At 44.9% G+C, this 284,102-nt stretch overlaps 11 protein-coding genes across 14 annotated transcripts; 4 read left to right on the top strand and 7 right to left on the bottom strand.

Annotated features, from left to right (window-relative positions):
• Positions 1 to 12,003: 12,003 nt before the first annotated feature.
• Positions 12,004 to 18,899, bottom strand: RGS13 (regulator of G protein signaling 13). Its single transcript, XM_074151777.1, has 5 exons — positions 18,859 to 18,899; positions 18,431 to 18,499; positions 15,762 to 15,823; positions 14,540 to 14,706; positions 12,004 to 12,240 (listed from the first exon to the last, which is right to left on the bottom strand). Exons 2-5 carry the CDS (start codon positions 18,493 to 18,495, stop codon positions 12,004 to 12,006), a joined length of 531 nt encoding a protein of 176 aa, XP_074007878.1. The 5' UTR covers positions 18,496 to 18,499; positions 18,859 to 18,899.
• Positions 18,900 to 32,238: 13,339 nt separating this feature from the next.
• On the bottom strand, positions 32,239 to 35,676 carry RGS1 (regulator of G protein signaling 1). Its single transcript, XM_074151409.1, has 5 exons — positions 35,521 to 35,676; positions 35,055 to 35,138; positions 34,338 to 34,399; positions 33,600 to 33,763; positions 32,239 to 33,067 (listed from the first exon to the last, which is right to left on the bottom strand). The coding sequence occupies exons 1-5, from the start codon at positions 35,622 to 35,624 to the stop codon at positions 32,882 to 32,884; spliced, it is 600 nt and encodes a 199-aa protein (XP_074007510.1). The 5' UTR covers positions 35,625 to 35,676; the 3' UTR covers positions 32,239 to 32,881.
• Positions 35,677 to 71,758: 36,082 nt separating this feature from the next.
• On the bottom strand, positions 71,759 to 77,138 carry RGS21 (regulator of G protein signaling 21). Its single transcript, XM_074152254.1, has 4 exons — positions 77,128 to 77,138; positions 74,309 to 74,385; positions 72,936 to 73,102; positions 71,759 to 71,962 (listed from the first exon to the last, which is right to left on the bottom strand). The coding sequence occupies exons 1-4, from the start codon at positions 77,136 to 77,138 to the stop codon at positions 71,759 to 71,761; spliced, it is 459 nt and encodes a 152-aa protein (XP_074008355.1).
• Positions 77,139 to 85,159: 8,021 nt separating this feature from the next.
• RGS18 (regulator of G protein signaling 18) lies at positions 85,160 to 95,257 on the bottom strand. Of its 2 annotated transcripts, none has more exons than XM_074152252.1 (5): positions 94,947 to 95,257; positions 94,184 to 94,285; positions 90,491 to 90,555; positions 89,259 to 89,425; positions 85,160 to 86,775 (listed from the first exon to the last, which is right to left on the bottom strand). In XM_074152252.1, the coding sequence occupies exons 1-5, from the start codon at positions 95,063 to 95,065 to the stop codon at positions 86,521 to 86,523; spliced, it is 708 nt and encodes a 235-aa protein (XP_074008353.1). In that variant the 5' UTR covers positions 95,066 to 95,257; the 3' UTR covers positions 85,160 to 86,520. The 2 variants fall into 2 exon arrangements, with proteins under 2 accessions (XP_074008353.1, XP_074008354.1); XM_074152253.1 differs by having other exon boundaries at positions 90,491 to 90,552.
• Positions 95,258 to 126,157: 30,900 nt separating this feature from the next.
• RGS4 (regulator of G protein signaling 4) lies at positions 126,158 to 133,817 on the top strand. 2 transcript variants are annotated; one of them, XM_074152460.1, is made up of 5 exons: positions 126,158 to 126,358; positions 129,368 to 129,472; positions 130,397 to 130,458; positions 131,223 to 131,389; positions 131,925 to 133,817. In XM_074152460.1, the coding sequence occupies exons 1-5, from the start codon at positions 126,315 to 126,317 to the stop codon at positions 132,174 to 132,176; spliced, it is 630 nt and encodes a 209-aa protein (XP_074008561.1). In that variant the 5' UTR covers positions 126,158 to 126,314; the 3' UTR covers positions 132,177 to 133,817. The 2 variants fall into 2 exon arrangements, with proteins under 2 accessions (XP_074008561.1, XP_074008562.1); XM_074152461.1 differs by lacking the exon at positions 131,223 to 131,389 and having other exon boundaries at positions 126,315 to 126,358; positions 131,925 to 131,995.
• Positions 133,818 to 137,231: 3,414 nt separating this feature from the next.
• Positions 137,232 to 148,692, bottom strand: RGS5 (regulator of G protein signaling 5). 2 transcript variants are annotated; one of them, XM_074152463.1, is made up of 5 exons: positions 148,586 to 148,692; positions 142,784 to 142,894; positions 139,363 to 139,424; positions 139,087 to 139,253; positions 137,232 to 138,588 (listed from the first exon to the last, which is right to left on the bottom strand). In XM_074152463.1, exons 1-5 carry the CDS (start codon positions 148,627 to 148,629, stop codon positions 138,427 to 138,429), a joined length of 546 nt encoding a protein of 181 aa, XP_074008564.1. In that variant the 5' UTR covers positions 148,630 to 148,692; the 3' UTR covers positions 137,232 to 138,426. The 2 variants fall into 2 exon arrangements, with proteins under 2 accessions (XP_074008564.1, XP_074008563.1); XM_074152462.1 differs by having other exon boundaries at positions 137,238 to 138,588; positions 139,063 to 139,253; positions 148,586 to 148,629.
• A 5,152-nt stretch (positions 148,693 to 153,844) lies between these two features.
• HTATIP2 (HIV-1 Tat interactive protein 2) lies at positions 153,845 to 156,338 on the bottom strand. Its single transcript, XM_074152323.1, has 5 exons — positions 156,152 to 156,338; positions 155,958 to 156,065; positions 155,734 to 155,871; positions 154,942 to 155,003; positions 153,845 to 154,364 (listed from the first exon to the last, which is right to left on the bottom strand). The coding sequence occupies exons 1-5, from the start codon at positions 156,323 to 156,325 to the stop codon at positions 154,139 to 154,141; spliced, it is 708 nt and encodes a 235-aa protein (XP_074008424.1). The 5' UTR covers positions 156,326 to 156,338; the 3' UTR covers positions 153,845 to 154,138.
• Positions 156,339 to 158,941: 2,603 nt separating this feature from the next.
• On the top strand, positions 158,942 to 159,966 carry LOC141467923 (1-phosphatidylinositol phosphodiesterase-like). Its single transcript, XM_074152646.1, is given in 2 exon segments — positions 158,942 to 159,830; positions 159,833 to 159,966. Coding segments are annotated over 2 exon segments (1,023 nt in total).
• A 5,365-nt stretch (positions 159,967 to 165,331) lies between these two features.
• Positions 165,332 to 176,519, top strand: LOC141467689 (P-selectin-like). Its single transcript, XM_074152330.1, has 18 exons — positions 165,332 to 165,415; positions 165,975 to 166,065; positions 168,342 to 168,731; positions 168,829 to 168,936; positions 169,048 to 169,230; positions 171,576 to 171,761; positions 171,897 to 172,082; positions 172,218 to 172,403; positions 172,539 to 172,724; positions 172,855 to 173,040; positions 173,177 to 173,362; positions 173,498 to 173,683; positions 173,812 to 173,997; positions 174,169 to 174,354; positions 174,509 to 174,631; positions 175,047 to 175,077; positions 175,278 to 175,333; positions 176,067 to 176,519. Exons 1-17 carry the CDS (start codon positions 165,413 to 165,415, stop codon positions 175,330 to 175,332), a joined length of 2,658 nt encoding a protein of 885 aa, XP_074008431.1. The 5' UTR covers positions 165,332 to 165,412; the 3' UTR covers position 175,333; positions 176,067 to 176,519.
• A 117-nt stretch (positions 176,520 to 176,636) lies between these two features.
• Positions 176,637 to 257,910, top strand: ATF6 (activating transcription factor 6). Its single transcript, XM_074152001.1, has 16 exons — positions 176,637 to 176,732; positions 176,850 to 176,926; positions 178,639 to 178,726; positions 179,063 to 179,157; positions 179,653 to 179,782; positions 180,033 to 180,239; positions 182,787 to 183,007; positions 188,885 to 189,070; positions 189,492 to 189,583; positions 201,432 to 201,569; positions 203,424 to 203,543; positions 203,859 to 203,961; positions 205,136 to 205,200; positions 209,254 to 209,368; positions 237,954 to 238,038; positions 255,515 to 257,910. The coding sequence occupies exons 1-16, from the start codon at positions 176,663 to 176,665 to the stop codon at positions 255,721 to 255,723; spliced, it is 2,001 nt and encodes a 666-aa protein (XP_074008102.1). The 5' UTR covers positions 176,637 to 176,662; the 3' UTR covers positions 255,724 to 257,910.
• Positions 257,911 to 258,411: 501 nt separating this feature from the next.
• Positions 258,412 to 273,361, bottom strand: OLFML2B (olfactomedin like 2B). The gene is made up of 8 exons (XM_074152208.1): positions 273,218 to 273,361; positions 271,853 to 272,116; positions 268,348 to 268,455; positions 264,501 to 264,677; positions 262,396 to 262,624; positions 261,004 to 261,549; positions 260,360 to 260,536; positions 258,412 to 260,028 (listed from the first exon to the last, which is right to left on the bottom strand). The coding sequence occupies exons 1-8, from the start codon at positions 273,359 to 273,361 to the stop codon at positions 259,427 to 259,429; spliced, it is 2,247 nt and encodes a 748-aa protein (XP_074008309.1). The 3' UTR covers positions 258,412 to 259,426.
• Positions 273,362 to 284,102: the final 10,741 nt, after the last annotated feature.

Genomic DNA, 284,102 nt, shown 5'->3' with positions numbered 1-284,102 from the left:
CTTTTTCTCTGTGCAGTTTTGGCTGAACAACTGGAAGTGGTGTTTCCAACTGAACTTCAATATTAAAGTGACTGGGTGATGTAACTGATGGGTTTGTGTGTAGGAATCAAGGTGGCTTTTGGAGAGGCTGAAAAGATGTGTAAAAGGCTATAACTTGTATGTTTCCTGATCTGTTCGCTAAATACTGTTCTATTTGTGAAGCTACCTTTGAAATCTCACTTCTGTACCACAGAAATTCTTCTTTTGTTATCCCCATGCATGTGCAGGTGGAACTTGTTCATCCTCTTTACTGGTCAGTATGGGTCAGGACCAGTGCAGGACTGACACAGGAATAAAATACAATGTACTTTAAGTTACTCTGTATCAAAGTTGTTCACCTTGTGCCTTTCTTTTCAAAGCACTGCTTTGTGTTTGTTTCTCTTCGTGTTTTTTGGTTGGTTTTTTTTTTTTTTTCTGTTATAGGCACATCCCCTCTTGTGACACTGTACTTCTTGTTTCTTCACATATCTGAGAATCTGGTCTGGGATTAATTCTGATTGGATAGTGTGGTCTCATCTGCCATTTCATTTGTCATGCTGCAGTAAAGCAGAGTAGAGTACGCTTTGTGCTTTTAGCTTCAGTGAGCTTTATCACTCATTGTCACAGACTTTAGTCATTTGTTGATGTAAATTCTTTTCAAGTCTTTCACTTCACTTAAAAAGAAGGTTAATGGTAAGCAGCTGAATTTAAATGATGAATCAAATGATGCAATTGTTTCCTGATCGAGCTCTTTGGACAAGAAGCAGTAACAATTTTATTTTCCTGAATGTGCTTGAGGACCATATTTTTCCTTGTCGCATAAGACAAGACTCTGCTATGCCTCTCCAGGCAGGTCTACTTTGTACATCTATCAACAGAGCAGTTTGGTCAAGGAAAAAGTGGAGCTCCAAACAAAAGAAAAATAGCAACAGTGGAAAACTGACCCAAAAGCCATTTTAATTCATTGAGAACCAAAGGAATGTGAAGTTTCTATACTGGTATTTCCCATGGGATCCACATTGCCTCCTTTACAACATGGTCATAAATACTTTTTTCATTGCTTCAGTAGTATTACACATCTGGGCTAAATATGATCATTCTTAGATCTTGCTGTTCCAATATTTGCTGGTGTATTTGCATGAATGGACTTTGCGCGAGCTGGGAGGGAGAAGAAAGCTTCCCATTTCCTCCACATATGGTAGACTTTAAACTGTTTGTGAAGGTTTTAGAAAGTTTTGTATTAGACTAAATGGGAAGCCAGAGTCTTTTTATAGTTTTGTTTCTCTTCTTTCTTAGCTTTTGTTATTTCTGGTCTTGCAGGCGGGGTTTCCTAATTAAAACATTCTGCCTTCTGAGGCCTGTTGGTCACATGTTAATTGTGTTTTTAAATAAAGAAAAATCAAATAAAATGGAATGAGAAAAGTCTGTTGGAAATGTTAATTTTCTGATGTATGTTTAGATGTTTGACTGGTGCAGTTTGTTTCTCTAAATGCATCTGTATACCTAAATGATTTAGACTGACTGCTTTGTGGGTTTTTTAAGCTGTACATATTGAAAATACTTTTCTAATATAAAAATACAGAATTATGCACCCTTACTGAAATAGGAGATGTAATTTAAGATCGCTTGATGTGGTAATGTGGATATTCTGGGTTTAGTTTGAAATTTTAGAAGAATTTATCTTAAATAGCTGAGTTCTAGTCATATTGTCCCTTAATTTTTAACCCTATCCCTTTGAACACTCAATTACCATTAACAGCATGGTAATAGCACCTAAAGCAGTCCTGTAACTGATAGATTACATGAAGCACAACAGTGTGGTTAGGTTGCCTTTTTTGCAGGGGCAACACTTACCTGATCGTTGTAGTGGGTAAAGAAGGTGCCTGATCTGTTGTGGTTTTCTATTCCCAGTCAGCTGCCTTGTGAGGCAAGGCCTGTGTCAATGAAGATGGACCAAGCTGTCCTGTAGCCTATTCCTGGGATATCACAGAATCGTTTAAGTTGGAAAAGACCTTTAAGATCATCAAGTCCAACCACTAACCTAGCACTGCCAAGTCTACCACTAAACCATGTCCCTCAGCACCACATCTACATGTCTTTTAAATACCTCCAGGGGTGGTGACTCAACCACTTCCCCGGGCAGCCTGTTCCGATGCTTGATAACCTTTTCAGTCAAGCATGCACAAATGCCCTGGGGCTTTCCATGAGGACTACCAGCATTAACATCATGTTAATATGACAGTCTAATTCTCTCTGTGCAGAAATCCTTCCAAATAACATCATTGCTAAAGCCTAACTGCCTCAGAGTCATGAGATGTGCTTGTATCAAACCAGTTTCTCAGATATGGTTATAGACTTTTGCTAGTGGGGTCGGATCGTCCTTGGCACTGGAACTGATCTTTCTTCTGCTGATGTGAGGTGCAGGCAGACTAGATTAACACCTTTCTGTAAATGCTGTAGTTGTATTCCAGTTAGCTGACTTCACCTGTAAACTGTTAGATGCTGGGTAGAAAAGCTACTTTTATACCCAAAATGGCTGGCAGGCCCAGTGCAGATACAGAAATTAGAAGAATTATTTCAAAAGCTGTGGAAAAATATTTCTGGATTATTTAGACCATTTTCATGGACCACTGCACAACAATTGATAAATCCAAACTAAGTTGCTAGAGGCAAAAAGATTAGCATGTTCTACTAAGCTTTCATCTGTTGGAACAGGTAATTAATTTGCTACATTTCATCCTTACTGTTTGATCTTATTTCTGATCATGCTGAAAAAAGCTTCAGTTCAAGCTGAAGTTTTGTAATACTATACCTTAACAAATTTATTACAGAAGCAGAGCTGGACAGAACATAATTATCTCGGCAACTGTTCTGATTTTTACAGCAACTTGTATTACTTTTATAACTGATACTAGAGGTGGATTTCGCCTACTCGTCAATACTTAGCAATGCAAAACTATCTGGTTTTAAATGTCAGTGAACTGTTCATCCAGCATACGATTGCAAAGATAATACAGGCTTATCATCCTCTGAGCAATTTTATCCTATTTTAGCACTAATCAAGTTGCTAGGAAGTAATTGCCATGCTGATGTAGCAGCAATAAAAGTTTAACTAGAGTTGCCCCACTGTAATTTGTTTTGTGGAACAGTTGCTGTGTTTGTATTCTGGAATTGCATTTGATAACGTGGTATTCATCATCTCAGTCTTTTAATTAATACCAGTGAGTAGACCTCTGAGTCAATCAACATGCCCACTCAACTTGTGGGCTAGATGGGTGGCGCTCTTTCAGAGCAGGGGAGAGCTGCCATAAGAAAATGATGTTTCACCTTTCCGTGGTTTGAGTGGGACTGTAGGAAATCTGTCTGTGAACAACATTTCTGGGAAGGCTTTGTCGTGTGCTGCCTTGTTAGTGGTGCTTTGGGGCATGTTCTTTGGCCTGATTAGGGAGACAGACTGTGGTGGTGCTGCAGACCATGCTGGAAGGCTCAACGTGTATGGATTGGAGAGACGTCTTTAAAATAGCATCAAGGTTATTCTGAGACAGTATGAACTTGTCCAAAAAGGGCTGTAAGATGTTAATCTAGAACCAATAGAATTTACAGGCTGTAAGTCTTGAGTTAATTAAAAAAATGAAACCCTTTAAAACATCCTAAAATATGAGAGTATTAAATATGCTTTTTAAAAAAATAAATCAGTAATGAATGTAAAAAGAAATTGGAGGCAGATAGAATGGGAAGGAATTTGGAGAGCTACTGAGATAAATATATGAAGAAAAATGTGTTCTAGAAAACAAGAGCAGGGTGGCCACCAACAGAAACTCTTGCAAACATACAGCTAAAATGAAAAGTAGTGAGAGAGTGAGGAGATAATGAGGAATATCCAAGTAATTCTGTATGGGTGTCTGAACTGAAATGAGATTACAAATATTAGATATAAAGTCCTCTTACATTATTATATGGTTATTTCAACAGCAAATGAAATTAAGTGAGGGAACAACAAGGGGCAATGATTCACAGGCTATAAATTTCTAAATATTCCTTTCAATTTTTTTAATTAATTGTGTACTTCTGGAATTATGAGACTAAAAAATAAGTATGTCTTCATTGGTAGGGAGTAGTTAATAGAAAATATTGATGGTTTCCACTGCTGAGAAGTGATGTTATCTGCCATGGTAACAAATGACTTTATTAATAACTGACCAGATCATGTGTTGTGAATGGTAAACCTTTATAACTGCAAATGTCTGAAACTGCTTGTAGAACTTTGACTGGTAAGTGCATTTATGTGTATTTATGCAAGTAAAGTTACAGTCCTGTACTGTTTTTCTCTAAGCAGAGGCAAAGTGGATCATGGCATGGTAGAAAGGAAATAACTCCATGAAATAATTGAGTATGTAACCATTTCTTTGGGGGGGGGTGGTGGGAGGAATTATCTTACTCTTATTTACTCACCTGTTGTTACTGAGGTGATTACTGGAGTCACTGTTTGCAGACAAGGAGTGTGGGAGAAAAAACTGTTTGCCTTGGCTGGTGCTGTAGGTAGTAACAGCTCTAGTGATGGATATTCTGAGAAACTTTTGACTTCTCAATCTGAGACAGCCAAGCCAGGATACAAAGCAGAGGTAACAATTTAAATCTGTCATTAGATGAATGCCATGTTCCTTTGGGACTTGGGAAATACAGTGACAGTTTGTCATCTCTGATTATTGGCACTTCTGATGTTTACAAAATGTGGTCTTCCAGCTGTGGTTTCACATTATACCTTAGGTCTCGTTACCAGCCTCGCGGAGCGCATTCTTACTACTGTTACGAAGCTGCTGTTCTTTGCAGCTGGACAGGAAGGCAATGCTCATATAAAGTCTCTGGTGTTATTTTTTTATTTTTTTTTTTAGGTTTTGGCTCACTGACTTGTTTCCCACTGAGAACTACGGGCAATGGATCTATGGGGCCCTCTAAAGATGATTTACAGGGGGATGGGGCTGTTGAAGAGGAACTGCAGCCCTGTCTCCTGCCCTCATGCTGTAAAGCTTCAGGTTTTCCCCCTCATATCTGTGCACCTGATGTAGAAATCCAGAGAGAGGACATGGCATTGAAGAGCTAGGGTTGTGAAAGGAGGTCTGTAGCCCATCAGTGGGGTCTGCCATGGTTAAAACCCCAAATTCACATAAACTTCTCAAGGTGAACCTACTCTGTTTCCCATTTTGTGAGGTACATACCCTCGCAGTAACCCTTGCAGTAAGGAGCTGCTCTTAGTCCCTGGATAGTTGTATTGTGCTTTGAGTAGAGGAAAATCTGATGTACAGGACACAAAGATTTCTGTATAAGCATGGTCATCTTGAGATAATTGACAGCAGTTTTGGAGGGAAAATAAAGTTATAGATAAAACAGCTTTTCAGTAAGCTTTTAAGATGCCAGTGGTGGGTAAAAAAAAAAAAAAAACTAGAAAATGTGGAACCTTTAGCTAATATAGTTAAGAAAGCAGGCTTGGTTCAGTTGTGTAAACTCAGTCCTACTGAGATGCTCTAGAGTACTTGTGGCCTCCATTGGCCTACCTGTGCCAGATCTACCAACCCCAGGGGAAGTCTTAGCCCAAGGGCACTACATACTATAAAGTGTTTATGCAACTGAGTAAGGACAAAATGTGCATGTACTTAATGCTGACCGCTTGCAGTATACTTCAAGATGTCTCATGCCATGTTTGTGTTTCTATAAGGATATGCAGACTCATTAAAATCAATGCAAAGACACTGCCACATATTCATTAAGATGATGCTATTATACTCTTATTAACTTGCATTCGTGTCTAAAGAACCAGTTGCACAATTCAGCTGCAGTGGCTGAGATCTTGTTGCTGGTGTGATGAGAATTCATAGTTTTAGAATCTGCAGACCTAAGATGTATAATATCTAAAAGAGTACTTGGCTACAGGATTTGCTTCCCCAATATGTAATTTGCTCCTCTTCTGTTTTTATCTTTCTACATTGTTGCATGTTTCTTTTTTCTTTTTCATATAATGAAAAAAATGTTAGACTCCTTTGTGTATTCCAATCAGATCATTAAATGGGGCTGCTATTTTAAATTTGAATTTTAATTTTTTTAATATTTTTTTAATATTTTTTAGATTTTGAAGTCAAAGCATCTCAAAGCTGTACAGTTCCTTTGTGTTACTGACAACTTATTAAATGTGTAATTAAACCGAGAAAGATTATCGCCACTGTGAGACTTCGCTGTAGCAGACTGTAGGCAAGCCTGTGTTAAGATGCAGTTTTTTGCCCTGAAAAGGTTATGGTCTGTAGCCATGTAATCCAGCTAATTGTCATGTGCAGTAAAATGTTCCTTTTGGAAAACTTCTCCCATTGTGCTCCTTCCCCTGTGTTTAGTGAACATCAGACCAAACATTGGTTTCTGAAGGGTCCTGTGATTGCAACAGTACTGTATATTTACCAATACTTGCAAATGCTACAGTCATTTCCCTTTCCTCTGAGGTTGAAGGTTCCTAAACATCCTCATCTGCCCTGTATTTGGTGATAAACATCTCTGCTCATATTTGTTTAAATCGGTTGTCTACAGTACCAAGTTCTGGATATTACTTCCATACTCTGCTTAGAGGGAGACTGCCTATAGTTTATTTCTTGGGACTTAAAAGCAGAAATATCTAGAGTGAATACGGAAGTATGAAATAATTGAAAAAACTTGAGAGAAAAGCCTCCTAGACTTATTCTCTGAAGGCTTTTGATCATACAATGGAGAGACATTATATATTCTCATTTACCACCCATTTGCACAGAAAAGCTTGGGCTAGGTTATTCTTACAGTTTTCTTCTGACTAACTCTACTTATAACCCAATTTTTACTTTGTTTTTTAGACCTGATATGCAATCTGCATTTGTTATTCTACATTTAGGGAGTTCTATTCTACATTCCAGGGAGTTCAGCTTCTTGGGCTGGAAGATAAGAATGGAGAACAGAACAACTCCCCTGTAATCCAAGAGGAAGTAGTTAATGATTTGCTTATGCACCTGGACACGCATAAGTCTATGGGGCCGGATGGCATTCACCCAAAGGTTCTCAGGGAGCTGGCAAGAGAGCTTACCAAGCCTCTCTCCATTATTTATCAACAATCCTGGTCAACAGGAGAGGTGCCAGATGACTGGAGGGTGGCCAATGTGACGCCCATCTACAAGAAGGGCCGGAAGGAGGATCCTGGAAACTACAGGCCTGTCAGCCTGACCTCGGTACCGGGAAAGATCATGGAGAGGATCATCCTGAGTGAGCTCTCAAGGCATGTGCAGGGCAGCCAAGGGATCAGGGCCAGCCAGCATGGGTTTATGAGAGGGAGGTCCTGCCTGACCAACTTGATCTCTTTCTATGACCATGTGACCCGCTTTCTCGATGAGGGGAAGGCTGTGGACGTTGTCTACCTGGACTTTGGTAAGGCCTTTGACACCGTCCCTCACGGCATTCTCCTGGAGAAACTGGAGAATCATGGCATAGACAAGTGTACCCTCCGCTGGATAAAAAACTGGCTGGATGGCCGTGCTCAGCGAGTTGTGATTAATGGAGCAAAATCTGGTTGGCGGCCGGTCACCAGTGGTGTCCCTCAGGGCTCAGTTTTGGGGCCAGTCTTGTTCAATATCTTCATTGATGATCTAGATAAGGGGATTGAGTGCACCCTCAGTAAGTTTGCGGATGACACCAAACTAGGTGGGAGTGTTGATCTGCTTGAGGGTCGGCAGGCTCTACAGAGGGACCTGGACAGGTTGGACCAATGGGCCAAGGCCAATGGGATGAGGTTTAATAAGGCCAAGTGCCGGGTTCTGCATTTCGGCCACAACAACCCCAGGCAATGCTACAGGCTTGGGGAAGAGTGGCTGGAAAGCTGCCTGGCAGAAAAGGACCTGGAAGTGTTAGTGGACAGCCGGCTTAACATGAGCCAGCAGTGTGCCCAGGCAGCCAAGAAGGCCAACGGCATCCTGGCCTGTATCAGGAATAGCGTGGCCAGCAGGAGCAGGGAAGTCATCGTGCCTCTGTACTCGGCACTGGTGAGGCCTCATCTCGAGTACTGTGTTCAGTTTTGGGCCCCTCACTACAGGAAAGACATTGAAGTGCTGGAGCGTGTCCAGAGGAGAGCCACCAAGCTGGTGAGGGGTCTGGAGAACAAGTCCTATGAGGAGAGGCTGAGGGAACTGGGCATGTTTAGTTTGGAGAAGAGGAGGCTGAGGGGAGACTTCATTGCCCTCTACAACTACCTGAAAGGAAACTGTAGAGAGGCGGGGGTTGGCCTCTTCTCCCAAGGGAATAACGACAGGACCAGAGGAAATGGTCTGAAGTTGCGGCAGGGGAGGTTTAGATTAGATATTAGGAAGAATTACTTTACTGAGAGAGTGGTCAAGCACTGGAACAGCCTGCCCAGGGAGGTGGTGGAGTCACCATCCCTGGAGGTATTTAAGAAACGTGTAGACGTGGCTCTTCAGGGCATGCTCTAGTGCCCGGGATTGTTGGTTTGTGGTGGGGTGTTGTGTGTGGGGTTTAGTTGATGGATGCTGCTTGCTTTTTTTTTTTTTTTTTTTTTTTTGGGGGGGGTGTTGTTGTTTGTTTGGTTTTGTGTTGTGTTTTTTTGTTTGTTTGTGTGTTTTTGTGTTTTGTTTTTTTTTTTTGTTTTTTTTTTTTTAATGTGGTTGGACTCGATGATCTCAAAGGTCCCTTCCAACCACTAAGATTCTGTGATTCTGTGATTTATCACCTAGACACCAAGAGTTGGATGTAAAACTTATGAAAACGAAAGTATAACAATAGAGTATGAATTTCATCACTTTTATCAAGAAAGTAGGCCAACACAGCTCATACGTACAAAGGGAAAATGATCTAATTGTGAGCTCTTTTTAAAACAAACAAACAACAAGCCAAAAAACCCCCAGACCATCTGTCTAGTATGTTTTGTTGTTTTTTAAGGCCTCAATAGGTCAACAGTTTCCAAAGTTGGATACAGTTAATTGCTATAGTGTTTTTATTAATCTACATTTTTATCTTGCCAGCTTTAATGTGTTTGAAGAATTGCTATTGTTTTGATTTTTTTTTCTTAATAAGTAAATGAGGGAAGAATTAGAGAGAATTCTGCTAATTTAGCTATTTTAAAGGGTTTTTTTATCTTTCGTAATAGTATCTTTGAATGATTAATGTGAGCAAATGCCTTTTAGTGTTGTCTGCCAGTGGAAAGTATAACTGAGCTCATTCAAGTGCTGTTAATGAAAATGTTAAAAGCAGTGATTTGTTATTGCTGCTGCCATTAGTTACCGTTTTATGAATCGTGTGACCTGATGAAATACACTGTTGTTGTCATGCATCTGGTAACACAAGAAAAATCAAGTAAGAGGAAGATCTCCAGCAGTTACTGATAAATCTATTTTGGGAAAAGGACCCTCTATTCTTTCAATGTAAAAAAAAAAATAAAAAACTAGCTATTTCTAGAAGGAAATATAAAGTTAAGTCCTCCAGCAACAAGTGTTGCTAGACTTGTGCCCTGTTAGTAAAATAAATGCTAAATTTCATGCTATAAAAATAAGTGAATCCCCCTGATTTTTCTGAGCATTCTCTGGGGTGATTTTTTGTCCTTCCTGATAATCCCCTTTCTGCAGGGATAAAGGATCATCACACTACCTGACCAGCCTCTTTGTGTAACCCCTTCAGAACACTGCATGCTAAGCCTGTTTGGATATGGAAAGGTATTATCCTTGGTCATTACAAGCCTCTTCCACTCGGAGACCAATATCTAGCTCTTGTGAATTTCTAATCCTAACACAAATGGAAAGGCTTTTCACGGTCTAGTCCCTTGTTTATTAGTTTTTTCCTCTGCTCAGGCTGGCTTTTGTCACAGATCTTCCCTGCAGGAATTGCTTTTTAATAGTTCCTACAGTTTTTCTTTGCTGTGAGGCTGTGACATCTGCAGAACCAATGGAGCCACAGTCCGATGTACTGTATACACATCAGAAGTTAACAGCAGCAAAAGCTATACTATTCCCAGCTGGATTTCTCATGGAGCCCTTGCTGTGGGTGGCTTTATGAGCTGAATATTCACACATCTGTATGATAATCCTTTTATATTGAGTCAGTGCAAAAGGAAAGGATTAACTCCTATACTAACAATCTCTTTTCTTACAATGCTGAAGTTACCTTAAAACTTTCTGTACTAATATAGATTATGCTTAGACTTGCTTTGTATTTTGCTCTAGGCATGTACATAAATTCTACCTGGAGAATTTCATAAAAATCTGGAAAAAAAAAAAGAACTTGTGGAGTCTTATATAATTGATAAGTTACAACATGATCACCTATACTGTAGTTCACATGTTGGCATTAGAGCACGCACACACACACAGAGTTACAATTTACCAATATAACTTCATATAAAGCCTGACATCATATTATGCATTTGGTAGCTGTTGATAAACATATTGCCATCAATAAATCAATGTCCATCTTGCAAATGTAACCTATATTGTGCACCACAATAATATCACTGCTCAGAGGCCCTAAGCAACGATTATTTTTTTTTTTTAGGAGGGATTGAAACTCTACCTTAAAGTATCTTCACATATAATATTATTACAGTGGAAAGAGGAACATCTTAAAAGAAAAACTATAGTTTCTCCTCACTACAAGATAGATACCACAAAAGTGTAACTCAGTTGTTTGTTCACTGTCTGCACTGGTCTGTGTTTTCATGCTTGCCTTGTAAGGAAAAGGCTTAGACATTCACATTGAAAAAATAAGGGATGTTCTCAGTGAAAACAAAAACTTACTGTGGTTTCAGTAAGTGGCACAATGAACTGCTGTGAGCCTCCTATAGAAAGACTAGGCTTTCCCAACAGAGGTGAGACAATGATTTATTACATTCTCACAAAAACTGCCTTTTTAAACTAGACAGGCCAAGTGAAAGCTTGAAGCTGTTAAAAAGCATGAACTGGCTACATGATTGAAGTAACCTCAGTCAAATAAATGTATCCAAGTGAATAAATACTTCATTTCTCCTGTGAAATCATCCCAGAGGATCAGTGTGAGGCTATTTGGGTTTACGGGGCTGCTGTCAGAATTAGTTGTTCTTTGTATTCCTTGGAACAATACAGCTTGAGAGGATGCTAGAAGGATCCCTGATTTCCTATGGCTTTTAGTGTCTCTGCTGAAGTCTGCTAAAAGAATTGATATTCCAGTTTTAAAGAGGTTTGAGAAGTCTGATTGGTTTTTGCATGTAAACCAGAGTGCTTCAATAATTCAATGAATCAGCAATTGTCTTTTACAGTTTATGAACGAGAGAAAGAGACCTATTTGTATTACAGTATGATGTTCAAATGTCAGGTCTGCTTGTATTTAATTATTGGGGTGTCTGCAGAGAAAGCAAAGTATTTGTGTGCCCATACCCAGGAAAAAAAGTTTTATCAGTGGAGATAAATTCAGGAAACACTGGTAGTATTATAGCTTACTGTAGACCAAGTACCTTTATAGCATATGTTGTACATCGTAATTCAGCATAAAATCAACTCTACACCATATGAATACTGCACTTCATAGCTTAAGATTAAGCAAGCAGCTGTACGTCACAAGAATAAAACAACAGCAAAAAAAGTAAATGCAGCAATGCAGATAATTTTTTCTTGTTATGTATAGCCAAATAAACATTTATTTCCTAGCAGCAAAACTATCTTATTTCAGATCTCTTAAAACAAGAATACTGAAAATATGTTCTTAGAGTTGTCAAATATCAATAAAAGAGTAGAACCTTAGGCTATCACTTTTGGCTGAAACTCTTTTATGCCTAGTTTTCACTAGTTTTTTGGCTTTTATTGAGGGGACAGGAAAACAAAATCAGAAGTCTTCCATGGGAAAAGAAAGGGAAGGGGGAAGATAGTAACTCATTAATTCTAATATCAACAGCACAGTTTAGCAGATTAGTAATAATATTTGTTTACTGCCTGATTTCTCCGGTCTACTTTAAATCTTAAACACTTCCATGCCAGAAGAATTCTCTAAATTTTCAGCCTTTGAGTTATTGCTGCTAGTTTGAAGGCTGTGTTTGAGCTTTTGATAGAACTTTGATTCAAGAAATCGTGGATAAGAATCCCTTTCCATGTGCATGTAAATTATTTTCTGTGCTTCATCAAAACAAGACTCTGTTGGCTCCTGCATATTCCTTATAATTGCTTTCCTTGCAGGACTGTCAATGTTAATCTGGAACAGAAAACAACATTATTGAAGTACTATTGCAAAGAAGGGGTGAGGAAGACTGAATTTGGGGGACCTGTGCTGAATGCCTTTTTATTTATATAATTTTATATACCATCTAATCTAAAATCAGCACCTAAGCAAAAACATTTATTCTAGCAGAGTGGATTTCTCTTTATAATACCAGAAAACCCCATCTTATTAGTTGACCAATTTGCTCTTCTTTTGGTGTTTGATTTGGTAAGATGTGTTAGTGGCTGAATGGGAGCTTGGTCCTTTGGGGACAAGAAGCCTGGGAGATGTCTGAATTACCCAGTCTGTAGCACATCCTTAATGGAAAAGCCAGTTTAATCCTAACTATTGTCATCAGTAGAGGTCAAGAGCAGTGGTAAAGTCACTACTGCTGGGCCATACGTCAAGTATGGGCCCAAGACTTCAAATCTTAGGGAGGTTAAGCGATATATGTTTGATTTACTCTTTACTTCTAGAAAGATTAAGAACATGCGTACAATTTAAGCAGAGAAAGAAGTCCTGCGGATGTGGTTTGCATGGAGCAGCTGCAGTGAAAGGCGTAGCTGAAAGGTGCTGACATCCAACTCCCTGTTTCTTTTGCTAAGAAATGTTCCTAGAGCTACGATTAGATCCCTGAAGAGGAAGCCTGACTTTTGATTTCTAATGAGTCCGGGTGCCTGAAGGTGGACCATAAAGGTGAAAACCAATTGCTAAAATTATTATGATCTCTGAGATGAGATAAAACTGAGCCCATATATCAGCCTTGTTTAGGAAAAAATTTTGATTCCTAGAGCTCTTCTGCTGCAATCCAGGGTTTGTAGTATATAAATTGAAGCTCTGTGGGTGTAGTAGAAAGGCTTAGTGATGGGAAAATATACCAGCTAAAATGGGAACTTTTGATAATGCATTAGCTCATGAATAATTACACTGCTTTTTATCAGCTTGACTTTGATTGTTAGTGTTGAGAAGAGAGGTCTAAAGATGTGAAGTTAGTGCTCATATCTTTCACGTGTAGGGATCTTGCTCTTCCAGAGGAGTCATTTGAGTTGCACCTTTTTAAATGGTGCTGAAATTTGAATATAAACTGTGTTTAAAATCCTCATGAGCATCTGCCTTTTAAGAGTGGTACCTAGTTCTTGTGTTAATAGTGAGTATCAAGAAAATGTGAAATCAATGTGTCCTGAAGACCTTGAAACCAATAGCAAGATTCAAATACATAATATTTTAGAAAAAGATTAGACTGCCTATTTTTAACTGTCCTGATTTAAGCTCTTACTTTGATTAATGAATTTGTGGTTGGCAATACTGACGTTTCTCTTCTGGAAATGCAAGTGTCTTGCTGAGTTTCCTATAGCTGCACATGCTAAAAATAAAATAAATCAGAAAAAGACTGAAAAATGCATTGTCTTTCCAATTGGCATTTAAAACCAACAGAGGGAACTTTCAAATTTCCTCAAGTTTTGGATTAGTGGGAGTGGTTTCGTCATTTAAAGCAACAACTGCTCTCTGCCAACATTTGGGAATCCAGCTGAGTTGGTTTTGGCTTGCCTGTCGGTGTCTACAGGGAGGCTGCGTTTTGAGATTCTGTGATAGTTTTATTGTTATGCATAAATCGGAAAATAATCTAGCCTGATTTTTCAGTTATGTCAGTCTGCCAGAGGCAGCAGCAGTAAAAGCCAGTATTAGCTTATTTTTGCAAGGAGAGTAATAAGCAGGGATAGTTAAAGGTCATAGAGCATGACTGGCTAAGCAGGAGTGACTCATTTTTTGTATAGCCACTTATCAGGGGGAAAAAAAAAATCACACTCAAATATTTTACATACAAATCTCCTTTGTTTTCCCTAAATCTTGTGCTGCTGGAAGAAGAAAAGAATTAATCTATCTTGGAACCTTTCTTTTAGCACATTTTACAAAGTGGACAGGACTGCGTAGAGGGGTTTTTTTTGTTTATATTCACACTTGCAAAGACTAGAGTAATGCATGTAGCAATTCTCAATGACTTCTGATTCAGATCCTAAAATGAATAGAACAGACCCAAGAACTTGGTTCTTAATATAGTTGTGCCTTTTGCTTGTATCCTTGGCAGATAGAGTTGAAAGATTTGCCAATAGACAAGATGTGAGGGCAGATATTAAAGTTCTGGGTGCAAAAGAGTTTGGGGAGGATAAGTAGCAACAGTTTTCACTCCCTTTAATAGAAGAGCTGCTAGACATTTGTTGCTTTTTGTTAGCTACCATTACACATCAGGCATTTCTATTAGAGGAAATAAAGAGCTCATGTTATTGTATGTCACCTCATTGGGAGCATCGGGTTGAATGTAACTTGTAAAAAGCTTCCTGGCCACAGAAATCCTTTTCCTCTGTGATGTGATCTTCTTATAAGCTTCACAAGCAAGCCAGAATTCTATGTTTTCATCACTGTGCTCTGTCTTCAAGTAGATCTTGTAGATCATAGGCCCATCTGTAAATATTTCAGAAGCCAATTTTATATATACCATGTATATATGCATTACCTTTAGAGTACTTTGAAGACAATAGGGACACTTACAAGGCAGTATAATTCTTGATTGTAGACCTGTAAATATTCTTATTAGATTATGTCAAAGTGGGGAATTAAACACACTGACTCACCCTGGAGCCCTGCACTTCAACACTGTATTTTCCTGCAGGTGCAGAGCTCTCTTTACCTCAGTGGCATTTCACTGTGCAGGGACAAAGCACTGAAAACTTTGTTCTTCCTGGTCTCTGAGAACACTATCAAACATATCCAAAGACTGACAAGTATTTTTTTTAATTCCAGTTCTAGTTTTGTACACAAGATATCTAAGTATTATCAAATAATCATGATCTGAGTAAAAAAATAAGACCACCTTGGTGTAAAAATTTTGGGGAAAAATTGCTGTAATTGAGTGAAGTAAAGCCGTTAAAAGAATACTCCGTTCAGCAAATAAGTAGTTCTATGCCTGAGGACATCTTTGAAGCACCTGGCAATGGAGTTTGACAGCAGCTATCAGTGGGATCTTGGTAAAGACTAAATTCCTGAGGCTGCCTTTTGTTATGCCATTAGACTTGTTTTGTACAGGATTAGGTGGTAGAGTAGCTAAAATGCCTCTAGCCACAAGAACAATTATGAGGCTATAGTCGTGCTAGCACTTGAGCAGGAATGGTGTTTGCAGTTGTAAAATGTACTTTCAGAGTAAAACTGAAGACGGGCAAATACTTTGCCTACCTTTTATACAGAGCTAGAAACCCATTGGCTTTAGAGTTTCTGGCTTTTCATGTGGGTACATCTTTGCACTTTCCAATGTCATTAAGGATTTAAATGAATTCAAAATTAATGAATAGTGCCATCTAAGTGCTAAATTTATTTTTGCTGTGATGCATGGTAAGCATGTCACAAAGTTGCTTTTCATTAGTTGCATATAAGACAGCATATGTTATACTTCATGACTGTATTGATTTTTCTTCATGGGAACTTTTTTCAGTAATCTGGGATGCAAACATACAATTACTTACATTTACTTGTTATCAGGTTTTCAAAAGACTGGGACCATTGTAGCACTTCCTCCAAAGAAACTCTTTGGAAAAAAAAAAAAAAAAAAAAAAAACCAGGAGGAGATTATTGTAAGATTAGCTGTGGTTCAAAGTAGAAAAAATTAAATGAAATTTACATTATTGAAAATCTGTCCCCTAACTTAAATAAGATCTATATGAAACTTGCATTTAAAAAGGTTTTACTGTGTGTGCTACATCTTCTGCTTACTATGCTGAAGTAAATATTCTTCTTGCTGTAATAAACATGGTAGTGTCTTAAGAGGGAAGTGTATAATTCCTTTGGAAATGGCATTAATTTATTTAAATTGTGCTTAGGAGAAGCACAAGGAAAGTAATAGCTTTCTAGATAGCAACTTCTTTGGGACGGGATGTTTATATTTTGTAGCAAAGTCTTTAAGGGCTCAAGATCTTATTGTAATATTTAAAGGCTTTTAACATCTAAGTTGACTTATCAGCAGAGAGCTGAATATAAGCTCTGAACATGAGGTAAATACTAAAAGGTTAATACAGTTGTAGCTGTAAGGGACTTCCATCTCTCTCCAGTGTTTACAATGCAGAATGACACATTAGTAATAATCTAGACAATTCTTGTAGGTGACTAAAGTCAGATTTTTCTTTGATGCATGCTATTCGTAAGCAATAATGTCATAAGTTCGTAAGAGTCTCTTGTCTAATTCTGGGAAAGACTATGGAAGTAGTGAGCTGAGAGACTAAACAATTTAAGAAAAAACAAATGTTTGAGGGCCAATAGCTCCATTTAAGTGGATGTAGCTCCATTTATACCAACTGATTGTTAAGCTTTGCAGTTACAGGACATCAATGCTGGTAACTTGGAATAAGTGCTTATGCTTATATTAGTGGAAGAAAACATAAGGGATATATTCCAGTGGGTGCTTTCCATTATGTGTCAGCCAAACTTGGGAGGAGATCCCTTCTCATTGAGTGTTTTGTTTTCATAGGAGCTACAGTGTTGACATCAGCTACTTAGTATAATTTTTTTTAAAAAAAAATTTAAATTAAAAGCAAAATTGGCTTTGGTATGGGTGCTGCATGATGCCTCATAGGTTTCTGTTGTACAACAGCCGTTAGTAACCTTGTAGCTTTTTAATTAGTGATCACCCCTATATTTTTTAACTTGATATAATTCTCTCTTTCTCTGAAAGAGTACGTGCTGTGACAGTGATTATTTTGTCAGGCTTTCCTGATCAGTCTGACATGATCAGAGAAATATATAGTAATGGAAATTTTACCACTATCAAATTGTGGTGTCAGTAACCCTCTAGTAACTCTTGCCAGTAAAAGATACATTCCCCCCCCCCCCCCCTTTCCCCTGCCCCTCCTTTTCATGAGCTACTGGCCTCCTCTCTGTATGAAATCATGAAGCATGTGGTTCCAGGAAGGAGAATTTCTAGTCCTTTGAATTCCTTTTTTCTTTAAGAGCTGCTTGAGTCATATTCACTGTTACTGACGCAGTTAATTTTTCACCTCTGTCAGCAACAGCACTTGTATATAGAACGAGTGACAATCTTGTCTGTGTCACTGAGCACCATCAGTAGGGCCATTTCTGATTATTTATCTTTAGGATTAATATGTGAAGCAGAATGAATGGTGCCTGATGGGGCAGCTGACACAGAGTAAAACCTTTTTGCCTTCTTTCTTTCCTTTTAAAATCAGGAAAATATGAAACGCAGTAAGGGAAATGTGAAGATGAGTTATTAAGATCTGTATTAATGCTACTTTCATAGCTGTTGTGCTGACAGAAAACTTCTTGCTTCAGTAATATACAATGTGATTGAATTTGCTGAAGAACATATATTACACTGAAAAAAACCTGAATATTCTCCAAAAATAACTAAGGCTTTATAGGTGGGACTCCAAAGTTTAAATTGGAAAACGCTGTTGTAGTGTCTTGTGGGAGGGGCTTCCCCGGCCACTGCTGTGTGGGAGAGAAGTCCTTGTCCAGGATGCACTTTTGGAAATGCTCTCTGGATTTCTGACACTTCACCTCACCCAAATGGCAGTTTCAGGTGTCATCAGACACACCTCAGTATTACTATGAAGGACACATTTTTCTCTAATCAATAAATCAATACCATGTATGATCTGATACCAGTTGGCAGGAATGATGGAGGGAAGCATTTCATGTTCCTGATGCAACATGCTGACCAAAGTTTTGGCTATGGTTGGCCTCCACTGAGGTTGGTGGCAGCTGAGGACTTGCAGGAGGCACTTGGCCATGTCCCCTGTCCACCACATGTGTATGCAACCTTCGCCAACAGTCTGAATTCTTTTAAAGGATTGACCCAAAACATTGGGTTTACAAACTCTTCACAGGCCCAAATCAGGATTTAATCCAGGGATTAGTTTAGGCCTATGCCTAGGTAATATAAAAGAAGTTCCTGCTGGGAGATACCCTCCTTCCGCTAGAGAAATGACAGCTTATGCTTCATGTACTGTAAAGGAATTGGCTATGTGAAGGTGGTCAGCTGGGACAGTTGTGAAGATGTTGCACGCTTTTGCGTGATTTTAAGCTTGCAATGAAAACTTCCACTCTGAATTTTGGTATTTTTGTGTCTCATACTCAGACAGTTGCATGTACTGCAGAACATAAGAATCTTATTTTTACTTACTTAGAACTGATCCCATTTTCTTCTGGTCTGCATATTCTGCAAAGCCAGCAAGTATTTGGACTCATTCTCCTAAACATGGAAAATACGTGAGTTTTGAACCTGTTGTGCTCAGTCCTGACTATCTTAATTTTCACTTATAATTCAGTCTCCATATAACAGTGCTACTAGTTCTATCAGGATTCTTATTTTATGCATCTAATCTTTATCTATGAGTCATGGCTGAAGCACTAGACCAAAATATATTTTTGTAACATGCAAGAACTTAAAAATAAAAATCAAGCAACCCAATGGATACATCTTAGGGAAAAATAGAAGTGTTAATAATTCTCCCTCTTTGCTGCTTCAATTGTGAAAAGAGATTACAAGTTTGAGCCTGACCCGAAGCAGAAGGAAACTGTGAATCTTTTTCCCTGGAAGTTCAGTGTGACCTGGATCAGGGATGAGAGCTCAGTGTAAACTCAACAATGCTGAGTAACTTAAATGTCTGAGATTAGCATTGATATTTGTCCAGCAAATACCTCAAAGTCAATAAAAATTAGTATTGAACTTGCTTTTGTGTAGAGATGATATCCATAAGAAAGGGCATAATTTTTTATTAGGAATGAGGAGGTCAAGAATGTTTGTCTAAAACCCAAAATTTTTTAAAAATAAACCTGGGGACCTGAAGTATGTTTATTTCTTCTCCTTTGGGTTTCAAGAGATGCCAAATTGTTTGCAAATTTTACATGGGACAGTGGATAAGTTTGTCTAGATCTGTCTGAAATCAAAACAATAGTCTTATATGTTATTTATTAAAACTCACTTTTTTTTTTCAGGTTTGGGTTTGACTGGCACATACTATTCCTACAACCAACTATTCTTTCAAACTGAAACACACAATAAAACACAAAACAAGGCTGTATCTCCCAGCATTCTGAACCTGTGAAATTAATCCATTTACCCTTAGTCTTATTTTCCTTGTTTCCCTGACTTCTATATCCAATTCTACATTATACAAGAGTCTTAGTAGATTTCCTACAGGATATAGAAACTTCATAACTCTGACTGCTATTCTGCAACTTTTGCCACTCATGCTCCCTGCAGCCCTGTAGGATTGCCGGTGGCCATCATCCATTTCCTACTTTTGTGGAATTCTCTGAACTGCACTTTGGTTTCTTTATGATTTCCTCTGCGCTTGCCTCTTCATTTCACTAGTATTTACTCGTCTCGCCCTCTGTCTAAAAGCAATCTCTAAAAACTACAAAATATTCCATATTTAAGATAAAGTTTTATGTTTAAATTTGGCATATGGTTATCGCTTATCACCTTATTTTGGACTATTTTACCCAATACCCTCTCTTTTGGATGTTTTTGTGTTGTGATCGTTAGTCTTCTACTCATTGAAATATAAAAATAATACAGCCTTTGTGGCTTTTTTGAAACCTGAACAGGCTAATAGGGGTTGCCTACTATACAGAAACACTCAAGAAACATTAGGTAAAGCAATATTCAGTAATCTAGTTTGGCTACTTCCGTCTAAATTCAGTGTCAATCAGTAATTTTTTTTCTTCAGGTGATTGCTGCGTGAAGTCACATTTGTATAAGGAAGTGTTATTGTTCTGAGGAACCATTTTAATTTGAGTTAGAGACTTTAAGCAAATATTGTTCCCCGGGGCTCACTGAGTACACACATTTGCCAAGCATACATCCAGGGCTTCATGGTTCTCTCTTCTTTTTATATTAGAAACATTTCCTAATAGACCGAGGAACAGAGCATACTGATCTTATCTTTTTTCAGTGCTTCTTTGGAATGTCTTCTTTCCACTGAAGCATAGTCTATGCTTCATTAGTCTAATGTTGCTTGTTTCTGCTGGCAACAGTCTTAGTCCTAAAATAAGATGGGAATAGTACACAAAGCTACAACATGCCCTTGAGAAAATCGTGTCAGTTTTGAACTGACTAATCTTCGTTAGTGCAGCCTGTCACCTACATTAGTGCCCTATCTTATGTTGTTAATTCTAGCCCATCTACATCTTAACTACTTTATACAGCTTTGCAGTGTTCAGCTAATTAGATTTGGATCATGGGAGCTGTTTTCACCTGATACAAATAAATAAGATGTAGTATCCTTTTTGTTTGTTCATTATGAGGTTTTATTGCAATAAGGCCACAAGTTCTTTAATGTGTGTAGGATCTGCACTTTCTGCAGGTCTTGTAGTCAAAAAGAAAGTCACATGGTTGCAACACTTTCGAGAAGGAATTGCCTGTCTGATGATGAGTGAATCTAAGTCCAGAAGTTATGCACATCTGTAAAAGAAATAGGCAGTACGGATCTGGAAATGACTGTGTAACTGGTATTATATTTTATATTGGAAAAATATTAGGAAAAATGCTTTGGTAGATCAAAGAACAAGATCTTTGTTTTCAAACTACAACATATATTTTGATTTTTCAGCACCCCTATGCTGTGCCTGTGAATCTGTACCTAACGTCACCGTATTTAGGACACAACATAGGTTTCAGCAGAGCCTTCAGAGAGAAATCACTATATAAAAGCTCTAATTAATTGCCTTCTGTAATATCAATCAGCTTAGTTTGTACTAAGAGTATTACACAAAATATTCATATATAAATAAGGATAAAGTTGTTCATACATCAGAAACATTTCTAAAATGAATCTTTGCTGTTCTGAGAACTTTTACATGCCAAGAGGAACAGAGGTGTTTCCCTGCCTATGCTATACTTTTCTGTTAATATTTTGAAATATAAAACCTCATACTTACAGAAACTCTTCTTGAATCGTTTCCCTTGGTTAAAAGATTTCATTTAGTAGTTGCATTTGTAGGGATAATTTTCCAAATTCCTTGACCTGTTTTTTTGCTTCATTTTCTTTTCAGTGTAGATCTTACTACCCTTTGGTTGTGTCTATGCTGCTGATGTTAGTGCCTGACTCCTTTCTTATACTTACCATAGACAAACAGTGGCTGTGGTTTCTACCAGGAAAAGCTCAGTTGGACTCTGATGCACCACTGATAGCTCTGAAATTATCTTGACATCTCTACTGATCAGCTGAAATGAAACGAAATGAAGCTCTGTTTTACTCCATTGAAGTCTTGCATGTATTGTCCAAGTTTTGTGACTAATATTTTCCATCCCTTTATCAAAGTTCTTTATATGAAACTTAAAGTCCATGTTGAAATGATATGAAAGGCAAAAGTACCCTTGTGCTAAAACCAAATTTCATCCTCTTACAGGCAGCATTATAAAGCAAGTACTTTGGATTGCTGTGGGAAAGCTTATATTTTCTGCTCTGACCCATTAGTGTGAGGCTCCTCTGTGCTTCTAACTGGTCAACTTGGTATTGCACGCTACCTGAGTGATGTTAGAGCAGAACTTTCTTTTATCAGGTCCTCTGTCATTTTTCTCATAGCCATTGCCTGGGTTATGGACTAATTTTAAATTGAGACTCAAGTTACCTACATTTCACTTATTCTTCTCTAGCTAAGTGTTTCAAAGCAGCTGTGCAGTGCAATAGCACTGAATTTGCTCTGTTCGTGCTGGCGGTAGGCTTGTTTGTAGTGATGCTGGGGCTCTGGGAGGAAGCAGTAGCTCAACTAGTTGTTGTAAGTCACAGGGAGGTTGTGTGTGTGTGTAATCTTTCTAGAGGGCTTTCTGTCCTTTCTGGGGGTAGTTGTGAGTCGTGATCTCTGGGGATTTGCCAGTGTCTACAAGGCACAGACTGACTGTGTCAGGAGGGAAAGGCTGTTCCTCTCCCTGCTCCATCTGACAGCCCAGCTGTGTGCAGTATCTCTTTCAATCTTATCTGTTTTGACTCATCTTTCTTTTTCCCTTACAAAGCCTCCTTGGCAAAGCATGAACTGTGTAGTATTTGAACTGAAATTGAAGTTTGAGCCTACAGTAATATAGTACACTCATTTATGTTATTGCAGCTCACCCTACTGGTACACAGGCCTAATGTAGAAGGATGTGCATCCATTTTCCAACATGTGTGATTCTCCTAGGGAGAAAATGTGTATGGTGTGCACACCTACAGCAGAATCTGGTGTCTGAGCAGGGCAGCATAAGAGCCTGCCTGTAAAGAGCTCACCATGGGACCTGGCCTGTGCTTATGGAAAGGGAGGGACAAATATCACAATGTCACCTGTTTTCTTTAATCTTTTTTTTTTTTTGTATTCTTCATACCTTCACACAAAGTTTTGGAGTATTTTCTTCCATTTCTTTACTAGGAATGGGCTGGGGCAAATATATATGTAATGTAACTTGAGTTGATTATTCAAATAATCACAACACTGAGATGATCCAACTTTCTTACAAGCCTCCTCAAAAATAATACTTCTAATGCCTGCACATACAGGCAGTTATATACTAAAAGAATCTGAAGGAGGTAACTTTGGGCCTGAACTTTACAAGCTAAAAGTGGCTATGAAGAATCTTACTTGTAGAACCACTTAAATTTAAAAAATAAAAGCACTATATGAATAAATGTGACTCTAAAGAAGTTACATAATGAAAATAGCAATTAGGTTCATAGTCTCCATTAGTGATGTGAACCAATATGTAACAATTTAATTTACATATATTTTGTAAAAACCTTGTGTGTATACCTATTGTACAAATGCAAGTTCTTTTGCAAAAGCTTAAGTATATCTTCTTTCTGCATTAAATTTTATTGCCATTAAAGGACAGTTCATTGAAAATTTTCGTATTAAAATGAATGATAATGAACTATTTAGGGCTTTTGTTTTCTCATCAACCGATGTGCACTATTGGGACACTGTATATGAGATCATCTCTTTGTCAATTTAAATTGTGCAGTAATTATCAGTAACCTGTGACTTTGTGCTAAAATATTTTCACTTACATATTACAGATATTAAAAAATACTGTAATATTGCTTAAAATTGAAATAAACTTATTTTGAGTTTTTTTCATAAGTTTTTTTTATTAAGCTGAAAAAAATACTTCTCCAGATATCCTCTTGACTTGTACAGTGGGAGGACATTTAGGTGCAGGATTTGTTGTTTATTTCATGTCTGCAGTTCTCTTATATCATTGACTATGCTCTAAAGCACTATTTGAAATTTAATGGGTATCTGCAGGCACTTAGGAATACCTGAGTGCCTTAGCATTGGGTGGTTGATTTGCTGGCGTATCTGTTCTTGAATCAGTGCAGAGGAACGGTAAAACCAGAAAATCTGGCTGTCTGGGAAGCCCTCAAAGACTGAGGGACCCTGAAAGGCTGTGGATAGGTTCCTGCCTGCCATCACTATGCCTCCCAGCCACTGAGGACTCTTCTTCCTCACAACAAGGACTGCTATCGTTCAAGCTTGTTGCTAGTTCATTAAACTTGTTGCAAATACCATTTTACAACTTGTTTCTCTGAGTCGGCTGCTTTTCACTACCATTCTTTCATAGCTTGATACCCAGAACATTACCTTTCTACTTCCCTTTCCAGAATATTTAAAGCATATAGGAGTGGAAGGTTTAGTCATTAACCAAGTATGCTGCTTCATTGAGAAATTATGGGATCGAACCTAAATCATACCCTTATTACATAGATATTCCACTAGATGTCATCTGGTATCACCCTGAAGAAGGTAGTATAACTTCTATGTATGTCGGTTCAAACTGTGGTCTCCTGAGGGTGGATGTGGGTGCAGGCTCTGGGGAAACTCTCTGAAGTTGTACTGTAATGAGTGGTCTCTTCCAGCCTGAAAGAGTTCCCTTGCCCAAGTGAGACACTGAGATTGAACAGATAAGAGGCATATGTTGAACAAGTTTGTTAACGTGGCCACTGATATGGCCTTGTTCCTTTGAATTCCTTATCTTGTTTCATGTACGGGTGCAGAATAACTTTAGTGTCGTGATGGCATGTGCTAGTAGGAATCAGTTATTGCTTGGTTCATTCAGCAGTTGAGCTGGACATGCTTTTCTGAAAGAAGATGATAAGGAAAGTTGAAAAGCTGAAGTATCAAAGTGGAGGAAATGGCTATATCATAACAGAGCTGCTGAATTTGACAGTTTTTCTGGCCTGTTCTGTCTAAGGATTAACTATCAATTGCAAACTAGTTTAGACAATATATGTTGATCATCTTGATTGCACAATTTTTTCTTATCAGCGAGGTTAATGCTCCCAGATGAGTCCTTGCTCGTGTTTCCTTTTCTGCTTGCCTGTGTTCACTTACCTAGTAGCATCTTTGTTAATTCTCAGGCCTTCTCTTTTTCTCTTGCCTTTATATTCATTCTTTCCTATTTGTGTTTCTATTTTAATGCTCTTCTGCTCAATAAACATCTCACCCACCTACATCTGTTTCACACTAATGAACATGGAAGTACTATCTGTCTCATTCTCTGTGTTATACCCATTTTTTCCATCTACCCACATACTCCTTTGCTTTCATACAGCTACCCTTTCTCCCATAGTACACCCACACACTGGCATTCATGAATGTAAGAACACCGCTTGCTGTGGCTTGCCTGGTACTCGCATTCCTGATGCCATGTCTTACAAGAGCATGTAAATAGGAGCACTGAGAATATGCCTAAAGATCTAGGGCCACTCACAGGAAATGCAGTAAAATATTAAAAGGCCTTTGTTAACCCTAAGGAGAACACAAAGTATATATTCTGATCTAGGTGCTTCTCATCTGCATTGCTGTCTGAGTGGGCGTAGTAGAGAAATAACGGATCAACATTCTTGCTTTTCACTTAGGACAGCCATTGAGGTTTCCAGAAGACAGTCCTGTTTCTCTGGTTGCATCTTAGTTGGAGGCACTGATAAGGTTCTGTTTGGGAGCTTGCTTGCTATATAATTGAAAATACCCTCAAGAAATTTTAGGTTCAGTGTGCAGCAAAGATCTGATCACAGGGCAACAGGGAACAGTATTCACAGGTTCAGCTCCTTATTGTAGGCCACAACAACCAAAAAACTGCAGCTATACAGATGATGAAGTGGTTTCTGTTTCTGGTAGAAGCAGGCACGAAATCAGTAGTCGCTGATTTCAAGACTTTGAATAGTTTCTATATTCAGGGCTTCAGGTTTTATTGATAAGGTTGGACAAATACTATGTTGCAACTTGTTTCTGCAAACCCTATCATTAATCATCTGCTGAGGGAAAAGAGACTGAAGTCTAGATAGCACTTCTGAAAACCTTAACCTCAGTCGTACACTATGACCTTTCTCTTCCCTTTTTCTTCCTAAAAGCCGTGATGTCATTGGGTGAACCTGATATTCTGCAGCCATCAAAACAGAAAAGGAAATCATGTGACTGGAAGCTTGGACTAGTTTTTACATGAACTTTCAACCCTCCCATTCAAACAGGCTTCAGAGAGGTGGGTACTGTGGTTTGGGTACAAAGCATTGTGTGTCCTTAGCTTTCTGTCAGACTCTGCATATGTGCTTGTACCAAAGTGCAGCAGTAAACAAGGCTACTTACTTACACTTCCTGTCAGTGTACTCATTTTGAGGATGCCAGTTTGTTTAGTGTGAAGTTATTGATTACAGTTTAGTCCAAGCTGGTCAGAATATTTGATTGTGTTAGTCCAGGGCCCCTTATCCTCCAGATGTTTGTTCCAGCGCATGAACAGTTCCTGGCTGGACTTTGGGCTTTGTTTGAACATCCTGAACGCTTTCAGTTTCCTCAAACTGGCATGAACAAGTATGTTGTCTTGCTCAAATTCTATAGCAAATTCTATTCAATAGCAAGCTTCTTCTCTGTCTCTAAAGCTGGATTCTTGACCTTCATGGTTGACAAACCATTTGCTACAGTAAATATAGTACAGACTTTTTCCATAAGTGGTGTGAAATTCATGGGTTACTAAGTTATTACTGTTACGCAAAGAGCATTTCTTTTGTTTTATTTTTAAAGGCTATCCTGTAATAGCAGAAGCTCTCTGACTACAGTAACTTGAAAAAAAAACTCAACAAAACTCCTTGTGACTCAAGTGATGTCATTTGTAGTCAGTTGTGCTGTCACTTTAGTACTTTGGCTGTATAATAAACTTTGAAGAGAAGCATTGCTAATCTGCTCTGTTTCTCCCTGCACACAAGTCAAGAGTGATCCTGAAAGGTTTACATTTCTGCATTTCATTTTTTACTCAAGCTATTTTTAATTTTATGAAGTGAAAGGGATCACGTGAAACCTGGTCACCAAACTAGTTTAGATCAGTGTTTTAAGGTTGTGTGGTGCCTAGGCTGTTTGAAGAAACTGAGGTGCTCAGTAGAATTTAAATGTTGATGGTCTTTGGGGTCTTTCAAGAGAGTACTTTCTGGAACTGTTTTGAGAAATGAGGGGGAATGAGTTTATTTCCAAAATAAGCACATCAGTTCTTGCTTGATATAAAACTCCTTTTTGTCACTAAAACCTTTGAGGCTGTGTATATCCAAACAAAGCCAGGGGATAACTTTGACTCCTCTCTGACTTTGTTTCTGAGGATCCAATGAATGTTAAGCAAGAACTTGTTTTACAATTTCTGCCTGTACTTAATGACTAAAGACTTAATTTCAAAAGCTTCATTTATAGATATTACATTCTCTGATACAGTCAACCCATGTCTGTGAATGGAAGATGATAACATCTAATTTTTCCATCTATTGTCATCTATTTTTGCTGTTCAAGCTCATTTCACAACCCTAAAGGAGATGACATCTGGAAAGCCTGTTCCTTCAGAGTGTGGGCAGGGATGGGTGACACTTAAGGCTCTAAGGTGATGAATTTGTACTACTCATCAACATTTCAGCTTTAATTTCCTTCCTGCTTCACTGTGCATAATGATAGAATGTTTCTACTAACAGACTTTTGCAGATGTTTTTTTCAGTATATGGGAGAGAATGGTACTATGTTACACCATATTTTTAGTTCTATTTCAGATAATATTAGAAATATCTATTTCATGGAATACATTTAGAGAAGGTGTTTCAAATTTTGGAGGTTAAAATTAGTCATCTAAATTCACATTCAAGGTCTGCTGGACTCTTGAGTCCTCCTATAAAGAAAACTTCTCTCTGCCACAGGGAGAATTTAATTAATTCCAAAAAGTATACCTGAAGATGGTACAATGATTTTTATGCTGAAACTCTGACAAACAATGAAAATGTTTCCTTCGGAGTAGGGTAGAAAACTTAAAGAAAAGTCTGTGTTACCAATGTCAAGTTGTAAAGCTGCTTCATGTACTGCATTCTGTTTTCCTATACTGATCTGTAGCTGATGACCAATCTTACTCAACCAATTTTCTTAGAGACCGTGAATGGAACAGCAAATTTCCATTCTCTTAGGGTGTATTTTCACCCAGGGCAAGTCCTGCCTGACCAGCTTAGTGGTCTTCTATGATCTATGACTATATCAGTGGACAAAGGAGAGCTACGGATGTCGTCTATCTGGACTTCTGTAAGGCCTTTGACACAGTCCACCACAAGATCCTTCTCTCTAAATTGGAGAGATATGGATTTGATGGGTAGACTTTTTGGTGGATGAGGAATTGGTTGCTGGATGGTCACATCCAGAGTAGTGGTCAATGGCTCAATGTCCAGATAGAAAACAGTGAGGAGCAGTGTCCCTCAGGGATCCGTGTTGGAACAAGTACTATTCAATATATTCATCAACAACACAGACAGTGGCATCGAGTGCACCCTCAGCAGGTTTGCAGACAACATCAAGCTGAGTGGTGCAGTTGACTCAGCTGAGGGACTGGAAGCCATCCAGAGGGACCTGGACAAGCTCGAGAAGTGGGCCTGGGTGAACCTCTTGAGGTTCAACAGGGCCAAGTGCAGGGTCCTGGGGGATGAAGGCAGCCCTGAGGAGAAGGACTTTGGGATATTGGTGGATGAAAAGCTGGACATGAGCTGGCAATGTATGTTTGCAGCCCAGAAGGCCAACCGTATGCTGGGCTGCATCAAAAGAAGTGTGGCTATCAGATCAAGGGAGGTGATTCTGCTCCTCTACTCCACTCTGGTGAGACCTCACCTGGAGTACTGCATCCAGCTTTCCCCAGTAGAGGAAAGACATGGACCTGCTGGAGCAAGTTCAGGGGAAAGCCACAAAAATTATGAGAGGGCTGAAGCACCTCTCCTGTGAAGGCAAGCTCAGAGGGTTGGGGTGGTTCAGCCTCGAGAAGAGGCGGCTCTGGACAGACCTTATTGCAGCCTTCCAGTACATAAAGGGGATTTATAAGTAGTGGGGAAACTAAGAAACATGAGGACAGACTTTTTAGTAGGGCCTGTAGTGATAGGACAATGGGAACTGGTTTTAAACTAAAAGAGAGTAGATTTCGACTAGATCTAAGGAGGAAATTTTCTACAATGAGGGTGGTGAAACACTGGAACAGGTTGCCCAGAGAGGTGGTAGGTGCCCCATCCCTGGAAACATTCATGTTGGACAGGACTCTGAGCAACCTGGACTAGTTGAAGACTAGATGACCTGTAAAAGTCCCTTCCAGCCCAAGCTATTCCATGATTTTATGTGTTGGTTTTTTTTTTCCAAAAAAGGTAAAGCTAAATCTACTTAAAAAAAAAATAGAATAAACTGTTTGACATACATATTAAGTATTTTAATGTGTTGGATCATAGTCAGAGCCTGATTGTTCTGGAAAGTTTTAGCAGTTAACTGATAATTAGCTCAGTCCAGCATATGTTGAAAAAGGACAAATGCCCCCAATTGCCCATTAATTTATTTACAATATAGTAAATAGCCTGTGTTCACAAGTTTCTCTTTTGAGTATAGGAAGTTTCCAAAGAGGCACGCTTTCCGTACTGATGTGTAACATGTCCTATTTCGGAAGAGTCTGGCATGCTGGGCAGGGCACAACCCACAGCTGTGAAACCAGTCTGCAGTACTGAGGCTATTTGTGTGCATGGGTTGTGGGGAGGAGGAGGTGAGTGGGAAATCACAAATGAACTTGATATGGTGCCTGCACCTTGTAAATGAACCGAGGGTCACAGAAAATACCGCGTCTTTAATCCCTTTGATCTGGATGTTCTCCTGTTTTTCTGGGTCCAAAGAACCTCCATTTTGGCAATATTTCAAAAAAATTCACTGTGAAATAAATGTTATATGCTGCATTTTGAAAAATAGATTTTGAAGAAATAATAAAAATACCTATCTCTGGACTCTTTTAAAGCATGTAAATATTAAGTGTCTTAAAATACTGTAAAAATTGTTTCAGTTGTACCATTGAACTATTACTCATAGCTTTTTCCTTTTATGAAGTAGATTAATATGGATGGCACTATAAATTGCAATAAAATGCTTCCAGATCACTTGGATCTTGTTTAAACCACCAGCTTTGTATAGCCCTGCTACAGCAACAGATGTATAATACTAGGCTTACAACAGCACCTCAGAGGCAGCTCTGAATTTCTCTACGCTGTTTATTGCTTGGTGAAACATGATCATGTTACCAGGGATGCTGGAGTGGGCTGGAATATCTCTGGAGTTAACAACCTGGGTGATTGACCTTTCAGACTCCTACTGCAAATGAGGTGAAAGACAGAAATATACCAAAGCTGGGTTGTAAGGAGCAGAATAGTTTCTTTTGGAAAAAAAACTTTCTGTTCTCACAATGTACCAAATCATGAACCAGGGAAAGATCCTTTGGAGAAGAGTGAAAAGTCTCTTCATCTTCCTGGCTCAAATATTCTGGTCAATACTAATTCTGCGTACTACAAGTGGTTGGTGTGCTCCCTGAGAGCTGTGTTAGTCTCTTCTATGGATGGGTTTAGCTTATTTTTAGAGGGCTCTAACCAGCATGTTATAGTGTCACGCTTTCCCGTTAGGGCAGACCCAGCGACTCTTTGGAGGATGCCAGGGTGCAGGGTGCCAGGCAGTGTGTGAATACAGCTGTGGTGGTTGCACTCAGCCTGTAGTGAAATGATTTTCTCTACCTGATGCAAAGTCACGGGGCAGTGGGCACAGGCGGCAATGTTGGCTATACCTTTTGAAGTGAGCAGTGACTGCTGCAGCACCCAAACCCATGGCACAACTCCAGAGTCTGCCTTCTTTCCATTATATCCACCTCTGAGACCTATATTGAGTTGGAAACACTTATCTACCTCTTACACCACGCAGCAGTCTCCCCAACAGCAGATGAAATGGCTTCTGATGAAGTCTTCTCTGGCACCAATAAACCATTAAAAAAACCGCTAAACCTTAACTAGCCATATTATGAAATACGATTTGAGTCAGAAATTTCATACAGGTGTTTGGTTAAATCATGGCAAAATTGTGAAACTGCAGGGGAGTAAATGAAGACTGAGCCCACGCTAATTTAAGGAATTTACAGTCAAAAGAATAATGCTACTTGAAGGCAGTGTCTGTTTAGAGGGTAGCTGATATTTCATAATTCTCTTTTGTCTTCTATGAAGTCGAAGCTGTGGAAATGATGATGTTTGGTCCATGTTAACTGTGTCAGAACAAACATGAGAATGCCTCTTGTGTGGCAGGCATAGGTGTTATTCCTACTTCACAGGAATTAGATTTATTCGTACCGATCCTGGAAAATTAATTCATGTAAGAGAGCCAACTGGAGACTGGTATACTTTGTTTCAGGAGCATTAAGGCTCCTGAAAATCAGAGGCTCCACCAGGTATACATATTTAACAAAAGGAAAGTAATACTGTAAGACCAGATTCTTTTGTTTTGCATTTGGCATTGAAAGTAGGAAGATGTGTTTGCAGTGGCTTCCAGCTACAACAGTATGTGATGGTGAAAGTTGGCAGCAGTTGCTACTTAGCTATCTATGTTCCTTCCAGCAGAGTTTTGCTTCTAATGCTGAAGATTGGGACCTCCAAGGGAGGACAAAATGTCCCCAAAGGGTGGCAGTATGAACACGTTCTGCTCTCCCAATGAGATGACGTCTGTGGGTTTACAGCTTCTCCATTTGGTACGGAATAATGGAGTGTGCCTGACTAAGATCCTGTTGTTTTGGAAAATGGAAAATCTGCAAGGGTGAGATAAAATCTTGTATTGCCACCCATGTGATAACCGTGTCTCATGATGGTAACTCACCAAGACCAAGGCACACTTTGATTTATCTTCATTTTGAAATCTAGTGTTAATGTCTTAAATACTTCAGATTTGGTCATGCTCGTGTTCGTAGTTACATAGTTCAAGCATAATTGCAACTTTTCTTATTTAATTTCCTTCTCGTCATTACCCACTCTGCTATAGGCTACTCATAACATAGCAAATTTTAGAGTAATTTAATACAACACTTGCAGTGGAATTAAATGACCTATGATGCTAGTATTGGTATTGTAAATTAGAGTCTGGATCTCATTGAGATTTGGTTGAGTAGTACCAGTATCACAAGGAATGTGACTGCTTAGTGAGTCTCTCCAGTTTCTGCCTCCTGACGTAAGTAAGTGTGGCTGATCTGCTGTGCTCAACAGATCCTCAGTATCAAAGTGGATTGAACTGTGGGATCAGTGATTAAAAATGTTTCCGATATTTCAGATTTGACTCCAGTGCTGGTAGCTGGGGTAGTGTCAAAAATAGGAAGAAAATTTAGACCTGCTTCTCTTTTTCATTCATGGTTGTGTGTTGTTTGTTTGTGTTTGTTTTTTTCCTTCTTGGGGGCCGTGAGGATGGGCCTATGTAGGTCAGGATCACCTACTCCAGATAACTAAGATTATGGTTGTGTAAAATGAGTAAGAAAAGAGAAAAGGTGGTGTGGGGAAAATTAATATCTGGATAAGGAGATGGGAAGTAGTGGCAAAGTGAGACAGGAGAGAACCATATGTTTCAGTACTTCAGTAATCATGGTGGGAAGATCACTTAAGATGTAAAATGACCATAAAACTTCATTTTTAAGTAGATTTGATTGAAGAGTTGCTTTTTATTTTGCAATAAATTAAACAGAAAAGATGCTACATACCTGACTGTTGAATACAAACTTAGTAAAAATACAGCTTATACAATTCTTATATAATTTAAAATATATCAATTTAAAGACATGTCAATTTATAATATATTTACATAGCATAATAGCATCATGGAGCTGCACTCACACTTATTAACACTTCACAGATTAAAAAAGGCATTAATCAGTCTTTTCTGGGCATTTTCTTGTTATGCAAAAAAAGTCAGTCATCCTTATTTTTCTTCTGAACTTGATAATCTTTTCCCAGCATTCAGCTTGCCAGTCTTGCACTTCCTAATAATCAGCAGTTCTTTGGGATTTAAGACTTGGTTCAATGTTCACAGTGTAGTTCAAACAATAAATAGTATCCATACCCTGTCTTTACTCCATGGCGTATGGGAGGAGAAGATTTTCTCCCTCTTCTGCTCTCACCCTTGTAACAGTCTTGCCAGACTTTATCCTGTGTTCTCTTGGCTGTGGAGCTGTTTGCATCTCCGTCATAGCCCTCCTCCCAAAGCAGGGGTTCTCCTTGCTGAGGTCCAACCACCCTGAAGGATCTCTCCACAGGATATTTGGCTCTTCACTGCCTCAAACATTTCATTTTGAATTGTTGTTTTGCAGCTGGTTCAAAAGGTTCAGGTAGGCTTTGGATTTCAAAAATCTGGGATATGAATCCCTTTCCATGAGGATGTACACAGTTCTCTGGGCTTCATCAAAACTTGTGTGAGTTGGGTCTTGCGCCTTTTTGGCTGTTGCTTCCCTCATCTGATAGTCAATATTGATCTGGAAAGTGAAAAACAAATGCCATCAGCATCTTAAAAATGTACTCTTTCTATATCTACTACTTTGTTTTGTCAATAAGCAAATTTGCAGCCTTAGAACTCAGTGTGATAGTTCAACATCAGAACTGCAAAATGAGGGAATTTTAAAGCTTATATTCCAGTTATGCACAAAAATTGCTGCTCACTATAGAAATGCAGTTTCTTATGGAGTCAGAAGTAACACAACTGATCAATGGAGTAAGCAGAGGAACAACCTCCAATTAAACCTCCAGTTTAATAGCAGAAAACTTGTGTATAATGCAAGTCTCCAGTTTGAAATATGACCAACACACACATTGTGTGACTCTGCTTGTGAGATCTGATAATCTCACAGCCAAAGACAGTAATGATGCAAGTACACCATAAAAACATGCATCTGTCTCTATCCTATGTAACTGAATGGATGTGTGAGCATCTCAGTGAAGCTACACTTCTATCTTCTGATTTCTAGAATCCTTGTACTGTAACACTACACAGATTAACTTTGTACATACCTGTTTAATAGCATCTGACTGAACAAACTCCTCATAAATCCTTTCTGCTTTGCCATGTAAGTGATCAGACTTGGTTTTCTTGTAATCCTCACAAGCCAACCAGAACTCGATATTTTCCTCGCTGAACTCTGACTTCAGGAACTCCCGAAAGACACCTTGACCACCTAAAGCCAACACAAATACATCATCATTTATAACATGATATTTGTGACCAGGGAGGATAAAATAAACAGTGGGAGTTGTATTGAAACCTGTTATAAAATTTTGCCAAATACACTGTTCTTCTATTCTTCAATATACTACAGATACTCTAATGTTAGGTGATGGGAGTCTTCCTAATTACATTCAGTGTTTTTTAGATCTAGAACCCAGGTACCAAAATACATCAATGGATTCTAGTCCTCCCTAAATGGATTGTCTTAGGGTACAAGTGGAGAGAAAATTCCAAATTAAACTGATGTGTTATGCAAGGACAGAAGACTAGTCAAAAAGCACTTAATTGAGCCATTTGAAGTTTATTTGCTGTAGTGGGAGTAGGAAATAGAAGGAAAAAAAACCCAAACTTGGAAGCAAAGCTGTAACAGTAACTATGTTACACTCAAGCTGTAAATAACTGAAATGCAACTGTCCATTCCCTGAGAGCATTTGCAGAATGCTTCAGCTTTGCCTATTTGGTGAGATTAGATAAAATTTTGTCTTCAGAATAAGAACGAGGTCATACTGAAGTAGTAAACTTACTTTGGCTGGCCAAGAGCTTTTCCAAAGACTGGGACCACTGTATTACTTCCTCTGCAGAAAGCCTAAGATGACAAGAAAAAGAAAAGACTTTAGGCAAGAAACCTTGTGGGTTTATTTACATGTTTAAGAAAGACAAATTTTATAATTTTATAATTTATTATTCTATTCTAGGAGTATGTACCAGGTATTTATTAAACTTATGGCTTTCTCATAATCTGAGATCCTGGAGGCAAGCCCACATTGAAAAAAATAATCAGAGATGGAAAACCAAAAACTATGATGTTATCCTGAATTCTGTTCCCAGAAAGACGAGATTTTACTGTGACTATGACCAAATAATTTTGTATCTGTACTTTTGTTTCCATATTCCTGAAATAAGAATGGTAATATCCCTGCTCTTCGCTTAAATGTGAAGCTTCGTTTCTTGTAAGTCTTTACAGAATGGATACAATGTTCCTCTGAAGAAAACAGATCTAACTGACATGTCTTCTCCCTCATTGTTTGATGCAAATACGTCACATCACTAAGAAAAAAATCCTTAACTCCATCAATAGTTTCTCCTTCCTAATGTTCACTTCTTTTGTATTTTGGAAATTCTAGGCATTAGTAGAATGTTTGTTGTTCTAGAAGTAGTTTAGAAATTAATAAAATAGTTTACTATATAGTAATCTAGCTATAGTTATATTTTGTTATATCTTAGTGTATCTCAGTACTTACATGACATTTCTGGAATTAGAAGTCTTGATCCCAGATTCGATATGTGGTACCATGCACTTCAAATAATTTTTGAGATCTGCACCACTGAAACCAATGAACAGACATTTTTGTAATCCATTAAAATTGCAGTTGCATTTCAATTCTACTTAAATTTCTTAAAACTTTTAAACAGAGACAGACAGCTCCATCCTATGACTGAAGCCTGGGAAGTTACATATCCAGGTAATTTTTTCAAAAAGACTAAGAGGCTCCCTGTGTGTCCAAAATCTACTCCTGAATACTGAAGGGAATCAATTCATTTGTATGCATCAGCTCAAGCCACTTTAAATAATGCTATAATCCTGGGCTTCGAGCAGGCTTTGCAGTCATTTAGCCTGAAACATGGTGCTAATTCATAATCTCCAAGATTCTAGTGTTATTTGCATTTCTAATAAATTAGAGTTTATACTAAGATGTATATACTTACAAAGCCTTTTGCTTCTTCTTATGGATTTTTCCTTCTGTAAGCTTGCAGTCTTCTTTTCCATTTAATTCAGTCATGTTGTTGTGGGGAAAAAAGAATCCTGGCATTTTACTTGACTTTAATGTGAAGCGACTTGCAACGATAATCCTCCAAGCACCAAATGTCAGTTCACTGACTCTGCTACTGCCTTTTATTGATGCAGGCAGCCCTGCTAGTTGGTGTGAACAGATCTGTTTATCATGTATCCTCACCACAAACTGTGGAAGTTCCTTTTTTTCAGTGCACAGTGACGTGAGTCTTTTGAGAAAGAAAACAGACAGCGGTGTCTCGTGGTTGAGGTTAAACCGGATGAGACTGAATTACTTTGGGTTTGTTTTGTGTGTCTGTGTATGTCTGTGTTACCAAAAAAAAAAAATCCCCTCTAGAACTTTGAATTCTTGTCCCTTTCTGATTGGTGCTTTCAAATCAGAAGTACTTCTTGGTTTTGTCATATGAGCTGCAAATACTGTAGTTTTATCTTGAAAAAATTCACCTGCTAACATGCCTCTATTCTGAAATTTCATACTTCACAATTGATTTGATGGGCTCAGTGGAATATTAGAAAAAGTACTTTGAGATATGCCAGTATTAAAGTTCCATATGCAACAAGCTATTTGCAAGCCACCAGTTGTTCTTCAAACTAGAATACTATGTTAGATAGAGAAATCTGATTTTTTTTTTTTTTAGACACGTGCTGTGAAAACGTTTAAAAGTGTTTTTCATGGGAAAGGGTTTTGAAACAGCAAAAACTTATTTAATTTGGTTCAATTTTTCCAAGTCAGATTATTTGAAAGCACACTGACATATTTCAGGAATGCATCTATAATTTTAAGTGATTTGGCATGTAAAGATTGATTTAATTTCAAGAGCTGTTGTTTGTAAAGACAATGTGAACACTACAATGTGTTTGAGGGAGGTTTGCATTCTTTGTGTACTCTTGGGTTTCACTGCAAGAACAAACCATAGATACAAAGCAAGATGAAGAATAATTGTTACCCTCTATTTATCTGTCTGGGTTGATGATTTAGAGGTGTAAGAACTTTAATCTGGTTCCTAAGCATGCCAATTTTTGCTGTTTGTTGTTTGTTTTTTTTGCTGGGAAGTTTAAAAGATTTTGTTTTGTTGAATAATGCATACAACTGATTACTTATAAATAGCTCATGAATGATTTGTATAGGGCTGCATGTGATTATGCTAACTGCGAACTTGCTCACATATCTACAGTTTCATAGTGGACTGTGATACAAAGGGCTCAGGGAGACTGAAAGCTGCCTGCAGACAGATGTGCATGCAAGGACAGACAGTTTGCATCACGGTGGTTTCAACCACAGGAGGCTACTGATCCCCTGAATATTAGCAGTGACATAAATGTGTCTGCATAGGCTGTACTGCAGGAAACATTTATCTTCATGCTATCAGGTAAACACTGACCTTTGTAAGGCAGAGGTATTTATTAACTGCTCATAACCCCCTGAACGCGGCCAGACAGGAAGAGATGTTATCAGTACTGTATTTGTTTTCATACCTGGCATGCTGTTTTTTGACATTCTGCCCCATCAGTGTCTCATTGTATTTCTTCGGTTGGTAGCTGTCCTCAGTGAATTACTGGGAGGATTATAGAGATACTACATTCAAACTCTTCTGAGAAGGGTGCAATAAAAGGGTAAAAGGTAATAGATGCAAGTTACATCAAGGGAAAATTCCTATTTTTTACTACATCTCTCTGTACCACTTTGGAGCCTCAGACTAAAAGGGGGCAAAGTCTTGAACTTATAGTAAATTCATTATTAGTATTATAAGCAGGTATAAGTTAGCCATCATTTAAGTTCTGTGAGTCTAAGAGGGACTAGATAGAGTTTCTCCCCTGAAGAACAATGGCTTGTTTGTGCCCGTTATCAACGCAGGACTGTTGACAGTTGTTTACCAGACAAGGACTGTTCTCCATTTAGAATGAAGTTACTATCTTTACCTTTCACGTTTGTTAAACATATCGATGCACATTACAGGTGTTGCTTCAGACCTACCCCAAGAAAGGGATTATCATGTGCTGCTGCATTGCCTTTGTATTTCACCTTCTTGCAATAAATATTCTCCTGAGTAAATAAACGACAGTATTCTTGTCACTTACATCCAGGTAATGCTGCTGTCACACAATATTTGAATTGTTTTCCAGGTACTTTATTTGGAAGAAGAGATCAGTTACGTTAGTATTAGACAATAGTGTAGGGTGAAATAGATTCATTTCAATGTGGGCTTTGGCCTTGCTATCCTAAAGGATTCTGAAATGAGGCCTCTGCAGAGGCCACAAGCTTGTTTCTGTCACGGTGCATGAATTGCCTTGGCTTACATCTGACAAACTTCTGTGAGTCTGAAGTCTTTTCCAACTTCATCTCTGTACAGCCTATTCTACTTTTGATGTTCTTGTTGGGAGATCAATAGATGGTGATGATACTTTTCTTGATAATGTTGCACTGAATGCACTCAAGAGTATTTTGATGGTAACAGACACCAACAGAAATAAAAGCAAGAGATTTTTTTTTTTGGCTACACTTGCTACAGGCTGGAGGAATTTTGGAATAGGTGGGAGGTAAAGTACATTCAAGGAAAATGCTTGTTTGTGGAAAGTTTGTATGTAGCCCCTTGGGAGATATTGCACTGCTGAGCTCTGGGGTAGGTATTAGCCTTTGCTTTTAGGATCCTGGTGCTACTGGACTTGAAGGCAGCCCAAAGAGAAGGAGGAACAGGTGGAGTGCTGTACTGTAAAGGAGAAAAAAGTTGCAGTTACCAAGCAGACCACCTGGCATTAGCTGACGTTCTTATGTTCTGCTGTTCTCATATTCCGAATTTATAATGCTCTTAATATAATAATGTTATGTCCTGACCCTCTAAGCTGTCATCTGAGAGTCCTCTCAAGTCTTCCAAATCAGTAAGCCCCAGTTTCTGGAGTACTCCTGCTGCTCTTTATCCCTCTGCAAAGAAAATCAATGCTGCCTCTCTGGTTCACTCTAAGCCAGGTCTATTTGTCAACTGGTGTAAAGATTCAGGTAAGTTTGGCAAAAGTAGAAAGAAGACTGGGAGTTACGAGTATCTGATTTGGAGAAGGGATGAACAATGTGTATCTACGAAGAAGTATGGCACCTTAACTTCTAGATTAGGGTCATGCAATGTGTAAAGACAATGTAAAGCAACAATATCCTCATATTCTGCAGTAAGCCTTGCTCAAACTCTGCAAAACCAAGGCCTACTGCATCCAGTAGCAGGTATCTTAACATAGGAGCTTGATTATTATTCACCTTTCATTGTTTTCCCACTGTGGACAACTGCTTTCTTCCTCTGAGTAACTGATCTTTGAGGCATCCTTTTTTTCTCTTGATGGAATATTTCACTGACTCTGATTCACTCTTTCTATGCAAGCCTATTCATCTTTAAGATTTTGTTGAGTCCAATGTGAGTTTACCAGATTTCAAGAATCGGAAAAGTGTCTATAAGACTTAAGTATATGTATGGTTAAAACGAGAGGAAAAAGAGAAACTATAAGATTAGTAAGGCTGACAAGAATTTTTTTGTTACTTGAGTTACGTTCTGCTTCTGTAGACCACAGGAAACCAGGAAAACACCTGCACTGAATTTCCTGAATTAAAAATATTTCCTAACTATGAACATGGTTATTGTAGAGGATCTTGCTTTGAGCAGGAATTGGACTAGATCCCACAGATGGACTAGATGTTGATCCCCTCCAGCCTGCATGATGCTATAGTTCTGAATACCCTGACTTGACATTTGTAGAGTCAAAAGTGCTACTTATTCTTAACATAGCTTTAAAAATGTAATACTTCAAAATCTTATGCGTTCAGTCATATTCAGGTTCACTATCCTTGTCTCCTGTAGACTGAAGTGTAGTCCAGGCTCTGGTAGAATTTAACATAATACCATGAGGAATAGTTATGTCCTGACCCAGTGGAAAGCTTTCCGCATAACTTCTGTCCTCCTAATTTGCTGGGTGTTTTTCAGTCTCATGAGATGGCTGGTAACAGACCCGTCTCTCTCATCTCCCACCACCTTGATCTACATATATAATACTTTGCTCTATTTCATGCAGAGCATGATGACTACTTGCTGATTGAAATACTTTCTTTTTTAATAATTAGTCTCTTCTTCTTCTATTATTATCATTACAAGAAATTGCAAAAAGTATTTTTTGAATCTTACATTTTTAGAGCTTATTAGAATAACTTGATACAGAACCTGCTTTGTCCTGAGGTTGGCATTGCCTCATTTGACTCTGTCCAATAAAAGGACACAGGATCATTTTTTGCAGCAACAGTAGCCCAGCTGACTATCACCAGCTGGTTTTTTTCACTCTTTTCTAGATCTCTTGTAGGTTTGTGATGAGTAATTCGTCTAGCTTCTCAATGTGCACAGAAGACTTGGAAATATTTGCTAATACTCAACCTGTTTCCATGCATTATCTCCCATTCTTTCCAGCCATCACTTGGTAGAGTGTAAGAGAGAAAACTTGAGAGTATTTCCAAGATTACAACACTTGACAAGTTCAGTTAAAGCAAAGAGGATAGAAAGTCCCATGAACTCTCCAAGTCCCACATGCTGGTGTAAACGAGTTCAAGGTTCTCCTTCTGACTTCTGCTTTTATGTTTCTTTCTGGTTGCCCTTGACTGGCTTTACCCTCATTCATTCTCCATTTCAGCCCAGTTTTGTTTCTGAGGCATTTCAGCTTAGGCAAGCTATTAGCTTTCATCTGTGGCCAATTTATAGCTTTACTGTACTCTTGCTGTTCATCATACGCTTCTCTGGAGTTAGCTGGCCAAATGTGTGCTGGGCTGGAGGGCTGAGCTCAAATGCCTAGTCAAGCAATGCTGCCCCATTGCAGAATATCCATTTGCTGGTCATGTAGCTGAGCTTTAACTTAACTATGAAAACAAGTGATTTCTTTGAAATGCTCTTTTACATGAGCTAAAGATGTAAACTACTGATCATCTGTCCCTTAAGCAAAAGAGGCGCTTAAAGGAAATAGAAACTAATTTCTATGTGAGAGGAAACCGCTCATTTTACAAAAAAAAGGGAGGGTGCTTTTGAGTGGCAGGGATAATAATTTTTAACCTTAAAATTTTTCTCTAATATCGCTAAGTCAATCTGTAACGTATTGATGGTATCTGTTAAGAATTTTCTTTTAGATCTAATTTCTGCTACAAGCAAATGCTTTCTGGAATGAAATCCTAAAGCCACTGAGATAAAAATCTTGCTACTGTTTTTAGTGGTCTCATTTTTGGTGTTGGACCGATTTGATTGAGAATTGGGTTTTTTTAAGAGATTTTTGTTTGAACTTTCAGGTGTTCCTAATGTTAGCTTTTATTCGTAATTAATGCAATGGTAGTTTTATTTTTGCAGCCAGTGAGGCAAAGCCAGGGCTAAATGGCATCAGACTTCTCCAAAATACAAGAGGACTTTTACACTTGAAAAATATCTGAAGTCTAGTGCCAACCTTTGAGCAAGGAATGTCACAAGTTAAACTTTGAGTAATGATCTTTCACTTGAAAAAATCTTGTTGCATTTGTTGTGTGGGCAGCATAAAATGAGTAAAGGACATACTTAGCTCAATGTTTCAGCTCATGCATGGACAGAGCCAGAGACTTGACTCTGGAGGACAAGTGACCAGAGATTTCCTGAATTCGGTTTTAGCTCTTTCACTTCCTCAGTATAAAATGGCTTCACAGAAACACTCCTGCAAACTGCCAGTTGTGTCCAAAATTGCCCTGTCTACTTCTGAAGTATCTGCAGAATACTTTTAGGGGAATTTTTTTAGGGGCTTCCCTCACTTATGTAGAGGACCTTAAGGAGTTTTTTTAAATGGTGACAGTGAAGGGGAGACCAAGTAGGAGCTCTAAATCACTGTGGAGAGCCTACCAGTGAAGTGTTCCCTGTTTGATGGATCGTATGGAGAGTAAAATATAGTCCATTCCCTGCAGCCATTCTGGTATGCCTACTAGCTCTGTACAGATTACAACAGGTTTTTCCTTTGTCTGTTTCAACTTAAAAATATTTCCATGGGCACCGAGCTTCCAGTTTGTGTGACTTTAGTCATGTTACTAATTTCTCTGGCTACTTCATGTGGCTGTTGAGTCACCATTAGCTATTGGAAGCCTCCAATAAGAAACATTGCTGAATATGAGTTTTTCTTACAGTTACTGTTTTCTGTATGGCATCTTTTCAAACTTTTATGATTTATCTTTACAGAAAAATATTAACAAAATTTTATAAGAAACGTTGTTAACATTAACAATCGTGTTTATACTATAGAGTCACTGCAAGGAATTATATATGTATATTTCCTTGTCATACTGAAGCACATTTCACTGAGACACACATACCCAGTAAGTCTCCTTTTTCTTATAACCATTTCTTAATTAGAGTGTAATAAGCTTATACAGTTTATCAGAAATCAGATCCTTTTCATTCTGGGGGTTTCCATCTGAAAGAAATTAACTGTTGAATTTCTGTGAAATCAGGGGAGTTTTGGTTCTCAGCCATACTGACTGACTGACACCTGGATTCAAAAAAAAAAATGCAGTACAGTGACTTCTGGGTGCTGATGGTGATGCTTCCTGTGTCTGATGTTCAGTAGCGCAGGAAATGTGTTCATCACGCACCATCTGGGAAACGCACACATTTCTGATTACCTACACACATTTTTATGCAGTCGCACACTGATGCACTGAACCAGTGCGTTGTTTCTTGTGTGTTATTAAGCAAAAAAAATGTGAGAACAGAGCCTGAGGTAGAGGTGTGTTAAGCAGAGTTTGCTGAGTGTTTTCACTGTGAACATGGAAATGTGATATGTGAAAACAATACAAGTTTAGCTTTTAAAATTTGTAGACTTCAGTTCCATCTGAATCTTAATGGAGGAAAAAAAAGACGCTTTTTCTCTCTTACTATTCTAATAGATGGTAAAATTATGTATCCTTCACTTTTAAAATAACAAACGGTTTGATTGAATACAGATAGCAAGCTAAAACTCTTGGTTTCCATTTTGAAAATGTTTTTAGGCACTTCTAAACAGGAAAAATATTACTGAAGCATTAAGTGGAGTTATGCTGATAAGGACTTTTCTGTAGAATTACAAACAGTTTTAAGTGTCTATTTTATACTTAGCATTATAAATTTCCTAGCTGAATTATTGCATCACTACAGGCTCAGATAAACTTTCACCTTGACCAAAAAAATCCTCACAGGGATGGGTTCATCCAAAGATTGCCTTGTTGCTGGAAGCCACCCCAGACACAAGAAGGGTGTCTGGAGAAGAGTGTCAGTCCTGACGCTCAGGAAAACAGGCAGATATATCAGGAGACTATCTTGGCTAAGTAGGAAACTCGCAACAGAGCTCAGATTCAAAAAAGCAGCATACAGGATGTCGAAGAACAGACAGGCTACAAAGGAGGAATTTAGGAATATTGTCCAGGTGTGTAGGGATGCTGTTGGAAAGCATCTTTATAGGGGGATTATGAAGAAAATAAAACCAGGCTCTCACAATGGTGTGTGGTAGGAGGATGAGAGACAATGGGTGCAAGTTGGCATAAGAGCAGTTTGTGGATATACAGAAAACCTTTTTCCCCCTTAAGGGCAGTAGAGTGGGCTGCTCAAAGGGATGGACCATCTCCTGATGGGTGGACTAGAAACCTCCCAAGTTCCTTTCCAACCTGATTTATCCTGAGATCTTATCTACAACTAACGAGTTAAAGCCACACTACAGAAGTTTAATTATTTAGAAGAGTCCTGCTTAGGAAAGAACAGTAACTGTAGAAATTAATACAGGTTTCCAACTTGACTTTTTTGAATGATAACACATACTGAAAGTGCATCATGCAAATTACCATTTCCTCTATCTCCCTCTGAAAATATTTGCCGAGTATATAGGTGAAGTAGCAGAAAGTTACTTCCACAAATGGGAAAATGGAAGATATCTACATAGTCTCAATTAAAATATATAAAGATTTAAAAGCTATATGTTTTCTGTGATGTCCTCTTAGAACCAGCTCTGCTTTTGATGAAGCAGGGAAGGAAGAGTTTAGTTCAAATTCCTGTAATTTACTTTGAATCTCAACTGCTGTCTGCTTTGAATTAACAGGTATTAGAATGTGTGCAACAGAAACACTTGAATTTCCTCATACGTGTCATATTTGCTGTTTTATGTGGGAACTTGGTACTTTACAAGCTGTACCACAGAGACAGACCCTATCCATCCTATTAGTCTACCTCCCTGCCCTTCCATATGCCTTGCACCTGACATACTGTGATAGTACAGCTGAATCTTTGGTTTCCCTGATGCTAAAGAAGGTTGTTTCCTGCCAACTATGCTGCCTCCCTCAATCCATTTGACCTCTAAGGCAAAGCCAGTCCTGCTGCTGACTGCACAGTGAAACAAAAGCTGCTGCAGTGCCTTATGAGTTTGCACACTCATCCCTGAAGAGCTTGGGCTGGCTGGGAAAGAGTTGATAACACTACTGCTATTTTAACAGTTGCTGCTGCATGCATAAGAGCTGCAGGGGAAGAACTGAAAGGGAGGAGGAGGAAACAAGGAGAATAAGAGGGACCCAAGAATTTGGAGAGTCTCCAGATGCTTGAGGAAGATGAAGCTAACACTAGACAATGTAAATACCAAGAAGTTCTAATTTAGTCTGGGGAAAGGTTTTGACTTGCTAGCAGGGTGATTAGTGTCAGTTTAGTTTAATGAGGACAGAAACCTGTAATAAATCATATCCAGAGAAAAGTGGTCAATGGCTCAATGTCCAGATAGAAATCAGTGAGGAGCGGTGTCCCTCAGGGATCCATGTTGGCACCATTACTATTTAATATATTCATCAGCAACACAGGCAGTGGCATCAAGTGCACCCTCAGCAAGTTTGCAGACATCAAGCTGAGTGGTGCAGTTGACTCAGCTGAGGGACTGGAAGCCATGCTCGAGAAGTGGGCCTGTGTGAACCTCTTGAGGTTCAACAGGGCCAAGTGCAGGGTCCTGCACCTGGGTTGGGACAAACCCTGGTATCAATACAGGCTTGGGGATGAAGGGATTGAGAGCAGCCCTGAGGAGAAGGACTTTGGGATATTGGTGGATGAAAAGCTGGACATGAGCTGGCAATGTATGTTTGCAGCCCAGAAGGCCAACCGTATGCTGGGCTGCATCAACAGAAGTGTGGCTATCAGATCAAGGGAGGTGATTCTGCTCCTCTACTCCACTCTGGTGAGACCTCACCTGGAGTACTGCATCCAGCTTTCCCCAGTAGAGGAAAGACATGGACCTGCTGGAGCAAGTTCAGGGGAAAGCCACAAAAATTATGAGAGGGCTGAAGCACCTCTCCTGTGAAGGCAAGCTCAGAGGGTTGGGGTGGTTCAGCCTCGAGAAGAGGCGGCTCTGGACAGACCTTATTGCAGCCTTCCAGTACATAAAGGAGATTTATAAGTAGTGGGGAAACTAAGAAACATGAGGACAGACTTTTTAGTAGGGCCTGTAGTGATAGGACAATGGGAACTGGTTTTAAACTAAAAGAGAGTAGATTTCGACTAGATCTAAGGAGGAAATTTTCTACAATGAGGGTGGTGAAACACTGGAACAGGTTGCCCAGAGAGGTGGTAGGTGCCCCATCCCTGGAAACATTCAAGGTCAGGTTGGACAGGGCTCTGAGCAAAGTGATTTAGTTGAAGATATCCTTGCTTATTGCAAGAGGGTTGGACTAGATCATAGAATCATAGAATATTTGGGTTGGAAAGGACCTTAACAGCTCATCTGTTCCAATCCCCCTGCATCTAGCCATGTAGTCCTTCAAATGTCCCTTCCAACCCAAACCATTCTATGATTCTATGAAATGTCTTTACTAGAGTGGTTGCTACTTGTGAACTGGCGGCACCTCTGTGAATTTGGTGAAATCAGCTAGCAGTGGTTAGGATATAATTCCTGGGAAAATTGTGGGGAAAGGTGTTATTATAATGCAAGTCCACTATGTTTCTTCGAAAACTGAACTTCTCTTTGGTTATATACTTTCTAGCTAAAACAAGTTATTTCTCATGAACAATTGTTTTTATGTTTGAGAAGACAAATATTCCTGAATATACTCTTCCACATTTCCAGTGCCTGTGTTTGGCACCTATTTTCAGGCATCATTCAGGATGCCAGTCTGAATGCTTAGCAAAACCTTTTGTGTGTGAGTTTGATTAAGCACAGCCTAATCCTTCACAGACCTTTTCCTGGCAGAGTTAGGAACAGAGCCTAAGTAGGTGCCCGTGGTTTTACTAAAATGTGTGTCTGCCACTTTGGGTCCCTAGGTATCTATCTTCTCTCTAAAGTGTCTGGAAAATGACTACTTTAATTCATATCTAAATTACAGGACATAGAAAGATGGGCCCTTGTCATTCAATACCACTAAACAGTTCCTTACTAATTATCCATCTGGAAGTCTGCAGAACTTGGCTGATGTACGAGTACTGAATAACCTTTGTTCAAAAGAGGGGTTGTCACACCCTCAGAATGGGTTTTCCTAATACACGAAGTAACTACCCTGCCCCACCAGTGGTGAAAACTAACTATTTCAGCCTTGTTTCTGTGCCTTCCTTTCTGCAATGTGGGCTGTATGCTGGCAGGTCTGGAATTCCCCATTGACTGAGTGCTGTACATGTCAGTACTGCAGTACTGTAAACCAGGTGAGTTTTAATAACTGTGATCATTTCCTCTTAATTTTGAAATGAATTTGAAGATGAACAGAAGAAAATTCAGTGCACAAACCAAGATAACCAAATCTGGAGGGAAGGTTTCATATGAGCGGCAGGAAACGGAACCCACTGAGTTTCATGACAATAATAGTTTTGCTGTTAACTGCTGAGCTTTTTTGTGCTGTTCTGAGTTACTCTGAAAGCAGTCATCAAAGCTTGATATACATTCTTCTAACCTCGGCCTCAAAAATGGGGTCTGGAAACCACAGGATAACAACTCCCTTAGATAGCTTTTCTATAGGTTGGCACTGCCTAGGAGTATAAAGGAAGCAAAAAAGACTTTTTTTAAAAATCTTTTATCTCTTAAGAGTGCAAGATATTTGTAAAAACGTGTGGATATGTGTGTGTATATATACCTTTACATTATCTCTAATATCCCTTTAAATGTAATATAATGGCTCTTTTCTTTCTATACATGATATGTTTGCAGCAGGTCTGATGAAAACATAGCTGTTAGGAAATATTTATAGGTCTTTACATGTGTTTTGTTATTAGTGTTAAAAGCAGCTTTGCAACTTCCAAGTCTGCTTAAACACAGTTTATTCTTGGTTTTTGCTTAAACCTTGGTTGTCATCTTTAACACTTAAGCAATGTATTGGAACATGCTGTATTCAGTGACACAGAAGCACTGGAGCGATGTTGGTGTTACACCTAGAAAATGAGAGTGATGTAATAGATTGCTATTGTGTATAGAAGCACAGGTCTGATTTTTGGAATTATCTAGGATCTGATTACGACCTTCAGTTTTACCATAAGCTCAGTTAATATAGGAATATCCACAGCAAGTACAGGAAATGGAAGATGACTTAAATTTTTAATGTATGACTTTCTAATTTTTTCATGTTTGTTAATGTCCTTGAAATCCTAACACTTGCTGTATTTGTTTTTCTGAAAATTGCAGAATAGCCCTCCCACCTATTTACTTTTAATGAAAAAATCAAGCCAGGTAATAATACAGTTTGAATTAAAGTCAGTGGAACTAGACTGATCAATGCCAAAAATCTCCCCTTTAATTGTAATGGTAAGAGACACTTCCCTCCACCTGGAAGCTTTTTCTTTCTTTTTGTCACTTCCTTCCTCTCATTACTGTTATTGAGAAGGAGGAAATTCAATAACAAATTTACAGGGGCTTTTTTTGCTCTGTTAAAAGGCAAAAAAGTGTGGAGCAAAGGCATCCTGGACTTTTTAATATAAAGGTTTGGACCAAGGGACCAAAATAAGTAAAGACAACAAGTCAGCAAATAAGAAAGCTCACTGCTGAGCTGAATAATAAAATGGTCTTCACCTGCATCAGAAGGACACAGATAAATAGTAGAAGATTATTCATAAAATTTCTCCTACCACTGGAAAATAGCAGTATTTTTTCTATTTTATGGTTGTCTTCCTCTAGTGAATTGCCATGTCATGCCACTTAGTTTTCAGATGATTATTGGTTATGAAGAAGTTTTTTCAAGGATTCCTTCCCATGGGAAAATTTTTTCTGGTGTAATGATTTTGTTTGATTACATTTTGCTTAGGATCTTGAATGTGGCAGGTTCTCCCTCACATAAACAAATATTGCTGCTTTGAAAATGACAAAATAAGGATATCTTATTACTGCTGGGAAAAAAAAAAGTGTAATCTGACATTCTGCTTGACATCGCCACTCTCACTTTGGCCATCAAGTATGATATAAGCAGAATATACTAAACAGGAAGCTGCAATGAACCTTGATGAATATTTAATACATGCTTACCGTATTCTCTTGTTTCATGCAAATCAACCTCTACAGCAGTGAGGTCATAATAAAAGAGAGACCTAACAAAGTTTACTTGCATCATTTGATGTTCAGAATACTGTTTGCATATTGTGGGTCTTTTTACTTGCTTTTGTCTCCTGTTGTAGCAAGATTTGTTTTTTACAAGCCAACCCCTTTATTTTTGATTCCTCTTACGTTCATTGAATAACCAGCACCACTTTCACTTGTCATCTGGTTTAGTCTCACTGTGTGTTGCTATGGCACATTCCAAATATTAGGGACCTGCGTTATAACAGAGTCCAAGGCTCTATGTGGTTTCCAGTCACAGAGCACAACAATTGGAAAAATAAGATCCCAGAACCCAAGAGACTATCACAGAGCTCAAAACATTACAATACACGGAATATATAGTTTACAACGGCTATGGTTGTATTAGTGAATGAGGATGCTGTTTACCTGATCTATCAGTTGACAGGCTCAGTTCGAGACCAGACATGTTTTCAGACTGTTCTGCTATTTCTTCAAATGTTATTTCTGTGAACTGTACTTTTTTGCTTTCACTGGCTCATACTCACACCTGTTTCCTTTTTGCCTAACTTTTGTTATACCTTGTATTCATAAAGAAGTAAGAGCACATGTAATCTAAAAAAAAAATCTCTTTAGGGATTTCTTCTCCGAAGACAGACAACCACAAGACTTAACTCAGTACTGTATATGCTGCTTGTATTTTTAAGAAATGAAGTAAGGGCTAATGCTAAGATGAAGAAGCAAATAACATAATTGCCTAAAACCCCCTGATTTTATATATGTATCACCCTGAACCTGTGGTTTATCTGGATTTTTTTCCCTTACAACTATCAAATCTTGTTTTTGCTCCTCTTCTTTCTATGAAGCATCTCTGTCAGTGCTAAAGAGATCATTTAGCTCAGCCTTTCTATCATGTTATCACTGCATGTGAACTTCAAGAAGATGGCAGTGTGCAGAAGGACTGTGGGTGAGGGTAATGGTAACGAGTGAAACAAAGGAGCTGGTAAGAAAGGAAAAAGAGCAAGAGGGCACTTTTCATACAACCTGTAGCTGTGCTGTAGAATGAGAGTCCAAATTCTGTACTTCCTCAGGTCAACAGACTTTAGTGAGATGAAGAAGAAGCTGTTACATTCTTTTTCTCCCTATCTTCATAGCAGAGTTTGGCTTGAAATTTCCTCATGTTCACAGAAGCTTTCCATGAAAATAACAAAGAAAGCCCAGTACTGTCCTAAATGCAAAACTTGCCAAGGATATGTAAAATGAGTTTTTAGAAAAAATGACTCATAGTTTTAAACTTCTCAGTCTTTTGAGAGCGATAGTAAGATCTACTTGTTACTATACATCAGCTCCAGGAGTGACACAGCCCAGCCTGAACAAACCTATTTGTCCTGGAGTTAATACCAAAGCTGTAAGGCATTCCTCTCTCCTTTTTCATGTGATTTGAGGCATCCTGCTTGAGTCTCAAAAACACCCGAAGCAGTTGTGGCCACCAATGCATACGCAGCTGCTATCCCTAGGGGCTGGCAAAAGGAAACCACTTCAGAATGAGTGGTTTTCCTCTGTCTATGCAATATTTATCAGCCTTTTTCAAAAGGTAACTGGTTCCTTTTGACTGTTGCAATAGCCAACAAGATGTGGTAGGGAGGGCGTACCTGAGATGTAGGATAAACCTAAAGCCATGATTCTTTGGAATAAACTTGGAAATCTGTCACTTATACAGAGCATCCGCAGAGCGGTATCTTGCTGATTCACATTCCCCTTCTCTACCTCCCTCCACGTAAGTGAGCCCACCTGCCTTCGTTGGGAGATCTCTGCTGAGTATCCAGCCTATTGCAGAATATGTTTTGGCAGGGGACAGGTGAGGAAGTTTTATGCAGCATTCACAGAACTGTAGAATGCTCTATAAATGCAAATTAGTGACTGTTAAGACCTCACCCCAACAGTAAGAAGCATTGATCTTATTTCAAAAGGAGGTAAAAGGAAGTCACTTAACCATGGACTCTGAGAAATCTGTGGTGCTGCTAGAGTAGCATTAGGAAGGTTATTCATCATTCTTAGTAGACGGACTCGGAATTTTTCAGTGTATATTTTCATTAGAAAATGCTAATTAAAAATCAGTACTTCACAGAATTGCACCTAAATTAATGAGAAAACTCTCTTAACATCATTTTTAAGTTGAGACAAATTTTCTGGTTCATTCTCAAAGATCCAGTGCAGTCAATGGCCTCTCACTTCAGGCTCACCACAGGTTTCTGCAAGGTTCATCCTCATGCCCCTGCTCTGCTTGTTGCTTTCAATTTTCTAGCTGTGTTTCCTATCAGTTGTTCTGGGAAAATTCTCTCATTTCCTTTTTTTTTTTTTTTAAATTCCCTTAACAATACAGACATGTGGATTACAAGCACACATCTCCCTTCTCAGGTGTGGGTTTCCCTATTTGCTGTGGGTGCCCCAACTTTACATATAGTCTTACTCCTCCCTACACCTCCACGTCCTGGTGAGAAAACCACCAAGGTCCCATACAGACACCCAGGTGTGGGTCCCTGCTGCTGCACCCTGCGCTGTCACTGCCATAGCTGGGTGCAGGCTGCTGGTGACACCAACAGGAGGGTACTCTGCCTGGCCTAAGCAGAGATCATGGTGTCGGTAGAGCGATGTCAGTATTAACCAGGTTTTGACGGCTGCTGTTTATGCTCAAAGGTTTCTTTTCTCACAGTGACAAATTTTCATGCCTTTTTTTTGGGATGACCGCTCCTTTGTTTCAAAAGTCTCTTTGTAATTCCCTAGTCACTGTTGAACCTGGCTGATGGTGCAGACATTCTTATTTTATCGTGGTATCCAGACCATTTGCTAAGGGTGGGCCATGCAGACTACCCCCACGAGGAACACCAAATAGTATTACTTTTGTCCTTGAGTAGAATGGGGAAGTGTTTGGAAGCAATTTTGCAGAGAAAAGGTAAAATGGCACCCTCTGAGACCCACTACATGAATAAGCTTTCCTGATTACAGAGGTTAAGTTCACTAAGTACTTGTAGACAGTAAAGGATTTCAGAAGCCAATGTCAGGGGAGAGACGACATGGTTTTTTTGTTAAGCTCCTTACTACACTGATATGGTTGTGTTGTTTTAGGTCAAAGCGTGAGCATGAGGAAATTGCAAACATCTGTGAGAGAAGAGGTAAATTTGCTCAGTTTGGCTGCCTCTATTGTCATAAGATCTGGGACACAGGCTTTGATCCAGTACTGTCAGGCATAGTGGTAGCTACTGCTGTTAGCACACCTACATAAGTAAAGAGGGATGTACAAACCTATTGTGATCTCTTTCTCCATTCCAAGATGCTGGTCAGGGGTAGTCCTGGGTCCTCAAGGCCTGGGAATAACAGGAGTTAGTTTTCAGCACAATAGAGCTGGAGGAGGAGCAGTGAGTGCTGGATAGCCATAAACAATTCATGTAATTTATTTAACATAGAGTTCTGGTTAGGTGTTGACAATTATTTATATAGATGTATATTTTACATAATGGAAAGAGAGGAAAAACATTTTTTTTATTTATTTTTTTTTTTATTCTTGACTAGAACTTAAGTGAAATATTAAAGTAGTCATAGCAAAGAGGTTTGGGGTTTGGTCATTATGTTCTTGGACATATTGATCTTAAATCCCAACATATGCCCATCTACATTTGTAACGCAAAGAGATAGTTTGTGAATTCCAGGAACATCTGTTGATGTGATAGCATGGGACACTTCTAGTGTGACTGCTACAGGTTTAAGAAAAAACGAAAAAAGCCCCAAAACCCAAAACGCTGGATGATGCTGTATTCTTTGGACCTTGGAGCTGCAAAAGTTGAATTCAGTTGCTTTTTGATTGAGTTTCTCTCTAAATCGTAGTATCTTTGGAGTTTTGTGTAGAAATAAGCATCCAAAAGTGGAGATTCTTGCACAAACAGGGTCATAGATTGTACATAGAGTAGTAGTCTCAAATGGCTGGGCTTTGGGGGTCCCGTTGTCACACGTGAGGCTGCAGTATCATCTCAGATCCCATCCTGTTTTCAAAGAGATTTTGTCAAATGCTTTGCATAGCCCTTAACTTTAGTGACTCTTTAGAAGTTACTTTAACATTAAACATTAACACAATTAAAAGAAAATGACATGGGCCTACTTATAGAAACCTACAGATATGCGTTTGCCAGTCTGTGCCAAACATCATTATATGATATTTGACTTTGACTAGTTCCAGTTTTGAGCAGAAGAGCTGAAGGATATTACTTGCCCGTAAGATGAGATTTTGATCCTAACTGGCACTTTTTAGCATGGAATAGCCTCCAAAATCTGGTAATGTGCTCTCTAACATGAATTTTATTCTTCCTTTATACTGCTGCTTTTTTTTTGCTTTGCCACAAAGAGTTGCCTGCTGTTCCTGTTGCTTCTCTTTTGACTTATAGAAAACACCAACTAGTAGTATTCTACAACCCTCTGAGTTCAGTCTCCTATTAGTTCATTAAATGCAGCTGTGCACCTGACTAAATATCAAAGCAGACTAAAAACATTTGGAATTGGTGAAAATATGGCCTTGTGCAGACAAGAAAGAGGAAAGCACATCAGCTTGCCATCTCAAAACAATTAGAGGAGTTCAAACTTGTATATTTTACATTCAAATACATTTTCTCTCTTTTTATTTGTTTTATAACTATTGTGCTATAGATAAAGTTTCATGGTATCAGCTAGACACCACTTCTGAAGAGCACGCTGCGTGTATGATACTAGAATATTAGATTGGCAGATATGCAGCTTAGTGCTTCAATGGATCTTAATCTGTATGTTGGTCACATATCAGCAGTATTTGCTGCTACAGCAGTGAGAACAGTACACGGCAGAGAACAGGAGAAGGAAATAGATCAAATGTTAGGGACAAAAATAGCTGAGAAGTCATGTCAGAGTGATTGGAAGATAGAGCATGGGTTTTTTTGGTGTCGAAGGGTGTATAAAATGAAGGCGGTTTCCCACCACCAAAAAGTGGTGATCTGTCTAAATAAGTTTCATTGCCAGCAATATCAAGGGTCTTGTGGTTATTGCATGACACTTAAGCAAACTCAGTCTAATTTCTGGGTCTGCCATGGATTTCCTGTGTGAGTTAGAGCAAAACTTAGTCTTTCTGGGTTCATATCAGTCACCAGGGCATGGGTGTCTACTTCTATACGAGACATAGTAGGGTATCTGGAAAGTCTAGGAAGCACTGGCAAGTATGACAGAGGACCTGTGGCAGCCCTGTGGTCTTCTGAGGTGATGAATGAAGATCAGGTGATACAAGAGAGGATGTCAAACGGCATTATATCACTGTGTGGGCAACTGAATTGAATTGTCTATCTTTTTTGGCACCTGTAAAATGAGGGAAGGAACAGTTGCTTCTTACTTTGTTTCATTTCTGTCCTCCCTACTGAGGCTGTAAAATAAGCTTTTCAGAACCTATACCTGATATAAAGAGGCTGTGTGACCTTAACATTTCAGCAGTCTTTTCCTGAGCATTCACAAAAATAATTCAGTCTCTAAAGTAACAGCAGAGAGAAAAAACAAACCTGCCAACCTTGTTATCGTTAACAGAGGTTTGAAAGGCAGAATAGTAATGTTATATTCAAGAGAAATTAAATTTAGGGTAGCAGGATGTGAACATGGGCTGTCACTTTATTCACTTAAAGGAGAGATAATTATTTTAAGTTCTTTAATAATTATCAAATTAAGCTTTATTAGTGGCAAAAGAAGAAATCCTTTTCTTCTAACTTATGAGAGTCATGATTTGCCAGTCTTGGTGAGTACGGTGAGAGGTTTTGTCCTGTTTCCATCTGCTTTAGACACTGGAAGGCTCCAGTGCTGTGCTCTGCCTTTTATGAGCATTGAATGCCTCTTCTGGAAACCACAGAGGAACCTTTCTTCCCACCTTTAGTCTGGGGCATAGGGAAGGAATGGAGTCACAGCCCTCGATCTTGTAAATCATTGCAAGGAAGGCAGAATCTATAATCATTCATATACATGAATGAAAAAGTAGAAAGTACTTACACCTGTTTTGGTCACTAATAAGCTAAGTGACAAGAACAGAAGTTAGAAGAAGGGATTTGTATGGGATTTAGCAAAGGTGCTGTAGGTAGTAGAACAACCTAGATCCAAAAATAAAGTTGTTAAGGAGAAAATGTAAAATGAACCTTGGCACAGTTTCATGTAAGCAAAGACTAATTTTGAGTTTTATTATCATAATGTTAGGATTTCTGCATTTCACATCATTAAAATAGAATATCAGAGAGGTCCTGGCTGTCTTCTGCCTACACAGCTTTTTTTTAATCTCACCATGAGATTACAAACATGAAGTGCAATGAGTAACATGAGTCCTGACTGATTAGTCAATCTTTTAAAACGGAAGCAGAAGACTTCCACCCAGAAACACGCTACAGAGGAGACCAAACATAAAAAAGGAAACTGGGGACAAGTAGTCTGAAAAACTGCGTTCGAGACATACGTCCCACATAACCACACGCTCTTGCCAGACAGACCCAAATCTGGTTTTACGCACTGTCCCCTCATATGAAGAAATCAACATGTTTAATAGAGCGTTACTGCATCTTTTGGTACTACTTTTTTCAATTATGCTATACGTCATTTAAAAAAAAAAAAAAAGAAAAGGGTATTCTTCTGTTTTCTTATAGTGTGACGGGTTGTAGTTCATGCTAGATATTAAAGCAATTAAAGTGTGTATTTTCAGAATATTCAATTCAATGAAAATACCATTCCCTGATTAACTTTAGCAAACATTACAACAGTTAATACTGAGGAAAACATGCTCTAACATATGTCAAAGACCTGGTCAAATGAACTTTTAACTTGGTTATTCTAGCATTTAGATAAAAATCAATAATTTCCAGAAAAAGATAAATAAGAGACAACAAATATACTGCAGTATCAGTTCTTGGACTTCAATATTAATGCCTCCCTCCTAAGTTTCTCCAGTCTCTCTCCCCACAGAATTGCTGAAAGGTTAAAAATAGATTTTCACCAAGTCAAAAAGGCCCTAGTTTTTCTCTCCTGTCTCTCTCAATATGATATTTGCCATGTACCAAACCTCTTTGCTACCTAGGGAAGGGTATAAAGCATTTCCTACATACACAGTTGCACAGGCAGACTTGTGGAAGTACCTGTGAGCACTTACCTCTGATAACACAAACGGCTAAGAAAAGAGAAAAGATGGTCAGTATACTGATATGGATTTTAATCTTAGTAATCACACATCTTACAATCACTTACTAATATATCTATAGACACTATTAACTTTACTAACTTTTGCCTTGTACCAAGACTACATAAAGGCTTAAAGAGAGTGTCAAACAGACATTATTGGTGGGTTTTTTTAAATTAGACACAATGGGGACAAGAGTGTTCTGGCTAATAGAACTATGACTCCATTTGTATGTGAACTTAAAATTATGTGTATGCATTCATATGCATTCCCTTCCATATTCAATACACCATAATCTGGTCTTCTTTACATAGTTTTATATTAAATCCATAGTTCAATTTCTCACCTCAGTTAATAAGGGAAAGATAAAGTCTCTAACAAATAAAATATCTTGGTAATATGACTTCGTTATGTTCCTGTTAGTTGTTCAGCCCTCTGACCTTCAACTGACTTCACTGGGATCTGCAAAAATGTAACTCTAGGAATGGTCCTTAATCAAGTTCATTAATCTTTGGTATGATTTTCAAGTTCTTGCAAATCCTGTTGACAATGAAACAATGCAACTGCCAGAAGCTTAAGACTGTTTTTAGCTGTTAATAGCAACCAGTGTATATCATAGAATAAATGTCCAGCAGCCAGGCTGTTCTGCGTTTTCTCTTTTTGAGTATTATTTGATTAATGTTAGTATACTCAGCTTGTACTAAAAAAGATTTATTGATGGAAAAACAGGTAACAGGCACAATCCTACAATTTCATGTACCTCATGAATAGCAATAAAACAACTGATTCTGCTGATTCTGAAGTCCATGTGAGTAGTTATGAGGTTCATGATGTTTATAATAGGCCCTACAGTAATTCCAGCTGTCAGATCACAGAGGTAACAAGATTATAAAGGGCTTAAAAAAATAACTTGCAAAAGAAATTCATACAATAGATTCAGAGAATTTAAACCCCCAAATGTTGTGGAATATGAAATCATGTAAGGACAGCTATAAACAGAAATGATTAAATGCATTTCAAAACACCTTCCACATCCAAAGAACAAGACAGTGTGAGCCAGCGGACTAAATATAGGTGTATACTGTCACTGTAGATACCCTAAAATATTGGAGGTATAGGGCTGTCAGCTATGACATTGAACCTGAAGGTCTCTGCCTTTCTGAAATAGCAACTAAGGGGAAGTAGGATCCCCTTCAGCATGTAAAATAGAACTAAATATCTTTTTATAAGATTTAAATGTCTCCGTGAATATTTTGGTAAGTAAAATAGGGTGATGGTCGTCGTCTTTTTAATCTAAGACTGAGTCTTGAGATCGGTACTCCACATCTTTACTGTTATTATCCTACAATTCTGGCTAAATTTGAGCACTCTTGACTCTTCCTTTTTGGAAGCCTTTGCCCAATGGTATCTAAAGACTGAACAGTCTCTTTTATCAGAGCAGAACAGCAGATTAATCTCTGTGTATGTATAAAGCCTTGCTGTCCCCTGCTGGTAACTGAAGTAAACTTTAATTTTTTCAAACACCTTTTACAGAGTCTTGGCTGAACCCACTTTCCTGAAAACTATGGTTCTTTTAATCTCTTTAAAAGTTTGTAAAGTTTTTGTTTGTTTGTTTTATTTTTGTGCCTGTACTTGAGTGATTTGGGTCCTTGAGGCAGAGTCCTCAAAGCTAGTGATTCTGCCAGTGCCTGCTGCTGTATGTAACTGGGTAAACAGGATTGAAAACAGGTTTCTACTCCTGGATGGATCTATTCGTCATAAAGAGTGAGATTAATGAATTATCAAACGCGTTTCCTAAAGAAACGAAGCCTAGTTATCATGTTGTCTTCCATCTGCCTGGCCGCCTTGCCCAGTAACTCTAAGCTTTGAGCTGATTGTAACCGAACTTGACGGAGGGGTGCAGGTACAGTCCTTCTGGCTTTGTGAACCTGGTGTCTGGGTAGAGGAGGCTGGGCTTGATACAGTGCTGACAAACAGCACATGGTGTCTCTGAACCATGTGCTGTTTCTGCCGTTCCTTGCCTTTCCAGAGGTCTACAGGCAGTGGGAGGGAGAAGGCATAAAAAGTAAGGGTTATGGTTGTAAGAAATAGAGTCTTACGTAAGAGTGACGTGGTAGGTGACAGCAGGGCAAGACTTTGTGACATTGAGAGTAGAAGACACAAGTTTCCATAGGGAAAACAGGCTTCACTGATTCCAGTGTTCTCACCACAACTTGTTAAAAAGATGTAGTCTCAAATGCCATAGCTAGATTTTTACTTCTCAGTCTAAGAAGGAGATGATTTTGAGCAGAAAAGGGGTTTGTGTACCAGACTTGGTCCGGATGGGCAGTTCAGGAGGGGCAAGGAGGAGAACACAGCAGGCTGAGTCAGGCATTCATTAATAGGTGGACATGTTGGCAGAAACTTTCCGTGCAAGTCACCACCTTCTTTCTGGTTTTCATTTTTTTGAGACGGCCCTTAAAACCAGCCGTTGTGGAAATATCACATCTATACATCTATATATAGATGAAGAGGCTGAAATGTGGGCCAGAGTGCTATCTCCATCCTCCTCCCACAAGTCAGACAAACTAAAAAAAGCATGCAAGGCCATAAAGTCCATCCCCACACTGAGTAGCATTTAGTCTTCTGTGGGTAGAGAGACAGGCAGGGCATCACATCATCAGGACCTCAAAAACCAAAATACCCCAAATTAAGAAAAAAGGCAAGAGGGGGGAATGGGAAGTGGGGACAAATGGTCTGGTTAAAAAAAAAAAAAAAGAAACCATGTCAGTAACAACTTCACTACGGAAGAACTGAAACTACTGCTTTTACAGAACTTATACTAGCCAGACAGACACCCCTTAGTCACAAGATAGCCAGCATCTGAAGTGAGGGAGACTTGAGATATGTTTCCTGTGCTCTGCATGTGCCTCCATACGTCCCAACTCAGCTTGTTAATCACTGGTTATTTTCAAGAGACAGAGGAAATGTTGCAGTGATGAAAAAAATAGATTATTTTTTCTTCTTCTTCTTTCCTTTCTAACCTTGTCCTGAGAAAATTTCCTGACAACCGTTTTGAAACATATATTTTTCTTTAGAAAATCTGGGGGTTCACTCAGGATTTTCCCATCAGAAAGCTTTCGTTGAAAAATCTTGGCCAGATTTAATCACCTGATATATAGAAACAAAGATTTGCAGGCTATTCGTTTTTATGTTGATTGCAAGATCTGAACTTGAAAGGATCTTGCATACAAAGCTGAGGAAGGAGGTACAAATAAGTTGAGAGCAAAAATGTTCACTGTTGTAGGTGCATCTGATGAAAGCCTCCTCCAACTGTGTGTCTCTGCCACCTTTCTGTGCTCCATTTTGCAGATGGTTTGTGTATGGCAGTTTACAGCTTCCTTATCCAGTCCACTGAGGCATTAGTCTGCCTGTATTGTAGCAAAAAAAGGCACAACAAAAGGATCAACTTTGTGATCATACCCTTACCACTAATCCTATAACTGCCAGAACACAAATGAAGGAAATGGAGTTTTCACGTTCATCTTCTTGCATAGATCTAAACTGATTTCTAAGATATTTTCAGAAGAAATCTGTACTTCTATTGTGCTTCCATTATGTTCTCCTTAGGCAGTCATGCTCATGTTTTCTCAAAATGTTCCTTCTCTTCCTCAGTCTTTGTCACAGTGGGGCACTTGACTTTCTGCTTACTATCTGTGAGGTGAGCACATGTTTAAATACTTTCTGAATTGGTCTCCTTTCTTGGGGAGATGACATGTAACATGGTCTATTACAAGTATACAGCATAAAATGATATATAGGAGCTTAACATGTTAAGGTTAAAGAAATTGTTTAAGAAACTTTCCTTTAATTAGTTCTATGTATCTTTCCTTTCTGCTGCTTCTCTTGTCATGAGTTATCACTTATTTAATATAACATCAAGGCATGGGCTACAGCTACTATAAATGATGAATATTTGCAAAGATTATTTGACAGGTTATAATCAACATTGCCTTATAGAGTATGCATGCAAAAGTTTGGAAAACAAATGTCCCAGGTACGTAAGTGCCTACTTAGTGCAAAAATGTTTTACTACATTATCAGGCTGTGACACTCGCTGGTAACACAGTAGTGTGCGCTCTTAAAGGGTCGTTTTTAAAAATGAAGAAAATAGTAAAAAGTACGTATCTGATTATTCTGTTAGAAACTAGTATCCATGAGACTGCTTTAGGAGAAAGTATTTTTATTCCTCTAATCACCAGGCAGGCACTCTTTTGTGGTTTTTTTCAATCCAAGTCCGAGGTAGAGAGCTAACAGACGTTTGGGTGGAGAGATGAGAAAGTGTGACAGGAAGATATCTAAACATAGTGTCCTCGAGAGGGTGTTAGAGCCTTTGCTTACATTTCTAATGCTTTATATTCTGGCCTTGTGCTTTCTCTTTGATCAGACCCAAACATCTGATCTTTTTGTATTTCCATATTTCATTGCCAACCTTAATCAGTAGGTGTAAAACATAATCCCAGTACTATTCCCTTTGGGATTCAGCTGGAAACTAGAAAGCAGGATGCTGAGGGAGAACTAGATCTTGCAGAGCCAAAAGCCCTTGTTTCAAATTGGCTCATTCATGCCTAATTTCTGTGCCAGTTTTTAATCTTTTTTACACTAAACTGATGCTTGTAGTTGGTGAACAAAACAGGAGCACATATGAGCTCGAGCTGGAATGTGGCAAGCTGCTTCAAGTTTGCAGCATTAGTTTGAAGAAACCCAGAGCTTCCTTGTACACACAATAAGCAACCTGTTAACTACCATTTTCAAACAAGAGAAGTTCTCCTTCCTGCTCTGTGTTTTCAAATCAGTCAAAGCTGTAAGAGACAAATTTGTACCTAAACTTCAATACCCTGAGATGCACCTAAACCAAAGCACAAAGTCTAAACAGATGGTACGTCTTGTTTAAGAGCAGAAACCTCATTTCCTGCAGTGATGTGGAAACGAGGATGAAGATGGCCATGGGAGAAGCAGACCAAAAGGTCCTTGAAACAGTACTGTTTGTTATACTTTGGTGTCTCTAAAAAGATTCAAAATCAGAGGAGTACAGAGGGACTAATTAGCTACTGGCCCAGCCAAGTCATCTAAACCAAATGCTTTTTCAGTCTTATGTCTCCAATCCACTTAGCAGTATCCGGATTTCTGTGTTTTTCTTTCCGAAAGCTCATCTTTACCATGGCAGCTCAGTTACATACCTATTTGCCTTCCAGAGTTTTCCCTGTCTTTCTCTAATCTTAACGTCATGAGAGTAGAAGCTGCTGTCTTCCCTGCGTCACCTATCCTAACCTCTTAGTGGCTTCCTTCTCTTTGCAGATGTGTGAGACAAGAGGGACAACCTGGGCTCCCCCATGTCTGTTAGTTCTCTTAGTATTGCTGATGGTGTCCTCCTCTCAGCAGCCTCTTGAGCTTGCACAGACAGGGATGCTGTTACAGGAGCTGTGAATCAGTCCTACCTAACAGATCTGCCTGGTGGCTTCTCCTATGGCTATGCTTTAAAAGAGGTTTGGTTTTGTTTGTGGAGCCCAGAGTTGGAAACACTGTCACTGATCTGTCAACCTCAATGGAGGCAGGAAATTTCCTTCTTTGTGTCTTTTTGCTTCCCAAGTTTGACAGTATTTGAGTACATGCATAACTCCAGACTGAGAAGATTCAATAGGTGAGTTCTTATATTTGAAGTGATTTTCTAATAGTGTTGGAACACTGATACCTAGCTTCCACTGAAATACATTTGAAATTTACTTCAAGTATTCTATAACGCAGAGACCCACAAATCCATAAAGTATTATAATTGCTAGAAGAACGAAGATGGTTCTGAACATAGCTCAAAACTTGAATCAGAGCAAATGATAGTTATTCTAACTTCTTTTTTAAAATAGTCATTCACAATCTTAATTGCAACAGCGCTATCTAAAAATCTACCACAAGGTGGTACCACAGTATTTTGTTAGATGTTGAAATTACAGCATCAAAACAACTATTTTCTGAATATAGGTATGATGTAAAATTTTTATTTTAATATAATGCCCCTGCCCCTTAGTGCTGCAGAAGTACTGCTGACATAACTTTGAATTGCTCCTATAAATGGACTAGCAGTTGGGTCTGTCTGCCAACCCTGATTCAATGGGACACTGACGTTTGTGATGTGCTTTCCTGCCATAATTACTCAAGATAGATTGCATAGGTGCTGAAAGTTAAGCAGATTAAATATTTTCCTAAATTACTGCCTAAATAAGCAAATTAATCTTGATGTCTGTCTTGATTTGTCGCCTTCCTTCTCACATATGTTAGCCTTTGTAACAATTTCTATTTCTTTGGATAGTTGTACCTGAATTATATACAGACATTTCCCTGAAAATGCCAGGATACTTAGGAGCCAAGGGAAAAAGAAACCTGAGCAGTTTTGCTGTATGGGAATTGAGCACCAATTTTGTGTTCAGTGTCTGCTGTAGTGGTAGGATCAGTGTCGGGCTGAAGTGAATTACGGGCAGAAAATAATTATTTAGTGGTAAAGCTTATCTGCTGTGCCAGTGAGGATTTCTTCTCTTGTCCATCATATATTTATTATTCTAGTGAGTATCCCATCTCATGGGAATTGTGTCTTTTCCCTCAGTATAAACAAAGAAAAATTCCTAATAAAGCCTCAACCTGAATTGTGTAGCTGTATTCTCCTCACTCTGTTTCCTTGAATCACACTCCATGTCTTCTGTTTTTATGCTGCTTTAACACACATGGTTCACATCTCCTTGACTGAGACACTGTATTTATGCTCATCTCTTTAATATTTCTTCATAAATCAAACATCTGTTGCCCTAATTTCCTAGTCACTGAGCTCCTGCCAATTCACTCGTATCTTTCAGCTAAATGAGGTGCCTCCAAAGTCAGAATGCCAACGTATGAAAATTTTGGAGAGGAACAGTTCTCTGCCCTGTGAATATTAACAGTGTTTTGAAAAAGAAGTGAGCCCTAAATAGTTCCAGCTGTAACTTTCAAGACGTGTATTGAATTCCAGGACTGCATTTGCACCTGTACATTCAGATCCATGTGTACTGCATTCAATCCTTGAATCAAAACTCAGTGGAGCAGGTTATCCTTAATGCAAGGCCATGCCCCCAGAATTCAATTTCTATACTCCCCATTGTAGCCAAAGCCTAAAGGGGCATTGTACAAATATTATCTATTGGTTCAGATCTTTGAAAGGTGATTTTGATATGAGATAATACATACATCTAAATAAAAAACCTCTTATACCAAGGTGCACAGTGTCCTTCAACAATATTGCTAGATATTACCTGCCCAACAGGCTGCATTTCAAGCTGTCTTCCCTTAAATATATTAGTGAATATATTAAGAAGCTGAATCTCATTAATTTTTTTCTATCATTATTCTGCTGCCTCTGTACAGTTTCTCTGCAATTACGTTGTGCTACCTCCCTTTTTAATGCCTGCAGATTTCATTTGCATATGAATTTCTCCTGCTTTTATACAATTTAAGAACTTAAAGGGGATCTCTAATGGGCTGTAATTCCTTTCATTGTTTCTCTCTTTTCATATGAACTGTCAACAAAAGATCAGTTCCTGGGATCATTTTAAATACATCTTTAACATGAAAAAGAATAATAACACCAAAATAATATTGAAATTTGTCACAAAAGTAAGACATGAGATATAATTTTCTTAAAAAATGAAAACAGATAATTTCATAGCATAGACTGCAATGCTACTGTAAGCACTTTGGTAAGCAACAACTCATGGGAATTGTCTGATGGACTTCAGTTACCAATGCATAAAAAACTAATTTCACACCGGACAGTAAAGTATGATTTAATTCATATTTCTGTCTATTCTAAAAGGAAACAAACCAAACAAAACATTTGTTTAAGAAATAAACAGATTTTTTTTTTTTATTTTCGTAATTATTAAATCCATAAAGAGAGTTGATCTGAAACTGTATTTTAAGGGTATAAAGTACTTAATGGTGGTAGGCTTTCTTTTTTATTAATTCACTTCACAGAAACCTGTAGAGGTTTTTAGGGGACCAGAGGAACATTTTTTAAAACTGGAATCCTCTGTCTCCCTTTACCATTCTTCTAATTCAAATTTAAATTCAGAATACAGACATTACCTAGTCATGTGTGGCAAAAAAAAAAATATGTTAGTCCTAATAAAAATGTTAGAAAAAGATTGGAGAGCTACCATTAAGAAATGACTGCAAGCAGCAAGCATATTTTTAAAATAGCCAATTCTCCTGTTTTAAAATTTATGCAAAAATGTAATTTTGCTAAGAAAACGAATGTATTCCTGGCAACAGAATTCAGCTCCAATGTGGTATGTCATTGTCACTGCAGAGAGATCTACATAAAGTGTGAGAATAACTGAAAAATGGCATAAATATCAGCAAGTATGAAGTGTGATCCAAGTACGGTTTATTCTAATAATTCCTGACTCAATATAGAATTTCCAATACTGACTCACTATCAACAGTGAAAAACATTTGAGACTGTAAAAGGTGTCAGTATTAATGAGTCTGTCTAGTCTGGAATATGTTACACTTACCGTTCGACATGAAAAGATATGTCACAACCCTCCCCCCCCCGCCCTTTATGCCATTTAACAAGCCACATTTTTCATTTTATTTCCCTAAAAGGCTCAGCTCTGGTAAGAAACTCAATAAATAAAAAAGCTTTCCACTACCACCATTTTATCTCATTACAACAGGCAAAATTATTGCATTTAGACCAAAATCCAGTCTATTTGTTCTGGAAATTAAATTAAAATCAATTTGAAACTATTCATATTGAATAGTTGCTGATGGTGCTTCAAGACAAGTGATAGCACTGTACAAATTTAGAATGGACTTGAAGAAAGACGAGTTCCTTCATGGTGAGGAGCTTGCTAAAAGACCAGGTAGACAGTGCAGAACTCAGAAAAATCTTAGCAATACAAGCAGTAGTGCCATAGTGTCAGTCCATGGCATTTTATCTGCTATCTCCTAGCTTATGTAATGTCATTTTACAGTGTCAAGAGCCTTTCAGAGGTTTTCTGTTGTCAGCCCATTCAGCCTCAATTTGCCTATGCTTCTTCTCGATTGAATATAATGTTTTAAATAACAAACTAGTTCGGCCTTTCAAAGGAGCATCCCCTGTTGTATTATGTCAACTTTATCAAGTTTGCAATGTTCATACTTCTTTACATTGTTTCTCTTACCTCTTTAGAAGCAAATGCCCCTTGAGGTCTGGATATTGGATATTAGTTTAGGTTAGTGGCAGAAATATCTATAACTAGATCAGAAATATTAATAACATTATTTAGGTGTAGCGGTAGTGTAAAGATTACAGACTCTGTAGCCTGTGGTTAATGTAGTACAATTATTCTATATTTCAGAGGGAGAAAAATATACTACATTTTTAATGAGAGTTTTTTTGTCACTGGAATTTGGTGAAGAATTGAAAGGTGAACACAGTGCAGCTCACTGAAGAAGCTTCAACCTAGGGATGATTGACCAGTGTGGGAGACTGAGCTGGTAATTTCTCTATATCCTGCCTTGCTGTATTCCCCGTGCTGTGCAGGCATGGAGATGTTGCTGCCAACACAGAAAAGAAGGTTTCTATCCAAAATACTAAATCATACATCTTCATGATTTCTTCTCTTCCTGCCCTTTTCTCTCTTCTAAAATATGGTATTTAGAAGACAGCATAGTGTATTTGAAATTATTCAAGAAACATAACTTATTTAAGGATTTTTTTTTTCCTTTCTTTTCTGGTTTATAAGCCTTGAAGTTATAACCACTGTACTAGAAAAAAAATAGTTTCCCTAAAGTTTTTACTGGGTACATGCTGTTGTTTGCCTTTCCAGGACTGTTATGCATAGTAGGGAAACTATTCCTAGAACTAAAAATAACCTACACGCAAACCTAAATGGAAACAGATATGGATTGAGAGACAAATCTAGTTCTACTCATTTTATATGCAAATAACTAAACCCATGTTATATAGAAAAAAAAAAAATAACACACTGTCTCATTTAAGACAGAAATGATAACATGGCAGCCAGAAACCATAGCAACAATATAAGAAAATAAGGCAGGGGAACATTTGCTCTACTATCATCTCATTTTTCTTGCCAAAGATCAAAGCATCCAGGGCCTCCTCTGAAATGTGTAATACATTGAGTCTAATTTCCAAGGCCTAGTATTATAGCAGTTGAAAAGCTGGGAAAAAATGGAAAATAAACTTTTCTGGGATGTATTTTCTCTCAAAATGAACAGCTTAAGAATACTTAAAGTAGAGCTTTTAGCAATAATTATAGCGTCAGTTGTCAGTTCTTCAAAATACTTTCCGCTACTAAATGACTATTTCAAATTAAGTTATTTCAAAATTACAATATCAAATGATTACAGTTCCTAGTCAGTGAAGAGACAGCATATCATGCTGTATTTACTGAATGAAGGTGAATATGCATGGGAATCTCATTGTCATTACTCAATTTCATTTTTCCTTAACAAACATGGACTGCTTCTTGAGCTACATGAGACCTTTAACCAGAGTCAACAAATATGGCAATGCCTCTTTCCATGGGCTTTTTCCCCTTGTTTTTCAGTATATTGGAAGGCAGAAAGTATGCTTAGTTTTTCAGATCCATAATGTGCTTTAAAGTTCCACCAGCAATACAAAGTGTAATTGTCATTCAGAAATACAGATGTTATACTGATTTCATTTATTTAATCTACCTGCCCATTCTTTGCAGGAGCCAAATTATATATGGTAGGTTTCCCTTTCTTAAACATAGCAGTAAAGTCCAGATGTAGCAGGAAGTCCTTCCCAAAATTCAGGGAGTCTTTCTGGTAAAAAAAAAGCTATTTTTGGCCTCTAGTCTTCAGAACTTCTGGGTATTTCATTTTGTAGTTCAGATAGTGGATAGTAGTATCTTGCTCACAGAGGTGAGCAGGGGCCCTTCCATTGGCTTATGTGCCTTCATTCACATGATCTCACACAGGCTGGAGCATTACTAAAGATGCGTGGTATAGAAAAAAGATAAAAATCTAAAACGTAATGAGCCAGCTCTGATGTGCATATGTGGGGAAGTTGTCAAATTGAATGTTTTCTGGCTGCTGCTTGCTGGAATTCTTTGTCCACAATGGTATCATTCATGTTTGGATAAATTGCAGCAATTGTTAAAGCTGTTAACTGCCTCTTTCTATGGTTGAATTTCATTTCAAAAGCTGTATCCTCTAAAACAGCTTAACTGGATCAATGTTGTGGTTTAATCCTAGCCAGCAACGAGGACCACACAGCCATTTGCTCACTCCTCCCCTCCCCCCCTGTGGTGGGATAAAGAGAAGAGGGAGAAAAATTTTAAAAACCTTATGGGATGAGACAATTTAATAGAACAGTAACGGAAGAAAAAAAAAAAAAAAGGTACAAGAGTATACAAAATGAGTGATGTGATGCAATTGCTCCCCACCCAGCGATTGATTGCCCAGCCCATCCCAAACAGCAATCGTGGGTTTCTGTCCCCTCAACCAATCCCCATTTATATACAGAGCATGGCATCTACGGTATGGAATATTCCTTCGGCCAGCTTGTCCTGTCTGTGCTCCCTCTCAGCTTCTGTGGGAAGTTGAAAATGTCCTTGAGTTAATATATGCATTATTTAGCAACAACTAAAACATCATATGTTATCAACATTATTCTCATACTAAATCCAAACCAGCAGGTACTAGAAAGAAAATCAACTCTATTCCAGCTGAAACCAGGACAGTCAGGAAGGGAATCTCCCGTAGACATCTCATCAAGAGGGTGATCTTATATAGAGAAAATAAGGCTAGTTTAAGAAGAGCACTCTTGCCCCAGTGGCTGGAGAGAGCTCAGGGAGGAGAGGACAAACAGGGTGTCAGTGTGGAATGGGGACAGGTCTCTCAGGTCTGATGTCAATCACTGAAAACTGCTAATTGAAAATCCATTTTGACAACTCTCTAACAACAGATGAATATTAGACTTGCATAATTGGGTACACAAGCAAAGCTGTTATTCCATATGGGTTAATGGGTGCAAAGCGCTTCTTAAATTGTGCGGGTTCTTAGTGTAATGGTTGTCTTATTTAGCAGCAGATGTTGCTTTAGAGATTCTGCATTCAGAACTTTTTTGTTTGGATCAAGATCAAAACAAAAGTCCAGGAGATTCTTGTGCAAAGCCTGTGATTATATGTGTCTGCTCAAGTACATTTTTGCATGACAGTGTTAGCAGAGAATTTTTGGATGAAACAGAAAATATGGAGCCTTCATTGCCAACATTTATAGAAGTGCGCTGAATTTAACCAACCTTTGACAAGGCATAGGTAGGAGTCTCAAAGTCCTTTTTGCCACTGGAAATATACCTGGCTGCCTATAATTTGGGATCCTGTACTTCAGAACAATCCTGATCTCAGTTCTGTGCTGAGGACTAATTATGCATTTATTATATTTATGTCTATGCTTATTATTTATATATTATATAACTATATATAAAATATATAAACATAATATCTCATATAGTATTTCATTTATTATTATGCCTTTGATTTTAATTCTGGGACAGTCCTGTCATAATGTGAGATTGATGGGTATGAAGTGGTCTGTGAGTTTAGATGCTGCTAGAGCTTTAGAATTGGCACCGTGTGCAGGAATTCAGATTTTAATATTTTTTTTTAAGAAATGTGGTGTCCACTTTGCATTTATTTCTACTGTTTCTATTTGGTAGGATTTTTTTGTAAATCTACATTTTTGTGCTGAAAGAAGTTGAGTCCTTTAAAAAAAAATTCTTCTCAGAATTGACATTTTTGCCTGGCTTAGACTTGTAAACAGATGGGAAAAAAACCCTAAGTAGCCACTTTTTATTTTTCAGTAATAGCAAGTGAGAAGCTTGGAGTGCCAACATGGTTTCTAATGCAACTTTTTACAAGTGCTTTCTACTTAGCTATAACAGTATTTTCTTCCTCTTTTTATCATGGGCTAGTAAAAAAACCCACAACAAAACCTCCCTCAAAATTCCACCATAACTTCCATAAGATAAATATTGAATGTGTAATATTCAGTATTAAGGACACTGTAGTCTTCTCTTCTTTTCCCATTGGAATCCAGAGCTGTTATTAGGATAGATAATTCTGGTAATGTATTAGTGCTTGAGGTTCCACAGGAATGGGTGATGTCCAAACTTGTAAGAATAGTTGTGACTCCTCTCCACAAAATTTATATCCAGGTTTTTCAACTTCAGTAGCTTTAACAATGAAGATATTAGTCTGATATTAAGTGGTTTTACCCTGAAGGATTGCTCAGAAGCCTGAACATAGATCCTGCCTTCCCGGAGTGTCTGCAAGCACTCCAAATATTAAAGGGCATAAATATATTACATTTTGATGGAAGATGGAGGTAAATTCTCAATTTCATAACTGCTGCAAAACAGGTTATATGATTGGGCCAAGCTCATGCTGGAAGCCCTTGGTAAACCTCTGGGATTTTGGCAAAGTTCAGTTTAAATCTTCTAAATCACACTTCAGTGTCTGGCCTTTTCCTATGTCAAATTTTCATAGCTCAAATGCTAGGCTGTGACCTTTTTTGGTGCTGTAGAAGTATGAAACATCAGGTTTAGACCTAGAAAATAAAGAGAAATAAAGACTACTGGCTTCCATCTTTCACATCTGGGCATTTTCAGATAGTTTCTGAAGTGGATCTTTAATAATGCTTTAAAAATAAATTATATTATAGAAGTTTTCAGAAAATTAATTGTTAAACTTCAAAACACTTCAATATGCTGTAGATACTTTTGTTTCATTGCATATGATACAGCCAGCTAGTGCTCTGACGGTTTTAAAAAATAATTGTGAATGTGCATCCAATTATCGTTAGATAGTTATGATAGATATTATAGTGATAATTTATTTAAACTGCAAAGTTTCATCTCATATTTATGCATCTGAAGCGGATTAATTAACAAAAATGTTGAAAGGCTTGATCAACAATAAAAGTTTGAGTTAACTTTAGTTAATTAAAACTAGCATATTTTTAATTAGGGGGTTATGGAAGCATTAGAACTGTTACTTTTCACTCGAGTCTGTGATAACTCCTAAAAGCGCAATTATTGTACATTTCTCTTAAGACATTCTAAATTAATTGAAAGTGTGTTAAAGCTATTCATGACACTTTATTATGTATTTATTAAAACAAATATCAAATGCTAAAATGTTAAGAATGATCTACTCTTTTGACAATAATTATGCTGTTGATCATAGAGAATCAGCCAGACATGTGGACATGATGCTTCCTACTATTGTTTCTATAAAGTTATCAGAATAATAACATGCATTATTTTTATCATGTTTGACTATTTTTTATAGATTTTTAACTTCTCCTTATGCTCTGTTTTCAAATGGTCAGGAACCAGAGATCCCTGGCAGCCATCTTTCTAGCACTTTCTAGCTCTGTTGATGGGGTAAAGTAAGAAGTGTGCAAGTTTTAAAGGAGCACAGAGTGAGTTGTGAGATTTCATGATCACACATCTATTTTCAAGGTACTTTTTCATCTTTAGGTCCCAAAAGATTGGTTGAGCAGAATTTTTTGGCTTTCTGCTTGCCCTACTAAGATAGGTGACGTGATCCCACTTCTTCCTACATGTGGGAATTTTCTCTTCTGAAAATGAGAATTGGATTTGCAAGAAGAGAGAATGACTTGCTACATTTTTGAGTAAATGAGGTAATTTCAGCAATCGTGACTGCTGTCTTTACTGTGACTTTAACCAGCAGAAATCCCCTGGTGCAGAAAGGATACCAGGGCTGGGCCTGCAGGCGGAAGTTGCAATTTTCCCCTGAAGTATCATTGCAAAATGAATGGTAGCTGTGGGACTGCAAAACAAACCCACATCCTCCTTATAGCTCAACCTCAGTGATCGTGTGCATTTCTCTGTTAACCACTAGTACTGGAGAAGAAATGCAGACGGCAAGAAAAAAACTAGGTGATAGAATAGATGCTGGGTATCAAAAATAGATATTTTACGCCCTATCTACCTACCTGAGCTGTAGCAGGCCACAACTAAAGGCAGCGTACTGGGGCTTTCAGACTACTTGATATCCTTTATTGTCTAAATGAATTTGTTCCTTAATGGAGTTTGATAAAATAAAGAAGATCTTTTGCATAGAGGATGGGACAATGTGTAGAAGGCGTGAACAGAGTTCCAAACAGGGAGAGATTCCTGGAGGCTTAGAGCAGCTCAAAAGCAAAAGAATCAAAAGGATCAAATTCATATCAAATGAAAGATTCTTCCTTGTTTAGAAAAATCTTACTGCTGTATCTTGTATTTAGAATTATTTTCTATAGTGAAGTTTCTTCCTGCCCTGTATGGTTTAAAATATTTTTTTCTTCAATACTATGCCACAGCTCCTTCCTTCACCTAAATATATGCAATAAATTCTCTAATAGCAATGAACAAGATCAGTGTGTGCATTTGGAGACACCTGAAGACTGCACTAGAATTCTATCATATTTTTGTTTGAAAAATCATATTGTTTGAAAAATAATGCCATGACTAAATTCTGATTCACATGCTTACTTGCCTAAAACTGTTTCTCTGATGCCTACTTTTCTGTTTACCTGTGTTTCATTGAAAAATGGTAATGATTATTGCCATTACTTCTTCATGAGTGCACAGGGACAGTACCATTGATACATTCAGAAAAGCAAAGAAAATGAATTATTAATTGAAAATGTACAGAGGAAGATTTACTCAGTTTTTTTTTCCAAAATGCCTACACAACTAATAAACGAGACTTTTCAATAAAAATTTAAATTAAATAAATGCAAAGAAAATTGAAGAGAGTCATATTGAAGACAGCTGTGTTATGAAACATTAATTTGCTCTGAATGCCAGGAACATTTGTTATAAAGCAGCTGCCTATTTATTAAATATTATCATAATATGTTATCTACTATATTTTTACTTCTCCTGTTTTGAATTGGTATAAAACATATTTAAAAGAGTATTTTAATGTTTTTTTGCAGATTACAAATAAGATGATGAATGCATGAGTAAATATATTCAAGTCCACTGAAAGGATTTTATTTTTGAGGCCTTACTTCTAAAGAAAAATCAATGGCAAACCAGAATACCAAAACATTCTGCTTAAAAATGTGAAAACACTTTGACAAATAAAGCAAGCACTGGAAAAATTATCAATGGCAAACTTCTTTAATGAGAAGGTAGCTCAAATGCCTTAGTATATTCCATCCTGTTTCTTGAATATTTTTCCACCGTTCTTAGAAAGTGCCATGTACATATTGTACTTAAAAACAAGCTGGCAAAGGCAATTCTTAGATCGGGTTTGTACAGTCACTTTAATAAAATATTATCTGTACTGAGTTGCAATGGCAGACATTTACAAATTCATAATCCCTCAAGTCTCTCACAAAAATGGGAGCCATCTCTTCTGATTTCCATTCTGTTGCTTCTTTACTAGTTCCTTGTACGCTTCTGACCTTAGAAACCTGGGGAAAGAGTCCTTTGCCATGAGGCTATAGATTAACCTCTGAGCATCATCAAAGCAGCTGAGGGTGGGCTCAGAGATGTTCTGAGAGATGTGGGTTTTGGTATGGAAGTCAATGTTAATCTGAAGGAAGAAAGGAGGCATAAAACCAATGTCAGTTTGATTGGAAAGCTGAGGTCTGTTCATGTACAGGACACAGTCTGCATTTGAATTTCCTCCCAAATACCCTGGCTGATGCAAATAAGCAGGAAGGTCATCCCTTCATTTTCTAGCATACTGAATTCTTCATTTTGTTTGGCTTTTAAAAGACGGCATGACTGAAAATAGAAGGGAAAAACTTGCTTCTGATTGTTTCATCTTTTTGCCAAACCAAATCCTATGAAGTACTGATTACCAAAGAGCAAATTAGAGATGAAGGTACTCGGCATAGTTTTATGTTTTGCCCCTATGTATCTTGTAAGGATTTTTTTGTTTTTAATAATAATAAAATGGATTTCAGTCATATGTAAGACATATGGGGACACTCAAAGCATGCTCACTATCAAAGGCAAAAACATCAGTGTAAAAGCTTGTTAGGGAGTAGAATGTGAACAATAATTAATTAGCAATTTTTTCCTTCACAGTAAGCATTTTTTAAATAATGATAAAATGGAATGCTGTGATGGAAATTTTTGCAAGTTTGCATTTTAATTTTCATCACACCAAAAATACCTCTACAAAAGAACAAATACAATCGTTAACGTTCCAATATACTGGTACCTAAAATACAGAGGAAATGGTGCTCCTTGCCTTATTAAAATGGTTAGAGAAAACAAATGATACTGTCTATGTATTTCCCAAAATCTTAAGGTAGATATTTCAGGTGAGATAAACCAATGCCCTGTGTGAAGAATGTATTTGAAGTATAAACCATAAGAGATCTTTCTTTGCTTTCACTCAGTTCCACAGAGTGTTTTCTACCTGGTAAATAATTGACATGAAAATGGAAGTACAGCCATGTTGAATTTTATTTTCTGTCATTCCTGGAAGTTTGGATCCAAACTTTCCACTTGATTCCCATCCTCAGTACCCAAAGTACACAAAAAACCCTATTTACCTCCTTGGGAGCATCAGCTTGTATAAAGTCAGAATAAATCTTTTGGGCTTTTGAGGCCATCTTACTGGAGGACTTGGTTTTCTTGAAGTCCTCACAGGCCAGCCAGAACTCCACGTTCTCCTCACTGAACTCTGACTTCAAAAATGTCCTAAAAGCTGCCAAGCCATCTGGGGAAAAAGGCAGGAGATGATAGGTAGAGGAAAACTGAAATACCAATGTAGATTATATGTATGTATATACATACATGTGTATGTATATATATATGCAGTATATATAGCGTAACTTATATGCCTGATAATGTTTTCCTGTCAGCCAGCAGTTAGTCTTAAGAGGCTGTCATGAGAGAAATAAACAGGAGATGAAATTACAGCCATGATAAGGTAACAAAAGGAATTCTTTCAGAGAGTTACTAATAGAGGAACGCTTCCAATACCTGCCTGCCGTGGTTTGGTCTCTCTAGCACTGACACACTAGTCAAAAGTGGATGCTGGAGATTTTGCTCTTCAAGACCATTTGTAGTGACTAGGAAATTAGGGATTTGAGGTTGACCCCTGGTCTAAGAAGAAGGCAGAAAATTAAATCATATCGTGGTAGTGTGCTCCTCTCAGAACTGAGGTTAGCCAGCCTAATTAGCGCTTCCACCTCCTTTCAAGTAATGTTTAAGACTTGGATGAAGAGATGGACTCTTCGTTACCCCATTGTTCAGCATTTTTTTTAACTTTTAAGAGAAAAAATGAAACAAAGAAAGGTTTGTTTGGAATAAATTGTTTTAAAATTAATCCAAATCACAAGCTCTTAGAAAAGAAAGCTGACAGCACCCAAATTTAGTTGTGTTAGTCAAGTTAATGATATTCAGAATCAGGGAGGCACACCAAGAACCAGTCCACAAAGTTACTGCAGGAAAATGGGGCTGGGGCAAGGAAGTTTTTAAGCTGCATGTGGTTTGGGGTTTCAGGTCAGTAGGCATGGGATCTCTTGGAGAAGTGACTTTAGATATATTAGAAATAATCATTTTTTGTTTGACTGAAAGTCAATGTACAACACACATATTTCTTTGTAACAGGAATACCTAAGAACAGTTTGTGGTTTTTTTTTTTATTTAAAAAAATAAGAAAAATAGAACCAGTGTGCAGAGACTTTAATAATGATTATCTTCATAAAACAAAACACTTTCAGAGCACTTTTGCTTTCTTAAATGCCCATTAAGCACTGGCCAGAAGGTATATGGTGTTTGCAGCTTGGAGAAACGGTAGCGCTGCTGTGGTTCAAAGCATGAGGAGAGTCCAACTGGAGAGCAGTGTGAAAACCTGACAGCAACATTTGTGAACTGGGTTGGCACACATTTTTTCAAAAAAATAATTTTCACTTCTTACCTTTATTGGCCAATAGTGTGTCCACAGACTCAGACCAGGCCATTGTTTCCCCAGTGTTTGACCTGTGGAAACAACATCTACCTTGAAAATAGCATTGTGATCTTTTGCCTATGGTGCAGTCTATGGTAGCTAGTCTATCAATTTGCCATCTCCTTGAGGGAGCAGGGTGAGTAATTCTTATTACCCTATGCGCTGGAAGAATATGATTTCTTGAAAATGAAACATTTTGTGGGAATGTTAGTAGCACCTGTGGGAGATATCAGCATGTGCCTACCTGCTTTCCTGCATGCCAGATTTTCTATTTGATTTTTCTCAGGATTTTGCCAGTCAGTCAGTTTGCAGCCTTAGGCATCTCCAAATGAACATTAGTCTCATATCTAGCACTTAGTGATAAGCAGGAATAAATCTGTTTGGTCATCTAGCTCATATTTTGTTTTAGAATAAGGAGCACACTTCTTCAGTAAACCTCGGTTTAGTGGTTTGTAACTAAAATTTGAAAATTGAAAATTTGAAATAGTTTTTTTAAAGTAAAATTTTGAAAAAAAAATCAAATCTTATAAATGTCCTCGGCAAAAAGTTTTGAGGTAGAAATTTCAAGTGTTAACCGGTCTTTCATGTAACCTCTAAAGACAGGTAGTAAAAGATGAAGAATTTTGTTAAGCTGATACCCTATTGTCTACTCAGGAGGTTTTATCTCAACTTATTTTAAATTTTAGTAAAATTAATGCATATTAATTTTTTTAAACATAAAAGTTGAAAGGGAATGAAGAATGTTTAACTACAATTTTGCACTTGTGAAATATCTTAAGATAAAACAAGTAGTTCAAAGTGCAAGGCCAGAGCAGAGTAAGCAGTTGGTTTTCATTTTTTTTCCCCATTTTCAGTACAGATTTTTTTATGAGGAGACAAGGAGACACCTCAACTCTAGAAAACCTGCAAGAATACCTCGAGAGGTAGGTAACAATTAAGTAGATCGGTATCTCACATTGCTTTTGTTGAAACTGTTACATTTTATACAAATAGTAAAGATGTATTAGCCAGACAAAGGAAACCAACTTTCTAATCCTCCAGCTGCATATCTTGTCTAGGTTACGGTAGGCAGGGGGATTTGAAACTGAATTTACATTCTACATGAATATAGTAGTCACAACATCTTGGCAGTTCTGGAATGGTTTGTGTGCATCTTCTCTCTCCTTTGGTGGTAAGAAAGGGGAAACTGGAAAATTTGGAAATGTTTTGTTTCAGTGCAAAATCAAAACGAATTCCAGGATTTTTGACAGAAACAGAAATTTTATTTTCTGACTAGACCCTGTTTCCATTCGAAAAACTTCACAATTTAATTTTCATGGAGGTTAGTCATTCTGTACTGAAAGATTTTTATCAATTGGTCTTTGTGGTTTCAGACATGCAAACTCACGGGGGGTAATTCTTTTCTACCTCACGTTTAGGTCTTATATTCACATCCCTTAGGGAAGGCAGGAGTTCATACAAACTAAAAGTAGCGCAGGCCATCCTTGGCTCAGCAAAGTATCACAAGGTACAAACAGTGTCCACAATACTGAGGGGTGGGAAATTTGGGTGAGTGGAAGCAGGGCAGAAAAGTTTCTGCTAAAACACAGCACCTGCCTGCACATGCTCTGCTGCTCTTTCCTCTAGGCTACCATTATAAGAGCATGTATTCTCAAGGCTGATAAGGTGCCCAAGGAGAACATTTTAAAGTAACTTTTGAAGTGAAGTTCACTACGCTTTTGTCTGTTTGACCAAGTGGTGTCTGAAATCACCTGTGGAAAGACCTTTATGCTGACTATTGGCTTTCTGCCTCTGTATATACTGACTTAAAAAACAGGTATTTTAGGAGATAAAAGGCTCTGGAGTCTGATAAATGGACCAAGCACTTTTTTTTTTCTGTATAAAATATAACACGTTTTCTTAGTTTACAAAAAAAACCCCATCCTAGAATTCTGTAAAAAGTATTTGATATTCCTGCGGGGATTCTGAGAGCTAGACTGTTGAAACCTTTCTCTGTAGCATACAGGTTAATTTGAGACCTGTATTCCAGAGCCATTTCTCAGCATCACCAGTAATGGTATTTTCTAATTGTCAATTTATAAAGAGATTATATGATAGTGTCACCATATTATGTAGCTGTGGTTATAATTATTACAATAGATTGTGGCATTGACACCTTTAATAAGCAAGCTTTTTTTGTAGCGGTCAGTTTACTTGTATACAGGCTGCACAAAATTATATTTAAACAAAATGAATAAAAATGTGCATATATACATTTATATGCACACATTCATGAGGGAAACTGGAGTGCAAATATAGTCAGTCTATACTGAAAACACAAATGAAAACTACATGTTTTGTACATAAACATTATGTAGAACTTCGTGAGACATCATGTGCTGATGAAATTAATCAACAGAGAATTTTTTTAGTAATTGTAATAAACTTATCAAATATATAACAAATTTTCAGGTTGTTTAGTAAATATTTACTACCTTTCTTGTCAATCAAAAAAGCAAAATGAAAGACCAGGTTAAAACAGACAGCATGAATCTAATTCTGCTTCTCTTCCTTATGGTTAATATTATTTGGTGTTATATTTACTTATCACTCAGAGAATTATCTCAGTGACTTCATGGGATTTACTTGAATGGGAATCGCAAACAGAATTGACACTAAGGAATTAAAATAATCATATTCACTTGAAAGAGGAAAGAAAAAGAAAAGCTGTCCAGATTATTCAAAAGTTGATCATCCCATCCCATCCCATAAATGTCCTACAATTAAAATAGCCATAAACAACAACTCACTTCACTGGCATTTTTTGTTCCACTGTCTGACTGTCACAGGTAGGGCAGAATTTCTTTTTCTGACTGATCTTCAAGCTGAAGGTAATGTGACAACAGGAACAATACAATTAGTATGTGAATAACCAAACAGTACAATGCAAATTGACAAACTGTTTTAACGTTTCCTTTACAATTATTTCTTTCAGAAACGTGGCTTATTTTTTAACAGTGGTCATTCTAGTTTAATCTACCAAAAGTAATTTTAATTAAAAACAGTTTATATGCAAATATCTCTGAAAACATATTTATGTTCTGAAACTACATCTTCACAGAGAAATCATCTCATGGTTTTTCTCATTGACCATTGGCTTACTGACTGTGGAAAGGAAAAAAGGAAAATGGGTTCAGTGCACATAACTAGAAAATTCTTCACTGTAATTATTTACTCTCATATTGTATCTGCAAAGTTTATCCATCACCTTATACATCTTGAAGGTCTAAGGCCCTTGAGCCATTGTCTGTTTTGTTTACTCACACAAGACTTATCACAATGGGACCAAGTTGGGATGGCCATTTGCATATTGATGGTGTTACAAATAACGGGATCATGCAGCATTAGATACTTCCAGTGGACTGATTTTTTTCTACTCTTATTGATACTTCATTCTATATACTATCTTCTAGGAGCATCACTTCACCCCAAAAACATTTTCATATAATTTTGTCTTTTGCTTTTGATAATTATTCTTTCCTCCTCTTTTCTATGTTCCTTGCTGTCCTTCGCTCTCCTGAACAAACAGGCTTATTGATTGGCTTCTTCCCTCCTTCCAAATCTTGTCCTGCTGCGTAATCCTTTGCTCACCCTACCCGCCCCTACCCAGCTTCCTGGTTCTCAGTGTTCTCTCCTGGTTCCACTTGACACAAACAAACTTCCAGTGGTTCAGGAACTGGGATCCAGCTGTCCCAACCTGCAGAGTAAGGGATTATTGTCTTCTCAGCTGAAATATTTTACACCAAGTAGAGCAGCCTCAAGAGTTTAGGTCCCATTTGATTTTCCTATATAGTATAGTTACACACAAAGCTGCTTTCTGCCTGACTGAGGACACGGTCTTGCTTCTTTTAGCTACATCTGTCTTCTAAGAAAAGAAAGCAAAACCCAAGCACCACACGCCACATTTTGACCATAGCAATGTTAGGGGGTTATTCCTCATCCTCACCTTTTGTGGATCTGTAAAAGAAGTTTCAGGCCAAACTATTTGATGAACTTCACATGCGACAAAAAATAGTGAATCTGGTCAACAACGCTTGAGAAAGTTGAAATCAGATGGGAACCGATATAGAGGTGGATTACTGGGATGATCAGGAGAATGAAACTGTCTTGCAGGAGAAAAATAAAAAACTTCAGTTTGTCTGTAAAATGAAAGCAGAGAGGAGCTATGATTGCTCTCTGAATATGGAGGAGTAACCCAGAGAGAAAAATGAATTATTTTAGTTTAAGGATCATATTGGCAAAAGAGCAAACATAAACAGCCAGTGAATAAACTTATTCTGGAAATCAAAGAGGCTTTGGAAAAAATGTTGGTTTTAACAGTCTCCCAGTAGAATTTTTCTCCTCTCTACTCTGTACTTCAAAGATAGAGCTTCATATATTTATGAAAGAGATTATTTAAAATTGTTGCCTTTGATAATAGGAAACTGGAAATGATGACCCAGGACACCCCTTTAAGTCCTACATAATACTAAAAAAGATTCCTGGCAGCAAAATACAAATCCTTTCTGCAATTTCTTACCTTTGCACCACTCGCTTCTGAAAGTCATAATAGAAGGAGAGAAACGTGAATTATAATCCTGATTCTCTACAGTGCTTTGTGATTCTGTGATTCTGTAACATTGTGCCAGACAGGACCTGAACCCTCCATGCATTGTGCTAGTAAGACTAACTTCAGCATCTCACAGGTGGAGAAAAAACCTGCAGCACCTGAATTTACATTAAATCCTTTGTGACTGATTCAGTCCACGGTTTGAGCTCTGGTAAAAGAGGATAAACATAATACAAAATCCAAACATTATTTATTTGTAGAGTTTCTGGCCTGGCAGACTGTAAATAGCTACAACTTGGATTTTCTACCAGTGAGACTGTCTCTTTCAGTTTGTCAATTACTGTTGAAATAGCACACCCCCCCCCCCCCCCTTTTTTTTTTTTCTAGTGGTTTGTGATTGCTGGTCTACCTTTCTCAGGTAGCAAACAGGAAGTTCTGCAAAGCTCTTCAGGCCTTGCCATGCATTACTATCTCTTGGTATTTTTAGGAAGGGACTTAACTTTTGTGTACCTTAGGGTCTCACTGAGAAGTAGCCAGGATTTAGGAGCAGTTCAAAATAGGTGCTGAATTTTCAGCCAAGCTGAAAAAAAATTCTAGATAAAGGCCTCCAGGTTTCTTTGAGGACAGAGATGACACCAAAATAAGCAACACATCATTCTTGGATTACTCCATTCATTTCTCATTGTTCACCCCATGTCTAATCCCAATGATTTTACTATTCACACACCTTAGAACTGTGTTTATAAATTGACTAGTTTTATGTTTTTGAAGAGGTAATACAATTCTTGTTATATAATAGTCCCATTAACTCCTGTGAGACTATTTATGAGAGGAAGGGTTGCAGTATCTGTGCTTATTTTTTTTTAATAATCATCTGATGATACACATTTTTAATTAAAAAAAAAAGTTCCAAACTGTGCAACAGATGCATATTTTAAAATTTCTATCTAATTGCCTGATATCTTAATTATACAGATGGACATGACTATTTCTTTAAGATTTTAAGTGCTGATAGATATTTTTAAGTCAGTCTTAGCAGACACCTAAAAGCCATGGGTATTCTTGTCCAGCACACAGAGTAACAGATGGATGCAATCCAGTTGCTGCTTGAGTTTTATGGGGTACTGATCACAATTCACAAAAACACAAAGAAGCTAAGTGGGATTTTCACTATTGTGTAACTGCTGTTCAGTGACTGCTTAGCTACATAAGCTGATATTATTTCAGGTACACAGCAGGTAATAATGTGGTGGTTGTTATCACTGTCCCAGCACAAAAATCACACATATGTTAACCAAGCTTAAGCACAGTCACCTCTTCCCAAAAAAGGTAGCTGGTAGTATTTTCATATACTTGCTCTGCTTGGAACTTAATTTCTGAAAAGAAACTCTAATGTTTTACTGAAATTTCATAAAGAGAAAAAGTGATCTTATTAAAATAAATGCATCTGCTGCTTGTGCAAATGTATTAGCTATTCATAATAAAGAGTATCAAGCAAACAAAAAGAAATACAAATATGTACTAGAGATGAGCTGAAAATTGCACATGGAATTACTTCTAAACTTTTTGGAAACCTGGATCCAGCTGACACTGCTGATGTCTGCAGCTTCAGTTCACGAATAACCCAGACCGGACTTGCAGAGTAGCTCAGGCTCTTATCTGCTCAGCTAATTTCAGTGTATTTTAAAAACTTCATTGGTGAGGTTGCTGGCTTAACATTTCCATAACTCTGCTGACTGTGCTCTGGATTTTTGTTCTGAGTCCTCTGACTTTGACAGGCCATAGGAGAGCTAGAACTGTAGGAAACAGACTATGGACCTATTGATTGAACGTTTCCTCCTTTGCCAATATTGCTTGCTAAGGACCACTGATTTCTTAAATATTTAAATCTCCTGAACTTTTAGGCTTACTGCTTTCCTTTTAACTGATACTCTTCTTTAGCTCTCTTTAGGCGTTAGTTTGAGTTATCTGCCTTTATGAAAAGCCATTGCCTGTTTAGGGAAATAGGGCATGTAATTTTTTGTCCCACTGACCCACACCTCAGCTAGGTACTAATCTCAATAGACAGTATAAAATGACTCTTCATGTTCAAACTATTGGTGTATTAACATAAGAAATCATTTTCACTTATATATGTCCCTAAAGGGGTTTCCTTGTACTCACCTGAGTGCAATGTGAGAAAAGGTCAAACTCTCCAACAGCTGTTTTGGTGTGCTGCTGTTTCCCGTGGATCACGTTCAATATATTATTGCCATTCAGCGTTTGGCCTCTGTTAAGTCCATCTCATACCTGCGTTTGCTTGGATGGTGTTGTTTTGTATAGTGTAATCTCAGCAGAAAAACGTTAGTGTTCTGCTGGTCCAAGCAATTCAAGCAAACGGAGGCTTGACTGCATTTCTTATGTTGGGAGAAGCCAAGATGATCTGAGCACTGCCGGCATCCCAGTAACATGGAAACGCCTGTCGTACAGCATGCAAATACATTTTAATCACAGCACTATGTAAATGCCTACCTTCCAATAGCACTGCACAGCATGGGCAACTCACAAAAATATTTTTTCCATATAAATAACTCTGTGTGTCTTCAGTATGCCACAGAGTTGTTTTGCATAAGAAAATGAGCTGCTATTTTCCACCCAAGCAAAGTATGCCCTTCAGGTAAAATGTTTTGATTTCAAGAACAATTTGTCAAAATGTTTTACAGCATTCTGGGCTCCTCATATACAGGATTTCCAAGTACTATACAAGCACAAACCTACATTAGAAGAGAATTGGAAACAATTCTCAAGGAAATGTGCAACCTTGAAGAGTCTCATTTAGTGCTAACCAGCAGAGTGTTTGGCACAGCTTGTGTCCCGGATGAATACGTTGTTATTTACATAGCATCACAAGAACTTCCTATTTGCACAAGAAGCTTATATAGGACCATATTGTGATCTTGTCCTTGGAGACAGGTATAAATTGCACCAGCATAAGAATATACAAAAGGTAGGCATTATGCCTCGGAAAGCTCTTGAACTGTAATTCCCCATGTCAGTTGTCTCTTGAGTAGTGCCTTGCGGGTGGTCCATCCCAAGCCAAGCACTGCTAGGTACTGAATCAAAGGGAAAACCAATGTACCCATGTTCTTGGTTGTCTCTTTGTAAAAGGAAGCATACGTCTGACTTCTCCTGTGTGCCAACAGGCCAGTAACGCGGGCATAGTATGTGTATGACGTAGGAGAGCTCCTACTGAGTCCCCCACAGGGGGACAGTCCACATGAGGATTTAATCCTTAGGAGCCTTCTCTTCCTTAAGGGAAAACTGAAGCGGTGTTAAATGCAGAAATTTAAAACAAATGTGGAAAGTTATGAAGAAATGAGAGTTTCTAAAGTACAAGCAAATTGCATGGTGAAGAAACATTTCAGGGTTGTCCTTATGTTAGGCTCCAGCTTAATCTTCTGTCCTGTTTGAAAACTCTAAATTGACTTCTATAGGATTATATTTCATGCTAGTTAATTTTAGTTGTTTCACAGAGAGGGCAAAGATAGAGGCTAGACTGTAAATCTTGGTGTCTAGATAAACTCTTGCAAGGAGACTTATGAGGAGGTTACACAAACAGATGCCATTTAGGAATGGAGAGAGAAAAGCTTGGTATAAAAACAGAGGGAGCTTTTATGAGGCCAGCCCTAAATGATCAGAGTACAAAAAAAAGGAAGATGATAACAAGACATTAGCAAGAAAAAAGCAGGAATGGAGGCAAGCTGGGTGGTGATTAGAGGAAATATATTTTTATCTTTGGCACAGAGCAACGCAGGAGCTGGAAGGGCATTTGACTGAGGCATTTGACTAAAATGCAAAAAACAGAGCGGGATGTGGGACAGGCATCTGAGCGAGGCATAAGTTTATGAGCATATGAATCACTGAAGAGAGTAAGATGATTTTATGCAATTTTTTTTTTCAGTTGAGGCCTTTTGACAGTATGCGTGGAAAGGAGAGGGAACTGCATTCAAAGCAGTAGTTAATTAAGGCAGGCAGAGTAGCTGGGGACAAAAAGGAGAGAAAAATGATCTGCCTTTTGTGAGTCGCTTACAAGCTGTAGCATGGAAAAGCATGTAAGTGCCATTTTACCCATTGTCTGCTTTATTAGAAGATGGAAATCTATTTTTTTCTTTGAGATTCTTTATCTTACACTTCATTCCTGTTGTTTCTTGTCAGTTCAAAAATTAATCAAGTTGTCTTTTGCACAGTAACAAATCCCCAAAGCCGAAGAAGATATATGTCTATTTGTATTTCCATCTCCCTCAAGTTAAACAAGAACAGCAGATAATAATTCAGCGTATTTAAAGCCTCCACTTAGACCTAAGTATTGAAACAAGAGACAAACCTTTGTGCTATACAAGTCAGCAGATTATTTCCCTTGTACTTTGGGTCTGGAGACTTCACGTATATAAGGAGTAAAGTGAAGTGTTTATGTAGGGTAAATTATTGTGTTGGTAAGAGGAATATTTTGAGAGCTCTTACTGAATGCTGAATGGCACATAAAAATCTAAAATGCTACTACATAAAATAAATCCTCAATAAAAATACTTGCCTGATAGGTGCTGTATATGTATTATTTGCAGTAGGTCAGGTAAACAAGAGGATTGACATAACTACGGCATTGAGTCTGCCAAAACTAGAGAAGCCCGACTACATTCTCTGGCACTACTCTAAGGTTGATGCTATAAATACATCTGTGCAGGGCTAGCCCTTAGTCTGATCAGTCCTGGAACAGCATCACAGACTTGTTCTAAATCTATGCTTAGTTCACCTCCCAGAATTACAGTATAGCACTAAATAGTAGAGCACTTAGTTTCTCTCACTGAAAGGAGCCTTTTTAGAAAAAAACCTTCGCCAGATAATTATGTCATTTTAGTTTATCTTTGTGCCCTGTGCCTTCCTTTCTCTGAATTTGTCTTGTCTTTCTTCTTACAGTAGTTCCCATGGCATTAGTCTGCTGTAAATTCAGCTACGGTTTATAATTATCTTTGAAAAACATACATGCATAAATAGCAACCAGGAATATCATATTTGTTTGTTTTCATTATAAAACTCATAAGAGGGACTAGCACTGTCAGTACTACAGCCTGATGGTTTTGAGGAAGGCCTCCCTGGAGATAAGCAAAATTTTCCACGTGTCTGTGAAATGAAACAAAGGGCGCCTGCTGACTTACATTTATCATTACAGACAGTTTTGACTAACAACTTCTTATTTTTTTCTGTTAAGAAGAAAAAGTCTTACTCAAGGTGCTATATTTGTCATTTGTTTGGATTTTGCAACAGTATTAAATATACACTTTTTTTTTTTTTTTCATTTATTTCATCTGTGGCAAGAGTAAAGGTGTGGATTCTCAGTTGGTCTGAAGGACAATAATCACACCAGGGGAGAATCTAGCTGCAAATGTATGGATCTTATGCCTGTGTTGCAACAGACCCACTGTTAATGTTCACGAAGGTCTGTTCTCAAATCTGTTCTCTTTCCCTAACAAAGTTAGTCATACAAAGCATAGGAACATACATATGTTAAATATGAGAACTCTGGCATCCAGACATTGTTGGTGACATTAGAGATTCCCTAATCAGAGACGGGATTGTTTCTGGCAGAAATGATTTGTGTTTAAGGGAGAGACAGTCAAAGAGCAAGAGTAAGTGATCTATCTGGAAAAATGTACCAACTTCAGCGATGAAATTGGGTTAGAATGTTGCCTTTCACTGCATTCACTCATTCATGTGACACCTCTGACAAATGATAACAGAAGTGTAAACAGTTCTTAAAAAAAGGAGGCTGACAAGCTCCAAAGCTGCATTTTATATGGATAAAGGTGACTGAAATGCAATATCAACCCTACTAAAAACATTCAATTTATTCCTGAATCACTGCACCCAGGTTCTGACCACTTCTACATCTAGAAATAGAACAGTCCTAGAGTTTTTGGATTCGGGAAAGGTAATGAGGATCATAACCGCCTTACAGTTACAAATGTGTTTCCTGTCTATTCCCCAGGTAAAGCTAAGAGCTTGGAGATGGTTCCCAGGTCATTGCAGTTCAGCAGCGTTCCCCGGTGAGTTCTGGTCTCTGCTTCCTTACAGTAAGACTTCTGATTGAAATGGCAATGATTGCAGCAACGATTACAGTATTAAATTTTAAGTGAAGTGAAGCCTTCATGTTTTACTCATCGATGTACTAGTGATAAAGTGAATCCTGACAACTTTTTAAGTAGATCACTTCAGATTTATTGAAAGTTAGTAAAGCAGACAAGGAAACTCCCTGATCAAGCAGTTCATATGCAGTTCATATATACCCTGAATTAGTAATGAGCATGAAGTCCTACCCTCAAGAACTGTACCTCTTCATTTTGACCACTTACGGAAAGGGGAAGAAAAGGGAGAAAGCTTAAATTCCATGCAAAGCAACTGAATATACAAGTCATAGTTACAACTAAATCCTGCAGTCACGTGCTAAACTGAACCAATGTTTAAGATTTTAAGAATTGCCCTACGCTTCAAGATATGTGTAACCTCAATTCTGAAAGAAAAGGACAGGATAACTGCATATACTGACTATGGAAAGGATATGCCTGACTTTACTATTAAAGAAATTAAAGGGGAGATTTCTCATTCCTCCTCTATAACCATAGAGAGTATATTAATGATCGGTAGAACTGAAGGTTCTGAGTCTTGGACACTACCTGAGTCCAAGAGCTGTTAATTTTCAGATTCTTTTTCAAAATAAAAGGCAGGAAAAAAATCTAGAACAAAGTTTAGTAACAAGTGGCTATACCAAGAATATTTACAAATAAAAGTGAAAACATTATATATATATATATATACATACACATGACCTGATATTTAAGGACACAGATTGTGTTAAAATAGCATTCTTGGCTCTTTGTTGCTGCTCATTTGGTTGCAAAAAATTAGTATTTGATGGCAAAGCTAATCTATACAGTATAACTTAAATACAAAGAACAGACATATGAAATAAGAAAGCAGTACAAAATGTACCCCCCAAAATTAAATAGGTATTCTTATATTCCTCTTAAAATATGCATTAGCTAAATTTTAATTATGCAGTGGCTGTAGTTAAAATCTGTGCAACTTTACATTATACCTAATAATGTTCCCATGTGTTTTGCAGTATGAGAAAATACTAAAAGTACTCTGTGCTTAGTGTAGAAAATATTGCAGAAACATAAATATGTGCAAAGGCCAGGTATATAGATTCTAACTGTGATGAAACTTTGTACTGAGTAATACAGGCCCGGGATACACGGTGGATATTATCAAATGGCATTTTATACAACATTTTTATGCAGGAAACTCAGTTTTTTCCTCCAAATATGGATACAGCTCTTGCTTGAGTTTAAAAAAAATACTGTATGAAAACTTTACATGCTATGTCTTGCCAATAAGTTGCCTACTTCTCTGTAATAAATGAGATTAATTAGCGGCTACAGAACTCTGCTATAAGCGCATGTCACTTTGCTTTCCATTCATTTACACCTGCTAAGGATTTGGATTTTAAGACATGTATGAGTTGCTGCAGTAGCTAGAATTTATGAAGGTTGAGTTTCCGTTACCAAATGGTAAAGTCTGGTCGTACACCCTGGAAATCATTGACAGTAAAAGACCTTGATCGTCTCCTAAGGGTAGGACGACTGGGATTTCTCCCCTTAACCAAATTTAAGTAAGGATCAGATCGTAGGAAGCGCGGGTAGCTGTCTTGCTCCATCAGCCTGTAGACTGTGTTTTGTGCAGCGTCAAAGGTGGTGAGGATGGGCTGCTGAACATTCTGACTTGTGACTTCTTTGGTTTGAAAGTCCAAATTCACCTGGAGAATGAGGAAAATTGTATTTCTTTAATGAACATTCAACCATATCCTGTGTTATTATCCATAGCAATGATACTATACTTTGGTGAAAGTCTTTTCTGATAAGAGGACCTTGAATCCCTGATACAACAGGCTATTAATACCACAGAATTAGTTAGTATGTTCATGTTCAGTAGTGGCTGTCAGAAAGTCTGCACAGATATGTCATTGGTACAATGGAAAACTGGTAAAATAGAAGATAAAGATTGACATTTGACTAAAAGTAACTTTCTCATAGTGATCTTGGCATAGTTGCAGCTGTCAGGCTTTGCAACACCAGGCTAATACAGAACTCCCTCCATTCCCATTTTGGATTCACATAGAACTTTGTGTCATTAGAATATGTTAGTGAATATTCAAAATTTCTGGTTTCTGTGTATAGTTTTGGTAGTAGGAAGGTGAGAAAACTCTAATAATTAAAATATAAACATTATTTTAGTGGGTTTCTGGAGGCTTTAGATGGGAAAAGCATATCAAAACGATCATTTATTCCATGTACCATGGCATTCACCCTGGGAAGATTTCATTAGTATGATAATTTTATTAAAGTGTCAGGGACCGATTTAAGCATGCTATTTTGAAAAATAAGATAGAATGTATGTAAAAAAAAAAAAATTGTTGATCCAGCCAAAAAGTGACTTCTATAATATGTTTTTTTTTTTCCCGCACTGAGATACATCTGTCATTTCCATAAAGCTAGGCAGAATAAATAGTGTAGAACTAAGAACTGTAGAGCAATTAGTGATGATAAAATGGTCCATTCATCAAACCTAACATTTTATGATCCTATTGAACTGTATGCTCAGAAAGTTGTGTGTAAAAGAGCTCTGCTGGACAGGAAGTTAGCCAGAGAGAAGATGCAAGTTCCGGAGCTGCATGGTCTGAAATGAGATGCTGTTGGCTGGTCTCAGCTGCTCCGTTGAACCCAAGGAAGGAAGTTTCACCAAAGCCAACTGGTTAAGGTGAACAGCAGCACCCACACTACGTTCACCAAATCAAAAGTATGACAGATAAAGAAATCGCTGTGTTAGTCAAAGTATGACTTCCACACCCTGTCCCCTGCCCAGCTTTCCTCCTGCTCATCTTGTCGCTTACGTCAATCTCACAAGCGTTGACAGTATCAACACTTGGTGCCCTACCATAACTGCTTATAGATCGATCAATTGGCAATGACAAGTTCTACCTCAAACAACTCAAAGAATTTCTTTTTAAGTAAGGTCCACCCCAAAGACATGCAGCAGGGAAAGAAATAAAAAGGGACATAAGTCTTTCAAAGTGGACATTTCGCAGGAAAAAAGCAAAACTGAATCTTAAATAGAATCTCTGGGAATTACAGGTGGAAATTGTACCATTTTGCAATCCTTCTCTTAAAATGAGAATTACAGCTTTTTCATCCTTGTTGCAGGGAAGTAGCAGTTAGTGTTTAACTTTTGCTATTCTGACAAGGAAAAAAATAAAAAGAGTACAGGGGAAAAGGAGCATTGATAAGTGACATATTTGATCTGCTCAAGCCTGGTAGAATTACAGGAAATTGTAAGTCCAAAAGACCTATTGAAGAGGCTGATTGTGATTTCAGCGAGAGTTCATCTCCCAACCTGTTCATCTCCTTCCTAGACCAGGCAAAAAATATTCCTTTTGCTCATTTATGAATCTTTTATAACACACTTCAGTAACACAAAGAAATTGTAAATATGAAAAATTTTTGCACTATTACAGTAATATAAAAAGGCCTTAGTGTTGGGGAGGATTGATATATCAACGTATTTTTGTGTATGTGCTGACAGTGACATACCAAGCATATGCAATTAGAGCTGGGGGGTGGAAGTAGGGGGAATCAATCAAGAAAAGTCCGTGCTTAAAACATAATTATTATTTTTAAGGATATGTTTAATTTAACAGTTTCTTTTAGTCTCTTTTAGTCTTTTGGCTTATTTAAAATAAAAGCTTCTCAATCTCAGTTATGTAATCATTTAATAGATAATTACTGGCTTAAGAGAAAGGGAGAATAAATCTACTGTTCTGGAAGTAGCTTTAAATAAAGGCAGATAATGCTAGCTGATATGTCTCACTGCAGCTTTAACATTTAACATCACTATTTTTTCTTAAATATACCCTGTGTATGTGTGTGTGTGTATATATCTCCTGGCTTTACAGACCACTAGGAATCTCTCATTCCTATGATATAATATTTAAACTCATTCTCTACACTAAGAAGCTAACACGGAGGGCTGATTGAAAGGAGTATGAAGGACAGGGAGAATAATCTATGCAGTTGCTTCCAGATTTCCTTCCAGAGCTTTGACATTTAAGATACAGCCTTCTTACGTCAGTGACTACATGATTAACTGTTGCTCCTGCTCCTGGGCACGCACTTCTTAAAAGCAGATTTCATCAGATGCAACTGTGTCAAGTACTGTGTACAATGAATAACTTTTTTACTGTACCTCTTTTGGAGCGTCTTTCTGTATGAATGTTTCATAAATGGTCTTAGCTTTTGGCAAAAGTTCATGTGCAGTTTTGCTTTTCTTGTAATCCTCACAAGCTATCCAGAACTCGATGTTCTCCTCACTGAACTCAGTCTTCAGAAATTTTGTAAAGGCATCCAATCCAGCTACAGAAGGGAATGTTGAATTTCATTAAAAAAACACATCTTTATCAGAGAGCTACACTCTCACAGAGTCTGTGCAAGGTAACAAAATAGGTTGTTTTCCTTTTGTATTACAGCACATTATAAATAATTATTTAAAATACATAAAGGTTTTTGAAGAAATGTAGTTCATTATGATCCTGAGTGCTGTAACTCCCATTAGAGAATTCTCAGCATCTGTAGAAGTCCACTACCAAGATCTCGTGAATTTAGAAATAGAAGCAATCAAAACATGTGGATGTATGTAGAAGTGAGACTTTATTCCAGCTGAGTATCAGTTTAGGTTGACTGAAACACTATTTTAAACTTTGCTCATAAGCAGATTGTTCTCCAGTAACAACTTAAAATTAATGGCTTTTAGCCATTAGCTTTACAATCTGCTTTACCTATTGTTATTACGCTGAAGATACTCTCTTTCCCAAGTATGCTTAATCTGTGGAAGTAATGCAATCATATTGAGGTCAGCTGTTCAAGGAACGGATTTGAAAAGCACACGGTGTCCAGCACTGTGGCTGGATGCTGGATCACACGTGTGTTCCTCCAAAATGGAAGGAGGGACATCTGTGCATTTGATACTTAGGTAAGCAACAGGCCCTCTCAAATGATGGCCAGCTTTGATCCTATCACTGGTTTAGAAACCAGCTCTATCAGAAGTGACAAAGTCTTTTCTTAGGTACATAAAACATGTTTTCGTTTTTAAGGTTTAGTCTTGCAGTCAGGAATATTTGAGCAATATTCAAATGAAATTCTACTGTTTTTTGAAGGAACTCTTTCCTGTCTGTTATATTACTTTGTTTAATAAAATATGGAACTTAAAAGTTATTTTGAACTAGTTTCAGTAGCTGACAGTATGCTATAGCCTAAGCATGTGAGGAGAGCAGAAACACATGCTGCTATGAATGACCCATCATACCTAGTTTAGGTAACTGCCAGGTCTGTTCAAGTGCACAACTGGATTTTTAAATTTTCCATCATTTTTCGTCAATTTTCCATCCCAACAGTCTGCACAGAGAGGAAAAAAATACTAACCTTTCTCAGAAAGCAGTTTGTCAAAAGATTCTCCCCATTTCACTGCTTCTTCAGGAGACACGCTGCTTAAGAAACAGAAAGTGGTTTTGAAGAATTGTGCATATTGTGTAGTTATGAAGTTGTTGTAACATATGTTGTTGTAAGATATACAACATATACAACATTACATGTTGTAGCAGCTGTTGTAACATAATGTTACCGTTATTGCTGTTACTGCTCAGGACTGTTTCACAAAGACTTTGATTAAATCACATTACTAAAGGAGCTCGTTCTCTTAGGCACTCCAGAAACATTTGATTCAATTTTTTTCTGACATTTTTCCTGCAGAGCTGTAGTTTTTTCCCCTGTTTTAAAAAACCATCAGATCACAGATTTTTCTCTTCAGTGTTCGTGTTGCTCTACTAATCTTTAAGGGAACTGAGATCATGCAGTATGGTAAAACTCATAAGGGAACCAGGTCAGTCACCTATTTAAACTTTAAAAATACTCTTGCAGAGATGTGGTTTTGAATGCACTCAGTTTGAAGCTGTGTTACCACAGTCTGTTTTTAATGAAATACAGGAAATTCTATAGCCTGAAGACAAAGTTGTAGCAATATGGTTTAGGTGATAGTCTTATAGGGTGATAGCACACGTAGACCGGTTTGTTTACCACAAACATATTTCAAATGTCATGTTCTTCTGAAACACACTGCTCCATTTATAAAATTCCACGTATTCTTCATCATATATGTCAAGTTGCACGTATTCTACTTTGATTTCAAATATTCTGTCCTAGAGAATAACGCGGAAAGGAAGAAAGAACACCCTACTTCAGTTACGCAAATAGAATTTTGAAGAAACTCTTTTTTGGTTTTGTATAGATAACCCTGAACACACACCTGAGCAGTACTTTAATTTTTAGTAGACCAGAACTGGGGTAGGCCCAGAGATGAACTGTATCATGCTACGACTAGGACTTAAGTTCCAAGCCTGAAGGTGAAGTCAATTTTTATCAGCTGCTTTATCAATATTAACGTTTAGAAACATTTTCATTCGAGGGCAAAGCCCAGTATATGGAAAGTATCAATAAGCAACCTGTCCAGGGTTAGTTGGTTAGAACAACTTCTTATGGTCTGAACACTTCTTGAATATGATTCCCCTTTCCTCACGGGGGCTTGCTGTTCTGTTGCCTGATTCACACAGTTTGAGTTCCCTTGGTAAAATCTGTACGCACATGTTTAGGTGAAAGGAAATTCCAATCACTTTGGGAAGGAACTTAAGCCAGTAATGATCTTGGGTTTGCACAAAACTAAAAGGAGGATTTTAATTTTTTTTTTTATAGGTGTCATATTTCTCCTAGCTGAAGTCGTTGCTTATAAGAATGAAATTTTTCACTAGGGAGAGACAAACAGCTCTTGCAAGGGAAAAATGTTGGAGAACTGAAATTCAAGAAATGAACGTAGGCAGTAAAGTAGGTGAGTCCTGGAGTCAGGGAAAATGAGACCTCAATCCTATACAGAGTTTTTTAGTTATGAGAAGTACAAAAAGTGCAGTTCTCTGAACTGTGTGGACTTGTAAGTCTGGGAACAGTGGGTTCCCATAGCTAGAGAAATTAATTTGCTCATAGTGAAAGATAAACCCTGATGGCTTCAGGCAACATACGCAGACCACAACTGCACAGAACGCTGCACAGGCTCTCTGCTGGGTTTGGAAACTCCTAGTGTGAATTTCTAATTTTCCTTCAGAAACTGCATCAACCCGGTAGCCTCATAGATCCCCAAGACCTGGCTGCAGCAATGAGTAGCTGCAATAATAGACAGAAACCAAGATTTGTTCAGCTTTGCCACTTTCTAAAGGTGAGAAGAAACTAGTTAACAGGTGATAGGCATTTTCACTAGCACCACACTGTCCATCTGCATTACTTGATTAAATTCTGTTTCTACTTACGTTAGTTAATAGCCCTGTGAAGACTGGAAACCATAAAAACTAAGTAAATCACTTAAATAATAAACCCCAAACTATTACCTCACTTTATTATTTGAAAAAGTATATTTGCTTTTTTCTTTTATTTCCCCATTTTCTACATATAATAATAATCTACATATCTCTCTATATAATCTATATATAGGGAAAGATCATCAATAATCTACCAGTTTCTCTTTATACAATAAGAACAGCAGAATCCCCATTAGTCAAGCACCTGGCTGAGAGTAACGTGGTAAAAGGCAGTTGGCTGAGCAAGGAAGTGATGGTCTGGTGGAAGAGGGAAATTCTTCAGAGAATTATTTATTACTATTGTATCTTCCTCTGAAAGTGCCTTTTCACAGATGATAAGAATGCATTGATGGCTGTGTACTTTGTATGACATACCCAGGGCTAACCAGCCACCCAATACTGTCTGCATTCAGGTGGCAGGGAGGCTGAGCTTTCTTTTTTTAGATGCAATCTCAGCATACTTTTACATGGCTGGAACCGAGACACAGAAAAGGGGTTTCTCAGCACTGTTTTACCTTTTTTCAATCATTGCAAGGTCTTGCATTTCTGAGAGAACTCTAAAACCATTGAATTAAGACTACAGCCAGCAGGAGAACAAGAAAGAAAGAGAAAAAGTAATGAAACCACCTGTGATTGTGGAGTGGAAAATCTTCCAGATCATAAGTACATCATCCTGTCATTTGGATGGGCATGATATTTGGACGTGTGAGCAACAAATATTGCCTAATTATCCAGATGCATAGCTGCAAATGTTTAGATATCCATTTCCTGGCCACTTTTTCATGGGTTCTAGAAACAGAGTTAGGGCCTTTATGCGATTTTTACCGTGTGTTCACAATTAGTAAGGGCGTGTAGAAGCAGTTCTGGTCAAAGCAGGCATGTTGGTCCCAAAGACAGTAGCTGCTTAAACAAGGTTCATCAAGCTTAACAAGACAAAAGAGCACGGGAAGCACTAAAGTGTTCTGAAGTGATCTGTGATGGAAAGAAAGGGGAAGCAAATTTCCTGGGCTGTGGAGTTGCAGTACTTAACACATTCCTTCTCTTCAGTCAAGACCTACAAATGCTGTTCCTAATATATATCAGTGAGATTTTGGTACCCCACTGAAGTCAGCAACTAAGCTCTTATTGAAAACAACAAAACCAAGATTTCACCCTGCATCTTTATGAGAAAAAGACTAACAGGGACAATATTACAACAGTGTTTAAACATAAGTATCTGAATTCTGGAGATAAGACTGTTCAAGCAATTTCTGCAATTATTGAGGAACTGTGCATTCAGTATTGACATGTATCTGCCATTTGTACATCGCAGAACTCTTTGGAAAATCTGTAAGGCTTTCCAAGGACCTGTATGATTTCCCTGTAAGCAGTAGTTTGTCAGCTACATTTCTGAGTTGATGCTTGCTCAATATAGTCAGTGAACTAATAAAAATGCCATTGGCATGGGTAAAGGTTTAAACGTACCTGTAAGCGTATGGGGACCGGTCTACACTTAGTGGTGTGAAAACACTAGTGGTGAGTTACCATGATGCATACCAGGTAATTCTATAGTGTTTGTACACTTGGGTTAGATTATTAACTTTTAAATTAAATAGATATTGAAAGCATTATTCTCTGCCGAGTCTGAATGCACACACACAAACGCAGGAAACGTTCTGAGTCACACAGGCACTTCCTGAAAGGAATCCCCACCGACTCAGTCTTCTATAATGCTTACCTTGCTGCTTTTGTCAAGTTTCCAGGTTTACCAGGATGATCACCTTCATGGAATTCAGATTTCTGCAGTAGAAGGCTGAGCCTATTTCTCTTCTGCTTAGCTCTACAACAGAATTAGGGTAGCTTTTCAAGGCACCTTGTTGAAAGCGGGTTGGTTTTTTTCTCAAACATTTCCTTTAACTAATATCTCTGCTTTGGTATCATAGATCCCCCTGTGTTCAATTATAGTAATATTGATGTTACTTCTACATATATTTTTCCCATCAATGATTTTTTTCCTTTACACCTTAGCACAAATTTACATATGAAGAACTGGCAAAGAGAAATAGAAATCTTTAGATTTAGATTTAGAAGATTAGGGGTGAAATTTCACATTAGAGAACACAAACAGTTGGCTCAGCATTCTCTACTTTTAATATTTCGCAAAGAAAAAGGAAGTATTGCTTCCTGTCATTTGAAATTTTTAAAAAGAAACTTTCCCGGAACATATTCAGACTTTAAAGAAGCATTTCTCAGAACTTCTTGAAACCTTCCTTTTCTATTTTCTTAGTTTATGATTTGTTTTGGTTTCTGTTCTTAAAAAATAATTCCATGATAATTAATATTTTATGTATACAATTCCTAGACTTGCAGTTCATGAGTTTTCATATATATAAGTCAAAAATGAAACGATCTGTGCCCTAAATTCGTACCCACAAGCTATGTTAGAAGATTCCTCTATGTAAACAGAACACTCAGAATGTCACCGTGACCTTAAAACTTACCCAGGCTTGCTTGCTTTATGTGGCTCTTCTTTAATTGTTGATTTCATGACTTTGTAATAGGATTTATCCTTTGAAGCAGAAATGTTTAGTTGGGGGAATAAAAGAAGTGGGTTCTCCATCTTCCTCTAAAAAAGCTTCCTAGTTTCAGAAAATGTTTCTTTTACTTCCTTACAGCAGCTGCATCTGGCGTAACTGATGTGCTCAGGAGGGCTCTCACATGCTGTATCGGGCTGGGTTGCCCCCAATGGGCTGTTGAGCAGTTTCCAGAGCAGGTAGTGGGAAGAAGGAGGTTCTCCACCTTCACTGCCACTGCAGCTGCACGTACTTGGCGCTTTAAGTAGAGTTCTGGTTTTACAGTCGTCATTTAGGGAAGTGAGATTGCAACTTTGCAAAATGGCTGTTGATCATCCAGACAAACACAGCTCTCAGCAGAGAGCAACTCCTGAGCTTCTGCTTGTGGAACTTGGCATTTTACTAGACTTAGGATGATGCCATTTTTTTCCCCAAAACACCTGGGAGAAGTGTATATAGTTTCCCTAGAATGAATTCTAATGAGAATAATTTTGCATAAAATAACATGCAACATTGTCTTAGGCTCTTAAAAGAACTTTTAACTGACCTTAAACTGCCTTCTACAGCCCCAGGTGCCATATGTTGGACACAACATCAGTTCTATCTACAGTATGCTAACTTGAAACTCAGGGTTTCTCAGAGTCTCCTGCCAGAGCCAGATGAAACTGTGGTTGATCAGATATTTTTTAAATGGAGATTTTAATTTTTGCACCGTATTTCAGAAATAATGACCACCTATTTCTTATTTCAAGTTTGTCCACCTAAAGCTCCTCCTTTATCTTTTATATCTGTGGCTTTATTTTCACTTACCATCTCCCAGGATAGCAAGTCTTTAGTTCAGCATAAAAATTTGTGGGGTTTTTTTTAATTTATTTTGACAGTAAATAACCCAAAATTTCTCATTTCAGTTTGCATAATGTAAAAATGTATTCATATTTTAAGCTGATCAGCACAAATTACCTCTTCACATACAAGCTTGATGTCAAGTAAGACATCAGCAAGAAACAAGTTTCTTGTTCTTAAGCAGAATTTGTGTTGGAGATATTATAGGAACAATACATCTACCAAAGAAACGTCTTTAGTGTTAGCTGAATGAGGGGCTGGAAAAGATTAAAATTATGCAGTGATTAATTGATTAAGAATTAAATAGTCTTCCCTTTTTTAATGCCAATGCCTCATTTTAATTATTCAGGTAAGACACCAAGCCTTGGGTGGAAGACATGGCTCCATCACCTGTCCATAATTTTCTGCGCAGTAAGTTCTGCACAATTACTGCAAGACGGGTAAGTTCTGGTGAGAGTCCCACCACGGCCTTTTCCCTGTGGCTTGCAGAGCTGAGGAGGACAGGACGTACTAATATTCAAAAGAACTAAAAATAACCCACTGTGCTGGGACTCCAAATTCCTGAAACATAACAAAAACCATGTTATCTATTGTGATTTTTTTAAGAGAGGAAAAGATGGAAGAAAACTCATGTGTATTACATGTGTCACACATGTGACGCAAATTTTAAAATCAAACTGAATGGGAAAAATTCAGTGCAAAAATGCCTTTTATGACCCAAGGACCTTTAAGAAGCAGGGTTATGGTTTTAAATTGCATTTTCAGTTTCAGAGTAGGCTTCTATATTACATCCTGCTTATTTTAAACTGGCTTTAACCCCAGCTGTCTTTAATAACATATTCCACCTTTTACCAATAAGTAAATAAATATAAAATGCATAATCTTATTTCCTTTTTCTGCAACAGTGGTAGTCAGGTGAGCATTTTTTTCACCTGTTATGTGTATACAATACTGTTTGTGTTCATCTGCCATATTTTTATTACCTGGTGATTTCAGTTCCTGAAAAATGTTGTTAATTGTAGCCTCAATGGTTCGTATAAGCTGAAGAAAGATCTGTAGCATGAAACATCTCTCAGAAGTGAATTATGGTAGCCTTGCTGCTATACCATATAACTTACAGATGGAAATAGCCAGTTAGTTTCACCTCTGTGCCCAGCAAGATCATGGAGCAGATCCTCCTGGAAACTGTTCTAAGGCATATGAAAAACAAGGAGGTGACTGGTGACAGCCAACATGGCTTCACTAAAGGCAAATCATGCCTGACAAACTTGGTGGCCTTCTACAACAGCGTCACAGCGCTCGTGGATAAGGGAAGAGCAACTGAAATCATCTACCTGGATTTGTGCAAAGCATTTGACACTGTCACACAAAACATCCTTGTTCCTAAATTGGAGAGATGTGGATTTGACAGACGGACCACTTCGTGGATAGGGAGTTGGCTGGATGGTCGCACTCAAAGAGTTGCCATCAATGGCTCCATGTCGAAGTGAAAGCCAGTGATGAGCGGTGTTCCTCAGGGGTCAGCACTGTGACCAGTACTGTTCAACATCTTTGTAGCGACATGGACAGTGGGATTGAGTGCACCTTCAGCAAGTTTGCTGTCAGCCCCAAGCTGTGTGGTGCGATTGACTTACTGGAGGGAAGGGATGCCATCCACAGGGACCTGGACAGGCTTGAGAGGTAGCCCCGTGCAAACCTTATGAAGTTCAACAAGGCCAAGTGCAAGGTCCTTCATGTGGGCTGGGGCAATCCCAAGAATGAACACAGGCTGAGTGGAGAATGGATTGAGAGCAGCAATGGATTGAAATTGGGGGTGTTGGTGGATGAGACGCTCAACATGAGCTGACAATGTGCATTTGCAGCCCAGAAAGCCAACTGCATCCTGGGCTGCATCAAAAGAAGTGTGGCCAGCAGGTCAAGGGAGTTGATTCTGCCCCTCTACCCCACTTGGGTGAGACCCCACCAGGAGTACTGTGTCCAGCTTTAGGGTCCTCAGCACAGGAAGGACATGGACTGGTTGGAGCGAGTCCAGAGGAGGGCCACAAAGATGATCAGACGGTTGGAGCACCTGTGCTATGAAGACAGGCTGAGAGAGCTGGGGTTGTTCAGCCTGAAGAGAAGGGTCTGAGGAGACCTTATAGCAGCCTTCCAGTACCTAAAGGGGGCCTACAGGAGAGATGGGGAGGGACTCTTTTGAGGCAGTGTAGTGATAGGAGGATGGGTAATGGTTTTAAACTGAAAGAGGGGAGATTTAGGTTAGATATTAGGAAAAAATTCTTTACTTGTGAGGGTGGTGAGGCACTGGAACAGGTTGCCCAGAGAAGCTGTGGATGCCCCTTCTCTGGAAGTGTTTGAGACCCAGCTGGATGGGGCTTTGAGTAACCTGGTGTAGTGGAAGGTGTCCCTGCCCATGGCAGGGGGGTAGGAACTAGATGATCTTCAAGGTCCCTTCCAACTCTAACCAGTCTATGATTCTATGAAATGACCCATTACTTCATCTCTTTCAGCACCCACTAGCAATGGGCTCTCCCCAGCGTACATCTGAATGGCTTGTCCAATCCACTCTTAAATGACTCTAAAGCAACAGGTGTTATGTCTTAGATACTTGAAATATTAGTGTACTACACTGTGACAATAGTATCAGTCCCAAATGCAGCAGTGTGCTGTGCATCTCCTGAGAATTCATTTGGAAATATTTGGGAGGGGGGGTGGGGGAAGGAGGAGAGGGGAAGGAAGGGAATAATTACAAACAACCTTTCCCCCCCCTTCTTTTTTTTTTTTTCCATTAATAGAAAGCTAATAATAAATCCAGGCCCTGAAGTAGCCAAATTGCATCAAAATCAGTCTGTGTTTTGTCAATGATGGCACTGGTGCTAATAAGTATTTCTGTTTTGCACTGCAGGCTACAGTAGTTATAGCAACAGTATTAATGAACCTATAAATGCTTCTGGGCCATTTTGTATACTGCAAGATGACGATATAGAAAAATGAATAAGTTATTTTAAGCCAGAAAAAGCAGACCCAGAATATCATATTGAAGACATGACTAGAGACCTGGAAAGCTCTAAAGAAATTTGGGATGAGAACCAAATGTCCTGATTTCCAGTCATTTCTTTAATCACTAAAACATATCACAAATCCTTTGGGAAGGAGACTAGTGATTTTTAAGCCTTCAAAACAAGATCATCTCTGCAAAGTGAGAGCAGTATTACTTGTAGAAAAGAATAAATTTATTACTTGTACAAAAGAATAAATACATTTTTCAGGAGCCTTCATAGTTAGATGAATAGAATATGTATCTCCAAAACAATCTTTATGTGACAAAAAAGCAAAATTGAATAGATCATAAAGCGAAGACAGTTCCTTGAAATGATATTCTGATCTCTTTGGGCCTGTTCTTCAGTTGAAAAGTGTCTATACTGGCTTCTGCTAGTGTTTGATAAGGTCCTATCGCAGCTGATGATCAAGTCATGCTTGACTTATGTAGAACCAACAGCTGCCCTCTGTGAAAAAAATATTGACTGATATAATTAGCAATAAGGACATATACTGAATATGTCATATTTCATTTTTTAAGGTAAGCACTGAAAGATTCAGACTTTCCATTCAGCTGAACAGAAGCGACTGAGCGGTTCAGCTCAGTATAAAGAACTAGCGCACAATGTGAATGTCTCCTTTGTTAGTAATCCCACCGCATCTCTCTTCTTGTTACTTCCCAGGTAAGTGTAAACTTTGCCGCCTCCATGTCTGTGCTCATGTTCTAGCACTGCCCAGGCTCCTCCACAACCGAGCTCCCCCATTGTTCTTATTCAAATCCACTTTTACCAGTACGGCTTTTGTGGGGTTATGTTTGTTTTAGTTTCTGCTGAAGGGAAGTGATAGTCATCTTTGTGGGAAGAAGAGAAAAAGTAACACAGTCTCTTTACTGTTCTGTGAAAAATAAGCATGGAAATAAACTTCACCAAAGAACATGGGCTGAAAAGATGTATTTCCATACTTCTCTTTCCTGTAAAGGGATGTGCAGAGTTGAAAATTAAAATTACATGTTTTGAATTAATTTGGCTTTAGTAAATAATTCTGCTGCTTTTCAGTAACTTCTTACCAGTTTATCACCTCTCAATATTTATGTTGTTTATTCCCTACTGGAAACCATAATTAGACCTACAGTTTAATAATCATATGATCCAATATATGATTTTTTTGTTTATCGTCAGATAAAAAACGGTATTTGCTCCATGAAGCAATACCAAAAGGAAAATAGTTTTATTGTAAATCTCAAGCAGAGGAGCTTTCAGTCTGCTAATTCAGTGCATTTCTTTAGTGGTGCACTTAAAAGATTTATCCTAGTGGAGGATCTTGACACATGGGATACTTCAGAGTTAGTGGAAGAGAAGCATTATAATGTCTACACATACTTCACATAAACCCCCTTTTGTTGCTGCTGTTTAAAAGGAAGGAGAAAAAAAAATTGCATTGCTTCAGATATGGATCACTGACAACAGGAACATAGCGCTTTGTATTCGGGGTCTGTAGGTCCTGTCAGTCAAGGATCTCACAAGAATTTCGTAAGGCATCCATGATGAAAACGCAAGCTTGTGGCTGGCTTGGGAATCTTTGCAGTTTCTGCAGAACTTCTGATGCGGAAAATGTTTACATCTGTGCTAAACTAAATTCATTTATTTAGTCTTTTGAAAGGTCAAAATAAGAAAGTGAGTCTGCAAAGTTCTCAGCTGTATTCATTTCCTGCCTGCCCCATGCTTATTTGGCCGGCATCTCTGATTAGTTCTATTTACATATTACATACATCACTGTCACAATTAATCTACAGGAAGCTCGTTTCTCAGTTGAACCACCCAGTGTTTACAGCTAGCTCTCCACAAGCATGTAGCAATGACATCAGTGCTCATCAGACAACTGCGTTTTAATGACCAGCTTCCGGAAGTGCTCACCTAGGACACTCACATGCCTCTTAAAATATGCTTTTTAGTGTGATATTCACAGGAAATGTTGAAGGCAGGAATGTACTCTAAATCCTGCCCAAAATATCCTACTGGAGTTACGTGCTACTGTATTTATTTCCGTCTTATAGAAAGCCAGAGGGATTTCCCACATGACAGCCTGCTTTTTTCCCAAGAGAAAGACGTTATCAATCCATGCTTCCACTGAAGCAATAGCAAGTACTGAGCTAAGCGTTTTCTATGAAAGGTGTGGGAGAACAAAATGGAGAGACTGTCACTTTGTCATGCAAGAGGACTGTGACTCCAGGTCCACTAATATTAGCCATAAGATCAAATTCCCAGCAGCAGACAAGGGAATAAAATGTGTTTCACATCAGAACTGGGTCTGCTATCCCTGAACTACCAGGTGGTTTAAGCACAGCTCCTGTGTTGGGTATCAGGCATGTCCTCACTCTGCTCTTCCGGTCAGATGATTTGGGAATATCTCGGGGATGCTGCAACACAGGTTGAACTACTAGGGCAGGTATTGTCAAACCTCCATAATGCAGAACTACGGAAGCCGTAAGGAGCATTTAGTATTAAAAAGGCAGCTCTGCAGGGAAGAGGACTACCCCAGGGCTGGGAGAACAGGTTTTGAAGGTCACACCTAGGTAATCGGAATGAAATCAGAACAGCCCTGAGGAGAAGGACTTGGGGGTGTTGGTGGATGAGAAGCTCAACATGAGCTGGCAATGTGCACTGGCAGCCCAGAAAGCCAACCACATCCTGGGCTGCATCAAGAGAAGTGGGGCCAGCAGGTCACGGGAAGTGATTCTACCCCTCTACTTTGTGCTCGTGAGACCCCACCTGGAATACTGTGTCCAGCTTTGGAGTCCTCAACACAGGAAGGACATGGACCTGTTGGAACAGATCTAGCAGAGGGCCACGAAAATGATGAGAGGGCTGGAGCACCTCCCCTATGAAGACAGGCTGAGAGAGCTGGGGTTGTTCAGCCTGGAGAAGGGAAGGCTCCGGGGAGACCTCATAGCAGCCTTCCAATATCTAAAGGGAGCCTACAGGAGAGCCAGAGAGGGACTCTTTGTCAGGAGATGTAGTGACAGGACAAGGGGTAATGGTTTTAAATTGGAAGAGGGAAGATTTAGATTAGATATTAGGAGGAAATTCTTTACTGTGAGGGTAGTGAAGCACTGGAACAGGTTGCCCAGGGAAGTTGTGGATGCCCCATCCCTGGAAGTGTTTAAGGCCAGGCTGGATGGGGCTTTGAGCAACCTGGTCTAGTGGGAGGTGTCCCTGCCCATAGCAGGGGGGTTGGAACTTGATGATCTTTAAGGTCCCTTCCAACTCTAACCAATCTATGATTCTATGAAATTAGGGAGGACCTAAGCACTTAGATTCCACCGTAAAGCCGCCCTTGATGGCTGCAGTGTTGCATAATGTACTCCCTCAGTATGATATGGCACTGATACAGATATACCTAATTCTGCCTATTTAAAGCACAGCTAAGATTTCTTCAGCTTATACATTATTACGTTTTATTCATTGTTACTTCTTCCTGATAGTGCATTGTTCTGATGTCCTGATATAGCTGATGTAAATAGTCCTAGGGTTTACAGTAGTATGGTGGATTGCTCATCAGAACAGTAAAAAAATTGGTACCAAAAATATTGAAAAATTAGTCTCTCAGTCCTCACTAAATATATAAACACATATGAATATATAAATATATTAAATTATCTTCAAAGTCTGTAAAAAGAAGACAGTGTCTGAAGATTTTAAAGCTACCAGTTACTTTGATTTTTCTCTTCAGAAATTACCCAAAGAAGTTCCACGCTAAAATTAGATATAACTTAATAATAATGCCAGGTCAAATTTGAATGAGTATGAAATCTTCAGAATGACTGAAAAGTTCTCCAGGAAGGTTCAACTCTTTTTCTGAGGATTGAGAAAAGTTGTATTCTAAAATATGTTGGGGCAGTTTTATTTCCTAGATGAAAATTTTGCGGTAGTAGTTTTCTTTTTGTCCTTCCAGTCTGTTCTAACTCTTCTCTTATGCAGAGGCTGGCTTCAAGGCAGAGACACTCATTGTCAGTGTTCACCAGCCACTCATAGCCTCTCTCCTTCTTAGCTAATACCAGAATTTCCAACAAAAGTCTTCAGTTACCAAGCATAAGGGTAACACCTGCTTTCCCAAAACTGTCATCCAATTTCTTCTTCAGATTTGCAAAGTCCCTCAAGAAAAGCTTGCTGGTTAACTAACACAGTAATATGCAGAGGGCGGTGAATCTTATTAAGCCTTCAGAAAAGCTTCAGGCACAGCAGAGACAAAGGTCCACTCTAGTAAAGTACTTATGCATATGTTTAATTTCAGCCATGCAAGAAATCTTTTCTGATGAATTTGCTGTGTTGGATCTGGCTAAGATCTGAGACATTTTGGGGAACAGCAGATGTGAGCAGCACCATAAAAAAGAATTGAACCCACTCTTCATTCTGGAGTCTAGGCAGCAGATGGATTTTATAGATTCCTCACTGTCACCCTTGCTGTCATGTTTGTGACAAAAGACCTTGCCATTTGGGCACTATCCATTTCTCGAACGTTTCTGTGTCATGACGTGCTTCGTTATTACGGTTTTGATTTGACGCATTCCTTAACTTTTGCAGATGTTGACCTTGGCAACCTTTGATTTTCACACCAGTATCTAAACCTGATTCTCATCAGGTCCAGTCTGCTGCTCCTCTCTTTCTCATCTGACTTTCTCTGTCACAGCTAGAATAACTGGAATAAAAAAAAAAAAAAAGAAAAGAAAAGTTTTGCAAGGGTAGCCAAAAATACTTCCTCAAAACAGAGGAAATGTGATATTTGCACTTTTGGTATGTACGCCAGGAAGCAAGCTATTCCAGTCTCTCTGTTGAGTAAAAACAGGTGATCATTTATCAGGTTGCACTGCCAATAAGATAAACATAAAAATTGTAATAATTCTGATATTGCTATGGTCACCAAATCTAATACAAATGTTGCATTTCATCTGTTGCCAATCAGCCTAGATTGCCGGAGGATAGAAACTGTTAGTCTGAACCGTATATGAAATAATTTCCATTCCAATTTGCAATGACCACAAGTCATTTTTTCTAATTCCTAGGGAAGGTCTGCAGACTGCTTTGCTCAATCTACAAGCGCCTTTCAAATCCTAACTTTAGAGATTGTCACTGACGCTAAGTAAGCCTTTTTTCTTTTTTTCTCTTTTTTTTTTTTTTTTCACCTGAAATGGTCTCCAAGTGTAAAATCTGTGCTTTCTGATGACCAAATTACACCCCAATTCTGACAATGTTTACCTATCTTCCCCAGAAGATGGAAGGTGAGAACAGCCATTCGGGTATCCAGGTCTTCCAGGGCCAAGACAAGGCACCCCAAACGATGGGTTGACAGTGCAACAGCCACGGCTGTCCCAGTGCTCCCTCTGTTGGAAAAATTCTGGCATGTCCTTTCTCCTTTCCTTGAAAAAAGGGAGACATGAACAGCCCTGCTTGCAAATCAACGTCCCAGGTGTTTTCCGGTCAAATCCCACAGGGCTGTGTACGAGAGCAGCACACGTCCCTCTGTGCTGGCACCGTCCTTCCGTCCGTCCCACCTAACGCCTGGTTTTGTCCAGCTGAGGGGGCGGCTTGCCTTGGTTTCATTCCCTTTGGAGCAGCAATATACAGAGCAGTATGTTTTTAAAGAACCTGTAAATTAGTGTGATCTTTTGCAAGTATTTTGCCTAAGAGGTTCTCCGGTGAAAGGAGTTAGTAGCTTTAGCCTCCGCCACCCCAGTGGGACACCGGGTGTCATTTAGCAGCAGGGCACACGGAGTGGCTTGTGCCACAGGGTTGCACTTGCTGACGGGAATGGTGGTGAAAGCCTTGTCCCCAAAATAAGGGGTTTTCACCCAGTGTGTGAGAGCAGGTCAATATACAGAGTCAAGATATTTGTCTTTATTTCAGCGCTGCAGAAATAGGGTGCCAGGCATCTAGCACAGCCAGCACTCCTGTCAGGAAACGGGTATAAAAGATACAAGGTCTTTTATTAAAAAAAAAAAAAAAAGAAGGAAAATCACATCAAAACAGCTGATTGGTCACATGTAATTATATAACAAAAACCCATTTGCACATGTCCCAGTTTCTGTCTGGCTTGTTATACTAAGGTGGTCTTATGTTTATATATAAAATTTCCTCCTAGAGGTGTGATTTTTAGTACTAAAATTATGTAAGGTAACTGGAGGTTACACCTTCATCCTGTCAGCTGCCGCTAGGTCACTGCTCAGCTTTCTCTTCTGTTGGGGCCCCGCCTGGGGGGCTAGCTTCAAGATAGGATTAGTTACGGTTATGGGCTTTTTGTTTGAAGGACTTTCTATTCCCGTTGCTATGGTTTCAGAGCAGGCCATCCCGGTCGCCCCGTTTTGTGGATTTTTAACTCTTTTCCACATCAAATGCTCTGCCGGACGGGAGCCAGCCAGATCCCACTTCCCGCCGCCCTGCGGTCGCGACATGGCGGCCGGCGCGGCCCTGCCCCTCCTGAGGGCTCCGGGAACTACATCTCCCGGCACCGCTCGGGGCGGGGCCCGACGCCGGGGCTGCCGGGCCCGCCCCGGGCGTGCGGAAGGGCCCAGAGAGGCCGCGTGCGGCGGTGGTTAGGTGCTGGTGCGGTCCTTGCTGCGGACGGTGAAGCTGTCACCCTCTGCTCTCGTCATCCTTGCGTGGGCAACGAGGGCAGCAGCGGGGCACGGGCTGAGGAGACGGGGGTGACGAGGCCACGGATCACATTAGGGTTATAAAAATAATCCGGCCGCAGGGCTTCCTGCAGCAAGCGGGTGACGGGGAGCCCTGCTCCATCAGTTGTTGATGGTTGTAAACAGAGTTACCCCGCCCTGGGTTAGCTGTGGCCACGGGCAGGCTAACTTGGCTACCTGGCCTGGCTTATCCTACTCATTTTACTTTGCTTCCTTTTTCTTACCACGCTGTATTTCTTTTCAGGAGGTAGTTTAGTCACAATCTGTTCTGTTGGGAGTTTCCCACAAGGTTTAGAGCTCTCATGAGCAGGACCAGACCTGCAGCCAGCAAAAGGCTAGTTAGTGAGAGTGGACTAGAGCCAGGCCGACGTGGGAGCTGAGCAGGAGAACCTGTGTCCATGCAGGTCTATGCTGTCTCTCCTGGTGGGGCAGCCGAGTGGCCTAGGTGGGTGCACTGGCCCTGTGTTGACTGGTGCCCTGGGTTCAGGTTGGAGCTTGCAGCCCGTGTTCCCTGATGATCTACCTTGTGAGCCACGGGAGAGCTCACGTGGGAGCCAGGCCTCTCAGGCACCCTCTGTGTCACCATCTGGTTCACGCTAACTCACCCCAGATAACGTGCTACCACGTGAACTTCCTTGTCAGCCAGGCTGGGGGCAAGAGAGATAGGTTCCCTTGGCTCTACAGACTCAGACCATCAACCCTCAGTTTAAAGACCATCTGTATCAGAGAACTCTTCTGCCCTACTGAGAATGACTGGGATGCTCTTATCTAACAGCTGCTTAACCTGTACGTTGTGGGTTCTGATGAATCTCTGGTATCTAGAGCCAGGAGATTATGCACTGGTTTCCTGGTCACCCTCTTCCAATGATAGCCCCATCGATAAGAACTCCCTGTTTTTGTTGAGGGCACACTCCCCAGGTTTTTTTTTTTTTTTTTTATTTCTGCTGCTTTGGTGGCAGGGCTGTGCAGACGTGGCAAAAGACAACTGCTATCTTGATGTTTGCACCTGGGGTCATTATCTAGTAACTGAGTGCGTGCAGGAACCTGCATCATCTCAGTTGCAAAAAAAACCAGATGGACTGTGAGCTGGGGTCCGTTTCTGGCTGCTGAGGAATCATTTGTCACTGCTTTGCCTCTGTGCTTGCCGTGCTGTATTCATTTAGTCCCAGTGACTGTGATGGTTATCTGAGCAGAGCTGAAAACAGGGAACCCCAGCAAGCCCTTAGGGCAGAACCAGAGCAGATACTTCCAAGTAAAACCCCAGGCTTGAGCCTACAACAGGTGAGGGAAAGCCTCTTGTGCAAGGTGAGCCTCTCTGAAGTCTCACTTCAGCTCCTGCAAAACGTGCTTCTCTTCAGGTGACTTCTTTATCTGCACTTTCTGCTTGTCATCACTTGAGGGCAGTTAAGCTCGTGTCAGGGCTTGCTCTAGCTAAGCGTGATTTGATCAAATTTTAGCATTTTAGCTGTAAAATGATACAAAACTCAGTGCAAGCAATGAAAAACTCAAGGCTTTGGGGCTGTCTGAGCCTAGACTGTGCCAGGGAAGCTGTAGTTTGTTAATCACCATCTTCCTAGGTGGAATAGGATGCTCCGGCTTTGCTTGAATACCGCCTACTTCAGCAGACCAGCTGGTACATCCTAAGATCACAAGTGCTAATGTGAGAATGTCCTATGGTATTTCTTGACGTAGTCTGGCCTATGCAGGACTCAAACTCTTGGACAGAAGTTGATGTCACACAATGTTAGTCACATGAAAAAAATGATTGTTCAGTGACCAATGCTCAGCCCTCAGTATTTAATTGCAGCTGAATGCCACAGTGATAACAGGAGGCTGAGTAAATCCAGACAAATTTAGTTTCTTGAGGAGGACAGAAATTTCTTATCCCTCGTCCGTACCAGGAGTGACTCAGTGGCTTTGTACGGACACCTTGTTGGGTGTATATGGACAGATGAGAAATGATCATCAGAGCTCCCTGGGTGGAGGGATGCAAGGTCAAAGAGAGACAAAAGACGTGTAGAGCATTGAGCCTTCAAATCACAAGTGTGTGGTGAGAAACAACCTGAACAAAAGTGATGCTCAGTAATGTCTATATACCCCATGACAGGCACCCAGCTGCCTCCCTGCTATCCTTCTGCAGGGGTGGTAGTCCCCGTGCCGTATCTTCTCCTCCTTAGAAGAGACTGGAATTTTTCTTCTGAAATTTTTCTCTCCCTGCATTAGCAGCAGTGAGCTGTGGGAGTAGAGGTGTGGGTGATGGGTGCACACAGCTCCTGCCCCTGGCCTTAGTGATCAACACTGTGAAAAAGTGTAAGGTGAAGTGGTGCAGTGTCATCTCAACTGACACTGAAAGAAAGAGCAGTATTGCTGTGGCCTTGCAAAGCTCTGAGTAGGCTCATTAGCCAGGGTAATGGCATCACTAATTGGACAAGGCTGGGTGTGGTGCTGGCACAGCTATTTTGCTGGTATGTGCAAGGAGGAAACCTTCTTGCTTGAAGTTAAAATACTTATGGGTCCCCCCTATCATCCCTGGCTGAAGTTTCCTTTTGGTGGGACCCAATGCCACCTGATCCATAGAAAGGATACAAGACGCCCAAGCTATCCTTGCTTTGGTCCTCATGGGTCCTGGCTCCCTTACAGCCTCAGTTACTCTGTGATTCTGAACTCACCAAAGGACTCAAGCAAATTGTGGTGAACCAGGAAGAGCAACGAACAGCACAAACCCCATTGATCTTTGGCTTGATCCATCATAGCAACTGAGGGAGTTGGACTCCCCACCAGTTTGCTCTAGGAGACACTTTCCAGGGGCTGTGGATCACTGGTATGAGGGGGGATATATGCACCTCTGCCTGGGCCAGGTGCTACAGCTCCTGCTACTGTGTGATTAATTGGCAGAGATGTGAGTGTCAGGGAGCAGCTGTTGAATAGAAATCATGGAGGGTAATGTAGCTAAAGTTAAAGCAGAATCAAAATATAAAGCGTTCGCCAAAGCAGATGTTTTGCTGCTGGCAGGGCTGTGCTGTGCACACCAGCAGTGGGCAGTCAAAGTTCATTCTAGTGTCCACCCAGTGTCCAACCTGCACTGAAGGTGGGAGGCTGGAGACATGTTCCCAGCAGCCAGGAGAAAGCGTAAGTTTTGCCTTATGTTAGAGACTAGATTTTCCCTTGGTCTTAGCACTGCCCTGGAAACTAGCACCTGAGTCTGCAGGCCAGAGAGGAGCTGGGAAGAAGGTTCAATGCAAGGAAGAAGGTAAAGGACCTTTAATTTATTTTCTGAGACAGATGAGATCATTTCTTCCCTCCATGTCACAGTCTTGGGCTCTTGTATTTTTCATGCTTCATTACAAGTGTTTGTAATTATATGAGTGGCTTCAGAGCCAATTAAGCCTTCATTTGGAGGCTGCTCTGGATGCTGGAAGCCCTCCATTAGCCTGGGCTTCTGCCAGGGAAAAACACTACATTGTTTTTTAACAACTGCACCAGCTCCTATCTGCTTAATGTTGATTTTCCTATTAAGTTCTGCTAATACTTTTCTAATTATGTGAGCTGGGCCTGAAGCCAGGCTGGGTGATTTTTGCCAGCTGCTTCCTAGGCTGAATCAGAGATGAGTGAAACCCTCACAAACACTTCACTGTGCACGTGTTCAGTCACATCTAAACAGCGGCCATTCTCCCCAGAACTGACTCAGGTTCTTATTTGTGCCTCCTGTGTTGTTTCCCAAGGCAAGCCCTGCACAGTCAGAAGATGTGGAGGAGAGAGAGTGTACTCACCAGAGCAGTAGGGGCCTGGCATTGCATGCAGCTTACCCTGTGAGGTACCAGAAAGGATGCCATGGAAATCAGAGGCCAGCCCGCCTCTCTGCTTGTGGATGAGCCATGGACCGTGGGTCCTTTGAAGCAGGTAATACAGTACCAAGTGCCCAGGAGGGAATATTTACAAGTGGAAGGACTTATATCCACAGGTCTGGGCGTTCACAGGGCGTGGAAGGGAAGACACTGACACCATGGCAGGGTAGGAGATCTCAGCCACCGTATTCAGGCAGAGTGCTCAGGGATGCCATTTGTCTGCTGTGGATGTGTTACTTATGAGAGGGTGGTATGACAAACCTACTGTATCAGTCACTTCTCACTGTGTTCAAGGCAGGGGTGTGATGTGGACCACCTCTTCTCCCACTGTCTAGCTGGAGAGATACCACCTGGCTGCAGGCCAGCCATCTCTGTCCAGGAGCTGGTTCTGGAAGCCTTAAGGAAAGACAGGTTTCTTTTTCTTTTGGGAGAAAGTGTAGAGGCAACGTCTAAACAAAATGTGTGTCCTGTCATACTGGCAGAGGAAAGGTTGCCCGTTCTCTGTGAGTCTTGCTGAGAAATAGAAGCCATTAATAGCAGATGACTGACAGCCATCAGTGGAGGAGACCCACAGTCCACACGTTAGAAATGTGTCCATCTCAAGCCTTTTCTCTCATCCTCTAGTTCAAGAATATATACATACATATCTTAAATGAAATTTAAGCAAATATGTAGATTTATTGCTAAGTAGGGATGAAACTAAGCACATATGGTTTTATTTCTAATTGAATTGCATAGTCTTTAATTAAAAATGGTCAGACAAATAACTTAATAGAAAAGCTTGTTTCATTTGAATTTGCTCCGAGTAATGGCTATACCTTTAAATTAAAACATCGATTGGATGGAAATCACTAGTTTTGAATTTTTCATTTTAGAAACATTGCTATATTTTAATTTTAAAACTCTTGCAGCTCTAATATAAATATTACACGCTGGTCAAGTTTTAATGCCTTATTACACCCTAACACTGACAAATGCAAAGGAAATTTACTGTGTCTCTCAGCAGCTTGTGTTTGGAGCTGATTTGCTTGTGAGACCAACAGCCCCTTGTTTCAAGCCCCTCACAAACCTGGCTCTGGACATGGTTGCTGCCATTCACTTCACAGTGAGCCTGGGCCAGCGTTGCGTGACAGCCCTCGCTGCTGGCCAGAGCCCCCAGGAGACAGAGGCCACCAGAACTCACTGATGGCCACAGGACCACCTGTGGTCATCACACACATTTGGATTGTGTAGATGACCAGGTCTCATCCCACAGACCTTTTGGAGAATTTGTTTTTCAAGGGTTTATTCCTCTACTAAGACGGGATTAAGCAAATGAGAAAGAGTGCCGAAAACGTGGGTGTTTGAGATACAAAATAAGTTCTGATAGCAAAAATCATCATAAAAAAAAATTAGCATGAAAAATAAAATATAAAAAATAGCCATGTGACAGGTTCAATACCTAATTCATCTTGAAATTTCTGGCAGCAAAATGTGCCTCCTGCTTAAGGTGTTTGGTCCGCAGAGAGGAAAGTTTAGAGAGCTTGAAATTCATTGCGACAGAACACTACTAAACAGCCAAACAAGTCATTATTGTAGATGGTTTCCTGGTAGTGTAAAAAAGCAAGACGGAGCCAGGGCTATTTCAGAGCAAAGTTGAAAACACTAATTGACTTTTACTCACTGGGAAAGAAGATGTAGCATGACAAATGGCTTTGTGGTTTGAATCATTAAAGAACGGGGAGAGAGTTGCTGGGTAATGGGACTCTACTGGGCAGAAATGGCTGTGTTAGGACTGCTGTGAGCAATTTGCGAGATGTGCTCCTAAAGCACAGGAGGAGTCAGCAGGACCCCAGCTGATACCGTGTGGCCAGGCAGAAAGCAAGGCCGTAGAGTGGTGAGGCTGGAGAGGAGCAGAGAGAAACTGGGCAGCACCCAATGGTTGCCTTCCTCTCTGGGATGAGCAGCGCTGTGCAGCTGTTCCTGGGGAGGTCAAAGATGGCTCTGCCCTTCTGAGGAGCAGGCTCTGAGGACGGATGTGGTGTCAGAGCCCTGAGGACGCTAACAGGACTTAGTTGCCCTGACCAGCCTCACCTGGGTCCCCACCCACACCCTCTGCTCATGGACCAGGAGCTCTATTTAAATTCAGGCCTTGGGCCCTAGTTCTCTCCTGAGCTGTGTTGTAGGTAGGTCTATCTCCAACCCCATCTCCTGCTGCTCCTGATAGGGCTCCCTAAAATGTCCCCTGCCCTGATCCATCTTAGGGCTGCAGACAGACCATTAGCTGCTCCCTGTGCAGCCTGCCCTGCTCAGGTGCTGTGGGACAGTGCCCCTCAGTGAGGGCACAGCTTATACTGGGATCATCCTCAGCTCCTGGCTTGTTCCCCATGATGGAACATCTCCAATTCTGCTGCTTTCTAACACACGTGTTTTGCAGTGGGCCCTCCTGAGAAGGTGACTGGAAGTCTGATGAGCTGCAGAGGGGTCACCAGACAAGTCCTAGGAGGGAGTGGCTCTTCTGTTTTGTCACCTGTCTTCTGGACGAGAGATGCCTTCTAGCTACAGCAGTTGAAGACATTGATTTGTTGAAAGGATGAGTCCAGTGGTCCTTATTTCGCATCATACGCATCAGGGCTTGTTCTAGTCGCTGGAAGAAGTGAGTTCAGAAATAATCCAAGGGTCAGTTTTCTAACATTAGACTGGAATTGTCTTTATTTACTTTTACAAAGTTGGCCAAGGCTCAAGGCTGTCTAATGTTATGTATCCTTCAGTAAACACAATTAACTGAGAACTCGGAAACATTGATATCATCTTTTCCCTTGGGACTGGTCACTGTGAGCTGCTTTCTCCAGCCAGAAAATCAACTTCCTTTTCCCCAGGGTTGCAGAGTCAGTGGAAATCTATTTGGCTCAAAAAAAAAAAAAAAAAAAAAAAAGGAGGGGAAAAAACAGGAATAGGTTTGATGATGCAGCCTAGCTTGGCTTATTGCGGTGGTCAAAGGGTAGCAGAGCTTGGTAAGAGTGGGAAGGTCTGGATTGTGAAGGGCAGCTGCACTTCCCATGTTGAAGACAGGCTGTAGAGAAGCAATGGGTCCCTGCTATTCAACAGCAGTCCTGTGTTTGTCTCTGAGGCAGCCAGGTGGGATCATTATGAGAAGGATACGCTGTGCACCCAGCATTTAACCAAAAAACATATGTGGGTATCAAAGCTGAATTTTAGACTCCTGTTTTATCACCTACTCAATAAGCCCTTGCCAAGGGAATGCAGAAAGGCCATCTAGAGCCTCGCCAAGGTCCAAAGCAGAGGCAAATAAACTACTTTTGTAGTAGGAGCTTTTCTAAGTGGTGTTATAAGCCCTTCCCCAGGTGGTCCAGCCTAGTACTTCATGATCTTACAGCTGGAAAAATCTTGTCTGCTGTCTAATCTAATCCTTACTCGCTGTAATTCAGGACAAACATTTCTTGTCCTTAACAAGCATGTCTTAACAAGCATGGACACACTGAACAGTTTATCATCTTCCTCTCTGTAACTGCAGCCTTTTATGGACATGACATTTAGGTACTTCATATATCATTATCCTGTGTCCCTTTGGTCAGCTCACTTCTAGATTGAACAAACTCTTATTCTTCCATCTTTCCTTATAGGTCTGTGATCTGGACTTTCTCCAGTTGGTCTACAGCCTTCTTGAAGAGCAATACCCATCTTCCAACCTCTTACTGAAGGTCTGAATAAGGCAGAGCATATTGATTATCCCACATATACATGTATAAGAGATTTGTAACAGAAACATTAAGGTTGAAGTGAAGTCTGAATTGAAATGTGTGTGTAAACAATGGGGGGAAAACAACAGAATGAGGATTAAAAGAATAACCTGTGTTGGTAATGTAGAGTGCTGCTCCCAGAACCGGGTTCCTGGGATGCCATTCTTGGTTGTAAAACTGAAGAATGTGTTTATAGCATGATTAAAAGGCCTGCGCTGCAGCAAGGTCACAGCACTGACAAGTTATCAGCAGAAGACCCCCACATCCTGCCCAGAAAATGGCATTGAGGTTGCAGCAGTTCACATGCCATTGCTTTTCCTGAAAGGCCACCAGGAAAACAAACATGTCCAGGCTAGGAGAAGCACATAATTCTCAAATCTGAAAAGTTTAGCCCATGCTGTTGGTAGCAAGAAGAGCACTGTGTACAGCTACAAGCTGGCATACCTGGCTTTCTGCACCTCCTACATCTTGCCCTGCCCTCAGAAACCTTTCTCTTCCATTCCTCCAGTGACACCAGGCTGCCCCAGCCTTTGCTGTTCTGCTGTCTGTGCTTCCAGCTCTTTTGTTCTTTGGTCTCTGTTGCTCCTCACCTGCAGTCTGTCATCTTTCTTGTTGGTCTTGCAAACCTTTCATTCTGCTGCTGCATCTCAGCTGCCTCCATCTTTCTCCCTGGCTGTCACAAACTCACAGCTACCTGCTGTCCTGTGCTTTTTGGCTGCATAGTCCTAGTCCTGCTTTTCATTGCGTAGTGGTCCCAGGCTGGGGGTCTTTACCTCCTGGAAAAAACTTTATCTGCTTAGCCATGTAGTTGATTGAAAGCTTCTGTGTCTCATCCATTCATCCTGCGCTGACCTTCAGCAGACTGTGTGGATTGCACACTCTGCTCTCCTTCCCCTCATTCTCTGTGCAGGATTGCTCACGTTGTTGCTCAGGATTGCTCAGGATTGCCCCATGCTGTTCCTTCTTACCAGCTCTGTACTTGCACTGCTTCTGAGCGCTGTACATGCTAGATTCAGCAGTGCTCTTCCATAGCTGAGTATTTGGAGATTCTGGACTGATTAGGAAGGGGGAGGGTGTCTCCACCCAAGCCCCTTGGAGGTGTGATCTGATGTACTTGCAGCTAAACAAAGTATTTGCTTTACTGAATTGTAAACTCTGGGTAACTGGGCCAGTTAGTTCATGAGTGGAGGTTGGTTGAGGTAGTCCTGTTTCTGCACCAGTAATGAAACAGGTTTCCTGAAAATACATTAGCAGCTGCAGAACACAGCATAGGGCTGGATAGAAATTGGATGGAGTCTTGACTGGGAATAACTTCCATGTCCCTACATAATAACACCTGAGTGTGTACTGCAGGCCAATCTGGGGTTCAGGGTCTGTTACTGTTTTGTTGTGATATCAAGGAGATACTGTTAGACTGAAGGATTTGCTGTAAGGCTCTGTTCATCTCAGGCTGGGGGAAAGACATTTTCCCCTCACTTTTTCACGAACAACTGCAGACAAATAAATGAAAGGGAAATTGAAGAAGGAAAAAAAAAAAATAGTCCTTCTGCTCTTACAGCTGTTCCCATTCCCCTTCCAGCCTCTGCTGCATATTACCTTGTGTGATTCATACAGACAAGCAGGATTTTAGAGCTAATTTCTTTAAAATTTGAGCCCACTTTGGTCTCTGCTGCTAACAGAGTACAACTTGTCTCCCCTACTGGACTGATGGGTTTTGGACCAAGTGCGTATGTATTAGAGAATTTTAAAAGCAGTAAAACAGCACAGCGGGATTCAACCTTTATTATCCAGGAGCCATAAGTAAAGGCAATCCATGGCTGGCAGCAGGAATAGGGAGAAAAACAAAAGCAAAAAACCTCTTCTGTCAACACCAGATTTCATGCAGTAGCTCTGTTAAGCTCGGCACTATCCCATTGATGTACCTTGGCTGTGAAAGTACATGATGCGAGTCTCATCTGTCAACAGTGCCTGTCCCTCCTAGTATGAGCATCATGATGTGAAGTCCTTTTGACAGACCAGCCCTGGGGATGTGGCACCAGGCTGAAGATGCTAGACTGGAATATGCTGGCCTTAGGGCAGTGATTTCTCGAGCAGGAGCAGTCTGAGCTTTCATGAGAAATACCTTGAGCCTTGCTTTCAGGGGTTATGGCACTGCTTGAGCAGGTGATGCTTAGTCCCACTCCTTTCTCCATGACTTTTTTTTACTTTTTGTGATTGGGACGCAGCTGGCAAGACAGCTGGCCTCTGTGTCTCCTGGCTTACTTCCTTCACATCTCATTGATCAGAAGCTGCTTCAAGAGTTGTTTATTAACCCTCAAAGAGAAAAATCCTTTGCAACACAATTTTTCCTTGATACGGAAAGCGTCACAGTCCTCACTAGGAAGCTGCAACAGAACAACTCTGCAGACCAATGGAAGCATGCCCAGGATGGTGCCTTTAGATTACTGTAGCACAGAGTCCCCCAGCGTAACAAGGATATGAGCACCAGTGATTAGCAGAGAAACCAGGCTTCAGGGCTTGTTTTGATTCCTGCTTCAGCCTTCCAATCTAACACACTTAATGCGCATCAGGGAGCAGAGCAAGGAGACACTTTGTTCTCATATCTTGCAAAGTCAATCAGTTGCATAATATGAATCAGAGAGGCAGCAGGAACGTGATCGAGTGCAGAGAAGGGACACATCAAACGCTTTATTGTGGCTATGGGGAGAAGTGAGCCAGGCCTCTCTCTACCCAACTTATCTTTCCCTAACTGCCTTTGAGCCTGTTTTGCATCAGCTGCCTGTCACTCTAAATACAGCTCAGACTGCAAGGTAGCTTCCCTGGAGCCCTTGTCTATTAGAAAAGGAGAGGTAAGCATCCCCAAAAGCCTCCAGAACAATTCAGAGAGTTTGAATTAGCCACTTCCTCTGCATTAGCCTCACAGCGGGGCAGGGATTGCTGAGGGACTGTGCAGCTGCGTGCCGAGCCCAGCATGGTTCAAGCCAGCATGTGTGCGAGACAGGTGAGAGACAGCACCCGGGCAGGGTGTCACCCTGGCTCTTTGATTCAAATGGGCAGAACTTTAAGGGGGAAATGGCCTTTTTTCTTAAGATAAGGCTTAAACTTGGAGTTCCTGTAGCTTGTGAGAGCTGTCTAGGCAGCCAGTCTGGTGTGGTGCAAGTTTCTTTCTCTGCCCCCTCCTACTCCACCATCCTTCTGAAGCTGGGCCACTGTGCAACCAGGAGTACCTGTTGCACTGTCCGAAGGAGTGTGAGCACCAGGTATCATGGTAGCCTGAGACTGTGGCTGTTTCCCCTCCTGAGATTTCTGCTTTTCTTTCACCAACAGGTGCTTGGAATTTTACAAATCCATAGTGCTTATTCAAAGGTTGAGCTGCAGATGTACTAGCCCATGTCAGAAGGGACAGACCCTCCACTCAGGGAGAAATTACAACACCCTAACTGAGAGTGAGCCTGAAAAAAGCCATATGTATTTTTGGCAGTCTCTGGCAAGGAAGAAATGCCTCATGGAAGTTTGATGCTGACTTAGAAAATGACAGATGACCAGTCTGTTCTCTCTCAGTGCAAGGTTTGATGTGATGCCCTACCAGATGCTCTGCGCACCTGCTGGAAGCTAAGCCCCACATGTTTTGGTTGAAGGAAGCAGGGTTACAAGGTGGGTAGCAGTGAGGTATGTTGAAGGGAGAGGGGGTAAAAAGAAATCACTCCAACACGAAGCCTTCCAGGCATCTGCCACTGTCTTAGGCAATTTCCTTCTTTGCCTAACAAACAGCAAGAGCATTTGCTGTTGAAAGCACGTCTGAAAGCTGTGGGAGCCTATAATGACTGTGAGGGGTTTCTGGGCCTTCTTACTCCACTTCGTAAATTCATCTCTCATCCTTATTATATTAGCACTATTTTTAGCTGCTCTTACTCAGAGAGAATATAAGTGATTCTCCATTATGAATCTCAAGCACGAGATAACAATAAAGACAGTTAGAGATGTTGCCGAGCAGAAGGGTCATGCTGCAGACCTGTGCCTGGCACAGCTCCCCTGGAGATCCTACCATGCTGTCCCAAAGCATTGGGGCACTGGTTTCAGATCTCAGTGACCTCCCTCACAGGGCCACTTAGTGCATGCACGTGCTCCCTCCAGAGACAGCCAAGTCTCCCTGGAGACCCTTGGCTGCTGGACAGTGTTCCCAAGGATTGTCTTGTCCAGATGCCATGGGACGTGTCCTCCTCCTTCCCACAGCTAATCTCTGGGGCCTCTCCTCACATAGCTTCCTGCCCTCTCTGTTCATCACTGACCACTTTTTGCGCTCCTGCTCTCCTCCTTTCCAGCTCTCATGACCCCAGCCTTTCCCATTTCTTGCCAGTGTGGCTCCATCCTATTCCTCATCCTGGCTTTTCCTCCGCAGGCACCCCAAGATGCTGGTGCTCATGGGCCAAGGGAGGAATACAGCTGGGGTCTGCTGCAGAAAAGAGGTAGGACACGTTTCACAGAGCAGAGGTGAATACAGAATGCAGTATGGTTGTGGCATGAAGCTACCTCAGTGACAGAAGGAGAGGACAAACAATGCCCAGGGAGGATTTGCTGGCTGACAGCATGTTGGGCATGTTTTTATGGGCATCTAGCATGCTCTGTAACAAACCAGGGTCTGTGCCTGGCAATCCTTTGCAGGTGGGACAAGTCCCTGAAATTAGGCTGAGTGGCAATCTCATGTGAGGGTTTTGTGGGGGAGGTTTGGCTAGACTGGCTAGGACCGCAGTATTTTACAAAATCGGGAAACACAATTTGCCAGTACTACCCTCACCAGAGGCTTGCAATTTCCTACAATGCACAAATAAGATAAACACTCTGTATTTATGGAATATTAAGCACTTTGTACATGATGGCAGTCAATTTATACTGTGATAATGCTGAACAGTACAACATCTTTCAGAGCCATGCTTGCCTTTAGAGCTAACTTGTGTCTCCAGTGATCAGAAACAGCGCCTTGGATCTAAACATACTTGATCTGAGAAAGTCTAGGTCCATAATGTACCTTTATGGCTCCTGCTCTGAGATTATCCAAGGCAGCATGTCCTTTGATTCTTACATTATAGAATCATAGAATCATCTAGGTTGGAAGGGACCTTCAAGATCATCTAGTCCAACCATTAACCTAACTCTGACAAAAAAACCATCACTAAACCATGTCCCCCAGCACCATGTCAATCCGTCTTTTGAACACCTCCAGGGATGGTGCCACAACCACTTCCCTGGGCAGCTCATTCCAATGCTTGATAACCCTTTCAGTGTAAAAATTCTTCCTAATATCCAACCTGAACCTCCCCTGGCGCAACTTGAGGCCATTTCCTCTAGTCCTATCACCTGTGACTTGGGAGAAGAGACCGACCCCCGCCTCTCTACAACCTCCTTTCAGGTAGTTGTAGAGAGCAATAAGGTCCCCCACGAGTCCTCTGTGAATGGCAGCTTAAGGATTGCCACAATAGGTCCTGGTCAGATTCCTGTGTGATCCTGTATTAGATAAGCCAGTTATGGATACTGGAGGCTTGATTCAAAACAGGTGTAGAAGTCCGTATTTTTTTCCTTCTGTCTTTAAACTTATTTCTAGCTGAATCACCAAGCACAAATAGGCCTTGGGAGAGCAGCTTGCAGGAGTCTCGCCTGCTGAGCCAGTAATTGCAATCTTTAGCATCCAGCCTGCATCCGGAGTATGAGAAGGACAGGCAAACATGGTTTCAGAAGAGACAGTAAGATCTCTGCCACGTGCATCCTGCTGAGAAGTTCAGATGATGAAATGTAACAACATGGAGCATTTATTTCTTTTTTGGAAAAAGCAGAAATTTCTAAATGATGAAGCATTAAATGTTGTCACTCTCAGCATGATACAGGGAGCATCAGCTGCAGAGCGCAGCCATGTACCATGTGCCATAGATTTTGCTTCTAACTCTTCCTCAGCTTTTTTTTTCCCCCTCTGTGGCACAGTGAAGCTCAAATCTGCTTGGATTTTCAGCACTGCTGCAAAATAAATTTTAAATAGCAAGAGGTCTTGGCAAATCAGAGCTTACCAAACGACCAACAGTTGTTTTCCAATGGTAGTAGTTTTGCATGTCTATATATACTGTATGCATTCCTATGCAATCAGCCTCTGCAGCAAGTGCCTTTTTCCCAGTGTAGCAATTCCACATTTATACTACACTGGATATTTGCCTCTTGCAGTTTCATTCTGTCTCGTTCACCTCCAAAACACAGAACAAGGAACTTGATCAGGATAGGATCAGCTGTTTTCAGTGCGGTTTCATTTTGCTGCTTCCTTTTTATGATTTCTAAAGGAGCTGCACATCAGGGCTGACTGATCCGTTGAATACCTGGCACCTTTTAGAATTGCCCTTCATGCTGAGGCCACATCCAGAGCATTTACTTCTACCCCAGGTCAACTCAGCCATTGTATGCAGCAGGCTGGCATCACGCAGTGCTTTTGAATGGATGCTGTTTCTCTGCTGCAGGTGCTTGTCCTTGCTTTTGTGTTTCTTTAGCCTGCAATCATGATGCTCTGCAGCCCCATCTGCAGACTTGTCAGGCATCATCTTTTAAATAACTGGCATACCCTTGAGACAGGCATTGACAGATGCTTGCTGCTTCCAAGCTGCCTTTTGTAAGCGGGCTTAGAGAATTAAACAACTAAACTGTGGCCAGAGCAGCAAGCAATGTGCTTTGGATGCTGAGCCATGACCCCACTGACAAAATGTCCCCTGGGCTTTGCACTTCTGAATAAAGCTGTAGCCTTTGTTCCCTGACATGGGCCCTTGTGGTGTGGCAGCTCTAATCCTGCTCAGCTGCCGCTGGAAAGATAAGAGGGAAGGAAGGAAAAAAGGTCCATCTAAGGTTAAGACACTAGATCTCACTAGATTTGCGGCGATGAAAGATTTAGCCTTGCAGCCTGTAACTTCACATCCTCTAGTAATTGTCTAGGCAGAAGATAGCTCAATCACATTAAAAAGTTGGGCTTTGTAAAGCTGTAGAAAAGAAGCCACTGCACAGCTGGGTTGCTAAGGTGCAGAAGGCATGAGAAGTGGTTTTGCTGTACACTGTACATAAAGGCGTCTTAATTTCTGACGCATCAACCCTCTTCCTGCCTCCTTGTGTACCTCCTCCTCCTCTGTACCTTAGGGCACATTCGGGTGAAGCAACAGCCCACGAGTGAGAGGTCTTCAGGTGAGGTGGGCACAAACTGCTGACTGTAAACTAACACGGTGATGGGCCCACAGGGGTCAAGGTGAGCTGTCCCACCATCGCCCACGACAGCTCCCGTCTCAATAGGGGATTCCCAAGTAAGCTCCAAATAGTAAGTGCAGACAGCTTGTGAAGAAGAACATGCTGGAACAGAGAATTGTGTGCTTAAATCAGCAACAGCTAAATTCCTGTTACACTATATATCAGGTCAAAATATGGAGTGAAAATACTTAGACCTGGTTGCTGTCAAAGGTGAGATTTTTCGCTGTGAGCATTCCGTGGTGCATATCTCACTGGAGCTGCCTTTGCTCAGTGGGAGCAGCACCCAGCTCTCGGGTGCTGGGCTTCAGCCAGGGTGTGTGGGCTGAGGAGGGGGTGGCAGCACACAGACAGAACAAAATCAGCTGCTTCACACCCCCAGGTGCATTTCAGGGACAAGAGAAGTAATGGCAGCGTTGGGGTCTGGCACTGGGAGACTTCTAGAGGAGCTGCAGGCAGAGCTGGGACACTCTGCAAGCTCAGTGTTCCTTGCAAAAGACCAGTGAGTGTGTCCCTGCCTGGGGCTACACAGCCCTGGGGGTGATCTACACAGTTTTACATCAACCAAGTGCAACAGGCTTGCGCTAAGATTCTTGGACGAATAGACTAAAGGGCTCTCAGGACAAAGAGCGGTCCTTTTTCATACATTTTATAATAAAAGGAGACTGGAAGAAAGCCATGATCTAAGAGGGAGTGAGCTGTGTAGTCACAGAGCTATTAACCTTTTGATCAGTGCAGGAGCACTATTAGTATGGATGATAGCAGGCTCGTTTGAAAAGGTGGTCATATAATTGATACCAGCTGATGCGATTTAATGGAAAAATAGACCTTTTCTAATGGGCTTAATAGTGCTTTTATGAGGGAGTTGTGCTGGTGAAATAGATTTATAAATTAATACGACTTGCTATCAATATTTGGCTTAAAATGTCATAAAATCCATATCAAATGGACTAAAAGTGGCTAAATGAGACATTTTGAAGTGTTTTTAGTGTTGAGAAAGCATCAATGAGCAGACATATGTTGGCTTGGTTTGTGGTCAGTGTTATTCAAAACTTTCTTAGCTATTAAGAGGAAATGTTTAAGTGGCTGTTAATCAAGATGGATGATGAGACAGATTTGGGAAACTGGAAGGCAAATTACTCAAATTATAGCTTTTTCTGTTGTCTGATGCCCACAAACAAGAAAAATAGCCAGCAAAAAAAAAAAAAAACACCACTTATTTCATTAGCAAACCCAAACCTGGAGAAAAAGAAAATCCATTCGGGCTGAACAAAATTCTTCCTTTGATACAAGATGAAATATTTTCTTCTGGGTAGTAGGCAGGAGAAACAGGCAGCCCAAAAACTGAGGGTTGAAGCAAAATAAAAAACAACCAAAACCCCCCAAATTATTTGGAACTTCCAAGTACTTATAAATGACAAAAATTCACTGATGTTGTAGGTGTGTGTATAAGTAGAAAACACCTGAGAGCATGGGAAAATTGTATGAGTTGTACTTTTCATTGTATGAATTGCGTGAAGTTGGGGTTGGGGAACATGCTGAATGAATGTGCTAACGTTTACAGAGAACCACTCCAGAGAGGAGCAGGCTCAACAAGAAACTATGGCAAGAAACCAAAGCTGCTTTGCCTTTAAAAGTTCATCTTTGCCTCACCCAAGAGAAGCAGAAAGGTGACTGGATCAGCCTGGAGGTACATTCACTTGAGAAGGTTTCCATGTGAGCAGCGAATTAACTGTGTGGCAGAATGGTGATTTGGGAAGAGATGGTCTCTTCTCAAAGACTGCCTCTGGGGGCTGGTTGTGAAGACCATGGCTGTGGTCACGCATGAAGTCAGGCGGTGCATTGCAGAGACATGGGAAAGAACGATTTCCTCAGACTATGCCGTGGGACAGCATTTCTGGGAATCCCAGCACTGGTTGGGGGACCCTATGGGGCCAAGTTTGGCCTCTCAAAGTGTCTTTTAGAGAGGTCAGGCCATAGTCAGTGCCCTGAGACAGGAAACATGGCTGCATGCAAGTGGCAGGCACAGGCACGTGCTGAGCTGATTCATCCAAACTCAGACCCAAATGGTCCTTCCAGGGCTCTCTGCTCCCAGCTCATTAGCCATAATTCAATCAAAGTACACATGTATGTGGAAAAGATGCAGCCCTTGTTACTGGAAGGAAATCTTAGCCACTAACGGGTGTACTGGAGAAGAAATCAATGGTGGGGGGTTGCACTGGAAGGGATTTTGTGCAAGGAGTGCTTGGGGCTGAGGTAAGGGAGAGGCAAATCAGGGAGTTCAGCACAGCTCCAGGCCCCCTCTCTGCAGCAGGGCTTGGCGCCAGGGCTGCTTGTGTGGGCAGAAGAGGAAGAGTGGGCCGCTGTTAGCCTCTGCAAGGTGGACCAGGGAGGGCAGCAGCCACACAGCCTCATCGCTCCCATATCATGCCCTTCTACATCTCCAGTGACACAAAGCAGCAGTCTTCCTTGCGTGCTCATGCATCCCACAGCCGGCTGCTCTGAGATGGGAAGGGACTGAGGCGGGAGAACCCTGCGCTGTCAGGAGGGCAACAGCCTGTAGTAGCTTGGCTCTGGGCAATGACCACCAAAGCAGCATTCCCTTTGCTCCCTGCCTCCTCCCACGGCCTGCCGCTTGGCTGTGGCTGAGCCGAGGGATACATCCCACACACACTGGTGTACAGGGGTGAGCACGCCTGTGTGACGTTTTTCCCTAGCAGTGATGGTGGGAGGGAAAGCTCCGTTTCACAGCCTTCTCTCTAGCTGCTTGTGAAGGCAGGGCGGGAGGTGCAGCAGGGATGAGTGGGTGGGGGACAAGGGATGCCACAGTGGGAACTGCAGACGTTTACTATCATGCTGTCTCTTGTGAGGCCCTGGGTGCCTTCAAAGCACCGCCTGGCCAAGAGATGTATTGGCCAGGGAGTCCCCACCCCCAGCCTTGCACCCCCAACCCATCCTCACTGCTGATTTCTCCATGCTGCAGGTGAAGCAAGACAGAGGTGACGCAACAGGCATCAAAAGTGGTGTGAGCCGCCGCTTCCCAGTCTGGCAGAGAGGAGGAGATTTTGGTGTTGAGCAGAGCGCAGTCTGTGCCCTGGGAGAAGAGCCCTGACTATGAATGGTAAGAGATGGAAGGGAGTGCTTTTAATTGGAGAGCAGCTGGAGCATCTAAGAGGATATTAAACTACAACAGCTGGGAAACACAGCTTAGAGGAGAAACAGTACGTTAACCCAAACTCCTCGTGTGGGGCCAGACTGAACCAGACTGTGTTAATGAACTGGAAAAATGGAAATTTCAACAGTTCTAGGAGTCTGCATATCCAATCCAGGCACTATGGTCTGAATTGCAAAGGCCTTTTGTCTGGCTGTTTAGTGGCAGTGTTAGAAATTTCTTATTACAGCCTGCTCACACAGAAGTTGGGAAATGCAGAACGTGACTTGATGTTGACACCAGCATTCAAGTGTCATTAGAGCCATGCAGTGGACGTGCTTACAATCCACAGAGAAGTGTGACATTCCTAAATCTGGTTACACGCCAATTTGCAGAGAAATTGTAGAATTCCTGTGTTCTGTGCAGAGGTTCCCTGCCCCAGCAAGCAGCCTTTGGGACCTTCCTGAGCCGGGAGGTCAGATTCTGGCTGCCAGGGTTAGGGCCAGGGTTAGAGCTTGCAGACACCTTGACCGTGTCGGCCAGCTGAGCTCTTGAATTGCTTGAAAGAACATGCTGCAGTTGCACATGAACAGCAGTAACATTGCACAAGTTTAAGATTTAAATTAAATTAATTAAATTAAATATTCAACAATTAATTAGTTGTTTTTTCCCCTTGGCCATATTCTGCCCTTTGGCTTCTCTCCTCCCCTCCCCAAACAGAGGATATCAGAGAGCTTTGGCACTAACCCTGCCAGTGCTCATTCACTTCCTACAGATCCACCCAAGTGCTGTCTGCTCACCAATACTAAAAACACAAGGGGATTCACTCAGTTAAAGTTTTATGCTGCCCTGCACTGGACCTGATTTTTATTCCAAACAGCACAGGACTTGCAATCATGTTACCTTGGGTTTGACAACAGATTAGTCACATTCATACAAAAGCATTTTAAAGTTCATTAGAGCATTGCCTTTCAGCACAGTTAATGATCTGAGAGGATGCAGCATGCCAAGGCAGGTAAGCTAGTCTGGTATTTGGGTTGTCTGTGCTGCTGGCTGTAGGCTCTAGAGACACAGGAGGGAAAAGCTCACTCTGCAAGTTCTGCAAGTCGTCGGCAAAGTAAATGTTTCTGGGGAGAGGGAGTGCAGCAGTGGGTAGCGTGGGCAGACAGCCTGCTGCTGAACTGAAGCTTCTTTATTTCACAGCGGGAGCAAGACTGAAGTGCAGCAGACCATATGCATGTCCGTCTGCCCAAAGCTTTCCCCTCTTTTATAATGATGGTACAGGTTGTGCAGAGCTGCAACTCAATAGATAATAGCCAATTCTCCCTCTCCAGAGGGGCGACTGCTTTCTGCACCCTCCAGGGTCTGAGGACAAGTGGTGTAGCTGGAGTCATTCTGCTCTATTATGGGACTACAGCAGAACCAGGCAGTACAGTCACCACCAAAGATCTCTGCAGCAAGGTGTTTATGGCTTCATCCTTTAGCACAGAGTATCCTCAATGTTGCCACAAAGTCCTCTCTGGTCAGGCACACTTCTGCCTATTGTTTTAACTAACCATCTTCCCTTAGGGACTCAGGGACAAGGACTGGCTATTGATTAGGAGCAAATCCAAATCTGAAGACTGACAGTGGACACAATAGGGAAATAAGCATCTGCTTTGGGTTTTTTCTTTCTTTTTTTTTTGGGGGGGTGGGGGAAGATTAAGAATCACTGAAATGAAAGGAAGCAAAAATGGCTTCCCTTATAATATTGTGATTTTTTTTTTGTGCTATTTCTGTGACCGCGGAGATCACAGTAGTCAGGGGTACAAAGGTGCAGAAAATGAAAAGATGCTACTCGCTGGTGAGTAAGACCGTTACAGCCGTGTGTCTGTAAACATTGGTGAAGTAAGGTATTGGAGGAGTGATACCTATGTATCTAAGGCAGCTGTGTGGTCAACCTCCTGTGTTTCTTTTTTCTGCACGTGTACATAAGCTGTCCATGAATACGTGTGTGCCAGGACACCCACATTTTATATTCCAATTAGTGATATGCCCCTCAGAGCTTTTTTTTTCAGCCTCACCAAAGGCATATATCCACATGCCTCTAGAATAAAACAGGACAGTCTCATCTGCCTGCATAGTTCCCTGGTGAATTTACATTCTTCTTTCCTTAGAGCTCTGGTTTCTGCATTTGTTGGGATTATGGGAACCTTTTGTGTTTAAAATTCTCATCCCTTGTTTTCCCCAGGTTGCTTTAAATAGAACAGGAAAATGAACAGAGGAACCAGTAAAGCTCATCTCACTTCTCAGAATTGATTCTCTGACCCTTTTTACTGTCTGTGCCCCTCTGAAAATCTCCTCCAGCTTTTATCTGCACTGTTCCACCTTTTGAAATAGAGGAAAGCCCCTGAAGCTTTTTCCACCCTTTTAAAAGAATCAGCGTCTGCAGCCAGACACCGAGCTTCATTTCTGGTAAGGTTTCCAATCCCACTCAGTCCTTTGTCTTGGCTTATACGTCACCCTCTTCCTCTTGGGTGGGCAAAAAGGGGATGGGTGCTGCCGCTGTGCTGACTCCTGACTGGGTCACCCAGTGCTGCTGGGCTGTCTGGGCTAGGCTATAAAACAGAGCCAAGGCAGCGCAGCTGGCTCAGAGACGAGACTGAATTCTGCAGACAGCCAAGGACCCGCACGCAGCTTCTGCCGCCTCCTGTGTTGTTGTTTTTCCTGGAATACAGAACCGACCTCGGAAGCAAGATGTGCAAGGGACTCGCTGCACTGCCAGCCACTTGCTTAAAAAGGTACTGTTTATTTCTGAGCATCTGTTAATGGTCTTGTTAGTCTGGAGATACACTGATGTATTGGCCTTTGTGTCTGACGCAGAAGTGGCAGATTTGGCTCTGATGCTTTTGTAAGATTAGATACAAATGATTCTTTACAAGCTTCTTTTTTTTCTGTTAATCAGAAGCAGAATTGCATAAAGGTTTTGTATTGAGCTGTGGGAACTCTAAACTCATCCTTCCCATCAGCAAAACAAGCAGCTCTTAATATTTTGATATTTCTCTCATCTGCTTCTGCCACAAGCTTTGCACCTCTTTTCTCCTTTGAGTCCTTTCTCTGCTGAATTTTCTCTTCTTGATTTTTTGAGGGGGAGCAAGGCAGACAGAATATCACAAAAATCCACAAAACGCATCCCAAATGCAGAAGCCCAGCCTGGCAGGACCAGAGCCCTGGCCACCAGCAGGCAGGGCAGGGATGTGGGCCAGCCCAGGGCACGGCGGATCTGGATGCAGCACCAGGCGGTGTGGGGTCAGCCTGTGTCCCCGGGGTGTGTACTGGTGGTGAGGGACCAGGTCAGGCTGTAGCCCCAGGGCACAGCACTACAGGGCCGGTGTGGGGCTGGCCGTACCCGCATTGTGCAGTGCCGATTAGGATGGGCTGAGCTGTTCCCCTGCCACGGGTGCAGGATCTGTCTGCACCCCAGTGTGTGGTACTGGCCAGGCATCCCAGAGAAGGCAGAGTGGAGCCTGTGCCTGCCCCAGGCACGTACAGCATGGGGCAGTCTGGCCTGCCCCACAACCCAGCATGAGGGGGTCTCTATGCCTGCGAGGGGGTCATGAGCCCACCTGGAGGGGTGTTACTCCTTTTCAGGTGCTATGGGGCCTAGACACCCCCAGCAGGGTGGCCCAGGTCCCCAGAACGGCACCAGCCCCACAAAACTCCCTGCTCATCCAGCCCATGCAAATTGCACGGGTCTCTGATGGCACAGTGCTGCCTTTCTGGCCGCTCGTGCCCTGAGGAGCGCTCCTGAGGCTGCTTCCCAGTGGCTGTGCAATGGGGAGGGTTGCGAAAGTGCAAACTAAGACTCAGCCTGCTCCCATCTGGGAGAAGAAGCTCCCCACTCATGGTGGATTTGAAAACAAGTGCTGAAAATGTAAGGAAAAAATATTGACACCTTCCCCCCCCCATTTGCAGCAACATTTGACAGGGGAAAAAAAAAAATACATTTGAAAGGGCAATGAGGATGATTCAAGGATTGGAGCATCTCCCTTATGAAGAAAGGCTGAGAGAGCTGGGACTCTTTAGCCTGGAGAAGAGAAGGTTGAGGGGAGACCTTATCAATGCTTATAAGTATCTAAAGGGTGGGTTGAAGGAGGAGGGAGCCAGACTCTTTTCAGTGGTTGCCAGTGAGAGGACGAGGGGCAACGGGCACAAGCTGGAACATAGGAGGTTCCACTCAAATATGAGAAGAAACTTCTTTACAGTGAGGGTGACAGAGCCCTGGAACAGGCTGCCCAGGGAGATCATGGAGTCCCCTTCTTTGGAGATTTTCAAGACCCGCCTGGATGCAGTCCTGAGTAACATGCTCTGACATGCTCTGGGCAATCCTGCTTCAGCAGGGGAGTTGGACTAGATGATCTTTATGGTCCCTTCCAACTCTAAAAATTCAGTGAAATTCAGTGAAAATTCAGTGAAAAAATGCAAAGGAAAAAAAAGTTGACATATTTTAACCATCTCTGTCCAGGATTCCCAAGAAAATCCCTCTCTCATGGAAAGCTGCAGGACTCGCTGCAAGCAGCAGTGTCTTGTTTCCTCCTGCTGCCGCCTTCCTGCAGACCTGAGCGGTCTCCTTCTTTTGGGGACAGGTAGGATGGCAGTGCCAGGCAGCCCCAGTCTGGCAGCGCAGAGCAGCCGGTGTCTGCCTGGGCAGGGCCTGAACAATGGCCCTGGTCACACACACCCCGCTCTAATGAAGCCATGAGTTTACTTCGCTCTCACCCCAGCGCTGGTGTTGTTCAGGAAACATTTATGAGCACAAGCAAGCAGTGAGACAAGATATGGCTGGGACTGCTGACAGGATGCTATGGCTGGAGCAAAGAGCAGTGCTGGGAGGCTGAGCAGCTACTGGAGCTCAGCCCTGCGGCACAACCTCTTGCTGTTTTCCAAGCTCTAATCTGAGGAGCAGGAGAAGAATTTCCTGCTTACGCTATTGCTGCACCCTGCAGCATGCGCCCCTGAGCAAGCAAGACTGATTTACCTGCCCCCTCATTCTTAAACTGGAAGGAAACCCAGAGAGATGCTGAGGTCAATACCAGCTGCCTGTCTAGGTGCTGCCATCAGGCAATGATTGTCCTGATCATGCTGGAAAGCAGAACAAATTTAAGCACATATCCTCGTAGGAGCTTGCCGTGGAGCAAGGGAGTAGCTTGCAGTCAGCGTGGACTGGTTGTGATAAAACTCCTGGGTCATCCCCTGATCTCACCCCATGATCCTGCTCCTACCCTTTAACTTCCTCCCTTCCCTCTGTGTCACGGGCAGCTGCTTGGTAAGGTGGCCTGGCATGGCCCCACTGTTCCTGAAGCTGGATGATGAAGAGGGGAGATGGCAAGAGCTGCAGGAAAGGATTAGTAAATGTGTAAGAACTGGACAGTGGTAGCTGGGCAAGTCAGCTCAGGGAGAAGTGACACATTAACAGCATGGTGATGCCTTTCTGTCACAATATTTTAACTGTAAACAATCAGTAGGAAAACAGCAGCCCTTTGCCAGCCTTCCCTGTGGGGTGGTGACCTTCTCAGCAAGAAAATGGTGCTGTTGAATGTGAAAAATTACTTCTTTGACTTTGTTGTACTTGTCTATCTAGCCACAGAAATGTACATTATATGAGGAGTGGAAAGTCAGCACTGGAGTCGCTAGCTGTGACCTGCACTTATGTCACCGAGTAATGCTGAATGAGCTTATTGCGGGTGAGGAAGCTGCAGAGGGAGTTGTAACGCATTATCTTCATCTTGTTCTTGAATTGTTTCTTTCAGTGCCAAAGACATGAAGCATCGTCTGGGCTTCTTGCTGCAGAAGTCAGACTCCTGTGACTACAGCTCTTCCCAGAGCAAGAAGGAGAAAATATCTTCAAGCCAGAGGTAAGAGCAGATGCTGCCGTGTAGTTAAGCCCCGACTGCCTGCAACATCCCGTTTACTCCTTCACTGAGCTGAACTTCATTAGCGTTTCTGCTGCTGCCGCTTCCCAGTACCTCCTGAACAGCTGCGTGTTTGAATCTAGTGTAGCGATAGTCCTCAGGTATGGATAGTACCTTTCCAGGAGGAAGGTTGTACTAGAGGTCCCTTTCTGCCAACGTTTCTGGGATTCAGTATGTGTGTGCAAATGGAAAGACTTGTACAGTCCCCTGCACAGGGCAACAACGCCATCACAAGGCTCAGTGTGACTTGACACGTTGCAGTATCAGCAGCACTGGCTCTTTGAGTTGGGTTTGTGCAGGGGTCCGCACAGTTGCGCAGACGTATTGGCAAAGAAAACAGAGAAGGACCAGCCTGTCAAGGTATCACTGCTTTCGCTGAGGTACAAGTGGATTATATCCTTTCTAAAAAGGACTCCAAAGGCCAAGATATGCTCCTGGAATAGACGACCCCTAGGATGTTCTGTTATAGTAGAGGGAATGAACACAGGATGTACAAACATGGTTTCTAGTTCCCATGTTCCTCTCTTTTCCATATATTACTGATATGACCTGTAAGAGTGATCCCAGGTCCATCTCTCCCCCTGCGAGAGATGCATCCAGTCAGAAAATAAGCACAAAGTTCCCAACAATTTTTCCAGGACAATTCCTATCCAGTCCATGGCTGGTGACGAGGATTGCAAACTGGAACTACTGTATGTTAGATCTGAGATCCCCAGGGGTCTCTCTAAACCAGGCAGACATTTCCTTCTTGGTCTCGTGTGTGTGCTTTTACAACAATGAGGGAAAGAGATTTTCTAGTGATGCTGAGCAAAACTTTCTGTACTCCCCTTAAATCTCCCTTATGTTTCTCCCTTTGTCTCCTTTTAGGGTTAGCCAAGAGGAAGTCAGAAAGTGGGCAGACTCTTTGGAAAACCTGATCCATCATGATAGTAAGTAAAGAGATCCCTTCTGCTGGAGATAGTGAGGGTGCTGCCTGCAGAGTGTGTGTGCTGAGCAGCCCCTGAAGGGGACTGGGGACATTTTCTTTTGTCTCTTAGCAGCACACAGCAGCTCCTTTGGCCGCAAAGGCCACTGGGAGGGGAGGGGTGGTGAAGGGTGCTCTTGGTCACATCCGAGGGAAAATAGCAAGATATTGTGAGTGGGGCTTTGGCCTACGGCTGAGCTGTCCCTTTGTGAGAGCAACTGGTTTAGCCGCTGTACAAGGAGGGGACAATGCTGCAGCACACAGTTAACGGCGGGTTAAACAAGAGCCAAAAACTGGGGAAACTGCTTGCAGCTGAGCCCATGGGAGTCTTTGTCTTCCCGTCGGTTCCAGGCTACACTGATGTCCTTGAGGTTTCCTTTGCGCTGTTCCCATGGCTTGAGACTCTGCAGCGTGTGTTGGCTGTCTCCTCAGGGCCTCCTGGGAACACGCGAGTTGCTTGTGTTCTCCTGGCTGAGCCACTGAAGGTCGCAGTGGGGGAGCAGGCAGCTGAGGACCCACGCGTGACATTCCCATGGGGCCTGTCTGAATTCCAGCCTCCCTCAGCATGCATGAGCAACTACTGTGGAGGCGGGCAGCTGTCCCCAGGGGAGATGCTCATTCAGCTCTGGGAAAGAGATGGCAGAATTGTTGTTTGCTGCAGTTCATGGGTATGACTATCCGGGACCCAAAATTCTTACCTGATCTGCTTTTCTTCTAAAAAATCTGTAGGAGGTCTGGCTGCTTTCCGTGCTTTTCTCAAATCTGAGTACAGTGAGGAAAACATCGAATTCTGGGTCAGTTGTGAGGACTACAAGAAAACCAAGTCACCAGCCAAGCTCAGCCCTAAGGCCAGAAAGATCTATGATGAGTTCATCTCCGTGCAGGCAACAAAAGAGGTATGTGCACAGAACAGTTCTTGAGCAAAGGTATCGCCCTAAATCCTGAACCAGGCCGGCAGCACAGGGAAGTAGGGATCTGGTAGTTTCACAAGAGTTAAAAGATGCCACTTCACTGTTAGTTAGCAAGCAAATGGTGTCACTTTTATTGCTTTCATATTAAACTTGGATAGAGAGAAAGTGGGTTGAGTTACAGCCACGTGCCATCCCGTGTGCACACTCAATGGGAGAAGCCCAAGAGGACTATGATTCTCAGTGTTCCAGCTGCTCCCCTGCAGTTGTTTGAGTTTCCTGGCTGGCTGCATCCCAGAGGGATATGTGTCAGTCTCCCCTGACAGTTTGTCTGGCAGCAGAGATCCATTGGTATCCAGCTGCCAGATTCTGCCAAGGCTACAGGGTGTCCAGCAGTGATTTCAGACCACTGCCCATCAAGGACAGCTTAAACATGCCTGGTGAAGAGAAGCTTGGATTTTCCTGTACCTATGCTAGGCACTTCTGGGACAGACTCTACTTATGCTGTCCCTTTGGCCCACAGGTGAACCTGGATTCATGCACACGGGAGAAGACGAGCCACAATATTCTGGAGCCTACACTGTCCTGCTTTGATGAGGCTCAGAGAAAAATATTCACGCTCATGGAAAAGGATTCTTACCGCCGTTTCCTCAAGTCCCCCTACTACCTGGACTTGGTCAGCCCACCCGGTGCCGGCTGCGGACCCGAAAACTGCAAAAGAAGCCACACTCACACCTTAGACTGCAACTCTAACATCATCTCTCAGTGCGCCTGAACCTGCAGCAAGGCAGGAGCGGGCTGGGCTCTTGCAAGAGTATATGGCAGCAAAAGCATTCATTGGCATGAAGCAACAGAGCTGTCTCAAATAGCTGTCTAATGTCCCAGTTGTATCCCATGTCATGCAACAGCCAGCATTTGTAACCCAAGCCAGGCTCAGTTTGTGTAGCAAACCCTCCTCTGATTCCATCAGTGTAGGAGCCCTGGGGTCTTTGTCTGACATGAAAGCTGGGGGCAACCATTGCGTGCCCGCTGTGTTTCTGGTGAGCCCCGCAAGCCCAGGAGAGCGGTGGGGGAGCACGTGCTCAGACACAGCACTACCCACCAAGGGACCAGACCTGCAACGTTGCAGTGTGACACCTTGCAAGGAGCAGGGAAAAGAGGAGCCAAGGGAAGCGTCAGGGACTGTGAGCTCCCCTTTCTAATCGGCAAAAGCTTTGATGAAAAGGACTTGTGCTGGTCCTTAGCTGTTCACATAGCTCCCAAATACCTAGGCTTTCAGTAGTATCTGCTCAGAACTCGGGCTATGCTGCATTATAGTAATCAGACATAGGAAGAGCTCCTACTCTTTCTTGAAGGGAGACCAAAACTTTTCAGATAAACAGCCTCCCTCAATCACCACAGCCACAGGGAAGCTCTCCCCTCTGGCTGCTTCTCCCTCTGCAGCATCTAGTTTATTCCAGTCAAGGATTTTTCCTGGGGCTGTACAGAGCTATTATTTTGGGGGAGGTTCATTATTTCATATATTATTAATGCTCCCAGGTTTAATACTGTAGCTGAGTAGAACAGAAACGTGTTCCTTCTCTCCCAGACTGGCAGGTGTGTATTACTAACTCTGGGAGTGCCATCTGAATGCAGGTTTGCCTGCCCTGGCTTGTTTGGAGCAGTTTGTGATGCTCCCCAACCGCTGGGGAGCAAAGACCCTGCCTGGGAGTACTTGAAAACGTATTTTTATTTTTAATGTTATTTATGTGGGTTTCTAATTCAGTAGTAGCTTGACTCAGTTTTTCCTGGAGACGGTAGGAGGAATGTGTGGGTCTCATTACTGCTCCTGGGCTTTGCCAGAAGGCAGCTTACTTTTTAATCACTGGGGGCTTTGGGACGGACGCTGACCTGCAGTTGGAGGCACAAGGAATAGATGCAGGACTTGCTATCTTGGGCTGCGGTACTGGTTATCACCGGGCAGCAGCTGGGACCACCTGCTCTGAGCAGTCCAGTGGCTGTCGGTGACACTCTCCCCTGCCCCTTGGTCTCTCCTTAGTTGGATATTGCTGCTCTGACAACTGTGTATTCCTCGCTCTGCATCCCAGCCCAGACAACAGTTCTCACACCAGGGTTTTGGCATGGCAGGAGGAGGCCATGGTTCTCTCGTAGGCGCGTCCAGGCCCACAGAGGCCTTTGTCATCTGTTTTGACATTTGCTTTATTTTGTATTTATTAGATTGTACTGACACATCCCACCCCTGCATGTTCAGCTAAGAGATGGAGAGGCTTGCTAAAGCTCTGAACATAGCCAAGCATGTGGCTATCTTTTATTTTCCCCTGGTACTGGGAACTCTTGATAACTATTGCAAAAACTGTATTGATATTTAAATAATGATGAATACATTCTAAATAAAAATGTTTGCATTAGTCCCTTCTAAAATGCCATTGTGTGAGCCAGAGAAAATGCATGGAGATGCAATTCATTGGCCAAGGTTACTCTAAAATGTCATTTCACACATGGCTTCACTTAGAGGTTGTTTTAAATTACGGAAAGATGAAACAGCCATTATATCCTTCAGGTACCCTTGGCACCATGAGCCTGGGGGATGCTGGGCTTTTTGGGGTCCATGCTGTGCCCAACAGTGAGCTCAGCACAGGGACCACCCGTCCTTGCCGAGGGGCTGGGGTGAGCATGAGGCCCTTGTGAGAGCCTCAGAGAGGCGAACCTAGAGCAGCACCTCCTCACTGCAAACGTTATTCCCACCCAGAGCTCCAGAGGGGAACACGTTTTAGCTCAGGGATCAACCTGTCCTTGGGCCCAAACCCTGCGAGTGCAGAGCTGCCGCCCGAAGGTGGGGTGGCTGGGGGTGACCAGGGCTGGCTCTTGCTCAGCCCCTGCCCCTGCAGCCACCGCGGCTGCTGCTGGCGTGAGAGCCGACTCTGCCAGCAAAGCCCGAGGCAGCACCCGAGCAGCGGGGCTGGGGGTGCCCGTGCCGTGCCGGTGCTGGGGAGCTTCCTCTGGACCAGCCTCCTGGGGTCATAGTTTTATTCCCTTTTCGGTTTCCTGAGAAACCACCACATCTGTTGCAGCAGAAAGAAGCTCTCAGAGCCCTTTGGTCTTGTCAGGGCTTTCGGGCACAAGTTTTGGGAGCGCCCTAGTAGAGGGTAAGGAAACGCTGTACCTTCAGTGCAAAGAGACAAAATCAATAGTCCATCGAGATAGTAGCAGAAATACATGTTTATGTGTGGATTACTGAGTGGTACAAGAATATGGGTTAACACAACCAGTTCCTCAGTGCACACCAGCACCCCACGTCTTCCTCATGTGAAGATCTCTAGTGGAAATCACATGGAGAACATCAGACTGAAAACCTGCTGCTCACGGGTGTGAGGAGCCGATCCCCCCTCCTGACCTTGCTCCGACCCTTGGCCACAGCACTCGGCACCCTCCAGGGAGTGACAAAGGACCGAGGGGAGCCTGGTTGAGCCCTGGACACCCTCAGCCCCACTGTGGGCAGCAGGCATCTCCTGCCACTGCCTCGCAGGCTTTGGCAGTCCCCAAGGCTGGGATGGGCAGCACCAGCAGAGCCCTTCCTCAGCATGCTGGGGAGATCTGGGTGATCCACACCACGGCTGGAGAGGTGCGAGGGTCCAGGTCACTGAAATAACCAGAAAACACACCACAAACCATCCCTAGTGTTAATCCGAGGGGAGCCCTTCTCTGCATGTCCCCATGGTGGCGAGCAGGCACCGAGGAGGTGTGGAGGCAGCGCCTGGTGCCTGGGACCCCGGCTGCAGCATGGGGTTGCCTTGCCCCATGGCAGGGGTTGGGGTCCCTTGGAGAGCACAAGACCTGCCTCCTGCGCTGGCTCGGGTGCCAGGACACGCCAGAGCTGCGGGCACCCAGGGGCCACAGTCACAGGGTGATTTCAGAGGATGTTTTGCAGGATGCACCTTCACGTTCACCTGGGTGGATGGCAAGGTTTCCCTCAATGGGGTCAGGGACCGCACTAAGCCCACGCACGCTCATCTCTGTGACGGACCCCAAGCACGATATCCAGAAACTCTGCTTTTGGACTCGGACTCACTGAGGATCCAGATGCCCACATTAGGAGTATGTATATATGTATATGTGTATACTCATATATATGACTATAGGGATACAGATGTACGATGTTGTGTGTATAGTGCTCATACGTATGGCAAATTTCATGAGAGCAAGAGTGATAAAATACATGAAGTATTTCCTACCAGAAATATGACGGTTGGTGTGAGCCCGACAGTAAATACCTCTGGGCCTGTGGAAAGCTCGGCTGTGGGGTGGGTACAGGCATTGCCGCATTTCTGGGGTGAGCCTGCCTGAGTAATTAGCCAAACGATCCTTCTACACAAACACAACTTCCCGAGAGCTCCAAAACGCTTCAGGGGCCACATTTTATGGCCACCCGGTAGCTCACTGGCACCTGTTCAATCACCCCCTAAAGCAGGCTTCCAGCGTTTTAGCAGAAACCGAGCTGAGGAGGGATTTCCAATGGAGCCCTTTCACCTCTCCTGAATCCAGCCTCCACCTTTCTTTTCGGCACGTACATACCCAGACACCTTCTCCCTGCCCCACACGTCGCTGTTGCAGCCAGTGACATCTCTGGTTTTGATGGCGCGTCGCAAGCCAGCCTCCAGCAGCATCCCGACGTTGGCATTTAACTGTGAATCATGTGAGAGTATCTGGAAATAGCTGCCAAAGGATTAAGTGAAAATGAAAGATCTGGGTCTTTCTGCAGGGAAGCCTGTTTCTATGAGTCACGCCATGAACAGGGAGCTTGAACATGCTGAACCCCAGTTATCTTGACACCCGTTCGTGGAGATGTCAGGAGGGTGTGGGGAGCGCGGGTGGGCAGAGGCGGTGGGAGCAGCCTGTGGCAGAAGGGTTGGCCAAGCCCCCGCTCCCATTCCCAGCCCCGCTTCTGCCTCCCCCTCATCACCCACCAGCTTTGGGCCAGTTGGTGCTGCTGGAGGGATCCTGTGCCCTTTCGATGGGACCACTCGTGGGCTCCTTTGTGGCTCTTTGGGGCCGCCCAAGCCACCCCCCGCACTCACCCTGGGGGAATGCCGTGCGAGCATCACCCCCTGCCGCTCCAGCACCGAATTTCCCAGGCCATTGGCTCCAGAGGAAAGAAAAAAGTCACGTTTGCAGTGGCCTCCGTCCTTCCCCTGCCTCCTCATCCCTGCCTGGAAAATGCAGCCCACTTCCTGCAGCTCGGGATGTACTTTTCTTCATCACCACAGTGACGATGTGTAAATATTTGGGGCTGGTGGGGTTTTGATCAGATTTTGAGTCTTGCAGAGGCTGGCAAACCCGTTGGTTACGTGATTGCATCTTGCATGGAGGCTGGTGACTTGCAGTCGAGGTGGAGCAGCCTGCAGGGGGGAGGCGGGGGGTGGCTGGTCCCAGCTGCCTGCTGGGAGCGCGCTCGCTTGGAATTCTGCTGGCATCTGTCGGGTTGCCGGTGGGGCAGGTCGATCCCGGCAGCGTGCTCATTGCGAGCCACAGCCCTGCGGATGCTGCACCAGGAAACCATCGCAGGGGTGAAACATCCAGGCCCCGCGGAGCAGGGGTTCCTCACATTCGCCGCGAGGCTGAAACGAGACCCCAGCCGCCTTTCACGTACGCACTTGCCCCATCCTCAGATGTGATTTCTTCTGGTAGCGAACAGTAGGCTGGCTTTGGATCATTTGAGAAGAGCTGGGCTTTTTAGGAGACAGCCTTGTGGAAACACATGTCCTGGGCAGATAGGAGGAGACAGGAGAGAGAGATGCAGGCTACACAAACTCAGCAGAGTTTGCCGTCTGTTCAAGAAGACAGGGGTTTATTTTTCATATTTCCAACGATGGTTTTGCGTTTGGGTTTTGAGTTGCTTGGGTTTCTTTTAATTGGATCTGAACAGTTGCAATTAGCAGCGGTTATTTTTCCCCCCAGCATGATTTTCCTCCCTTCTCTAATCGATGCCCCTCGATTGGGTTTGTGCAGAAGTGTCGCTTTGGCGTGCCTACTGCAGAGAGAAGCAACTGGAGCGTGAAACCACGGCAGCAACACCCCCGAAGCTGCAATCCAAGCACACCACCAGCCACCAGCATCGCTCAGGGCTGCGCGTAGGCTCTGGGGACACGGGCAGAGGCTGCAGGCTGTGAGCTCAGGACGTCATGCAAGGGGTTGGAGCGAGCGAGAGGTCTGGGTTGCTAAACAGTCCCGGCGTTTTGAACAAACAGATCTTGTTTTATCCTCTTTACTGTCTTTAGTCTGAAGCAAACAGGCTGTCTCATGGGTCGCTCCAAGTGGAGTCACTTGGGAAGCGGAGCTGCCCGCCCCTCGTGCCAGCCAGCTGCACCCTGGGGCACACAGCCACACAGCTCCCGGCTCTGCCCTACAGCCCTCACCACCGTCCCTGCCCTGCCACCGTCCCCGCCGTACAGCCGTGTCCCTGTGTCTGCTGATGGGCTGCTTTCTGAAGACAAGGTGATGCCAATCGCACGGTGGACATGACCCACCCTCCACCCTGGGGCTGCAGGTGCACTGGACTTGGCCGGGAGGACCCGGTGGGTACCCTGTGCAGCCTCCTCAACACCCCGGGAAGCTGGGAGGAGGGAGCGAGCCTGGTCCAAACCAGCGATATGGGCAAAACTGGGAGAAAAATGGTCATGTCCTAAGAAGTCCTAAGAACCTCTGAGCCCCACAGTGCCAGGGATGCACCAGCTGCCTGAGTGCCTCCCAGTCACTGCAGGGGTGGGACTGCTCCACCACCCTTGTGGGTCCCAAACCCAGGGAGGATCACTGGGGGTTTCTGCTAATTGGTCTTTTGTGGGAGAGGAAAGAGACTACAAGAAAGGAAACACTGGGCCATCTGACAGTCCAAAGCACGGGGGGAGATGTTTAGCAACACCCCTGGGTGGTATCAAGAAAGCAAAGCAGCTGCAGGAGAAGGGGCAGGTGTTAAGACAGAAGCAGTGGGACCGCCCGCGGGGAACGCCTCGCACAGCCCTGCCACATTGCTACTTGATTAACTCCTGATAAAACTCCGACCGCACAAATCTGGGCAGGGAGTCTTTCTCCATCAGGGCAAAGATCCTCTTCTGGGCCATGTCAAAGCTGGTTGGTGATGGCTCCACCAGGTTCTTCATGGTCACAGCCTTGGTGAAGTGGTCGATGTTCACCTGTGATGGGAGCGTAAGAGGGATGGGGACCCTGCCTTTGCGAGGGGTGGGTGATGGCATTTCCCCTTACTTGCTCTGTGCCACCAACCATGAAGAGGTTATGGGGAGGGACTGGAGCAGGTTTGCTTCTCTGGGGGAATTATTGGTGGCAAATCTGTAATCCTGCAGCAAGGGTAACTCTGGGGAAAGGGCTACCACAGATTGTCATCCCTTACGATTAACGTAAGCCCTCTGTGGGGAGAAGGGGGTGGGCATGTGCTGGTGGTGCCTGTGGTATGAGGCAGCCCAGCAGAGGCTGAGCATGTGAAGAGTGGCTGCGAAGGGTGGGAGTGCAGCCTGTGGGGATGGGGCTGCCCCTCACTGAGGGTACAGCTCTCTGAGCTGCTGGTACCCCCATGGTACAGGGGGCCCTGCAGCCATCACTCTCCTTTGGGATGGAGGCCACCTGGGCAGTAGCCTCATCCCTCCTGCTACCATCTCTTGCCCGCGGCCACTGACCTCTTTGGGTGCCTCAGTCTGGATGAACTCCTCATAGATCTTCTTGGCCTTCTCTGCCATCTTCACAGGGGACTTGGTTTTTTTGTAGTCCTCACAGGCCACCCAAAACTCGGCGTTCTCCTCACTGAACTCAGAGCGCAGGAAACTGCGGAAGCTGGCGAGCCCATCTGCAGGGGAATTGGCCCTTGCTCAGCACTGGGTGTCCCAGCGAGGGCCGAGCTCTTGCTGAGCACCAGTGGGGCGGGGGGGACATGGGACTGAGGGATGTGAACTTACAGGGGTTTTGCAGGAGCTTCTCCAGGGAATCGCGCCACTGCAAAGCCTCCTCCAGTGATGGCCTGAAGGGAGTAAAGAAAGCCCAGGTAGTCCATGCTCACCCCACAGCCCTGGTCTGGGCTCCAGGTTTTTGAATAATTTCTTTAAAAATGGAGGGGGGAAATGGAGTAATGACCTGTGGAGGCTGTTGCAGAGCAGAATGATGGTAGAGCTGCATGGCAGCATGAGTAACCCCCTCGCGAGGAGAGCTGAGTGCCAGGAGAGGTGAGGGCCGGGTATTTCCCCCGTGTTTTGAGCAGAGATGTGGCTGAACCGCAAAGCGAGTCCTCTCTGCAGCTGCGGGTCCCCTCCTTGCCCCAGCTCCCATGTACAGGAGGGCAGAGCCGGGGCTCCGCAGGCAGCTGGGAAGCATCCCTATTTTTTTCTGCTGGGATGGGGCAGGATGCCCCCTGCCTGGGAGAGGTGGCGGGGGATGGATCCTGCCAGCCCTGCGCTGCCGGGGCTGGGGTCAGCGCCCTATGACTTCCACAGCCCGCCTGCCCCATTCCCACGCTCCGCGGTGGACTCCAGCCCTGGCTCCCTCCCTCCCCGGTGAAAACCTTCCGTGTTTTCCATGTGCGTGGCTTGTCCTCTTTGGTTTTTTTCTTTCCCTCTTTGAATGCAGCTTTTGTAATGAGACTAATGAGGGTTGTGGGGTTCTTGTGTGTGGTTTTGGGATTTTTAAGCCCCGAAGCGTTTGACTGAGCTGCCCTGGGGCACAGGGCTCCTGCCCACCCTGCTGCCCACCACAGCTGATGCCTGGTGCTGGGGGGGAAAGGAAGCCCCTAAAACACCACCACAGACAGCCCTGCAGGTCAGGCTGGTTTTCATAGAATCATAGAACGGTTAGAGTTGGAAGGGACCTTAAAGATCATCGAGTTCCAACCCCCCTGCCATGGGCAGGGACACCTTCCACTAGACCAGGTCACTCAAAGCCCCATCCAGTCTGGTCTTGAACATTTCCAGGGATGGGGCATCCACAGCTTCTCTGGGCAACCTGTTCCGGTGTCTCACCACCCCCACACTAAAGAATTTCTTCCTAATATCTAATCTAAATCTACCCTCTTTCAGTTTAAAACTGTTACCCCTCATCCTATCACTACACCCCCTCATAAATAGTCCCTGTCCATCTCTCCTGTAGGTCATGGAAGGCTGTTACAAGGTCTCCCCGGAGCCTCCTCTTTTCCAGGCTGAACAACCCCAACTATCTCAGCCTGTCCTCATAGGAGAGGTGTTCCAGCCCTCTGATCATCTTCGTGGCCCTCCACTGGACCCATTCCAACAGGTCCACGTCCTTCCTGTGTTGAGGACTCCAGAGCTGGATGCAGTACTCCAGGTGGGGTCTCACCAGAGCTGAATAGAGGGGCAGAATCACCTCCCTCAACCTGCTGTCCATGCTTGGTCCTGCTGCTGCACCCTCTGAGTGAGCAGAGCATCCCTGGGTATGGGGAGCGAGCAGTGGGCAGGGCAACCTTCTGGTCCTGGGGGCTTTGGTGCTTCAGTGGTGAGGCTGGGGTAAGTGCAGGTGATCCTACCCAGACACCCACCCCCTTGGGTGGCTCCAAGGGGGAGAGGAGAATGGCAGAAACGCAAGGCTTGCTCAGGTTGTATCCAGCCCTCACTTGTCATCAAACTGCCAGCACCCAGCAGTAAAGACCATGATGGGGGCTCTGAGCATTTGCTTTCTGGACCTCAAATTGCATTTGCACTTGCTATCAAGGATCAAAAGCTCTCCCTGCACACATGTTCCTCCCAGGTGCCTCCCCACCCCCGGTGAGGAGGAGCATCACTGCAGCGACCCAACACAATCCAGATTTCCTGGAAACTATCAAATTCACTTTTCCATTAGCTGAATGTCCCAGGGATGATATTAACTGCCAGTGAGATGCTGACGGGTGAGCGATACTGAGGCTGCGCAACGGTGCAGCGCAGGAGAAAACAGCTCTTCCAGTCAGTGGGGAGTGAAGATGTTCTCTGGCTTTTGGCGGGGATGGCTAATGGGGACAAATGTCTCCTTCGCAGAGGCACCCGGGGCACGGCAGCGACTGCGTGCAAAATACGCCATCCATCGGGGCTCTGCCTGGCCTGGGCAGCTCTCTTGGAGCAGTGCTGCGGTGGGCAGGCACCACGCTGGCAAGTGTCCCCCCCCGCTGCAGCCAGCAAAGTGACTGCAGGTCTCTGCAGGCTTACGTCAGGGTGAGCTGGGCATTCGACTGCCCATTGGGATTGGGTTTGGGTTTTGGTTTCTAGCAGTCCCATGGTGGAGGGTTGCTGGTTGAGAGTAACACTGCCTTGGGCTGAAGGGGAACGTGGGGAGAGGAACTGGTGTAAAACAAAACGTTGTGATTTTTGAAATGGAAATAGAAGCCTGGCATTGTGAAGAGTGTGCATGCACCTCTCCTGGTTTTAGTTGTGACATGGCCATTCAAGCCATTCGAGATGAGCCCTGTTTGTGGTGCCATGAGCAAGGCTGGCTGGGCCAGTCAGGTTAGATATCCCAGGTGCTGTCAGACCTGGATCCTCCAGCACTGTCTGTGTCTGGGTGCAGCTCAAGGACAGGGAGCAAATCCTTGGGGCAGGGGCAGGTGTCCCCAGGAGAATCAACCACATCTGATAGCAGCAGGGCTGAGGGGTGGCAGAAGAGTGGCTGGGCAGGGGCTCGGGTACTTGGCTCAGCTGCCTGCGGTTGGGCTGGAGATGCCCTGGGTGAGGCCATCACCCTATGTCCAGGAAGCCATCCTGCTTTTAGATTTGAGCTAACATTTCTTTTAAAGGTGTATTTTGTCTCTTTTGAGCTGTGACTCCTGCAGCACAGCCCATCAGCCTCTTTAACTTCTCCTCTGCTTTGCTTTGCCATTAGCCCAGCTCAGTGCTGGAGAGCAGAGGTTCAGGACAAAGGCAGTAAGGGGAGATGGTGCCATCGTTGCGGAGCTGCCCAGAGGCAGACATCGCACCGTAGGGCCATGCACCCAGCTCAGGGACACTCTGCTGCCCCGGAGCCACCAGGCTGTGTGAGGCTGTCACCTCTGGGCTGAGGCAAGTGACTCAGAGAAGTCCAAGTGCCGTATGCCTCTGGCAAAACCTTTATCGAATGAATGTGAAATCTCATCAAAAGTAAATTGAGTTTCCATGAGAAATCTGGTTTCCATAAAGCTGTATTGCCTGACACGTCTTATGCTGCCTTGACGTAACTCTCAGAGCCTGCGCCTAGCAGGTGGGTCATGACGAGTGTGCCACGAGCTGCCTGCCACATAAAGCCCTGTGTGCCCACACTGGATCCCACAGCAGAAACTTCAGCTCCTCTGCATCCCAAAAGGGCCCCATGTCCACCTGTCCAGCCGGGCACAAGCGCCAGCACTGCCTGCCCTGACACAGTACTCACTTCTGGGCCTTGGGTGGCTTCTCTGGCTTCTCCGGGTAGGGGATGATGAAGTCGATGGCTGAGTCGGGCTTCTGGAGCAGTGTGCCCAACTTGGTCTTGATCTCCTTGGCCCTGTGGGAGGGAAGGAGCAGTGGCAGGTCAGGCAGAGGGATGGGGCAGCGGGGATGTTCCCTGCCCTGCACCCACATGGACCCCAGCAGGGACCCTAGCATGGCTGCTGGGGAGGTACAAAGCTGTGTAATTAATTACACACAGACAAATGGACCCTAATTCTGTAAAGATGCCTGGTTGAGGTATTTCAAGCTGGGCACTCGGAATTAGCGGCAGCTCTTGATCTCGATCTCTTTGCTTTGTCCCCATCTGTGGCTGGGATAATTGTATCAGTGGAGCTGGCAAGCTGCTCTGAGGATGAATTAGGGGATGTGTGTGCAGCACTCGGTTTCTATAGTGATGTGCCCTGAGGAAACGCTGGCCAGGAGATGAAGGAGCTCCCTTGGAGAGAAAGCTGTGCAGGGTGCTGTGCTGGGCTGCACGGCGGTGCCTGCCCCACACCAAGCCCCATCCTGCATTGCACCCACCAGCCCCAAAACACCGGTGGCCTCCAGAGCAGGGTGCCCTCCCCAGATCCTCATCCGCAGCCAGAGGGAGCAGGAAACTGTCCTCATCCTGTGCCCTGAGCTTTTTGACGTTACTGCTCTGCCTCCAGCGATGCACGGTGCAGCCCCTGAGCCCAGGGCTCTGCTGCCAAGCACCCTCACACCACGCACCCAAAATCCTCCCTGTCCCGGGGGATGCTGTTGCTAACACACAGGTCAGCACACACCTCTATACTTGCCAAAATCAGGCTGAAACACTCCTTGGTGTGCTCTGTGCCCACCACTGACCCTCCCAAGCACTCATGGTTGGGGGCTTCCTCCTTTCTAGGGACTTTTACTGGGATTATATTATTTTTCTATTGCTCTCTTGGGGAGCACCAGCCATGTGTGCTGCCAGCAACCCATCACACCTTCTGCTAGCGCTCGCTGTTTCTCCGAGCACTCCTGAGTAATATATAGTAATACATATGCCTTATGTCTGCAATGGGAAGGGTCTGCAAACAGGTAACTCCTAGGTGCTGCTTTCCCTGGGCAGAGGCAGAAGAAGAGTCTCAGGAAATGAAGTGGTCAGACTAGCAAAGAAGTTTAATCCTCTGTCTTTCATCCTTTTGGAGGGTACATAGACAAGAGGGGTCCTGGGGCTTGACAACAGGTCCAGCTGTCTACAATTATGTGCCCATTTGTGCAATATGACTTGAAATGTGGCCCTGAGTATCCAAAGCCACTGAGGAGGTTCCCCTCTGCTGCAGCTCAGTGTTGGTAGCGAGAGCAAGCCGAGCTTTGGCAGAGAAAACGCAGGTGTGCTGGGTAAGGCTGAACAAATAAAGGGGGGGAAAAAGGACACACACACCGCCCCCAACCCCATCTTTGCAGGGCAGGACTCTTCCCTGGCACAGCAACATTCGGTGACGTCCAGGCTCACTGGCACAGGGGGTGGATGAGAACAAGGGGACACGCTGCTGCCCCACGGGTGGGCTGGGCTCGGTGCCTTCACCACAGTGTGGATGTTGAAGCTGGGCTGCAGCTCCCCAGCCTCAGTGCTCACTGTGCTTCTCGCCACTGTTTATTTTCACAAGCCCTCCGTGGACCATTGCTCCCTTGCTATGTCTGCTATTTAATTTCCATTCCTTCAATTTTTTCCCCTCCTTATAAAACTGCCTCTGTGTTTCGTTTTTCCACCCCATGGGTGACTTTTTGCGACCTGGCGTGGGCTCTGCTCTCCTGCCAGCTGACCCTCACTTCTGCTGCAGAAACCTGCCCCCAACAGCCACCCTTGGACGGGAGTAGGCAGGGGATGGCAAGGCCACCACTGGTCAGCACAGGAGTGGGCAGCAGAGCCAGCCGGAGTGATCAGCCCAGCCTGGATCTGCATGGACCGCCCGCAGCGGGTGTCCAGAGCAGACCCAGAAATCCAACTGTTTTCATGGAAAATGTCAGCAGTTACAGGGACAGCTTCCGTTGCTCGTGCTTCCGAGAAAAGTTGAATCTTGCCTGGAAAGACCAGGACCTTAGGTGAAGGGTGATGAAGTCCCCACGCTCTCTGCACTGAGGTGTCTCCAGGCCAGGGATGCTGCCATGCGCAGTTCATTCTACTCCCTCTAACAAATAAACAAAATGTGGATAAGTGCCCCAAGATGGAGCTGGCTGCTGATGCCAGAGCCTGGGGCTGGCTCTCCTGCAAGCCTCAGGTGCCCCTTGGCACCCCAGGCTGGCACTGCCATGCTGGGACCCCAGGAGTGGGCAAAAGCAGCAGGAGCTACAGCCCCATTTAGCACTGAAGCAACAGGTAGGTGCAGAGGGTGCCCCGGGAAAGCTGATGAGCTTCCCCCTGGTTCTGGTTTTCCTGACATCTGTACTTGTGGCCACTACTCCTGGCAGAGAAGGGGATACATGGGCTCAGGGAGCATCTCTCAAAGAGGGGCTGAGCAGAAATGCCAGCTGCCACCTGGTCCCTCTCCCTGCTACCACCCCACGCTCAGGAGGGCAAAACTGGTGATGCCGCTGTGGCCGACCCACTGCCAGTGCTTGATGCTGTGCACCAGGGAGGGTCCCCTCCAGGTGATCAGACCAAGTGCCCAATCCTGGGAGTTGCATCTGGCAGTAGCAGGGGTGAAGAGCAAGGGGAAAGGGGCTCGCCCACCTCTGAAGTGAGGATGGTGAATCGCAGGGTGTCCCCAAACAGGCAGGGGGAATACACAGGCTGTGCTGGGAGCAGAGGCACCGAGAGCCAAATCTAACACACAACGGCTAAAGGAGGTGGGAAGATAGGACCACAACTCTGTCATTGTCTGAGCAGGACCTGAGGAACGTCACTACCCTCGTACAAGCGGGGTGAACACATGTGCAAGATTTGGATGCAATTGATGGCAGCTTCACGCAGCAGCAAGCAGAGTCCTGGGTAATGCTCAGACCTGACTGAAAACCTTGCTCTGCAATTCCCACCCTCTGACAGTGACTTAAGTCCAACATCTCTTGGGCTCAAAGGGCACTAATGGGCCTTAATGGCCCTGAGCAGCCCCAGCTGAGCCCCACACCCTGCCCACAGCTGGGGGCTCCATTTCAGCTCAGCCCTGGGGCTACCTTCCTGTTTGCTGTGCTGTAGGTGGGCTTCTCCCCAGCCTAGTCTCCTGGCTCAATGTCAGACCTATATTGTAGCCCCACTGCCTGCTGCTTCCAGTGGGGCTCCCTGGAAGGCTCCATCCCTGCTCCATCCCACAGGGCTGTTGATGGACCATCAGCGGCTGCCCACCCTGCTGAAGCCCCACAGGTCCCAGTGTGGGGGACAGCAGCAAGAATCTCCCCACCCCAAGCAAGTCCTCAGCTGTGGGGCCTTTATGAAATATGGGGAGACGGCAGAGATGAGGAGGGTTGTTGAAAGGAAGCGAGCAAGGACAGCCAGAGGGCTGAGCACTTGCAGGCTGGTGGGAGGGAAGGACTATTTAAAGACATTATCCTGGCATCCTTTAGCAGATGTATGACAAGCTTTCAAGCAAGACTTCAGCAAAGGCTAAACAGCAGGGTAAAAAAGGCAGTTATAAAAAAAAGGCACCCTTCGAAACCCCCCTCTGCCATGTCCAAGTGAGAAAAAGCAAGAGGACCATAAACTGTGGAAGGTTAAGTGTGAGAACATGTGGGAGCAAGCCAAGAAAAAGTCTGAGAAACAGCTTCCAAAAAGCATTAAAAGAAAATATGGGCTCTGTCAAACACATCAAGAGCAAGAAGGCAGCCGGGGAGGGCCAGGAGAGACTCCAGCCTTAAAAACAAAACAAAACAAAACAAAAAAAGAAGCTTGAAGAAATTAAAGCTATAGCTGAAAGCTAAAGCTGCCGCTGTGCCTGAGGGCAGAGAGGAGCCAGAGGGAATGCTCCTTGTGGGGAAAAAGGCTCCAGGAGGGATTCGAGGAGCCATAAAGCTGCAAGTGTGGTACTGTATGGACATGTCAGCAGCAGCTGTATCAGACAGCCGTGGTGGACACATGGACAAATATGGTCTATTGGAGAGCAGTCAAAGCAGCTCTGGCAGTAGGAAGAGATTCCTTCAAACCTATTGGCCCTTTCTGAAGAGGCCAGCGAGCATGTTCCTGGGGAAGAGTCGGGGGGTACCAGCCCTTTGGGTCTGCAGGAGACCTTGGATGGGCTCTCCAGACCCCAGGCAGCTGCAGAGGGGAAGGTCGTCTCATGGATGACAGCGTGGGGAACAGCATGGGAAAGGTAGCACACAACACGTAGGGGACATGGTGTGTTTTCCTCGGTGAGGATGGTCCTGGGGGAACGCAGGCTGGGACCATGCTGTTAAACATGTCACACGCATGGGGAGAAGGGCCAAGCAGCAGATACTGCATTACCCGTGTACAGCACTTGGGACCAGTTCTGAGGAACTGCAGGAGGGTCTCGTGAAACTGGCAATGAAGCGGCTGTCGAGATTCCTCATAGAGCAATACAAAATGATGCACACGGGACAAACCCAGCCCTAACTCCATGTATAAAATAAGCTAAATGGCCTTCCAAGAGTGGGGCTTTGAAGATGTAACAGAGGTCAGTGAAAGCATCAGCACAGCAGCAGTGAAAAAAACAAATGTAGTATTAGAAAGTAGCATAAGAGTGACAACAAAGGTAACAGCAGACCAGAAAGATGTGGTTCACCCACATCTGGAAGAGTGCTGCCCGCAGCGCAGGAGGCTGCAGGAGACCAGGCAAGGTGAGCACGGGGCCACAAGGATGGCCGAAGGGCACAGTTCAAGCAAAGAAATTATCACAGGCCCATGCTCCTGTTCACGCCTGTGGTGGGAATTTGCCTTGCTTTCAGGCAAGCAACATCAGCTTTACCTGATGAAGGGAGACTTTGCCCGAGATCCCCCCAGCACAGTGAACGCCAACCTCGCTCTCATCTGAAAAGCAGTACTAGGGCTCACAGCTGCGAGGAAATCCTCAATGGGTGATTCACCTGTAAAGTCTTTTACCAAGTTTCCTCCTTAGGTGAAGGATCAAGCACCCTGCTGCTGCAGGGAGACCTCAGCCTCATGACATGGCCCCCCTTTGCATCTCTGCTTCTCACAGGTCCCCCTCCAAAGCCCCTCCAGTTCTGCAGGAGGGGAGCAGGGGGCAGGTTTTGATCAGCATGGAAAGGGCTAGAGCTTGCCTGGGTTCCCAAGGGGTGAGAGCAGCCTGGAAAGCACCACCACCACCTTGGGCAGGTTTTGAGATGAGTTCCAGGGTGGAGGGGGATGAAGATGAGGATGTGTGCCATGAGTTGGGTAGAGCAGATATTCTGCACAGAGCTGAGCCTCGTGAAAGGGGCCAGGGCTGACTAATCTGCATGTGAGGGAGATGCAGGCAGTTAAAGAGGATTTTGAGGCACTTTGGAGCCAGGGATGGCTTCATCTCAGAAAGGCAACCTGTTTTCCTGCTTTTTTTCTCCCTCCCATGCTTTGTAAACATTAAAGTCTGAGGACAACGCACTCCTACGCATTGAGGTTGAGGGGTGGGTTTCCAGAGGGTCCCAGCCACTCACGGCATCCCACTGAGCTCCCCCCTGCCAGCAAGCCTCCCTTCCCTCCCAGTTCAGAGCTGGGTGATCCCAGACTCCATAAGAGATGTCCATCATGGGGATGTGCTGGAGAAGAGCCTCTCTGCCCTCAGCCGCCCCTGGCAGAGCCCTGCAGGGAGGCAGGCGCCCCAGCATCCCCGCGCGAGCTGGCCGCTCTCACCTCTCCAGGCACGTGTGGGGCAGCGCTGCTAATCCTTTGCACATCTTGGCAGGCTGTAGTTTTCCTCGGCCACGAGAAGAGTGTGAGCGATGGCTGAAGCAGGCAGCAGTGGCTCTGTCTGCAGCCCAGCTCCCTCCTATATAGCGCCGGGAGCTGGACCCCCGCCAGCCCCGTAACCAATGCCGTCTGTCCCGCCGCAGCTGGCCCCAGCCCCAGCGGCTTCTGGATTTTGTTTTCTCCTCTCTAAGCTCACACGGGGGGGGAAATGTGGTTTTGCTGGGGTGAGCTCAGGTAATCAGATTGGAAGGGCCAACCTGCTGTTGGGGGGGCTTCAGGAAGCCCACAGGGTTTCCTTTTAATGATATATCAGGCCCTGGGTCAGTATTTAGAAGAGCCAGGTAGAAATGCTTCCTTCAAGTGAGGTTATTTTCAACGAAAAATGTCACTTTCATAAAAATAAAAGTGCATAGGAGAAGTCTTGCTGTTGATTTAAAGGCTGTGGCTAACGTCAAAATTTCCACAGCTTCAACAGTGGTTATCGGCTGGTGGGTAACAGTGACTTTTGTTCCAGAACAAATTCATTTTAGTGTAAGTTTAAAAAAAAGAAATCTTTTAATCATAGCAAATGTTCTGTTTTTATCTGACAGTGACACTTTGATGAGGCCAAAAAGGATTCCCACCCAGAATTTTGCTAAGTGAAAAATTTGGACCCTTTTTCCATTCCCTTTCAGAGCAGCAAAACATACGCCGCAGCCTGGAGCTTGCTGCGATGTGGGACCTGAGCAGGGCCTGCTCTCTGCCTCCCCCTGTGTGGCTCTGCCCCATCACTGCCCCACTGGGATGCAGCCCCTCGCTCACCTAAAGCTTGGGTGCTGCACAGCACCACAGTGTTTCAGGTTTGCTCGGGTAAGATCTCTTTGATTGGTCCACTAAAACTCAATCAAGGAGCCAGTGCCTGCCTATGGTCATGACATTTGTGGCATGAGTTCCTCCTGGCCTCAGCCAGGCACCCAGGCACAGTGTCAGTGCAACCCCAGAGCGATGCTGCCTGCTCAGAGGCAAATCATGGCAAAGATGGGGACCAGCCTGGCTCTGAGGGGCCCTGTAGCCAAAGTCCTGACTCCCCACAGCCCCTCAGGAGTCGTCACCCCTAACGCTCCTTAGCAGTGCTTGGAGTGGAGAGGGTAACTGCAGCCATCCCAGATGTTTCCCTCTTGGCTTCCAGCTGGGATGTGCCAGCCCATCCTTGGCAGCGTCACCTTGCGGCACAGCTCATCACCTGGGTCTGTACGGCCAGACTAGAGCCAGTGCAAGGGGAAAGCCCTCAAACACACACAGGATAGCTATCGGGGCATCAGCACCAACATTTTTTCAATTTGCATAGTAGGACTTACAGCAACACAGGTCTTTTCCACCCCACAGTGGTGTCTGTGCAATAACACCCGCTCTGGCACAGGCGCACAGAGGGTGTGAGGATCTGTTCTGCCTTCACGTCCCGCTCCACCCCAGCCAGGGCACCCCCTGGGCATCCTGCGCAGCGTGTGGGCTCAGGGTTCACCCTTAAAATCTGCCACATGCTTGTCCCTGACCTGAGCTGCTTGGGTGACTGAGTATGTGCATCCAAGTGCTTTGCTTAACACCCACAGCTTGGAGCTGGGAGCAGGAGACCTTGCTCACAACCTGGCTGTCCAGACTGCAAGGGCACTAATGGCCTTAATTGCCCTGACCAGCCCCACCTGCCCCCTCAGACTGGGGCTACATTTAAGCTCAGCACTGGGCTCCCTTCCCCTCTCTGAGTGGTGTCAGAAGTGTGCCTGTCTCTGGCTCCTGGATGGACTTTGGACCTGCATTGCAATCCTGTCTCCTGCTCTTCTAGGATTATGCTGCAAACGTCTGCATTTCAGCCCGTGAGTGCAGTAAGTGAAAGCTAAAAGGCTGCTAGAAACCATTTCTCCCTGGAGAGCTTGGGTTAGCTTTTTTGGGGGTTGTAATGGAAATTGAATGTAAAAAGTACATCCTAAAATTTCCCTAGGTTTGTGCTGATCAGAGACCCTCAGATGCACCCAAGCAGGGGTACCAGACCTGCCGGATGGGGGACTGCCCCTTCCTGCTGCCCGGCATTGACGTGCCCACCCTTGTGCCTTGCACAGCGGGGGAAGGAAACAACAGCAGACACAGAGGATGGAGGTACTTTACTCCCTTGCAAGCTGCTATTGCTTTGCCCTTTTCACAGAGGAGTTGGGAGGGGGTTCTGTTATTATCGTGGAGGTGCCTCACATCAATTTGGGGGTAGCCCAATTGCCCCATCTCCCTGGAGCTGGGATGCTCAGAGAGACTGCAGCCTTGCAAGCTTGGCTGGGCTGTTGGGCTATGCCGGCTGCCCTCGGGGCTAGTGAGTGTGTCAGGGCCATTCCTTTGCTAGCCGGGATGTCACCAAGGTATCCCGAGTGCCAGGTCAGTGTCTGCCAGCTGGGTGGCTGCTTTGAAAGGCCCCTTTGAAGTTGAGGTGCTGTTTGCAGGGTGCTTTGCCAGCCAGCTGGGCACCCCCCAGCACGGAGAGGAGCAGATGGCAGCAAGGGGTGGGTGAGAGGTGCCAGTGGTTCTCACAGCTGCCAGGCTGGGAAGAGCAGCGGGGCCATGGGACCACATGGGGAAACCCCCACAGCCTCCGGCTCGGCTGCCGAGCCATTGGGAACACAGTTATTCTTTTCTCATTAATCTTCAGTAATAAAGTCAGTGTTGGAAATCCCAGGGGAGTTGGATCTGTGGGATCAGGCGGTTTGTGTGAATGCTGTCCAGCAGCCACCAAGCACCCCTTACGTGCTCTCCTTCCAGGCTGGTGCCCCTGGAAAGCAGCCAGCCTCTCCAGGCACCCAGCTCTGCACAGCTCCTGCTGCCTGGAGCCTTGCCCTCTGAGACCCCATGGAGGGACTGGTTCTGTCCCCTAAAGACTTTTACTTACTTTACCTCTATCAGTCCTGGGAGGGTAAATCCCTTGGTCCTGTGGCTCTGACGTAGTTCAGTGACCGATGCTCTACAATCTCTTCCACAGTCCCAGGGGTGGGGGTTTAATGAAGGCACAGAGCAAGTTGAGGAAATTGAGGTCCAAAATGAGCGATGAAGCTTCACCTGAGAGAGTCATAAGGAAGCCAGTCCAGGCACTGGGATTGCAGTTGTGCATTTTAGCAGAGACTTGTGTGAAACACCAGAAAAGAAACCGTATACCATTGAGAAGAAACAAGGGTTACACAGAAATAGCTTGTATTTTCCGCAGACCTTTTTCCAGTAAGAAATGTTTGGCTTGAGCGTTTCAAGGCTTTAGAGTGCAAAGAAAATATTTCCAATAAGAAACTACCCAGACCTTCCTTTTCTTCCCACGACAGCTTAATTTCTTTAAGGGCCCTTCTGGGAGAGCTTTTTGGAGATCCAAGTACACTCGAAGGGCCAGATTGTCTTGTGTACACAATGGCTGGTTTCTTCCAAGAGCACTCTAGGTTTGTGCCTTGCAACTGCCCCCTCAAAAGCCATGTGGAATCTCCCATTACACCAGATTTATCCTGGGCTCTGTTATTTCAAGACTTTATTATCCTTTCTAACAACTTGCCTTTTATAGAAGGCAGCCCCGCTGCTTTGCAGTTTCCTGGTTCCCACCAGAACGTTTTAAAAATTAGCATCATATTTAACAACATTGGCTTTTTGGTAGAGGAATCACTGTAATTCTAACCCAGGTGAGTATTTGGCAGTTCATCTGAGCGTTCCTTCTGGCGGATTTTTTAACCATGTATTCTAAAAATAGGCTTAAAAAAAAAATTATTTTTTTTTTCCCCCCAGTGCCTTGGGACAGTCATGCAAATGCATGTCCCCTAAGGAATGAACCTAGTGTGAGCTCCTTCACAGCAAAGGCCAACACAAGTAACTCACCAAGCTTTTCCATGACGGCTCTTTCCTTCTCATAGAGCCTGATCATGTCCCGTCCCCAAGGCTCTCTGGAGAGCTTTCTGCTTCTCACATTGTCATGATTAATTTTTATGCCTTTAAGATGTTTTCCTCAAATCTTCTGTGGTCTGCCTTTCACCTGTAACTTTCCAGAGCTTGTATTCTTTTTCCCCCTCTCATCTGTATGCAATTTCCACTTCTTTTAAGGTCATGCCACTTCAGGTGTTCATTTGCACTCCCTCATATAAGCATATCACCTTTTTTAAGGCCAGCCTACCTCTCGTTTCCCTTTTCACATTAAATATTACTTTAAAGTTACCGCTTTTGCTCTCACCAGAGCAGTCTGATCAGTAATTACGGCTCTGTGGCTCCTCATTTGTTCCCTTTGAACTAAGCTCTCTGTGCATGGTTCAGGAACCACTCGGGTAACACAGTGTGGGGTTACACCATCCCACTGCCTCCGCCAAGCTTCTGAGGTCCAGCCCAATTATTAAAAGACTCGTGTAGGAGGAAGGAGATAGGGGATCCCAGCCCCCCCCCACTTGCTGCATCCAAGTCACTGACACAGGAGCCATGGGTGAGGTCGAAGAGGAGAAAACCCTGGAAAGCAGCGTTACCCAGAGCACTGGGACTCTGGCCAGCTGGGAATTCGGAAGTCACGTAAGTCCTGCATCCCAGCTGCTGAGCCGCCAAGTTCCTCGACCCCAAGCACAAGGCCTGAGAACGGCCAGGGCCACAGCTGGGACACGGCGCTGCTCCTCGAGCCTGCTCTGTGCCCACAGCAGGGATCTGCTCCCCTTCCAGCACTTGAGTAGGGGCAACCCCACCCCGAGACATGCACGGGGCTGGCCTCACCTCCTGCACATGCAGAGCACCCTTGAAACAGGGCTGAGCCCCTGTTCATTTGCGTCTGGAAGGAAAGCCCAGAGGAGCCAGTGGTGACAGGAGTTTTCAAGTCAATGCACGTATTTGCATGGTGTTTATGCTGCTATAGGTACTAAAGTTACTGTCTGTGAACCGTAGCAGCCCCTCTGCTCCCAGAGCAGATCAGCGAGGACAAGGCACAGGCAGAGACCTACTGCAGGCAGAGACAGTGCCCCAGGAACATCAGTAACTGCTGCTGAGCTTCCAGGAACTCTGATATCCAAGTGGCACTGGTGTCACCATGTGCTCTGTGGCGTGCTGCTGCAGCACTGGCAGCTGGGTGCTGCCTCTGCCCTCTGCATTCCTGCAAGTGTCACCAAAAGTCACAATCTGTGAACAGATGCGGTTGGGTTGGCAATGGGCAGGAGGCAAACACAATTTCAACACGTAGCACAAACAGACCAGTCATAGGATTTTATTTAAGGCATGAATTCAAGAAATTGCCTGGATTACACCACTTTTACCTGGATTTGTGTGCCGGATTCCGGCAGCACAGCACATTGTTTCTCCTCACCCACCAGCCAGCACCTGCATTTTTGATCACTTGCCAGAAGCAGCTGCAATGCAAGCTGCACCTCTACCTCCACATTAGCCATGCAAACAGCCGACTCCTCTCCCACACGTGTGTTCATCCTCCGCCCAGAAGAGCATCTGCATGGTGAATCAAGGTCTTTCCTGCCCTTCCCTTTTTCTCTACGTGCCCTGCAGTGGCACTGCCTTTCCCAGCTCATGGATGGCCACGTTCTCCAGCACTTCCACCTTCCCCTTGCCTGGCTGTAGCACACTGGCCACCATAGCCCTGGCCACCGTTCCCACAGGCACCGAGTAAGCGGTGGGGAAGAACCAAGCCACAACACCCAGAAACTGCTGAGCTATCCACTCCATGGGGCGGGACTCCTGGCGCTTGCAGAGCAGCACACTGCAGAGGGAGGAGGTAAGCTGTGTCAGGTTGAAACCACCCTCGGGGAAAAGCTAGAGAATGGGTTCTCCAACTGGGCCGGGGACCCAGCCCAGCTTGCTAAACCTACATGGGGGCCGTGGGGCTTTGGCAGGGTCCAGGAAATGTGACTGAGCTGAGCCCTGGGATGCTAATCTACTTTCCCAGCAGTGCTGCCAAACCCAGGACGCCAGTTCTCCTGGGCAGCAAGAGCAGGGAGGATACAGGTGAGTATCCCCCTTGCAAAAGGTCAAGGTCTGTGTCTCTTCTCTGTCTGAGATAAGCTTTGAATTATGTCCCCCAACCTCTGCTTTCCACCCAACCCCTTCTCCTTGCATGGCATGTGGGATGGGCCGTGGGAAATTGCTGTGCTTGGTCCCTGCAGCATTGGGAAGCAGTGTGCTCATCCAGGAGCTGCATCTGCAGCTGGTGGCTTTCTCCAACTTCCCTCCCCAGCCCTCCCCTTATGCGTCCTTTCTCTCTTTCTTCACCTCTCAGCCTGCTGCCCTGGCAACCCACCACCCAAGCCGTGTGCCCTCCATCCTCCACCGCTACTCACGCTGGCCGGAGAATGGTACAGCGATCAAAACCAACAGCCTGGACCAGGTTCTCCATTTCTCCCTGTCAGAGCAGCGGGGCAGGATGAAAGAAGACAAGGATGACTGCAAGCACCGTCCCTGCCACACCGTGAATCCGCAGGAGAGAGTTGCTGAGCCATGGGCAGGACGGCACTAATGCCAACAGTACAAGCCAGGCACCGCCTGGGCAGCAAGCAGCTCTCCAGGGAAAGGAAGCGTGGGGCGAGTGTCCACGGTGGACACACTGACCGTTAGTCAGCAGCGCACCCTTGCAACCATCATGCTAACTGCAACTGGATGCTCCTGAGACACATCTGGACACAGTGTCCAGCCTGGGGATCCTGGCACAAGGCACTGGGAGACAGCAGTGAGTCCAGCAGATGTTGGGGGCCCGCAGCATACAACATACGGGGGAAAAAAAAAACCTTTCGTGATGGGTATGGTGCCACCTGGGGAGCCTGTGGGCTCTCTACCTCTGGACAGTTCACATCTCGCCTGGACACAGGCCTAAGCCTCCCTACCTAGCTGTGGGGAGCTGGGGTTGGGCTGGAGACCCCAGTGGGTCTTTCCGGTGGTTTGAAGAGGGAGATGGATGCTGCATGCGGGTGCTGTGCTGCTCTGGATGAAACAGCTGTCCTGCCAGACCCTTTCCCTCACCCCTTTGTCCCCCCAGCACCAGGAGGACCCTCGCAGCCATTTGCATCTCTTGACACCTCAGCTCCTGCTTCCTTCCCGAGCATCCCAGGAGGACCCCACCCCAGCTGCCCCCTCACCTTCACGCGGAGGTAGAGGAAGCGGCTCTGATGGTCTGCCCCCCGGGAGGACTGCAGGACAAAGTGTTTGCAGCCCCCTGCCCGTGCCAGCTCTGCCGCCTGTGCGACATAGTCCCGGTCCACGCGGACGAAGCCATCCTGCAGGTAAAGGGGGAGAAGAAGGGTCAGCATGGTAGGGGAGAGGGCAGGCAGGGAACCCGGGGTAGGGGGGGGGTCCCACTCACCGCCCCAGCTTTGGCCCTGGTGGTGCCCAGGCAGCAGAAGCCAACATCGTGTCCCTGGAAGGCGGCGGCGTGCTCGCTCAGCCGCTCGAAGTCCACCACCGCCTGCTCCTGCGGGGAGGCCCGAGGGTCAGCACCCCATCCCCGGCCGCCCCCCGCTCCCCCGCCGCCCCCCGGCACCCGTGTCCCCGCCGCACCACGGCCGCCCCCGTCTCCTCGCCCAGGCTCAGCCGGCGCCGCCCGACCAGCGTCACCCTGGCGAAGAGCTGCCGGGACAGCAGCTCCCGCAGCAGCGCCCGGCCCGTCTCCCCCGAGGCGCCCAGCACGAAGCAGGCCCTGCCGCCGCCGCCGCCGCTGCCCGCCGCCGCCATGCCGCCAGGCCCCGGGGGCGGCGGGGCGGGCCGGGGCGGGGAGCGGCCGCGCTGAGGCCCGGCCTCTCTTCCGCCTGCCCGGGGTTTACTGCCGGGAGAGTCGGCCTCTTCCCGGCGGTAGATAAGAGCCTTTTTCAGGGGCTGGGGGAGGCTGCCCGGGGAGACTGCAGGGCCTTTGTTCCCCCCGGGAATCCCCCCCCCGCCCCAGCCTCGCTGCTGCTCCCCGCACCGCGCAGAGAGGGACGTGTCCCGTCTGCTGGTGTCCCGTCCCTCTGCCCTGTGTCCTTGCGGTGGCAGAGCCCACGCCAGACGGAGGATCTCTGTGCCCTCCCTGCTCAGGCGGAGGATGCGTCCCGGCAGGGATGCTCGGAGAGGGGTCTGGGACCTGCCGGGCGGCTCCTCCCCAAAACCCAGTGGGCTCGGTGTCCGCTGCCGATAGGGGTGCCCTGTCCCCAGGGCAGGAGATGAGCCACGTCCGCACCGGCACCAGCTCCGGGCCCTGCCACAGCCGTGGGGCTCGCACCCCAGCGGTGACGGCAGTCCTGGCCGCCGGCAGCACCCTCGGGGTGACACCGGTGCGAAGCAGTCACCGGTGCCTGAGGATCGAAGGGATGGAGCCCACTTCCCCGGGGGACCCTCCCTGAGCAGGTCCTGGCATGTGCTGGTGTCCTGGTTTGAACGACACAGAATTAATTTCTAATGCCTGGGAACACTGTACTTTTAGAAGACTCTAGTGTCTGAATTCATTAAAATATTTACTTTATAGCCAGCTACGGTATGTGGGAATCAAGGTCTCGGCGTTTTTGAGCCTTGCCAGGTGCAGGGATGAGGAGGAGCGAGACCTGGGCACTTGACCCAAGCTGCCCAACAGGATTATTTCATACCATGAACGTCACACTCAATATAAATTAGAAAGTTTGCTGAGAAGCTCTCTATTTTTTATGATGGCTGTGATCCTGAGAACTTCTTGCCCTGGTGCCGGACCTCTGAGCCCTTCCCTTCCTCCCGAAGCCGTAGAACTTGCCGTGTCCGACATTTGCCGTCAACTACTGGGAGTGCACAGCTTCCTGCTGATAGAATGGGCTGAGTATAATCCATGTATATTTTATACTGGTATTGGGATCAATACTGGTTCTTTAGTATTATTAATGTTAATTATTTAGTCTTAGTCTATTAAATATGTTTATATTTCAACCCTCGGGTTTAGTTTTTTCCTTCCTGATTCCCCTTCCCAGGTGGGATGGTGTCACCGGGTGATAGAATAATTGTCTAAACAACAATAAATTGTTGTGAGTTCTTCAAATCATAACAGCTGGCAAGCACAGGCCCCCTGCTCCAGATCCCTGCCTGGACGTTGTCCCTCTGATGGGGATGATGGCAATCATCACCAGAGGGGTCCAAGCCCACTGGGAGCCAACCTGGGGCATGGCTCTGGAGCGGGTGCATGGGCACCCGGGGGCTCTGCGCAGCCACTCTCAAGGGTAGCGTCAAGGGGCCCCGCGGCACCCCGATCCCGTTTGTCCTGATTCCTGGAGAGGGAGGTGCAGAGGCCTGAACGGCTGCTTTCGGGATCAGCCAGGCGATTTTCCAGCCCGGCGTGTCTGCCGAGCGTTTCCCTTGGCTGAGGGCTGAGGATGAATCCCCGGTGCACGTGCCATGTGCGAGGCAGGATGCGCGTCATGACTGTCACAGGGGTAATGGCCAGCATCCCGCTCCACCTGCCAGTGTGCCGCCGGCACCCACAGCTGTGCGCCCCGTCCGGCGGGCTTTACCCTGTGGCTGCAGGCAAACCCAGGTGGGTGCAGGAGGGGGAGGCTGGGATGCGCTGGGGTCTGGGGGTAGTGGGACAAGTGCTTGAGAGTGGGAGGGGAACCGTATGGTGTGACAGTGCGGAGTATTGGCAACAATGTGTATGGGGCATGTGGTTGCTATAGGGTTTCATGGGATGGTGGGGACAGTTCTGGAGTCCTCAGCACAGTGAAGACATGGAACTGTTGGAGCGGGAGCAGAGGAGGACCACAAAAATGATTAGAGGGCTGGAGCGCCCCTCCCGTGAGCACCTCTCAGCCTCAACCCAGGCAGAGAGACAGTTGGGGTTGTTCAGCCTGGAGAAGAGAAGGCTCCAGGGACACCTTATTGTGGCCTTCCAGTACATAAAGGGGGCCTACAGGAAAGATGGGGAGAGACTTTTTAGCAGGGCCTGTTGTGATAGGACAAGGGGTAATGGTTTTAAACTAAAAGAGGGTAGATTTAGACTAGATATAAGGAAGAAATTTTCTACAGTGAGGGTGGTGAAACACTGGAACAGGTTGCCCAGAGAGGTGGTAGATGCCCCATCCGTGGAAATGTTCCAGGCCAGGTTGGACGGGGCTCTGAACAACCTGATCTAGTTGAAGATGTTCTTTATCATTGCAGGGGGGTTGGACTAGATGACCTGTATATGTCCCTTCCAACACTAACCATTCTATAATTCTATGATTCTGTGATTCTATACCTCTGGGGAGGGGTGGGATCGGGATGCGTAGGGGCCATGCCCACTGCTCATGGGCTGCTTCTCCTCCACGGCAGGGCTTGGTGGGGCCGGCCAGGTGCCGGGGTGCCCAGTCTCCTGCCGGCATGGAGGCGCGGTGCCGGCACAGCGCAGCATTCGACTGCATGCCCCAGCCGGCAGCCTGCTGTCCTGACTGGATGGCGGGTCTCCCCGACACCTTGCCCCTCTCCCGCCTCTCCATCCCTGGCACCCACGACTCCCTCAGCCTGTTCGGCGGCCGGCGCCTGCGGTGCCAGAGCTGGGGCCTGGAGGCCCAGCTGGCGGCCGGCATCCGCTTCCTGGACGTGCGCTGCAAGCTGGCGCGGGGCGAGCTCCACGTCTACCACCTCTGCACCTTCCAGCGGGCCAGCCTGCGGGGGGTCCTGCGCCGCACACTCCGCTTCCTCCGCGCCCACCCCGGCGAGGCCGTGCTCATGCGCATCAAGGAGGAGCTGCCCATCTTCTCCCGGCCGGGCTTTGCCGCCCGGCTGCACCGCTGCCTGCTGGAGGAGGGACGGGGCCGCGTGTGGTGCCGGGAGGAGGTGCCAACGCTGGGCCAGGTGCGGGGAAAGATCGTGGTGCTGGAGGCGCTGGCACGGGAGGTGCTGGGCATCCCCTACGAGCAGCTGAGCATCAGCGATGCCTGGAACGTCCTCTCACTGAAGCGCAAGTGGGCCCGGGCGCGGAGGCACCTGGAGAGGGCGGCCGGTGGGGACCCCGCCACCATGCACCTCACCTTCTGCTCCGGCAACGGGCTCTTCACCTGCCCCGAGGAGGTGGCCCGCTTCGTGAACCCCCGCTGCTACCAGCACCTGCGGCGCCGGGGGGGTCAACCCATGCGCTGGGGAGTGGTCATCATGGACTTCCCTGGGGCAGGGCTCCTCCGGCTCATCGTGGAAAGCAATGGCCCACCGGCCAGCAGACACACCACAGCGGCCCCCAGCACCCCTCCAGGACCCTCATGGCACCCCCGCGGCAGAGGGGGCAGGCGCTGCAGCCGGCACAGCTCTGCTCGCTGCCCGCGCCGGTGTCCATCGGGACGGACGCTGCTGCCGGCCCCACACCTCTGCCGAAGGACATCAGCGCCCGTAGAGCGAAAGCGGGTTTCTAGCTCTTGCTGGGTGCCGGGAAGTCTTCGTGTGACGATGGTGTGACAGTGCCGGAGGTGGCAGAGGGTTGGCGGCTGTGGTCAGAGCCGGGCAGACCAGGGAGTTGCCCCCAGCACGCTGCTCTCCCCTGAGGAGCCAGGTATGGTCCCGGCGTGGGGCTGGGACAGCCGATTGCCCAGCAGAGCAGCAGGGATGGGTAGAGGGAGAAGGTCCTGCCTTGCCTCCTCTCAGGCCAGTTGAAATGACTCTCTGCAAAACAGTTCTTTTCCTTTTAAGGGAAAATAAAAATAAAAAGAAGCTAGGAAAGTGCTCCCTATGATACCTTGCCATTTTCTAACAGAAAAGTGCAGAAAAGACCTTTGGGGTTTGCTGCTCAGCTGTGAAAGAGCCTGTACCCCTCTGCCCCATGGCCGAAGCACAGTTGAATTGGTGTTTGCAACCATCTTGCTCTTAAAGCAGAGCTGCAAGAGGTCAGAGGACGAGGAATTAATTTCAAAGGTGACAACAGATGGTTAGGAGCATCCTTCCCTTTGTTATTTTAGCTTCTGTTTTTTTCTTGCAGGGGCTTGTCCCAAAAGTCAGGACTCTTAGAGAGAGGCAACCTCAGCAAGAGCTGCTGACCCTGTGCCCGAAGAACTGGATGGCCGTAGCAGCAGTGATTCAGACGGGGCTACCCTGTCCCCAGGGTCACACACCCCGGGGGACACTGCACAGGGCAGAGCCTGGTGGTTTGCAACAGTGTGAGCAGCGTGGGCAGGGCAGTTTGTAGATCCACAAAAGCAAAGTGGTTGAGACCTACAAAAGACCTTAAAACACTTATTGTGCCAGTGCCTGCCCTACCTGCAGAAAATAATTCAGCAATTTAAATAGACTGGGAAGTTGCAGGACACAGTAGCTCCTTGGAGCAGAAAGGTAACCAAGATCCTGGGGGAGAAAGCATCAAAATGCCAGCTGCGCTGAAGCAGGGAGGTGAGAAAGAGAAGAGGAAAGCTCAGCCCCAGCCTGCCAAAAGGAGAAGAACGTCCTCAAATGTGCTTCTGACTCAAGGGAAAACGTAGCTAGGCTCAGTGCCTGCCTGAGTGGTTTCCACAGGATTTCCTGGCTGGAGGAGGGGACATTGTTTGCTCTGCCCAGGGCTGGCCCTGGCTGGAGATATGGCTCTTGGTGCTGATTATGTTTATTCACTGGCCCTGGGCGGGCTGTGGTGGCCCTGTTCAGGGAGCAGGGGAGGACAAAGCCAATGCTGCAAAGAGCCAGATGGGAGGGGAGAAGGCGCACAGGGGGTGACGGAGGTGATAAACAGAGGAATCTGCCCCTGGGCTTGCTTTGTGACATAGTAGAAGATTGAAATCCCTACATTAAACCAGACACATGACAAGCACTGGTGACGTCTGGGGTGCCGGTGGCCTGCTCTATTGGCTGCCAATGCCTCCCCTGCCTGGGCTGCCCCTGCACCAAGCCGGCATGACAGCTCTAGGTATTGCTCTTGTGCCAGGATGAGGGGTGCCATCAAGGGAGGGCCTGGTGGGTCGGTGGCCTGTCCCAGCCTTCCTGGGATGCATACTGCTATGGGCAGCCAGGCAGGGCGCAGGCAGAGCAGTCGCAGTTCCCAGGAGCAGCTCTGCAGGCTGGGTGGTTCTGCCCTCGCTTGGGGCAAGGGCTGCCTGTGGAGCTGCCCCTTGATGCAGCACATCCCTGGAGCTGCACCCCGTCACTCCGTACCCACCCTGTGCCCCGACTTCCTGGCAGGGCAGAGGCTCTGCCGGGGATTCCCCGGGTAGGCAGAACCACTTGTTTACTCCCTACCACACCAGCAGTGAGATAACTGGCGTTTTCTACGCCCCCGGCATCCTGTTTGGCAAGCCCTTATCTGTGCCATGCACGTGTTACTGCTGCCAGGCGCCAGGGAGCTGGCAGGCAGCATGGCCAGGGGTCCCCGGCTGGCAGCGGTGCCCAGTGAAAAGGCTCTCCACCAACGGTGTGGCAAGGGAAAGGTGCGAGGCAGAAAGCTGTCCTACAGCTGAGATCAAAGAAATGTCTTTGAGAGGGACCGGGTGGCACGGGCAGGAGTGATTTGCCCCAAACTACCCATGAGGCCGGGGCTGCCCCAGTGTCGTGAGGTCCCTGGGGGTGGGGGGGGTGCAGGGTGCCACAGCCTGCGTGCTGTCTTCAAGCATCCTCATCCTTCTGGTCCCAGCTAATTCTTAAAACCCTCTCACCCCCTGCAAACCAGGGCTTAGCTCGCATAACGCGTCTTCCCGTGGCCAAACACTTTCAAATCGTGAGAAAGATTCTATCGGGTGCCACTTTCCTCCGGGGCTGTCGGAGGAGGGTCCGGCTGCTCAGGCTGCAGGCCAGGCATCGCACTGGGAGACATACCCAAAAGCACCCTGCAGCTCAGTGACACCCTTTGGGTCAAACACCCCCTGGGGACCGGCGGGGGGGGGGAGCCATCCCCTGCCTGGACTCAGGAGGTGCCTCTAAAGCCTCAGAGAGAGCCACCTTGGTCCCCAGGGTGGCACCGCGACAGGGTGTGGGTCCTCACCAATACTACACCATGCTCCTGCAGGAGTGCCACTGGGTGCCTCCTCACTCCAGTGGGCTGCTGAGCCCTCCCCAGCAGCAGGGGTGAGGGGGACTCCCCAGGAAGGTGCCCACCATATCGCTGGCGGCAGCTGAGCCGGGTGGGCTGTGTCAGGGTGACTCGGTTCCTCTGCGGTTTGCCGGGGGACATTGCACAAGGAGGGGAACAGGCTGTGCCACCATGGGGTGGGAATCTCTGCCAAAACCAACACAAGTGTCCTCTGCATGGGTGGGAGGTGCAGCATGGCGATGAAAGGGGTGGCTCTTGCACCCCTTGCCCCCAGGCTCTCATTCCACCTGGTCCTGTGTACTCCCTGGGGACACATTGTGGGGTACAGCCTGGACGTGGCCCTGGGGTTCTGCTAAGGTTAAGCCCTGGGGCATCTGCCCACTTCTGCCAGTGCCCACCTCCCCATGCAGCACATACAACGCCTGGTGTCGTGGGTCCCATCACACCTGGGTGCCTCTGGAGCTTTCGGGATACTTGTGCCGGCATCACACCCTGCCCTGTGCACGACACCCTGCCCACAGCACGGCCGAGCACGCTGGGAAGGAGCAGAGCATCAGCCTGGGTGGGCTGTGAGAGCTGGCAGCAGCCGAGCCACTTCCCCTGGCGAGCCCTGTGGTTGCAACCCACGGGTGGGTTGCCCAACCCCACCAGCTGCACAGCACCCTTGGCAGTGGTTTGGAGGTGGGAATGGGACAACCCTGCCCCTTCCCCACAGATACAGCCTGTGGTAAGGCTCTCGGGAGAGAGCATCACCTCCATCTGTGGCTCAGGACCGGGGCACAGCAAAGGAGGCATGTTTCCGTTCCAGATCCCTGCACGGCCCAGAGGGACAGTGAGGAGGTGACATGGGAAAGTGCCTTTGTACCTGCTCTTTTGAGCATCTGCTGAGTGAAGCCCTGGCTTGCAGCTTGCACTGTGCCCTCGAAAGGGCAGTCAGGGTAGGACAGGATGTGCCATCCCACTGCTTGGGAAGTCCCTGTGCTGCTCAGCCCGTAAGGCAGGGACTTTGGCCCTTCCCTGGTAAGCGGGCAGCTGGAATCCAGCAGGAAGCATGTGCCCTGCAGCATCCTGAATCCTTCCCCAGGAAGCCAGCCTTGGAAACCACTTGAGATGAGAAAGGGCTTGTGGCGATTAGCCAGCTCCCAGCAGAGCTGCAGAGCTGATTTGGGTCTTCTCTCCCTCCCACCATGTGAACCTTTTTCCACTATCTGCAAAGCAACCCTCGGTACCTCTCCTGCCATGTAGGACCCCCTCTCAGGTACCTGCGGGCAAGGGGTACCTGCCCCACAAACAGCTTTGAAATTGGGCACATACTGTCCTTTGCAGCAGCAGCCACCTTGCCTCTGCTTTTAAAACAATACCAGAATCTAATTTTAGTTACAAAAATAAAGGTGGGATTATATTTTTTTCTACTGCTTCAGCCTACCATGTTGGGTTTCAGCAGAAGTGAAACTGGCAGGGGCACAGCCTACTCCCCCTCAGGACCGTGCACCTGTGAGCACCCCTCTGACTCCCAGCCGGTCTCCCAGCACATGGGAGAGGCAGCTCCCACCCTGTCCCGGTGGCCTTCAGCATCTGGAGATGCTCTCCTGCCCCAGCAGCTGTCCCTCAGCCTCTCTGCCCTCCCGGCTGACTCTTCCCTTGCCGTAATTGCACACCCTCTGCACATGAGCTGCTAGAAAGCAAGCACTCCTGAATTACTGGACATACAGGTTCATTCTCAGCAATTCGATAAAAATAGACAATTGCAGTTAAATATTTTGCACGAAAGATATCCAGAGACAGGAACCACGTTTCATTTACATTGGCCAAGAATAAATTCATTGTAGTGGGTTATGGCTTTTGTGGGATGGGTTCCTCCTTTTGTCTAGCATGAGTCCCACTGGAGGAGCATCATATTCTCTGGAACTGGAAAATGCATGTGACCTGCATGGGTCTTGCTTTGGCTTTAACTGGAAGTGAGCAGAGTAATTCCTGCAGAAAACCCTGCCAAGGCAATTTTAATTAGAAGCAGAATGGGATAAGGAAAGATTTATGATTCAAAAATGATCCAAGGGGAGGTGGACACAATGAGGCAGTTCCTGAAGCATTGGTGGAGGTTTATAAAGGATATTAACAACTCAGGGGAAGTTTCTCTGGCATGTTCTTGGACATTTCTCATAAAGACTTAAAGGCAAAGACAGGAAAATATATTGTGTAAGCAATTGTTTATAAATGGTATATGAGGATTCACAGCCAGACCAAAAAGCCCGTAAGAGAGGAGAGCATCCGGCACAGGAGCCAGGAGGCTGCGAGCCACGCTCCCGCTCAGCCCGCGTGGGAGCTCATCACATCTCATCTCTCCTCTGTCCTCCAACCACCAGCGTGGGCACTGCGACATGGTCACGGTGGGTCAGAGAGGTCTCAGTGCCCTGGGCACCATGGGCTGGGACTGGACCCCACTTGGGAGGCCCTTCTCCACCTCCTGGGGAGCTCGGGCAAGCCCGGCTCATTGTGGGTCAGCTCCTGGGGCTGTCATGTCCCCGTGGCAGCGTGGGGATGCACCCAGCTCCTGTGCCATGGGGCAAGTGCTGAGAGGAATCCTTCCAGTGCCGCAACTAGGGCTGCCCCCGCTGTCCTCCTCCATCCCCAGGCTGGGAGTGGGGTCTCTGGGGGTGGGAGAGCCCCGCAGCAGGGGAGGCGGGGGTGTGGGGCAGGATGCGGGCTGGCAGCGGGGCTGGGGTGGGAGGGGAAGAGGCCAAGGGCAGGGAGCGATGCTCTGCACAGTCGGAGGAAGTGTGAGCACCGCTGCCCGCCGAGGGCCAGACGCCCCTGGCGCTGCTGGCAGCTGGGCAAGGTGCGTCTGCAGCGCCGACATGGTAGGTCTTCTTTTCCTTCGGGATGAGTTGGGGTCTGCCTGGGAAAGGGGGTTAGGGGAGGGCAGGGCTGCAGGCGGGTACTGCCAGGAACTGGTGCTGCTGCCAGGGACGCACGGAAAGGACCCAGGCTGCCCCAGAGAGACCCATGGCAGCAAGGCTATGCCAGGCACACAGGGCGCTGCTAGACACACAGGGCACTGCCACTGCAGAGGCAGATGCCAGCCCTGGGTTGGCAGGGAGGGGTGGGGGGCCCAGGGCATGCCCCAGACTTAGGGACTCCCCAGGAGCTAACTGCATTGCTGGCACAGCCCCCCCCACTGCCCAGCTGTGCTGTGCGTCGTGTCCCTCCCCCCCCCCCCCCAAAGTGCCTTGCTGGATGGGACCTTTCTGCAGCAGAGCCATACCTGGCTGGTGGCACTGCACGTGCCTGTGTGTGAGCTGGCACAAGCAACACGACCTTGTGGCTACCAGGACCTGCCTGGCAGCAGTGTGGGTGGACGGTGAGGTGCATGAGCCCCCGTGGGACGTGCATGCTCATACCTCTCTCTCTGACATGCAGGGCACTGCTGTGGGACTGCAGTCTGCTGAGAGGACATGGGCTCTGGGCTCTCGTGGCATCTGCTACCTGGGCATTGCTGCCATCGCATGGGGTAAGCTGCCTGTTCGATAAGTCCAACATGACCCTGCTGCTGAGGAGCCTGCAGGTCTGGGAAACTGGAGAATGGAAGCAATGTTATTTTGGGGGTCCATCAGTCACACTCCCATGGCTGCCAGCCCCAGGGCTTGATCTTCCTCACCTGGGAGGGAGCTGTGTCTGCCCGGGCCAGCTCCCTCCAGCCAGACCTGTTGTAGGACCATGCTCCCTCAGGGAGGGCTAGGCCACGTGTGGGAGATCCCTGCAGGGGCTCTTGTTCCCCAAATGCTGCATGGTGACAGTGCGTTGTACTGTGAGCTGGAGAAAGGCAGCAGCAGCTCTCTCCCTGCCTACGGAGCTGGGCACAGATGTAACCACAGGACTCATGGGGTGTGCTCCCCTTTGGGAGCACAGCTGGGCTGCTGCCACAAGGGGTTAAAGCTGCTAATTGACATCAGAAGAAGAAATTGGAGTAGAAACTAATTTGGTTTTGCTGCCTGTAGGATATGTTGGCATCACACAGAGCAAGACCCGCTGGTGCCTGCTCCATCCCTAGAAATCCCCTGTGAGCTGGGTTATTTTCCAAATGACCTTTCATGATTGGGCTGAGGAACGGAGGCAAATGCAGAAGTGTGAGGAGGAGGCTGAGATTTTTAGATCTCAGGGGAAAACAAAAATGCAAAGGCACCCTGAGGGCACCCTGGGGGGTAGTGGTTGGGGGCTGCCAGGGGACTGGAGGGGTCAAGACGCAGGCAAACTGCAGCCAGATGGGGGTTCAGCTCCAGGTGGGGCAGGGAAAGGTAACATAAGGCTGAGGGGAAGGAATGGGGATGAGCTGTGCTGCAGAGAGGGTGCTACTGGTGGAGCTGGAGGAAAGAGGCAGGAGAGTGCATGGAGGATGGGCAAGTAGCGGATGGGCTCCCTGGTCCTTTGTGGTTTGGGGATGGGGTGTGTGAGGGTAGCTGCCCTGAGCTGTGCTGGGGAGACAGTGAGTGGTGGGAGCTGAGGCTGGGGCAGGCTCCCAGGAGGCGCCCTGAGCTTCTGTCCTGCAGCCTCAAACTCCCAAGGGTTGAAGAGGAGGGGTGTTGTTAAAGGCCACATTTTCCTCAGCTTCGTTTTTGTTGAACAAAGTGGATAGTTTGCTCTTTCACAAGGAAAACCAGACAAATTATGGGAATTTTGCTTAGAAAAGTGCATAATTTTTGACCAAACTAGAACCCTAATTACACTTGGGAAGCCCTAGACTTGCATCTAATCTGCCACAGCCAGACCTTTGCCTGCATGACCACATTGTGATATGCTCCCCTGAGACACATGGTACCCCAGGCCAGTTGTTTGGAGCAAACTTTTATCTCTATCTCACTTTCTGCACAGTTGGAGATATGATCCCTGTATCACTTCCTGCAGTCATGGAGATTGTCCAAATTGAGGAGTTGTACCTGCTTTTGGGGAGGAGGGAGGAACCTTTTTTTTTTTTTTTTTTGTGACTAAAACCCTTTGATTGCATCAAGTTGTGGTGTGAAATGCTGTAAATAAGAGCAGGGTTTCAACAAAGTGCCCTTCGCTTCTGGGTGTGGGTTCCAGTTACTCTCTGGCGTTGCCCTGCCTGGTGGGCATGACCAGGATGTGAACTTGACTTTTGCAAGATGTTGTTTTGCAATACTGAATTTTACAAGACTCTTAAGACCATCTCTGGCTCAGATGAGCAGCTTGGGATCCAAATGCTGTTGGGGGTGAGGGCATGCTTGTTGCTCTGTCTTGCTCCAAGCTGACTCTTATGTAGAAGTGTAAAGCAAGAATACCAAAATGGTACACTTCTGCACTCAACAAGGAACCATGTTTAATGAACCATCTCGATGTGGTGTTCCTTCTCGGAAACCTTTGTGGGCAGGGGAGCAGGACTGGGGGCTGGGCTTTCTCCCCTTGTGCTTGAGGAGGGGATGGTATCACTCCTTGGGGCTCTTCTGCCACCTGCACTCTGCTCACCCCATCCCATGCTGCCCTTTGTCTCACTCTTCACCTCATCTCCCCCAACTTCCTCATGCATGTGCCATCCTCTTCTGTCCCACGTCAGCTCCTTCTGCCATGCCTGATCCACCCAGGGCTCCATGTACCCTTGGAGCCCAATTCTTACCCGCACCTGCCTTTTTTCCGGTCCCCTCACTCAGCTGGTTGCTGGCATCTCTTGGCCCTGATGCCAGCCCTAGCCCACCCTCATGTCCCAAGGCATCCCATCCCCGACCTGGCTCCCATCCTTTCTGCATCGATCCTGGATCTCATCCTCTCTCGCAGGCACAGTGACGTGGGTGGAGGTGGGTGCCTGGACATACCACTACAGTGACCGAGGAGACTACACATGGGAGCAGGCCAGGAACTACTGCCAGACCTTCTTCACTGATCTAGTGGCAATCCAGAACAAGCAGGAGATTGAGTACCTCAATGAGAGCCTGCCCTTCCATGGGCGCTACTACTGGATTGGCATCCGCAAGCTGGGTGGCACCTGGACCTGGGTGGGCACCAGGAAGGCACTGACAAAGGAGGCAGAGAACTGGGCAGCTGGGGAGCCCAACAACCGCCGCTCCAACCAGGACTGCGTGGAGATCTACATCAAGCGGCAGCAGGAGTCGGGCAAGTGGAATGATGAGTCCTGCAACCGTAGGAAAAAGGCGTTGTGCTACCAGGGTGAGCAGGGTGACTGTGGCGTGGACCTGGACTGGGTGGGCTGGGGTCCTTGGCAGGGTGGCCGGTGGCTCCTGATGACCATCCTCTGTGTGAACAGCCTCCTGCCAGCCCTTCCCATGCAGCCAGCGTGGTGAGTGTGTGGAGACCATTGGGAGCTACCGCTGCGAGTGCTACCCTGGCTTCCATGGCCCCGAGTGCGAGGACGGTGAGCCATCCATCCCCATTCCTCCCTCCCTGCTGGAGAGCCTAAGCCCCAGTGGCAAACGGGCAAGTTCATTGTGCTCCTAATGGGCTGGTGGTGCCGCATCTCTCCCAGTTGTGCAGTGTGCCAAGCTCGAGCCCAAGGGAGCACACATGAACTGCAGCCATCCCTATGGAGACTTCAGCTACAACTCTACCTGCGTGTTTGGGTGCCAGGAGGGGTTCGAGCGACGAGGGGAGGGCACGCTGCAATGCCTGGCTTCCCAGCAGTGGTCAGCAGAAATCCCCACCTGCACAGGTAGGGCCTGCCAGGGGCTTGTGGTCTCAGGGATGGGGCACAGATGCTTTGTGGGGTCAGCCCTGCGTGCCCAACGCTGCTCAGTCAAACTATGGGCTGGGCTTGCTGTGCCCCTGACCTTTGGGGAAGCAGCTTCCGATGCTGCATGCAGGGAGCAGTTCCCCGATGAGTCTGTGATGGGTGAGCGGCAGTGAGATCTGGATAAGCCCCCTGCTCTCCCTGGCTATCCCAGTGCTCTTGCTCACTGTCCTGAATCCTGCCCAGGTGCCAGCATCCTGCATGCACTCATTGAGGGGACAGGATAGTGCACCTCCATCACCCCAGTGACACCATCTGAATCTCCCCAAGCCCACCCTGTTCCACCTTGGGAAGGTGCTTGGCATCTTAGAGAAGATGAGGAGAGAGATGGGGAGAGTCTTTAGAGAAGAGAGAGAGGGGAGCTGCTGTCCCACAGCCAGGGGAAGGATGTATCCTGGCAGGGCTAGGCCACCAGAAGCCAGGGGAGGGAAGGCAGGCGAGGACTAGTGAGATGAGGTTAGAGATATGCTGGGAGGGACAGAGCAGGGCAGGAAGCCACAAAGAAGAGAAAGCTGTGGTATGTTACGCTGCATGGCAACGCAAAGTCTTCCCATCAGCAGCTTGAGGGTTTGCAGCCAGGCACCAGGCACTCCAGAAAGGTGCTGGGCTTTTTTGGGGGGTGTGAGAGACCTGCTCCACCTTCCCTGTGCCGCTGCATGGTGTGTCTGCAGCCTTGCAGATGAGGTGACTTGAGGACTGGAGCAGACACAGGACACAACTGGAGACCCTCTGTACCGGGAGACCCAGCAGGAGGGGTCAGGGGGTGGGCAAGGTCTCTGTATATATGTATTTAAAATTTTTTAAAAAAAAACCTGCCTTGAAGTTAGTGCTGCCAGTGGCACCTGTGCTGGATGGGCCTGTGGTCCAACCTGCGTCTTGCTTTATGCAGCTGAGACCAGCAAAGCTTTCTGCAGTTAAGGGGAATGGGCATGGAGATACGATCTGACTGTCCCATGACCAGTGTCCCCAGCAGTGGCAGGGTCAGGAGCTGGCTCCCTGTTTTGTGGAATTTCCCCCAGGCAAGCTGGGCTGAGCCTGCCCACTCCAGGCTTTTCAAGTTCCCAAAGGCTTGCTTTCCCAAAGCACAGCTCATTGTTTTTTCCTGCTGGCGGTACGTATGATTGACTTCTCTTTTTCGCAAAGAATTGGATGAGTCGGTCCGTGTCACCTTTGCTGATAACGAAGCTGTGTTAGCAAGCAGTGCCAGCTGGCTTTACCCCAAAAATGAGCAGAGGTTCCTGCTGTGGTGAGGCTCATGGTGCTGCAGGCACCGTGAGGGATGAGGCTGCCTGCCCTGCCCTCAGGCGCCCTACCCTGTCTCTGCCTGCAGCCATTGAGTGTCCCCAGCTGGCTGCCCATGAAAGGGGACAGGCTGATTGTTCCCACCCTCATAGCACATTCGCCTTCAGCTCCAAGTGTGCCTTCTCCTGCCAGGAGGGGTTTGAGCCAATGGGAGTGTGGAGGCTGCAGTGCACAGGCAGCGGGCTCTCATCCAGACCCCATCCATCCTGTGGAGGTAGAGCTGCTGGAGGGTGCCTCAGCGCTTGGTTTTGGAGACCCTGGTAGGCACCTCCAGGGATCCTGCAGGGAACCAAGCTTGCCTGTAAGATGGCTCTGAAAGGAAAAGTCTACCAAGGGAAAGTGTTTGGTGCCAGTCTGAAACCAGAAGGTTCAGGGAATGGGGTCTCTCTCACTTGGGCTGGGTGCTGCTGGTGGTGTTCGATGTCCCCCTGGCCCTAACCTGCAGTGGTCCTGCAGGCAGCAGAGCCACTCGCCCCAGCAAACATTGGGTCCTCCCCTGGCACACGGCAAAGCACACAAAGCACAGCCTAGGGAGGCCGGCACACAGCCCTTATAGCTATCGCAGTTATCCTGTCCTAGTCCCCTACAGCCCCAAAGCTATCTGGGTGTCCTTTCCCCTGCTGCTGTGACAACGATGGAGGCAGGTCTCTACTCCCCTCCAGGGAGGAAGGCAAGAAGGACTGCAGAAGCCATGGGTCTTCCTCCTGGGGGGTGTAACCCAGGGTAGTGCAGGGGATAAACAAATGGAGCTCTGGAGGAGCAGCAACTGCCCCCTCTCCAGGAAATCACTCGTATGGCAGAAAAATCATTGTACTAATGATAGGTACAGGTGAGGCTTGTCTGCATGAGAAAAATAAATCAAAGACATATCACCATAGATTTGGGTTGGTTTGATTTGGATTCAGCCCTAATCCCTAGATTTAACCTCATCTATCCTGTCTCTGAGATCTTCTCTCCCATTGCAGCCATCAGGTGCCCGGTGCTCGTTGCTCCAGATCGAGGAGAGCTGAACTGCTCCCACGTCCATGGGGACTTTTCCTTTGGTTCCACGTGTGCCTTCTCCTGCCAGACAGGGTTTGCACTGGTGGGGTCAGAGAGCCGCGAGTGCACGGCCACAGGGACCTGGACTGGGGATGCCTCAGACTGTGAAGGTAGAGTTGCTGCTCAAAGTGTAACAGGGCTTGGATTGACCCTAGAATGTTCTTGGGTGTCTTGGTCCTTTAATTCCAAGAATTAAGCCTTGTAGTCCCCTGGCTCCTGCTTGAGGTGTGTCTCTGTCCCCGCAGCCATCACCTGCCCGGTGCTCAGTGCTCCAGATCGAGGAGAGCTGAACTGCTCCCACCTCCACGGGGACTTTTCCTTTGGCTCCACCTGTGCCTTCTCCTGCCAGACGGGGTTTGCACTGGTGGGGTCAGAGAGCCGCGAGTGCACGGCCACAGGGACCTGGACTGGGGATGCCTCAGACTGTGAAGGTAGAGTTGCTGCTCAAAGTGTAACAGGGCTTGGATTGACCCTAGAATGTTCTTGGGTGTCTTGGTCCTTTAATTCCAAGAATTAAGCCTTATAGTCCCCTAGCTCCTGCTTGAGGTGTATCTCTGTCCCTGCAGCCATCACCTGCCCGGTGCTCAGTGCTCCAGATCGAGGAGAGCTGAACTGCTCCAACCTCCATGGGGACTTTACCTTTGGTTCCACGTGTGCCTTCTCCTGCCAGACAGGGTTTGAACTGGTGGGGTCAGAGAGCCGCGAGTGCATGGCTACAGGGACCTGGACTGGGGATGCCCCACACTGTGAAGGTAGAGTTGCTGCTCAAAGTGTAACAGGGCTTGGATTGACCCTAGAATGTTCTTGGGTGTCTTGGTCCTTTAATTCCAAGAATTAAGCCTTGTAGTCCCCTAGCTCCTGCTTGAGGTGTATCTCTGTCCCTGCAGCCATCGCCTGCCCGGTGCTCAGTGCTCCAGATCGAGGAGCACTGAACTGCTCCCACCTCCACGGGGACTTTTCCTTCGGCTCCACCTGTGCCTTCTCCTGCCAGACGGGGTTTGTGCTGATGGGGTCGGATAGCCGCAAGTGCACGGCCACAGGAACATGGACTGGAGATTTCCCACACTGTGAAGGTAGAGCTGCTGCTAGAGCTCAGGGTGCTGTTGGCTTTGGGGTGACATGATATTTCCCAGCCTCTCAGATCCAGCAGTACAGCCTTGTAGTCCCCTGGCTCCTGCTTGAAGTGTATCTCTATCCCTGCAGCCATTGCCTGCCCGGTGCTCAGTGCTCCAGATCGAGGAGAGCTGAACTGCTCCCACCTCCACGGGAACTTTACCTTTGGTTCCACATGTGCCTTCTCCTGCCAGACAGGGTTTGCACTGGTGGGGTCAAAGAGCCGTGAGTGCATGGCTACAGGGACCTGGACTGAGCATGCCTCACGCTGTGAAGGTAGAGTTGCTGCTCAAAGTGTAACAGGCCTTGGGGTGACCCTGGGATGTTCTCTGGTGTCTTGGTCCTTTCACCCTAACAGTTTAGCCTCATAGTCCCCAGGCTTCTACTTGAAGTGTGTCTCTTTACCCTGCAGCCATCACCTGCCCGGTGCTCAGTGCTCCAGACCGAGGAGAGCTGAACTGCACCAACCTCCATGGAGACTTTTCCTTTGGTTCTACGTGTGCCTTCTCCTGCCAGACGGGGTTTGCACTGGTGGGGTCAGAGAGCCGCGAGTGCACGGCCACAGGGACCTGGACTGGGGATGCCTCAGACTGTGAAGGTAGAGTTGCTGCTCAAAGTGTAACAGGGCTTGGGGTGACCCTGGGATGTTCTCTGGTGTCTTGGTTCTCTTGCCCCAACAGTTCAGCCTTGTAGTCCCCAGACTTCTTCTTGAAGCATATCTCTGTCCCTGCAGCCATTGCCTGCCCGGTGCTCATTGCTCCAGATCGAGGAGAGCTGAACTGCTCCCACCTCCATGGGGACTTTGCCTTTGGCTCCACATGTGCCTTCTCCTGCCAGACGGGGTTTGCACTGGTGGGGTCAGAGAGCCGTGAGTGCATGGCTACAGGGACCTGGACTGGGGATGCCCCACACTGTGAAGGTAGAGCTGCTGCTAGAGCTCAGGGTGCTGTTGGCTTTGGGGTGGCACTGGGATGTTCCCCTGTCTTTTGGTCCCAACAATGTAGTCTCCCAAGCTCCTTTTTGAAGTGTGCCTCTCTACTCTTTCAGCTATCAAATGCTCAGCGCTGGCCACTCCCAAGATGGGCCAGGCTGCCTGCTCCCACCTCCATGGGGACTTTTCCTTTGGCTCCACGTGTGTCTTCTCCTGCCAGACAGGGTTTGTGCTGATGGGGCCAAAGAGCCGCAAGTGCATGGCCACAGGGACCTGGTCTGGGGACACCCCGCAATGCAGAGGTACATCTTGTGATCACGTGTGTGTCAGGAAGTGATCTGTTGTAGCAGACTACCTTCTCCAGCATTACCTTCCCCTTAGCACCCCCAGTCCTTGGCAGCTCATCCCCTGGCTTCCCAGCCCACCACCATCAGTCCTGTCCTGTTGATGCTACTGCTGTGCTTTATCTCCAGCCACCAGCTGCCCAGCGCTGGACCCCCCCAGCGGAGGCCATCTGAGCTGCTCTCACGTGCATGGGAACTTCACATACAACTCCACATGCAGCTTTTCCTGTGAGGAGGGGTTTGTTCGGATGGGAGCAGAGGTGCTCTGGTGTACAGCCACGGGGAACTGGACCAGACATCCCCCGGTCTGTGCAGGTACAGCGGGACCTGCCCCATTCCTCTAGCATTTGGGGGGAGGTCCAGTTTCCTGCAGCACTTCTTGAATGCGGTGGGGGGCACCCCAGCAGCTTGAGCGCTGTGAAGTCCTTCTGACAACTTTCTAACCTGCGGGTCTGTGGATCTGTTTCAGAGGACAATGCCCCCTTCTTAAAGCAAGTCCTGGCTTACAGCAGCGGCACAGCTCTGGCAGTAGGCGGCATCGTGCTCTCGGGGATGCTCATTGCCCTCCTCGCCAAGCGGCTCAGTGACAGAGGTACAGAAACGGCTCCCACAGCCTCCTGTCACTTTGGCCAGGGTCTCTCAGACCAGGGGGTTACAGAGTCCCAGGAGAGGGTGGGATGATCAGAAGAGTTTAACAGTGTGACTGCCTCAATCCATGTGTTTTATTTGCTGCGAGCTGCTTTGGTCTGGCAGCAACTCCTTGGCAGTTTGTCCAGCTGGAAGCATCAACGGCCAGGTTTGGAGGGCAGAAGGCAAAAAACCACCTTAATTGCACAGGGGAAGAAGACAATTGTTTCAGTTCCCCTCTCCCACTCTCTCCTGTGCTTGTCAAACTTGGTTCAATTGCAGATGCTGCTGCTGCAGCTTCTGAAGTCTGTCACTAAACAGATCTGGTTATTTCTTTTCTATCTCCATTACCCATGTGGACATTTTGACACCATTATCAGAGGAGAAGAAGAAGCTCCTGAACCCCACCAGGTGAGAGCTGTGCACTGCAGGAGGGTGGCTCTGCCCTGTGCCCATCACAGGGTGGTCACCCTGTGGTGACACCTTATCACCCAGATCTGTTCACGTGAAGCTGCTATGTGCAGTCAGAGCATCTTCGGGGCTGGTGGGGCTGTGCTAACCCCTGCCATTCACACTCTCGCCATCTCAACACCCTTGTCTCTGTTTTCCAGTGACCTAGGATCACCTGGCATTTTCACCAATGCAGCGTACGACGCCAACCTGTAAGGTGAGCGCCGATGAGTCCCTCGCGGCACTCTGCGCTCTCGCAGCATGCTGGAAATGTTCCACCATTCCCCCTTGCTCCTGGTGGGAGTTGCATGGAAAATTCATCTGGGCAGCTATCCTCCTGGCTGGGGTGCTCCCCGGTGGGGACATCCCTTGGGAGGGGAAGCAGGGGTTGTTGTCCCAAAAGTGGGGTCGTTTACTCAGTGTGCAAGACGCCAATGTACACACAGAGCTGAGGGTTTGTTTAAATCACTTCTGCACAGAGAAGGGTGCTAGGTGGTAATCCATAAAGCTAGCACACTTGGCCTACAAACTCCTCGGAATACTTATATGGTTCAAAACACAGAAATACGCACTGGTTATTATAATTATTAGTTAGTATCTTAACAACTTCTATTGGTTAATACCGTCTCTCACTTTCATTTAAAGCTGCAATGTTACATTTAATTGCTGTGTGCATTCTCCAGTATGTGGCGGGGGTAGTTCTGTCCAGCCTCTAACTGGGTGGGTGGTTGCAGTCCCTGGCTGCTGCCATTACCTTTCCCCCATCACTGCGGAATGGTGTTGCTTTTAGCTGCTGTCTGGCTCTCTGCCTGTCTTCTGTGCCTCTTACAGAGGGATGTTCCCTCGTTATCACCAGCCTTCTCTTCCTCTTCAAGGGAATATTCATCAGCGAGGCCTGCGTTGTTTATACAAAGCGTATGAACACGCAAGGCCTTGTAACTTTCTTACAGCTCTTGCTCAGTGAAAGACCCCGATTTCTAAGGTACATCAGGAGTAACGCCAGCCCTGACTCTCCTGTGCTTCCAGCCTGGCCGTGACCAAACCCCACCGTGTCCCCCAGCGCCACAGGCCCAGCGGGAGCCGCGGCCGGGGCCTAGCGCAACCTCGCACCCCGGGCCCATGCTGCCGGGTGGAGACACCACCCACGCTGCGTGTACACCGCCATTCCCCCCACCCGCCGCCACGGGGATCGGAGCTGCCTTCCTGCACCACCCACGCGTGAAGACCAGCCTGGGGCCGTGGGCCGTCTCCACCGCCTGCTGCCAGCCCCTTCCTTCAGGGAGCTGCCCTCCTCCTCCTCCTCCTCCTTCTCCTCCTCCTCCTGCCCCTCCCCTCGGACATGCCCCCACGGCTCCCCCCGACTCGTGCTTGTGTCAGCAGGGACTGAATAAACGTCTGTTTCTAACGAGCTGCCTCCGTGTGCCCGGGTGCGGGTGGGGACGGGCCTGGGGTGAGGAAGTGAAGCCGCCCCGCCGCGGCGGCCGCCGTAGTTGGGGCGGGGCGCTGCCCGGAAGGAGACGTGGGTTTCGGGAGGAAGGCGGAAGCCATGGCGGCGGCGGAGGCTGAGTGGGAGCCGGCGGGGCTGCTGCCGGCCCCGGGGGGCGGCCTCGACTGGGGTGAGCTGGGCTGAGGGCGGCGGCGGCGGGGGGCCTGGGGGCCGGGGCCGGGGCCGGGCGGTGGGGGGGCTCCCCGCCGGGGCCGAGCGGGCGCTGAGGCCGCTGTCTCTCCCGCAGAGGCGGTGCTGGGCGAGGAGCTGAGCGAGCTGCTGGGCGCCGCGGAGCAGCGGCGGGCCCCGAGGGACGAGCCTGAGGTGAGTACCGGGGTCCCCTGGGGAGCAGCGCCGGGGGTTTGAGGGCGGCCGCCTGGTGGGAGGCACTCGAGCTGCCGGGCCGGGGCTCCGGGGGCTTTACAGGCCTTCAGCCCTGGCTCAGCTGCCGAGGTGCGGAGTTGTCCGTCTGTGAATAGACTGTCGGCGTCAAAAGCCGGAGGTTTAAAAGCCGAGGTTGAAGGGGAGAGCGTAAAGGGAGAGTCTGAGGTGCCGTGCCCAGGAAAAGCTGTGTTGTCACTGACCTGATGAAGACAAATTTCTCCTGCGAGGCAGTGCTGGCTGGAGAGTGCGTTTCTGGGTTGTACTTTCGTTCTCCTTTTGGAGAAGTGTGGCCGCCAATGCTGTGACTTATCACCTCGCCTAGAACATGGCTTCTTGTTTTCTTGTCTGTTTTTGGATTTTCTACTAAACCCTTTCCTTGCAAACCATGTTTTTCACTGTCTGATCATACATACTGCTTTTTTTTGTCCTGAGACATTTGCCTTGTGGTTTCTCCACTCTCTGTTTTTAGAACCCCTGCCTTTTCTCTACTCTCTGTGTCCTGCCCTACCTCTAGCACAACCCCTGGGTTATCCAGTGCCAACCTCAGGTACTAAGAACATGCCTACAGGCGTTGTAGAGCTAGGTGCTGGAGAAAACTTGGGAACTGCTGCATTGTACTTGGGAACTGCTGCAGGGTATCCCCCTTCAGTAGGTCTGCATTAATTGCCCGTGTGGAGGCTTCTACTGCACAGCTCAGGCTGTGGTTGTTGGTCATTCTTCCTATAAATATGCTCTGATGAGCTTTTTCTTCATCCTAGTCTGTGAATACTAATTTCTGTGCACTCTGCAGACTTTCTGAGCCTCCCTCTATAAGGCAGGTTGAGAACATAAGAAGTATGTTTGCAGGGTAGTTTTTAACAGGAGAGTTTTTGCTATATATTTGTATAAGTTTAGTATGTAATATTTATGTTTTTCATGCAAGTGCTCATAAAAACATTACATTGAGTAGGGAACTGAGACTTGCAGTTGCATCAGCAGAAAAAATGGAGCAAAAACGTGATCGCTGTTTTAAAGGTTGTACAATAAGTAATATATGAAGTGATTTTAGTCTCTTTTTTTTTTTTTTTTCCTGTTAGAAAGGAAACTGGTGTCCCTGGCTTTAGAAGATGACAATGTCAGTTTATTCAAATATAGGGAGTCCTAATACATACTGTCATCAGATCTTGAGCAAATCCAGTCCTTGAATCTCTTCTTGCTGGTAAATTGATACTGATGCTGCTTTTATTTATAAAGTGCTTTGAGATGTGATGATGGAAGGGCATTAAGTCAATCTTTCACTTAAGATGAAGAAGAGGATGCCAACAAGTTGCTAAAACTTGTGTTTTATATAAGGTGGTACAGTGACTGGACTTAGAACTTTCACTTTACAAATTGCTGATAGCAGTATGGTAATTGGTGATGGTCTGAAACTGGTATGCTTGTTTCCTACAGCTCTAAGGTTTAAAAGAAGCCTTGTGCTGTGTATTCCAGTTGAGAAGTGCCCCCTTAAGCTTTTATCTCTGCTGCCTTAAGGCAACTGAAGTGATAGTTTCATTTTGTTTTCCGGAGCTGTAAGAATGTGTTGGTTATATTGTATGTTGCAACATTATGTGTTATAATAATGGCTGGTGTATTGTCTTTTTGTATTTTCTTTTTCTGAAATGTCATTTCAGGAAAATGATCTCTATAACTTTCATTTTGATTTGGATTTGATGTCTTGGGACTCGGATCTTTGGAATCTTACAGGCCATGCTTATGAAGGTAATTGACCTTTTGTATTTTGCAGGGGTGACTATTCCCCCCCACCCCACAAGGATGAGCTGTTATAACTTTAGGGTAGTGGTAATTTACATGAAACTGTTTGACGGCCTGCAGCGTTTAGCTCCGTGATGAGAAGTCATGTTGTGTTTCTGTAGGATGGGTACAGCTGGCGAGGGCTGCCCTACAAGCTAAGCTGTTTAGTATCTTTAATCTCGCTATGTCTTCTGCTGTGCCTTGCTTCAGGAGTTAATTAGCTGCTGTAGGGCAGTCTGTTCTTTACTGATCTCCCATTGTTAAACACTTGTACAGTGAAATTTCCTTATCTGCCTTTTGCAGATGAAAGCGTGAAGACAGAACCCTTATCACCAGCCACTTCAAATTGTTCGGTCCCTTCTCCATCATCTCTGGATTCTCCAGTGCAGAATGTGCCTGTATGCAGAAACCTCCATGTAACACACACAGCTGCAGTCATTCAGAACCAGCTGGGACAAACAAAAGGCCCAGTGATTTACTTGTCTGACCAACTTCATGGCATAAGAAGAAACAGCTTATTTTTCCAGCTCTTGCAAAAACAGCTTCCCTTCAGTGATGTTTTCCTTCCTTTCCTGCTGTGATCCATTCTAAAAAGAACATGTTCAGTTTTGTTTCCTCAGTTGTGTGTATTGGCCTGGTTGCCAAACAAAATGCCTTTTAAAATCTAGCAGTTGCTGGCCTCTGCCCCCACTTCACTCTCCTGATAAGGAGAGGTACTTCTTTGGTCCTCAGTGGTGCTTGCCATTGACTAGACTAAAACTGCAGAACAAAGCCTTTCTTCTGTTCACTGAAGCAGCAACACAAATGTGTTGAAAGGCTGTTACACTCCGAACTACTAGTAGCCACTTTTATGTATTTCTGAAGCATTAATCTCATGTACTTTCTGTCTGCAGGATGATGGGGACTTCAGCTGTAACTCCCAGATGTCTCCCATCTCTCTCTACAGCAAGAGTTGCAGAAGCCCTGCATCCCCCGAAGGAGATGGAGGGAAGAAGCCTGATGTCAGCATCACCTCGCGGTCTGGTATGAAAGATTGGGTTACTTTGATTCTGTGGATATTGCAGAATTGTACATTGTCTTGCATGCAAATGTTTAACTAACAGATGCAAGTATATCATGTCATTTCTGACTTGAATTTGTGATCAGATATGTCTATTTTTAACAAACATTATAGATGGGTAAAAAAACCCCCATACCAAAAGCCAAGTTATCACTGCTTGAATTCTTTGTTCTGTATCTTCTGGTCCAGCTCTGGCTCCTTCTCTTTTCCTAGCAAATAATTCTGCGAGGACCCTGAAGAGGTGTGGTCAGACAGCGTCCAGGCCTTTGATACAACCCAAACCCCTTTTGCCTGCTGTACCTGAAGCTCAGGCTAACATTGGCATCCCAGCTAAAACCATCATTATTCAGACTCTTCCCACCCTTGTGCCACTGCCAAAGCATCAGCCGGTTGTTAACATCCAGCCAGCACCTCCTAAAGGTAAGTGAATTGTCTTGACTGAGCCAATGCTAAGACTTAGGGTGGGATGGTCGCTAGAATGAAGTTAGCTTTGGCGAGTGAAATGGGAGGGGTAGGAGAAAAAAGAGGGTTCCTACATGCTTTGCTGATAAAGCTTTAGGCTGAGAAGATGGCCTTATTCTTCTCTCATATACTCCTATGAGAAACAGCGTTCAGCTGGGCCCTATGTGGAACGGAAGGCAGTATAGCAAAAGAGACTATGCTGAGCGCTGGCATTGTGGAGATAAAACTACTGATTTGGAGGGATCTCTGGGGACCCTTTGCTCTGCTCTACTTGTGATGGCAGGTGGTGCGTAAGGCAATTACAGTGCTATTCTGTTGTTATCAAAGAAAGATCCAGCAGGATCAGTTAGGATGGCTTGAATGAATCTTGAGAGCTTGGTGTAAGAGTCATAAAAGCTTTTTTTTTACCCACGTGAAACTCTGCCACCGGATGGTGGGAACATGAGTTCATGGCATTTTGTCTCACTAAACAGCATTAAATAGGATGTTGTGAAATCTGCTAAAAGTTGAGAGAGCCACGTTAGAGTTTAGAAAAATTGTTTACAGCTGCAAGCTGATGTTAACAAAAGGCAAGTGATTTCCTCTTCACTGATAATTCTTAATTCCTTCTGTTGCCCTGTAGCAGATTTTTGAAGTAGCTCGAGCCTTCATTTCTGAATCCAAAGCATTATTTTACTCTTCAGCTAAGGCAGTACTTGCATTGCTGGAATAGTCAGCTGCAGTTGCTTGTTTTCACCAGCTGATGGCTGCAGGCTCTTGTGGTTGACTGTACAGGCACCTAGGCGTGGAAGAAAAAGGAGACAAAATACTTAAGGGCATGTATCTAGAAATTATTGCAGTAGTGAAAAATTTGTCTTCGTTACTAATTGCTCTTCCATCAGGAGTTAAGCCAAAGCTGGAGACGCTGACATTTGTTACAACATGCCTAAGATTGTTAGACCGCTTAAAACACAGCGTGACCTAATTCTTATTCGTTCTGATGTTCCAGCTGATAAAATACCATCTGGAATAAGCAGTGTTGGGGATATGGATTTTTTGGATATAAATATAGTAATGTGGAGATCAGCTTTCTCCTCTTCCCTGAAGAAAAGTCAAGAGAATAGCTTCTGCGGGGCACTATAGAGGCAATATTTTGGGGAGAGTATTTCTATTCCATGTTATATACTTTAACTGATGATGTGTTTAAAAATTCTGTTGTCCCACTTCCATAACAAAAAACATAAGAATATTTTTCATTAATCAAAATCCCCTGCCTGTGACAAGTTGGAGCTACCAGTTTGAAACATGCCATTATCTTCAAAGGAGCATAAGGAATGATATTTTTACAGTCCCTTTCATAAAAGCTTAAAGAAGAAAGCATCACATACTTTATGCGTTGAAAGGATCATTAAATAATTTCAAAATCCCCATTTGAGGTTCTTAAATAGGGTAGTACTAACTTATGATGTCTTTGAGATTACCTCTGCAAAAAAGGAGATCTAATCCTACACCTCATACATTTAAAAAAAAAAAAAAAAAAAACAAACAACAAAAACAAACCTTGGCACTAGGTGAATTACTTAATTTTTCACCTTCCAGAAGGTTGGGGAAATGCTGTAATACATCGTTGTGCATTTTGGTTGGAATGCTCAGCTGGAATGCGCTGTTTCTGAAAGCTGGCGAGGTCATCCTGTTACAAAGGATTAGAGAGACGTTCCTGTGTTTTCTGACAACAAAATATTACTCAAGCACCTGCTTGAGTTAAATGTAGTTGTTGGACTGAAATTTCTTGGAAGTGACTGTTTTTCATTCCATTTCAAAATTTGTCAATATTACCTCATTTTTTTTCTGCTTGCTTTTCTTTAAGTTCTATTCAGTTTGTGCATAAAATTTCTTACCTAAGACTTTTTTTGAAAAACTTGGTCTTGTTTTAGTGTGAATTGAGTGTGAATTCAGTGTGAATCTAAATTATGTTTTGAAAGACCAACTTGCATTTTTCTTTCTCATTCATCTTCTTTCTCTGTGCTGTTTCTGAATTGTTCCGTATGCTATGAGTCACTTTTGTGTAGTAAGTTTTCCATTGAATGCAGCAGTAAAGTAGGGATGGACAAAAGGGAGAAGGAAGATTGAGGTAAGCTGGTTATGTTCTTTGAAAAAGTTGCTCAAAGTGCATCAAGTGTTAGCAATACTGAAATTAGTAATGTTTCTAAGAAGTTTTAACTTTTATTGACTTTGAAGAGCTTTTGGGAGAGAGCTTCATTTATTGGATGCTTTTAATATATGTAGTTTTGGTTTGCAGGATGGATTAAGAGCCTTGAAAACTCTTTGAGCTTTTTTTTTTTTTCCCCCCATTGCTATCCTGTGGAATATACTAGTGCTGTGGAATTGGACTTGAGATAAATTGTGCAGGGCAGGAGAGGAAGCAAGGCTTTCTTCCTCTTATATCAGTATTCCCTTACAAACTGGTCATGTACAAATCCATTTCATATCGTACACTGAGCACTCCTGTTTTTTCTGGTGTTCTAGGTCAATCAGTGGTGATCCCCCAGCCTGCCGTGGTACAGCTCCAGGCTTCTGGGGTGCTCCCTGCCTCCCAGCCAGTCCTTGCTGTCACTGGGGGGACCACGCCACTTCACAATCCTGCGGTGAACGCGTTGCCTCCAGCTGCTGGAAATGGCTCAACAAGCGGCAAAATACCAGTGACTAAGCCCTTGCTTCAAAGCACCACAGCAGCGATGGGACTGGATGTAAGTTCTAACTGTGTGATGGTGGCTAATAACCAAAGCTTGGAAACGGTTTTCAGTTACCTGCATGTAGGATATAATGGCAGAACCAGGCCGCTTCTGAGTCTCAGGCAGACAGAGCTGTAGTTGGGCTCGTCTAATAGGATTTCTAACAGCAAATGGGGAATTTGGCAGCTTGGCAAAAAATGGGGAGGAACAGCTTGATATGTGCTGGCCTGCCTGGAGCTGCAGACCAGGTATGCAAGCATTGTGGCAGAAGACAGTGCTGATTTTTTTTTTTTTTTTTTTTTCCTTCACTTCTCTTCTCAACTGCAAGCTCTCAATGGCTGGAGCTCTCTTACTTACACAAAGATTTGATCTATCTGATTTTTGATTAGTGCTAAATCATTTTTCTAATCCATGTAATAAAAACACTCCTTTGGAAGTAGATGAATTGGAAATGTCAGCAGTAGGCCTGATCCTTTTTCCATTCCCTTTATCTCCCCAGATCTTACTCATGATTTTTGGAAACTTCAGGTATTGAGTTTCATATGATCCTAATCTCTTCAGGCTCCCTTTTCATCATATACTGAATGAATAGAAAAGGGGTAAGCTCTCAACAGTCACTGCACAAATAAATTAGTTTTTCCACAGTAGCTGACAGTAAGCAGTAGGTGTAAACAGAAATAGCTTTTGAGATGTGTGGGGTTTTTTTTTTTCCCCCTTCAGCTTTGACATCTTAACTAGCTAGCAAGCTGAGTGCTAACTTGATTTAGTTCCTAGTAGTTTGGAGCTGCCTTGGTTGCATTTTGTTGTCCAAAGGAAGCCATGGTTGTGGAAAGTACTGAAGTGTCTTGTTAAACCTCTTAAACAAGAAGGTTTTAAAACTGTGGCTTTTAAACTCTCAGGGTGTCATTCTCTGGTGTGGCGCTCCAAGCGCAGTTGTTATGAGCTGAGAGTCCTATCACATCTCTTGGTGTGAGGGAGGAAACACTGGTTTTCACATTCACGTGAAACTCTGCAGTATAGTCACCTGCTTATTAGCAGTGCAGGACACTGTTTCGCAAAGGTGTCTGCCTTCTGGCTTCTTTGGAGGGGTGGTGTTGTAGGGTTTCCTAGTGTCTGAGAATTGCCACTCATGCTTGATGTTAAATTTTCCTCACTATTGGTGTTTGAGTGGATGCTGCGTTTTCAAATTAAAAACTATTTGTTACAGAAAATTCAGCAGCCAGACTGCAATGGAAACCTAATCTTGAATTTGCAAGAAGCTAACAAAGATCTGTTGGTAGACAGACCAGTTAAGAGCGCTAGTTTTTTTAAATGATAATTATCATAGAATGGTTAGAGTTGGAAGGGACCTTGAAGATCGTAGAATTCCATCCCCCATTGTCTGCCACTGCCACGCAAAGCCAAACTGAAGAGACCTGTCAGCAGTCACTGGATTTCTGACTCCCTGTAATCAAGACTAGCGTGGCACCTTGCCATTGTCTGAATATAAGGTTTAATTGACAAACCCCCTGTATTGTTATCATGCTTCATACACACATCTGTGACAGTCAATAGTCAAATGTGTAACTGGGGTAATGAGTAGCTGTTTGTTTTGAATGAGGGTTGTGTGGGTATTTCCACCTGAAGCTGTTCTAGGGAGGCAGTTTTAAGACTTTGTGCAGCATTTAGGCTGACACCTCCTACCTGTGTTTATTGAAACATGAAAAACCACTTGCAACTGCTCTTTGGTACATACTGCGGAATAACACTTTGAAAAAGAGCAAATGTTTCAGGATGCAGCTGGTGCCAGCAGGGTTAAAACATCACGCGACTGCTGTAGCCACCATATGTGGCGCTCAGAGCTGCACAGATGTAGCTGTCATTTGAGCTCGGTAACACGTGTTTTTGTTTGCTAATCTCAGCAGATGTTGCGGGATAAAAAGAAACACTGCAGGACTTTCTTTTTGGGCCTAGGGGGGATAAACTGTTAGCTTAACACTCAGCCCTTCTAGTGGATTAGGCTGAGATTGGCTGATAGCAAGCTGTAGGCATGATGCCCTGCGTTGTGCTTGCCCTGATGGCACACGTTTACGCAGCTTGCCAGCTGTGGGGAAGTGGCAGGCTTTCAGTGCGGTCACTCTTCACTAGGAAACCAGTGAAGAACTTTCCACTAGGAAATTGTATGAAAGAAATGCTGCTGAAGCAAGCTACTCTTCCAGTTAAAGGAAAGAGGCTCTTAACTAAAAAAGCAGATTGCCTTTCCTGTTGCAATTAAATACAACGACAAATGATAGATGTGTGAGGGAACCCTGTTTAGTTGTGTCCTTATAAGGCCTTTCTCTTATGTTTCCACTCTATAGTGAAAAAGGATTTAATTCTGGCTCCCAGTTCTGTTGGGGAAAAAAAAAAAAAAGAATTGAAAATTTTAAAAAAATTAGATTATGCAAAATTACTTCAACACGACTGTGGATTTCTGTTAAACAATCCTGTTTCCTGTGCTGTAGTCAAGTTGTGTTCAGTTGAGTTAAAGACAAGAAAACCCAGATCTGTCATGAGAACAGAGAGAACACTTGCATAGGTTTTGTATTCCCGCATTTATGATTCATCTTCGAAGGCAGCAGCTTTCGTAAGCTGAGGTAAGAAGCTGGCCAATGTAAAGTTGAAAGGGTTTGTACTTCCAGCTCTTTGTTAACTTTCCCAGTGTGTGTACCAAAAACTCTGTGGAGTGTGAGAGACATTCTTACCACTTTGTGCTAGAAATGCAGCTTATGTTGGAATGGAGGTTAAATTTTGCTCAGAATTGAGTTTTCTTTGGAAAACTAAATTGAGGTAGCAGTGTTTATTTGTAAAGTGCATGACTCTGTAAAGACTCTGAAGATAGAGGACAATCTGCATCTAGTTAGTACTGTTTGAAGCAAGGTTTTGCAATGAACCTTTCATTTCTCCATATTTACATCTTTTTTGTGTGTGTGTTAGTGGTGGTGTCGTTTTTAAAGATAGGAAGCAAAAGCTAAATCACTAACTAAATGTTTGACTTTAATGCCAATATTTTCCTTTGTGGTCTGTGCTTCCCAAGAACCAGAAGTAACTGTCTGCAGTAGTAAATTAATACAATACAACCTACAAAGAGGGAGGCTTCAAAAGAAGTTAGCAGAGGTGTATTCTATGTTTAATCTTTGCTCAGCGCTTATGCAATGTTGCTCAAGCAGTCTAATATAAATATAAATTCGTTCCTCTCTCTTCTGATTATCAAAATGCTCAAGCAAGGGGTATGTTTATCTTGATGCCAAGCCAGCTGTGTAACGCTCAGGGCCGTACTGCTTCCAGGTTCAAGCATTATTGTACTGTTTCACACACACAACTCTTTCAGTTTCCTGCATCAGATTTAGGTAGGATCAAGTGTGCAGTTTTAGCTTATTCCCCAAGAAAAGCCAAGCGAGCGCTAGAGGGTTAACCAAGGACCTTAAACTTTTTTAGGGATTGTCAATTTAAACAAAATAATTCAAGGACACAAATAGTTTGGTTTCATTTAAGCAAGCCTAAGGAATGAGTGGAAGTGAAACTGGTGTGGCATAGACTGAAATGCAGTTATTGCACATAGTACCTTGAATCCGTCTGGGGAGAGCTGCTGTTCCTGACAGCATTTAGAGAACACTGGGTGAAGGAGGGCAGTCTAGATAAATACCATCTGAAATGTAGCTGGTACTGTCTGAAACAGCAATAGGTGTGCCTCAGGATCTACTTTAGCGTACAAACACTGCACTAGCGCTTAAACTCCATGTTTTCTCGTGGGAAGCAGGTATATTTGCTGGAGGTTCCAGACACTTAGTCAAAAGCTGTCTGGTAGTGAATAATCTGGAGCAGCTCTGCAAACAAGAATGGATGTAAACAATTTGGTCTTCTCTGTTTGACTTCATGATGCAAAACCTCTTTTTAAAAAGAGGAATGTAACTACTTGTTTGGAATATCCCACAACTCAAGCCAAAGCTGCTGCATGAACTCATTCCTTGGACAGTTATTTCATCTTTGGACAGTTGAAGTGATCCTGACCTCAAACTGGTGTGTTCTGTACGCTGCAGTCCTCGGCTAGCTGGAATCGTTTTATTTTTCCAAAGTTTTTATGTCTGCAAAAGTTTTCTTATGTTAACTATTGTAGTACTTAAAAAATTTAAGACAAAGCTTGGTGTTAATGAAAATACGTTAAAATCTTCTCCTTCTCCACTATCTGCTAAAGAGAGAAACTGAAGTACAAACAGCTTCACTTCCACAGACTTTTGTTGGTGGCAGCAGACTAGACATACAATAAATGATCTTTACAGAAAGCAATTAGATCAATGTGGAGACAGTCCAAAATGTTAATGCACTGTAACTTGTTTTTTTAGTCTTTTGTCACCAGACTGCAGTATCATGAAGAACGACTTCTTCAAACAGCCTGTAGCCAATTTTTCTTGCAGACACCAAAGCCCTAGAGCAACATATTGTCTGTGTGTGGGTATGTACAGGGAGAGAGTTGGAAAGCTATGGTTGAGGTTCTTTAAGAGCCAGACCTTAGCTGGAGCACTTTATCTGAGTTTGTTAATGTTACTATTCTGTGACGTCTGTTTTTTCTAGACTGATAATTCTAGAATGGTTCTAATGTTTTTTTCTTTAGCTTTCATGCTCTAATAGATACAGATTATTCTGGTGCATGTGTTGGTAGCTACTGGAGGATATTCAGGTCTGTGTAAGATACAGCATTCAGTTCTCTTTCACTGTAAACATCGTTAAGGCACAACCCGTTGTAGCTTAATAACGTGGTGGAAGTCTTCTGTTTTTAGTAAAAACAGAGTTGCTCTTGCTAATCTGTGAGGGAAAGGAAATCAACGGAGTAGTGTTTAAAATTGTTTAAACTTAAGATTGCAAGTAGTTTTGTAGAGCTCTGCAGTACCGGTCATCATTATCCTTGTCAGCAGCAAGATGCTTTCAGTCTAGGTCGTCCCACTCAGTGCAAACCACAAAATGAGTGAGTGGTAAGGGATGATAGACTGTTCCTGCTTGGGGAAAAAAAATCAGACTCATCAGGACTGTTGGGGGACGGGGAGGGGTTACTTTGAACTGCCCTGGTCTTGTCTCGCAGCCTGAATGCCTGCTAGCGGTTGGAGTGAATTATGTGCCCTCGTGGAGTATATTTGCTGGTTTAGCTTCATCTGGAAGGAATCCAGTTTGTGTGCTCTACCGGAAGCTGTTCTGTGATGTGAACCAAAGCATATTAAATGGGACAATCAGGAAATGTGCATCAAAGCCACACTCCTGATCTGAATTAAGATGCTAGTACAGATGCATTAGAAACTGCTAGTTTAAACTGCCATGTAAGTGCTTGATACACATAGAATGTGCAATCTGAGGTCAGCAACAGTATTCAAAGTCTCAAAAACTATATAGCAGATCTGGAAAAGGTACAGAAGCAAGTATAATCAGTGTGGAAATGGTCTCCATGCAGGACAAACTAAAAAAAGTAGGACTTTTCAGTTAAGAAAACAGATGACTGATTGTAGCCTATAAAATAGTGTATGGTGAAGTGAAGATGAAAGACATTCTTGCTACCTTGCAGACCTGTAGATGTGCATTTTCTGTCTTTGTGACTTGATTGATCAAATCAAACTGCTGCTCAAGTATATGTTGTGTCCCCTACACATAGAAGGTTGAGAACGCAGGAGAAAACAGAGACAGTGCAGGACCTGTTTTTTTCATTATTAGTGAGCTGTAACTCTTGGATTCCTACTTGCCTCTGCTGAACGTTTCAGCTCTTTTGAAGCAGAGTGCAGGAAGCTAGCTATGCAGACTTTTGACAAAACAGAGGAGCAGAAGTTATGCATGAAATAGAGGCACTTTTAACTTGTGGATCATTAACAGACCTTGGTATTGTCTGTCCAGGTCAACGTCTTGAGAAGGCAGCAGCGCATGATCAAAAACCGGGAGTCAGCCTTTCAGTCACGGAAGAAAAAGAAAGAATACATGTTGGGACTGGAGGCAAGGCTGGAGGCAGCCTTATTGGAGAACGAGAAACTCAAGAAAGAAAACAGCACGCTGAAGAGGCAGCTGGATGAAGTAGTATTAGAGGTAAGAGATTGTGAGGAACATCTGACTTTATATAAAGACAGTTGCTCAGGTGGAAGGTACTAGAGCAGAATCATGGAAATGTTGACTGGAAGACCTTTGGGGATTTCTAGCTCAGCCTTCTGCTCCAAGCAGGACTTTCACCAACTCTAGGTCAGGACAACTGTCACATTATCTAGTTGACACTTAATTCTTTTTTTGGTGCTTCTGAAGATTTCACTGAGAAGATAGACTGGATAGAAGCTGAATATAATGTACAAACAAAAGAGTTTTATTTTTAAGTAGTCCTGGCATGAATTCATAAATAATTAGGCAAATATAAATCTAAAAAGCAAGCATAATTTGGTGTATTTAGCTTCTGACATACCTTTGCGTGTCTGTGCCCCTTTTTTATTGTTTGTCATCTCTGTTTTTTCCTGTCTAGAACCAGAAGCTCAAGGTATCATCTCCAAAGAGAAGGACCCTGTGTGTGATGGTGATACTGGCTTTCATAATGTTGAATTATGGTCCATTGAGGTAAGCTGCCTAGGAATTCCTCTTTGCCTAGCAAGTTTGCTGTCCTGCGATTTTTGTTTGAATCATTAATACAGGCAGTGTTGTGATTTAAAGCTGTGAGCTTGAAACCTGACTTCTGTCCTTTATTCTTCTCCTGCGTAGGGGAAGACTCATCTGTATAACGGTCCCTCTTTTGGAATCCTTCTGGAAACAGAAGCTAGATCTTGTACTTTTTAATTTCTCTAAATTAAACAAAATTAAACAAATTTTGTTAACCAGTGCAGCATACAGCAGTTTGTCTGCTCCATTTATACGTGAAGAGATTAAAGAGTTGTTTTTAGAATCCTTCTAGGAAAAAAAAGTCACAGGCTTTGAGAGATCACCTGCTTGTTTATACCTGTGCTGATGTCAATAGCTATGAGTTCAAGCTGCCTCTAGTACCCAGTGCAGGGAATCCCACTGTTTGTTCCAGTGCGTTGCAATCCTGACTGTCAGATGTGTCTACCAGCAATCTTCCTTATTACAGTGTAAGCCCTATTTTGTCTTCTAGATCTGGTGAAGAGGTTCTTCCCTCTCCTTCGTTAGTTGAAGTGGTAATCAAAAACCTCTCTTGTTCAAACTGTATCAGTGAGACATAGGAACCAGAGAGGAGGAAGGAAATGCTGCATTACTTCCCAGACACTTTATAAAGAAATCTGTAGAAGAGAGGAGATAAAAAAGGGATACTTCTTGCACATATCTGTCGGTTTAGCCTGGCTATGGAACATAAAAACCTTTCATATGAAACTGTTCAAGTTTTTCAAAAGGGGAGGATATTTCAGTATATTCCCAGTCAGCAGTGTCTCCATTTGTCCTCAAAGCCCTGTCAAACTAAAGGAATGAGATTGGATAAATCCGGAAGAATACTTGTTTCTCACTATGATAAACTTTTACAATGTTGGTGTTTATGTTTTTAATAATATTAGAAAATTTGTCAAAGCTGGAATTACTTTTGAAGTATTTGCACTTACTGCAAATACTGTTTATCTCAGGAAGTGAAATAGAGTGAAATAGGTGATTCTACTTTGATATGGATGATTTTAAGGTAAACCATTTTTTAGTGCATTTAGGGTTTATATTGGGATTCTTCACTCTCAGGCAGAAAAATTAGCTTCCAGATACTAAGCGATTGGTTTGTACATCCCATCTGCATTTGCAAACGTTACCACTCACTTGGGAGACGCTAGGTGAGAATTCATAGAACCAGTAATCTTTCTGAAGCTGGGAGAAATTTTTGTTGCCTCCACGTGAGAGTGAGGAGTTGGAGTACATGAAGCTCTTGTTTCCAAGTCTCTCAAAACTAACATACAGAAGATGGGTGGGAAGTCTTTTACCACATTGCTCTAAAGTTTCTGTGGCAGCTTCTCTACCCCCAGGAATGCGTGAGGTGTTGAGCTTGATGGCAAGAAACTGCTGTCAAACTAGACTGAAAGGTCAGTTTGTGTTCATAACTTTGCAAGAATCGCTAACTATAGAAATGTGATGGGTTAATTTCTTCACCCATTTGATGTTTAATAAAGTAGATAAAGCAAAAAGAAATTCCCTGGATGTCTGATTTTTCCTGGCCAGTGTAGTGGCTCAGCATGCCACCGTAATTGCATTGCCTGAACTAGGTGTCTGCATCAGTACTGGATTTAGACAATGAAGAGAAATGTAATAGCAAATTTGCAAGGAATTTCTCTTATCTTTCTACTTTTTTTTTTCTTTCGCTAGCAGAGTAAATGCTTGCCCTGCAATTAAAATACTAGACTGTATCAAGATGGTGGGAATGTTGATTGTGCAATACCCTTTGGAAGGTCCAGAATGTGGGATATACAAACCATTACTTAAGATTTTACTCCTCCCATACCCATTTTCTTCCTTTTATAAAGGTGTCACTGAAAGGTAGCTCCATGAATGTGGTGGTTGTGATTGCTGTTCCGCTTAGACCTTGACAACAGAAGCTTTCAGTACACATGATGTTTTTTTAGTTTCTGCAACTTCTCACAGAAATAAGTAATTTTTTGTTACAGTATCCATGCTAGTTTATAGTTCAGCAAAAGTACATTTTTGCTGTGAGTTAGCTAATTGTGGAATACCTAATTTCTATGGAGTGGTCAACAGGAGAGAAATATGATTTGAAGCTTTGTGGCAGTGTTGCTATTTCTTCTGTGTAGGAAATCATTTCACTTGCACACCCATATGGAGGTATGACAGCATTCAGGCACAGGATGTTTTGATTCATGCATATTAGCAGTGAGTATTTCATTATTTAAAACCAATGAACCATTGCAAAGAGAGAGTGACATCCAAAAAAAGCAAAATCATGGGAAATTCACCCCCTAAATTCTGTAGCAGACTTTGAAATTCCCTTAGCTGGCCTTATTGTAAGATGCTTCTCAGATTCTTAATTGGAAGTGATAGGATTCTTTGAAGGCTAGAGGTAAAATAAAAGGACACATATATAGATTTTTCTCTTTAGTTGCCTATTTCCATCAAATCAGAGAAGGCAGGGAAGCGGTCAAGTTGTTTTGGGAAGGAGATGTGAAGCTGAGGGACAGACATTCCTGCAAACGCTCCATGGCCTGCAGTGGGTCAGCAGAGGTGCAGTGTTTGGGCACTTGGCATCCCACAAAAAACCCCATCTGGATGGCTGGCTGTGTACTTAGTTCTGTGTTCTTCTGCTTTAATGGATGTGTGTTGCATTAGCACTGGTTCAGACATAATTTTATTTATTGGTCTTAAGTCTTTTTGACTATGTATGTAAGTGGTGAGATGTTTGTGATGTTTCGTGGAGGACTCTGTGCTGTTCTGTTGTTTTAAGATTATGGGAAGCAGTCCAGGATGTGGCAGCCCTTGGCAAACAAGTTTAGCAGATAAAATTATTCTGCTCACACATTTTTTCATGCTGACAAACATAGTATGTGTACGGGTAATCTGTAACATTGACCTTGGGAATATGGGAGCGGGGCTGAAAGTCTGGTAGGGAAGCTGGAGTATCAACACAAGAAACCTGTTTGAAAATATTGGAGGAAGAGTCTAGTCCAGTCTTCTTAATTGCCAGCATGCCTTTCATAACATCCAGTCTTGGACATGGCACCATGTTATCTCTGAGAAAAGAATGTAAATGGAATTAAATATAAATTGAATATAAATGTGAAATGAATACTTTCTGGTTGTGAAAGTGGATTATATAGAGTTTACAGATTCTACTAGTGTAAGTTTCTATTTTATCTATTTGCTTTATACTAGAAGAAAAGGTGCCCAGGAATTTCCCATCTGTGTGTCAATGAACTATTCTCTAATCTTTGTGAATTATTTGGATTTGGATTTAACATCTATAAAAACTTCCTTTTATTATTATTTAAGAGTGATAGGTGAGGTGTATGAGGGGAAAAGGGTACATTTTGATTCAATTCCTTGGAGAGGTCACCCCCTTGCCCCAGTCTTATGTACCACGAGGTGCAAGACAGGAATTGGCAAGCCACAGTATTTGCACAAAAGGCAGTGAGCACACAAACCTTGGCATGCAGCAGGGTTGGGAGCTGGAACAGGACATCTGGAGGCGGGTATCTCTGGGAGGCAGCGTCTCCTGCCTTCACGCTTGCCTCCTGTGAGAGCCTGTGTCAATCAGCACGGCTGTGTTCTCAGCTGGCATGGCACCCCTGAAACATTGCTGACTTCTGGCATTAAGAAACATCTAATTAGCTTTGCTTTTTTTTTTATCACTTACAGCATGAAATCTGAAAATTTTTCAAACTGCTACAGTTCCTAGATGCTTTTTTTTTCTTTTGTTTAATTTCCGCATTTGTGTTAGACTGTGCCTGGGTAATAACCAGATCTGAAAATGTGTTAAAGAAGCACAAACAATGCTGAAACAAATGGAAACCAAGCACATGTTCTAGTCTAAACAATCCGTGTATTTATTTTGGGAATATTTTTCTTTTGTTTTTCTTCCTTGTTCCCATTTGAATACAAATTGTCTTGTGTGTGTGTTTGTTTCTTTTTTTTAAATCTAAATCCTACATGTGATAGTAAAATATTTGCAGAAAGCTAATTCAACTAGTACATAAAAAGTAGGGAAGGCAGAACGATCACAGAAGATGCAAAACATAAACTTTCTGCATCTCTGCTTCTTGGAGCAGGAGCAGCAAAGATGTAAGCCAGGTACTTGCTAGTGGCCCTAGCATTATTTTCTTGGCTATGAAAAATTTTTTTTTTTCCTCTGATCAGTCTGCTCAAGCTTACATGGTGGTCATCGGCTGACAACAGAGCATTTATAAAGATGTGAGCCAGCCAGAATGTGTCCTAAATACCATTTCAGATATTTAGTGGACAGAAAACAAAGGAAAATATGAGGTTAGAGAGAGGAAAGGCAGATCTGCAAAGAAATTGGAACTGGGGGTTTGAGAAGGTAGTGTGACTATTTTATTATTATTTTATTAATTTTGGGTTTTTTTTTTACAAGTTGGCCACCTCTGTATGGCTGGAACCTCTTTCAAACTGGAAAACAGACTTGATGATGTAACCAAAAATTCTTAAGCTGTATTTGTGGGGGAGGATGACTGAGGTGGTGATTGATGGAGCGAAATAAAGCTGCTGCTTCAAAATCTCATGTGTCCTGTTGACCTACAGCAGCTGTGCTAGAATTGCTGGCCTTTTGTAGAGACTTCATTGCAGCTCCTCTCTAGAGTGCCCTGATGGGCTTTCCTCTACTTTCCAGGACTGTCCTGGAAACTGAATAGTCTATTAAAAATTTAGATCCATTGAGCAATCTGCAAAGAAAGGCACCAGCCTGGGTGGCTGAGGTCTGTGATTTATCTGCTCTTGTGATAGATTGCAACAAATGAAGAAGCAGTGATTTTTGACTCCTGAAGGATTTAGGGGTGTGTCTTGTTTCTTAGATTGGTAGCACAAATATTAGGAAAAAAACCAAAAGTGTTAAGATTAATCATCTTTTACTAAAAATTATGAAATCAGCCAAGGTTTGTTCAGCTGCATGCTACCATGATCTGCTGCTTCTAAGGATGAAGTAAGCAGAAGCCAAGTCTTTCACCAGCACCCGGATTAGTGTCCCACCTAGTCTGCAGGCTGCTAGTCAGTGCTAATGTAGCCTGCTGAGGTTTTGGAGCACGCATGATTTGGGCTGCTGAAAGCAGCATCTGTTGAGCCGCACCTGTATTGGTGTCAGTATGGTTTAGAGACCTTACTCAAACTGAGCAATCTTGAGTTGGTGTGTGGGAGAACAGGATTGTTCTGAGGTTTGGCGCATTCAGCAGTGTTTTCATGCAAGTTTGCTATTGTTTGAGCCTTAATGCTGGACTCCTTGATTAAAGAAACAGACTTGTCTTATGACAAGCAGGAGCCTAGGGATACCTGGGTGGTGGGATGCTGAAAAGTTAGAGAAATAATTTTGTAGTTTCCTTAAAGGGAGCATTAGCTGTGTGTGCAAAGGAGCTAATTCCATTACCACAGCATCACATGCAGCAAGTGTTGTGTTGCTGCAGAGATGTTTGAGCTGTATGTTGTGTGCTCAGGTTTGTCAGTGCAGATCCCATCCACAGCAGCCAGTTCTGGGCCAAGGTCTCAGTATGGTCTGGATCTCACCACTGTGCTGCCCTGGCAGGTGAACTCAATCATGAGATCAAGCAGTGTCATGGCATGTTTGAAAACACACCAGATTTCCTCTTGAGTAATATGTGCTAAGCAGACCAAAGCCATGTGTCTGGCACCTGCCTAAAATGAAGGGCAATGACTAGCAACTGCAACACAGTATTTATTTTTTTTTTCCTGTTGCCTTAACAATTCTTCCTGATGGTGTGTGTGCTCCTTCCTCACTCCGTTCCAGTCCAAAGTCAGGTTAGTTGAAACCACCGATGGCTTGCAGTGTAACAGAGGAGGAGCTCCCCAGCTGGGCTCCTTGCCTGGCTGTTGCCACCTTCCAGCTGAGCCTGATCTGAGGGTTGAGCTGAACTGCAAGCATTAAACATTGTGCCCATGGAACCACGATTTCCTTCAGCTGAAGGCTGCATAGTGTTGTCTGAACTTCCACTGGCTGCTTGAAGCCTCTCTAAAAGATGTTCTGAGAACAGGGAACCACAAATTGTGATCTGTACAACAGGGTGAGTTTCTTACTCTCAGTTCATCTAATCCCGGTCTTTTTTGCACTCAGTGAAGGATAGAGAAGGATTGTTTCTCTGCTTTTTGCAAGCTTCAATAGCCTTCCATATATCTTTAGGAGGTTAATAGATTTAAATGTGATGTATAGCTGAAGTATACTAACAAACATACATACAAATGATGGCAGTCAAAGGGCTATTAATTTCTTATGCCCTACTAGGGAGGAACTGGTGAAATGCGAAAGCTATTAGGTGAGTGCAAGAGGCATGCCACGGTGCCATGTTAGCCAGCTCCTTCTGGCTGCTAAGGAAATACAGAGCCCTATGAGTATTTTAGCAAAAACAGCAGAAGTTCCAGGAGGCATTTGTGGCTCTTAACACTTCTAATACGGGAAACTTACTTTAACGTTTGTGACACTGAAAGAATACGTTTCAATGCTGAGTTGAGTGTACATCTGTGTTGGAGATGGCCCAGAGCTAGAAAACTGCTTCTGTAGCACACCTTTGGTCTTGTGTTGTAGTTTCTCCTTGAGAAAACAAGGGTTTGTTTCTCCTTGAAGGGAAATCGAGAGGAAAAGGACAGTCTGAATCATTTGTACTTGGGTTCAGGTCCCAAACCTTTCAGAACCTCTCTTGATGGGTTGGTGCTTGAATAAAATTGAATACCCTTGATTTTCTTACAAATTACAGCTTCAGGAGCAGGAAGTGATTCCTTCCTCCTTCCTTCACTGATCACAGCCACATGCTCATCTGGCAGAGCTGTGCCTTGGCCTGGCTGCGCTCACTTACCTCGTCCTGCTGGTGCAGTTGCCGAGCCTGTACAGAATGTCAGATGCACTCTCTGATAACTTACCCTTTTCTCCATGCCTTCAGCTGCCGGGCTGAGAGTGAAATACAGAAAGTTTTTACCCTGAATGAGCATTGCAGTGGAGACTGCTTGTGTCAGGCCTGCCCAAGCTTTGGCAATAAAGGTCAGCCCACTTCCAAATAACTGTATATAGTTTTCTAAGCAAAGATAAGTGCTCTGGGTGTCAATACTTGCTTTCATTCTTTCTTTTCTAACAGCTTTATTAAAAATGAATTGCTTTTTAAAGAAAGCAAAACATAAGAAGAACACAGAGGTCATCCATCCAGTTGGGGTTGCCTTCCTCGTCCTCCCCAGCAGAGGAGAGAGGCCAGGTTCCTCTCACCAGTCCAGCACTCACAGAGGGTAGCTCTGGAGCAGCCTGGCGGAAGAAGGAAGTGCCTTGCTGTCAGCAGATGGTGCCCTCATCAGGAATAAGAAAAGAGAAATACTTTCCAGAGAGCATTTGGCACTGTGGCAGCCTTGTCTGGAATCTGTTAGGAAGAGGACAAGGTCCTCGGTTGGTGTCTCCTTGCAATGTCAACTTTAGCCTGTTGGAAACATCCCAGCTTATATTCAGAGATGGTTCTGTCCCCAGAAAACTCTTTTTTATGATATCATTATTGGCTTTTGTCTAAAAATTACTGTACAACTTAAATGTCAGTATTCAAAACTTGAAGTGCACAGGGTTTGTTCAGCCAGAAGTACAAATGAAACTTAGTTTGGGCTCCTGGCAAGACTGGCTTTCACATTTATCAAACTGACATTCAAACCAAAGAAGTAAAAATACAGCTAAAATATCAGGTGCCATTGAATGCCTGGAAGAACCATGACAGGAGTGTTGCTTTTCTTTCCCTCCTATAGTCAAATTTATCTACACTTCAGAACAAACATCTGCATGAAGTATTTAGTGGTTCTTTCTTTTTTCCCTTGGATCTATTTTTGCATCTTAAACAAGCCGATAGCTCAGCCAGCTTGGACAGGGTGTTTGTGGCTGTGTGAAAACCCTTTAATATTCATGGTATCTGGGATGTCCAAATGTAGGCTACAAAGCCTTGGTAGGCACCCCAGGTGTGTAAGTGTGGCCAAACAGAAGAGGTTCCAGCTTCTAACTTCTAACTGGTCGACCTGTCCAGTAAAGCCATTTCTGAGCTTCGGTCTTTCTTGACTTTAAATGTGGGGCAGTAACTCTATTCCTGCAAATAGTAGGACTTGCTCAGGGGAGATACACCAAACTGCTTTTTCTTTTCCAAATTCTCATCTTGTAGCCGAACAGAATGAAAAAATTGTCCATGCTTTTACCATCTGACATATTAAAACATTTTTAAAAGCAGCTATTGATATTTGAGCTGAAAATACTGTTTTTCAGAAGCTTTTTTCCCTCTGAATGAGATCATCTACCTTCCCTTTTCACTGTTTCTAGCCTTGTCTACCTGATGTTTTAAAATGCTCAATGTTGACTTCATCTTCAGTGTCATGGTGTTGGGATCTGCTTTGTAGACCGTTCCAGGTCCAGCTGGAAGGTCCAGGTCGGTCCAGGTTGCTGTTCTGCCTATCACTTGTAAAGCTCAGTATGCTTCAGATGGGCAGATGTTTCCAGGTATAGCTCTGCAGGACAGGTCCGTCCTTTGTCCTAGCTGCTAAAGGGATTCCTTGGTCCTAAGTCATTTTTTTTCCCCTGTGCCAATTTGAGATGTCAAAGGAGGAATATTTCTGATATGTCATACCCTTATGTACCCACGTGGCAAGGGAAGGTCTTTAAGAATGAGAAGTCAGAGGATATATAGAACGTTACCTACATGTCCTCTCCTATCTATTACCTGAAGATGGAGCCCTATTTACAGACAAAGTCTACAAGTGACCTCTTGTGGGAGAAAGGAAGGGGAAGAAATAGTACAACAGAACAACAACGTCTTCTGTTCAGATGGGGGAAAAACTAACAAAACTCTGCAAGTAACTAGAAGGTGGAAGCAGGGCAGTATTTCAAGTTGTGGGGTTTTTCCTCATCCAAAATGAAAGTTCTTTTGGTTTTGTGTCATCACAAACCAAAGAAACAAAGAAGAGGAGTTGTTTGGGGGGCTTTTTAAGACATATTTGAGACTTCGAGAAGGAAGCTTTTGATCGTCTTCAAGGTCCTAAAAAATGAATGGGAAAGGGGAGGCAAAAGTAGCCCATGTAGCTTAAGGCAGAAATTGCTGCTAGCCCTGCTTCAAAAGAAGCATTTTGTGGAAAATAACAATCCTGATAAAGGAAAGGGCATTGGAATAAATACCATAAATAATACCATATTTTGTCCTTAAGTTGGTGTCCATGTTCTCAGAAGTGGGAGCCATGGTTTATGCCTGAAAGGATGGCAACGCATTCTCTGCCTCCTTCTTAGTCTTTTGCTGCTGAAGATACCTTCTTCCAGGTTGAAACATCCCATATTTAGCTGCTGCCAAAAGTGAAATTTTAATTTTGATTAAAAGATTAAGGTGTTTCAAGCATGAGAAGAGTAAAAATAAACATTTCCTCTCTATTAAAGCTGATATAATAAAATGAGGTGTGTGTGGTTTTTGAGTGGCTGTACAGCTAAAACAACTAAATTACAAAACCTGAAGATTAGCTGTGGTTGCAGAGCAGCGCTTATCTTTATCCTTGATTGACTTGGTTTGGATTTCTCTACTTTTGTTCAGAGTTCAGGGTGAACTGGAGTAGCAACATGTTGCTTGTGGCACTTCACCTCGAACTTGTCACCTCGCCAAGCTGGAACCTGAAATAACAAGAATTGCTTTGCAGAACAAGGCAAATAGGAAGGAAGAACTATCATGGAAAAATGCAGATTTGTTACAGTTCTACTGATCAGTTTTTTGTCAGCTTTAACTCAGTAATTACATGGAAAGTTTCTCTGGTTGAATGTATCATTTTGAACAGGAAAGGAGAGAAGTAGGATAGGATAAAATGCCAGACCCAACAGGTCCATTGACACACTGGGTGGCTGATACACTTCAGGCTGTGGAGAAACAGTTTGCAGGAGAGTTAGAAGTGTCAGATCTTCTGATGGATATTCTTGGTTTTGTGAATAAACTTCCATATACTTTTACCTGTCATGGGTCCAACTTAGGTAGAGCAGGGACGTTTCACAGTTGTGTGACTTCCAGAAAGAACATGTGGCATCCCTTTAAGCATCAGCCTTAGTTTTGAGCTCTGGTTCTGGGCTTGATATGCTGCCAGCTGTGCTGATGCTTTCATTGGAAGAGAAGAAACATGATCTCATAAAATATAGTAGATAGTGGAGATTATTTCTGTAAAATTGGATAACTTGGTGTTGCCTGATCTATGAGGCTGTGAATAAACCATCCAGCTTTCCATGCTATGCAGCAGAAGCAATGAGACATTTGGATGCTAGTGTACATATACAGCAAGGAAACGGCCTCTAAGTACTTTTCTGCTCACTGTCACTAGTGAAAACAGAGCCTGTAGCATTTCTGCTGCCCTGAGTCTGTGCTGCTGCCTGGAAACCTGAAGGAGAGGAGGCAGTCCAAGCAACGTCAGCCTGAATCTGGGATTGCCCTGGCTCCAGCGATTCTGTAGAACGTGACACAATTACTCATGGGGAGACCTGGGTTACTGCTAACAGGAGTGCAAATGTGTTGGCAAAAGAGAGGGGATTGCTAGGCAACTATGTCTGTGTGCCCTCTGCTTAGTTGTGGAGTATTTAGTCTGCCCTCCTTGCTAGTTCTTGCCTTTCTCTGTTATTAACATTTGCATTGGTTGTGTATTGTGAAGTGGTGCCGTGTATCAAATAGGAAAATGAGATCTTCCCCTGCAGAGTTTATGCTCTGCTACACAGGAGAGGTGGGGAATGAATTAAAATGTACTCTGTAGGTAGTGATAAACATACATGGCAAAGATCTCTTTGACATGCTGGGGTCTTGTTGTATTTTTGTATTTTCACCGTATTGCTGCTGGTGATGCTCTGCTGTTGTCAGCGAAGAGGGTTAGAACTCGATTTTGTAAGCATACATATTTCAGGAAGGAACCACATTTACAACAAAGAGTAAAGCTAGCCTCTGGAGAGGACGTCTTGAAGTATTGCTTTTTGCGCTTTCAAGATTTCTCACTTGTAAGTCACCCTTCTGAACTAGGATGCAGTTGATCTCGTATAGCAGTTGTGCTGTGGTTTTTCCAGCTCACATGTGAAATTCTGCAGCCTTGCTCTGCATGGAGAGCAGCGCAGGCGTTCCTGTGCTGCACGGCTGGCTGCCTGAGCCAGGGGAAGGTCCTTCAATCCTTCAAGCACAAACCAGGACGACAGGGTATCTGGGACCACAGCTGGCTGCCGCTATGCAGATGGGGTTGTCAGCCCTCCCAATGTTTCTAAATCCAAGTAGAATTGAACATATATATGTTTGTGTACAGTTTTGTTAGATATCTGGCATAATATTCCAGGCTTGCAGCTGCACGGAATTTGGTAGCCGTATTTTCCATACATACTGTATTCATATGAACTATATCAATTGTGCTTTGAGTTAAAGTTCAGGGATACTTTGATTTGAACATAGGTAATTTTCTTATGCCTGCAGATCTAGGTTAGAAACAGATTGGTCTCAGTTTCATCAGGTGAAGCTTATGGGGGAACATGAAAACCAGAGCATCAAAATCCTTTGAACAATTAAAACTGAAGAACAGAATTGCTTTTCTGTCTACTAATGCTTTGAATGACAGGAATATAATGACAGAAGACATCATGTTTTTACGTTAGATATGACATGAACCTTATCCGTGTAATACAACAGCAGCCACAAACTTATCCACCAAACCTATCCTACTTAACACGCTACAGTAAAGTGTCTTGCAGGCCCTTTATATATGCGATATATTTTGCTGTGGTTATTATATTTTGCAGTGTATTTGAAAAGGATCCCAATGGAGTTGATTCCACTGCAAGTTCCAGCCACCGGACCAGAAATCTTCTGGAGTTCTCAGCCAGCCAGGAGTCCAGCACAGCTCAGAAAATACCTGGGGACATCATTCCTGAGAATAGGTGAGATGAAAATCTTTAACATATTTTAAGTGGCAGAGGGCAATGGTGCTTTATAGACCTCACTGCCTTTCCATTTGCTAACTTTTTTGGGCAGTGTTATTGCTGCTCTTACAAAGCAACTGAGTTTACAAACACAATGTTTTGAAAGGTGATTTCTTTTATTGTGTTATTATTTAACAAAGTTTGCCAGGTTGCTTTTCAAATGAATATGATCCTTTATCTCCAAGATTACCCGATACAGAAGTGTACGTGTGGCTATGCTGTATGGTGTTAGAGACAGTGTGGTGGAAGAGAGCATATAAACAAGTGCATGTCCTGGAGATTTTCTTCAGTTCTTTGTCTGTCTGCTTTTTTTCCCCTGATCTTTATTTTAGCTTGCATAGTTATGGTATTTGTCATATTATCTATCTCTTCTTACTTTTCAGGCTGGAATACTTTTTTTTTTAGTTGCTTAAGAGAAGACTGGGGAAGTTCACAATTAAGAACACACTCTGAACTTAGCACTGTACTTTTTTAGAAATTTCTGAGTCCGTCCTTATGCTTATCCATTATTTAATTATATAGTTTCTTTCAGGCTTCCTAGATGTCTTGCATTCAGTGCATAAGTGAACGTATAATTGTCTCCAGATTGAAGTCTGGCTAATCCAGCTCATGTTTTCCCCGTAGAAGATTTATCCTATCAGATTGTCCCTTTCCAGTAGAGTGTTTTGGCTGGTTGAACAAAGCCAGGCACAGATGTGCAGAAAGCCCTAATGTATTTTGCCATGCAGAAAGAACGCAATAAATCAAGAGCATTTTAAGGCTGTAGCCATGGTGAGGGCTTTGTGTCCTATGTGGCACATTTCAGACCATGACTCACGAGACGTAGTAGTAGAGCAGTTCTCTTAGGAGGACATGCTAGTGCCTGTACCTCCTCCTTTTCTCTCACTCTTTCACCCTGTTTTTTGGCAAGCTTTGAGCTCTTTGCTGCGTATTCTTCTTTATCAGCTCTAGATGCAGTAAGCAGGAGAAGCAGACATGAAGATGGAGAGAAAGCCGAAAGCTGGGAAAGGGAAGGGAACGTAAATAAAATATTCATAAGCTCTTATGCCTGACTTTTCTGAAAGAAGTTGAGGTTTAGGAGCTACCAGTCTCTGCCAAAACCAAGAGGAGTAAGGCTGTTATTGATACCCTATCAAGAGTGGAACTTATAATATGTATTTGATGACAAGTAGTTAACCCCTCAGGAGGTACAGGTAACCAGGAGAAAGGACCAGCAACCCGTCCTTGCTTTGTTGCTGACAGTGCTGTGGATTTTTGTATTGAAATACATGCTCTTTTTCACTTTTTATCAGAGCCAAGCTAGCTTCTGGAGACTGTTGGAGATGTAAATCCTCCTCACTCAGTTGTAGTATAGTTTGTGGCTGCACCATTGTCATATAGCTCATGGACTTTACATCTGCATGGTCTTAGTGGCTAATAAATGTAGTATTTCTGTAGCAAATCTTGCACAGCTCTGGAATGAAAGAGAAAGTTGTCTCTGCAGAGATCTCATAGTTTGCATATTATGAGGAATATTTTACAGACTACATTATCTTTCAATATCTGGCCTGTTTGGGAAGGAATCCAACATCTGCTAAAGCTTATCTGTTTTCTCTGTGTTGAGTGCTATCAGACCCCTTTGGGGAACTGACTGAGACCATTGGATGTTTGATAGAAATTGTTATTCACCTGTTTCAGAAGTCCCATGGGAGCAGCAGTAACCTCTGTGGGTTTGCTAATGGTAGTGCTTATTCTCTGGATTTGGTCAGAGGTTCATGAAAAACTATTTAAAGGGATTGGGATTTCTTGATGTCTTTTCCTTTTTTTTCGCAGGTATGATCGTTCTGTATCTGATAATAAAGCACTGATGATAGTCTCAGAAGAACCACTGTTATATATTTCACCACCACCACCCCCCTGTCAGCCCCTGATCAACCGAACGGAGTCACTGAGGTGAGCAAACAACCTTTTTCTGAGCATTTAAGCTTTTGTTAGGAGTTTAGATATAAATTGTGTGTTGGGTGAGTGCTACTGGACAGACAGCTGTGAATATGATCCAAATACTTTATAGCTATTTCCTTACAGATTCCCTCATAAATTTAATCTTGCAATTATATGTTCTTACTCTGGCATTAAAGATAAGTTATCATAAGGTAAAAGAGTAGTAATCTGCAGTGTCTTTCTAGTGACTAGTTAAACTGTTTTCTAAAATCGAAAAATTCTGCAACTGTTCTTTGAAACATCTGTTAATGCTGTGAGTTATTCTAGGCTGAATCACGAACTTCGAGGATGGGTTCATAGACATGAAGTGGAACGAACAAGATCCAGAAGGTTGTCAAATAACCAACAGCAAAAAGCACGGGTTATGCAGGTAGGCAGGTTTATACTTGTGAGTCAATAGCATGACAAGATAATTTCAGACAACATAACAAAATATTCTCTTTTACTTGTCTGTGCTTGTCATTATAGAAAAAAAAAGCAATGGTGCCTGTAATTAGGGTACCCAACACTTCCCATTTTAAATTGCTGGGTTTGGTTGATTATTATGTTGTTAGAGTTCTTCTTCCATTCTTGCTCTTGGATTCAGGCTAGAAGTTTTAGCACTCATCAAAATATGTTCAGTGTTTTCTAAAATTAAATCAGTGGTTAACCTTTTCATGGCTTCTCTGTAAGGCTATGGAAGGATAAGGATAAGCAGTTGGTTAATGTAGAGATATATAATATACAGCACATTCATCTGGCTCACTGCTAAGGGGCACAGCTGATTGGTTTTGTTGAAATATTTCTATTTCATTTTTTCAGATTTTTGCTAGAAGGTTGCATGTTTGGTAAGACTATGGAATTACGAGATTTGCGTTGATATTTCCCATTTTTTAAAATCCCTTTCATCTACATGGCATAGCAATAGCAAGGATAAAATTAAGACCATGCATTTTCAAAGTGTTTCATTTGATTAAGAGCTAGTAACAACTTTAAAAGGAATTGAACTTTACAATGTCAGAAATACCGCACTTTTCTAGAGAAAAAGTATTGAGTATTAAACTTCAGATTCTTCTCAATGGTGTCTAAAGGAGAATGATAGAACATTTAAGTAGGGCAAGTTCGGGTGCTTGTTTTAAACACCAGAAGTGTGTTATGAGTAGTATGTTTTGGCAGAGGTACACAGTGGATGTGACCTCAGAAGGATTCTGCAAATCTGACATGAGTGATAGCAAATTTTGCAGTTGGATGACACGATTATGTGCAACTGTTGTGTATGGTGCCAAGCTCCCTTCTTTGTCTCTGAATTTGTGACTTCAAATTTGGCTGTGTTAAAACACTTGCTTTTGTTTTGTGGTTCCAGCTTGATTGCTGGCCATTTCAGTTATTCATGTTTCACTGGTAGAAAAACGCACATTTATTGTGCAGGGCACTGATTAACCTCTGCACCTCATTATATATTCACTCTCTGCTACAGATGTGCATCTTGCTTTATGTAGTGCCAAACCAAGAAAATGCTTATTGTTTTCACTTTGTGTCATCTTTTTATTTTTCCCCTTTTTCAGAGCTCCCTCAGTGAGAAGGCAGATTCCCAGCTAATGGCCATGCCTTACACAGACACAAGCCTCAGGTAAGGTAGAACAACTCCTTTATCATTGCTTGCTACTTAATAACTTAATCTTTCACCAAAAGGTGGTAAAAAATGCCAGTTTTCACCTTGTTGGGATTCTTAAGCCAGGTGCTAGCTACATTTATTGGCCTAATTTCTGCCCCTTAGCAAATAACTGCTTCTAATGATTTAAACTACTCTTAAAGGGACCCCTGTATCACAGCTCTGCTCTTCTGGGGTCTTTCTGCCAATGACTCTTAAGAAGATCTTTATTTCGCCCTGCAGAGTCCCTTCCTAAACAGATTGGAATCTTTAGGGAAAAAAATAAAAGAGGGAATTGTCTTCGGACTGTCTGTGGTAACATCAATAGTTCATAAGAAGGTTTCAAAGCGACATGAGTCTGGTAAGAGAAAGGTTTCTCTCACTGTCTTCAAGAGTAGAGCCATTATAGCTAGCACCAAATTGTTATGACAAAATTAAAGCATCATTACATCCTATTTGCATGGTTTGTCTCCATCTCCTGATTTTCCCTGGTGATTAATAGAACACACTAATCCAGAGTTTTCTGATGTCCCCTGCCTGAACCCCCCATACCTATCCTGTCCCTCTTCCCTGGTGACAGGAAGAACTGGAGAGAAAACCTTAAGGAAACAAAACTTCTCTCTTCTGAATTCTCTGTGAGACTGTTTAAAAGGTTCTCTGCTTTGAAGTGCCAAAGAGGAGTGTAAGAGCAAAATGGATTATAAAGGGAACTTGATGTTGAGAAGAACACCTGAAATGTTGCCATTGAAAGTAAGACAGCTGTGGCCCTTCTGTGTGCTTTGCTGCTTTGAGAGCAGGATCAGCCTGGGAGAAAATAGCAAGCTGTGGGCAAATGTTATGGAAACCAGGCTGCCCGATTTTGATATGTCTTAACTTACAAGAAAAAAAAAGAAAAGGCTTTTTAGTTCTACAGGCCGATGAAGAATATCTGTTTTAATTGAAGACTGGATGAAGAAGCTTCATGGCACAAGGCATTTTAATATACACGCTTGCATTACTCTTAAAAAAAATAAGCTGGGTTATTAAAAACAGTCTGCAACAACATGCAGCTCTGCATGGAATAATCTGCTGTGCTCAGAAGGAAGTGAGATTTTTTTTTTTTAGATGAATGATGTTTAAATTAACAGGACCAGTGAGTCATGGCAGCTGCATGCTGTGACTGTCCTGGAACTGCTAAGAACATAGAACAGACTTCCAGTTCCTCCCAGAGCCATCAGCTATTAGATGCTCCATGAAATCATAGAATCACAGAGTAGTCTAGGTTGTAAAGGACCTCTGGAGATCTCTAGTCCAACCTCCTACTCAAAGGAGGTTTAACTTCAAGTTTACTGTGTCTCTGTTAAGAAAGACTGTCTCCATCTGGATTGTAATCTCCATTAGGAAGCTGAGGATTGGTTTTAGGGCCCTTCAGCCTCTTCTTCTGCAGGCTGAACAAGCCCAGTTCCCTTTGTCTCCTGTCTCACCTTCTACATCCTGTGCTCCAGGCCCTGGCCGCAGTGCAGCCCCCTGTGCCATTGCCCTTCTGGTGCCCTGCAGGCTCACATTCAACTGCCTGCTGATACCCCAGGTCCTTTCTGCAGTGCTTGTGCCTCATTGATTGCGCACACAAGAAAGGTGCTTTTCATTCAGTTTTATCATTTATCATTATGCTACCCCTGTGGAGTATTCAGTCAAGGCGTTTTAGTACCAGTGCTGTCACTGGAAATGGAGTGACATTTACCTTCTAGAACATCCTCCATGAACAGGAGGGCATTAACAGGATCCAGATTTATCTTTGTAGAACTGGTGATACCAACATTATCATATTGGTCCTGGGTTTCAAAAGCAAATTGATGAATGAGGAAAAGTATTGCAGTGAAGTCAAAGCAGAGGAAGAAGATAGAAATAAAGATGATTTCAAGAAAACCATTAAAACCTCTCATCTCTCTATAGTCTATTCAGCTTTCTTCAGAGGCAATTTTGATGGAGGTTTCTGCAAGTGTGTTTTCAGGGCACCAGTTATCAAACTGGGAAACTGGGACTCTCCAATTATTTTCCCATTTCTTTATTTTGTGCTATTAGAATTGTGGTTCGTGGGGCATAAAGCACTGTGTCCACAAGCTCATTCCTTCTTAAAACAAATATATGTGCAACATCCTAGTGCCCTGTGATGCATAACAGAGTGCCCTTCAAACTTTTAAAACAAAAAAGACTTATTTATCTCCCAATAAATGTCCAGGCTCAGCACCACTGTTTTGGATACACAATTTAATGTGATGCTTTCTTGTAATAAGGTATGGTATTATTAAAACAACTGGTACCTTTGCAATTGCTTTCGGATCTCAAGTTCCTCCCTTCCTTTCATGGAACAGTCCATTGTGGTTACCCTTAGATGCTCAAAGATAGGCACGGTGTAATGCCTACAATCTAGTGGTATCACTTGGAATCTGGGACTAGTGTTAGAATTGCTCTATGGACCAGGAGAACTTTGTAAAGGCCTGGTGGTTTCCAAGTGCTTTGGAACAATTTTCTGCCATGGCTGGATTTAGAGTTATAACAGGCTGTTTTTTAGGTCTAGCTGCATCTTCTGGAGTGTGGGTGAGCAAACGGATCTGTGGGACCTCTTTCAGTTTTCAGGATGTGTTTTACTGAGCAGTGTGTGGGTGTGATGCCTTTTATCACAGTAAAACTTCAATGCTGAATCTCAGGGGTGGTTTGGTGGGCCTACATGTTATTATGAATGAGTAATCAAGCTCAAATTAGCTCCAGTCTTTGTTTGCTGTGTGTGAAGGCTGTGATCTGGTTCTTCGCTTGCGTAGTTTTGCTAAAGAGGATATATAGGGTAGAGCTGCCTGCTCTTGATCCCCCAGGACTTACACCCCCAATCCTGTTAAAGGGCAACTGGCTTGGCAGCTGCAGTCCTTTGATTGCGACAGGACTGTATTAGCAGTAGAAGAGGAGATAATAACGGTCTACTATTACTGCTGCTCGAGAAAATCACTTGATGATAGATGTGTGCCTTGTTTTGGGTGCATATTTATGTATATTTTAGAAACATACCAGAATAATCTAAATTAGCCACCGTAGTTTAAAATCTGGGTCAGCAGAAGACAGCTTGGGAGGGGTAGCCTGCTCAGTGTTTTTGCCTCAAATACTGCAAACAGAGACAGTATGCTATTAGAGTGGGAAAGAATTAAAATGACTGGTTGAAAGTCCAGCTAATGGTTTATGTAAGTACAGCTTTCCAATTTGATTAAATATGTTATTTTTGAATGAGATTGGGGAAGTATGCATGATAGCAATATGTGCTAGGAATTTCTCACCTTTCCAAGATAAACAGTGGATAAGTACCATGATTGTATAACTTGCCAGTGTTTTTGCTTAGAATAGTTTAGAGTGTCTTTTCCTCATATCTGATATATGTAGGATGAGAATTGTGAAAAGATAGGCCAGAATTATGTGAATATCTTAATTTTGCTCCACTGTCTAAACTGACAATCAAGAGCAAATCTTTGAGTTGACCAAAGAGATGAAAAAAAAAAGTGGGTGAGAGAGAAGGTGTGGTGGTTGTCACTTGACGGTAAATGAAAAGCTCTAGTTATGCTTAGCTTTGCACTTCTTTCAGTTTGAGTGATTTGGATCTTTAGCAGTAAAAAAAAAAATGTTAAATGTTTTGCTTTTATTTCAGAATGATATTTCATTCTAAAATTTGCTAAAATCTATTTTCAGAAGTCAGTGCAATTTTTCAGACACTTTAGGTTGACTTGAAACTTTTTTTTCCTGTTGACTAGCAAGCAGGTTTTTGCCAGCCTCAAAAGCATAAATAAAATCAAGCCTGGAAAAGAAGTTTCCTGCAGCAAGACCTTTAAAGTACCTTGAACTTTCAAAAAATACCCAGCAGTTTCACTGTCTTCACCTGTGTTTAATGTTCCTCATGCTTCTCAATGGATGAAGAGCTGCTGCTCTTTTGAAAAGCAGGTCTTTAAAGTCATTGTCTCACTGAAATTAACTTTTTTGTCTAAAATAATTACCTTCTCCTCTTCTTTATTTCAGCAGAAACTCAGGGAATGAGCTGCAAGTGTACTATGCCTCTCCAAGGAGCTACCAAGATTTTTTTGAAGCTATTCGCAGAAGGGAAGATACGTTCTACGTTGTGTCATTTCGCAGAGTAAGTGTAGTAGTTGTTCAATTCTGGCCTTTTATGTGTATCCATAAAACTGTTTCTAACACTGAGTGTTAGATGTAAAACAAAAGATGACCTAGTCAAGGTTGACACTAAATTTGTTTCTTCATAAGTGATGCTTCTGTATATCCTTTACAACAATATGGCCAGATCATGGTCTTTGCAAAATATGCTCATCACGGTTAGGAATGGAAAGAGAGCTTTGCATAAACATTGTAGTGCCAGGGCAAGACAGCAAAAAATTGCATGAATCCTGTGGTTAAACACTTAATCATGGTGGCAGTCCAATAATCGGAGTAGTTAACTGGATATTTATTTAATAGGTGTATAAACCTTTTGTACTTCTGGGTGTAGGAATAAGTGTATCCTGTGCACAAATTATTTCTGCTATCTTAACATAATATTATTTCTATCTTCCCCTAAAACACTTGCATTTGCAGTTTTGTGTGTCACGTATTGCAGCTGTACAGGACTGTGCTCACTGGCACAATTTTTCTGTTGTTTTGTGACTTGTAAATCGAGACAGATGAGCAGTTCTGCTGGCTGTGCTGGGATGCAGCACAGGGTTGTGCTACAGCTGTCAGGCACATCCTCTCATCTGCAGAGCAGTTAGTGACGGTAAAAGCTGTTTTAAAATGGAATTCCAGGTGTTTGATGGCACTTTCTGTACTGCAAGCCTGAGTGGTGTTGAAGCCAGGACAGCTGTAGTAGTCGAGAAGCTGCCTGGGATCTGGTGATGGAAACGATGAAGGCAAACAGTGGCTTAAACACCAGCTGGGGGTTGGGAGAGTTTATTCCCTCCCTTTTGCAGACATCTTGATGAGTCCTTAGGCATGTCTATAATGCATATTTGTCCCTGGCCTGAACCTATGTTCTTGGCTTGCTAAACCTCCTGCCTTGCTGTTTTGCAGTCGTGATATTAGATGAGAATTGTTATATACGTGCTCATGCCCAGCCCATGGTTTTGCTAGGAGCCTGCAACACTCCATTTGTTTCCTCATCATAGGAGTGTCCTGAGAGGGGTCCCAAGGTGGGGGGGGACCAGTAATTGCCACTAAAACAGCTCATCCTGCTACGAACAATTCTGTGTAAGAGGTCACAGATAAGCATAACTAGTTTTAGCAGTTTCTGTGCTGTCATAATTCTGCCAATCTGTAGATGCCACATGTACATAAGTAACACAACCCTGTTCAACCTGCTCTGCTGTAACTTTCTTAATTTGTGAGAAACGCCTTTAGAAAAGGTTCAGGCAAAATAAAAATAGTGGTGCTCTTCTCTTGTTAGGATTAGGGTTTTATGCTGAGTAGAAATATGAGGTTAGTTTCCAGTCTTGGGATTACTGGGTTGTGTCACAAGGCTGGAATTTTGTTATTAAATGCTTGGCATGTTCTGCTGTTCTTTCAGCTAGCAACACAAATATAGCCGGCACCAGGCTCCAGATATCCTGAGGATGAGTAGAAGGGAGTGAAGAATTGATTATAAAAGTTTTTCTGGAAACTCAGAACAAAAAGCAGGACAGTGTTTGTCTAGTTCTTCACTGGCGGCCGTAGTGCTGTAGTCCACCTGAATGCATGTACTGGTACATAGGTTCTGTTTACGCTGTCGGATTAATGACCTGGAAGTTGTCAGCTCTCATTTTGACTTACAGAGCTGTCCTTGGAAACAGAGTGTGTCTTGTGCCACAGCATCCCTACGGCTTGGCTCTGCCCTATTGCAAGGAGAGGTGTGGGGACTTTTTTAAACCATCTATGAAGTTTATTTGAAGCTGTTGGTATTTCTGTTTTATGAACGAAACATTCTCAAATCGAAGGCAGTTTTATGCATTACCTCATTTATTATTTTAACAGGGCAAACCTGATCTAGTGACAAGCTCTGCCTTGAGGCACTTTTACATGACTTGTTTGAATTCTTTTGTGACTGCAGAATAAAGGACTTCTGCACAGCCCGAGGGGTGCCATCCGCAGGGCCCCAGCCTGGGAGGTGCCCTTTCACCTTCTCCTGAGGACTGCTGACTTCATTTTCTTTGGACCACAATTCCGTTTTCACTGATGATTAGGAGTTGAGAGAGGGGTGTTATGGGACAGTTCACTCCTGTTGCTTGTTCTCTTGTCCAAGTTAGAAGGCAAGGCCTGGAGATGATAGGTTTTGTTCTCCTCTCTGGCTGTTTGCCATGCAGACGCTCCCAAGCACTTAATAAGCTATTAACAGCCATATACAAAAGAACAGGAATCTTCCAGTTAAGAGTCCTGGGGAGTGGATGGTTCTGGTATTGGTGATGGTCCTGCTGCAAGTGGAAGGTAGGACTATGGATCTCCAGAGATCCCATCCACCTGATGTCTCTGGGATCCTCTTTCCGCGTGCTTTCTGCTCTGTGTGCAGTGTCGCATAACCCAGCATCTCTCCTGGGTGCGTGGGCCGAAATGTAACACATCTTTTGTGTTTTCTGCATGTTCTCACTTACGCTACAGGAGTTATGCCCCCAAATTCCTTCGATTTTCTAGCAAATGGCATTTGCTAGGGCTGCCCATATCTCTCATATAGTAGGACTTAGCCAGGGTTTCTGAAGGCACAAGGCAGGGGAGAAAAGCTCAAATGTGCTGTATCTTCTGGTGATGCTTGGTACCGCTAAGAACAAACTTCTCATAATCTCTTCAACTTCATTTTCTTTCCTTACCATGGAAGTCTTGCATATCAGCATATTTACAGTTGGAGTTCGATTATTTTTTTTTTTTAAAGGAGAAGAGAGGAAAATAAAGTAGTATTTGGATCAGCTGAGTCCATATAAGAAAGCTGGGCTTTCACTCTAGGAGTCTAGAGAAATTATTTTTTTTGCTATTGCCAGGGGAATGTGTAATGTCATTTTTAAACAAGAAGAAGTATGTAACTGGCAGTGAATAAAGAATTTTTGAACTGGGGCAGTGTTGTCTCCCAGCTCTGCCAGGCCTCAGTCACCAACATCCCTTGTAGGCAGGGCTCATCACCATTTATTTCTTGAGGTGTTAACTTGTTAATTTTATTTTTTCTTACTGCCTAACTTTTAGGACGCCATTGTTTTCATCGGTCGTTTAGCATTGCAGAAACTGACACTTGGCAATGTAACAAGATATGCGTTCCCAGTAGCGTATATTCACACCTGGGCCCTCTGCTGTCCCCAAACGCTCCAGCACTCAGAAGCTGCATCTTTGCAGGCTGCATCTGAGTTGGGCTGTTTTGGGTTGGTTTTGGGAGCATGTTCAGAGCTGAGAGGTCTGTGCAGCGGGTACCGAGAACAAGTTACCGTGCTTATGTGAAAAGGATATGGCAGTTTGAGTGCTGCTGAAGCACATTGGAGTCTCCAGTTGGCTTTGAACCTTCCTTCCATTTTTCCCAGGTCCAAGAAGCAGAAGAGAGAGTCTGTTGCTCTGCCATCACCTTTGATTTCTGCCCTTTAATGTCTGTGATTCTCAGTCTGCCTTATCTGTTTTAAAACCCCAGTGCAGGGTGGCTGCAGAATTCAAATTAGTTGGTGTAACGAGCTCTGTCAGCAGGGAGGTAGACATCTGGCTGCCGCCGCAGTTCTCCTGTAAGCCTGGCACTGAAGCAGCTCTCTCAGAGCTCACATCTGTTTTGCCATGGAGTATTCAGACCTTGAGATTGTGTCTAGAGTTACTTGAATAGCTAGCTTAATTTGAAAGGTAATTAAGTAAAATCATTGAAGAAAACAAATCCATGCCAATTTACTTTGGCCTGTAAATCTGCTCCAGATCAAACCACTCTTGTGTGGTTAGGGTCAGAGTCCCCACAACTTGCAGTGATTAAGCAGTAGATGTCCCCATCCTGAAGGAATCTGTCAGTGACCCTTTGATGACATCTCTGCAGGCTTATTAAGGACAGTGACTTTTTTTTTAGGGTAAGAATGTAATTGCTGTTCTCAAGGAAAGCATGATTTAAAGTTTGATTCACTTGGGAAATTCAGAAGGCCACTAGCATTCCTTCTCACCACTTTCTCTATTTGTTTCACAAATGTCTCCTGATATGAAAGTTTGCCAATTACATTTAATGCAGTGCACATACAATATCTTACCATATATTGCAGTAAAAAAAATAGATATTAAAAGGTGATTCTGGTTATTATTTGTTAGAGCGAGAGTGATGCTGGCCCTATGGAAATCAATGGCAAAGACTTTACCAACTTCAACAGGACCAGAATTTCATGTTGTAAATTTCTGCCTCAGCGCCGTGGCACTTAAATCATAGAGCTTAAATCAAACGTATTATTATGGATATGAATTTCTGGTCCTACAAGCCAACATGTGCGATGAACATTTAAGGATTTCTCAAGTTCTGCAAACAAATTTTCACTGAAGTGATTAAGCCAAATTTAAATCAGAACTTTTGTTCTTTCTTTGTGTGAACGCTCAATGTGCTAGGAATAAAAATATCTAAGTTGTGTTTCGCTTTTGTTGGTAATAAGCCTGTGCTGTGTTAATTGTATTTGGGATGATATATTACTTTCAGGCAGCTAAAGATTATAAAGCCTGGCTTTGACATTTTTGTGTAGCAGTAGTTTGCTGTGCTGCACAAGGCAGTTCTGGCAATAGTTTGAATTTATTTACAGAGCATGAGTGAGGCAGGTTCCAGCTCACTGCTCTCTTGATGCCATCTGCATCCTGCAGGAAAAACTGCATTGTAAGAAGTCGGCTTCAGAGAATATTTCACAGACAGAAACTCAGTCCTAAAGTATACTTTTCTCCTATTTTGTTACACTTGACAATGGGTGGTTTTTATAGCACATGAAGTTTTCTGCTGTTGACTTTGTTTGTGGGTTTCCGTGGACTGGGATGTATAATTTGGTCTTCCATTCAGATAAAATGCAATGATTAGACTCACATAACCCTGCTGCTCCTAAAGACACAGTAGCTAATTTATATGTTTGAGTCCTGTGGGTTTGCAACTGCTACAAGTTAACACGCAGATTTTAGAAAGATTTTACAAACTCCCCTTTTTTCCTTGGGGAACTTGACCTTTGCTATTGAGAGGAAAAACGACTTTATTCCAGGATTGTAGAATTTTAAAATCGTGTCCAATATTGTATACAGATGCTGAGAATAACATATGCAGAAAGAACTGAGGGTAAGGGCATAGTATCCATTACAAAATTGCCTGTCCTTTTCAAAGCAGAGGTCACCCTTTAGCCTGTCTTCTCTGCGAGGCCAACCTTTGCCTCCCTGGGAAAATTTGAGAAAGCAAACAGTGCGTGTGATTGTGCTTCAGAATGCCCTGAAGCTCAGTGAGACAGCCTCTGTCAAGTTATGGCTGCATTTGACTTTCAAATTTGAAAATCCATTATGAAACCCTCCTATGTCCTTCCATCTAAGTGTTGATAGTGAAAATGAAGTCTGTCCTGCTGCATTCTTTCTTACAGATTCCCTCTTTTCTGGCTAAACTGTGGATTTTTTCCATGTCAGAGATAACTTTCTCTTCCCAAAGCTCCTGGTGTCCCTATGAAAACAGCAAAGCAAACTTTCTTGTTCTTTCTTGAACTGTCATCCTTCCTGGTGTGGAATAATTCTGGTCAATGGGGAGCAGCGAGAGCTGACTATCAAACAGACTTGAAGGTGGTGGGGAGAAGGGTTCTCTGTGGTCTTCTAGATACTCAGCTGGGGAAGATGTTGCTTTTGGTAGCATCTCAGAGCTGTTCTTGAGTAGTCTAAAAACCTCCAGAGAGAATTTTAATGATCTAAAAGTCTAAAAATGTATGTTGGTCTGTAGAGCACAAATGGCCTTACCTTAATCCTGGGATTAGCAAAATACATACATACAAGAACAACACAGCTCCAAGTTTAAGTAATAGGAAGCTCAAAAGAAGTTTTTTTAGGGTTGCACCTGAAGGCCAGTAATTCTTTAAAAAGCATTTCTATCATAAATGCCTTAGAGTATTTTGCAGCAAAGCCTGTGATTGCTGCATTATTTCTTACTGTTGTTACTCTGCAACACCTGGAAGTTTTGTTCCTGTGTGAGACCATACTTTGAGGAGTAAAGAAGCAGAGAGCTATGTGTGTGCCTCAGAAAGGTGGCATCCAGGCAAGCAGGCTGAGCGAAGAAGGAAGAGAAGGAGCCAGGCAATGAGACACCTCGGATGTGTAGTGAGTGGAAGCCAGAGAGGAGCAGCCAGCAAGTACCAGCTGCAGCGTAGCCTCTTCTGGGCAGCAGCTGTTTGGCTCAGCCAGATGCAAACAGCGGTTAGGAGGAAGTGAAACAAGAATGCAGAGTGCGTTTCTGAGAAGGGAGGTAATGCCTGTCGCATCAAGTGGGGTTTTGTTTCTTTTGGAAATGTCTGTTCTGTTCATAGCTCTCCAAGACACTTTGGAAGCAAAGTCTTAGTCACTCTGATTTTTATCTCCTTGGGTCCCTTTGAACCCCACCGTCCTCCAAATAAAATTGAGAACGAATGTGGTGTTGAGGACAGATGTATAAGCAGAGACAGAAAAGTCACTCAAATATGTCTGGCATGGAGCAAAAGACACTCCTGAGTTTTGTGTGTATAGTCTTGATTCATTTGTCTTCTGTATGGTTGCTGGAACTTCATGAATCATATTAATGCCGTCACTGAACTTCTTGCAGCCTTATATGTCCCAGGCCTAACTAATACTTTGTTATTTTTAAACTAGTATTTGGAAGGACAACATACACTGTAGATAATTATAGTGAAAATAAAACATACTGCAAAAAATGTCTCCAAAACCCAAACTGGTTGCAGACAGACGTGACCAGTAACAGTATACATGTATTTAAAATGTGCTGCATGCTTGACAGACAAAGAGTTGTGGGCAAGAAATAGAGGAAGATTGGTGGTTTTGGAAAGCCTCTGTAAAAGACCCACTGCTTATGAAATTGGTGTGGACATAGGCTAGAGAAGTATAATTGGGAAGCGTGGGAGGAAGATGTGATTATAAAGTGGGAATTGTCTCAGTAAAGGAAGTGACAGCAGTATCTCACTTATTAAGAAGAGAGAACAGGCAAATGCTGACAACAAAGTGAGCAGGAACACAAGTTTATCCACAAACAAGTAATGTGCATTCAGTTAGAGCAAGCAGTGGAAATGCAGCTATGAAGCAGTTCCCTTCAGGAAATAACACAAGTTTAATAATGCATTAATAATACTTTAATAATGCCAGATAATAATGCATTTTTCTTTAGCGATAGCATGGTATTCATGGAAGAAAATTTGGCTTAGATTATTCTAAGCAGTTCCCAGAAGGGAATGATGGGCTCTTGCTTATGATCTGTAGCAGTATTTAATTATGGAATTGATGCTGACCAAGCTCTAACTGTATAAAGACATAAAAGATACCTTCAACTCTGGAGCGGCAGTAGCCAGTAAAACATTGACTTGTGTTTGGTAGGAATGAGCTTCTGCATGAAAAAATGATGTTTATGATATTTCATTTGCCTTGAATATTAGTATACGCAGAGAGCACTTTGAAATACCCATGCTTGTTTTCTTAGTTAGAACATTTCTTTGTTTTCTTAGTTAGAACATTTTCACAGTTTCAGACTACCAATTCTTTTCTGTTAATTTTCAGTTTTTATAACTGACCAAGCCCTAGACAGAGTCTTTATAGAAGTAAAATGTGCAGAATTGAGATGTTCTTGATTTCATTAAGTAGTGTTTGTGTCCACAACAGAAATCCGACCTTGTAGTGAATGTTAATTATGACATTATTACATTTGAGAGTGTTATTTAAAATCTTAGGCCCACTTCTAGAGTTAATTCTGGTCAGATGAAGTTATTTGCTTACAGTTTGATTTAATCCTTTTGCCAGATTTTTAGCTGGACAGCAGACAAAGCTTATTTTATGAAGTAAGAGCCCAGGTGCTATTATGAGCGTGTACAGATTATCATCACCTCCCACTGGACCAAACAGAACACTTGCGGCTTCCAGGTTTTATTTTTAAATCACTTACACTCCTAGGACAAGAAGTGTGATAAAATTAACTGTACATTTTTGTCTTTAAACTGGCTTTGAAACTTGTAACTGGCTTTAAAACTGTTTGAGAGTGGAACATAAAACTTGTTTTCTACTTCTAGGACTCATGGTTGCTTGTGGCCGATCTACCAGGATGGCTAATGGAAAGACAGAGTAGTAGCTGCAGAAATTCACTTGCTTCTCATAAAGGACTAAGACATGTTAGGGGACTCTTTGGCACCTAAACCTCCTTTCTATGAATCCTAGAAAGCAGTAGGGCCTTTGCTCCAGAATGCAGTCTTTGTTTCTTCTCTGTGTTTTATCACAGTATCGGGATGGGTCTGTTGCAGAAGTGCATGCTCTATGGCTAAGCACTGTTTTAGAGAGTCCTATATAGGTGTGTTCTACCTGTGTCCATAGCAGCTTCTCACCATTTAATTCTTTTAAAATATACTTCCAGACCAGGTCCCAGTAAGGTGGACTTTTGTTTCTGAGAGTTAAAGTGGAGAGATGGGTCTTAGAATGAAATAATTTTGGTCTATGCCTGGTATGGCTTGCTCCTCACCACGTAGTTGGAGAAGCTCCAGTTTTGCCAGCATAGTTGATGGAAACCGTCTGGCTTTGGGTCAGGGATTCAGAATTTGGAATATCTTGGGCAAAGCTGAGAGATCTTTCATGCTGGACACAACTGTTCAGGGAATCCTCTTTGTGTTTTGATCACAAACGTCAAGATGTACCTGTGAATAATTCTGGCACTAGGAAATACTTCTCATCAAGAGAAGGCAAAGATACACAGGAGGGGCATGTGAGCGACTCAAACAGCAAGTGCACCACTTAAAATCCTTGGTAGAAATGGCCTGTTAAATCCCCTGTGCCACTGACCTCAGAGTTTGATTAGCAAAGCTCCACTAAGCATTGCATATGATTATTATTATTCCTTGGTTTCATGACTATCCAAAATAAGGTTGGAAGTGTCAGCTGTCTCAAAGAGAGGTAATACCCAGTATGAGGAAAACAATCTTAAGTTGTGCTCAAACTGAGAGCTCACTCTGTGCAAGGAAGGTACACAGGCCCTTTTCTCTTGATTTAAGTCCAGCCAGGCTCCTGTGTATTAAACAATACTCTCCTCTGAGACTATAAAAGTGGACATTCCCAAGCTGTTCCTCATTGGTGGTTCTTTCCCTGAAGTCTTGGCCAGTGTGGAGGTTCCTGGGTTGAGTCACTCGTTAGCGTCTGGGAGGCCCTTGTTTAATCTCCTTTCCAGGAACCAGCATGGACCTCTCCTACTTTCTAAGAACAGTCCTGAGTGCTCGGACCTTGGGTTTTTCACCAGGATCAGGGGCTCAGTAGGTAGTCACTGGGCAGGTGACTACTGGAAATGAGGTTGAAAAGAAACCATTTTGCTGTCTCAGGTGGTCTGGAGCCAGCATCTCCAGGGGGATATCTCCTTGACATCAGGGAAGTACACTGTGGGTTTCTCTTTGATTTTGCTAAACCATCTGTTTGGTATTTTCTTACCATCTGTAAGCTGTAACTCTCCGGCAGGCAACCAAGGTGCCGCATACAATCTAGGCAAGAAGTTTCCTAACTTCTTAAGCTCAGTTTCTCAAGGGCCAACATAGAGAAATGTGTACAAAACCAAAACGAGACATAAACGCGCTGTCATTTGGAGAAAAAGGACAGATGCAGCAGTTTTTTTTGAGTAAAATTTTGAGAAAAGCAGTTAATTTTGGCTCTAGGAGAATAAAAGAAAGTGTAAAGAACTACATTTACACAAGCAGAAAAAAGCCCTTTAGCTTCAGGCTAAACACAGAGGTGATATTACAAATGCTAAAAAAGTGTTAAGCCAGCTGGGTAAACTGTTGTAATGTCATGACAGGGTATTTGTGTTTCAGTGTAGAGTTGGTTAGTGTTGGTTTGGTGTGGCAGTCCAGGATTTTACCCACAGCATGTGACTTGTCAAAAGGATGTAACAAATGCGTGTAAAAAGTGTGTATGTACTTCAGTCTCACTATCTTGCACACTTGTGTCTGTAAACAGGAGAGTACGGCTGCAGACCCTGTCAGAGAGATCAGCCTGATGCCCTGTATGTTCTCAAATAATTAGCATTTAATTCCCTGTAGCACTCCTATCTCTCCTCTGCTCTCCTGCGAGTTAATAACCACCACTGTCCGTTATCCTGCGGATTAGGACCTCTTCACATGGACCAAAACTGAGAGCCCTTATGATTTATATAGTCTCTTCTAATCTCAATAGTTGATTTAAGAATTTAACCTGTTGCTTATAAAAGTCACTTCCAGTAACTTAATTTTCATAGAGAATAGATGCCTAAGAAAAAGACTGATCTGGATTAAAAGAAGGAAGATAAACCCAGAGCCCTGTGCCTCGGCTATGACACCTTTCATCTGATTCTGTTACAAATCACCTTTGTCTACTTGCAGTGCTTTTTCTGTTTGAAAACATCCTGACAAAATCTTGATGCAGCTGCTTTGGCTTGTATGAAATTACAATATTGAATCTGACCCATCAGACGATGCGTTGCTCCTTCTCTGCGTTTCCCTCCCAATAATGGCATGTGCAGTTGTTATAGGGCTGTGCATGCTTTTGGTATGCTTATAAAGAGATTTCTGTGTGATCAGAGGGAGAGAGGGAAATGATCTGCAGCTCAGGGACTGCCTGGAGTTCACATTGCCTTTGTGCAGGTCAGGGGTAGCTCTGCAGAGCCAGGAAAGGTTCAGAGGGCAAGAGAGAATGGAAATGAAAGGGAGCACATCCACCAGGATGAAGTAGCCTCAGGCTCTTGCTTTTCTGTATGCACTCACGTTGAGGGCCTGATTAGGTATTTTCATTGATCAGCGGGGGTAATAGAATAGAGACTACACATATTAAATTGGTTAATGACAAGCTGAGTGGCCCTGCAGCTGTGTTGGAGGAGAGGATTAGGAGTTAGTGCCTTCAGGGTGCTCGGTACCTCTCTGATATTTTGTAGAAATTATGATGAGTTCAAGATGTTCGATCTTTTTGTGTACTCACTACAGTAGTGAGAAAAAGAGGGGAGGGTTCATATGGAAGGATGGTTCAGATGATTAAAAAAGTGCCCATGGAATTGATGCTATCCACATAGTGAGATCAGTTAAAACAACTGATGGTTGATGGTATTTGTACCCACAGTGTCTAAGAGTACACTGATGTACCTACTTGTCTAAAAACCTTCATGCGTCATTCTTCACATCTGTATTCTATGATTAGAATTCCAGTAGAGCCTTTCTTTGACCTGAAAGTCCCCTGTATTTTGAAATAGTTAGAAAAGCTGGAAACTCCAGTGGCTTGGTGAAATGTTGTCAATGGGGCATTTCATTTTTAAAACTCACATTTATGAAAACACAGCTTCTGTGGTTCTCTGATATGGTTGCGTCATACTTTGTAGGATATTGGCAGAAAATGTTGAAATTAGCATGAGACTTCTTGTTTCATAAGCAAAATGTACATAATTAGAATACTTAAAGGCAAAAGCATTTATTGTAGTTCTAGATGTTTAAGTTAGTGACACATGTCAAGTGAGATGCGCACAGAAAAAGGCAGAGAACTGCACCCATTCATTTCTGTTTGGTATCACTGACACCATCTCCCTGTACACTAGAATTTCTAAATAATCCTTAGTGAAAAGGATTTGGTAAAAATCCACTAACAGTCTTGTGCGGTATTGCCATTTTGTTTTTCACTTGCTAACAATTGTCCTCAAACTGTGAATGTTCACAAAATCATAGGAGGAGTGTTTGCTGGAGCAACCTCTGCAGGTCTCTAGTCCGAAGCGGGACTGTTGTCAGCACTAGATCATATCAGCTGTGGCTTGGCCTAGCTGAGCCTTGGGACCTAACAAGGATAAGGAAACCTCCCGTCTCTGAGATGACCCATTGCGGGGCTGCACCATCTGGCAGGGGAAGAATCTCAATGTCCCAAATCATGGTACGTGGCTGTGACACCTTGGCATGTCATCCAGCATTGCGGAGCTTGCCTCTGTTGTCTAACTCCCTTCAGCTAGTTGTAGGTTGCTCCTAGGTTGGCGCCCTTGTCTCCTTGTCAGTAGACTGAACCAGCCCAGCTCCCTTCCTCTCTTCACAGACCATGTGCCCCAGGCCCTGACCACCTTGGTAGCCTCTGCTGGCCCCTCTGCAGTTTCCCCACCTCCATCTTTGCCTGGGAGAAGAGAAGGGGACCCAGAACTTTACATGGTATTCCAGCTATGGTCTCGCCAATGGTGAACAGAAGGTGGCAAAACTCTCCTCGATGCCCTGGCCACTCTCCCCACATTTGGCTTAGATTTGCTTGATCTTCATTGTTCCTGTAATACTTCTGTTTTCCTTCCTTAACTTCTTTGCATCTGGATTTTTTTCTTAAATCATTTCACAGACCGCTGTTGCTTCTTTACAAAATTCCAGGTACCACAAATTCTCAAGCACTGCGCAAAGCTCCTTCTCCACATAATGGAGGCAGAAAAGCTCCTCTCGTTTTTTCCCGCCTATCCCAAACACCTACCATTGCGTGGACGGAATTTCCTTCCTCTTCTGTAGGTTTTAAAGGGAGCCTGGACGACTCTGTCAGACAGCTAAAGCTGGAAAAAATTAATCTCACCCTAAGTGGGGAGATGAAAGGTTTCTATTTGCTCGAGCCATTATGTTTTAAATGTGGTTGAGAGTTGGCAAGTACTGATAGAAGAAAACATATTGCTCTCCAGGCAGAGAGACAGGCGCAGCTTGAAAGCTATAGTTTGATGTATCTTTTGAGTAGCGTGCAAGCAAGCATCTAGCTACATTTTTATCTTCCTGAGGCTGCCCTTTCACTCTCTTTAATCTGATGCCTGTGATTTTGCTAATTCAATTGCTGTGGCAGACAGACAGTTACTCACATGCACAGTCACAAGACAGACAAGGAGCGTGATGTTCTTGTGCCAGTTTACACCTCTGTTTATCATTTATCAATCGGGCTTCAGACCAGGATCCAAGTAACCTATTGTCACAAGAGAAAGCTTTTCTCTAAGGAAACTGCCATTTTGGTCATAAAAAGTGCAGTGTTTTACCTCCGTCACAGTGCTGTAAATTTTGATGGCTTGTATGAGTTCCCACAACACAGTAGTAAAAAAAAAAGTGCTGTGCGCTCATACTGTTCAAAATTGGATGATTTCTTCTCTTCCCTAGCTACATGAGCAGCTTCCAGGATTATTTTTAGGGTATAGGCTAGTGAGCCAATTAAACAGTTTACCACCACCAAAAAGGAGAGTTTCTGTTGTCAATGTTTCCTTTGTTGCGCATGCTCTTCTCAGATCAGTCCTTGAGCCATTTTATTGTATTGACAGAAAAACAGCCTGAAGATTTCAGGGGACTCACAGGAGAGTCTGACAGTTGCCAGTGGTTGGCAGGGACTGTGAGGGCTGAGGGAGGGAGGAGGAAGCCTCTCCTTTCTGGTGGCCATGGGGGTCAGATTGATCAGCCACCTGTAGGATATGCCCAGCCATTCCTTACTTCTGTAAGGTAGGTTGGGGGTGATTAAGGAAGAATGTCAGGCATCCAGATCCGTTTTGCCACCAAGTGTGAGTTAATGATGTAGCTTATTTATGCCTCTTAAGACAATTTTCCATCAGGTTGTTTTCTTGTTTTGGTTTGAGGTTTTCTTTTGGGGGGGAAAAACATTAAATAGCCATTTTTCCCCTTATAAAATGAAGTCTGTTTCTAGAACTGATTTACGTCTTCCTCAGCAACACTAGAGATTCAAACAGGCACTTAGCAACAAAACTGGACTCAGACTTGAGATTTAGAAGTGAAACTTAGCTACAAATGTGAAGAGGAGGAAGTTCATCAGGCTGCGGTAAATACGAGTTAAGCAAACCAACAAGCAAAAAAATGAAAGGGAACTTCATAGCCTCTTGTTTTAACTGAGATTATTAGTAACAGAGGTGACAACTTCTTTAACGTTATTATATTGAAAATCTCTGTAATTAGAAGAAATTATGAATAGTTGTTCAGTCCTTAGCCATACAGATGTCCTGGGATCTGCAGGATGAGAAACATCTTTCCAACGAGCATCTGTAATGCAATACACATTGCACGGATTAAAACGCTGCCGTCAATTTTGGATGCAGCCCACTGTGTCTTGATATTAAAACCTTGTTGTCTCTGAACCAACATTTTAAGAAAAGCAAAAGGCAGCTTGGATTTGGAGCACCAGCTCTGGCCCGAGTGTGCCAGACCACCGGCCAGCCATCGGCGGCCTAGGAACTGTGCCTGTCCCTGCTGCCAAGACGTACAGAGACCCACCCAAGTCTGAGCTGAAGTCATTGCTGGGCTTTGGGTAAATCTAGGGGATTCAAGCAAAAATGCAGCCTCGCTGATTGCTGGGAAGAGCGTTTGTTTCCTTGTTATCTGGTTGGGTTTCTTTCTGTATCTCTCATGTTGCCTTATTATTGTGGGTTTGACATTTGCATTTATATTTATATAAAGGCACGCTTTTATTCAACTTTGGTAGAATGTGGAAGGAGGAGGAAACCATTTTCTGTAGTGAAATCAGAGCAGGGAAAATGATAGATCAGTAGAGAAGGAAAAGCACCCATTTCTTGAGGTTCCTCAAGAGAGATGCTCCTAAAAAGCTCCTACCTGCTTTACCCAGCAGGTACTGAGAATGCAAATGAGACTTGAAAATTTTTAAAAACATGTCAGAGGCAATTTACTGAAAGTAGTGCCTTCATTTATAAAACACCTTTCTGCCTGTGACCTAAAACATCATTTCTTGCCACTGCTGTGAGGTGATACCCTCTATCTCAGTGAAGAGGAATTACCCTCAGAGAGATCGAGAGGTATATTCAGGTACCTTGAGCATAAGAGGCTACAGTATAGGGGGCAAGAGGAGATCCCCAGAGACTTAACTCAAGGTCAGTTGCTTTTTCCAGAAAGCTGAGGGATAAAAAAATATTTCTAACAGACGCTTTCCAGTCCTTCTGATGTATGTCTGTGTAGCTGATTCAACTTCCACAATTAGGAAAGATTTGTTGCTGCTAATTTCCTGTACATCTGCTGTGCTCTCAGAAGCAGCATCTCTCTGGCTGCAGATTAGAGTCAGACTGTCACTGTCTGTTCTTGGGCAGCCAAGGGCAAAGAGAGGCAAGCTGCGGCTGTCCCAGCAGGGAGAGAAGAGAGGAGCACCCTCTGCTACTGGGCTTAGGGTTTCACTGTTGACTGGAGCCTTCAGCAGAGCAGAGGTTTAATTTGCAGTACTGGGATCATTTTTAGATAACCTTAATGGCAACTATTTAACAATGATTTTAGCCTAAAATTTAATTCAGTCTGTTACTTTATTCTCTCCTTTTATTAGCCTTGAAAGCTATTTGTGGTTTTTGCTACTCAGTGCTTTTAATTTTTTTTGTTTTCTCCTCCATATGCATTACCCTTCCCAGTGAATATAATATTGCCAGCAATTTAGTAACAATCTCAGATCAAAAGACAGATCAGGAAAAGGGACAAAGTCACAGTGACTGAGAGATGTAAGTTGCTGTTGGCCAAATGTCGTTTATTCCCTCAAACCACATTTGAATCCAGTGCCTGATATCCTGGCTGCGAAGCACACATATGTTCTTTTTGCACATACTGAAGTATGTTTGAAGATAAATCCCATGCAGGGTGTTCAGCTCAAGAATGCATCTGCTCACGTTCAGTATTTGGGCTAATGAACAGTTTGGTCGTTTTATGCAATATGACAGAGCGGGTGCATACTTTAGCAGCTTCTGTAAAACTCCATTTTACAGTCTGGCAATACTATTACCCAAAAATCTTTTGGATCCGTTTTCTAAAGGTTGCCCTTCAGACCAAATCCTGCATCTGTGTTGAAATTCTGGCTCTTCAGTTGAGCCGTCAAAGATGGTGGGTTTTTTGCACTGACAACTGCAGGTGTTCTACTTCTTGCCTTATAGCTATCTTACTGTGTGGAGATTCAGTGGGAGATTTAAATAAATTATTTCTGTTGCTGCAGAAGGCAAAAAGACAGTAATTTCAAACCAGGGCTGGATTTGTGCCATGTGTTGTAGGATTGAACACACTGTGACCAAATTAATTGCCTTGACTTGAAACAGGTTAAAGTCTGGACTCTACTTGACAGCTGTTTCTGGTTAGGAATTTAAAGTTCTCTTGTATTCCTGACTACCTGCATGCGTGGGCATTTTTGCACTGTAAACAAGGATGCTTTCTTCTGCTTTGAAAGGAAATTATTTTGTTAGGAGAGTGTTCAGTCCCAGGCTGTGGCCTTTCATGGACTTCTGTAGCTCTTCCTAAACATCTCTCATGTGTATGTAGCCCTGATTGCTGTCAACATCTTTCTCCTACTGCCTTTTCATGAATGGCCTGCAAGTTAGTAAGGCAGGGAAAGGGTAAGGGAGAAGCATAATCTTGACAGACCCTTCCAAATTCAACACAAGGTCATCATGGTTCTTAGAAATGGTGTTTAGAAGAGCCCTCTGGTCCAACCTCCTGTATAAAGAAAAGCTGTTGCCAACGCTGCGTGAGGTTGGCCATGGCATTGTCAAGTGGGCTCTGTAAACCTCTAAGGATGGAGATCTCACCATAAAGTGAGTTCAAAGGGTTCTAGTACTTCACTGTCCTTTGAACTCATTCGGAAGAGAAAGCAGAGCACAGCCTCGTTAGCAAAAGGATTTTAAACCGCAGTGTTATGTTGATCCAGCATCTAGAGAAAGCCTGACATAAATTTCTTTTTACCCATCCAGCTTCTGTTTTGTGGGAATCTGATCTAGAAAGAAATGAGGGTTTACAGTCTAGTCCATCTCATGATACTGGATTCAAGAAGCGTGCCCATGAAACTACGTCATTTTTGTGCATTGTTTGGCTCTCTGCTTATGGGGCAGGGATGCAAAGGCAGAACAGTGGGGAAAAAAGGTGTGTGTTTGTAATAGCATTGCCCACTCCAGTTTGTATTGTGTGTGCTCTTTCGGGGCTGAGTCTCCAGTTGGGCAGTGATTCTGGGAATACAGAATTTGTCTTACGTAGAAGACCTGAGGTCTTGCAAGCAAATATAGAAACTTTGGGTTAACATTTTGTCAGAGAAGCAAAGAATCTGGATTATATCCTTTTTGGTTTTCCTGGACCTTATTCACATGCCCTACCTAAATTACATGTTTTTGCAATTACAGATTGCAGTTGCAAAACTAATAGCCTGCAGATGCTATGCAAAAGCAGAGATCTGCTGCAGTGAATTAGAGAAGGAGGGGAATTTCTTGTTATGGGTAGTAGTAATAAAACAATTAATTCCTTTTGGGTCTTACAACGCTGTAAAATCTACAAAGATAATTTTGACAGGCTTAACTGGGAGCTGAAGATGAACTGCATTTCTGTGCTTATGTAGCTCATGTGAAGGACAGAAAATGGCAGAGAAACACATTTTCAAATAATTTGGAGCAACTTTTCTAAATTTTATGATGCTAGTTTGATTGAGAGAGCCTTCAGAAGAAAAACTGATCCTTATCAAATATAATAGGAGGAACTTTTCCACCAAGACAAGCTGGGATTTTTTTTTGTATTCACAGAAGCGCAGAACTGAGTCAACTGTTCATATACACGTATCTTTTCCAGTTAATCTTGAAATTCAACTAATTGCAACAAATAACACACACAAATTATCAAAGTGTTTTGAAGTTCTTAAAAATCTTCCTATACAATTTTAACCAAAACTGTTTACTTAAGCATAGAATTCTGTTCTTCACATCCTCTTACTTTGTGTTTAGGAATTTTTTTTTAATCTGCTGCCAAACCAAAATTACATCATAGCAAATGCATGCATTGTTCTTTACTTCTGGGCCTTGCAAAGCAGTTCTGCAGACAAGTTTAATTGGCTGGATTTCTGTCCAGTCTCTGTCCTGTGCCCTCCTTGTTCACATGGGCTTTCTTCTTCTTTCCTATACAAAGGAATAAAGACAAAACTACAAGGAAGAGTATATTTATGATAGAAATAAAGTCCTAATGGGGTGTCTTCGCCTCATTCTCCATTGCAATCAGGCTGGCTTTGCTGTGTCTCGTCATGTGGCTAATTAATATATGTACATGCAAGCTTCTGCTAACTGTGATTTCCTGGAGTATTCCCTATTCACAGGGGAAGGCTGATGGTATTTCATGCCTCTTATTTAGGATTTGTTGCAAGTCAAAAGTGATATTCAAAAAGCTTGAATGGAATTGAGGCAGATTCATCTTGCTAATTTCAGAATGAGGGATTTGCAGATGAATGGGGAACTTGAGAATAGCTGGTCATTTTGCAGCTGGTGTCACTTTGTTAACAGGATGAAGACAGATGTTTCAGGAGGACAGGTTAACGGGCCTGTCTTCTGGAAGTGTGATTCCTGAAGTGAGACAGGGTTCGTTCTCAGAGGCCACTGGGTAGTTTCTACTGTTTGACTAATAAATACCAAATTACCAGTATATTTCAGTGTTATCTTAAGGCATAGTTCCTCTTTTTTAGCCTTGGAAGTTCAGTAAAGGTATTGTAAACCATGAAAATAGAAAAAATGAATATTATATCAATTTTTTCCACCTTTAGATGACATATGCTTCACAGCTGCCTTTGGTGGATCTAATAATGCTTTGCATTGTAGTCTGTGGTGTATTAAACAGTCATTGTGTTGTTCTTCTCAAACCTTGATGGAGTAGTGATTCTCTTGCATTTTGATTCTTGTTTTCTCAATTGTAACCTTGATCTTCTACCTAGAGGAGCTAAGTAGGATACCAAATGAAACAAAGGGCAGCAAGTTAAGCTAGGAGGCTGCAGGTTCGAACCAAGGAAGGGAAGCGAGTCATATAATAGAAGTGGACTTGTGAAACTTCTTGCCAAAATGCATTATAGATCCTGTAAGTTTACGTGTATTCAAGGGAGGGCTGGGGAAGTGCATGGAAGAGAAATTTATTAATAGCTACTCAATATATAGAAGTCCCATCTTTGTTAGAAAATCCCTACAAGAGTAATTGAAAATGTTTGGTGGCTGGAAGATGGGTAGGGGAAGGCGTCACATCTGTACACACTGCTTGTTTCCATCTTAGCAAGATGCGTTGGCTTTCCTTAGGGTCTGAAGAGGACAGTGTCAGCTCTCGGGCAGCAGCAGGAATGCCCAGCCAGGACAGGCAGGAAGAGGAAATCAGGAACAGCTTCAGCAGCAGAAAAGCTTGATTTCCCTCAAGTCATTGTGAAACTGGGTACTCTGCTTTTACACCTGGAGAGATTTTTTTGTTCAGAAATAAAAACATATAGTGATTACTTGTTATGTCTTGGATCTTTTGGGATTCAAGAGCTACTGGAGAGATGATCTCAATAAATGTCTAAGCCTGAGACATTTAAAAATCTAAACCAGATCACTTTAATTTGGCCTCTGTTTTTTAGTCTCCTTTTGGTCTTTAAAGCAACGTAACATAAATTCAATCCAAGAGGAGAAGAGACAAAAAGTAGTTCTTGCTTTACTGATGTTTTCTGTCCCACTCTGTGAACTGCAGAGAAGGACACAGTTCACAGCAGGTCTCCATATCCTTAGTAGTCTCCATAACCTTTTTAGTTCTTAATCCAGAAGAGATCCTTTGCCACTGGTTCTTCTTTACATTGAGAAAACACTTAGTGTTGACCTCCAAAGCTGAGCCCTGCTCGTGGACGTGCTGCAGCACTGCCATTGAAGGGAACAGAGGAAACTCCTCCAGCGGAGGCTTGTGACAGAGTGAATTTTCCATTCCACTGAGGTCTCCGGGATTTTCACAAGGCTCTCTGACTCACAGCGAGGTACTTTCCGGTTAGTTTAGTTTTGGAGCCCAGGCCATATCACATCTGGCAGTAGCACATTTGGCAATAAAAGGCACTAAAGACTTCTTCGTTAAAAGGTCTCTCATGTGGGAACTTAATGGATAGAAACTCCCTCTTCTGCAGGGACAGTGACCAGAAAGTGTTCCAGAGTGCAGTTGGGTGTTATTTATAAAAATTTGTCTGGGAATGTCAGAAAGGTGTAATCTTACACTACAGGACATTTTATTGACTGTGGGATTGAGCTATTCCTGGTAAAACGCTTAAAAAAAAGCATATCTCATCACTTCATTGCTGTGTGCAAAGTATAGGCTGTAAAAACCACCTGTGCACAGAAACACGGATTGGAACAGCATCGGTGTGAATAGGAGCACTTTTGGCAAAAATAAAAGAAGAAAAAGAAACTCCGTTCCCACCGCTTCTGGGAGCTTTCCTGTTATGGGACAGTTTGTCCCTTCCCCCCAATAGGCTTAAAACTTAGAAAAGTAATTAAATTCTATTATTAGGACTTGGGACTTGAATTCTCAATTACAAACTCTCTTCTTTAGTATGCTGCAAAATCAAATTGTGTTAATACACGCTAGCTAACCTCAGCTTTAATATATGCAGAACTCTTAACTCTCACAAATTAAGTTAAATGGTTATTGTTAAACCCAAAATAGTAAAGCTACTGGGGCCTCCCAGAGTGGGCTGTCAAGAGCTGGTGCAGAGAGGCTGAGACCTTGTGAATTTTTATTGTGGGTTTTCTGTGGATTCCTTGCTGTCTTTATTCCGTCTTTCACTCAGTCCCGTACTCATCTTTGCGTTTCATGGATTCCCTGTAGCAATCCATGATAGGGTGAGTAAATCCACTTGGAATTCTAAGGTCCACCTTTAAAAAATGAAAGAAAAAAACACACATCAACTTTATAAACAAGGCAGCTTTACAGTTCATGGTGTAATAAACAAGTATTGCGGCTATGAGTCACAATTTGTGTAGAGGTTTTAACTGGTTTCCCCTCTTTTTTCTGTTCTTAAAACCACCTCTACGCTTTTCAGACGTAAGGGTTGGACCGAACTGGTAGGATGGTGGTTGTTTCAGAGGCGCCCACCCCTCTGCAGTGACTGCCCTGTTTAATGTCTTCTGGTAGCGAAAGCAATATTGCAGGAACTTCTGGCACGTTCAGATGGACCAGCACTGTATCCAGTGTGGTGTATCCTCAGGACGCCATATGGTTGCCATCACCCAACCGAATCAATAGTGAAATTATACAGCCATTTCCTCTACAAATTTGTAAACTTTCATACACGTCCTCTTTGAACTGACAGAGGAAACCAGAAACAGAAATGCCAAGACCTGATTCTCATTTACACCATGAGCTGTGCGATGTGCTTGGCAGTGTCGGGAACTGCTGGGGTAAATGAGAATCAGCCCCTAGGCCATGAGTGTATTGCAGCGAGTTCTCTTCCCTGGAGAACAGCCTCCTTTTTTGTCTGGAGAGCTGTTGAAGTTCAGCCCTGGCTCTCTTGAGGATCAAGTTCCAGCTTCATGGGTACCGTTTCCCAGTTAGGAGTTGCGTGCCAAAGGCTGTGATGCTGCTTGGTGCGGGTTCGGTGGCCTGTGTAGGAGATCAGGACAGAAACCTCCACATCTCTGGCAACAGGCAGACAGCCTGAAACAATTATTTTGAGATTTTTCAAAAAGTGTGAAAGCTATGGTTTATGAAAGAAAAGCTGGCTCATTGGTTCTGTCAGCCCAGAGCTCCTCAGAGGACCTGTACAGGGCAGTCTCTGAAGTTGGGTGCAGCTTTTTAGGCCTGTGAAAACACATTTTTGTTTCACACTCTCTGTATGGCCAAAAGCATACATCTAAAGAAGGTCCAGTGTCATCTCATTGACCTGAAATCCCCAAAGGTGTTCAGGAAAAATAGATTTGAAAGACACTACATGGATTCGATGCACAGTTTCTTACAGTCAAAACCCCAGTTGCCTTCTGTCTGTTTCATCTTGAGATCGCTAGGCATGGTTGAATAGTTAATAGGTGAGCTTTTAATCTATCGGCACGTGTTGAACCCTGCCAAAAGCAGTGCCATTAAAGAAAAATATTACCCCCAGCAGCTTTGGGCAGCTGCCAGCACTTTAGTGGGATGTAGGAAGCTCCTCAGCCTGTATCAACAGTGGTTGTAAATGTGGTTCTGGAATCGCAGCGTGAAGATTCAGGCTGGAAGAGACTGAGGCATGATTCCCTCAGAGACCTCTTAGTCATAAACAGCGATGAAAAAATGCCCAGCTACAGTGTTTGTTTGCTGTAAGAAGCCTTCTGAAGCTGCCTGGACAAAGTGCCCTTTGGCATGCCGAGGCGCCTGGCTCTATTTGCCCACTCTGCTCTGGCAACTGTCTTTGTCAGTTGCAATATTCTAGCCCAGAGCCTGGTCTCCAAGGCAATGGTAAAGATCAAATCTCCTCATCAAGGCAAATTGCGAGAACAGCACATTAAGGTTTTCCTTTGGTATTTTAATCCTGTCTCCCTGGAGTTTTTCTTCCTGTAAAGTAACAAATGTCACTTGTTTTCAAAAAGATTATCCTTGGTTTGTCAGAGGTGGATCTCTAACGGAGAGCTTGGACATCTTGATGAAGTCTTTGTGAGAAGTGAGTTAGGACCTGTCTTGCAGGAGTGGAATCATGGCTGCCACACGGATCACATCTGGGTACCTGCAGGGTACATGCTCCAAACCACTTGGGAGGGTCAGAGGCATGGCTTGCCCTTCAGTAGCATGACCAGCAATGTTTTCGTGGGCAGATGTGCTAAATACAGCGTAACAAAGCACATTTAAATCGAGTTATGTCAGTTATTTTCTAGTAGGTAAAGATTTTGCCCGAGACATTAGGAAAGGCTTTTGAAAAATACTTACCCGTACCTAAGCACAGCAGCTAAGAGGGTAAGAAAAACCTAGGGGAATTGATTTGACAGATAAGTAACTTCAAGGGTAGGAGGAAAGACAGCTCATGCTGAGAGTGCAGAGCCTTGGCGGGTTTGGAAATCCGTTCCTTTGTGTCCCATGTCACTCGGGTATCCCTCAAATGCATGCACATCTCCTCTAAACATTCCCCATAGCACTGGGAGTATTTTCTTCCATCATGGGCATGTTGCAAGGACAAATTCCTTTGTGTTTCTTTTAGACAGACAGAAACGGAGGAGGAGCTCCACAGATTGCCTATAGCTTGGTGGCATACTGTTCCCCAGGGAAGTGACTGTTGCTGGGTGTACTGTTGCTGATAGGACATGCATTGCAAAAGCCAAAGCAAGCAATATTGCCAGTTCTAATAATTAAAAGCCAAGAGTCCAGCTTATGAAATTATGATAGTTTTAAAAGAAATAAATATAAAAACAACCCTTGAGTAGCATGTTTTCTCTCTTTAATGAAACTTCATGGTGTTCAGTGATATTTTCTTTATGTCCTCTAACTGTGAGAGTTAGAAACAATAATTTTATTTTTTTTTTTTTAAATGAAAGCTAAGATGCCCGCAAGTTGTCATGCATCCAGGTAGTAGAGACTTTGAGAAGCACACCACATGTCATGACACACAGGCTGAAGCTGCAGGAGCAGCCAGTTTTGGAATATTCTAGCACAGTGGAACAGGATTTGCATTGCCAGTTGACTGTGGGGGTTAGAGATACATGAGGCTCCAAAGCCTAATCCCTGTTAGAGCCCTGACAGCACTGATCTTATGTAAGAAGCCTTAAAATCTTTATTGCAGTTCCACGTGTTGTTGAGCCCAGAAGCAGATCAGCAGGCACTGAAATAGCCAGCAGAGATTCAGTGAGGAAATTCATTCTATAGGGGCACCTTATTTCTAAATGTTTACAACTCTGGTTAATTATAGACTAATTATATATTGCCCAGAATGTTTTATGGTGGTAAGGACTTAATAAATGTCATTATTATAAGAAGCTTAACAAGTAACAGCTTCAGGCTTTATCCCCAGGAAAAAGTGTGTTTCTGAATCCCAGCTCATTAAATTAAGGTAATACATTTGTGGCTGGATTTTTAGTATCTATATCTATATTTGTCTGTGCATCTCATCTGGCTTCAATATCACTGAACTGTAGAGATAATCAAAAGTAAAATGAGAATGGTAGAGCTGGGGTCTCGTTTGAAATATTGTCTTTCCAGGCTGATATTTTTCCAGTCATTCTGCCAGCAGTCTCAGGTCTGCATTGTCTATTTAAATTGTCATCTCATCTAAGTGCAAATCTTGGCCCAAGCCAAGGCCATCTGTTGTTGGGTAATAGTCATGATTTATTCTGCCTCTGGTTGACATTCATGCTCATGGGCCAGATGCTGACTTGTAAGATTTGCTTGTATTCATTTTCAGTTTTATACCATGTGTTAATATCACAAACAGTGTTTTAATTTTAGATATTTTTATCTAGTGCTTAAAATTAGGGATGAGTAATAGCATCAACCTTCCCCTCTGGGATTGCAGTTCAGTATACTTCAGAACAGGACAAAATATTTTACATGTTAGAAATACATTCAAACAATGTTTCTAAATGTCTAATTTCTTTTTAATCACTAATCCATATACTCATTTATGTTGCATATAAATAGTTAGGTATTGCTTTCAAATAAAAGTTGGGGACTATTTGAAGACTTTTGGACTCAAGAAGGTTGTAGACAACTAAGTTTTAGGCAAAATATTTATGATACTCTGCAGCATACCTGCTGCTGTCTTTGCCTTCAATGTAGAATGATGGTAATTATGAAACTTTGCAAGTTAGGAATGTTTGTCAGAGGGACGCTCCTGCATATGTAAGATAAAGATTATTAGGGAGATGTGATAAATCTCCCTAATTCCAGATTTTTAAAAATTTTAGTAGATTTAGCTCTTTTTAGTAGAGATGGGCAATATCCAGTTTCCAGGCAATCTGTGCATCTTGCACATCAGCTCTTGGTAGCAGTTTGAACTTACAGCTGACTGGCTGCTTATATGTCTGCTTCTCCGAAGTTAGTGTTGAAACACTGGGGAGTTGTGCAGCAACTCCAAGGCATATTTGGATACACAAGTATCCAAATTGTATAGTATATTGCAAGTTGCAATTGCAAGTATAAATTATTTCATATTCATTATCTCACTATACTGTGGAAGCAGAAGTCTCTGGGTTTTCCCTCCGACACTGTTCAAACTGCTCCAGTAAAACAGAGGAGTAGCAGGTGAATTGATACATGAACGTACCACTTGGCTGTGTAGTTTAGGAGACATTTCAGAGTCTGGAAACTAATGGGAAGTTAATTTTAATGTCTTGGGTAGCAGAGCAGCTTCATCGAAAATAGTTCTCTGTGCACTTTGTTTCAGATCCAGTGAGTTGACACGGGTTGCATGTGGAGGGATTGCTAGTAACAGTGCACAAATAAGAGGTATCAAAGTTTTTATCTTACCAGTTTCTGTCTCTAACAGGATTTTGTGTGGCTGAGCAAGATGTGTTGGACTGCCATGATTTGTGCAAAATAATTTCACTTCATTAGGTTAGAATTATAATATTGGCATTTTATGTATCTGTTCCCCTCCTTATATTTCTTTGGTTTTGAATGGGTGTAATTGTGGTCTGTAAAACAACATTCCCTTTGTTTCTCTGAGTTCAGGGAAAGAAGACTGTCCGGGTGGGATTCATTTGATACAGCTTCAGGTGTTTGGTTGGTTGACCAGCCTGAACTAAACCTCCTTCTCATGATCATCACTGGAGAGGAGCAGGCTTCTCGGGAGCTCCTGTCATCTTCAATGCTTAGTGTAGAGTGAAATACCTGCTGGAGCTGCCCCCTTCAATTGATTAGTCTGCCAGAAAATGACTTGGTGGTTTCATTTTAAGCCAGAATTATGAGGAAGCAGAGCAGATAGTGGTAAACTGCTCATTTCTTCTTTGCAGCTCTTGAAACATCATTCACAGAAGCCCAAAATGAGTTGTTATTAAATCTAAGTCCTGGTATTTAAAAAAAATGGCTTATAGGTGAGATGGAACTAAGAAAGGTGAATTTTACATCTCATTTTCAGTGCAAGGTTTAGAATAAAGTATTGTTTTCAAGCAGATCAGTTTGGTGGAATCTGAACCTGCCCAGCAGTATTAGTGCATAGTATGGCTGCGTTATAGTCATGGAAATAAAATTTGTTAATTGCAGAGTCAGTCTGAGCCAAGTCTTTGAATTTAACCATGATGGAAATGCAGAGCTTGCAAAGGCCAAGTCTGAGGTGGTTGCACTGCCCCTGTAGTTACCATAGGACTCCCATGAGAAGTTGGCATTGCCAGAGTCTGTCCTGTGGACTGCAAAAAGAGAATCGTAGGATCATCAAAATGGGTAGAGAAAACCTCTGGTGGTGTCTAGCCCAGCCGCCTTCTTGAAGTGGAACTGTTGCCAACAGTAGATAAGGGCAGCCATGACTTTGTATAGCTGGGTCTTGGAAACCTCCATTGACAGAGGTCCCCTGGCATTCTGCTGACCTGTTCCAGGATTGCACCATGCTCTGGGAGAAAAACTGTTTCTGAATGTCCAACCTGAACCTGCCGTGTTGCAGCCAAGAAGGTTATGATACAGGAGGTACTTGAGGAATTTTTCTTATTTTGTTGCTATCCAGAAATTTGGCACTTCTGTCATGACACTGCTGTTTATTTCTATGGAGGTACTCTGATTGTAAAGGACAGTTCCTAATACATTTTATACACACAGTAAGTAAAGGTGCCATTATAAGCAAAACTAGTCCAGCATCAATTAATTTACCAATCTTCAGATACGTTAGCAAAAAATAGTAGCTACTTGTAATGATTCATAGGTGATCACGTAGGTAATGATGTTGTGGACTCTCAGAGGCATTGAAAAAGGAAAAGCCAGGAAAAGCATTTTTTAGGCAATGTTAAAAATAGTCATCAAATAATGACAAGGACATTGTTACAAAATGTGGTTTTAATGGACATCTTATCTTTGGCCTGTTCCCTTGGGAACATTGAATTTCAAGAACAGTTTTTCTGTGAAGTTCATCATCTTACTTACTGTTGTCTTAATCTCAGTGGTTCACAAATGAAATGGGAATTACATATGTAGTCTGAGAATTATACCATAGTGGTTTTATAATTTTGGTACCAAGATGTTTTTAATTACGGTCATTTATTGAAGTAATGTTTTCTTCTCATGGTCAGTCATTTGGTTTTTGGGGGGATTTTTTGGTGGTAAAAGAAGAGAGTGATAGTTCTGCAATGTATCTACAGAATATCTTGATATATTTAACACCCAACTTTCTGTGTAACTCAGTTCCCTGAATCTTAGACATGACATTGTAGTGTTTAGATATTAAAAGGGGAAAAATACAGTTACGCTGACATTGAGAAGTTAACAACTGTGTCCTGAAGGAAGTCTTAATTCAGTCTGCCAAAAAGATAACCTTGACCAAAAGGCCAAAAACATGAGTTGTTTGTGTGCCCGTCCTTATCCTTAACCAGGGAACCGAAAAGCTCCATGTAAAGTTTCCGAGTGCTGAGTTTGTGAAATATCATGGGAGTTTTACAAATGGGAAAGCATGAAATGAGATGAGAGCATCAAACTTGTTTCCGCTTTTTAACCATGTGAGATAAGTGACCAAATCTTGAGAAGTGAAAGGCAGATGTTCAGATTTGGTTTTAGGACAGTTGCAAAAACTACTTAATGAGTTGGTCTCCACATGTTTGACATGGTGGCATCTGCCAGCTTTTGTTCTTCTCAGAGACACTGGGAATGAATTTGGCATTGCTGGGACTGGGAGAAGGGCAAACACAGGGGCTAGGATTTCCATTAATTAATTTCCATTAATTCTTTGCGGACTGGAAAAGTCACCTAGTGATTGGCAGGTTTTTGTTTCACTTAGAGCCTGAGTTAGAAATTTCAACTCAATTTGTCAATTGTATAAACACAGTCTTTTGCTCCTAAATACTAGGAAGGTTCCCTCATTCTTAGTAGTCTTTCTTTGGTCCATTTAGATCAGCATAGCACAATAATACAGGAGATGCCTGGACTGGTGCTTTATGTTCTGTTACTTCTGTTGATAAAGGAAGAACCATATTTTCCCAGGCTACAAGTTGAGCGATTTGAGTTCAGCAACAGCCAAAAAAAAAAATGAAGAAAGGCTGCTTATTTCCTTGCAGGTCAGGTCTGTATCCAGAGTGTCTCCTGCAGTTGCAGCTTCCACTGCTAAAACCCAGGGTAGTTAGTTTGAACACAGCTGTCTTACAGCAGCACCCAGCCACCTCACAGCTGAGATAAGCTACTAAAGCACAGCTTTGCCGTCAAACTTCCCTGGTAGGTTTTGTTAGCAGAGCTCATATTTCGCACCCTGTGACAACCCTGACCGGTACAGTCCTACTGCACGAGGCATGTGGTGTAGAGCTTGACATAGGTACAGCAAGATGACATTTATATATAAAGCAGGCAGCACTGCAAGTAAACGCACCGTTTCAGCAAAGCCCTTAACCACATGTTTAAGTATCATTGAAGTCAAGTTAAATTACTTTAATCATATACATAAGTATTCTGTTGAACGAGGGCCTAATAGTAGTTTCCATCTCCTTCCACATGATCAAGGCTTTTTCATATTCTGCTGCACGCGATAGGGATCTCTTCTCGGTTACACAGCATGAGCTATTGCTGTGACTTTTGGAAGACTCCCTCAACAATTTGAACTTGCTAAGATGTTGTAAATAGTTTTATGTGGAATGCCTGTAAGACAGAATGGAAAGGAATTTTCCCAGCTCTGTACTTCCAGGGTAGATTTAACACATCTTTTCCCCTATTTTCCAGGACCACCTGTTATTGCCAGCCACTACACATAACAAGACCAGGAGACCAAAGATGTCTATAGTGTTGCCAGCTGTAAACATCAATGGTAAGTCCAAAATATGAAAGAATGATAGGAGAATAATTTCAAGGAGATGTGCCTAACTTGCACATGGAAACCAAACTTAGACCAGTTGTCTGTCGTTACAGCTTTGAAAAAGAAGTCAAAGGTGGTCATTACTGGGCTGTAGTTGCCAGGGTCCCTGCTGGAGCTGGGGTGCTGGCAAATCGCCAGTGCCTGGTCACTGAGACTGTAAGGAGAGGCTGCGTGCCTTGGCCAGCAGTTCTGCAGTATCTCATTCTGGCTCCTTCAAGGACTCAGGGGTGGTGCTGTCCAGTCCCGGTGATTTGCGCGCAGCTGATTAAGGGTTACTTGAATGTGATGTAGCTTCTCTAACTTGGTGGCTATAAAGGTCCCATCGAGTGTGGAGACTGTCCTCACCCTGTCATTTATGTTCCTCCTATGCCTGCTTATCAGAACAAATTCCTCGCCCTTACTGGTTTGTTAAGAGCGCTGACTGCTTTCCATCGGCTTCCTCAGCTGTTTACCACTCCGTTATACAACACTCAGCGTGAGCGGGACCTCTCTGCACTGCATGGTCAGGATTAATAATAATCATGTTACAGTGCTGCAGGACAGCAGAGAAAGCAGCTTTGCACTAGGGGCACAGGCTTATTAGTGAACAGAAATGTTCCTGATCTGCCTTTTAGTCCTACATGAGAATCAGGATGTGAACTGTATAAATATATCATTAATTAATATGGTGAGGAACTGCCAAATTAGGACATGTTTGGGGCACAGGGTCACTGTCACAGTCATTAAATGCATCGTGAACCCTGTAACAGTATAAACTTTACTTTCTGGATAAGTAAGTGCACGTGATACTTTTTTAAAACTTATGTGTTTTACAGTACAAGTGAATCATAAACCCAAATGTTTTTGTTAAATTCAAGCATGCTGAAAACATTGTCTGATGTGAATTTCCGTAAACTAAGAGAAAAAAAATCAGTTCAGGCTTTCAACATTTTGATAATTACATTTTCCCATGCAGTACAGTAAGCCGAGTGTGTTATACTATAACTAGCTATCTTGGGGGAATTTTTATTAGATGTATCAGAATTATTTTTGGCATTTATCTGCCCAAACCTCCCTTTTCATGTCGATTACAAAAATCCTTCTCTGGCTGAGCTGAATTATCATGTGCAAATGAGCACTTTATCACTTGAAGAACAAACACTATGTCTAAATTACAAAGTATTTCTTCCTAGCATGTAACTGAGTCTTGTTTTGCTTGAAATAACTTTTCAGCTGTTGAAGTAAATATAGTTTGGAAAATACACATCAGAATTCAATGACAAATCTTATCCTTCATTAATAATGAAACATTGTGAAATTATAGTTACTTGAGTTCTTTGGGATTTTTCTTCAGAACATCAGCACAATCCAGGAAATAAAAAAATGTCCAGGGATTTGGGCAGAGATGTTGAAACAGATGAGACACAAGGATAGCATTAAGTAAACAATGGCATCAAACATGGCTTCCTCTGTGACACTCAGCCAGGTACTAGAACAAAAATTACAAGATACAAAAGAGCCAGTAGGTAACTTGGCTTGATTTTTTAATTGATCATTAGTAGATTACCTGGAGGAGACAATTCCCTAAAAAGTTCTGTCTGGAGAAGAACCCATTTCTCTCCTTTGAGAACATTGCTCCTCCACTTTATTCTGCCTCTGCAGGGACTGTACAAGCATCTGGAAGTTAGCTGACAACAAAGCTTTCCTCCCAGCTGTTTGCTGATCTTTGAAGCCCACCTTAATTCTTTTTTTTCTTAAATCTCAACCCACCTGCTGAGATTTGGCTGCTAGAAGAGGACAGGTCTCCCTGGGAGGAATTGGGAAAACTTTCAGTGAAAGAACTTGTCCTCTTCTGCCTGTTCTCATGTCTCAGCCAGATCTCTGTGCAAGAAGGGAAACCTTTTCCAGTGCCACTTACTTGCCCTTCCTTTTTGCTACCACAAACCTGGCAGAGGAGATGAAGGGAATGCAGCTGAAGCGGCCTTTGCTTTGAAACCTTTTTGGAACTTCATCACTTGCTTTCTTCTGCAGGATCTTTATTTTTCTGTGTACTAAAGTTTACCCATGACACTGTTTCCAAACGTGAAACAGCTTGCAGTTCAGTCAAGAACCCTTTGAACTGCTTGAGCAGTCTTTTCCCAGCAGGGCTGTCATCCTTTTCTGATTGCACTTTGATTGCTTGAGTGCCTTCTGAGCTCTGCTATAGTCTCTGCCTTTAGCTGGCTTGAGCTGTTCCCACCACCGGCTGCAGGGACAGAGAACAGGTAGGGACAAGGATTAGGAAGTAAAATGAGTTGTCAGTCAGTGTCCGACATGACCCTGCATGGAGGTTAATGACACGGTTCTGCAAGATGGGCCTGGCAGTTTTCACAGGTGTACAAAGCAGAATCAATTTTACAGTTCGAAGAGTTTTTCCTGGAGGGAAGAGTTGGGGTGAATCCGGCCAGTGGCAGCACGAGTGCTTTGCAGCTAAGGGCAAATCTCAACAGAAAATTTTGTAGTAGACGTGTGTGTGTGCGAATGTGTGCATTCAGTAAGATGGAAAATTAAGAGACCTTTATTGTACAAAGCAGTAACAGTACTTTATTCATTTTCAAGATAAAAACTATTCCGTTGTTGTATGTCGGAAAAGAGTAAAAATAGCCATTACCTTGTAACTTTCTCTGATGTGCTCCTTCTCCTGGTCAGCTTGGATTGCCCATGCCCTTCTGTGAGCATGAAGATAAGCAAGCAAACTCCCCACTGAGGGCTTCTCTGCAGAAATACATTTAAATACGTTTAATATGTTAAATATGTTTAAATATTATCTTTTTTTAAAAAAGTATAGTAACTTGTTACATGTTGGTACCTGTTAAACCCTTCCCCTCTTGCCCTCTTACCAATTCCATCTTCCCCAGCCTGTTCCAAGCCCCTTTCCAAGGTCCTGGGTCACCCCTCAATTCACAACCAGCACTTACTGTCAGCTCCTTCATTTCTGCATCCCCAGACACTTTTGCTGCCCTTTACCCTCCTCCCATTTCCCTGCTGGCTACTGTCCTTCAGTACAGCTCTCCCCTTGGCCCCAGCATTCAGCCATGCCCATGTTTTGACCTGCCCCTGCCCAGCGACAAAGCCCTGGCATTTGTGGACACAAGCAGTACTCAGAAAATCTGCCTGATGGTACCTGAAGGACCTTAGGGATGGTAAGCCTGGAGGGAAAAAAGCAAGACTGGGTAGTCCTTGTCCCACTATACGTGGGTTTGGGGGCACCATTGGTGTGGCTTCACCGAGAAGTTACTCCAAGAAGAAATATCTTGCAGTTTCTCATGGGAATGAAAGCCAACTGCAAATCACAGTTAAACTCCAGCTTTTGTTTTTAAGCAAGTCATGTTTGTTATGCTGGATTGCAGCTATTATTTTAGAAATCTAACTATGCACTTGAGACCAGTTAAGTCTCCAGTAGATTTCATTCCTAAATTTGCTTTTATTGTAATTCAGAGTCTTGTTGGCTCATTACACCAATTCCAAATTGACGTATAGGCGGTGCCTTTCTTGAAGTTTAAATGAAAACATCTGCCATTAGCCTTGTATTTACTTAACTGCTGTAAAAAATGCAGTGGGTTATAACGTCGATCTTTGGATCAAAATAATCTATAGAGTACAGCATAGCTAAGCCACTTTTCCTATCCCAAGCATGAGCCTTTTGTCTCTGCAGGATGCCTGCAGCTCTCTGGCGCAGCACACACCACCAGTAGTCCTCTCCTGCAGCACACAAAAGTAAGAACATATGTACAGTCATTGAGTGTAGGAGGTAGCATTCAACGTTTAGCCCAAGAAGCCGCTTTCATTAATGCATTTCTCCCTAGGATTAGGTTAGATGCTGTCACAGCTTGCGCTTTCTCTTGGTAGGAGCAGCTGTAAATGTGCATGTCTGTACTCACCATGAGTACTGGTGGCCTTAGCAGCAGCATAAAGACCAAAAAGGCCTTTTTTCTTCTTAGGATCCTTGTGCAAAACAGTTTCCCATATGTAAAAGTCCTTCCATCATTTGTTCTCTCTAAATTGAGAGTTGATGTCTCCATTCCCAGCCAAACCTGAGACCTGATGGGAAAGCCACTGGTGAGATCCAAGGCTCATTTTCTGGGAATTTCAGCCATGACAGAGGGAGGTTTGAATTTTATACAAATATTCTGGATGGGTCCTTAGTCTGATGTCACACAATGGGACTTGTCTTCAGTCTGCCTTCGAGATAGTTGTTTGTGTCCCTGACTCTCTCTAACTTGCATGTTCCTGGTTCTTAAGGAACCCTGTTCTCTTAAGTGTTTTTTCATGAAACACAACAGCAAAATACTCTCTTAAAGGCAGAAATTTACTATGAACAGGATGGTGAGTTCTGCAAAGTCCATGTGCTCTGTTGTGTTGGCCAGCTTCTCATCATCCCCTCAGCCTTCCTTCCTAGCATCCGTCATCATACTGATGTAACAGACTTCAAAAGTGCTCTGAAATAATACACATTCTAATTAAAGTGGTCAATAACAAATCTAGTGGTACGGCTTTTTGATCAAAACTGGAGGGATTTCTGCCATCAAGCAGCATGATTATTTGCATACAGCTACAAAGAGCGTTCTTTCAACTGACAGCCATGTGCAAAAGCCACTCACAGATGTCCAAGGCTGGTAGCAAACTGTCTGTGAAAAATCCATAAGGCAAACAGAACCCACACAGGCTGAGAAGGAAAATAAAAACAAAAGCTCTTTGGAAAGTGACAATGTTCTGTAAGTTCCCATGTCTTGGGGTTGAATAAATAAAGTCTCCAACTTCCTCTGCCTTCCAGGGTCAAGCAAACAAAAGATGCCATTTCCGTCTTTTGGAGCAAGAAGCAGAATTCCCAGTCAGTCATCGAATGAGGAAGGTCTAAAACAATACATACCACTTACAGCAGCTGCCTTCCCTGAAGGTTGCTGCTTAATATTTGGGTAGCCTTCTCTCTCACTTTGAATAGCCTCAGAACAGTTTCCAGGAGGCCAATGGCCCCAGCTATCTCTAGCGGTTGTTGGCTCGTTCTTCTCTTCATGCTTACAAGCCAAATCTTAGTCCCTGTGGCTCCCTCTCACAGCTGCTGTCCTTGTCCCTACACTGAGAAGCTCATGACACTCTAGTAGGTACAGAGGACTCTCTTGGCTACACAAGTATGATCTGTAGAGGTATTTCACTCAATGTTTCTGCTCTAATCTCTGGATTTAGCAGAAATTGCTGAGAACTCAGCACAGCCTTACAAGCTATAGAGTATGAGCAGAAGGCTCTGGAAGTTGTGTGTGTAGGATTACAACCTATCTGTGAGATGAAATAAGGGTAGCTGCTAAGGTTTTTTCAGAAAGTCGCTGAGAATCCTTCAAAGCATCAAGATCTCTAAATCAGGATGTAGGAAAATATATCTGAGAATGTCTCCATGCTATAAGTCTACAGGCCATTTTGAAAATGCCGCCTTTCTGCTTCTTGAACTGCCAGTTGAGTAATAAAAGTAGTTTGGTGAAGCCTGACCAGGGAAAAATCAGAGCCATGGTTAGCTTTCACTTAGACGTCACTGCAACAGCCAGTTACTGAGCCTGGACAGAGAAACAGGGAGAGCCTTCTGTCTCCTGTGTGCAGTTGTGGACAAGCAGAATGTCACGTTACTGTGGTTCTGCTGTAATTAGTGTGGTTTGCTAATGTCACAGATGTACTTCAGCTCTCATGCCTATGTAAAGCTGTGTCATAGAGATCAGGGTTGAAATAGTAGCAGAGCAGATTTTATCAAGGAATTTTAACCGTAGATTTTAGTCATATTGGTAACATGTTGCTATTGTCACTCTTGTTCTATTTTTAAAGTGATATAAAAGTGCAGTTTATCAAAACAGAATAACCCCCCCCCAAACTTGAACATCAGAATTGGTCATCACCTAGATTCAACATTAAATAGAAGTTTTGAACAGATTTGGTTGTCTCTGAGAGATTTCGCTCTCCCCAGCCATTGTCTGTTGATATATATTGTCTTTGACAGGATGGAGAAGATTAAATTATTCAAAAAACTATGAAAGAAATCATTCAAGAATCTGCGCACAAAAGTAATGGTATCTGTGTCACTTGAGTTCATGTTTATTTAGTTAGACAGGAAACGATCAAGAAATGAAATCATAAAGGCTTATTCCCCAGTGACTTTTTGTAACGAGCTGTTTACCTAAATTGCTAAATGAGTAACCTATTTTTGTGTATTCAAAAGAACAGGAAGATGATTTCAGATGATCTTCTGTGCCTTTTTGCCCCTTCATTAATACAAAAAAGAATATCTCTTGGGCTTTGTATGATAGAGCAGGCCAAGTGTGACTGGTCTTCCCTGGATAGACAGGGTAAATGCTACAGATGGCATTTTCTTGGGAACACACTGTTCATGGAGGGGGCAGAGAATGAGTCATAAATTAATTTGACTTCATACTTAGTATTTCCAATGCCAGTGTCGAGTTATTACACCAGATTGCTTTTTCCATATAAAAGACACACTTATATAAAATCCACAATGTGGAAAAAAAAGAAAAAAAGAAACCCATGGCATTAGCTGCCAGTATGGATGCCGGTATGGAGTTGCAATGCGGAGCCAGATTCAGTTTAGAACTGAACGAGCGTGCGTCTTGCTGCAGAGACCGTCTCTTCTAGGTGTTGGTTAACTCTGGATGCTGATACTGCTGGGTAGGTGCGCTCTCCCACCAAGCTTTACAGAGCACTGTGCCCGAGAGCCGTGCTGCAAAGCTAAGAGAAAATTTTCATCCCAGTCTGTGAGATTACCATCACCATCTCGGCTACAGTGACCGGTGTTAGTGCAGCACATCGTAATTCTAGCCTTGAGCCCGGCTGATCTGCCTTAATACATTTTCAAATGTTGTAAATTCAAGATTACATAATTCCTCCTAGTGTTAAATTATAGGCGGCAAACACAGTTTTATGTTTGTGATACACGGGCCAACTCTGATTACTGGTAGCTCTTTATTTCTGCAGTGATCTGAAACATAATTATCCGTAATGAGCTCACCCTGTAAAAACATAAGAAATTGCAACAGTGCTGGTAGAGGAGGTTCACATTTATGAGTTGTGTCTTGAGAGCATCACTGGAGTAAACCTAGAGATTAGTAAAAACACAGCAGTCCAAGAGAGTCTTTCTCAGTGTTTGGGTTGCGGTCTCTAAGGGGATTGTTGCCAGCGGGGCCAGGAGGTCTTTGCCGCCTTCTCACATCCCAGGTCTAGTCCTCCACGCTGCAGCTTTCCTCACCCGCTTCATCCAGTCCAGTTTACCTCTGATGCTTCCTGGGTGTCCTCCAGGCTTGATCCTTTGTAGCCGGGTTTGCTGTAGGAAAGCATTTGAATAATACATTCTGAGCATCTGAAGAACATTTTCAATTTCAGTCATCCATCACTTCATTGTAAATCATCTGCGTCCTTCCTTTCTTATTCTGTAGTAACACCAGGTGAAAAGACCATGGCATATCCCAGTACAGCACAAACGCCTTCTGGGTGAATGTGGATGGAGAGAGGATTGCCAGCCCAAGCTGCCCCTCACCACAAGGAAGGAGCCGCCTCTGTTTCGGAGCAGGATTCATACAGTAAAGCTGTAAATCTGTTGCTGTAGCTGGGAAACAGAAATCTTTGAAACAGACGTCTCACTTTTATTAGTGTGGTGTGTTCAGATAGGCACTCTGCAGCATATGTATATCATTTTTTTTTAATTAACTGGCAAACGCATTGAATCAGAGAAGCTCATGTGGAGGAAAGTGCTCACCCCACGCAGACAGAAGCTTCACAGAGATGGTGTTAAAAATACTCTTCTACAAGCAAGAGCTGATCACAGTACTTAAATAAATGAGCTAACTTTATGTATTCGAGTGAGACAGGTGGAAAATTCAGCTCACTCTTTGGATGTCATCCAACCTATAAAGACATTTCAGCTGTAAGTGAATACAGGCTCACACCAGCCTTCGCTCTTAAATCAGTGAGATGCTAACACCAGGATACAAGTGATACTGAGTGATAGGTAAGGTGCATGTCAATGAAAAAGTGATGCTGTCCCTTGAAAAAAATGAAGTCAAATAGTTAAATTAATTTTATCAGTAAGTGCCTACAAACTGAAATGGTGAAGTACATAACTGCGGTTCAAAGGTAAGGGCTAAACGAGAACAGGAAAGAAAAACCAATAGGGTAAAATGCTGGCAAATGGTAGGAAAATGGATTAAAGATTAAAAGCTCAGTGTCCTTTAAAAGGACCCTAAAAAATCCAACGGGCTTAAGTAACACATTAAAGTAAATTCATAGAAGTAAAAAGATATCTTTTAAACAATAGACATTGTAGCCAAATGAGGGAATAGAAAAAAGAGCACTATTTCTGGCAGACTAAATGTCAAACCATAAGAAGTCAAGCCAGAAAAAGATATTGAGGAACAGAGTGCCTGAGGCATAAAGAAAACATTTTTCAGAGGACGCCTGCCAGGGAATCTCTAGTGCCTGCAGAGGACCAAGGTGTGAAAGAGCACTTGAAGTCAGCACTGTTGAAGGAACGAGCAAAAAGTTCTTTTGCTGGTGTTAACCACTGAGGCTTTATGATTATCAGGAGAATGGTGAGTGACAAATGAGGCAAACTTTTTTAAAATGGCCTCAGGAACTGTAAAAAATGAAGTCTCACTGTTGCACAAGTTGGCTGAATCTGTGAGGGTTGAGCGGGTCTGGGGACGTACGATATATCGTGAAGAGCTAGCACAGCTTCTGCAGGGGAAAGTCCTACTTTAGGGCTCCATCACAGGCCTCAGAGGGATAGCAAGTGTGAGGATAAGGGTGGTCTCCTCAGCACAATAGCGTGCCTGAGTGTTCAAAAAACTTGGAAAAAAGTAATTCTTCAGAACCTGCTAAAAGAAGGAAAGTTTTTGTGAGGCAAGAGGGAAGGCTTACTTGTGAATTGGTTTCTCCATAAAAGATATAAATGAAAGGTGGAAACAGATGGTCACGTTTTGCAGTGAGGGGGATGTCACCAGTAGACTCCCACGCAGGTTCGTGCTGGGGTCCCTGCTCCTGCATCTCCAGGCACAGCTGGAAGATGTTGGGAAGGCATGAAATTCTGTCCAGCAGGTAAAACTTGGTGTGAAAAAATGCAAAAGAATTTACGTGGTAAAAGTGTTCTTGACCAGCTATCCAGTGGCAGATAACCAAGCTGTTACTGCTCAGAGAGCCACTGCGCATCCTTCCCCAAAATGTCAGTTTAGACAGGGAAGAAAAGCAATATAATTTTTTAGAGAGGGAGTAGAAAACGAAGCATGAACCATCTTTACAGCCCTGCTGAATCCATGTCTTCAGTACTATGCATTTTTGGTCATATATGTTTATAGATATATAAAACAATGGAAAATGCAGGAAAAAAGCAACAGGAATGAACACAGAGTGTAACAGCTTCCCCACCACAGCGACTACTGAATTTGACAGCAATGGCTGAGGGAAGGGTTATAGCAGAACCTGAAGAACCATGAATTGTGTAGATAAGGTGTCTGGGAAGCAGATACTTACTGTTTCACGTATAACCAAAAGTACATGTTTGCCTTGACTTTTGCTTCTGCTACTGGTCACTGTTAGAGGCAGAAGCACAGAAGGATGGGGTTTTGCTTCCAGGACTTTGTTCTCCAGCCTTTGCAGAACAGCCGTCTTCAGGCAGTACCAAGGCTAGAAAAGGAGCGCAGCCAGTCCGCCAGCACAGCTGGAAAAGGAGTAGCTTGCTAGCATTTAAAACCAAAGGTAGCATTGGGTCAGAAAGGTTTTCCAGCTTTAACAGCATCTGCAGGATGCTAGACCCACGGTAGGGACCAAAGGGAACATGCCCATGCTTCCCAGTCCCTCCCTGCTCCACTCACACAAAACAGTCCCCTACGTGCTGTCCTGGGACAAGCCCTCCAGCCCTTCTTCTTGAAAGAAGCCTCTACTGGAATGCATATTTAGGCAACTCTCCTGTGTACAATTATTTGCCTAGTAGGTAGCTATGTCTGAATTTGCAGGCTGTGTGGGGAGTTTGTTTATACTTCTTGTGCTTCCCAAGCAGACATGGAATGGTTCTGCCTAACAGAGTTGCTCTCTCTCCAGCCTCTGTCCTTCACTGCCAAGAAAGCTTTCTGTGCGGCACAACTGCTTTGCCCCTTGTCTTTGTTTTCTCTTGTTTTTTGTTTTTTTTTTTTTCTTTCCCCTTCTCATTAGCATTGCCACAGCTGGCTAGGTTTCAAATATGGCCAACCTGCAGCAGTGATACCCTGCCAACAACATGCATATGAACAGCCACTGCTGTCAAAAATGTCTCAGTATGTCTGAGAAATACTCTACCTGAGGGAGCTTTAAGTGATGTGCCTGGGGGGGCCAACACTGGTGATTCTGATCTTCGCTTCTTGACATGGCCATTGTCTCCCTCTCCAAAACAAGAGCAACCACAGTAGATCCACACTGTGCCCTCTCCTCTGTAGCTCATGTTCTTTCTCTTAGAGGGGAGTGACCATGCAGCATGGAAGAAGATTGGAAGGGGAGGTGAGAGATCAAGTGGGAAATGGTCCCTTGGAAGAGCCAACTTTCCTTCCCTCTCCCTGAGACCTCCTAGTCTGGAACAGGTACTGCAGAGCACATCTGGCACAGATCTGCCACTGGCCTGGCAGGCGCTGGCTTTTTCCAAAAATCACATAGTCGTGTAAGATCAGGGGACTTTGTGCTCCTCACCCACAGCCAGAGCCAATTAATCCTGTCGGTCCATCACTTGCTTAGGAGGTCACAGAGAGCTTGTTTTACGCCAGTTTTCTTGCTTAACCCTCATGTCTGTATATATCCCCCTTGGATAGCCCCTGGCACCAGTGCTCCAGCAGCTTAGACATGGGGAGAGATCCTGTCTCCTTGCTGTCAGCTTGTGGCTCGTCAAAGTGACTTTGATTATGTGGATCCAGTGTTTCTGGCCATGGCCCCTGTTCCTGTATGCACATGGACCCAGCAGCCTGGCTCGCTGTTTGAGGGGTGCTAGGAGGCCTGGAGAACTGAAATGCCCAGGATCTCACTTAAGCTGTGTCAGGGACTACGGACAGCTGAGTCCACAGAGGTGAGACCATTGCAACTGGTTTGTTTGGAAATAGTTCCAAGCAGGAATTTGGTTTTAAAAAGACAAGTTATTTGGGTCACAATATAACTTTCTCCCTTGCCTCAAATAATTCTGTCTGATGAGCAAATCTGTAAATGTTTTAGGAACCCTGCTGCGTTGTTGCAGCGAGTGTATTTTTAGTCTTTGTAGCTGTTAGAGTAACGCTGCTTCATTTATATACTTATTTGGTAGTGTATACCAACCCTTCAGATGGAAACATTGTCCAGATGTGCTGCGTAGGACAGTCAGGGCTGCTCAGTGGTGGTGAGATGGAAGATTGCAGAAGTGACAGGGTGGAGAAAGCCCCCTGAATTATGTCTGGGGACAGCTGCAGCCCTTCAACAGGTCAGCCCCAGAGCTGCGTGCAGCTGGTGCCCTCATCTTCTTCTGAAGCTTGTGCTTTCTGAGCTCTGTGCTGCCCTAGACATAAGCTCTCTTTTGGGCCAGGGCAGGTTGTGCTATAAATTGTTTGGGTAGTTTGGTGCTAAATCCTTATTTAAACCAAGCTTTAGCATCATCGGCTTGGCGCAGCTAGCACAAAGCAACCAGGTACTGGAACTCGGCAACTCTTTGAAAGCTGCCTAGGTTCCTGCTGGTGTGATAGATGGGGTTGCAGAAGGGGCTGTAAGTATAAATTAACACAGACACTGATTGGTTTTGGAATCTGGTGTGGCAAAGCAAGTTTCCTTGTTAGAAGGAAATGTAGAAAGTATAAAGGGCGTGAGTAGCTGTTCAGCCAAGATAGTTTTAAAAAAGTTGGTCGTTTTGCATCACTTTACACAGAGATAATTCCCTGGCACCTGACTTTGACATCAACTATACTGGTTTCATGAATAGCAAATTCATTCTATGGTGTTGTTCGTGAGGAAGGGGTGACTCTCTAGCCTTACTGGTAGTTAAAGTAAAGATGAGGCAAGTGATTTCCCTCCCTGTATCCTACCAGCAGAAGCAAGGACATGTAGTCCAGATCTATGTTGTCGACAGTAGCTTAACTGTGTACTCAGTGATCACAGTGTGGGAGTAGAGCCAGGCGGGTTCTGACCACTTTTACAAGTCACCTACTAAGAAACCAGCCAGTAGGTACGTGGGTTATCTACTGCAAAGGCAGTTGGGACCTTAGAGAATAGTCTTGAGATTGGGGGATGTCAAATCAGTAGCCCAGGCCCCGAATTGTACAGTATTGGTTTCATAGACTCTTTTTTGGGTGGGACTACCAGGGGTAAGACGAAATTCTTAGTTTATTTGGTAGAACAAGGCTCTATCAATGTACCTAAGGTGTGAGCACATCTTCAGAAAGCTGCAAAGCTCTTCCACAGTGGTTGGTTACAGCCTTGAAACACTTCACAAGGTCAGGCGGTATTTCAGGGGAGCTCTATTGCAGCCTCTCTGCAAATTGTGCTATTTTCACAACAAGCATTTTCCTGCAGCAAAGCTTTTTGGGGAGGGTGCATATAAGTGGGAAAGGGTAAACTACCAGACTACCTTGTTCGTGTCCTATGACTGCATCCATAGGGCCAAACAGCCCACTGATGTCTATAGATTTTAAGTCTAGAGAGACAGTTCATGTCACCATTTGTTTTGATTTACTGCAGAACAGACACTAAGCTTTTCATTATCTGTCTGTCAAGCCCTCTGCCTGTCTTCTGCCTTTCTCTAAGACAGCATCTCTTACAGAAATACGTGCTTGATCTCAAAGATGGACATTTGAACGTTATGTATCAGTACTATGGAGGGGAGAAGGAGAACTTTGGTTTTATGGTCTTTCTAATAAGGCAGTTTTGAAAATCTAGTACTTCAAATATGAAGACAGTCTTCCATCATCTTGGGTAATTTGTAACAGTAGTTATTAGCCTCAGCCTGATTTGCTAAACGTTTTTGGTTTGGACTGCTGACTTCAGCTTTCATCAGTTGGGTCTTGCAACATGTGTTTTTTTTAAGAGAAGCTGCCATAAATCCTGGAGAGCAGCACTGGGGAATTAAATTCCTGTTCCCTATACCAAGCTCGTGCTGGGAGTTGGGTACAGTCTGTGAGAGCCAGAGAGCCTCTTTGAGAAGGTGCAGTCAGAGAACAGCAATGCTTGGCACAATTACCTTTGCTGTTTATTTGAAATAGTGTCTCATCTAAAACACGGCTTTTAAACCTGTTAACAAATAATTAAGTGCAACACAGCCTTTTGGCCTGTGAAGGATAGCTTCTTGTACCTGAGGCCCTGTGAATGGCTGTATGTTCTGAACTTCAAAGACGAGCAATAAATCTATTTATAAATCCAGACACCTCTACAGGAGATCCGTTCCTGTGTTTTCACTTATGTAATCCCACAAAACATCAGTCATAGGCAATTCAGCACAAAAAAACCTTTAGAAATAATTCAGTGTCGCTGTTGCTCTGGGCTATTAACCTGTAGCACAGGTTGGCAGCGCTGACCTTCCAGCCGGCAGCGACTTTGAGGTGTTGGTCCTGCCTTCGCAGACACCCTGGCCCGTGTCCACCTCCCTGCAGAGGGCTGGGCGGTGGGATGGGTGCGTGCTCAGGCAGTGCAGCACAGGGCTGCTCCCAACATTGGGAGAAGGCACAGGGATCAGCCACATGCAACTGCCAACCTCAGCGCTCAATCGTGGCCTCACTGGAAAACCCGCCTTATGCTCCATTGGCGTCTCCCAGATGTTGGTACTGCTGGATGGTCCCATGGAGGGGGGAAGGAAAGAAAGCCTGACCGAGCTATTTTTGAAAAGATCTGATGCAGGAATCACAAGGCAAAATTGTTGACATGTTCTGTGGATGAACCCACAGCTCTACTCCAGATATTGCCCATTTGATGACAGGGCATTAGGAATAGCACAGCTGAACACGTGCAACACGTGCCATTGGATTTAAACTGATCATCAAGGAAACATGACACAGCAGTGTTCTCACTGCCATCTGAACCGTGGGCGCTGGCTGGTGTGCCTCCCTACCCTGTGGCAAATGTCAGCTCAAATCTCACTCAAGTTGCACTCCCTTGTCTTTGTTATGAGCAAAGAGCAGATGGACAGCCAGTTGGTCTATGTTGGCTTCTTTGGGGACCTGGGCTCTGTAATGGTTGCAGTCTACCCTGAGGGACTTCAGTCATGAATAGACACCTGCAGCTCACAGAAAGGCAGGGTCAGAGGGACCACGAGCGAGTGCCTGTGCCTGTGCAGGGGGAAGGTCAGGTATCCCAGGTCTTGCCTGACAGGCAGTCATCCAGCCTTTCCTTAAAAACTGCCAGTCACGAAGACTCTCTGATCTCCCAAGGTAGCTTCATCCAGGGCTTATATTTCATTATCTTTAGAAACTTGGTCAAAGATAAACCTGTTTCTCTTTAAATCAGTCTGATCATTTCTAGTCCTGTCATGCTGTTGGCTTATGCACAGTGACCCTCTTCAGTCCTCAAGCTTTTTCTGCAGTGCTTCTGCCTGGCTCCGTTTTTTCCAATTCGTGTTTTCCAGTTCTCCTGAGCGTTGGTTGAAATGCATCTTGAAGATTTTGGACAGCCTCTCCCTTTTATCGAAGCTGCAGTTTAATCCAATACTCCAAGGTGGTTGAAATCTCTCCAGTTTAGCATCTTCCAGAAATCTCATAAGTATGCTCTCTATTCCTCATCCAGATCGTGAAACAGTTTAATGGCATCGAGCGCAGGATGGAGCCATGTGGAATCATTTTTGCAATGCCTGCCCCTTTGACAGTGAGCTAGTCTTTCCAGACATCGGGTTGCTCTGGCTGCATTCAGGTCACGTTTGCCTGTTGTTTTGCTGAGAGCATCACGTGGGCTGAGCAGAGCATCAGCCCCTTCACCCTCTGGGCTGGGGTGGACCGGACAGGGCTCTGCGATGGTGGCCAGGCCTCCTGGGGCTGGCACAGCTTTCAGGATGCTCCTTTGAACGGAACTGGTCCAGGCACCCAGCAACATCACTGCTGTCTCTGTGGAAAATCCCACCTCCTCTTCTACGTCATTTTGGTGCTAAGGGTAATGAAAAAGACTGCTTAAAGTGTCTCTAGAGGGAATCGAGCCGCTCCCACTACTGTCCTCATCCCTGTGAGACGAGACCCTTGGCAGAGGCTTCCTGCAGCAGTTCTTCATTGGTAGGGCCTTCAACCCAAAAGGGGAAAGAATCAGATACCTGTCTTTTAACCCAAGTGTCACTCCTGTGCTAATTCACACGCAGAGGGCAGGAATCAGGCACTTTGTGAATGTCTGAGTTGGGTGTGTGAGTCCCCTCCATGCTTGCTGGCCAGAGAGGCTCCTTGTGAGTGTGAGTCCTCCCAGCTGTCTCAGCTCTGGTGGCCTCAGAAGGCACAGCACCTCCTGCATAGGGTAGCAGAGCTGTGGCCTACTTAATTGTGGTCCACTTAGTCACGGGGGAGCCTGGGTCAGCGCTGGGAGAAGTGGGATCCTGGCTGGCCGAGATGGGCTGATCCGGTTCCCATGCTCCCTGCTGCCACCCACACAGTGCAGCTCCCTCCCTCGCATGGGCTGCTCTCTGGGAGTGCTGGTCTCCTCCGTGCTGTGCAGTGCCAGGGAACCTAATGATAGCCCTCTGTGCTGGCCACTGCGGGCAGACACGGGAAAGTCTTGCTGCCTTACCGAGGGTTTTTTCCTGGCCCTGGCCACCATCCCATCCCACCTCACCTACTTGTGGCTCTGGAGCACATTTTCTCACATGGCCGGGGTCCTGTCGGGCTGTCAGCTTTGCAACGTGGGAGCTGAGGAGCTGTGTTCTCAGCGTGCTGTGTCACAGGGAGCCAGTCTGTTCCTGTTTGCTCTCTCCAGCCCACAGGCCAGGCTTTTACACACACAAACACACACAGAGCTTCTTCTTGTGCCCCCAACTGCCCTGTGCAGCCCCTGTCCTGAGCGCTGCCACCGGCCCAGCCCTCTCTGTTTACCGGTCCTAGGTCTGTTGGGTGAGAACCAAGAGCACATCCAACAGATGAGAGAAAGGGTGACCTGGAGGGATGGTCTCAAAAACAGTCCCAACTGGGGACACAGCACCCGAAGCTTTATCAGCAGCACTGTAGCCGGGAGGGACGAGGTCTTGTCAGAGTGTTTGGGTCAGCAGTACAGAGACATGGACATCTGTTGCTGGCCTCAGTCACTCGGTGGCACATACGGAGCTTTTTCCATTTCATTTCTGCAGGTGGGAGCTTTGATTTCCCTTGCAGGCTTTCAGCCCCCTTAGCAAGGGTTTGCTCCTGCTTTTCATTACTATACCAGACATACTTGATCTAATGGCTTCTACAGGTGGCGTGGGGTACAAGAGGGTCCGGCTGCAGTTGTCAGCTGTCATCCAGAGTCAGAGTTAATCCAGGAAAACAGTAAAAATTAGTAATGTATAGCGCATTTCTCCAGTCCATACGCTTTCCATTAGGTGATCTTCCATCCTCCTTAGCACAGAAAGAAAAGCCTGCCGAAGGCAGTCAGCGTTTCTGACTCTGAAAGGCAAGGATTGGTCGTGCCTGGAAATCTGATCTCGGCTCTCGCATTCCTGGACACACTGTCTATGCAGGGAGTAGTCTCCCACCTTTAAATCCAGGCAGCAGATGCTGGCCATGTGCATAGCCTTTGCCTGCAAGCCCAGGAGCTCCTGCAGCAGCAGGCATGCCTGCCCTGGGGCCGCACCGACGTGGTGCAGCCCGGCATGCCCTTGCACCAGGGTCCCATGAGCTGGCCTGGGTCTCCCCGTGTCTGGGGGCCTCTCAAGGGTAATGGCCTTGTCATACAAGTACAACAGCCAGGTCAGCACAGTAATGAGGTGCAGTTAATTCTTCTGAGAGAGAGCGTTTTGACTTTTTTTATTAATAATCTGGTGAAGAAATTCCTCTAGATCCTCAGTGTCAAGAGGGTTACAGTATTCTTAAACCAATAAAAAGAAAGCGAAACAGTCAGCTTTCTTACATAAGCCCACTCTTCATTCACCCTTACGCTTTAGTGGTTCAAGAACAACAGTTCAGTAATAAATTTTATACAGGCAAACTCCATAGGTAATTATGTGCAGATGAAGAAGTGGAAAAGACAAGACATTAATTTCTAGGTGTGACTGCACATGCTAAGTGTGGCCTGGGTCCTCTGAGGTGTCATGAGCAGGCTGGGGCTGCGCTGTGTGAGATGGAGCTCCAAGTGTGGAGCTGCAAAGAGGAAGGGCTTCCCCCCTCCTGTTCCTGCTCCAGAAAAAAAAATGGTCTGGCAAGCTCTGTCTTTGGTGCCATTGGGTCACTGGCTGGCAGAGCTAACTCTGCCTTTTTCTTTTTTTTTTTTTTTCCTTTTTTTCCTACTTTTGCAGAAAATGTGATCAATGGGCAGGACTATGAGGTGATGATGCAGATCGATTGCGAAGTGATGGACACCAGGATCCTCCACATCAAAAGTTCATCTGTCCCTCCGTACCTCCGAGAGCAGCGCAGAAATCACACCAACACCTTCTACAGCGCGTCTCCCTCTGTCCCCGAGACGCCCCATGCCCTGAGGGCCATCGTCAAATCCCTGCAGTAGCTCCTGCGGCGTAGCCCGTGCACCCAGCATGCAGCAGGTCCTGCAGCCAGACTAAGCCCCTTCTCTGGTGGGCCCCTGGGGTTCCTGGCACATTGGTACAGCAAGGGCAGACCCCGCTTCGCCCATTCCTGTGCCTGACCCTACCCAACAGCTGCATCCTGCCCAGGGTTTATACAGCTCAGCTGTCCCCTCACCGGGGACAGGCCAGGGGGACCCATGCAACGTGCGATGCCCAGTGCCAGGGGTGTGGGTGATGCATGCTGCTGCAGTCCTGGTGTCGGCATCAGCATCTGGTGCCTGGGGCTGGCACTGGAGGGGCACGGGCCATCCTTGCTACTTATGCACTGTCCAAAATTGTGGGGTTGAGTTTTTGGTTTTGGGTTTTTTTGTTGTTTTTTTTTTTTCCTTGTTAAATCATCTCCTGAGGTGGGGTGCTGAGCACTGGGGTCCTGCCTAGAGACACTGCTGCACAGGCTTGTGCTCAAGATCAAGCTGATCTGAGCTGTGAGTGCAAGGAGAACCACAGCCTTGCACCCCACGCTGGGCCTGCCACCTGCACCCCAGGAGCCAGAGTGGTTGTGCTGGGCCTGGCCAAACAGCCCTGCTCCTCATTACCCCCATGCACATCACACACCTGCCCCAGAGTCCTTCCCCATGTGCTCTTCCTTGCCGGGAAGTGGTGAGCTGCAGTGGGGCTGTGGGGCAGCCCAGCCCTGGCCACCCAGCGGGGTGGTGGGAACCCACACTTACAGATAAAGCACTACGAGCAGAACGTCCCTCACTGCCACCAAGCGTGGCCTCCATGAGGGGCACAAGCCCCTCACCTGCGTGCGCTTGCCCGCAGACTGCTGCTGACGTCCCCAGCCCACGCGGCTGCGTGGCAGAAGGCTGGGGCTTGGCCCGAGGGTGGTGATTCAGGGCGGCACATGCATTTGTAAAGACTGTACTGCCATTGTTGTTTGGTTTTTTTTTTTTCCCCTTTTCCCCCATTTTTTGTTTGGGTGTTTTTTGGTTTTTTTTTTTTGGTTGTGTGGGATATTTAATGCTTTTCACAGCTAACAGCCTACAGAGCGGCACTGGCACTTGTGGGGCAGAAGGGCTGCTTCTGTTCAGTGGGACACAGCCACAGCACCTTCCTCCTGAAATACACACACACACACGCGTAGACGTGCACGCTCACACCCACACGCCCCTTCTCTGCCTTGTCGGCGCTGACAGCCACCCATCAAGCATCAGGGGAGCCTGCCATTTGCCCCCGAGCACTGAGCTACTAGACATGGCTGGCTCTTGCTGTAATCAGCGGCTGCCGTTAAAAAGCCGGCTGCGGAGCTCTCTTAACTGGTCCCAAGTTTGTCAGCCAAGGCCTGGGCCGGAGCGGGGCGGAGGGGCTCCAGCGCGGTGCTCAGCTGGGATGAGACGCCGGCAGAGCATTGGCCTTTCCTAATGACTTCAGCATGTTACATTATTTTTTTTTTTATTTTCCCCTTCGCCGTTAGCACAGAAGATGATGGGGCTTCGTTTTTGCCAGCCCACCGCCTGGCCTCCATTGTCTGAACCGCTGGCTGACTGACGTGTTTTCATTATTATTTTATTTTTTTTTTGGGGTGTGTGTGTGTGTGTGTTAGGAAATAAAAGTTGATCCTGCAGCAAGACAAACAGCTCGGGGGAGGTGAGGAGGAGAGTGAGGAGCAATACACCCCTGTAAAGTATGTGCCTTGCAACACTACGGAAAGAAGTTTTGCCCTTTGCCACGTAGTCAGCGCAGGCTGCACAGGCCCCCCGTCCCCTCGGCGCTGGCTGCTGGGAAGCGGCCGGGCTCGGCGAGGGGTTTGGCTGCGCTCCTTGCACCAGTTCTCTTTTCCTGGCCCCGGCCCCACCTGACTGTGGGCCAGCTCACACAATACTCAAAAATAAAAACCCCGGCGGTGCCCCAGCCGGAGGCACGCAGCTCCCCCGCAGCCCCGGGCAGGGGCAGCCGGCTGCTCTTGGGGGGGAGCCGTGGAAGGGACCTGGCGGTGGTGGCTGAGCTTGGCACAGCCGGGCACCTCGGAAAGGGCGGCTGCTGGGGGCTCGGGGACTGTCCTCAGCCAGCACCCGTGGGCCCCGGTGGCGGAGAGCACCTCTTGTCCTGTGTAGTTCTGTTCTCTGTGTCCCTAGCACTGAAGGCAATAAAATGGTTCTTTTATTTATTATTATTAATTTTTATTTTTCTTGTTAATACTGTTTTACTTCAGCAAAAGAGAAGGCCAGCGCAGTCTCTATGGGCCCTTGGGCTGGAGGATGGCTCTGCTTGGCACAGCCTTGCAACTGCCTAAGGTACATGCACCCAGATCCCCCCCGCCCACCTCCTGCTCCTGGGAGGGGGCACGCTGCTCACCCACAGCCTGGGGAAGAAGAGGCCATGGGGAGAGTGTCTCACCACAGTCCCTGGTGACCTGAGGGCAAGTGCAGTTGTGACAGCCAAACTCTTCTCAGGGCTGGACACAGCCACCCCACCAAGCCATGGTGCCAGGCCCAAGCAGCCCAGAGACCCCCAGAGGTCCCCTCCAGCCAGCATGCCTTGCTGCCACTTGGTTTGCAAGCTGGCACTCCTCAAAGCGACCAAAATCCACCCAAAAAAAACCCTCGTGCATATTCCTGCACCCAGAGGGTGAACCAGACCCAAAGAAAGGCCCAAACAGATGCAAAGGTACTTGATCTTTTTATTAGTAACAGCAGGTAAATACAAGATGCTGCCAGGCTAGAAGGGCCAGGGCCGTGCCTCTGTGATGGGCTCCCAGTGGCCAACAGCTGGGACCAGGGAGAGCATGGCAGTGAGAGGGGACAAGGGCTGAGACCCTGCGGGAGACGGAGCAGCAGCGGGATGGGGAGCCAGGGCTCCCCCAGCCCCGAGGGCTCCCCCAGCCCCACAGCTCCCTGCCCAGGCAGCCCAGCGCCTGGTAGAACAGAGCCTTCACCTGGCAAATGCCAGAGGGGACTATTTTGGGTTACAAAATGAACAAACAAAAGCCATCTACACTTATTTACAGTGTCCCCCTCCCACCGCTGGCTCACTCCGTGTGTGAGTCAGGGCTCAGGGCATTCCTGGCCCCCGCCAGAGCAGGTCGCAAAGGGCAAAGCCCCAGCTGGACGGGCCAGTCCTCGGTGTTTAAGTGCCAGCACCAGGGGCTGCCGGAGCTGCACTCGCAGCCCCATTGTACAGCAGGATCTTGAAGGGCCTGCTGGCCATCAGCTGGGAAGATGGTCCCGCGAGACGGGACATTCCCACAGGACACACACCCCCTCCACCAGGACTGGCAGACCTCAGTGTCCCGCTAGCACCTGGTGCCTGCAGAAGAAAGGCCAGCTTTGCAATGGTTCTGGGTCTCTTGCTGATCATCTTTAGTTATAAACCTCATCAGGAAGACCACGTCTGGGCCATCTCATCCTCCGCGGGCAGGAGAGGCTGGTCTGTCCTCCCAGTGGAGGGACCTTCCCCACAGGAAGGGAAAACAGAAGCAAGGTTACAGCCAAGACAAAGGGGATGGTTCTGGCCTGGGGATTGATCTACAATCCACCATTAAAAAAAAAAAATACCCAGCTTGAAACAAAAACCCATCATTTACTCTTTGATTTGTACAAAATAACAATAATAACAATAAAAATAATAATAAAAAGGTGCTGGTGACCCCTGGCTTGCAGTGCCCCACTGGGGCAGGGGGTCTCAGTAGGCAAAGATGACATGGTAGGTGACTTGGTGCCCATTGTCCCAGGCATAGAGCAGGCGGTCTTTGGGGTTATAGTCTATCTGCGTGGTGTAGGCGTACTCGTTCTCAAAGAGCAGCCGGGGGATGATCTGCGTGTTGGTGTGCGTGTCAAAGGCATAGGAGATGTTGGCGTTCCTCTTGTTGTAGCTGTCAACTGCATACAGGACCCCACAGATGACAAAGCAGTTCCCGTAGAAGTTCTTCCGCAACCCCGTCCGCCACGTCGTCTCCTTCTGGGTGCTGAGGTCGGCTGCGTTTAGCTTGCTCAGCACGATCACCTCCTGGTTGAAGCCCTCATAGCTGATGGCCGGGTAGATGACCCACAGGCCATTCTCATCCACGGCAAAGTCCACGTCCGAGTGGCCCCGCCACCTCCATGGGGTGGATTCCTCGTAGGCCACGTCATGCAGCATGGCCCAAGCAGCCACGTACCGCTGCTTCAGGTCATATTTGATGATGTTGCGTGTGAAGGCCCGGTTGTAGTAGAAGGAACCATTGTAGACAACATGGCCCGTCCCGATCCAGCTGTACGGGAGCTTGTAGGAGTTGCTCCAGCGCCCTGCAGGGCAGAGACACCTTGCTGGTGAGACCCTCCCTTTGCTTTGGAGTTGGTGGCCCCGCCACAGCAATCCCCAGCGCCCTCTGCTCCCAGCCCTGCCTGCACTCCCTCCCCAGCCACCAGCCACAGCCTGGCAGGGTGACAAGCAAGTCCAGAGCCACCATGGACAGCCTGACCCCATGCTCTGAACCCCACACTGGGTACCAGTGCCCAAGAGGGGAGGGTCCCCGGGCAGAGCATCCCCCCATGGTACAGCATCCCAGGGAATGGGGATGCTACTTGGACCAGCCAAGCGGCAGCCAGTGCAGCATCAAGGATGGCGCAAGCCCACCTTGCTTGAAGTTGTCGAGGTTCCTGAACTCCACCAGCGTGTTCCCGTAGTAGTAGTTGGTGACATAGATCCGCTCCTCCCGGGCCAGGGGGTCCTTCATCCAGGCCCCCTCATTGCGCCCATAGGTGTTCTGGGTGGTGGGCCCCGAGATGGTGGATAGTGTGTCCTTGCAGCGCCCTGTGCAGGCAGAGAAAGGCTTGCAAGGCCCAAGGCAGGGTGGCCACACTCTCACCACTCCTGTTGGGGGTCTGTGGGCATCACCCCCTTGCATCTCCCTGCCCACCCAGCAGGTACCCCCATTGCCTCGGCCCGGGCTCAGCCTCACGAGGCCCAGCAGCACCAGGCCGATCCTGCAAAGAGGTCCCCGGGGTCCTGGCCCTGACTGAGACCTGTCCCAGATCCATCTCCAAGGAGGTCTCTTCCTGCCCTGCCCAGTCCCTCAAACTGGAAAGGGACTACAGCAGGTTCCAGAGTTAACAAAAGTAAAATCTGGTGCCTCAGTAAAGCGCTTGACCAGCCATCATCTTTATGACACCTCCCACCCATGATCAAATCCAGGTGTGCTGTGCACATGGACATGCTGTAGGTATGGGCCAGCTCCCACATGCATAGCTGGATTGCTGCAGGAACCTGCAAGCACTCACCAATGATGTTCCTGATGTCCTCCTCCTCCAGGGCCTGCTTTGGTGTGGCGGGGATGGTGGGGTTGACCGGTGTCGCAGGGGTGCTCTCCTGTCCCCAAGCTCCTGGGCTGCTCTCCAGGGCAGGGCTTGTCCCCATGTCACTCAAAGTCCCGGCAGTGGTGTCCACGGCAGGGCTGGGGACAAGGCTGGGGGCTGTGGGCAGGCTCTCCATGGCTGTGGTCACCACTGTGCTGGCCAAGGCCAGTAGCTGCGGGGTCCCCTCTTCCGCCAGTCCTGCCAGGGCAGTTGAGTTCTCCAGGGTGGGTGTCAGTTGGCTCACAGTGGTGGGGTCCGGTGTGGGCACCGTGGACATGGCAGGGGACAGGGGCACCGTGGCTGTTGCGGCAGTGTCGGCAGCCGGTGGGGTGGTGGGATCGCTGCCGGGGGTGGGCGGCCATCCCACTGGGGAGGGCTTCCTCACGGCCTCGCCTGCCCGGCCACTGGGCCTCAAGAGCTGGTCCTCAATCAGCAGGTCCACCGTGTTGTCCCCACTGAACAGCTCGTCCGCTGCCAAACACAGGCACAGGTGTCAGCCCCACAGCAAGGGGGAGCGGGTACCCTACAGTCCCTCTCCACCTGCCCCACCTCTGTGGCTCCTCCATCCAGGTTTTCTTTTACTAAATCCACATGATTTTCCTCTTAATTTCTAGCCAGAGAAGGGCTGGATGATGGGCAGGGGCTGATGGCGCCCACACTAGGAGGTCAGTGAGACCGTATCACATCCATGCCCACCGCCTCAGTCTGAGCGGAGCAGAAGGCGACCACCCATGCCCTTTGCTCCTCCACAAACCCTCGCACGCCTGTGCTGGCCGACCTCACCGCTGAGATGGCTCTGCACAGAAAGGGCACTTGCCTTGTTTGTCCGTGCTGCTGGGCCCTGGTGGCTTGCCCCCCAGCTCTCACTGTGGCCAGAGCCATGAGGAGCACCTCGCAGAGCTGCAGGACAGCCAGCCACCACTCTGAGCTGCCTCCCTGCCACCACAACCACTGCACAAACCTCCTGGGATGCCATCAGGCAGGTGGATCTGCAGGACTAATGTATGTAATAAACTTGCATTTACTTTCAGGAAACGTGTTGGTGCTGGGTGTTTTAAGCCATAGCAGTGACCTGTTTCCTTAGCTACGAGGGATTTTCCATGAAATAACACAACCGCACTGCTCCTCTGTGCAGTGCTTAAGGGCTGCAGAGCGGTGAGGTACCAATTGTCCCTCCTGCTCCAAGCCCTCCTTTCCATGGTGGCCCCACACAGTTTGCCCACCTGTTCCTGAGGAACTAGGACTAGGCAGGACTAGGGGACAGATGGTGGGACACAGACAGCTGTCCCACTAGACGCGGCTACAAACCCAACTCACGTTGCTCCTCGATGTCGTTCTCCGACTCGGTGGACTGGGCTTTGTAGTAGGTGACCCCTCGGACAATGGTTGGCTTGGAAGGAGGCCGGCTCCTTATGCGCAGCTTCCTCTGCAAGAGCTGCTTGGGCTTCTCATCCTCTGGAGAGAGGTGCAGCTCTGGGAGGGACTCGACAGAGTTGATCTGCTGGGAGATAGTTTCATCTTTCAGGAATCTTTCTTCATATTTGCCCTGGAAGAGACGCAGGAGGTTGTTACGGGATGGGCCAGAATGGCCATGTTTTGGGGGACGGGGCAGGTCAGGCTGGCCAGCTGAGCACTGGGAAGGGATGCTCTGTCCTCCCTCCTTTCTCGGGGTCAATCTCAGTCCCTTTTGCTGTGGGAAACCCCCCAGGAGACAGCGGGAGTGTCAGACCAGTGTTGCCTCTGCCTGACGTCGGTGCCACCCTGCAAACCTGGGACTCGGTGCTCAGAAAGGCATGGGGCGGTGGGATGCAAGGCATGCAGGCAGAGCGGGGGACCTCAGGGCGGCATTAGAAGGGTACACCCCTGACTGCAATCGCTTGCATGTCCATCCCCCAGACACTCCATTGCATGCCAGGGACTGAGGCAGGCAGCTGATCTGTAGGGAGCATGCAACGTGCACCAGGCTTTGGTAGAGCAGAGGGGCTGAAGGCACCTTCCCAGTGGGGCTGGGAACCCCCTGGGACAGGGACTGGGAACCCACCAGGGCAGGGACTGGGACACCCCCCCGCCGAGGGCAGGGACCAGGAGCTTCCCCCAGGGCAGAGACCAGGAACCCTGTGCAGAGGCAGCCACCAGCTGCCGCAGCTCATGCCTGAAGGACTTCGTCTCATTAAAGGAAATCGGAAAGACAGCCTGAAGGTTGAAGCAGTGCCCATTTGGCTGCGAAAACGGGCTCAGGGTTCCTCCGCAGCCCTGCTGCAATTAGCAGCGAGGAAAGGGGAACATTGGGAAATGAGGTCACTCGGGGTAATAAAAGCCCCGCACTGCACTCTCCTGCCTGGCTGGGGCTGGCTCCTCTCCAGTGGGCACCGGAGCCCCAGCTCAGGTCACAGCCCAGGGAGCAGAGGGAGAGGGGCTGGGAGGGCTGCTGGACACCCTCTGCCACAGGACACAGGTCTCCCCCTGAGCAGAGTGCACTGGCACATCTTGGTCAGTGCCATTTTCCCACCCACCGACCCCCAGCGCCTGTGTGGGGAGCCCACCATTCTCCCTGCAGGGGCTTGGGGCGCCTACTCCTATGTGGGACCTGCAATGCCTACTCTCAGCTGCTGGGGAGGGGGGGCAATGTGCAGGCTGTCCTCACCCCCAAGAGCTGAGCACCCCTGTTTGGAGCTGGAGATGATACAGTGACCATTCCCCCCTCCCCAAACACCTCCTTTGCCCCTGCAGAGGGGACACGGGTAAAGGCAGGATGCTCCAGAAGCCACCCAGTATGGACCAGAGCAGCATGAGGCCATCTTACACTGCAGCACCAAAGCAGCAAGGGCGTCAGGACACCCTGGGTGGGTCTTTTCCCAAAACACCCAACAGCACAGGAACTGCTGCCCCAGGCAGAGGATGTCCCCTTGCTGGGCAGAGCCCACAGAGACCCCCACGGTCTGGGGGTGGGTACCGGAGCCAGCGGGATGCCCAACTCCCTGACCGGAGCCAGCCAGGCACAGGGGCTGGCTGGGGAGGGGTAATTCCCCGGGGGGGGAGGGTGACAGGCTGTCCCTCCACCGAGCCCTCAAGCCCTGCTAATCAAAGGCTCTGAGTTTCCCAGCGCTTCCCAGCCGGCCCCGCAATGACATCACTCTTTCCAAGCAGCACGGCTGCCGCTGACCTCGAAAACCAACAACCCCACGGGAAGGGGGGAGGCCTGGGGAGCAGCTTGCTCCTGTTCCCTCCTACGTCCCGGTGGCAGCTGGGCTGTGCTGAGAGAAGCAGGCTGGAGCTGGAGGCACAGAAACGGGGGTCAGCAGAGCCAAGAAGAAAATAGCCCCGAGCCGGTGGCCTGCTGGGGTGGGCCACATCCAGGAGACACCTTCTGGGCTGGCTTGCACAGTGACTTCAATCTGTGCAGCCCTCTGGGACAGTCATACCTCTGCGTGCGTGTAGGCAGCCTCAGCATCCCGCTGCAGTGAGCTCTCGATGTCAGCAAGGCTGTTGGTGATGAGGCTGGAGCAGTTCTCTCTGTCTCTGTGGTGGGGATCCTGCAGACCCTCCTCCATGTTGGCTCCTGTCTGGTGGCCTTCCTGTGTGAAGTTCCTGGACATGCCCTAGAAAAGCAAGAGAGGAGACATTACCCCATATAAAGACAAGGGATGCTCCACAGTCCCCAAACCACAGCCCCAGAGCCAGTGAGCTCTGTGCTCCCATCCTGGGCTCACAGCTAGGTTTCTCTGTGGAGCTGTGCACTTCAGCTGCTAAGAAGGTGCCCCTGACCCCAGTGGAATCCAGAAATCCCATCCCTGGTGCACACATCCCAGATCCACTCTTTGCCATGGGGTGCCATGGACCAGGAGAGTGGCCTTGAGGTTCTTCAACACCCATCTTCAGCCACACTTGCCAGCTCATAGAAGGAAGAGGAAAAGACAAGTTAAAACATCCTAAGTCCCAGCCTTGTCCTTTGCCTATGGCAGCCAAGTTCATCTCCTATTAATTAATCCCACTTTCCTAGCAGGGTCCCATCCTGCTGGGGCCAGACGCTGCCTGCCTAACCCCCAAGGCAAGTCCTCAAGGTCATCATCCCATTTGTCCAGTTTCTGTTCTCCTGGTCCTGCCCTGCTGCCTGGCCACGCAGCGCCCGCACTCAGGGACTGCTCCTCCCCATCACCTTCTGCTCCCACAGAGGAGAGGGAGAATTTATGAAGAGGAAGAGAGGCAGTGACCCTCAGAGAGCTGTCTCACACTGGGAGGAGGCTGGGGTGGGCAGCTGATCAGGCAGCCCAGGGCACGCAAACCCCTTTGCTCTTCTCAGTCCCCCAACCATAGGCTCATCTTATCACCAAGGGGTTATTATAGTCTCTGCTCATCGCTCCTTGGTCTGTTACATCTTAAATGGCAACTGCTTTGAATAGGTGGCACATCAATCAAAGCATTTTCCCACAGAGACTGGGGGCGGTTCCCCCTGATCCTTCACTTTCAATCTGTCCTGCCATTAATTTCTTCTAAAACCCACCATGACCTCCATCTGCGACCTCAAAATTGCCAGCTGATGCAACAGCTGCAAACTAAAGACAAAGCAGAGAAGCTTCCTCGCTACAGAAGGCACTAGCTCTGAGGACCAAGTATTTGGGGGTTCATTCCCTTGACCAACGCTATTTGTGTAAAATGCCTTGTTATACTGGAAGCAACTCGCAATACCTTCTCATCTCTGCAAAAATACCATCCTGAGTTCAGTTAACCCCCAACCCCCTCCATGAGTATCCGAACTCCCAGTCTTTACCCAGGAGTTGTGAGTCACAGCTTTATCATGCAATTTTAAGGCTGAGTCCTATAACGCAGGGACTTTTCAGCAAGCATTTTGCTGTAGTAAGAAAAGGAAAAGGGGGCCTGATGATGCTCTCCCAGGAGCAGGGCAGGAGCAGAAGCAGCTTCAACACCCTCCTCCTTTTGTGACGATGGCTGATTCCGAGAGCCTTGTGCCCTTATCACTTATTCTGTGTAATGTTTGGCTTATGACCTGCTTAGGGATAAAATCTGCCTCCCCTTGAGTGGGGAGGCACCACCAAAGCCTGGCCTGTGATGCTGTTTGAGGCTGCTCAGCTGCTTCGCTGGGGAGCAGCTGCCAAAAGCACACCCGCCTGGGAGGCCGATGCTTTGAAGTGATGCCAGGCTCTTGTTCAGCATCTCAGCTGTCCGTTGTATCAGATCCCACGGCTGAGGCAGGGTGTGATCCTCCTCCTCCTCCTCCTAACAGGAATTTACGTGCTAAGCCAGCTGCAGGAAGCGTTTCACACCTGCTGCCTGCGCCAGCTCTGTCCTGCCCCAGTGGCACTGGGAAATCTCCATCTAACCCAGACCTCTCCTGTCCTCCTCCATCCCATCTGAGTGCCTGCAGGCAGCTTCAGCTGCTCATTACGTGATCCTACAACCCTGCTCCTGGGAAATTAAAGACCCAAATCTGTGAATTCCCCACTCCTACACCTTCACTGCTCCCTCTCTGGCCAAATTACTTCAGCCAGACCAGACTAATTCTGCCCTTCTGCCTCACTGTGACAGGCTGTGAGCAGAGCAGCCACACTGCAAGGCCACCCCAATGTGCCCAGACAGACGAGTGCCACCAGGACCACTCACACTGAACCCCCTGTGCAGGAACAGGCTGGTAGACAGGGCCACTTTGGTATGAAGACAAGTGCACATGAAGTAATCCTTTGGGTCATCTGTCAATACATGAACTCCTAATACTTACCTTAGCCTCCAACTCGACCATCAGCAAGGTTTTTGAGGAACCTGCACTCCCCACTCACTGACCTGATGGGCTGTGTCACTCTGATGGCCTGTTCCATTTAAAGGTGACAATGTCTGACAGCAACATTTTCGGGCAAGTAGTTTCAAGGCGAGACAAATTCATGGACCGCAGATCCATAAATGATACCGAAAAAGGGGTTGGCCCTTCCGTCATCCCTAATCCAGCTAACTGTGGATATTAAACAGCAACAGATCATCGATCTGTCCTGCTGGGGCCCTTTCTGTTCACCGCAGCATCCCCTTCTTTGGGCAAGCCCAGCTCACCATATCGTGGGGCAGGGCTCACCCCCACCACAAAACCCGTGGCTACCAGCCCCGCAGTGGCAAAGGTCCCCGACAGGGATGCACAGCATGGGGCTGGTGGCACAGGTCCCACTTCCCTCGCTCCTCTCCCCTAATTAGCAAAGGCTCGGCAGCAAACCCAAGTAACAACTGGAGAATACGCTAAACCACAGAAAGAGGGTGGGATTGCGAACAAAAACATTGGTTCTTTGTTATTTTTAGACCTCAAAATCCCTCTTCCCCCTTCTGGGTCAAACACTGTGCTTGGAAACCCAGAGCCCCCCAGGCAAGTTTGCTCCTCTCGCTGTCTCCTTCCTGACCCCGGGATGGAGCACACCGTGCCTTCCCGAAACACTTTGCAAGTGGAATTTTGGCTTTATAAATCATCGCCTCTCGGCTCCTGGCTGCAGACAAACGGGACTGCTCCACTCCAACAAGAATGTGGAATTACTGTCCCAGATACGGACCACGGGAGAAAACTCCAGTATTTAATCTGGCAACCTGTTGCTACATAGCTGAGTGTAGCTCAACAAATGGCAAACCCTATGTTGTACTAACCAAAGAAATATTAAACTGTATGGAAGTGAAAATGATTTCACTAGAAGTCTGCTCTAAAAAAAATGGAAGGTACTTTATCTATCTTTTTAGCAGCACTGAAGGTTCAGCTCTTTTTAAATGCAGGCCAAGATGTAACTTGGTCCTTAAGGAATTTGACCTCCTTGGCTACCAGCTGTCCCAGTGAGCTTGTCCCTGCATCAGCCCTGAACCGCTCACCCCCACATCAAACAGCACAAAAGCACCTGGTTGAGAGCAACTATCGCACCGGTACAGACATAAAACTGAAAGAAGGAAAAACTTAATAAAAAGGCCCTTTGAACCTTCTGGTGAGGCCATGGTTGGGATCTCACACATAGTTTGGGCCACAAGGGATGGAGGGAACTGGAGAGGGTTATGGGAGGCTGACGGGGTGGTGATGCCCTGGGCACTACCTGTGAGGAACAGTGGAGATCTAGCTTGGAGAGCCTAGCCTGGTCTAGTTTGGACAGTCTAGTTTGGTCTTGTTCAGCCAAATAGTTAATTAACATTTCTTCCAAAAGGAACCAGGCTCTGAACACACCAAAGGTACTAAGTACTTAGTTTGAGGCAAGTCCCACTGAAGGCAACAACCTCGAAGGAGAAAAGGACTCATCTTACCTTCTCAAGCTTTTCCACCCGACCCACCAGCTTGGTTGTGACTGAGTGCAGCTTCAGGAGGTCCAAGCCATAAAAGGCACTTTCCAGCATCTCAACGATGGAGGACAGCTGCAAGGCAAAGGTAGCACAGTGTCAGTCAGAGGCCTTTGCTATAAAGTACCCTGCGTGGTAAGAAGTTTATTGGAACACAAGTTTTTCTTTTCACAGCCCTGCCACATCGCTGCTGCAGTCAGGAGCACAGCACGCAGAGTTTCAGGGGTTCAGGAGCATGTTTTGGGCGCTGGGGATTAGTGAGCAAGGAAGAGCACTGCCGTCCTTGCCAGCTCTAGACAGGCTCTCTCACAAGCCCAAGGGCTTAGCTACACCGTCAGTGACGTGACTGGCAACAAACGAGGCAATAAGCATAAAAGTGAGTTTTATATCAGACTCTGAGTTTGTGCCATCCCATGCTTTTTTTTCCTGGAACAAGAAGAAACTTGTTAAAAAATTTTAAAACATTCACAAATGCATGAGTGAAGCAATTGAAATTCAGTGCCAACCTGGTAAGAGTTTGCTTCCCTGGTGAACAACTTTATTAGAGGGATGCTGCTTTCTCCTTCAATCACCCATTTCAGAGATGCCCTGTATTTAATTCACCTCCTTCCTGCAGCAGGAAGGGTTGCGTCCCCGTATCCTGCTCAGCACCAGCAATACCCTCCCTCTGCCTTTCGTAAGGTCCCCGGAGGTCACTCCGCAGAGGACAGTACCAAGCCAGGCACAGGCTGGTGGCCAGAGCTCCCAGGCCATCCCCTGCCTCTGCTCCCACACACGCCTGCTCCCTCCAGTCCCATATGTCCCCGCACATACAGCACGGTACTCAGACCTTACAGCCCTGATGGCTGAGAAGTATTTTCTGTGCATGGGAATTACTATAAAGCGATGACATTTTCTCCCAGCAGCTACAAACTAGTCAACAGAGCTCCGTCAACATGGGAGAAGTACAGGCAGCGCTGCTGGCAGCACTCTGAGTTTCCATCCCGGCCTCTGCAGTCTCCCTGTGGAGCTGACAGCAAAGGAAAGATTTTTTGGGCCAGATAAAATGGCAGCATTAAGAGACAAGGACTGTTTTATGGCTATGCATCCACTTTCCACCAAGAACTGGATGGAGACAACCGATACAATGCACACAACCTGCCAGACAGCCACTAGACACATGTGCTTTCCCTCCAGGCTGGATAATTTCCATCAACGCACAAAGGTTGCAGACTTTATTAAGCACCTTCCAAATCTTCCTGAACACAGACTCCTTGCACAGACTCTGCATCTGAGACCCCCAAAACGCGCACTGCGCCTACAAGCAGTGGAGCAGCAAGCTGCAATTTCACAAAAATAGATCTTAGAGCCAGCTACCGCTGCCAACACCAAGTTGATTCTCCCCAAAGCACCATACTGATGCACTCACCAACTCACTGGTTCCTTCCCTTCACCCAGACTTTGCAGACTTTGGCTCTCACCGTCTGATGGTCCATGCATTCCCATGGGACCTCATTAAAGGCACAGATGGGACTGAAACCTTCAGCTGGGATGCCCAGCACAGCCATTCAGCACTCCATTGGGGTGCCCCAGGTGTACCCCTCCTCCCCAGGCTTCTCTAATCTCTTCCTCACTGTTCCCTTGGGGATGCATCCTCCCGCCCATCTGCCAATAAGAGAGAGCTCTCATTTTGGAGACCTTTCCACAGCTCTCCCACAAACAGAGTACCTAGGGGTTTTGAGTCAGAGCATGAGAAAGCCTGGTAAAACGCACAAGAGACACAGAGCACACCTACGTGAGTCCCGCTGCTGGACCAGGCGGGAATGATGTTCATCAGATCAACAAGGAGAGTAAAAACCCTGGGGCTGTTAGGAGCAATGAGGTGGCCTGCCCTGTCCCTCCTGCTCTCCACACTGAAGAGCGTGAGAGCTGCTCCTGAGTCACATAAGAACCGGAGCAGTGTCCTCTCTTGGCTCCCAGATTCTCCTTGTTGTTTCCAGCGTACCTGACCCCAGGAGGGACTCTGTGGTCAGCGAGAAAGCAAGGCTGTTTTCACAGCTCCTGGGGTTTGACTTTTGCAGCAAAGAAAAACCCCACGTGTGTATATTTGGATAAATCTTGTGAAATCGTTTGGCTGCAGATCCTTGTGAAATGAGCTGGGGAGTCTGGGCCAGTTCCTAGAGGACAAGCTTTCACACCACAGCTGGCTGTGAGCAGCTCCCCGGTGGGAAGAGACAGCCAGAGCCAAGGGCGCAGCTAGCCATGCTGCTCTGCTGCTCCTGGAGGCTGACCGGCTCTGGAGAGGATGGGGAGAGAGGTGAGAGCTGCTGGTGGAGGAGGTCTGCCTGCTTCCAGGTGAGGGACTTCAGGGGTGGCTCTGTCACCCTGCAGGGTGACCCCTCCCCTGACCACAGAGAGCTGACGGCTCCTCATCTAAGGCCAAGTGGGACATCCTGGCTTCTCCTGCAGGCGAGGGACCACCAAACAACTCCAGACTCGGAGTCCTCCTTCCTTGAAATGATGGATTATCTGCCTGTGCCTGTTTACCTTGCCTAGCTGCGGGGGAGCTTGGACAAAAAGCTGCTAACTGCCTGCAGTTGGACAAGATGAAACACATCCTCAAGCTCCAAATTAATTAGAACAACCCCATAATGGTGGCCCCGGCAGGCTGCCCCGCAGCACCTCGCATGCTGCCTGCCTTCCCACCTGAGCTGGGACTAGCAGCACTGCCACAGGGTACATCCCATCACCACCCACACGAATGCCACCAGCCCTCAAACTTCTGCTCTGGGGACTCCCCAGGGCTGGACCAAGCCTTTGGGGAGGATTTCTAATGCCCCATGCAGATAGCAAACCAGAAATGCCAGATGCTAGACCAGCAAAAATAAGCATGCAAGAAAAGTCACAAGTATTTAGTACAAACACTGTCACATTTGGAAAAGGGGTACATATTACTAAAGGGATAAAATACTAAATAGTATAGAAGCGTCAGCATTTAAAATAACAAAAGCCATCCTGCCATCAGCCAGCTGTGTAACACACCCTCACGCTGACGCATCAGCAGCTTTTGGCCCATGGAGGCCAAACCAGCTTTTTGCGTGGATCCTCAGAAGCCCCTCTCTGCGATGGGAACGAGATCTGGCAGCTGCTGAGCGGAGCAGAGCTGTCCCCCTGGGGACACTTAGCGCTCGACAAAGGGCAGGGAGCAGCCCAGTCCCTCCTGGGCTTCCAGTGCAGGCAGCCACGGTGGACCCCAGGCAGCACGGGATAAATTGGGCAGCGTGCTGCTGAGTGATTCATCGGCTGCAGCTGCTTGAAGCAATCCCTTACGCTGAGCTTGATTTTTATATCCAACATGCAGATATGAAAGTAACTAGGAGACGTTTTAGAGAAAAAGTTTAGGAAAAATGTTTTTCAGAAAAAGCTCCAAAAGAAAAGGCTTCAGCAGATCTCTCCCTCCCAAAAGACCCCCGAATTCAAGCTGCTCTCATACCTTCAGGTCGCTGCTCTCGGCCTCCCGCAGCTTCTTCAGCCTGAAGTCCCCCTCACAAGGATTGAGCGCCGAGGGGGGGGCCACACACGCACACTTGCAGCTGGGTCCTGACGTGATGGTTTCCACCGTGTAAAAATCCTCTGCTTTGAAAGCGCCTTCATTAATCCTTTGGCAGGCGCCACGGCCCAGGGGTCTGACCAGGCATTTGCACCGACAGTCGGAGCCTTCAGACACCGCCTTCACCTTGTCGTAGTCACCTAACAGCTGAGCACAGGTCACCGGCAGTTAGCAAACTTCTCGTCCTCTGCTTGCCCAGCAAGGGACAAGGACACCCTGGACCTTGAGGTCCAAGCAAGGACACTTTGGATACCCTGAACTTCGAGGAAACTGGCTGGCTCTTCCAAAATCTGCTGACCAAGAAGTTTTCTAGAGAGCACAGAGCTTTCTGATCCCTACCTACAAGGGGAATAAAAACTGGCTTCTTCCAACAGGGTATTTTTTATTCCACTTTGCGTAAAATGGACCTAGCTGCTTTGAATTTTAAATATGAGAATTTTAAATTCCTGCTGTCTTTTAGTGATCCATGTCCAGTAGACCAAATAAGTCACCTGCTACACTGAGCAAGGTTTCTTTACATGGGTAAGGGTGCCCTAGAAGGGCAACTGAAAGCTACCCTATAAGCAGCGTAACCTGGTGGTGAAGCAGTATTTCTGATTAGCCCCATACAATGCCAGGAATTTCCTTTACGGAGATTTGCAGACAGCGCTTCTGAAAGCCCGAGCACAAAAATAACTTTGACGGTATGTTTCCAATAGTCTCCACGTTAGCCATTTCCGAGGGCAGATAATAGCACACAGTCTGATCGGCCAAATCTAGCAGAAACCTCCACCACATCCCACTGGCAGGGAAAGAGCCTGGATCCCTCCCCTCGGCACACAAAGAGGCTCCACCAATTCCCCTCCCAAGGAGCTCCCCTTTTTTTGAGTCTCCCCCAGGGAGATAATAGGATGGAGGCTGTGAACTGCTCCCCACTGCACTTCAGTGAGTTCACTGCACCCCAGGAGATAAAAGTCTCTCCAGATGCACCCCCCCAGCACCGCTGGTGAGCCCTGGGTGAGCGCACAGCATCACCCAGTATCACCGACCATGTGCACTCAGTATCACCCCAGGCGTGCACAGCACCACCCAGCATCTCCGAGCACGTACACCCAGGGTACGCACAGCGGCACCCAGCACCACCCAGGGTGCACACGGCATCCCCCCCCTCCCGCCCTCACGCCCGGCGCTGCCCAGCCCCACGTCGCGGTACCCAGCACCCCCCGAGGTGCCCAGCATCCCGCCCGTGCCCCGCATCCCAGCAGGTACCTGGGAGAGGATGTTCTCCTGGTTGTCCGCCTCGTCCTGCAGCGGCTCGGCGGAGGGCCCGGCCGTGCCGGCGGGGGGGGACCCTGCCCGGCAGCCGGCGCCCAGCGCGGCCAGGCAGAGGAGCAGCGGCAGCGGCTGAGCCATGGGCGGGCGGCGGAGGGGGCCGGGACCGGGGTCGGCTCGGAGCCGCCGCTGCTCGCTCAGGTGCGACGCGGAGGGCGCGGGCGGGGCCGGGCCGGGCTCCCGCCCCGGTCCTCCCTCTTTCCCTCCCAACCTCCCTCCCTCCCTCCGCGGCGGGACGGGCCCCCGGGCGGGGCCGGGAGGGCGGCGGGGCGGGGACGGGCCGGGGCCGCCCCAGGCGGTGGTTTCCACCTGCGGCGGGGGCTCCCCGCAGCCCACCCCCAGTCAGGCGGTCCGTGGGCCCGGTGCTCACGCAGCCTCCGTGGGAAAGGGAGAGCCTTGTGCCGGGGCAAAGGCTGATGCCAGGGGGCAGCGGGAGGCCACGGGGACTCGGGCATCGTCTGCCCAAAGCAGGTTGCGGGTGAGCTCCTGCGCGTGGGGCTTCTCCGGGGGGGCTGTAACCCACCCGGCAGCACGTCTTCCCAAAACGCCCGCATTGCCCTTCTGCACCGAGCAAACCTGCGCATCCCAGCCCTGCGGTTTGCCAGGGAGCCCGTGGGGGATGGAAAGCCATCTTTACAGCTTGGCTCATTTTCCATCTCCAGTAACAGCCTGGCTCTCATCCTCCGTGTGCTTTGGGTCACGGGGAAGCCATGCTGTTGGCACAGCACGGCACACCACGCCTGCAGCTCTCCAGTAACGCTGCATCCACTGGGGTCACGCAAGCACCCAGTGTTTGTTTCGGAGACAGGCTCCCAGCCATGAGTGCAGACCTCCACGTGCTTACTGAAATTTAGGCTGACGCTGACAGGAAACGGCCACGCACTGGCAGTCCTGTATCCTTCTGCACCTCCTGCCAAACGGAAGCGTCCTGGACGCACTGTTCCTGGGAAAAGCACAGGCAGGGCATCCTCTGCTGCGTAGGTGTCTGCACTGCGGTGATGATGTCTGGGCCTCAATAATTCGTGATTGAAACCTGAGATTCCCTTGTAAATGTACCGATTGCAATCAAACACACGCCAGCACCGTGCCTCAGGTTTGGCACAGGCTTGTTTTTACCTCAAAGCCTGCCCATAGGTCAGAGGGAGAAGCCACACTCACAGCGGATGGCACAAGAGGCCACACAAAGCTCTTGCTGAAGCAAGGCTGTGCAGCAGTGAAGCACTCCCAGGCCTTAACGCATACGTGTCCCAAAACCATCCCAAACCTGGTGCCTGCAGCCCCGGGACAGGGCACCTCTCTAGGAGGGGCTCCTGCTCTCATGTCCCGTTGCTCTTTCCCAGGGACAAGCTGGAGAGATGAAGCTGCCAGACACAAAGAAAACATTCTGTGTGAGAGAGGAAGCAGCTGAGGCATGGGGGACAGCACAAGCTGCTGACTCCAGGTCCAGGACCGCAGGCTCCATGTGGCATGGCGCTGTGCCTCCCTGTCCTCTGGCCTCCCTGGGAAGCAAAGCTTGTGGAGAAGGGGGCAGGGATGCGTGGGTTCCTGCAGAACAGAGCAGGAGGGGAAGCAGCCAGGGACGATGGGAGGACAAGGACAGGCAGCCTTTGGGCAACTAGAGAGCAGCGGGAGGGGGAAGGCATTTCTAAAAGCCTCCCCCCACTAACCTCTCTCAAGGATAAAATGTCCCTCAGGCACCAGCTCTTTCACTTCCATTTCCACCACTCAGTGCTGACAACAGCTGAACTTCCCCGGGGGGGCAGCTACTCCATCTGTCAGCACAGACCGCCCTGAGGCTGAAAGATCGGGGCTTCTGGAGCCTCCAGCTCATGTCCTGTGGGGCCTCCAGGAGATCTCAGCTGGCTCAGAGCGCTGGACCCCCAAGCAGACGTGTCACCATCAGGGCTAGCAGCTGAGAGCAGCCCCGAGAGGTCCCATGGCAAGCAGCACCTAAAACTTTTTAAGCCTTTTTCTAACAGCACTTTCAAAGGCTGGAAAAAGAAAGAAAACAAATCAACCACAGTATTTCAAAATGAAAAGGAGAGATTTCACGTATTACTGACATTCCGTGTTGATTTCTTTTCTTTATAAGGGGAAGAAAGCCTTTCTGGTGGTATTTAGCTTGGGTTAAAGACAAGTTTAAGCCTGTCCTTCGGGGGCAAGAGGAGACAGTATCAGACACTTTGGGTTCACTGTGGTCATCTCCAAAGTCTGAACATTCCCCTTTCAAGAAAAAAAACAAGACAAACCCACAGACAGAGGAGGACAGCAGACCAAGTAAGTGTGGCCCTGGTTTTTCTGTCTTGCTGAAGAAGGCTGGCCCAGACCCTGGCCTAAGCATGAAGACCCAGTGTCCCCACACCTGACCCCATTCTCTATGACTGGTCTCATGCAAAGCCTGTGCTGTCCAAGGAAGTGGGTAGACAGTGCTCTTCAAGTACCACAAATGAAAATGTCACCAAGTCTGGGAAAAAGGGAATCTAACGGCTCCATGACAGGCAGCACAGCATCTCTGTGCCTGGAGTTGTGGGTGCAAAAAACCTGCCCTCCCCCAGATCCTCCTGGAAAGAATTGCCTTGTGCACCTTCCACCACCCTGTGCTGATCTGGGCTCCCTGGAGGTCTGGGCAGTGCTTTGTGAGAGGCACTAGCAGCAGGGAGTCTGAATTTATGGGTCCAGTCAGGCCACAGATACGATGGTGGGTCTGGGATCATATAGGTCCTGATGTGGGATGCTAGGGCTAGGCAGCCACTTATTTTGATTTTAGGGGATGCCGAGCTTGGCAGGATCGAGGGTGGCAGCACATGCTGCGGCACATCGTGCACTTTGGGGACAACCACTGCCATCCTCAGCTCTGGGGTGGCCGGGCCCTCCCCTCGCCCGGGAACCGCTCCCCGGGGGATACTCAGTGCCGAGGGCGAGCGGCCCCGGGCAGGATCCCGAGCCGGTTCCCGGCGCTGCCGCCGCCGCTCCCGGGCTGTGCCCGCCGCCGGCCGCCGTCCCCTCCGCGGGAGCGCAGCACCACCGCGTGGCACCGCAGCCCCACGCACGGCCCGGCAGAGACAACCCGGGCGCTTGGGGCTGTCACTCGTTAAAATTCTTTGCCACTAAAATGCTTCATATTAGGGGCAGAGGGCCAGCGCTGGCCTGCCTGAGACCCTCCCCGACCCTTCTCCAGGCTGAACAGTCCCAGCTCGCCCAGCTTTTTCCTCGCAGGAGGGATGCTCCGGTCTCTTCATCATCTTAGTGGCCCTCCACTGGACTCTTCCCAGTATGCCCATGTCTCTCTTGTACTGGGCAGCCCAGAATTGGACACAGCAGTCCAGGTGTGGCCTCACTAGTGCTGAGCAGAGGGGAAGGATCACCTCCCTCCCTCTACCAGCTGGCAGCACTCCCCCAAATGCACTCCAGGACGCCATTAGCCTTTGCTGCAAGGGCACATTGCTGGCTTGTGTTCAACTTGGTGTCCACCAGCATCCTCAGGGCCTTTTCTGCTTAGCTGCTTTCCAGCTGGGTGGCCCCAGCATGTACTGGTGTATGTTCCTTCCCTGGTGCAGGACTTTGCACTTCCCTGTGTTGAACTGCATGAGGTCCCTTGCCAGCCCATTTCTCCAGCTTGTCTCTGGATGGCAGCACGACCCTCTGGTGTGTCAGCCACTCCTGCCAGTCTTGTATCAGTGGTGGGGGTGGGAAGGACACACACCTGCACAGGACACACCCCAGCTAACTTAGGGCCAAAAGCTGAGAGACACTTACCATCCACAGTGGGATACGTCAGCTTCCTTGTTGCCTGGCCCGGAGGTGAGCTAGGGGTTGTGGTTGATCCTTGCACACTCCTGGTACATGCTGGAGCTCTTCCCAGCACCTCCCTGTGGCCTCAGGTCCTGTGGCTTTTGGTCCCGTGGCCTCGGGTGTCAGCATCACATCCTGTTTAGAGAGAACAAAGTGGCAGGAGACAGGTCTCCTCGTTAGCATTCCCATGCTGGATTTTGCAAGGCACTATAAGCTAGTCTGGCTGTGCCTTCCAGAGGTCACATGTAGAAAGAGGCTGATAGAGAATGCCAATAGCAGCTAGGGGCTCATGAAGGCAATGCTTATGTAGTGCCAAGGGCCAGCAGAGAGATATCTGAACATTTAAAGTGAGAGGTGGACTCAAGAGATGCCACACAGCTGGGGACAGCACATGGTGGGATGGTAGGAGGCCATGCAGCCTGGTGAGGGGCCACAGCAAGCAGTTACAGTCCCTCATGCATCAGGTCCACCACACGAGTTTGCTGCAGGTGCCCAGGGTGAGGGAAGCTCCCTCCTACCTCCTTCATCTGAAGGAGGAAATTCGTGTCATGGACCAACATGACAAGACAGGAAAGCACATCACATGACCCTGAGTTGCACAGCAATTTGAGAGGTTTCCCTGCTAACCACAGCAGTAACACCTGTGTTTATGTCTCTGAGTCAAACGAGACCTGGGCGAACAGGCACCTGCCCCAGAAACCACAACTTTCTGAGTCTGTCCAGTCCTTGTGCGGGAGGCACGACTGCATCAAGCCTGACCTTTCAGCATCCCTCCTTTAGCAAGCCCTGGGCAGACATAAAAGCTCTGTCCAAGCCAGAATAGGAGACATATTTAAAATATGTCTTAAAAATAAATTTTAAAAGAGTGGGTTTTAAAACCTGGAGAAAAAGCCAGGAGACCTGCCTGTGATTCTATGTGTGGCATGGCTGGGAAAACAGGTCTGGCTAGGAACCCATCTTTGAGTAGCGTGAAAGATGACAAAAAAAGCCAGAGGGGAGTATCTGTCCCTCCTATCCCTCAGCTCATACCTGCCTTCTTCCCTGGCACAGGGATGCAGCTATTCACATCCTGCCTCCCTGAGATGCCAGCTGTTTGTACCCATCCCCACTGCACACTGTAATTAAACCTGGCTGAGCCCCTATGATCAAGGTGAGGTTCCACCTTGCTGTGTTTCAAAATATAAATTCCCTTGAAAACAAACATCACAACGTGTCCTCTCCTCTGCTTGTGGCTGTGCAAGATCGTCCCCAGGTTTCCAGGCCACTTGGACAATGCTGATGCCCTGCCACATCCACACGCTTCCAGCACACCCCCACACTTCCATGGCTGCTCCATCAGTACCTGAACGCGCAGGGATACGTGAGCCACCTCTCAGCTTCAGGGCCATCCAGAACTATAAGTATGTCCCAGCCTTGGTGGAGGCTGTGATAGAAAGGGATGCCCAGGGGATTAACCGCAGCAGCAGCCTCCTCAGGCACCGCACACGTGTGCTCACACCAGCCTTTGCACGGAGGGTGCACGAGCAGCCGTCTGTGCTTTGTGCATCACACTAAAACCCAGCACAGTTACAGAAAGCAGCATTTCTAGAGATGAACTGCAAACACAAAATGAGCAATCTGTACAAAAAAGCTGTGATTTAATAAGCTGGGTCGAAAGGACAGACATACTTCCATGGATCCTGGCCGTAAACACCTTGGGCTCACACCTTCCCGCCTCTCCCGGACCCCCTCCTCAGCAGTCCTGCCTCCGCGTTGACCCAGCTGTGCTCAGAGCAGCCCTGCAGAGACAGGGGCCAGGGACAAGCGGGGCCCGCGGGGAGAGCAGGGGCTTGGGGCTGGCCACTGTGCTGCTCACACCTGGGTGAGGCAAGGAAGCAAAACCTTCTCTTTTGATTTCCCAGGCAGAAAAGCTCACTAGAATTTTCTGGGGAAACCTCCAACTTGGACAAAAGTGAGTCTCTGAGGACTGGTTGGCTTCAGTCATTTTGGCTCTGGGGCAACCAGCCTGGCTCTCCTGCACAACTCCCAGTCACTCTGGCACCTGCCTTGGGATGTCCCCCTCCTTAATACCCTGCTCTGCTCTCTCCTGAGCTAAACCATGGACCTGAGAGGTCAGGGGACCTGGGCTGTGCAGGGAAACCCAGGCAGAGTTGATGCACACTGGCCAGCCCCTGCAGAAGCTGCTGGTGGTCAACATTTGGCAAAGTGAGCCTGGGTAAGGTCCAGGGTGACTGCCTGTCCTGCTTCAAGCAGTGCTTTCGTGGTGTCCAGACACTGTGGCTGGACCCACAGCTAACATACCAGTGCTCTGCTAAGGGCTGCAAAGGCCAACCTTTGTCCTGCAGCAATCATGTCACTGCTGAACACCTCAGGGAGGGAGATGTGGGCAGTCAAGAGGAAAAGGTGGGGAGAAAATGGGGATTAGCAAGGGCTGATATAGACATGACCTCTCCCTGGCAGAGGTCTGGGTCAGAAGGAGTGTTGGTAAGTCTTATTGCAACTAATTACAAAGCTCAGCTCATTAGGCAGTGAGCAGCAAACATCAGCCCCATCTGCAACATTCAGGGAAGGTGAATGAACATGTAGGGTGGATGTGCTGAGGCAGGTCTCTCCTGGACACAGCCACCATGTGCCAGTGACATGCACTGGTGAGGTGCCCTGGGCAAGACATCCGGGAATGGAACCAGCCCCAGCATCACCAAACCTGTTCCAACACTCTCCCTATTTGCCTTGGAATAACAACAGCAGCTTACTCCACTCTGGTCGGTGCCCATGCCTGAGGATCCTGTGGGCTCATGGGAGACCCAAGGGACATTTAGGCCACCAGCTTCTAATCCCACCACCTTGACTGTGTGCCCACCCTTGTCCCCTATATCCTCGCCAACACTACTGCTTTACACCCCAGCAGTGTTGTCCTTGACTTTGGAAAAAGACAGGAGAGCGGAGGCTGGACCCAGCCCTCAGCCTCCACGGTTGGAGAATGACAGTGCACACCAAGGAGCAACATCTCCTGCAGGAGATGTCACAGCCTCGTGGCCACTTCTCATTAAATGCCATATCCGGGACCCCAGTAGCCCCATCAGGAGCGACCAAACCTGCCAAGGGCTTTGTTGATGAAGGAAGTGCCAACAGTCATCACCACGTGGGTGGGAGGAAGCCTCTGGTGCCCACAGGACTGAGGCAGCTCTCTGGCATCCGACAAGAGCTGCCTGCCTGGCCAGCAGGCTGCCGGGTGGTTCACCAGCCCAAAGGCTGGATTTCAGAAAGGCAAAATTTCAGTCCCAGTGTCTGTTGTGGGAGTCAAACTGGGCGCTGCTTGTGTGACTGGTCAGGTCCCCCCACAGCCAGTGGGACCTCTGTTGACTTCTGATCCCACTGCAAGTCCACTTTGGGTCCCCAAAGGCCCACTGTGCAACAGGGCAACTGCTGATGCACCCACCCCATGTGGAGCAGGGAGCTCTACCGCAGATGTCCCCACGGCCAAGCACCCTGGGGACTACACTATTGTGGCACATCTTCTCCCTTGGACAGATCTCACCTTATTGGAGGTGCTTGGGCATAAGAATGTACCTCTTACCTCAGGTGTGAGCTCCAAGGCCATCACATAAGACTCCTGGGTCCAAAAGCCTCACGACTCAGGGCATGAAAGGAGAGCAGGAGAGCCCAAGGACATGACCGTGGGGGTCTGCAGGGAACAGAGAGGTGGATTACTAGTGCTGGTGCTAGTCCTGCTCCAACAGGGACATTCTCGACAAGGGACCTCAAACAAGGCCATGTCATCAACACTCCAGTGAGTCTATAACAAAACGTCTAGAGACACGACTCACTGCTTGTACACAGAGAAATGCCCAAAGTGACAATTGCCCCCACCAACTCAACTCCTCTGACCTTAGATCTGGTGTTCCATTCTAGCTAAAACATAAAGCAATGTGCATGCTACTGCCTCCTCTCCCTGCTGTCACTGACCTCAATCTCTGCCACTGCTTGGCAGCTAGCCCAAAGACGGAGCCATCCTCACAGCTGGTCTCTTTCTGTTCTCTGACACTTCTGCTATCACATGGAGCCAAGTGGTCTCCCTCAGCATGTTCTGCCTGCTCCCATCCACACAGCCCAGACCCAGATGACAACACATCCCTCTCTGGACAAGAATGCCTATCATGAGCTGGTTGGGGAGCTGCTGAGCACAGCAGGAAGAGCTTGAGTCAACCCAGGAGCTGCCCAAGGCCAAGGAAGCCATGATCCGCTAAAAGGTATCTAGGGAATTCAAGGCAGGGATGTGATGCAGCTCTCCTGACCCCCGAGCTGTGGCAGCTGCTGACAGGCAGAGCGTGGGTATGTAGTGTGAGGATCTGCTCCACTCCTGTGTGGTCTTACTGCATTTTAAGGCCATTAATGAGTCACCGGTGCCTGGAGGCCATGCAGCACATGTCCCTGGGCTCTTCGGGGCTGGTGGGTGCAGAGCAGCATCCCTGGGAGCCTCCATACGCCACTGCTTGGAAATGACTTATAGAAAACATCTCAGCAGTTTTGGCTTTTGCTGGCTCACCATGGATGAACCACTATCTACTCAGATGACAAGAACCTAAGATATTGCTGCACCTGCTTTGTGGTTCCCAGAGAGGTGCAGGCCACAGTGACTCATGGAGCTACTTCAGAGGTGAATCGCAGGAGTACCTGTGCTGTGGGCAAGCATGCCTAGGTTTCCAGAGCTGAATATGATGCTCAAAAGCATCGCTATCTTCTCAGCCCTATCCCACACAACTTCCTGTAGAGACTGGCTAGTGTCCCCACTCGAGGTCACTGCTGTCCCTTGAGGGTGGGACTGCATTCAGCCTGCAATGGTTCAGCTGGGGTGGCACTACGTGCCATCTTAGTGCTGTGGTACCAAAGCAGAGTTATGGGGGTTCTGTCCGTGCAGCAGCCCTGGAGGGGGCCCTGAACGTCCTGCTGTCTCCTCTCTGCCAGACTCCCACGTCTCCCACTGTCACTGCCCTGGAGGAGCAGATGCAGGTTCTTCCAGGGGCCATGACTCCTGCAGGCAGATGTATGCTGAACCAAACTGAACTCACCAAAGCTTCTGTTGAGACAGACAGAAACAAAGAGCAGGGCAAGACTGGAGTCATGCCTCTCTGGTGCACCCTGAGATCATCTGTGTCTTTAGTGGCTTCTCTTTCTTGAAAGAACATCCTACATAAGCATTTAGCATCTGCGTTGCCTCGCAGCAAGACCTTGCACAGCTTGACCCCAGGCTGGGTATACAGCCACCTCCTCCTGTTTGCTTTTCTTGAAGAAGTTTTAAGGGAGAAATGAATACACAGCGATCAGTTCAGTTCAGCTACTTTGCCTCAAGAGGAATGTCTTCCTGGTTGTTCATCTGCCTGCCCTGCAGTCTCCCCTGCTAGCACTTTGGGTTGATACAAATCCTCACATCTACAAGAGGGTTTCTTGTAGGGCGGCTTTCCCAGGCTCCTCTCACTGAGCACTGAGGCCAAAAGATGTTAATTACAGCACTGCAGCCTCTCCAAGATCTGTTCTTACACAGGACCATCTATTGATGAGCTAGAAAAAGGAATTACTATTTATTCTGATTCTGCTCACAAGCTGTTCCTGAACTCATCCACCAGCTCACCCTTTGGGGTTTCACACCTTTGGTTTCTCCTTTGGGCACAGCTCCGTGTTTTGCAAAGTGACACTGAAAAACCATCTTGACCCTGCATGCAGTCTTGGCTCTCTTTGGGCTTTCTCATATCCTTGGCCATGCGGCACATGTCTGCCCTAAGCCCCAGCATCTCACCTTTCAAACAATTCAGCCTTACTCTCCCCTGGGAAGCTGCAAAGCAGGGTAGTGTGTGGGAGCAGCCCCAGGAGGGGGGGGCTGTAGGGTCTTCAGACCTCACCTGGACCTCAGAACTCACCTGGACACATCCCTGAGCTCTCTGGTCCAGCCATGAGGCCACCACTGCTCAGAGCAGGGCTGGCTGGAGGTGCAAGAGCTCCATCCTAGCCAAAAAACTTCCCACCCATGCCCCTATTATCAGTGCTCTACACAGCTGAAAGCCAGCTGAGCTGTAAAGCAATGGAGGACTTGGGCTGTGTTTGGAGCAAGGCAACACGTTTGCCCATGAAAATCAGAAACTGGTGACTTGGCACAAGGCACGATGATTAGATATTTGATGTCCCGTGCAATTGGGCTGTGTGATCTTAGAGCAATCATGACGAGTTTTCATGCCCAAGACCTGGCCCAGAGCATCTCTGGAAAGCTCCATATCTGAGGACCACAAACAGAAAGCTCCTGTCTCAGCACTGACTCACAGCTGTCACTGCCAGCTCTTCCCCCACCCCATGCCTGGTATTTCTCACTGCCCTGCATCACCCCCGGCTCCGCCACAGGACCCTATGCTCTGGGCAGAACTTGTTTTCATTGCACAAAGGGCACAACAACTCCACATGCATCGCCTCAACAGAGGCGCCTGACTCATGAAATGGCATCAGCGGTGTGTCCGCTACCTTAGTAAGTGAAGATGAGGGGACAGGAGAGCATTGGGAAGAGGTTGACAGATACATGTACCTGCCTGCTTTCCTTGAGCCTGTTGCTGTTTCTCCATTGCTGTTTTCATGCCTGGATGCACCTGTTGGCCAAAAGGGATTAGCTAGAGGATTAAGCTCCATGCATAGGCATCTGTTAGCCAAGAGCAAGGCATGAGGAGCCATCCCTCCCTGCAGACTGGCACTTCCAGAATGTCAGCCAGCTCTGCTCACAGTCACCTGGGTGTTGGTCAGCCAAATCAGGTGGCACAGCACCCCTTGAGCCGGATTCACCAGGCAAAGTTCACAGAGGGCAACAAACAACTGAGCCATCCCCTGCCCTTTGGGCAGTCTCCAATTCAACGCACCAGGTCCTACCTGTGCTTTCAGGATGAAAGATGAAACTTGAGAGGTGGTTACAGCTCCTGTCCCACAGAACAGTCGCATCCTTCAGATGCTGTCCTAGTTTCAGCTGGGACAGAGTTACTTTTCTTTGTAGTGGTCA

The sequence above is a fragment of the Numenius arquata genome, chromosome 8 (genome assembly GCF_964106895.1).
Source record: "Numenius arquata chromosome 8, bNumArq3.hap1.1, whole genome shotgun sequence".
Classification (NCBI taxonomy): domain Eukaryota; kingdom Metazoa; phylum Chordata; class Aves; order Charadriiformes; family Scolopacidae; genus Numenius; species Numenius arquata.
Note: the sequence above shows the minus strand (reverse complement) of the source record. Positions and strands in the feature narration are given on the sequence as shown.

Coding starts and splice junctions, on each gene's coding strand:
- LOC141467689 (XM_074152330.1), top strand. Junction 169,231..171,575: donor AGAAATCCCCACCTGCACAG/GTAGGGCCTGCC, acceptor CTCCCATTGCAG/CCATCAGGTGCCCGGTGCTC. Junction 171,762..171,896: donor GGATGCCTCAGACTGTGAAG/GTAGAGTTGCTG, acceptor CTGTCCCCGCAG/CCATCACCTGCCCGGTGCTC.
- OLFML2B (XM_074152208.1), bottom strand. CDS start 273,361: ATGGCTCAGCCGCTGCCGCTGCTCCTCTGCCTGGCCGCGCTGGGCGCC. Junction 272,117..273,217: donor AGGAGAACATCCTCTCCCAG/GTACCTGCTGGG, acceptor ACCTGTGCTCAG/CTGTTAGGTGACTACGACAA. Junction 264,678..268,347: donor GGGTGGAAAAGCTTGAGAAG/GTAAGATGAGTC, acceptor TTGCTTTTCTAG/GGCATGTCCAGGAACTTCAC.
- RGS4 (XM_074152460.1), top strand. CDS start 126,315: ATGTGCAAGGGACTCGCTGCACTGCCAGCCACTTGCTTAAAAAG. Junction 129,473..130,396: donor AAAATATCTTCAAGCCAGAG/GTAAGAGCAGAT, acceptor GTCTCCTTTTAG/GGTTAGCCAAGAGGAAGTCA. Junction 131,390..131,924: donor CCGTGCAGGCAACAAAAGAG/GTATGTGCACAG, acceptor TTTGGCCCACAG/GTGAACCTGGATTCATGCAC.
- RGS18 (XM_074152252.1), bottom strand. CDS start 95,065: ATGGAGAACCCACTTCTTTTATTCCCCCAACTAAACATTTCTGCTTCA. Junction 90,556..94,183: donor AACTTGACAAAAGCAGCAAG/GTAAGCATTATA, acceptor CTGTTTCTTAAG/CAGCGTGTCTCCTGAAGAAG. Junction 89,426..90,490: donor CAAACTGCTTTCTGAGAAAG/GTTAGTATTTTT, acceptor TCCCTTCTGTAG/CTGGATTGGATGCCTTTACA.
- RGS13 (XM_074151777.1), bottom strand. CDS start 18,495: ATGAGTCCAAATACTTGCTGGCTTTGCAGAATATGCAGACCAGAAGAA. Junction 15,824..18,430: donor GAAAATGGGATCAGTTCTAA/GTAAGTAAAAAT, acceptor TTTTTTCCAAAG/AGTTTCTTTGGAGGAAGTGC. Junction 12,241..14,539: donor AACCCGATGCTCCCAATGAG/GTGACATACAAT, acceptor TTTCTGTTCCAG/ATTAACATTGACAGTCCTGC.
- ATF6 (XM_074152001.1), top strand. CDS start 176,663: ATGGCGGCGGCGGAGGCTGAGTGGGAGCCGGCGGGGCTGCTGCCGGCC. Junction 176,927..178,638: donor CCCCGAGGGACGAGCCTGAG/GTGAGTACCGGG, acceptor ATGTCATTTCAG/GAAAATGATCTCTATAACTT. Junction 179,783..180,032: donor CAGCATCACCTCGCGGTCTG/GTATGAAAGATT, acceptor CTCTTTTCCTAG/CAAATAATTCTGCGAGGACC.
- RGS5 (XM_074152462.1), bottom strand. CDS start 148,629: ATGTGCAAAGGATTAGCAGCGCTGCCCCACACGTGCCTGGAGAG. Junction 139,425..142,783: donor AAGCCACCCAAGGCCCAGAA/GTGAGTACTGTG, acceptor TACTCCCTTCAG/GCCATCACTGGAGGAGGCTT. Junction 139,254..139,362: donor GAAGCTCCTGCAAAACCCCT/GTAAGTTCACAT, acceptor ATTCCCCTGCAG/ATGGGCTCGCCAGCTTCCGC.
- RGS21 (XM_074152254.1), bottom strand. Junction 73,103..74,308: donor CACACTATTGGCCAATAAAG/GTAAGAAGTGAA, acceptor CTTTTTCCCCAG/ATGGCTTGGCAGCTTTTAGG. Junction 71,963..72,935: donor AAGCTGATGCTCCCAAGGAG/GTAAATAGGGTT, acceptor TTCTTCCTTCAG/ATTAACATTGACTTCCATAC.
- HTATIP2 (XM_074152323.1), bottom strand. CDS start 156,325: ATGGCGGCGGCGGGCAGCGGCGGCGGCGGCGGCAGGGCCTGCTTCGTG. Junction 155,872..155,957: donor CCAGGGCCAAAGCTGGGGCG/GTGAGTGGGACC, acceptor CTTTACCTGCAG/GATGGCTTCGTCCGCGTGGA. Junction 155,004..155,733: donor TCCTCTACCTCCGCGTGAAG/GTGAGGGGGCAG, acceptor CTGCTCTGACAG/GGAGAAATGGAGAACCTGGT.
- RGS1 (XM_074151409.1), bottom strand. CDS start 35,624: ATGCCAGGATTCTTTTTTCCCCACAACAACATGACTGAATTAAATGGA. Junction 33,764..34,337: donor AAAGCTCTTGGCCAGCCAAA/GTAAGTTTACTA, acceptor TGTTGGCTTTAG/GTGGTCAAGGTGTCTTTCGG. Junction 33,068..33,599: donor AGTCAGATGCTATTAAACAG/GTATGTACAAAG, acceptor TTCACTTTCCAG/ATCAATATTGACTATCAGAT.